Genomic DNA, 288,358 nt, shown 5'->3' on the forward strand with positions numbered 1-288,358 from the left:
AATGTATGCAGAAGTTATAACACATTTCCTGTTTCCCTTTTCTCGCCATAAATTCGTTGCCTCGCCACGGCCAAACCGTTTGAGATATCCAAAATCCGTTTGCAATTAAACAACTTCAATGTGTTAGCAACAAGTTAAAAACAGCTTGGTGTAAATTGGATAAACCCTGTAGGAGTAGTAGTATAAAATTCATAGCCTGTTTTTTAAAAAAATTAACATTCAAACCAAAATAGCTGACTTCCTGTTGGTCGGAGCTAATGAATGTAAATTAGAAAATTGTCCGGCTTGATGAGAATAATATGTGTACCGAGTTTGGTGACTGTAGGAAAAACTAACCCCCCCACTTTTGTCAAAAGGTGGCGCTACTGAGCCCCTCCACCACGCCCATTTCTATGGCTTTGTCCATGTCTACTGGTTGACAATATTGATGTGTGTGTCGAGTTTCATGCAATTTGAAGCATGTTAAGAGCCTCAAAAACACTCAAGAATATTATTACAGTTTGACCTGTTGCCATGGCAACAATATTTCAAATATCAAAAATCCTGTCATAGGTCTACATCTGCTGTGTATTGACATTACACTGATGAAGTTTGAAGCAAATCAGGTAAAAATAAGAGGGTGATCTCAAAACATTTCAAAAAGTGATACACTTCCTGCTGCCAGTTGGTGGCGCTATAACTTTGACTCACAATAGTCACATCCATGTGATCAGACTACTACAACGAACACACTCGTGAAGTTTCATAAAGATCAATATATGTATGCAGACATTATAACACATGTCCTGTTTCCTTTTTCTCGCCATAAATTCGTTGCCTCGCCACGGCCAAACCGTTCGAGATATCAAAAATCCGCTGGCAATTTTTAATCATCAGTGTCTTGACTTCATGCTGACCGAGTTTGGTGGCGATCGGATTAATCGTCTAGGAGGAGTATATCAAATTCCAGAGCATGCGTTTTTCAAACAACCCTTAATAGCTGACTTCCTGTTGGCGTGGCGATTAACTTAGAGCGCGACAGTTGTTCGGCCCGATGAGGTCTATATGTGTACCGAGTTTCATACTAATACGTGCAAGCATGTTTAATATATGGACCAAATTTTCAGACTTTTTTCAAGGGGGCGCTGTCGAGCCCCCCTGCCACGCCCGGGTACCAGCCTCTCCGGCGTCCTAATGTCTACGGTTGACAATGTGTGTGTGCCAATTTTCAAGAGTTTTTGAGCATGTTAAGGCCCCCAAAAAGCCCCGGAAGACGGAAAAAAAAAAAAAATAATAATAATAATCCTTAGAAGAACAAGAGGGCCCTGCGCGCTTAATTCGCTTGGGCCCTAATAACGAGCAGCGATGGCGGGCCCAAGCCCGGTGGCACCGCCACCCCGGTGGCTTCAGGGCAACTGTGCACAGCGGGCAATAGGCACTTAAAACGGTTAAACATCAAAGGACTATGTCAAATTCACTCCACATTTACTGCACTACAAGGTGCCGCTATAGAGCCCCTCCTCCCTGCCCATTTTCAAAGGATTACATGTGCCAAGTTTTAACATTATTCTGATGAATTTTGAAGCAAATCAGGTAAAAATAAGAGGGTGATCTCAATGTATGCTGAAAGTGACACATTTTCTGCTTCCAGTTGGTGGCGCTATGACTTTGAATCACAATAGTCAAATCCATGTGATCAGCCTTGTACAACGAAGACTAAGCCAAAGTTTCATCAAAATCAATTAATGTATGCAGAAGTTATAACACTTTGTTTCCCTTTTCTTGCCATAAATTCGTTGCCTCGCCACGGCCAAACCGTTTGAGATATCCAAAATCCGTTTGCAATTAAACAACTTCAATGTGTTAGCAACAAGTTAAAAAAAGCTTGGTGTAAATTGGATAAACCCTGTAGGAGTAGTAGTATAAAATTCATAGCCTGTTTTTTCAAAAAATTAACATTCAAACCAAAATAGCTGACTTCCTGTTGGTCGGAGCTAATGAATGTAAATTAGAAAATTGTCCGGCTTGATGAGAATAATATGTGTACCGAGTTTGGTGACTGTAGGAAAAACTAACCCCCACTTTTGTCAAAAGGTGGCGCTACTGAGCCCCTCCAACACGCCCATTTCTATGGCTTTGTCCATGTCTACTGGTTGACAATATTGATGTGTGTGTCGAGTTTCATGCAATTTGAAGCATGTTAAGAGCCTCAAAAACACTCAAGAATATTATTACAGTTTGACCTGTTGCCATGGCAACAATATTTCAAATATCAAAAATCCTGTCATAGGTCTACATCTGCTGTGTATTGACATTACACTGATGAAGTTTGAAGCAAATCAGGTAAAAATAAGAGGGTGATCTCAAAGCATTTTAAAAGTGATACACTTCTTGCTGCCATTTGGTGGCGCTATAACTTTGACTCACAATAGTTACATCCATGTGATCAGACTACTACAACCAACACACTCCTGAAGTTTCATAAACATCAATCAATGTATGCAGAAGTTATAACACATTTCCTGTTTCCCTTTTCTCGCCATAAATTCGTTGCCTTGCCACGGCCAAACCGTTTGAGATATCCAAAATCCGTTTGCAATTAAACAACTTCAATGTGTTTGCAACAAGTTAATAATAGCTTGGTGTAAATTGGATAAACCCTGTAGGAGTAGTAGTATAAAATTCATAGCCTGTTTTTTCAAAAAATTAACATTCAAACCAAAATAGCTGACTTCCTGTTGGTCGGAGCTAATGAATGTAAATTAGAAAATTGTCCGGCTTGATGAGAATAATATGTGTACCGAGTTTGGTGACTGTAGGAAAAACTAACCCCCCCACTTTTGTCAAAAGGTGGCGCTACTGAGCCCCTCCACCACGCCCATTTCTATGGCTTTGTCCATGTCTACTGGTTGACAATATTGATGTGTGTGTCGAGTTTCATGCAATTTGAAGCATGTTAAGAGCCTCAAAAACACTCAAGAATATTATTACAGTTTGACCTGTTGCCATGGCAACAATATTTCAAATATCAAAAATCCTGTCATAGGTCTACATCTGCTGTGTATTGACATTACACTGATGAAGTTTGAAGCAAATCAGGTAAAAATAAGAGGGTGATCTCAAAACATTTCAAAAAGTGATACACTTCCTGCTGCCAGTTGGTGGCGCTATAACTTTGACTCACAATAGTCACATCCATGTGATCAGACTCCTATAACGAACACACTCGTGAAGTTTCATAAAGATCAATATATGTATTAAGACGTTATAACACATTTCCTGTTTCCTTTTTCTCGCCATAAATTCGTTGCCTCGCCACGGCCAAACCGTTCGAGATATCAAAAATCCCCTGGCAATTTTTAATCATCAGTGTCTTGACTTCATGCTGACCGAGTTTGGTGGCGATCGGATTAATCGTCTAGGAGGAGTATATCAAATTCCAGAGCATGCGTTTTTCAAACAACCCTTAATAGCTGACTTCCTGTTGGCGTGGCGATTAACTTAGAGCGCGAAAGTTGTTCGGCCCGATGAGGTCTATATGTGTACCGAGTTTCATACTAATACGTGCAAGCATGTTTAATATATGGACCAAATTTTCAGACTTTTTCAAGGGGGCGCTGTCGAGCCCCTGCCACGCCCGGGTACCAGCCTCTCCGGCGTCCTAATGGCCGCGGATTCCAATGTGTGTGCCAATTTTCAAGAGTTTTTGAGCATGTTAAGGCCCCCAAAAAGCCCCGGAAGACGGAAAAAAAAAAAAAAAAAAAAAAAAAAAAAAATAATAATAATCCTTAGAAGAACAAGAGGGCCCTGCGCGAATTTTCGCTTGGGCCCTAAATATAGCTGCGAGCAGCGATGGCGGGCCCAAGCCCGGTGGCACCGCCACCCCGGTGGCTTCAGGGCAACTGTGCACAGCGGGCAATAGGCACTTAAAACGGTTAAACATCAAAGGACTATGTCAAATTCACTCCACATTTACTGCACTACAAGGTGCCGCTATAGAGCCCCTCCTCCCTGCCCATTTTCAAAGGATTACATGTGCCAAGTTTTAACATTATTCTGATGAATTTTGAAGCAAATCAGGTAAAAATAAGAGGGTGATCTCAATGTATGCTGAAAGTGACACATTTTCTGCTTCCAGTTGGTGGCGCTATGACTTTGAATCACAATAGTCAAATCCATGTGATCAGCCTTGTACAACGAAGACTAAGCCAAAGTTTCATCAAAATCAATTAATGTATGCAGAAGTTATAACACTTTGTTTCCCTTTTCTTGCCATAAATTCGTTGCCTCGCCACGGCCAAACCGTTTGAGATATCCAAAATCCGTTTGCAATTAAACAACTTCAATGTGTTAGCAACAAGTTAAAAAAGCTTGGTGTAAATTGGATAAACCCTGTAGGAGTAGTAGTATAAAATTCATAGCCTGTTTTTTCAAAAAATTAACATTCAAACCAAAATAGCCGACTTCCTGTTGGTCGGAGCTAATGAATGTAAATTAGAAAATTGTCCGGCTTGATGAGATCAATATATGTACCGAGTTTGGTGACTGTAGGAAAAACTAACCCCCCCACTTTTGTCAAAAGGTGGCGCTACTGAGCCCCTCCACCACGCCCATTTCTATGGCTTTGTCCATGTCTACTGGTTGACAATATTGATGTGTGTGTCGAGTTTCATGCAAATTGAAGCATGTTAAGAGCCTCAAAAACACTCAAGAATATTATTACAGTTTGACCTGTCGCCATGGCAACGATATTTCAAATATCAAAAATCCTGTCATAGGTCTACATCTGCTGTGTATTGACATTACACTGATGAAGTTTGAAGCAAATCAGGTAAAAATAAGAGGGTGATCTCAAAGCATTTTAAAAGTGATACACTTCTTGCTGCCATTTGGTGGCGCTATAACTTTGACTCACAATAGTTACATCCATGTGATCAGACTACTACAACCAACACACTCCTGAAGTTTCATAAACATCAATCAATGTATGCAGAAGTTATAACACATTTCCTGTTTCCCTTTTCTCGCCATAAATTCGTTGCCTCGCCACGGCCAAACCGTTTGAGATATCCAAAATCCGTTTGCAATTAAACAACTTCAATGTGTTCGCAACAAGTTAAAAAAGCTTGGTGTAAATTGGATAAACCCTGTAGGAGTAGTAGTATAAAATTCATAGCCTGTTTTTTCAAAAAATTAACATTCAAACCAAAATAGCTGACTTCCTGTTGGTCGGAGCTAATGAATGTAAATTAGAAAATTGTTCGGCTTGATGAGAATAATATGTGTACCGAGTTTGGTGACTGTAGGAAAAACTAACCCCCCACTTTTGTCAAAAGGTGGCGCTACTGAGCCCCTCCACCACGCCCATTTCTATGGCTTTGTCCATGTCTACTGGTTGACAATATTGATGTGTGTGTCGAGTTTCATGCAATTTGAAGCATGTTAAGAGCCTCAAAAACACTCAAGAATATTATTACAGTTTGACCTGTTGCCATGGCAACAATATTTCAAATATCAAAAATCCTGTCATAGGTCTACATCTGCTGTGTATTGACATTACACTGATGAAGTTTGAAGCAAATCAGGTAAAAATAAGAGGGTGATCTCAAAACATTTCAAAAAGTGATACACTTCCTGCTGCCAGTTGGTGGCGCTATAACTTTGACTCACAATAGTCACATCCATGTGATCAGACTCCTATAAGGAACACACTCGTGAAGTTTCATAAAGATCAATATATGTATTAAGACGTTATAACACATTTCCTGTTTCCTTTTTCTCGCCATAAATTTGTTGCCTCGCCACGGCCAAACTGTTCGAGATATCAAAAATCCCCTGGCAATTTTTAATCATCAGTGTCTTGACTTCATGCTGACCGAGTTTGGTGGCGATCAGATTAATCGTCTAGGAGGAGTATATCAAATTCCAGAGCATGCGTTTTTCAAACAACCCTTAATAGCTGACTTCCTGTTGGCGTGACGATTAACTTAGAGCACGAAAGTTGTTCGGCCCGATGAGGTCTATATGTGTACCGAGTTTCATACTAATACGTGCAAGCATGTTTAATATATGGACCAAATTTTCAGACTTTTTTCAAGGGGGCGCTGTCGAGCCCCCCTGCCACGCCCGGGTACCAGCCTCTCCGGCGTCCTAATGGCCGCGGATTCCAATGTGTGTGCCAATTTTCAAGAGTTTTTGAGCATGTTAAGGCCCCCAAAAAGCCCCGGAAGACGGAAAAAAAAATAAATAAAAAAATAAAAAAAAATAAATATAGCTGCGAGCAGCGATGGCGGGCCCAAGCCCGGTGGCACCGCCACCCCGGTGGCTTCAGGGCAACTGTGCACAGCAGGCAATAGGCACTTAAAACGGTTAAACATCAAAGGACTATGTCAAATTCACTCCACATTTACTGCACTACAAGGTGCCGCTATAGAGCCCCTCCTCCCTGCCCATTTTCAAAGGATTACATGTGCCAAGTTTTAACATTATTCTGATGAATTTTGAAGCAAATCAGGTAAAAATAAGAGGGTGATCTCAATGTATGCTGAAAGTGACACATTTTCTGCTTCCAGTTGGTGGCGCTATGACTTTGAATCACAATAGTCAAATCCATGTGATCAGCCTTGTACAACGAAGACTAAGCCAAAGTTTCATCAAAATCAATTAATGTATGCAGAAGTTATAACACTTTGTTTCCCTTTTCTTGCCATAAATTCGTTGCCTCGCCACGGCCAAACCGTTTGAGATATCCAAAATCTGTTTGCAATTAAACAACTTCAATGTGTTCGCAACAAGTTAAAAAAAGCTTGGTGTAAATTGGATAAACCCTGTAGGAGTAGTAGTATAAAATTCATAGCCTGTTTTTTCAAAAAATTAACATTCAAACCAAAATAGCTGACTTCCTGTTGGTCGGAGCTAATGAATGTAAATTAGAAAATTGTCCGGCTTGATGAGAATAATATGTGTACCGAGTTTGGTGACTGTAGGAAAAACTAACCCCCCCACTTTTGTCAAAAGGTGGCGCTACTGAGCCCCTCCACCACGCCCATTTCTATGGCTTTGTCCATGTCTACTGGTTGACAATATTGATGTGTGTGTCGAGTTTCATGCAATTTGAAGCATGTTAAGAGCCTCAAAAACACTCAAGAATATTATTACAGTTTGACCTGTTGCCATGGCAACAATATTTCAAATATCAAAAATCCTGTCATAGGTCTACATCTGCTGTGTATTGACATTACACTGATGAAGTTTGAAGCAAATCAGGTAAAAATAAGAGGGTGATCTCAAAGCATTTTAAAAGTGATACACTTCTTGCTGCCATTTGGTGGCGCTATAACTTTGACTCACAATAGTTACATCCATGTGATCAGACTACTACAACCAACACACTCCTGAAGTTTCATAAACATCAATCAATGTATGCAGAAGTTATAACACATTTCCTGTTTCCCTTTTCTCGCCATAAATTCGTTGCCTCGCCACGGCCAAACCGTTTGAGATATCCAAAATCCGTTTGCAATTAAACAACTTCAATGTGTTAGCAACAAGTTAAAAAAGCTTGGTGTAAATTGGATAAACCCTGTAGGAGTAGTAGTATAAAATTCATAGCCTGTTTTTTAAAAAAATTAACATTCAAACCAAAATAGCTGACTTCCTGTTGGTCGGAGCTAATGAATGTAAATTAGAAAATTGTCCGGCTTGATGAGAATAATATGTGTACCGAGTTTGGTGACTGTAGGAAAAACTAACGCCCCACTTTTGTCAAAAGGTGGCGCTACTGAGCCCCTCCACCACGCCCATTTCTATGGCTTTGTCCATGTCTACTGGTTGACAATATTGATGTGTGTGTCGAGTTTCATGCAATTTGAAGCATGTTAAGAGCCTCAAAAACACTCAAGAATATTATTACAGTTTGACCTGTTGCCATGGCAACAATATTTCAAATATCAAAAATCCTGTCATAGGTCTACATCTGCTGTGTATTGACATTACACTGATGAAGTTTGAAGCAAATCAGGTAAAAATAAGAGGGTGATCTCAAAACATTTCAAAAAGTGATACACTTCCTGCTGCCAGTTGGTGGCGCTATAACTTTGACTCACAATAGTCACATCCATGTGATCAGACTCCTATAACGAACACACTCGTGAAGTTTCATAAAGATCAATATATGTATTAAGACATTATAACACATTTCCTGTTTCCTTTTTCTCGCCATAAATTCGTTGCCTCGCCACGGCCAAACCGTTCGAGATATCAAAAATCCCCTGGCAATTTTTAATCATCAGTGTCTTGACTTCATGCTGACCGAGTTTGGTGGCGATCGGATTAATCGTCTAGGAGGAGTATATCAAATTCCAGAGCATGCGTTTTTCAAACAACCCTTAATAGCTGACTTCCTGTTGGCGTGGCGATTAACTTAGAGCGCGACAGTTGTTCGGCCCGATGAGGTCTATATGTGTACCGAGTTTCATACTAATACGTGCAAGCATGTTTAATATATGGACCAAATTTTCAGACTTTTTTCAAGGGGGCGCTGTCGAGCCCCCCTGCCACGCCCGGGTACCAGCCTCTCCGGCGTCCTAATGGCCGCGGATTCCAATGTGTGTGCCAATTTTCAAGAGTTTTTGAGCATGTTAAGGCCCCCAAAAAGCCCCGGAAGACGGAAAAAAAAAATAAAAATAAAAAAATAATAATAAATATAGCTGCGAGCAGCGATGGCGGGCCCAAGCCCGGTGGCACCGCCACCCCGGTGGCTTCAGGGCAACTGTGCACAGCGGGCAATAGGCACTTAAAACGGTTAAACATCAAAGGACTATGTCAAATTCACTCCACATTTACTGCACTACAAGGTGCCGCTATAGAGCCCCTCCTCCCTGCCCATTTTCAAAGGATTACATGTGCCAAGTTTTAACATTATTCTGATGAATTTTGAAGCAAATCAGGTAAAAATAAGAGGGTGATCTCAATGTATGCTGAAAGTGACACATTTTCTGCTTCCAGTTGGTGGCGCTATGACTTTGAATCACAATAGTCAAATCCATGTGATCAGCCTTGTACAACGAAGACTAAGCCAAAGTTTCATCAAAATCAATTAATGTATGCAGAAGTTATAACACTTTGTTTCCCTTTTCTTGCCATAAATTCGTTGCCTCGCCACGGCCAAACCGTTTGAGATATCCAAAATCCGTTTGCAATTAAACAACTTCAATGTGTTAGCAACAAGTTAAAAAAAGCTTGGTGTAAATTGGATAAACCCTGTAGGAGTAGTAGTATAAAATTCATAGCCTGTTTTTTCAAAAAATTAACATTCAAACAAAAATAGCCGACTTCCTGTTGGTCGGAGCTAATGAATATAAATTAGAAAATTGTCCGGCTTGATGAGATCAATATATGTACCGAGTTTGGTGACTGTAGGAAAAACTAACCCCCCCACTTTTGTCAAAAGGTGGCGCTACTGAGCCCCTCCACCACGCCCATTTCTATGGCTTTGTCCATGTCTACTGGTTGACAATATTGATGTGTGTGTCGAGTTTCATGCAAATTGAAGCATGTTAAGAGCCTCAAAAACACTCAAGAATATTATTACAGTTTGACCTGTCGCCATGGCAACGATATTTCAAATATCAAAAATCCTGTCATAGGTCTACATCTGCTGTGTATTGACATTACACTGATGAAGTTTGAAGCAAATCAGGTAAAAATAAGAGGGTGATCTCAAAGCATTTTAAAAGTGATACACTTCTTGCTGCCATTTGGTGGCGCTATAACTTTGACTCACAATAGTTACATCCATGTGATCAGACTACTACAACCAACACACTCCTGAAGTTTCATAAACATCAATCAATGTATGCAGAAGTTATAACACATTTCCTGTTTCCCTTTTCTCGCCATAAATTCGTTGCCTCGCCACGGCCAAACCGTTTGAGATATCCAAAATCCGTTTGCAATTAAACAACTTCAATGTGTTCGCAACAAGTTAAAAAAGCTTGGTGTAAATTGGATAAACCCTGTAGGAGTAGTAGTATAAAATTCATAGCCTGTTTTTTCAAAAAATTAACATTCAAACCAAAATAGCTGACTTCCTGTTGGTCGGAGCTAATGAATGTAAATTAGAAAATTGTCCGGCTTGATGAGAATAATATGTGTACCGAGTTTGGTGACTGTAGGAAAAACTAACCCCCCCACTTTTGTCAAAAGGTGGCGCTACTGAGCCCCTCCACCACGCCCATTTCTATGGCTTTGTCCATGTCTACTGGTTGACAATATTGATGTGTGTGTTGAGTTTCATGCAATTTGAAGCATGTTAAGAGCCTCAAAAACACTCAAGAATATTATTACAGTTTGACCTGTTGCCATGGCAACAATATTTCAAATATCAAAAATCCTGTCATAGGTCTACATCTGCTGTGTATTGACATTACACTGATTAAGTTTGAAGCAAATCAGGTAAAAATAAGAGGGTGATCTCAAAACATTTCAAAAAGTGATACACTTCCTGCTGCCAGTTGGTGGCGCTATAACTTTGACTCACAATAGTCACATCCATGTGATCAGACTCCTATAACGAACACACTCGTGAAGTTTCATAAAGATCAATATATGTATTAAGACGTTATAACACATTTCCTGTTTCCCTTTTCTCGCCATAAATTCGTTGCCTCGCCACGGCCAAACCGTTTGAGATATCCAAAATCCGTTTGCAATTAAACAACTTCAATGTGTTCGCAACAAGTTAAAAAAAGCTTGGTGTAAATTGGATAAACCCTGTAGGAGTAGTAGTATAAAATTCATAGCCTGTTTTTTCAAAAAATTAACATTCAAACCAAAATAGCTGACTTCCTGTTGGTCGGAGCTAATGAATGTAAATTAGAAAATTGTCCGGCTTGATGAGAATAATATGTGTACCGAGTTTGGTGACTGTAGGAAAAACTAACCCCCCCACTTTTGTCAAAAGGTGGCGCTACTGAGCCCCTCCACCACGCCCATTTCTATGGCTTTGTCCATGTCTACTGGTTGACAATATTGATGTGTGTGTCGAGTTTCATGCAATTTGAAGCATGTTAAGAGCCTCAAAAACACTCAAGAATATTATTACAGTTTGACCTGTTGCCATGGCAACAATATTTCAAATATCAAAAATCCTGTCATAGGTCTACATCTGCTGTGTATTGACATTACACTGATGAAGTTTGAAGCAAATCAGGTAAAAATAAGAGGGTGATCTCAAAACATTTCAAAAAGTGATACACTTCCTGCTGCCAGTTGGTGGCGCTATAACTTTGACTCACAATAGTCACATCCATGTGATCAGACTCCTATAACGAACACACTCGTGAAGTTTCATAAAGATCAATATATGTATTAAGACGTTATAACACATTTCCTGTTTCCTTTTTCTCGCCATAAATTCGTTGCCTCGCCACGGCCAAACCGTTCGAGATATCAAAAATCCCCTGGCAATTTTTAATCATCAGTGTCTTGACTTCATGCTGACCGAGTTTGGTGGCGATCGGATTAATCGTCTAGGAGGAGTATATCAAATTCCAGAGCATGCGTTTTTCAAACAACCCTTAATAGCTGACTTCCTGTTGGCGTGGCGATTAACTTAGAGCGCGAAAGTTGTTTGGCCCGATGAGGTCTATATGTGTACCGAGTTTCATACTAATACGTGCAAGCATGTTTAATATATGGACCAAATTTTCAGACTTTTTTCAAGGGGGCGCTGTCGAGCCCCCCTGCCACGCCCGGGTACCAGCCTCTCCGGCGTCCTAATGGCCGCGGATTCCAATGTGTGTGCCAATTTTCAAGAGTTTTTGAGCATGTTAAGGCCCCCAAAAAGCCCCGGAAGACGGAAAAAAAAAAAAAAAAAAAATAATAATAATAAATATAGCTGCGAGCAGCGATGGCGGGCCCAAGCCCGGTGGCACCGCCACCCCGGTGGCTTCAGGGCAACTGTCCACAGCGGGCAATAGGCACTTAAAACGGTTAAACATCAAAGGACTATGTCAAATTCACTCCACATTTACTGCACTACAAGGTGCCGTTATAGAGCCCCTCCTCCCTGCCCATTTTCAAAGGATTACATGTGCCAAGTTTTAACATTATTCTGATGAATTTTGAAGCAAATCAGGTAAAAATAAGAGGGTGATCTCAATGTATGCTGAAAGTGACACATTTTCTGCTTCCAGTTGGTGGCGCTATGACTTTGAATCACAATAGTCAAATCCATGTGATCAGCCTTGTACAACGAAGACTAAGCCAAAGTTTCATCAAAATCAATTAATGTATGCAGAAGTTATAACACTTTGTTTCCCTTTTCTTGCCATAAATTTGTTGCCTCGCCACGGCCAAACCGTTTGAGATATCCAAAATCTGTTTGCAATTAAACAACTTCAATGTGTTAGCAACAAGTTAAAAAAAGCTTGGTGTAAATTGGATAAACCCTGTAGGAGTAGTAGTATAAAATTCATAGCCTGTTTTTTCAAAAAATTAACATTCAAACCAAAATAGCTGACTTCCTGTTGGTCGGAGCTAATGAATGTAAATTAGAAAATTGTCCGGCTTGATGAGAATAATATGTGTACCGAGTTTGGTGACTGTAGGAAAAACTAACCCCCACTTTTGTCAAAAGGTGGCGCTACTGAGCCCCTCCACCACGCCCATTTCTATGGCTTTGTCCATGTCTACTGGTTGACAATATTGATGTGTGTGTCGAGTTTCATGCAATTTGAAGCATGTTAAGAGCCTCAAAAACACTCAAGAATATTATTACAGTTTGACCTGTTGCCATGGCAACAATATTTCAAATATCAAAAATCCTGTCATAGGTCTACATCTGCTGTGTATTGACATTACACTGATGAAGTTTGAAGCAAATCAGGTAAAAATAAGAGGGTGATCTCAAAGCATTTTAAAAGTGATACACTTCTTGCTGCCATTTGGTGGCGCTATAACTTTGACTCACAATAGTTACATCCATGTGATCAGACTACTACAACCAACACACTCCTGAAGTTTCATAAACATCAATCAATGTATGCAGAAGTTATAACACATTTCCTGTTTCCCTTTTCTCGCCATAAATTCGTTGCCTCGCCACGGCCAAACCGTTTGAGATATCCAAAATCCGTTTGCAATTAAACAACTTCAATGTGTTCGCAACAAGTTAAAAAAAGCTTGGTGTAAATTGGATAAACCCTGTAGGAGTAGTAGTATAAAATTCATAGCCTGTTTTTTCAAAAAATTAACATTCAAACCAAAATAGCTGACTTCCTGTTGGTCGGAGCTAATGAATGTAAATTAGAAAATTGTCCGGCTTGATGAGAATAATATGTGTACCGAGTTTGGTGACTGTAGGAAAAACTAACCCCCCCACTTTTGTCAAAAGGTGGCGCTACTGAGCCCCTCCACCACGCCCATTTCTATGGCTTTGTCCATGTCTACTGGTTGACAATATTGATGTGTGTGTCGAGTTTCATGCAATTTGAAGCATGTTAAGAGCCTCAAAAACACTCAAGAATATTATTACAGTTTGACCTGTTGCCATGGCAACAATATTTCAAATATCAAAAATCCTGTCATAGGTCTACATCTGCTGTGTATTGACATTACACTGATGAAGTTTGAAGCAAATCAGGTAAAAATAAGAGGGTGATCTCAAAACATTTCAAAAAGTGATACACTTCCTGCTGCCAGTTGGTGGCGCTATAACTTTGACTCACAATAGTCACATCCATGTGATCAGACTCCTATAACGAACACACTCGTGAAGTTTCATAAAGATCAATATATGTATTAAGACGTTATAACACATTTCCTGTTTCCTTTTTCTCGCCATAAATTCGTTGCCTCGCCACGGCCAAACCGTTCGAGATATCAAAAATCCCCTGGCAATTTTTAATCATCAGTGTCTTGACTTCATGCTGACCGAGTTTGGTGGCGATCGGATTAATCGTCTAGGAGGAGTATATCAAATTCCAGAGCATGCGTTTTTCAAACAACCCTTAATAGCTGACTTCCTGTTGGCGTGGCGATTAACTTAGAGCGCGAAAGTTGTTCGGCCCGATGAGGTCTATATGTGTACCGAGTTTCATACTAATACGTGCAAGCATGTTTAATATATGGACCAAATTTTCAGACTTTTTTCAAGGGGGCGCTGTCGAGCCCCCCTGCCACGCCCGGGTACCAGCCTCTCCGGCGTCCTAATGGCCGCGGATTCCAATGTGTGTGCCAATTTTCAAGAGTTTTTGAGCATGTTAAGGCCCCCAAAAAGCCCCGGAAGACGGAAAAAAAAAAAAAAAAAAAAAAAAAAAAAAAATAATAATAATCCTTAGAAGAACAAGAGGGCCCTGCGCGAATTTTCGCTTGGGCCCTAATAATCCTTAGAAGAACAAGAGGGCCCTGCGCGAATTTTCGCTTGGGCCCTAAATATAGCTGCGAGCAGCGATGGCGGGCCCAAGCCCGGTGGCACCGCCACCCCGGTGGCTTCAGGGCAACTGTGCACAGCGGGCAATAGGCACTTAAAACGGTTAAACATCAAAGGACTATGTCAAATTCACTCCACATTTACTGCACTACAAGGTGCCGCTATAGAGCCCCTCCTCCCTGCCCATTTTCAAAGGATTACATGTGCCAAGTTTTAACATTATTCTGATGAATTTTGAAGCAAATCAGGTAAAAATAAGAGGGTGATCTCAATGTATGCTGAAAGTGACACATTTTCTGCTTCCAGTTGGTGGCGCTATGACTTTGAATCACAATACTCAAATCCATGTGATCAGCCTTGTACAACGAAGACTAAGCCAAAGTTTCATCAAAATCAATTAATGTATGCAGAAGTTATAACACTTTGTTTCCCTTTTCTTGCCATAAATTCGTTGCCTCGCCACGGCCAAACCGTTTGAGATATCCAAAATCCGTTTGCAATTAAACAACTTCAATGTGTTAGCAACAAGTTAAAAAAGCTTGGTGTAAATTGGATAAACCCTGTAGGAGTAGTAGTATAAAATTCATAGCCTGTTTTTTAAAAAAATTAACATTCAAACCAAAATAGCTGACTTCCTGTTGGTCGGAGCTAATGAATGTAAATTAGAAAATTGTCCGGCTTGATGAGAATAATATGTGTACCGAGTTTGGTGACTGTAGGAAAAACTAACCCCCCCACTTTTGTCAAAAGGTGGCGCTACTGAGCCCCTCCACCACGCCCATTTCTATGGCTTTGTCCATGTCTACTGGTTGACAATATTGATGTGTGTGTCGAGTTTCATGCAATTTGAAGCATGTTAAGAGCCTCAAAAACACTCAAGAATATTATTACAGTTTGACCTGTTGCCATGGCAACAATATTTCAAATATCAAAAATCCTGTCATAGGTCTACATCTGCTGTGTATTGACATTACACTGATGAAGTTTGAAGCAAATCAGGTAAAAATAAGAGGGTGATCTCAAAGCATTTTAAAAGTGATACACTTCTTGCTGCCATTTGGTGGCGCTATAACTTTGACTCACAATAGTTACATCCATGTGATCAGACTACTACAACCAACACACTCCTGAAGTTTCATAAACATCAATCAATGTATGCAGAAGTTATAACACATTTCCTGTTTCCCTTTTCTCGCCATAAATTCGTTGCCTCGCCACGGCCAAACCGTTTGAGATATCCAAAATCCGTTTGCAATTAAACAACTTCAATGTGTTCGCAACAAGTTAAAAAAAGCTTGGTGTAAATTGGATAAACCCTGTAGGAGTAGTAGTATAAAATTCATAGCCTGTTTTTTAAAAAAATTAACATTCAAACCAAAATAGCTGACTTCCTGTTGGTCGGAGCTAATGAATGTAAATTAGAAAATTGTCCGGCTTGATGAGAATAATATGTGTACCGAGTTTGGTGACTGTAGGAAAAACTAACCCCCCCACTTTTGTCAAAAGGTGGCGCTACTGAGCCCCTCCACCACGCCCATTTCTATGGCTTTGTCCATGTCTACTGGTTGACAATATTGATGTGTGTGTCGAGTTTCATGCAATTTGAAGCATGTTAAGAGCCTCAAAAACACTCAAGAATATTATTACAGTTTGACCTGTTGCCATGGCAACAATATTTCAAATATCAAAAATCCTGTCATAGGTCTACATCTGCTGTGTATTGACATTACACTGATGAAGTTTGAAGCAAATCAGGTAAAAATAAGAGGGTGATCTCAAAACATTTCAAAAAGTGATACACTTCCTGCTGCCAGTTGGTGGCGCTATAACTTTGACTCACAATAGTCACATCCATGTGATCAGACTCCTATAACGAACACACTCGTGAAGTTTCATAAAGATCAATATATGTATTAAGACGTTATAACACATTTCCTGTTTCCTTTTTCTCGCCATAAATTCGTTGCCTCGCCACGGCCAAACCGTTCGAGATATCAAAAATCCCCTGGCAATTTTTAATCATCAGTGTCTTGACTTCATGCTGACCGAGTTTGGTGGCGATCGGATTAATCGTCTAGGAGGAGTATATCAAATTCCAGAGCATGCGTTTTTCAAACAACCCTTAATAGCTGACTTCCTGTTGGCGTGGCGATTAACTTAGAGCGCGAAAGTTGTTCGGCCCGATGAGGTCTATATGTGTACCGAGTTTCATACTAATACGTGCAAGCATGTTTAATATATGGACCAAATTTTCAGACTTTTTTCAAGGGGGCGCTGTCGAGCCCCCCTGCCACGCCCGGGTACCAGCCTCTCCGGCGTCCTAATGGCCGCGGATTCCAATGTGTGTGCCAATTTTCAAGAGTTTTTGAGCATGTTAAGGCCCCCAAAAAGCCCCGGAAGACGGAAAAAAAAAATAAAATAAAATAAAATAAAAAAATAAAAAAATAAATATAGCTGCGAGCAGCGATGGCGGGCCCAAGCCCGGTGGCACCGCCACCCCGGTGGCTTCGGGGCAACTGTGCACAGCGGGCAATAGGCACTTAAAACGGTTAAACATCAAAGGACTATGTCAAATTCACTCCACATTTACTGCACTACAAGGTGCCGCTATAGAGCCCCTCCTCCCTGCCCATTTTCAAAGGATTACATGTGCCAAGTTTTAACATTATTCTGATGAATTTTGAAGCAAATCAGGTAAAAATAAGAGGGTGATCTCAATGTATGCTGAAAGTGACACATTTTCTGCTTCCAGTTGGTGGCGCTATGACTTTGAATCACAATAGTCAAATCCATGTGATCAGCCTTGTACAACGAAGACTAAGCCAAAGTTTCATCAAAATCAATTAATGTATGCAGAAGTTATAACACTTTGTTTCCCTTTTCTTGCCATAAATTCGTTGCCTCGCCACGGCCAAACCGTTTGAGATATCCAAAATCCGTTTGCAATTAAACAACTTCAATGTGTTAGCAACAAGTTAAAAAAAGCTTGGTGTAAATTGGATAAACCCTGTAGGAGTAGTAGTATAAAATTCATAGCCTGTTTTTTCAAAAAATTAACATTCAAACCAAAATAGCTGACTTCCTGTTGGTCGGAGCTAATGAATGTAAATTAGAAAATTGTCCGGCTTGATGAGAATAATATGTGTACCGAGTTTGGTGACTGTAGGAAAAACTAACCCCCACTTTTGTCAAAAGGTGGCGCTACTGAGCCCCTCCACCACGCCCATTTCTATGGCTTTGTCCATGTCTACTGGTTGACAATATTGATGTGTGTGTCGAGTTTCATGCAATTTGAAGCATGTTAAGAGCCTCAAAAACACTCAAGAATATTATTACAGTTTGACCTGTTGCCATGGCAACAATATTTCAAATATCAAAAATCCTGTCATAGGTCTACATCTGCTGTGTATTGACATTACACTGATGAAGTTTGAAGCAAATCAGGTAAAAATAAGAGGGTGATCTCAAAGCATTTTAAAAGTGATACACTTCTTGCTGCCATTTGGTGGCGCTATAACTTTGACTCACAATAGTTACATCCATGTGATCAGACTACTACAACCAACACACTCCTGAAGTTTCATAAACATCAATCAATGTATGCAGAAGTTATAACACATTTCCTGTTTCCCTTTTCTCGCCATAAATTCGTTGCCTCGCCACGGCCAAACCGTTTGAGATATCCAAAATCCGTATGCAATTAAACAACTTCAATGTGTTCGCAACAAGTTAAAAAAAGCTTGGTGTAAATTGGATAAACCCTGTAGGAGTAGTAGTATAAAATTCATAGCCTGTTTTTTCAAAAAATTAACATTCATACCAAAATAGCTGACTTCCTGTTGATCGGAGCTAATGAATGTAAATTAGAAAATTGTCCGGCTTGATGAGAATAATATGTGTACCGAGTTTGGTGACTGTAGGAAAAACTAACCCCCACTTTTGTCAAAAGGTGGCGCTACTGAGCCCCTCCACCACGCCCATTTCTATGGCTTTGTCCATGTCTACTGGTTGACAATATTGATGTGTGTGTCGAGTTTCATGCAATTTGAAGCATGTTAAGAGCCTCAAAAACACTCAAGAATATTATTACAGTTTGACCTGTTGCCATGGCAACAATATTTCAAATATCAAAAATCCTGTCATAGGTCTACATCTGCTGTGTATTGACATTACACTGATGAAGTTTGAAGCAAATCAGGTAAAAATAAGAGGGTGATCTCAAAACATTTCAAAAAGTGATACACTTCCTGCTGCCAGTTGGTGGCGCTATAACTTTGACTCACAATAGTCACATCCATGTGATCAGACTCCTATAACGAACACACTCGTGAAGTTTCATAAAGATCAATATATGTATTAAGACGTTATAACACATTTCCTGTTTCCTTTTTCTCGCCATAAATCCGTTGCCTCGCCACGGCCAAACCGTTCGAGATATCAAAAATCCCCTGGCAATTTTTAATCATCAGTGTCTTGACTTCATGCTGACCGAGTTTGGTGGCGATCGGATTAATCGTCTAGGAGGAGTATATCAAATTCCAGAGCATGCGTTTTTCAAACAACCCTTAATAGCTGACTTCCTGTTGGCGTGGCGATTAACTTAGAGCGCGAAAGTTGTTCGGCCCGATGAGGTCTATATGTGTACCGAGTTTCATACTAATACGTGCAAGCATGTTTAATATATGGACCAAATTTTCAGACTTTTTTCAAGGGGGCGCTGTCGAGCCCCCCTGCCACGCCCGGGTACCAGCCTCTCCGGCGTCCTAATGGCCGCGGATTCCAATGTGTGTGCCAATTTTCAAGAGTTTTTGAGTATGTTAAGGCCCACAAAAAGCCCCGGAAGACGGAAAAAAAATAATAAAAAAAAAAAAATAAAAATAATAATAAATATAGCTGCGAGCAGCGATGGCGGGCCCAAGCCCGGTGGCACCGCCACCCCGGTGGCTTCAGGGCAACTGTGCACAGCGGGCAATAGGCACTTAAAACGGTTAAACATCAAAGGACTATGTCAAATTCACTCCACATTTACTGCACTACAAGGTGCCGCTATAGACCCCTTCCTCCCTGCCCATTTTCAAAGGATTACATGTGCCAAGTTTTAACATTATTCTGATGAATTTTGAAGCAAATCAGGTAAAAATAAGAGGGTGATCTCAATGTATGCTGAAAGTGACACATTTTCTGCTTCCAGTTGGTGGCGCTATGACTTTGAATCACAATAGTCAAATCCATGTGATCAGCCTTGTACAACGAAGACTAAGCCAAAGTTTCATCAAAATCAATTAATGTATGCAGAAGTTATAACACTTTGTTTCCCTTTTCTTGCCATAAATTCGTTGCCTCGCCACGGCCAAACCGTTTGAGATATCCAAAATCCGTTTGCAATTAAACAACTTCAATGTGTTAGCAACAAGTTAAAAAAAGCTTGGTGTAAATTGGATAAACCCTGTAGGAGTAGTAGTATAAAATTCATAGCCTGTTTTTTCAAAAAATTAACATTCAAACCAAAATAGCTGACTTCCTGTTGGTCGGAGCTAATGAATGTAAATTAGAAAATTGTCCGGCTTGATGAGAATAATATGTGTACCGAGTTTGGTGACTGTATGAAAAACGAACGCCCCCACTATTGTCAAAAGGGGGCGCTACTGAGCCCCTCCACCACGCCCATTTCTATGGCTTTGTCCATGTCTACTGGTTGACAATATTGATGTGTGTGTCGAGTTTCATGCAATTTGAAGCATGTTAAGAGCCTCAAAAACACTCAAGAATATTATTACAGTTTGACCTGTTGCCATGGCAACAATATTTCAAATATCAAAAATCCTGTCATAGGTCTACATCTGCTGTGTATTGACATTACACTGATGAAGTTTGAAGCAAATCAGGTAAAAATAAGAGGGTGATCTCAAAGCATTTTAAAAGTGATACACTTCTTGCTGCCATTTGGTGGCGCTATAACTTTGACTCACAATAGTTACATCCATGTGATCAGACTACTACAACCAACACACTCCTGAAGTTTCATAAACATCAATCAATGTATGCAGAAGTTATAACACATTTCCTGTTTCCCTTTTCTCGCCATAAATTCGTTGCCTCGCCACGGCCAAACCGTTTGAGATATCCAAAATCCGTTTGCAATTAAACAACTTCAATGTGTTCGCAACAAGTTAAAAAAAGCTTGGTGTAAATTGGATAAACCCTGTAGGAGTAGTAGTATAAAATTCATAGCCTGTTTTTTCAAAAAATTAACATTCAAACCAAAATAGCTGACTTCCTGTTGGTCGGAGCTAATGAATGTAAATTAGAAAATTGTCCGGCTTGATGAGAATAATATGTGTACCGAGTTTGGTGACTGTAGGAAAAACTAACCCCCACTTTTGTCAAAAGGTGGCGCTACTGAGCCCCTCCACCACGCCCATTTCTATGGCTTTGTCCATGTCTACTGGTTGACAATATTGATGTGTGTGTCGAGTTTCATGCAATTTGAAGCATGTTAAGAGCCTCAAAAACACTCAAGAATATTATTACAGTTTGACCTGTTGCCATGGCAACAATATTTCAAATATCAAAAATCCTGTCATAGGTCTACATCTGCTGTGTATTGACATTACACTGATGAAGTTTGAAGCAAATCAGGTAAAAATAAGAGGGTGATCTCAAAACATTTCAAAAAGTGATACACTTCCTGCTGCCAGTTGGTGGCGCTATAACTTTGACTCACAATAGTCACATCCATGTGATCAGACTCCTATAACGAACACACTCGTGAAGTTTCATAAAGATCAATATATGTATTAAGACGTTATAACACATTTCCTGTTTCCTTTTTCTCGCCATAAATTCGTTGCCTCGCCACGGCCAAACCGTTCGAGATATCAAAAATCCCCTGGCAATTTTTAATCATCAGTGTCTTGACTTCATGCTGACCGAGTTTGGTGGCGATCGGATTAATCGTCTAGGAGGAGTATATCAAATTCCAGAGCATGCGTTTTTCAAACAACCCTTAATAGCTGACTTCCTGTTGGCGTGGCGATTAACTTAGAGCGCGAAAGTTGTTCGGCCCGATGAGGTCTATATGTGTACCGAGTTTCATACTAATACGTGCAAGCATGTTTAATATATGGACCAAATTTTCAGACTTTTTTCAAGGGGGCGCTGTCGAGCCCCCCTGCCACGCCCGGGTACCAGCCTCTCCGGCGTCCTAATGGCCGCGGATTCCAATGTGTGTGCCAATTTTCAAGAGTTTTTGAGCATGTTAAGGCCCCCAAAAAGCCCCGGAAGACGGAAAAAAAAATAAAAATAAAATAAAATAAAAAAATAAAAAAATAAATATAGCTGCGAGCAGCGATGGCGGGCCCAAGCCCGGTGGCACCGCCACCCCGGTGGCTTCGGGGCAACTGTGCACAGCGGGCAATAGGCACTTAAAACGGTTAAACATCAAAGGACTATGTCAAATTCACTCCACATTTACTGCACTACAAGGTGCCGCTATAGAGCCCCTCCTCCCTGCCCATTTTCAAAGGATTACATGTGCCAAGTTTTAACATTATTCTGATGAATTTTGAAGCAAATCAGGTAAAAATAAGAGGGTGATCTCAATGTATGCTGAAAGTGACACATTTTCTGCTTCCAGTTGGTGGCGCTATGACTTTGAATCACAATAGTCAAATCCATGTGATCAGCCTTGTACAACGAAGACTAAGCCAAAGTTTCATCAAAATCAATTAATGTATGCAGAAGTTATAACACTTTGTTTCCCTTTTCTTGCCATAAATTCGTTGCCTCGCCACGGCCAAACCGTTTGAGATATCCAAAATCCGTTTGCAATTAAACAACTTCAATGTGTTAGCAACAAGTTAAAAAAAGCTTGGTGTAAATTGGATAAACCCTGTAGGAGTAGTAGTATAAAATTCATAGCCTGTTTTTTCAAAAAATTAACATTCAAACCAAAATAGCTGACTTCCTGTTGGTCGGAGCTAATGAATGTAAATTAGAAAATTGTCCGGCTTGATGAGAATAATATGTGTACCGAGTTTGGTGACTGTAGGAAAAACTAACCCCCACTTTTGTCAAAAGGTGGCGCTACTGAGCCCCTCCACCACGCCCATTTCTATGGCTTTGTCCATGTCTACTGGTTGACAATATTGATGTGTGTGTCGAGTTTCATGCAATTTGAAGCATGTTAAGAGCCTCAAAAACACTCAAGAATATTATTACAGTTTGACCTGTTGCCATGGCAACAATATTTCAAATATCAAAAATCCTGTCATAGGTCTACATCTGCTGTGTATTGACATTACACTGATGAAGTTTGAAGCAAATCAGGTAAAAATAAGAGGGTGATCTCAAAGCATTTTAAAAGTGATACACTTCTTGCTGCCATTTGGTGGCGCTATAACTTTGACTCACAATAGTTACATCCATGTGATCAGACTACTACAACCAACACACTCCTGAAGTTTCATAAACATCAATCAATGTATGCAGAAGTTATAACACATTTCCTGTTTCCCTTTTCTCGCCATAAATTCGTTGCCTCGCCACGGCCAAACCGTTTGAGATATCCAAAATCCGTATGCAATTAAACAACTTCAATGTGTTCGCAACAAGTTAAAAAAGCTTGGTGTAAATTGGATAAACCCTGTAGGAGTAGTAGTATAAAATTCATAGCCTGTTTTTTCAAAAAATTAACATTCATACCAAAATAGCTGACTTCCTGTTGATCGGAGCTAATGAATGTAAATTAGAAAATTGTCCGGCTTGATGAGAATAATATGTGTACCGAGTTTGGTGACTGTAGGAAAAACTAACCCCCACTTTTGTCAAAAGGTGGCGCTACTGAGCCCCTCCACCACGCCCATTTCTATGGCTTTGTCCATGTCTACTGGTTGACAATATTGATGTGTGTGTCGAGTTTCATGCAATTTGAAGCATGTTAAGAGCCTCAAAAACACTCAAGAATATTATTACAGTTTGACCTGTTGCCATGGCAACAATATTTCAAATATCAAAAATCCTGTCATAGGTCTACATCTGCTGTGTATTGACATTACACTGATGAAGTTTGAAGCAAATCAGGTAAAAATAAGAGGGTGATCTCAAAACATTTCAAAAAGTGATACACTTCCTGCTGCCAGTTGGTGGCGCTATAACTTTGACTCACAATAGTCACATCCATGTGATCAGACTCCTATAACGAACACACTCGTGAAGTTTCATAAAGATCAATATATGTATTAAGACGTTATAACACATTTCCTGTTTCCTTTTTCTCGCCATAAATCCGTTGCCTCGCCACGGCCAAACCGTTCGAGATATCAAAAATCCCCTGGCAATTTTTAATCATCAGTGTCTTGACTTCATGCTGACCGAGTTTGGTGGCGATCGGATTAATCGTCTAGGAGGAGTATATCAAATTCCAGAGCATGCGTTTTTCAAACAACCCTTAATAGCTGACTTCCTGTTGGCGTGGCGATTAACTTAGAGCGCGAAAGTTGTTCGGCCCGATGAGGTCTATATGTGTACCGAGTTTCATACTAATACGTGCAAGCATGTTTAATATATGGACCAAATTTTCAGACTTTTTTCAAGGGGGCGCTGTCGAGCCCCCCTGCCACGCCCGGGTACCAGCCTCTCCGGCGTCCTAATGGCCGCGGATTCCAATGTGTGTGCCAATTTTCAAGAGTTTTTGAGCATGTTAAGGCCCACAAAAAGCCCCGGAAGACGGAAAAAAAAAAAAAAAAAAAAAAAAAAAAAAATAATAAATATAGCTGCGAGCAGCGATGGCGGGCCCAAGCCCGGTGGCACCGCCACCCCGGTGGCTTCAGGGCAACTGTGCACAGCGGGCAATAGGCACTTAAAACGGTTAAACATCAAAGGACTATGTCAAATTCACTCCACATTTACTGCACTACAAGGTGCCGCTATAGACCCCTTCCTCCCTGCCCATTTTCAAAGGATTACATGTGCCAAGTTTTAACATTATTCTGATGAATTTTGAAGCAAATCAGGTAAAAATAAGAGGGTGATCTCAATGTATGCTGAAAGTGACACATTTTCTGCTTCCAGTTGGTGGCGCTATGACTTTGAATCACAATAGTCAAATCCATGTGATCAGCCTTGTACAACGAAGACTAAGCCAAAGTTTCATCAAAATCAATTAATGTATGCAGAAGTTATAACACTTTGTTTCCCTTTTCTTGCCATAAATTCGTTGCCTCGCCACGGCCAAACCGTTTGAGATATCCAAAATCCGTTTGCAATTAAACAACTTCAATGTGTTAGCAACAAGTTAAAAAAAGCTTGGTGTAAATTGGATAAACCCTGTAGGAGTAGTAGTATAAAATTCATAGCCTGTTTTTTCAAAAAATTAACATTCAAACCAAAATAGCTGACTTCCTGTTGGTCGGAGCTAATGAATGTAAATTAGAAAATTGTCCGGCTTGATGAGAATAATATGTGTACCGAGTTTGGTGACTGTAGGAAAAACTAACCCCCACTTTTGTCAAAAGGTGGCGCTACTGAGCCCCTCCACCACGCCCATTTCTATGGCTTTGTCCATGTCTACTGGTTGACAATATTGATGTGTGTGTCGAGTTTCATGCAATTTGAAGCATGTTAAGAGCCTCAAAAACACTCAAGAATATTATTACAGTTTGACCTGTTGCCATGGCAACAATATTTCAAATATCAAAAATCCTGTCATAGGTCTACATCTGCTGTGTATTGACATTACACTGATGAAGTTTGAAGCAAATCAGGTAAAAATAAGAGGGTGATCTCAAAGCATTTTAAAAGTGATACACTTCTTGCTGCCATTTGGTGGCGCTATAACTTTGACTCACAATAGTTACATCCATGTGATCAGACTACTACAACCAACACACTCCTGAAGTTTCATAAACATCAATCAATGTATGCAGAAGTTATAACACATTTCCTGTTTCCCTTTTCTCGCCATAAATTCGTTGCCTCGCCACGGCCAAACCGTTTGAGATATCCAAAATCCGTTTGCAATTAAACAACTTCAATGTGTTCGCAACAAGTTAAAAAAAGCTTGGTGTAAATTGGATAAACCCTGTAGGAGTAGTAGTATAAAATTCATAGCCTGTTTTTTCAAAAAATTAACATTCAAACCAAAATAGCTGACTTCCTGTTGGTCGGAGCTAATGAATGTAAATTAGAAAATTGTCCGGCTTGATGAGAATAATATGTGTACCGAGTTTGGTGACTGTAGGAAAAACTAACCCCCACTTTTGTCAAAAGGTGGCGCTACTGAGCCCCTCCACCACGCCCATTTCTATGGCTTTGTCCATGTGTACTGGTTGACAATATTGATGTGTGTGTCGAGTTTCATGCAATTTGAAGCATGTTAAGAGCCTCAAAAACACTCAAGAATATTATTACAGTTTGACCTGTTGCCATGGCAACAATATTTCAAATATCAAAAATCCTGTCATAGGTCTACATCTGCTGTGTATTGACATTACACTGATGAAGTTTGAAGCAAATCAGGTAAAAATAAGAGGGTGATCTCAAAACATTTCAAAAAGTGATACACTTCCTGCTGCCAGTTGGTGGCGCTATAACTTTGACTCACAATAGTCACATCCATGTGATCAGACTCCTATAACGAACACACTCGTGAAGTTTCATAAAGATCAATATATGTATTAAGACGTTATAACACATTTCCTGTTTCCTTTTTCTCGCCATAAATTCGTTGCCTCGCCACGGCCAAACCGTTCGAGATATCAAAAATCCCCTGGCAATTTTTAATCATCAGTGTCTTGACTTCATGCTGACCGAGTTTGGTGGCGATCGGATTAATCGTCTAGGAGGAGTATATCAAATTCCAGAGCATGCGTTTTTCAAACAACCCTTAATAGCTGACTTCCTGTTGGCGTGGCGATTAACTTAGAGCGCGAAAGTTGTTCGGCCCGATGAGGTCTATATGTGTACCGAGTTTCATACTAATACGTGCAAGCATGTTTAATATATGGACCAAATTTTCAGACTTTTTTCAAGGGGGCGCTGTCGAGCCCCCCTGCCACGCCCGGGTACCAGCCTCTCCGGCGTCCTAATGGCCGCGGATTCCAATGTGTGTGCCAATTTTCAAGAGTTTTTGAGCATGTTAAGGCCCCCAAAAAGCCCCGGAAGACGGAAAAAAAAAAAATAAAATAAAAAAAAAAATAATAATAAATATAGCTGCGAGCAGCGATGGCGGGCCCAAGCCCGGTGGCACCGCCACCCCGGTGGCTTCAGGGCAACTGTGCACAGCGGGCAATAGGCACTTAAAACGGTTAAACATCAAAGGACTATGTCAAATTCACTCCACATTTACTGCACTACAAGGTGCCGCTATAGACCCCTTCCTCCCTGCCCATTTTCAAAGGATTACATGTGCCAAGTTTTAACATTATTCTGATGAATTTTGAAGCAAATCAGGTAAAAATAAGAGGGTGATCTCAATGTATGCTGAAAGTGACACATTTTCTGCTTCCAGTTGGTGGCGCTATGACTTTGAATCACAATAGTCAAATCCATGTGATCAGCCTTGTACAACGAAGACTAAGCCAAAGTTTCATCAAAATCAATTAATGTATGCAGAAGTTATAACACTTTGTTTCCCTTTTCTTGCCATAAATTCGTTGCCTCGCCACGGCCAAACCGTTTGAGATATCCAAAATCCGTTTGCAATTAAACAACTTCAATGTGTTAGCAACAAGTTAAAAAAAGCTTGGTGTAAATTGGATAAACCCTGTAGGAGTAGTAGTATAAAATTCATAGCCTGTTTTTTCAAAAAATTAACATTCAAACCAAAATAGCTGACTTCCTGTTGGTCGGAGCTAATGAATGTAAATTAGAAAATTGTCCGGCTTGATGAGAATAATATGTGTACCGAGTTTGGTGACTGTAGGAAAAACTAACCCCCCCACTTTTGTCAAAAGGTGGCGCTACTGAGCCCCTCCACCACGCCCATTTCTATGGCTTTGTCCATGTCTACTGGTTGACAATATTGATGTGTGTGTCGAGTTTCATGCAATTTGAAGCATGTTAAGAGCCTCAAAAACACTCAAGAATATTATTACAGTTTGACCTGTTGCCATGGCAACAATATTTCAAATATCAAAAATCCTGTCATAGGTCTACATCTGCTGTGTATTGACATTACACTGATGAAGTTTGAAGCAAATCAGGTAAAAATAAGAGGGTGATCTCAAAGCATTTTAAAAGTGATACACTTCTTGCTGCCATTTGGTGGCGCTATAACTTTGACTCACAATAGTTACATCCATGTGATCAGACTACTACAACCAACACACTCCTGAAGTTTCATAAACATCAATCAATGTATGCAGAAGTTATAACACATTTCCTGTTTCCCTTTTCTCGCCATAAATTCGTTGCCTCGCCACGGCCAAACCGTTTGAGATATCCAAAATCCGTATGCAATTAAACAACTTCAATGTGTTCGCAACAAGTTAAAAAAAGCTTGGTGTAAATTGGATAAACCCTGTAGGAGTAGTAGTATAAAATTCATAGCCTGTTTTTTCAAAAAATTAACATTCATACCAAAATAGCTGACTTCCTGTTGATCGGAGCTAATGAATGTAAATTAGAAAATTGTCCGGCTTGATGAGAATAATATGTGTACCGAGTTTGGTGACTGTAGGAAAAACTAACCCACCCACTTTTGTCAAAAGGTGGCGCTACTGAGCCCCTCCACCACGCCCATTTCTATGGCTTTGTCCATGTCTACTGGTTGACAATATTGATGTGTGTGTCGAGTTTCATGCAATTTGAAGCATGTTAAGAGCCTCAAAAACACTCAAGAATATTATTACAGTTTGACCTGTTGCCATGGCAACAATATTTCAAATATCAAAAATCCTGTCATAGGTCTACATCTGCTGTGTATTGACATTACACTGATGAAGTTTGAAGCAAATCAGGTAAAAATAAGAGGGTGATCTCAAAACATTTCAAAAAGTGATACACTTCCTGCTGCCAGTTGGTGGCGCTATAACTTTGACTCACAATAGTCACATCCATGTGATCAGACTCCTATAACGAACACACTCGTGAAGTTTCATAAAGATCAATATATGTATTAAGACGTTATAACACATTTCCTGTTTCCTTTTTCTCGCCATAAATCCGTTGCCTCGCCACGGCCAAACCGTTCGAGATATCAAAAATCCCCTGGCAATTTTTAATCATCAGTGTCTTGACTTCATGCTGACCGAGTTTGGTGGCGATCGGATTAATCGTCTAGGAGGAGTATATCAAATTCCAGAGCATGCGTTTTTCAAACAACCCTTAATAGCTGACTTCCTGTTGGCGTGGCGATTAACTTAGAGCGCGAAAGTTGTTCGGCCCGATGAGGTCTATATGTGTACCGAGTTTCATACTAATACGTGCAAGCATGTTTAATATATGGACCAAATTTTCAGACTTTTTTCAAGGGGGCGCTGTCGAGCCCACCTGCCACGCCCGGGTACCAGCCTCTCCGGCGTCCTTAGGGCCGCGGATTCCAATGTGTGTGCAAATTTTCAAGAGTTTTTTATCATGTTAAGGCCCACAAAAAGCCCCGGAAGACGGAAAAAAAAAAAAAAAAAAAAATAATAATAATAAATATAGCTGCGAGCAGCGATGGCGGGCCCAAGCCCGGTGGCACCGCCACCCCGGTGGCTTCAGGGCAACTGTGCACAGCGGGCAATAGGCACTTAAAACGGTTAAACATCAAAGGACTATGTCAAATTCACTCCACATTTACTGCACTACAAGGTGCCGCTATAGACCCCTTCCTCCCTGCCCATTTTCAAAGGATTACATGTGCCAAGTTTTAACATTATTCTGATGAATTTTGAAGCAAATCAGGTAAAAATAAGAGGGTGATCTCAATGTATGCTGAAAGTGACACATTTTCTGCTTCCAGTTGGTGGCGCTATGACTTTGAATCACAATAGTCAAATCCATGTGATCAGCCTTGTACAACGAAGACTAAGCCAAAGTTTCATCAAAATCAATTAATGTATGCAGAAGTTATAACACTTTGTTTCCCTTTTCTTGCCATAAATTCGTTGCCTCGCCACGGCCAAACCGTTTGAGATATCCAAAATCCGTTTGCAATTAAACAACTTCAATGTGTTAGCAACAAGTTAAAAAAAGCTTGGTGTAAATTGGATAAACCCTGTAGGAGTAGTAGTATAAAATTCATAGCCTGTTTTTTCAAAAAATTAACATTCAAACCAAAATAGCTGACTTCCTGTTGGTCGGAGCTAATGAATGTAAATTAGAAAATTGTCCGGCTTGATGAGAATAATATGTGTACCGAGTTTGGTGACTGTAGGAAAAACGAACCCCCCACTTTTGTCAAAAGGTGGCGCTACTGAGCCCCTCCACCACGCCCATTTCTATGGCTTTGTCCATGTCTACTGGTTGACAATATTGATGTGTGTGTCGAGTTTCATGCAATTTGAAGCATGTTAAGAGCCTCAAAAACACTCAAGAATATTATTACAGTTTGACCTGTTGCCATGGCAACAATATTTCAAATATCAAAAATCCTGTCATAGGTCTACATCTGCTGTGTATTGACATTACACTGATGAAGTTTGAAGCAAATCAGGTAAAAATAAGAGGGTGATCTCAAAGCATTTTAAAAGTGATACACTTCTTGCTGCCATTTGGTGGCGCTATAACTTTGACTCACAATAGTTACATCCATGTGATCAGACTACTACAACCAACACACTCCTGAAGTTTCATAAACATCAATCAATGTATGCAGAAGTTATAACACATTTCCTGTTTCCCTTTTCTCGCCATAAATTCGTTGCCTCGCCACGGCCAAACCGTTTGAGATATCCAAAATCCGTTTGCAATTAAACAACTTCAATGTGTTCGCAACAAGTTAAAAAAGCTTGGTGTAAATTGGATAAACCCTGTAGGAGTAGTAGTATAAAATTCATAGCCTGTTTTTTCAAAAAATTAACATTCAAACCAAAATAGCTGACTTCCTGTTGGTCGGAGCTAATGAATGTAAATTAGAAAATTGTCCGGCTTGATGAGAATAATATGTGTACCGAGTTTGGTGACTGTAGGAAAAACTAACCCCCACTTTTGTCAAAAGGTGGCGCTACTGAGCCCCTCCACCACGCCCATTTCTATGGCTTTGTCCATGTCTACTGGTTGACAATATTGATGTGTGTGTCGAGTTTCATGCAATTTGAAGCATGTTAAGAGCCTCAAAAACACTCAAGAATATTATTACAGTTTGACCTGTTGCCATGGCAACAATATTTCAAATATCAAAAATCCTGTCATAGGTCTACATCTGCTGTGTATTGACATTACACTGATGAAGTTTGAAGCAAATCAGGTAAAAATAAGAGGGTGATCTCAAAACATTTCAAAAAGTGATACACTTCCTGCTGCCAGTTGGTGGCGCTATAACTTTGACTCACAATAGTCACATCCATGTGATCAGACTCCTATAACGAACACACTCGCGAAGTTTCATAAAGATCAATATATGTATTAAGACGTTATAACACATTTCCTGTTTCCTTTTTCTCGCCATAAATTCGTTGCCTCGCCACGGCCAAACCGTTCGAGATATCAAAAATCCCCTGGCAATTTTTAATCATCAGTGTCTTGACTTCATGCTGACCGAGTTTGGTGGCGATCGGATTAATCGTCTAGGAGGAGTATATCAAATTCCAGAGCATGCGTTTTTCAAACAACCCTTAATAGCTGACTTCCTGTTGGCGTGGCGATTAACTTAGAGCGCGAAAGTTGTTCGGCCCGATGAGGTCTATATGTGTACCGAGTTTCATACTAATACGTGCAAGCATGTTTAATATATGGACCAAATTTTCAGACTTTTTTCAAGGGGGCGCTGTCGAGCCCCCCTGCCACGCCCGGGTACCAGCCTCTCCGGCGTCCTAATGGCCGCGGATTCCAATGTGTGTGCCAATTTTCAAGAGTTTTTGAGCATGTTAAGGCCCCCAAAAAGCCCCGGAAGACGAAAAAAAAAAAAAAATAAAATAAAATAAAAAAATAAAAAAATAAATATAGCTGCGAGCAGCGATGGCGGGCCCAAGCCCGGTGGCACCGCCACCCCGGTGGCTTCGGGGCAACTGTGCACAGCGGGCAATAGGCACTTAAAACGGTTAAACATCAAAGGACTATGTCAAATTCACTCCACATTTACTGCACTACAAGGTGCCGCTATAGAGCCCCTCCTCCCTGCCAATTTTCAAAGGATTACATGTGCCAAGTTTTAACATTATTCTGATGAATTTTGAAGCAAATCAGGTAAAAATAAGAGGGTGATCTCAATGTATGCTGAAAGTGACACATTTTCTGCTTCCAGTTGGTGGCGCTATGACTTTGAATCACAATAGTCAAATCCATGTGATCAGCCTTGTACAACGAAGACTAAGCCAAAGTTTCATCAAAATCAATTAATGTATGCAGAAGTTATAACACTTTGTTTCCCTTTTCTTGCCATAAATTCGTTGCCTCGCCACGGCCAAACCGTTTGAGATATCCAAAATCCGTTTGCAATTAAACAACTTCAATGTGTTAGCAACAAGTTAAAAAAAGCTTGGTGTAAATTGGATAAACCCTGTAGGAGTAGTAGTATAAAATTCATAGCCTGTTTTTTCAAAAAATTAACATTCAAACCAAAATAGCTGACTTCCTGTTGGTCGGAGCTAATGAATGTAAATTAGAAAATTGTCCGGCTTGATGAGAATAATATGTGTACCGAGTTTGGTGACTGTAGGAAAAACTAACCCCCCCACTTTTGTCAAAAGGTGGCGCTACTGAGCCCCTCCACCACGCCCATTTCTATGGCTTTGTCCATGTCTACTGGTTGACAATATTGATGTGTGTGTCGAGTTTCATGCAATTTGAAGCATGTTAAGAGCCTCAAAAACACTCAAGAATATTATTACAGTTTGACCTGTTGCCATGGCAACAATATTTCAAATATCAAAAATCCTGTCATAGGTCTACATCTGCTGTGTATTGACATTACACTGATGAAGTTTGAAGCAAATCAGGTAAAAATAAGAGGGTGATCTCAAAGCATTTTAAAAGTGATACACTTCTTGCTGCCATTTGGTGGCGCTATAACTTTGACTCACAATAGTTACATCCATGTGATCAGACTACTACAACCAACACACTCCTGAAGTTTCATAAACATCAATCAATGTATGCAGAAGTTATAACACATTTCCTGTTTCCCTTTTCTCGCCATAAATTCGTTGCCTCGCCACGGCCAAACCGTTTGAGATATCCAAAATCCGTATGCAATTAAACAACTTCAATGTGTTCGCAACAAGTTAAAAAAGCTTGGTGTAAATTGGATAAACCCTGTAGGAGTAGTAGTATAAAATTCATAGCCTGTTTTTTCAAAAAATTAACATTCATACCAAAATAGCTGACTTCCTGTTGATCGGAGCTAATGAATGTAAATTAGAAAATTGTCCGGCTTGATGAGAATAATATGTGTACCGAGTTTGGTGACTGTAGGAAAAACTAACCCCCACTTTTGTCAAAAGGTGGCGCTACTGAGCCCCTCCACCACGCCCATTTCTATGGCTTTGTCCATGTCTACTGGTTGACAATATTGATGTGTGTGTCGAGTTTCATGCAATTTGAAGCATGTTAAGAGCCTCAAAAACACTCAAGAATATTATTACAGTTTGACCTGTTGCCATGGCAACAATATTTCAAATATCAAAAATCCTGTCATAGGTCTACATCTGCTGTGTATTGACATTACACTGATGAAGTTTGAAGCAAATCAGGTAAAAATAAGAGGGTGATCTCAAAACATTTCAAAAAGTGATACACTTCCTGCTGCCAGTTGGTGGCGCTATAACTTTGACTCACAATAGTCACATCCATGTGATCAGACTCCTATAACGAACACACTCGTGAAGTTTCATAAAGATCAATATATGTATTAAGACGTTATAACACATTTCCTGTTTCCTTTTTCTCGCCATAAATCCGTTGCCTCGCCACGGCCAAACCGTTCGAGATATCAAAAATCCCCTGGCAATTTTTAATCATCAGTGTCTTGACTTCATGCTGACCGAGTTTGGTGGCGATCGGATTAATCGTCTAGGAGGAGTATATCAAATTCCAGAGCATGCGTTTTTCAAACAACCCTTAATAGCTGACTTCCTGTTGGCGTGGCGATTAACTTAGAGCGCGAAAGTTGTTCGGCCCGATGAGGTCTATATGTGTACCGAGTTTCATACTAATACGTGCAAGCATGTTTAATATATGGACCAAATTTTCAGACTTTTTTCAAGGGGGCGCTGTCGAGCCCCCCTGCCACGCCCGGGTACCAGCCTCTCCGGCGTCCTAATGGCCGCGGATTCCAATGTGTGTGCCAATTTTCAAGAGTTTTTGAGCATGTTAAGGCCCACAAAAAGCCCCGGAAGACGGAAAAAAAAAAAAAAAAAAAAAAAAAAAAAAAAATAAAAATAAATATAGCTGCGAGCAGCGATGGCGGGCCCAAGCCCGGTGGCACCGCCACCCCGGTGGCTTCAGGGCAACTGTGCACAGCGGGCAATAGGCACTTAAAACGGTTAAACATCAAAGGACTATGTCAAATTCACTCCACATTTACTGCACTACAAGGTGCCGCTATAGACCCCTTCCTCCCTGCCCATTTTCAAAGGATTACATGTGCCAAGTTTTAACATTATTCTGATGAATTTTGAAGCAAATCAGGTAAAAATAAGAGGGTGATCTCAATGTATGCTGAAAGTGACACATTTTCTGCTTCCAGTTGGTGGCGCTATGACTTTGAATCACAATAGTCAAATCCATGTGATCAGCCTTGTACAACGAAGACTAAGCCAAAGTTTCATCAAAATCAATTAATGTATGCAGAAGTTATAACACTTTGTTTCCCTTTTCTTGCCATAAATTCGTTGCCTCGCCACGGCCAAACCGTTTGAGATATCCAAAATCCGTTTGCAATTAAACAACTTCAATGTGTTAGCAACAAGTTAAAAAAAGCTTGGTGTAAATTGGATAAACCCTGTAGGAGTAGTAGTATAAAATTCATAGCCTGTTTTTTCAAAAAATTAACATTCAAACCAAAATAGCTGACTTCCTGTTGGTCGGAGCTAATGAATGTAAATTAGAAAATTGTCCGGCTTGATGAGAATAATATGTGTACCGAGTTTGGTGACTGTAGGAAAAACTAACCCCCACTTTTGTCAAAAGGTGGCGCTACTGAGCCCCTCCACCACGCCCATTTCTATGGCTTTGTCCATGTCTACTGGTTGACAATATTGATGTGTGTGTCGAGTTTCATGCAATTTGAAGCATGTTAAGAGCCTCAAAAACACTCAAGAATATTATTACAGTTTGACCTGTTGCCATGGCAACAATATTTCAAATATCAAAAATCCTGTCATAGGTCTACATCTGCTGTGTATTGACATTACACTGATGAAGTTTGAAGCAAATCAGGTAAAAATAAGAGGGTGATCTCAAAGCATTTTAAAAGTGATACACTTCTTGCTGCCATTTGGTGGCGCTATAACTTTGACTCACAATAGTTACATCCATGTGATCAGACTACTACAACCAACACACTCCTGAAGTTTCATAAACATCAATCAATGTATGCAGAAGTTATAACACATTTCCTGTTTCCCTTTTCTCGCCATAAATTCGTTGCCTCGCCACGGCCAAACCGTTTGAGATATCCAAAATCCGTATGCAATTAAACAACTTCAATGTGTTCGCAACAAGTTAAAAAAGCTTGGTGTAAATTGGATAAACCCTGTAGGAGTAGTAGTATAAAATTCATAGCCTGTTTTTTCAAAAAATTAACATTCATACCAAAATAGCTGACTTCCTGTTGATCGGAGCTAATGAATGTAAATTAGAAAATTGTCCGGCTTGATGAGAATAATATGTGTACCGAGTTTGGTGACTGTAGGAAAAACTAACCCCCACTTTTGTCAAAAGGTGGCGCTACTGAGCCCCTCCACCACGCCCATTTCTATGGCTTTGTCCATGTCTACTGGTTGACAATATTGATGTGTGTGTCGAGTTTCATGCAATTTGAAGCATGTTAAGAGCCTCAAAAACACTCAAGAATATTATTACAGTTTGACCTGTTGCCATGGCAACAATATTTCAAATATCAAAAATCCTGTCATAGGTCTACATCTGCTGTGTATTGACATTACACTGATGAAGTTTGAAGCAAATCAGGTAAAAATAAGAGGGTGATCTCAAAACATTTCAAAAAGTGATACACTTCCTGCTGCCAGTTGGTGGCGCTATAACTTTGACTCACAATAGTCACATCCATGTGATCAGACTCCTATAACGAACACACTCGTGAAGTTTCATAAAGATCAATATATGTATTAAGACGTTATAACACATTTCCTGTTTCCTTTTTCTCGCCATAAATCCGTTGCCTCGCCACGGCCAAACCGTTCGAGATATCAAAAATCCCCTGGCAATTTTTAATCATCAGTGTCTTGACTTCATGCTGACCGAGTTTGGTGGCGATCGGATTAATCGTCTAGGAGGAGTATATCAAATTCCAGAGCATGCGTTTTTCAAACAACCCTTAATAGCTGACTTCCTGTTGGCGTGGCGATTAACTTAGAGCGCGAAAGTTGTTCGGCCCGATGAGGTCTATATGTGTACCGAGTTTCATACTAATACGTGCAAGCATGTTTAATATATGGACCAAATTTTCAGACTTTTTTCAAGGGGGCGCTGTCGAGCCCCCCTGCCACGCCCGGGTACCAGCCTCTCCGGCGTCCTAATGGCCGCGGATTCCAATGTGTGTGCCAATTTTCAAGAGTTTTTGAGCATGTTAAGGCCCACAAAAAGCCCCGGAAGACGAAAAAAAAAAAAAAAAAAAAAAAAATAATAATAAATATAGCTGCGAGCAGCGATGGCGGGCCCAAGCCCGGTGGCACCGCCACCCCGGTGGCTTCAGGGCAACTGTGCACAGCGGGCAATAGGCACTTAAAACGGTTAAACATCAAAGGACTATGTCAAATTCACTCCACATTTACTGCACTACAAGGTGCCGCTATAGACCCCTTCCTCCCTGCCCATTTTCAAAGGATTACATGTGCCAAGTTTTAACATTATTCTGATGAATTTTGAAGCAAATCAGGTAAAAATAAGAGGGTGATCTCAATGTATGCTGAAAGTGACACATTTTCTGCTTCCAGTTGGTGGCGCTATGACTTTGAATCACAATAGTCAAATCCATGTGATCAGCCTTGTACAACGAAGACTAAGCCAAAGTTTCATCAAAATCAATTAATGTATGCAGAAGTTATAACACTTTGTTTCCCTTTTCTTGCCATAAATTCGTTGCCTCGCCACGGCCAAACCGTTTGAGATATCCAAAATCCGTTTGCAATTAAACAACTTCAATGTGTTAGCAACAAGTTAAAAAAAGCTTGGTGTAAATTGGATAAACCCTGTAGGAGTAGTAGTATAAAATTCATAGCCTGTTTTTTCAAAAAATTAACATTCAAACCAAAATAGCTGACTTCCTGTTGGTCGGAGCTAATGAATGTAAATTAGAAAATTGTCCGGCTTGATGAGAATAATATGTGTACCGAGTTTGGTGACTGTAGGAAAAACTAACCCCCACTTTTGTCAAAAGGTGGCGCTACTGAGCCCCTCCACCACGCCCATTTCTATGGCTTTGTCCATGTCTACTGGTTGACAATATTGATGTGTGTGTCGAGTTTCATGCAATTTGAAGCATGTTAAGAGCCTCAAAAACACTCAAGAATATTATTACAGTTTGACCTGTTGCCATGGCAACAATATTTCAAATATCAAAAATCCTGTCATAGGTCTACATCTGCTGTGTATTGACATTACACTGATGAAGTTTGAAGCAAATCAGGTAAAAATAAGAGGGTGATCTCAAAGCATTTTAAAAGTGATACACTTCTTGCTGCCATTTGGTGGCGCTATAACTTTGACTCACAATAGTTACATCCATGTGATCAGACTACTACAACCAACACACTCCTGAAGTTTCATAAACATCAATCAATGTATGCAGAAGTTATAACACATTTCCTGTTTCCCTTTTCTCGCCATAAATTCGTTGCCTCGCCACGGCCAAACCGTTTGAGATATCCAAAATCCGTTTGCAATTAAACAACTTCAATGTGTTCGCAACAAGTTAAAAAAGCTTGGTGTAAATTGGATAAACCCTGTAGGAGTAGTAGTATAAAATTCATAGCCTGTTTTTTCAAAAAATTAACATTCAAACCAAAATAGCTGACTTCCTGTTGGTCGGAGCTAATGAATGTAAATTAGAAAATTGTCCGGCTTGATGAGAATAATATGTGTACCGAGTTTGGTGACTGTAGGAAAAACTAACCCCCCACTTTTGTCAAAAGGTGGCGCTACTGAGCCCCTCCACCACGCCCATTTCTATGGCTTTGTCCATGTGTACTGGTTGACAATATTGATGTGTGTGTCGAGTTTCATGCAATTTGAAGCATGTTAAGAGCCTCAAAAACACTCAAGAATATTATTACAGTTTGACCTGTTGCCATGGCAACAATATTTCAAATATCAAAAATCCTGTCATAGGTCTACATCTGCTGTGTATTGACATTACACTGATGAAGTTTGAAGCAAATCAGGTAAAAATAAGAGGGTGATCTCAAAACATTTCAAAAAGTGATACACTTCCTGCTGCCAGTTGGTGGCGCTATAACTTTGACTCACAATAGTCACATCCATGTGATCAGACTCCTATAACGAACACACTCGTGAAGTTTCATAAAGATCAATATATGTATTAAGACGTTATAACACATTTCCTGTTTCCTTTTTCTCGCCATAAATTCGTTGCCTCGCCACGGCCAAACCGTTCGAGATATCAAAAATCCCCTGGCAATTTTTAATCATCAGTGTCTTGACTTCATGCTGACCGAGTTTGGTGGCGATCGGATTAATCGTCTAGGAGGAGTATATCAAATTCCAGAGCATGCGTTTTTCAAACAACCCTTAATAGCTGACTTCCTGTTGGCGTGGCGATTAACTTAGAGCGCGAAAGTTGTTCGGCCCGATGAGGTCTATATGTGTACCGAGTTTCATACTAATACGTGCAAGCATGTTTAATATATGGACCAAATTTTCAGACTTTTTTCAAGGGGGCGCTGTCGAGCCCCCCTGCCACGCCCGGGTACCAGCCTCTCCGGCGTCCTAATGGCCGCGGATTCCAATGTGTGTGCCAATTTTCAAGAGTTTTTGAGCATGTTAAGGCCCCCAAAAAGCCCCGGAAGACGGAAAAAAAAAAAATAAAAATAAAAAAAAAATAATAATAAATATAGCTGCGAGCAGCGATGGCGGGCCCAAGCCCGGTGGCACCGCCACCCCGGTGGCTTCAGGGCAACTGTGCACAGCGGGCAATAGGCACTTAAAACGGTTAAACATCAAAGGACTATGTCAAATTCACTCCACATTTACTGCACTACAAGGTGCCGCTATAGACCCCTTCCTCCCTGCCCATTTTCAAAGGATTACATGTGCCAAGTTTTAACATTATTCTGATGAATTTTGAAGCAAATCAGGTAAAAATAAGAGGGTGATCTCAATGTATGCTGAAAGTGACACATTTTCTGCTTCCAGTTGGTGGCGCTATGACTTTGAATCACAATAGTCAAATCCATGTGATCAGCCTTGTACAACGAAGACTAAGCCAAAGTTTCATCAAAATCAATTAATGTATGCAGAAGTTATAACACTTTGTTTCCCTTTTCTTGCCATAAATTCGTTGCCTCGCCACGGCCAAACCGTTTGAGATATCCAAAATCCGTTTGCAATTAAACAACTTCAATGTGTTAGCAACAAGTTAAAAAAAGCTTGGTGTAAATTGGATAAACCCTGTAGGAGTAGTAGTATAAAATTCATAGCCTGTTTTTTCAAAAAATTAACATTCAAACCAAAATAGCTGACTTCCTGTTGGTCGGAGCTAATGAATGTAAATTAGAAAATTGTCCGGCTTGATGAGAATAATATGTGTACCGAGTTTGGTGACTGTAGGAAAAACTAACCCCCCCACTTTTGTCAAAAGGTGGCGCTACTGAGCCCCTCCACCACGCCCATTTCTATGGCTTTGTCCATGTCTACTGGTTGACAATATTGATGTGTGTGTCGAGTTTCATGCAATTTGAAGCATGTTAAGAGCCTCAAAAACACTCAAGAATATTATTACAGTTTGACCTGTTGCCATGGCAACAATATTTCAAATATCAAAAATCCTGTCATAGGTCTACATCTGCTGTGTATTGACATTACACTGATGAAGTTTGAAGCAAATCAGGTAAAAATAAGAGGGTGATCTCAAAGCATTTTAAAAGTGATACACTTCTTGCTGCCATTTGGTGGCGCTATAACTTTGACTCACAATAGTTACATCCATGTGATCAGACTACTACAACCAACACACTCCTGAAGTTTCATAAACATCAATCAATGTATGCAGAAGTTATAACACATTTCCTGTTTCCCTTTTCTCGCCATAAATTCGTTGCCTCGCCACGGCCAAACCGTTTGAGATATACAAAATCCGTTTGCAATTAAACAACTTCAATGTGTTCGCAACAAGTTAAAAAAAGCTTGGTGTAAATTGGATAAACCCTGTAGGAGTAGTAGTATAAAATTCATAGCCTGTTTTTTCAAAAAATTAACATTCAAACCAAAATAGCTGACTTCCTGTTGGTCGGAGCTAATGAATGTAAATTAGAAAATTGTCCGGCTTGATGAGAATAATATGTGTACCGAGTTTGGTGACTGTAGGAAAAACTAACCCCCACTTTTGTCAAAAGGTGGCGCTACTGAGCCCCTCCACCACGCCCATTTCTATGGCTTTGTCCATGTCTACTGGTTGACAATATTGATGTGTGTGTCGAGTTTCATGCAATTTGAAGCATGTTAAGAGCCTCAAAAACACTCAAGAATATTATTACAGTTTGACCTGTTGCCATGGCAACAATATTTCAAATATCAAAAATCCTGTCATAGGTCTACATCTGCTGTGTATTGACATTACACTGATGAAGTTTGAAGCAAATCAGGTAAAAATAAGAGGGTGATCTCAAAACATTTCAAAAAGTGATACACTTCCTGCTGCCAGTTGGTGGCGCTATAACTTTGACTCACAATAGTCACATCCATGTGATCAGACTCCTATAACGAACACACTCGTGAAGTTTCATAAAGATCAATATATGTATTAAGACGTTATAACACATTTCCTGTTTCCTTTTTCTCGCCATAAATTCGTTGCCTCGCCACGGCCAAACCGTTCGAGATATCAAAAATCCCCTGGCAATTTTTAATCATCAGTGTCTTGACTTCATGCTGACCGAGTTTGGTGGCGATCGGATTAATCGTCTAGGAGGAGTATATCAAATTCCAGAGCATGCGTTTTTCAAACAACCCTTAATAGCTGACTTCCTGTTGGCGTGGCGATTAACTTAGAGCGCGAAAGTTGTTTGGCCCGATGAGGTCTATATGTGTACCGAGTTTCATACTAATACGTGCAAGCATGTTTAATATATGGACCAAATTTTCAGACTTTTTTCAAGGGGGCGCTGTCGAGCCCCCCTGCCACGCCCGGGTACCAGCCTCTCCGGCGTCCTAATGGCCGCGGATTCCAATGTGTGTGCCAATTTTCAAGAGTTTTTGAGCATGTTAAGGCCCCCAAAAAGCCCCGGAAGACGGAAAAAAAAAAATAAAAAAAAAAAATAAAAAAATAATAATAATCCTTAGAAGAACAAGAGGGCCCTGCGCGAATTTTCGCTTGGGCCCTAATAATCCTTAGAAGAACAAGAGGGCCCTGCGCGAATTTTCGCTTGGGCCCTAATAATCCTTAGAAGAACAAGAGGGCCCTGCGCGAATTTTCGCTTGGGCCCTAATAATCCTTAGAAGAACAAGAGGGCCCTGCGCGAATTTTCGCTTGGGCCCTAATAATCCTTAGAAGAACAAGAGGGCCCTGCGCGCTTAATTCGCTTGGGCCCTAATAATAAACTGAGCAATTCCAATAGGGTCCTCACACCATCGGTGCTCGGGCCCTAAAAAGAAACGGAGCAATTCCAATAGGGTCCTCACACCATCGGTGCTCGGGCCCTAATTAGAAAAACTTAAACTTGAACAAATTTAATCATGCGCATGCGCCACAATACTACGTCATGACGGCGCATTACTTCACCAGAGTTTGAAAAATGCACCTTCAGCCATCTTTCTGTGATCGCGATGCGCGAGGCAACTTTGCTGATCAAAGAAGAAAACAAAGGAGCGCACGTTTGGATGACTACAAATGAGACGTTATGTATTACAAATAAAGAAGCAAGTAAGTATCTTGATATATGCTCTCTTTATTTTTATTTTTTTCACCGGAACATCTTATGTTCTTATGAGTGTAACTTATTTAGTTTAATCGCAATATGGAGGTGAATTAATCATGTTTCCTGTAATTTATTTATGATTGCATTATAATAATTTCTTATACAATATGAACGTGGTCGCGTGTGTGGGCGTGTTCAAAGAACACTGAACTCTGACTTTTTAAATCATTTTAAATGACTTTAAGTTAAATTTACAAAACTAAATTCAAAGATCTGATCTTGTAACATTTAAAGACAATACATTTAATCGCTATTATAACCACCAGTAATGCTTATAATCTATTTTTCTTTTTGCATTTGAAAAGTTAGTTGTTCAATTACTGTTTGTGTTTGTAATATGTAATATTTTTGTGCTTATCTGTTGTTTTATATATTCATTTTGTAGGATCAGTACAGATTTGTTATTGGAGATACAGTGCAAGCTGTGTGGAATCAAAGACCTGTATTGATGAGGTGATGTTCCATGTTTTTCCATTAATTCAGCCACCCTGATCACACACTACAAGCTAAAACACTGCCATCAACTGTCCTTATGGCTTTTAAATGCTTTGAATCTTTTCTGTTTGCAAGTAATAAATTCTCACCTGTGCACTTACAAATCCCCATCTAATCATTATATATTTATATTTATATATAATGATATTATTATATAATTATTTTCAAAGCAAAACCCCTCAATTTGCTTGGGCCTTGGGTTATTTATCTATATTTGTGTAATTGATAAAGTTATGTTTAATTCCTTGTAAAGTATAAAAATGTTTATAAAAATGTTCTCTATTTTGAAAGGCCAGTGTCAGTGAAGATGGTGTGGTCACTGGAATCCTGGTGTTTGTGGGAAATGTGAAGGAGCTTCTCCCAGGATTCTACTACAGTGTTGTCCTGATGACTGAGGTAATTCATCTTGGGTGATGCAGTTGCGGTCAAAAGTTTACTTACACCTTGCAGAATAAACTGCTTCATCAGGGAAGTACTAAATAAAGAAACAAATACAATGCTAATTTGTATGATTTGTTTGTTTTATAATAAAGTTATGATTATGTAATCATATTTCTACTCTAAATTGTTTTTTGAAATATAAACATTTAAATTGTAGCTGTCATAAATTATGTATTCAAACATTAAATACATAAATTAATTATAAAAAAAATATTTAAAATAAAATTATAATGAATATGTAACGTGGTGCATATAATTAGCAGTATGCTCCTCTCTATAGCTGACTAATGAGTTTATGCTGAATATGATTTTTCTGAAGTAAATGTGATGTTACGTGACATTGTTTACAAGCTGTTTCATTGACGTCTTTCCACGCGTTGAAACACTGATTGAGCGATTAAATGTGACGTGTTATGGATCAGTTGTACTGTATCTTGTAACATACCTTCAGATGTTCATTCATATTTATTTCACACTGTAACTGATATTAAAGTGGAGGAGATGATCGTTACACAGTAAACATCTTGGCCACAAGCTTCAATCACTATCAGCAACTCTTTGCCTTTAGGGAATACCAAATGGGTTTTTATTATTTTCAAACCTACAAAGGTGGATATAAACTTTGGAGTTCTGTATATATATATATCTATATCTATTGATTTCATTCGATTGAACCAATTATAATAACGGACTGACTCTTACTTCTTTTTTGTTTTTTTTTTCCTCCAGGTATTTTTTTTTTTACTTTCTTGCCTCTTTGGAACATGTTCATTTATGCATGCTGTGTAGAGGTGGTTCGCAGCTTCATGGACATTTAAGGTTTTCTGCCGATGAAGAGCTTCTGGGACATTGACATAAACAGCACTTTTTCATACAACTTAAAAAAAGGTGGTGACAGACAATTTTGGTTTTCTTGTTTTTGTGCCTTTGGAATTCATTGTTTTTTTTGTTTGTTTTGTTTTTTCTTTTCAAAATTACATTCACTGTAATGCTGGAGTAAGATTTTAGAAGAAACCTTTTTGTCCTGTTTAATGTTTGTGCTAGTAAGGGTTGCAGAGCTTATAAGTAACAAGGTTTACAAAAGGTAACACTTTACAAAAGGTCTTGCTTGTTAAGATCAATTAATATATTAGATAACATTATCTATGTGCATTGACTTTTTTTTTTACAGTATTTATCAATATTTGTTAACATTATGCAATAAAAAAAAAATTTCTCAAGTTAATAAAATGTATAGTTATTGTTCATGTTAGTTTACAGTGCATTATCTATTAACATATGCAACTTTTGATTTTAATAATGCATACGTAATATTAACTAGGATTTATAAATGCTTAAAGTATTTTTCATTCATAGTTCATGTTAACTAAAGTAGTTAACTAATAGAAAATTATTGTACAGTGTTACCCAAAGTTTTGAATCTTTTCTTTTCTTTACATTTTGTTTGTATTAATTCATGGGTGTTATCTTATTTATCATCTTATACAGAATGATTTTATCTGAAAATGTAAAAATGCAGAAGATTGTGATGGGTAGGTTTAGGTACCTTTGTATGTGATGGAGAAAATTATAGTGCATATAAGCCTCACTGTCCTCCAGACTCTTTCTAAATGAGAGTTAAAGTGTTGTAATTGTTTGTGATTGTGTATAGTGTTTCTTGGGTTTTTCTTGCGCATCAACAAAAAGGTTTTTGTGCATTTGTTTTAGAGATTATTTTGTCAGTAAATGTAAAGGGTTTCAATTTGCATTTGTGTTGATTGTAATATTTTGAAATATACTAAATTGTAACTTCATTATTATATGTACAAAAAATGTAATTACAAATGTATTAAATTATATAATAGTGTGCATGTAAATTACATTAAAGTATATTTAAGTTCGCATTAATTGCTTGTCAGTACATTCGGAAGTATACTTTTACCATATTTTGAAGTACATAAAAAATTGTATTAAAGTCCTACTTAAGTGCTTTAAAAAAAATCACTCAGAAGTTCAACTTATTGCATTTAATATGAACTTAATCTGTGATATATTTAAAATTAATTACAAATAGAATGCACTTAAGCGGCTGAAAAAATTACATTTAATTCACACTTAAGTGTATTGATAACTGATATTAAAATATATTTTAGTTCACATTAATTGCTTGTTAGTGCATTGGGCAGTGCACTTTAACTATATTTTAAAGGTACTAGAAGCAATTACGAAGGTTGTCATAAAGTTGTATTAAAGTACCACTTAAGTTGTTCAAAAAAATCACTCAAAAGTTCAACTTATTGCATTTAATATTAACTTAATCTGTGATATATTTGAAATTGATTACAAATAGATTGCACTTAAGCGGATGAAACATTACATTTAATTCACACTTAAGTGTATTGATATCTGATATTAAAATATATTTTAGTTCACATTAATTGCTTGTTAGTGCATTGGGCAGTGCACTTCAACTATATTTTAAAGGTACTAGAAGCAATTACAAAGGTTGTCATAAAGTTGTATTAAAGTACCACTTAAGTTGTTCAAAAAAATCACTCTTAAGTTCAACTTATTGCATTTAATATGAACTTAATATGTGATATATTTGAAATTAAGTACAGATATAATGCACTTAAGCGATGAAAACATTACATTTAATTCACACTTAAGTGTTTTCTTTTAAAGTATATTATTTTTGCAATAAGTACACTTTATAAAAGTATACTAAAGTGCACTTTTTTTTCACAAGGGCAGACTTTGTGAATGAGGGTCAGTATAAAGCAGGTTTTGCACAAAAGTTGCTCCTGAGGGATGGAGCAGTGCCAACTGTTTGTGATCCAGCTACACCTCCAGAAGAAGTAAGTATCACGTGTTTGTTTTCCAAATCGCCTTTCTGAAAGAGCTTCTTGGCACTCTGTGAGGCTAATGTTGCTAAAGCTACCATTTTCTGTCTGTTTTCACTGATGCTGCCTTTACGTGCTACCAGAATGATCGTTAATAGGAATGTAGTAGTTAAAAATTGCATATTAAAGCAATGTGAAGTCGATAACTTTAATTTGTCATGCTCATAATCACATATGGGACCGTGATAGCATGCGATGGCACCATGAGACCAGCTATGTTGTTATTTTATCGCGCCGTGCTCCCCGTCTGTGTAATTCATAAATGTTCATTTATTATGCACAGTACAATCAGATGACTGACTTTTAAATTGAGTATGTTTTCTGTAAAGATATCAGGCTTTTACTAATAGTGGAATGTTTATTTGCAAAGGCCAGCACATCAGAACAGAGCAGCCAAACAAGGGATATTGCTTGCCAGACAGACGCATAACTGCTGACCTATTTTTTTTATTGCTGTCATGCCGGAGCACGAGCTCTAGAAGCTCCGTCCTCGTCTGAAAAGGGGGGTGGGAGCACCAGGTCATTTGCATTTAAAGGGACAAACACAAAAACAGCACGTTTTGGCTCATACCAATTTCAACAAGCTATAAAAAAATTATCTGTATGGTGTTTTGAGCTAAAACTTCACATACACACTCTGGGGACATCAGAGACTTATTTTACATCTTGTAAAAGGGGGCATAATAGGTCCTCTTTAAGTCCCGGTAGTGAAATTTAAAGGTGCCATAGAATTGAAAATTGAATTTACCTTGGCATAGTTGAATAACAAGAGTTCAGTACATGGGAATGACATACAGTGAGTCTCAAACACCATTGTTTCCTCCTTCTTATGTAAAACTTATTTGTTTAAAAGACCTCCGAAGAACAGGCGAATCTCAACATAACACAGACTGTGACGCAACAGTCGGGATCATTAATATGTACACCCCCAATATTTGCATATGCCAGCCTATGTTCAAGGCATTAGACAAGGGCAGGCAGTAGCTATTAACATCTGGATCTGTGCACAGAGATGAATCATCAGACGTTATGCAGGTAAGCAAGCAAGAACAACAGCGAAAAATGGCAGATGGAGCAATAATAACTGACATGATCCGTGATTTGTAAATCGTCTTTCTAAATGTTTCATTAGCATGTTGCTAATGTACTGTTAAATGTGGTTAAAGTTACCATTTTTTCTTACTGTATTCACGGAGACAAGAGCCGTAGTTATTTTCTTTTTTAAACACTTGCAGTCTGTATAATTCATAAACACAACTTCATTCTTTATAAACCTCTCCAACAGTGTGTAATGTTAGCTTTAGCCACGGAGCACTATCAAACTCATTCAGAATCAAATGTTGTCAGGTGGGAAGGAGTGAGGACTCAATTTGCAGGGAAGAGGGCTTTTATTAATAATAAAAAATAAAACAAAAACACAACAAAAACTACCCCGTGGGGGAAAACAGACTTGACAAAAACAGGACACAACTTGACTTGGCTTGACTTGACTTGACTGAAAACACCAGGAAAAATATGACAACGAACCAGCACAGGACTGCAAACACAAGGAGAATAAATAGGAGAGCAAATGAGGCAGGTAATGAGGGAGGACAGGTGGGGCAAATCAACCAATAATGAGGTAACAAGGTGGGCGGGGTCAAGACAATAGACATGAGCACATGGCACAAGAAACACGTGACAAGCCATGTGCTCACACCAAACAAAACAAAGACACAAGCACATGGCCAATGAAGACAAATCACAAGCCATGTGCTTACACAAGACGAGACATGAACACGCAACTATGAGAGAACCCATAAGTCACGTGTTCACACAAAACGAAACATGAGAGCACGCAGCCCGTGAAACACAGACTGCGTGCTACACAAGACAACAACACAACATGAAAGTTCGCGGCAGGTGGAAATAACCGCGTGCTACACAAAACATGAGACAAGAGCGCACGGCAAGTGAAAGTACACCCAACCGTGCACTCACAATAAGGACAGGACTGGGAGCGCGAGTGTCCGAATCCCGACACGAAACCGAAACCAAACTAGACACAAGTGCCGGGATCCGAACGCCACGCTCCCAACATGAAACAAGGCACGCAGACAAGAGAGCGCACGGCCCGAGAACACTCGAGACCGTACGCTCACACAAAAACAAGACAAGAACGGGAGTGTCAGAGCTCTGTCACAAAACCAAGAAATAAACTAGACGCTTGATGAACACTTTGTAAAGATCCATTTTGAGGTTATATTAGCTGTGTGAACTTTGTTTATTCAATGTATTATAGAGTCGAGAGCTCGGGGCCGGGAGTTCAAGGATTTAAAGGGGAAGCATCCTGAATCGGCGCATTTATAATGATGCCCCAAAATAGGCAGTTAAAAAAATTAATTAAAAAAAAAATCTATGGGGTATTTTGAGCTGAAACTTCAGAGACACATTCAGGGGACACCTTAGACTTACATTACATCTTGTGAAAAAACGTTCTAGGTCACCTTTAAGGTTTATGTTAAAATTTGTCATCTAAAAGCTCCATAAATATAAACACTGTGTCATTATACACCTTAAAAAATAACGAATGAATAATATTATTTAATGAAAAATTATAAAGCATAGGTCCAAACACCATTTTTGGTTATGTCCCACACCTGTAGTTTCAATGCTGAGATGCGTAAAATTAGCTAATTCCTTTTACAATATGACTGTTACGGTACACAGGAGTCGGACACAGATGTAAACAGGTAATGGTCTTTTATTGACACCAGTAGAGCAAATAGAGCAAAATAGCAGTGATAAGGTAAGCAGCAATGGATTAGGAGATGGATATATGAGATGAATGGAGATAGTTACGGTCCTTTTCTTTTCAGATGTGGGAATCCATGAACACGCTGGAGCTGGAGATCGCTGGAGAAGGGTAGAGCACTCACACACAGGAGACAAGGCACACAGAGGGAAGGAGACAGGTAAGTATGGAGTGGGGAGTCCTTGAGGTAAGCATTAACGTGAGTATCTGCAAACGAGACCGGACGTGGAGTGCTGTGTGTGCGTGCTCTTTGTAGTGCTGTTGATTGGTGCAATGATGAGGTGCAGGTGGCGGTGATCAGTACTCTGGAGATGGAGTGCGCTGTGATTGGTGGATGTTGGAGCCTGACGTGTCTGTGTCTATCAGGGTGACTGTCGTGGAAAGTTTGAAGTAGGTTGGGATCAAGGATGTCCTTTCTTGGAACCCAGGAGCGTTCCTCAGGGCCATAGCCTTCCCAATCGACCAAGTACTCCAGCTGACCACCACGGCGCCGGGAGTCCAAGATCTCGTGGACCTCATATGCTGCACCATCTTCCAGGATGAGTGGAAGGGGGGGTTCGGCGGGAGTCACGTCAGGCCCTGTGGAGAGAACAGAAGGGTGATAAGGCTTGAGGAGTAAGACGTGGAAAGTTGGGTGAATACGATACCCTTGTGGAAGTTGAAGTTGGTATGTGACCGGGTTGATCTGCTTGATGATGGGAAATGGGCCAATGAACCTGGGACTCAGCTTCTTGCAGGGCAGACGCAGTCTGATGTCCCGTGTCGACAGCCATACCTTCTGTCCGGGCTGGAAGACAGGGGTGTTGGAGCGCCGCAGGTCCGCTGCCATCCTGCGTCTGTGCAGGGCTCATTGCAACTGGTGGTGGGCTGAGTCCCAGACCCTCTCGCTCTCTCGGAACCAGTAATCCACCGCCGGAGCGTTAGATGGTTCCCCGGTCCAGGGGAACAGTGGGGGTTGGTAACCGAGTACGCACTGGAATGGAGTGAGTCCTGTAGTCGACTGCCGGAGAGAGTTCTGGGTGTACTCGGCCCAACCCAAATACTGGTTCCAAGAGTCCTGGTGGTCATGACAGAAGGTACGGAGGAAGCGGCCGATCTCCTGGACCTTCCTTTCTGTCTGCCCGTTCGACTGCGGATGGTACCCCGATGTTAGGCTGACGGCCACACCAAGAGCGAGTGGAAAGCCTTCCATACTTGAGAGATGAATTGGGGTCCTCTGTCCGATACAATGTCCTCTGGGATTCCGAAATACCTGAACACGTGGTTGAATAGCATTTCTGCAGTTTCCATGGCAGTAGGTAACCCTCTTAGTGGGATGAGACGACAAGATTTGGAGAAACGATCTATGATGACTAGGATGCAGGTATTTCCATCGGAAGCGGGAAGGTCCATTATGAAATCCACTCCTAGGTGTGACCAAGGTCGGTTGGGAACGGGCAGAGGAAGGAGTTTCCCGGCTGGCAGATGACGTGGACTTTTGGAGATGGCGCACTCCCGGCAGCCCTGCACATACCTTCTGACATCGGCTGCCATCCCTGGCCACCAGAAGCGTTCTTTCAGCAACGAGAGGGTTTCATTGACCCCCGGGTGACCAGTGCCTAGTGATGTATGAGCTGAGTGGATGGTTGGAGTGCGTCGTGTCCGGGTGATGTAAAGCAAGCCAGGTGGACAGCCCGGCGGAGGGTTCGTGGAGGCATTGGAGGAGGGAATGGTCTCTTCTGACCATGTGATAGGGCTTACAATGAGTGAGCTCGGGATGATAGGCTCAGGTTCTTCTGACTTTTCTTCAGGAGCATGGAGACGGGAGAGAGCATCCACTTTTATATTCTTTGAGCCAGGTCGATAGGAAATGGTGTAGTTGAACCGAGAGAAGAACTTGGCCCAACGAGCTTGTCTTGGATTCAACCTTTTGGCAGCACGGAGATATTCAAGGTTTTTATGATCTGTAAGGACCAGGAATGCATGCTTGGCTCCCTCCAACCAATGCCTCCACTCTTCCAGAGCAAGCTTCACAGCGAGGAGTTCCCTGTCACCGATGTCATAGTTGACGTCCGCCGGGCTGAGCTTGCGGGAGAAGGCGGCGCACGGATGGAGTCTACTTGGCGTCCCCTGCTGCTGTGACAACACCGCTCCCACTCCGGTGGTAGAGGCGTCCACCTCCACGATGAAGGGCAGGTCTGGATCAGGGTGGACGAGTAGGGGAGCGGTGGTGAAGGCTTCCTTGAGGCGGTTGAAGGCGTTGGTGGCTGCTGGAGTCCAGGACAGAGACTTGGGCTTGTTTCTGAGGAGACTGGTGAGAGGATGGGCGATGGAGCTGTAGTTCTTGATAAACCGGCGGTAGAAGTTAGCGAATCCAAGGAAGCGTTGTAGTTCTTTGATGGTTGTGGGTTCTGACCAGGTGGTGATGGATTCCACCTTCCTCTCGTCCATCCGGATGCCACTGTGGTCGATGATATATCCCAGGAATGATACTGTAGGCTGATGGAAGGAGCACTTTTCTGCTTTGAGGAACAGGTGGAATTGACGATGGCGGGTGAGGACCTCCGCAACGTGTCGGCGATGTTCGGCCTGCCTCCGGGAGTAGATGAGTATATCGTCGATGTATACTAGGACGAACCGATGGAGAAACTCCCGGAGCACCTCATGGATGAAGTCCTGGAATACGGAGGGGGCGTTGACCAGGCCATACGGCATCATGAGGTACTCATAGTGGCCAGTAGGTGTAATGAAGGCGGTATTCCACCCGTCCCCCTCACGTATCCAGATGAGGTTGTACGCGCTGCGGAGGTCCAGCTTCGTGAACACAGTGGCACCACGGAGATGTTCCAGGGCTGCTGGGACGAGAGGAAGGGGATATCTGAACTTTACGGTAATCTTGTTGAGTGAGCGGTAGTCGATATAGGGCCGCAAGCCTCCGTCCTTTTTAGCCACAAAGAAGAAGCTGGAAGCAGCAGGGGAAGTAGACGGCCGGATGTATCCTTGAGCGAGGGCCTCCTTGATGTAATCCTCCATGGCCTTCTCCTCCGGGATGGATAAGGGGTAGATCTTACCCCTTGGCACTGGTTCACCCGGAAGCAGATCGATGGCACAGTCCCATGGCCGGTGTGGAGGCAGCTTGGAAGCCCTTTGAGGGCAGAAGACGTCGCTGAAGGGGGCGTAACATTTGGGAATGTCGATGGAACGTTTCTCCACTGGACTCTCGATGGATGTTGCACAGATGGGAAGATCTGAAGGAGGAGTTCGTGGTACAGGAAGTTCAGCGAGGCATCGAGAGAAACAGGTTTCACCCCACTTCAGGATTTCGCCCGTTTTCCAGGAGATGGTGGGATTGTGCTGCTCCAACCAGGGACGCCCTAGAACCACGTCAGCGGTGGAATCCTCCAGAACCAGCAGATGTAATTCCTCTTGATGTAGAAGTCCTACTTGAAGCTTGAGTGGTCCTGCCACAGTACGGACGTGCTTACGGCTGAGAGGCTTGGCAGTTATGGAGTTGATCTGGTAGATCGATGGAGAGGTCTTGAGACGAAGATGCCGGCAGAGGGCACCGGAGACAAAATTGCCGGCTGACCCTGAATCGAGGAGCGCGACCACTGTAAGGGAGATATCAGCAGCAGTAAGATTGACGACAGTGGTGAGTGGTTTCATTTTCTGAATAGAAGGGATTATGGCACTCACCATGGGTCGAGGAGGTCGTGTGGGGCATGCCGCAATTGCATGCCTGGGAGCGCCACAATATAAGCACAGGTTCAGGGTCAGCCGACGATGGCGCTCAGAGGGAGTTAAATGAGAATTTTCTACATCCATGGGTTCGTTGGCTGGTTCTGGGGAGCTGACGGGTTCGGATCGGCAGAGGAGCATGTTGGGAAGAGACTGGTCCTGGTGCTCTTGGAGGCACGCCTGCATACGAGTGGCGCAGCAGATGGAAAGCTGGATGAACTTCTCGAGGCTGATGGAATCCTCGTATGCAGCGAGATGCAGCCGTACCCGAGGTTCCAGTCCTTGACAATATGTGGTTATCAGAGCTTGTTCGTTCCATCTGCTAACAGCAGCAAGCATTCTGAAGTGCAAAGCATAATCATAAATAGACATAGACCCTTGTTTAAGATTGTAGAGTTTCTCACCAGCAGATGAATCTGTAATCGGTTTCCCGAAAACTTCCTGGAAATGGGAAATAAATGCAGGATATGACTGCGTGACAGCACCGTGTTGTGACCAGATGGAATCGGCCCATTTTAATGCTTTGCTGCTTAACTGGGAGATGAGGAACGCTATTTTGGATGTATCGCTCGGGTACAGGTGCGGCTGCATCTCCAGGACCAGTTCGCACTGCAGCAGGAATCCGCTGCAGTCCTCCGCCGATCCTGAGTAGGGCGCTGGTTTGGCCATGGGACTTGCGTACAACGGAGGTGAAGGAGAGCTGGCGGTGCTGACTGTGGTGAGGGTGGTACTCGCTGGTGCAGGTGAGGGAGAAGTGGCTGGAGATGGTGACGGTGGATTGGTGGTGAGTGTATGCCAAAGCGCATCCACCAGGGCTTGGAAAGGGTCAGGTTGGCTCATACTGGGTCTTCGGTGTTGGTCCGGTCTTCTGTTACGGTACACAGGAGTCGGACACAGATGTAAACAGGTAATGGTCTTTTATTGACACCAGTAGAGCAAATAGCAGTGATAAGGTAAGCAGCAATGGATTAGGAGATGGATATATGAGATGAATGGAGATAGTTACTGTCCTTTTCTTTTCAGATGTGGGAATCCATGAATACGCTGGAGCTGGAGATCGCTGGAGAAGGGTAGAACACTCACACACAGGAGACGAGGCACACAGAGGGAAGGAGACAAGTAAGTATGGAGCAGGGAGTCCTTGAGGTAAGCATTAACATGAGTATCTGCAAACAAGACCGGACGTGGAGTGCTGTGTGTGCGTGGTCTTTGTAGTGCTGTTGATTGGTGCAATGATGAGGTGCAGGTGGCGGTGATCAGTACTCTGGAGATGGAGTGCGCTGTGATTGGTGGATGTTGGAGCCTGACGTGTCTGTGACAATGACATTATTTCAAATGAATTAGTTTCAAATAAATGTTACTTTACACCATCTTAAAATTTTTTTGTTTACTAATCATTTATATGATTTTTTAAAATATAAATACACCTGTCCCACACTTTTGAGTCCTTACCGCAACACTGAAAAAAGACTCTTAATATGACATTTGTTCAAAGCCAAACAAATTTAGTTTCTATGGAAACAGAAATCAGCATGTGAGCACATGGCTTACAGATTGGGTCACCCCCATTAGGTCACTCACAAGATCCAGAAAACTAAGATAAAGATATTTTCTTCATAAGTATTTATTTTGTGTCCTTACCATTCAGCTTAGTAATTGTGTATTTTGAACTACATTTTAAAAATGAACTTATATTACTGTTGAATACATGTGCATATATATGTGGTGCTAAAAGTCAAAACTGATGTATCAGACCTTGATAGCTGCCAGTTATCAGCAATATTAGCAAAAATGTCATTTCTGCAACTTCCGCAATCTCTTTACCACAGCATTTTTAGGTGTTGTGGTAAAGACCTTGTGTTGCTGTAGAGACAAATTCAAGTTTTATACTGTATATTACATTGATCAGCCACAACATTAAAACCACTAACAGGTGTGGTGAATATCATTACTCTATCATTGCAATGGCACCTGTCAATGGGTGGGATACATTAGGCAGCAAGTGAAGTCAGTTCTTGAATTTCATGAGTTGGAAGCAGTGAAAAGAATAAGTGAAAAGATCTGAGTGACTTTGACAAGGGCCAAATGGTGATGGCGAGTCAACTGCATCAGAGCATCTCCAAAACAGCAGGTCTTGTGGTGTGTTTACTTTATGTAGTGGTTAGTACATAACAAAAGTGGTGCAAGGAAGGACAAGCGGTTGAGGGAGTGTGATTCTCAGGGCAAGGTTCTGCTGGGAAACTTTGGATCCTGGCATTCATGTGGATGTTACTTTGACATGTACCACCTACCTGAAGATTGTTGCAGACCATTGCAATTGTGTTCCCTGATGGCAGTGGCCTGTTTCAGCAGGCTAATGCACCCTGCCACACTGCAAAAATTGTTCAGGAATGGTTTGAGGAACATGACAAAGGCCTCGGCCTCAAAATTCCCCATATCTCAATTCGATTGAGCATCAAAAAATTGGATCCATGGAAGCCCCACCTCGCAACCTGATACCACAGTGCTTCCATTCAGTGCTCCTGTGGAGTCCTTGCCTTTATATATCAGAGCTGTTTTGGCAGCATGAGGGGGACCTACATGATATTAGGCAGGCGGTTTTAATGCTGTGGCTGATCAGTGTATATTGCAAATGTTAAGTCTATTGTAATCTAAATATAAACATGCCATTTTTGGAACCCTAGAAGATACCAAATTCATGTAATAAGATAACAGAAATGCAGAAACGTACTGAGAAAAGACCCTGACAGATATGAGTAGTTATGGAAAAAGAGCAGATAAACTGACAAATCAGAAAAGAAGACAGTGGAGGATAAACAAAATAAACCAGAGGACAAAACAAAATACTGAAGGCCTCAAATTAGTTTGTTGCTATAATAGATGTTCATAAAATTATTAGTTTTTGAAACAAGAAAATCAGTTTAACCTAGTCTTTCCTGCAATACCTCTTGACAAAATACCTTCTCTTTTTGACTGTTTTTATACAGTAACCTATTGTTACAGTACAGAAGGGACTGAGGCAGATGTAAAACAAACAGGTGAGTTTATTAATGTCAGCAGAGTTATAACAGCAGTGCAGGTGATGAAATGTGAATAATGGAGATGATGTCTTGCTGATGATTGCAGGAATGGAGAGAATGGATCGCGCTGGAGACTTGGAACACAGGAGACTGAAGACTTGGAATACAGGAGACTGGAGACACTCACACACATGAGGAGGAACACAGGAGGGAGACTGGAAACGTCGGAGACAGGTAAGTAGTTTGTCTGGAGTCCTTGAGGTAAGCATACAGGTAAGTAGCAAACAACGAGACCGGACAGTGAGTGTGTGTGAGTGTTGGCTTTTTGAAGTGCTGGTGATTGCGGTGATGATGACGTGCAGGTGGCGGTGATTAGTATTCAGGAGATGGAGTGCGTTGGGATTGAGTGAGGGTGGAGCCTGGTGTGTCTGTTACAGTACCCCCCCTCCCACGGCCCGCTCCTGTGTGCCGAGGAACCCGGCGTCGCGGTGGTCGTCCTCTTCCTCGAGGGGCAGGTCTGTCGGGGTGGCTGGCGTGGAATGTTTCTAGAAGGTTGGGGTCGAGGATGTCGTTTCTAGGAACCCATGAGCGTTCTTCGGGGCCGTAGCCTTCCCAGTCCACTAGGTATTCGAGAAGACCACCACGGCGCCGTCCAAGATCTCACGCACTGCATAGGCGGCTCCGTCGTCCAGGATGAGTGGGAGGGGAGGGGAGGCGGCTGCCACGTCAGGCTCTGTGGAGGGAGACATAGAGGGATGGTGAGGTTTCAACAGTGACACATGAAATGTAGGGTGAATCTTATACTGTGGTGGAAGCTGGAGTTGGAAAGTGACCGGGTTGATCTGCCGAGTGATGGTGAACGGGCCAATGAATCTGGGACTCAGCTTCTTGCAGGGCAGACGCATCCTGATGTCCCGGGTCGACAGCCAGACCTTCTGTCCCGGTTGATAGGAGGGAGCCTCTGAGCGCCGAAGGTCTGCTGTCGCCCTGCGTCTGCGCAGGGCCCTCTGTAGCTGGTGGTGAGCTGAGTCCCAAACCCTCTCACTCTCCCGGAACCAGTAGTCCACTGCCGGAACATTGGATGGTTCCCCGTCCCAGGGGAACAGTGGGGGTTGTAAACCGAGCACGCACTGGAATGGAGTGAGTCCGGTGGTCGACTGTCGCAGGGAGTTTTGTGCGTACTCGGCCCAACCCAGGTACTGGTTCCAGGAGTCCTGGTGGCCGTGACCAGGGGCGGACTGGCCATCTGTGTGATCTGGAGAATCACAGAACGGCCGGTACTCCAGGACGGCCGGCGGGCCGGCCCACCACCCGCCACGCACGCAGTCATTCATCTGTTTTTTTCCCCCACTAATCTGTTTCACACTCCAGTACTGTAGGTGGCAGCAATGCACCTTTAAGTTGAATGCCAGCTGCACTGGCCGTGGCCGCCAAGTAAGCAGCAAAGACGTTAGATCAGTGGTCTCAAACTGCCAGCCCGCCCACCCCTCTACCCGGCCCGCAACTGATCTCAAATCTAAATTATTATTATTATTCTGTACTTGCTACCTGTCTGATATGCAAAGAAAAAGTCGCCGTTCTATGGGGGCATTCACATATCGCGTCACATAAGCGGCCGCGCCGCATTCTCCTTCTTTCCAATGCGCTTTCGCTCCAGTGGCGTCTGTCGTTGCTATGCAACCATGAGTCGTGCTCTCAATCGCTTCTATTATGAGCGCGCTTGCCTAAATTACAGTAAAAGCACTCGACTTTAAGTCACGAGCGCCGATGCAGCCATTAAACGTTACCGATGCTCAAACGGCATCTTGGACAAACGTAGCCCAGCTGTGTGAGCACAAGCGCTGCCAGGTGTCTGTCAAGAAACCGAGGAGAGTACAAATGTATTCAGGGATTGTATTTGTTCAGTACAGTGTTGTTCAGTGCAAGATTTTAATGTTATTTAAGCTAACATAAAGTAAGGGAAAATACTTCCACTAGATGTTAAAAACTAATAATGTATGTAACAATGAGAGATTTTTATTTTTTTGGCAAAATAAAGTTGATATATAGCTCCAGTTTTTTTGTTTATTTCTGACCCCTCCACGCCACAACTGTTGCTGGTTTTGTTCCTAAATTACTGATTTTTTATTCTATATATCTTGTTGGATGTGAGAAGTCACACCAGACTATTTCAATTAATAGTATTATATTAGTAGTATTATAATTAGTAATAGTATTATATAATTATATTACACTCTGTAACAATGAGAGAGACACTGCTGTTTACATTAAGTATGGTAAATAAGATATTTATAGTATAGGTATAAACATATTTTAGTAGGCCTAATGAAATTTGAAGTAAATGAGAAATAATGGAAAGGAAAGTAAATTTTCTGAAATGTTGCGCTTTCTTGCGCTTGAAGGATAATATGGCCCTCCTATGAGGTGTCAATCACAGAAACGGCCCCCTGACAATTTGAGTTTGAGACCCCTGCTATATGAGTATTCAAGTTAATCTAATATGCTTTTAACACAACATCTAGTCAACATCAGTGCTTTTGCTATAATTTGGATGGTATAGTATCATGAGCCACAATTAAAGTCTTGTGACACTCATGCCAGGCATTATTGTTGTCGAGTTTCCGCACGCCGATTGCTTTGGGCTGGGCCTAGTCAAAGTCCAGGGCTGTTTTTTAGTCCCAGTCCGTCCCTGGCCGTGACAGCAGGAAGCGGCCGGTCTCCTGGATCTTCCGTTCCGTCTGCCCGTTCGACTGAGGATGGTAACCGGATGACAGGCTGACGGTCACACCCAGGAGGGAAAGGAACGCCTTCCAAACACAGGAGATAAATTGGGGACCTTGGTCTGAAACAATGTCTTCAGGGATTCCATAATGTCAGAAAACATGGTTAAACATAAGTTCAGCTGTTTCCATAGCGGTGGGTAGACCTTTCAGGGGGATCAGACGACAGAGTTTGGAGAAACGTTCTACTACCACCAGGATGCACGTGTGACCATCAGAGGCTGGCAGGTCTGTGATGAAATCCACTCCCAGGTGTGAACAGGGCCGCTTAGGAACGGGCAGAGGATTAAGCTTGCCGGCTGGGAGATGACGAGGGCTCTTGGAGATGGCACACTCCATGCAGCCCTGCACGTACCTTCTGATATCCCTGGCCATGTTGGGCCACCAGAAGCACTCTTTAAGCAGCGAGAGGGTCTCATTGGCCCCCGGGTGGCCAGTGCCAAGTGATGTATGTGAGGCGTGAATGAGTGGAGTGCGTTGTCTTCGGGTGAGATATTGCAAGCCTTGAGGGCAACCCGGCGGAGTGTTGGTGGAGGCATTGGAGGAGGGAATGGTTTCTTCCGACCAGGAGATGGGGCTCACGAAAATGGACTCTGGGAGAATGGGTTCTGGTTCTTCATCTTTCTCCTCCGGGGCATGGATACGGGATAAGGCGTCCGCCTTGATGTTTCTGGAACCAGGATGATAGGAGATTGTGAAATCAAATCTGGAGAAGAACATGGCCCACTCTCCGGGGATTGTCGGGGATTGAGTCTCTTGGCAGCCTTCAGGTATTCCAAGTTTTTGTGGTATGTTAGTACCAAGAAGGGGTGTTTGGCTCCCTCCAACCAATGCCTCCACTCTTCCAACGCAAGCTTCACGGCCAGGAGTTCGCGGTCACCGATGTCATAGTTGACCTCCGCCAGGTTGAGCTTGCGGGAGAAGAAGGCGCATGGGTGTAGTCTACTTGGTGCCCCCTGCTGCTGAGAAAGCACCGCTCCCACTCCGGTGGTGGAGGCGTCCACCTCCACAACGAAAGGGAGTTCTGGGTTTGGATGAACGAGGAGGGGAGCGGTGGTGAAGGCGGTCTTGAGGGCTTCAAAGGCGTTGGTGGCAGAGAGATCCCAGGACAGAGACTTGGGCTGTTTGCGGAGCAGGTTGGTGAGTGGACATACAATGGAGCTGTAGTTGTTGATTAAACAGCGATAAAAGTTGGCAAAACCTAGGAAGCGTTGGAGTTCTTTGATGGTGGATGGTGTGGGCCAGGACTTGATAGCTTCCACCTTCCCCTCGTCCATCCGAATGCCACTGTGATCGATGATGTAACCGAGGAAATGGACGGAGGGTTGGTGGAATGAGCACTTTTCAGCTTTGAAGAAGAGATCAAACTGTCGCAGGCGTTGGAGGACCTCTGCAACGTGTCGGCGATGTTCGGCCAGGCTCCGGGAGTAGATAAGGATGTCGTCTATGTAGACCAGGACAGACCGATGGAGAAACTCCCGGAGCACCTCATGGATGAAATCCTGGAATACGAAGGGGGCGTTGACCAGGCCGTATGGCATAACCAGGTATTCGTAGTGGCCGGTGGGCGTGACGAAGGCGGTCTTCCACTCGTCCCCCTCGCGTATCCGGATGAGGTTGTACGCGCTGCGGAGGTCCAGCTTGGTGAACACAGTGGCACCACGGAGATGTTCTAGGGCAGCTGGGACGAGAGTAAGGGGGTACCGGAACTTTACAGTGATCTTGTTGAGGCTGGAATATCCACGGAGCATTTCTCTACCGGGCTTTCGATGGAGGTGACACAGAGAGAGAGATCTTTTTTTCGAGGAGACTAGAGAACAGGAAACTCGGAGAGACAATTGGAGAAGCAATCTTCGCCCCACTTCAGGATTTCGCCCGTGCGTCATGAGATGGTGGGATTGTGCTGCTCCAGCCACGGACACCCCAGAACCACGTCAGAGGTGGATTCCTTCAGAACCAGCAGATGAATCCATTCCACATGCAGAATGCTGATCCGTAACACCAGTGGGCCCACGCACCGGCTGATTTTCTTACGGCTCAGAGGTTTTCCCGTGATGGAGTGGACTTGATAGATGGTTGGAGAGGGCGAGGTTTTGAGCTGGAGCTGTCTGCAGAGGGAGCCGGAGATGAAATTGCCTGCTGACCCTGAATCGAGGAGCGCCACCACTGGAAGAGATACATCAGCAGCAGTAAGGTTTACTACAGTTGTGAGTGGTTTCATCTTCTTAATGGAGGGAATGATGGCACTCACCGTTGGACGAGGAGGACGAATGGGGCATGCTGAAATACCATGCCCCGGAGCACCACAATAAAGGCAGAGATGGAGGGTCAGCCGGCGTTGTCGCTTTGTAGACGAGAGGCGAGATGAGTCAATTTGCATAGGTTCTGTGGCTGGTTCTGGAGGGCTGACGGGCTCTGATCGGCGGAGGAGGGTGTTGGAGAGTAGCTGACCCTGGTGTTCTTCAATACACGACTGCATACTAGAACCGAAGCGGATGGAGAGTTGAATGAAGCGTTCAAAGCCGATGGTGTCCTCGTATGCAGCGAGATGTAGCCGCACACTCGGATCCAAACCTTGACGGTACGTGGTGATGAGGGCTTGTTCATTCCATCCGCTTGCAGCAGCCAGCGTTCTGAATTGTAAAGCATATTTATTAATAGACATGGATTGTTGCTTTAAATTATAAAGTTTCTCACTAGCAGATGAATCAGACACCGGTTTTCCAAAAACTTTGCGGAAGTGAGAGATGAAGGATGAAAAGGACTGCATAGCGGGGCCCTTCTGCGACCACAGGGAATCTGCCCACTTCAACGCTTTACCTTGGAGATGAGAGATGATGAACACTATTTTGGCTGTGTCAGTGGGAAAGATGTCATGCTGACATCCGCTGTTTGGTCCGGTCTTCTGTTGCAGTACAGAAGGGACTGAGGCAGATGTAAAACAAACAGGTGAGTTTATTGATGTCAGCAGAGTTATAACAGCAGTGCAGGTGATGAAAGGTGAATAATGGAGATGATGTCTTGCTGATGATTGCAGGAATGGAGAAAATGGATCGCGCTGGAGACTTGGAACACAGGAGACTGAAGACTTGGAATACAGGAGACTGGAGACACTCACACACATGAGGAGGAACACAGGAGGGAGACTGGAAACGTCAGAGACAGGTAAGTAGTTCGTCTGGAGTCCTTGAGGTAAGCATACAGGTAAGTAGCAAACAACGAGACCAGACAGTGAGTGTGTGTGAGTGTTGGCTTTTTGAAGTGCTGGTGATTGCGGTGATGATGACGTGCAGGTGGCGGTGATTAGTATTCGGGAGATGGAGTGCGTTGGGATTGAGTGAAGGTGGAGCCTGGCGTGTCTGTTACACCTATAGTTAAGGTTGCATTATTAACATGTCATTAACATTGTATCCTTACTGATGAAAACTGTTATTACCGCAGAAATTATTTATTTTAATTATTAATCAGACTGTTGTTTGCAAAAATAAAATATTTTATCTTTGGCATATATTAAAACAATTGGTACTAAGGTTAGCATCCAAATTTTCCATGACATAAAGAATATCATAAAATCTAATTTTAAATTATTTTTTAATATCGGTATTTACAAAAATGGACACATCTCGAAAGTAACTATGTAAATGTATTACATTTTTATAAAAATTAAAAAAGAAAAGTGTATAAAATTACCGTTATTGTAATGTTGCGGTAAGGACATTTTGTAATACTTGACGGGTGCTCCATTAAACCTTCGTCCTCAGTTAGGAACCTGGGTGTGCTCTTTGATACCAATCTTTCATTTGAAAGTCATGTTTCTAGTATCTGTAAAACCGCCTTCTTCCATCTTAAAAATATATCTAAATTACGACATATGCTCTCAATGACAAATGCGGAACAGTTGGTTCATGCATTCATGACCTCAAGACTAGATTATTGTAACGCTCTACTGGGTGGTTGTTCTGCTCGGCTTTTAAACAAACTACAGTTGGTCCAAAATGCGGCAGCTAGAGTTCTTACTAGAACCAGAAAGTATGACCATATTAGCCCAGTTCTGTCAACATTACATTGGCTCCCTATTAAACATCGTATAGATTTTAAAATCTTGCTACTTACTTATAAAGCTCTAAATGGTTTAGCTCCCCAGTACCTAAGTGAGCTCTTAATGCATTATAGTCCTTCACGTTTATTGCGATCTCAGAATTTAGGCCAGTTGATAATACCCAGAATATCAAAATCAACTGAAGGCGGCAGATCCTTTTCCTATTTAGCACCTAAACTCTGGAACAATCTTCCTAGCATTGTTCGGGAAGCAGACACACTCTGTCAGTTTAAATCTAGACTAAAAACACATCTCTTTGCTCTTGCATACACATAACACATTATCAATACATTAACATTTTTCAAATCCGTTAAAGGATTGTTACGCTGCAATAATTAGGTCGGCCGGAACCGAGAACATTTCCTATAACACTAGATATACCTGTACATCAGAATAAGAATGGCATCTACGCTAATATCTGTCTCTCTGCTTATCCTGAGGTTTGCCGGGTGCTGGATCCAGGCCGTATCCAGATCAGATGGAGAACCTGCGTCTGGACCTGACTACAACGTAGCCCAGGAGATAATGGGCCTAAAGATCCAATTCTGGCTGCATCTATAATTCAGATTTTTAATCCCCGTATCCGCTTACATATATTTATATATAATCGATTTTTAATCTCTATAATAAAAATGTACAATTCAGATTTTGATCTCCATATACATTTACATATATATATCTTCCAAGGGGTTTTTTCCCTCCTAGGACTTTTTTCCCAGTGCTAGCACGCTGGGTTTTTCTCCTAGGGGTTTTTTTCCACCCCTGGAAGTCAGCCGACATTGGCTTAATGTAGCACCATCTTGTATATGTTACATATTACCACGCTTGTTTGTACAGTTTTAACCACTTCCCTTTTTTTCTGTGCTTCTAATATGTAAAGCTGCTTTGAAACAATTACCAATTGTAAAAGCGCTATATAAATAAATTTGACTTGACTAATAATAAGAAGAGATGAAATAAAAAAATAAACATTTTCCAGATTCAAATCTTAATGTCTACATTTAATTCTGTGTACATTTTTATATGTATTACAGACTGTGATGGTTAAAATTGAAATTCCTAGAGGCTGATCTTTTTTTTTTTAAAGTTGGGAGAGGCAAAAGTGTTGCAGAAACACCCATGTATGGAAATAAAAATCCAAGCTGCACTCATATTTTCTTCAGAGAAAGTAAAATATCTATTTGCTTTTAATTTTTTTACTCAGCTTAGGATTCAGTCTGATCTCAGTAGTAGCGTTCTGATATTTATATGTAGCCAACACATACACATTTTAGACCGATAAAGGTAAAGGTAGGTGCCACAAGAAGAAAAAATGCTTCTCTCTCGCTCTCGCTCTCTCAACATGAGAGAGAGATAGAGAGAGAGAGCGCGAACGAACATAGGGCTGTATTTTATGTCGCAATGTCTCCACGGCCAGAATCGCAGAAGGAAATACAAATGAAAAATGAATAAACACTACGCCAACGAATTGACTGCAACAAACGACAAACGTAAAGGTAAGAATGTTTAATGTATTCCTCTGTGAGAACACATTGTTAAATATTAATGAAAACGTATGTAAGACGGTTCATGACCATGACAGCTACCTGCGCAGGAAAACTCTTTCGACTTGACGTCTTACGAAACGTTAATGTTCAGATTAAAATACTTTATTGGAGATATATGTTACTGTCAATTTTCGTGTCGTTGCGTTACGGAAATCGTTGCGCTCGAGGACGTATACACATAGGCCTACAGAAAAGATAGGAATCTACTGCCGTATGTCTTAGCGAGACCCTGGAAAGCAGATCGGTTTATCTAAAGGCTCATACTACATAGGCTACTTTAGATGCCCATCGAATTTTCTGAAACATCCTTACAGCACATAAATGCTGTATAGGTAGCCTATACACCCTATAATGTTTTATTAGTAACCTAATATGTGCTGTATGTGGTGCATCTAATACCTGTTTTTAAGTAAAAAATATAATTACGTTTAAATTAAACTGCATACATGAAAGTATTTTTTAAGGGCATTCTCAGGTCTTTATATCATGTTTCTGGAGTTTAGCTAATTAAGTTTTTTTGCACCAAAAAAAGTAAAAATTTATCATTTTGTATCTTCAATTTCACTATCTGTCAAAAATACTTAGTTTTAAGGGGCATACTAATTTCAGAGATGCAAGTAAACGGCAACTGCTGTGATTGGTGAACTTCATCCATGCCCTCCTCCACAGCATGTGTGATGTGAGTTTTGATGGTTGAGATGCCGATGGCCAGCGCTGTATAGAGCTGTATGTGTTTGAGATCCTGAGGTAGAAGAAAATGAACCACCACAACGATTGCAACAGACTGTTTCTAAAATCTACTATTTTTATATAAAACTATTGTTATAACTTGTTAGACTGCTATAATTTATGTCTACAACTGGCAGCATGTTGAGAATAATTAAGAAAAGAGAATGTTCTTAAATGAGATGATTAAATGAAAACATTCTTGTTTAATAATAGATCAGGCATGTCATTTAAAATAAATTTCAGCCATGCATGTCTAATAGTTTGATCTTTTGGAAGGGTAAGGATATGCAGTTTTTGGAGGTGCAGTTTGTCTACATCCAGGGACAGAACAATGTCAGACAGTCTTACTTGAAATCTTAGCCTCACAGCATATTGATCTTGTGATTGATTGAATGACATGAGTTATTAAGAGCACACTTCTTGATTTACATGTTGAGGGATCCTTGTTGAAACTAACCCAGGGCGCATAAACCTTTGAGCAACTTTATACTCACATGGTGTAATTTCAAACTTTGTTTGGCTTCACAGTGGTAAACCAAGCTTTGGTAACCACAAGTTAGTTAACTTGTCTTTGTTACTGCATTGATAGGTTTTTAATTTACCGCTTTGTCAAAACACTAACCCTGTTTGCTTAAGTCTAGTCCCAAACTAAAATGCATGTTTGAGCAGGATTTTGCAGTTTTGAACTGGATAGAGCAGATATAAAATTGAAAAGCAAAACTGATATCTCTAGGATCCAGTAACATTTATCTTTATGGAAAGCCTCATTTTGACCTGTTATTGATATGAAATGTTATTGTTTTTATGAAGAAAATAGAGAGAATGAATTTGACCAGATATTTGTAGCAGCATACAGCGTAGGATCCACAGACCATTATTAGTAAGTGTCATATGAGCCTACTGTATAAACAACGTTTACACATTTTTACGGGTATTGTATACTGCTTAGCTCTACAATTAGAGAAAAAGAAACACCATAGGAAAAGTATGTCAACAGTCAGGTGTGGCAAGTGTGTGCATGCAAGTATCTTATGGCTGGTCAGGAATTATGAATGAGACATTCCTTGGGAGTTGAACTGTTTATGTAAAACCTATAAACCTATAAAACCTATTATATGCTATAACATCTGGTTTGTTCTGACCTTAGTCTCACACACACATGTTCGTTTTTGTGAATTGTGGGGACATTCCATAGGCGTAATGGTTTTTATACTGTACAAACTGTATTTTCTATCCCCCTACACTACCCCTACCCCTAAACCTAACCATCACAGGAAACTGCACACTTTTACTTTCTCACAAAAACTCATTCTGTATGATTTATAAGCCTTTTGAAAAGTGGGGACATGGGGTAATGTCCTCATAAGTCACCTCTTTTTGTAATACCAATGTCATACCCATGTCATTATACACAAAGTTAAATGGTTAAAATTAAATGTGCTCTGATCTCTACAATTGGGCCTCTGTTTGCGCCTGGAAACATTCACGGAAATGTACAGAAATGTCTGACTGTATGGAATCTGTGTGCATGAGAGGAAAAGATGGAGACTAGCTGCAGTAACAGACTCTCTTTCAAATGGAAACTTTCTTGGTGCAACTATGCGGAATGTAACTTTTTTTTGTTTTACTTTGTTTTACTCTCTTTTAATATATTTAAAAATATTTGTATTACTCTTACAAATTATTTTAGCTTGAATTAATTGAATTTTTTTTAATTTTGAAGCCTTTCCAACAGAATGAAAGCCTAATAATAAAGACGGCATCATTTTATAATTAAATGGCCCTGGGATTAAAAATGCAATGGGGACATTTTTGTCCTTAAAAGGCTAGTTAACCCAAAAAAGTAATTAGAAAAATTCTGTCATTAATTACTTACCCTCATTCCATTTCAAACCCATAAAATATTCATTCATCTTTAGAACACAAATGAATATTTTTAATTAAATCTTAGATTTTTCTATTTCTCCATTGACAGCCTACGCAACTAACACTTTCAAGCCCCAGAAAGGTAGTAAAGACATCATTAAAGTAATCCATATGACTCCAGTGGTTTAACCTCAATTTTATGAAGTGATGCGAGTGCTTTGTTTGCACAAAAAAAAAGAAGCACTTTATTTACAAAATAATAATTTCCAACAAGGAAGGAGCAAAGGAAGGAGCTTCAAAGGGCTTTAAGCAAATGGTAAAGGTTTATGCTTCCGGTGGTGCTGCTCAGCTGGCGACCCGGGCTCAGGTGCTGCTGCGTTACACTACACTGATTGCGTGTTTGTTCATTTGTTTTTAAGTTTGTAAAGTATTTGTAAAGTATTTGTAAAGTATTTGTAAAGTATTTATTTTAAGTTGTTTTTATATAAAGTGCCGTTTGTAGGCATTATGATGGCCTGGATGACGAAAGCTGCTGCTCTTTTTCTCTTGGGGCTGATTATAATTGGACTTGGTGAAAGATGTTGCGCCATGCCGAAGTGCGTGAAGGATGGAAGTTTGCTGCCGCTTATCTACACAAGAGACACACTGTTGTCTCTTCGCTCAAAGGGGATTACCTCAGTGGTAGACTTCACCGAGGCAGTGGAAGAGCAGTTATTCCATCGGAAGCATTCACGAAAGAGGGGTAGAAGAGGAGGAATACGACAACGTGTCAGAAGGAGAGGCAGCAGGCCTCTGCTTCCTTTGGTTGTTATGGGGAATGTGCGTTCACTGAGAAGGAAAATGGAGGAGCTTCGCATTAACGTCAAGGTGTGCTACGAGTACCGTGAAACTGGCATTGTGGTACTAACGGAGACATGGCTAAATCAAGACATCCCTGACTCCTTATTTGAACTGGATGGTTTTTCCCTCGTTCGCTCGGATAGGCAAAGGACGGCTGGGAAGTGCAGAGGAGGAGGTATTGCTGCTTATATCAGGAATGACTGGTGTACTCAATGTATGGTGCGGGAGAGGGTCTGCAACCCCGATTTGGAACTAATCTGTCTGTCATTAAGACCTGTGTACTTACCCAGAGAATTTGGGAACATTATTTTATGTGTGGCATATATCCCTCCTGATGGAAATGCTGCAAAATCAGCAGCGCAAATTGCTGACTGTGTTCAGAACCAGCCTCAAAGAACACCATGCGCCCCTGTTTTTATTATGGGTGATTTTAATCAGTGTAATCTAGAATTAATGCTTCCTGGCTATGATCAATATGTCAAATGTGAGACTCGGGATAAGAAAATTCTGGATAAATGTTATGGTAATGTCAGAAATGCTTATATTGCAAAATCAAAGCCCCCGCTATCTACTTCTGATCACAACATGATTCATCTGATTCCAACCTATAGAACTGTTTTTAAAAGTAGGAAACCTGAGGTAAAGACTGTATCTGTGTGTTCAGAGGATAGCATAGAGACACTTAAGGGATGTTTCCTGTGTACAGACTGGGACATTGTACAGAATGGGGATATTGATGAGGACACATTAAGTTTTGTGCCGATAACGTTTTGGAAAAGAAGTGTGTAACTGTTTTTCCTAATAACAAGCCATACATTACTAAAGAAATTAAAGAATGCATTAATCGAAAGAAACAAGCTTTTAAGGAGAAAGACTGGGTCGGTCTGTGAGTGGTACAAAAAGAACTCACTGGCATGATGAGAGTCGCTAGAAAAAGACACAAGGACACTTTGGAGCAGAGTTTTAATTCTGTACCATCAAAAAAAAATATGGGACACAATAAAAGCAATGACAAATATGAATACTGGACGTAAGCACCTCATTACTAATAATGATTTAGAAAAGGCAAATGAGTTAAATGAGTTTTATTTTAGGTTTGATACACAGGCTTATTGTCACAGATCCCTTGTTCCCCGGACTCCAATTCCCATGATCCTCCTGTTCTCCACACCTGCACTCACTTCCCTCGTCTTCTCCTCCTCATCACGGATTGCCTTCACCTGTTCCTGATCGTCAGCACACCCTTTATAATGGACTCACTCCCTTCACTCCTTGTCTGTTCTTAATGTAACTTTATGTTGTACTAAGGTTGCTTTATGTGTGTATGTAGTGAATCTCCTGCGTTTATATTAAAGAAACCCATTATTGTGGATCTCCGTTTACGACTCATCTCTCAAGCATACAGCAACTGTTACAGAAGAACAGACCTAAACCGCTGGACATCCACAAGATGGGTTTATTTCTAGTTCCAGTGGCTCCTGCTCCTCCACAGCCTCTCACGGCTACTTCAGCGGCTAACCGGCTCATCGGGCTCTTCCAGATCGGACGTTCACTGGAGAGGTATGTGGAGGATTTTGTAGAGCTTGCTTTTCTGACTAACTGGTCAGATGCACGTTTGAACGCCCTGTTTCTGGACAGACTGGACGCGGACACTATCCGTTTTGATGAACCTGAAGATTCTTTTTCCTTGTGCGAAACCATTAATCTAATTTTGTATTTAAACAGATCTAATTCTTTGTTGATGAGGTTCAGGATATGTGTCCATCTCGTCCAGTCCCTCCAGAAACACAGGTGGCCAGGCCAGTTAGTCAGTCTCCTTCTTCCTCCGCATACCCCTCCAGTGAACTCCTTTCCTGTTCCACACTGGACGCACACTCTTCCGCTGGGTCCAGAAAGCGGAGGAGGAGGAAGAAGGCCGCTCTGACCAGTGAGTTCACTTCAGAGCCTGCTCTAGCCCTCTCCGAGCCTGCTGCTCTAGCCCTCTCCGAGCAACCCACTCCAGTCTCCACAGAGCCAACTCCAGTGCCTGTGGGGGTTTTAATAGTGTACGAGGGAATGGACTGGATCTCTCTTCAAGCAGCTCCAGCCGCCGAGCCCTCTGCTCCAGCCACCGCTGCTGAGCCCTCTGCTCCATGCTCCTCTGCCGAGCCAGCCGCTCCATGCTCCTCTGCCGAGCCAGCCGCTCCATGCTCCTCTGCCGAGCCAGCCGCTCCATGCTCCTCTGCCGAGCCAGCAGCTCCATGCTCCGCCGCCGCAGAGCCAGCTCCATGCTCCGCCGCCAAGCCTGCTCCATGCTCTGCCGCCCACAAACCCACTCCTGCCCACAGAAACACTCCCTTCCTCAAACTCTTAAAAACTCTCCTTAACCTCCCCAAGTATTTTTTTGGGGGGGGCCTAGTACCCGTTCCTGTACCTGTGGGTGGGGAACTCCTGGGCGGGCTTTCGGAAGCGCCAGAGCCCACCAGGGCTCCAGATCTACCATGGCAGCCCAAAGCTCCAGACCCGCCATAGGAGCCCGCTGCACCTGACCCTCCATGGCTGCCCGCTGCACCTGACCCGCCATGGCTGCCCATGGCTCCAGACCCGCCATGGCTGCCCACGGCTCCAGACCTGCCATGGTTCATGGATCCGCCTACCGGGAGGGGGGGGGGGGGGGGGTAATGTCACAGATCCCTTGTTCCCTGGACTCCAATTCCCATGATCCTCCTGTTCTCCACACCTGCACTCACTTCCCTCGTCTTCTCCTCCTCATCACGGATTGCCTTCACCTGTTCCTGATCGTCAGCACACTCTTTATAATGGACTCACTCCCTTCACTCCTTGTCTGTTCTTAATGTAGCTTTATGTTGTACTAAGGTTGCTTTATGTGTGTATGTAGTGAATCTCCTGCGTTTATATTAAAGAAACCCATTATTGTGGATCTCCGTTTACGACTCATCTCTCAAGCATACAGCAACTGTTACACTTATACCCAGGAAGATACAAATTTTTTAGATACTGTTGTAAACGTAGATACTTCTTTCAGAGTAATAATCGACCCTCAAACAGTTTGCTCACATTTTAGTCAAATTAATATAAGAAAGTCAACAGGACCAGACGGCATTTCAGCCGTACTTTTAAAATCATGTGCGGAGGAGCTTAGTGATGCATGGTGTCCTATTTTCCAACGATCTGTGGATTGTCATAAGGTCCCTGATATTTGGAAAAAATCTGTTGTTGTTCCGATACCAAAAAAGTCGAGTCCAATGGAAAATAATGATTATAGGCCCATAGCCTTGACATCATGTGTCATGAAGTGCTTTGAGAGATATATGGTGTCCTTGTTAAAGATAGAGGTTAAATCAGTTTTAGACCCATTTCAGTTTGCCTATAAACAAGGTTGTGGTACAGAGGATGCTATTAACACTATTACTAATGCTATAGCGAAACATTTGGAGAATCTAAAAGCATATGCACGGTTGTTGTTTGTTGATTTTAGCTCCACTTTTAACACAATTAAACCCAATGGTCTAATCAAAAAACTGAACTAGTGGGGTGTGAACCCTTTTTTAATTAAATGGTATTATTCGTTCTTAACCAATCGAACACAGCAGGTTAAGGTCAATCATACTGTATCAAATGTTAGAAGGATAAGTATAGGTGTGCCACAGGGCTGCATTAGTTCCCCGATTCTCTTCACACTCTATACAAATGAATGAAGTTCTGATCCTAGTAACCTCATAATTAAATATTCTGATGATACAGCTTTGCTTAGCCTCTTGTATAATAATACTAATCTTTCTGTGTATCATTCAGAGTTAAAACATTTTGTAAATTATGTCATAAATGTTAAAAAAAACAGAGGAAATGATTTTTGACCCGAGGTCAATAGGGAATCATTCACCAATATCTATTCGTAACACACCTATTGGACAGGTTTGTTCTTACAAATATCTGGGTGTTTACATGGATAACTTGCTTAACTGGGGTTTTCATGTGGATAGTGTATGCTGTCGTGTGCAACAGAGGTTACATTTCTTACGTAGATTAAGATTGTATAGAGTAGAACAGAAAATAATGTAAATTCCTATTATAGCATCAAAGCATAAAGTGATCGAAAAACGTTGAAGTGACTTGGTTTTGGGTTGAATGAACAAACAGAACGATCGAGCATGAATAATGTGTTTAATATATGAAAACTACTAATACAGAGGGTATACGTCTAAATACAGAATATACAAATATATACAAAAGGGAAAGTAGAGACAGGAAAGGAAGGATGGTCAAAGAATGGCAAATTATGACAGTTAACCCTTTTGAGAGCCAACACAGAAATCAGTTTAAACAAATTTCAGAGAAATTAATACTTGCATATGGTTCAAGTCGGTGTGCAGTAGAGTTTCAATGCACTTGGCTTGGTTGGTCCTTTCCGAGAGGGTTTCTCCGGCGGGGTTTTCAAACAAGGTTTAACTGACGTGTCAGATGACAGAGAAGAGAGAAGAGGGAGAGAAAGTCCAAGGAAATGGTCATCCCGGGGGGAGCTGAGCGCGTGATGGCAGCGCTGTCACCTGAGGCAGTTCAGGGGCAATCGAGAGACGATCGGGAGACAAAGGAAAAGTTGCTTGTTGATGCATTTATGGAAAATCAAGCGAACATGCCTCCTGAATTGGAGTGGCCAAATAGGTGCGTAGCCCTGTTTGGCGGGCAAAGTTCCTTTGTCTGGTCTCCTAGCTGAATTTGCATACTTTATGACTATCAGGTCGGATTTCGAGATGGAGTACTTTCTTCACAGCATCATTAAACAAATTGAACAATGCATTTGACAGCCATGTAATATACATAGATGAATGAGACGTGGAAATAGCTTTAAAATGAATCTAAACTTGACATATAAGAAAAGCATGTAGAAGAAGTTATGGTTTACAGACAAATTTATCATTAAAATTAAAACTAACTCAACTATAGTTATTTAAACTAAGTCTAAACACTAGGAAGCATACATGCAACAAGCACTACAATGGCAGATACATTCATATTTGCAGGTACAATCATATTTGTGCAAGCAGTCTTTATGCAGGTCTTTGAGTGTGTGTTTGCGGGTGCGTGTGTGTGTTTTCTCTTTTATTGCTGTTTGGAATGCGGGCCTGCCTCGTAGTAACCCGATCCGTGGTGTCCGCATCCCCTTTGAAGTCATGAAGGAGATGCTCAGGAATCTATCGAAGCAGTCATAAACGGAGTCACGTGATCTGTTGGTGTGTGCCAGGTCGGAGCCAATGTGAAATTTATGGACCAAAGTTTCTTGAATTGAGGCTTACATGCAGTTTATGGGGGGATCTGCTCACTTTCGACACTGTGCAGACACTACATCAGTCCAAAGCTAATTTTGCTTGTCTGGTAAAGATGGCAATGAGAATTATGGGAAAAAGGGAATACTATTCATTGGAGTATTCATATGAGCAGTCGGTCATAAGTGTAGCTACCAAGATTGTATCTGATTCTTCGCATAATTTAAATTCAGAATATGAGTTGCTGCCTTCTGGCAAAAGATACAGGATGCCTATGTGCAAATATAATCGTTTTAAGAAATCTTTTGTACCAACGTCATTTAGACTTTTAAAAAAGTAGTATGTTTTTTTTTTGTTGTTTTTTTTTTTTTTTGTGTATTCTGTATTATGTCTTTAATCAATTGTATGTGTATGTGGGCACCGGAGTCCAAGACAAATTTCCCAATACAATATGATTAAGTTATAAAGTTTATTGAATTGAATTGAATTGAATTTAAACGATACCAGACAAGGAATAAGGGTCTTATCTAGCGAAACAATCGGTCATTTTTGAAAAAAATACAACTGTTTATGCTTTATAAACACAAAATATCTCCTTGAATGTACTTCCCGTTTCCGCATTCTTCAAAACGCTTACGCTGAATGTCCTACGCCAGGGATGGACAACTCCGGTCCTGGAGGGCCAGTGTCCTGCAGAGTTTATTTCCATCACTGATAAAAACTCACTTGCCTATAACTTTCTACTAATCCTAAAGACCTTGATTACCTGGTTCAGGTGTGTTTGATTAGGGTTGGAGCTAAACTCTGCTGGACACTGGCCCTCCAGGACCAGAGTTGTCCATCCCTGTCCTACGCCTTCCCTATTCTACTTACGGAAAAAAAAGAAACTGGTGCCGCGTTCGTTCCGTAAGTAGAATAGGGAAGGCGTAGGACATTCAGCGTAAGCGTTTTGAAGAATGCGGAAACGGGAAGTACGTTCAAGGTGATATTTTGTGTTTATAAAGCATAAACGGTTGTATTTTTTTGCAATTTGGACCTTCAACCTGTTGGTAGCCGTTAAAGTCCACTATATGGAGAAAAATCCTGGAATGCTTTCCTCAAAAACCTTAATTTCTTTTCGACTGATGAAAGAAAGACATGAACATCTTGGATGACATGGGGGTGAGTAAATTATCAGGAAAAGTTTATTCAAAAGTGGACTAATCCTTTAACATCCACCTCCTTCTTCCCTGAACTTGAACTTTGTTACAGTTACAATTAATCACTTTAATTCACGTTATTTTGTTTCATTCTAATGAATCAGCTGCAAGTGATGAATTACTACTCATAGTATCCCCCCCAAAAAATTAATCCAAAAATCTTACATATTGTGCCTTTAAAGTATTTTGTGTTCCTAGTGTAAAATAGATTAAGGTCCTTAGCTATTTTGTGTTCCTAGTGTAAAATAGATTTATTAAAGTGGGCAAAATCCCAATAAAAATACAAACTTATGCAGTTTGCATTAAAATGATCAAAAAACAAAACTGAAAAAGACAAATTCCTTAGGAATGCATAAGGGTTAAGTTTGGTAAAAAAAAAAAAAAAAAAAAAAGTAAAGCAGTTGTTTTAAACTATTATTAAAATGTGAGAGGTTTTTCTTCTAAAGTCATTGTGGTGTGTCCAACATGCAGAAGTCATTCTGTTGTCATTTGACATTTTTTGTTGAACATCTGTATAAAGATTAACTTGAACAGTTTTGGTAAATAATTTACTCTTAGCTATAAATGACATCAGGTGGGCTGATTTCACTTGGACACTGATGATGTAGCACTTTGGCACTTAATAATGTTTTATTAACAAAGTTCGGGAGGAGCACGTTCAGATAATCTACCAAATTAGCACGAGGAGGCCTGTATATAAATAGCTGACTCACCTCTGTCCCACAACAGTTTTCCAGCATCCCTCCACCACCCCAACTCCTTACTTTCAACTGTTCCTATCTCAGTCAGAGATATGGGTGGAGTAGGCTAAAATTCTGAGCTCGGAGCCCTCCCCTAGATAGCATGGCAAATATGCATACTCTTTATTCTATTATATGTATGTTAATTCACTCCAAAAAAAAAGAAAAAGAAAAAAGAAAACCTTCATGTTGTTCCAAATGATGCTTTATTAACAAAGTTTGAGAGGAACACATTCAAATGATGTGACTAATCATCACATCATTCCAACCAGCAGTCAGCAATCAGCAATCAACATATCTACTCAATTAGCATGAGTGGAGACCTATATATATATATATATATATATATATATATATATATATATATATATATATATATATATATATATACATATTATATAAACGCAGTCGATTCACCTAAGTTTCTCGACAGTTTTCACTCTAACTTCCCAACATGTCTGAAATCGATCTCTTCCCGTCCGATGAAGAATCTTTCGTCCTCGAGGAATCTTTGCCACAATCCTCTGGCCTAAGGAGCAATTCTCCTCTGCCTAACACCACCACCAATCCCACAGCGTTATCTTGGGGGGCGTCAGCCTAAACAAACGGGTCCCTGCATGGCAAGACATAGAGAAATGGACAATACGGCCTGTCAAGCACTAAGCTCCCATCTGGGGCCATACCACCCTCTTCGCGCGAATGAACGTGCCTTCCTTTAGTGTCCGGCTGCCGCAGCAGGCCCTCAGCGAGCCGTGCCACATATTCAGTTCTGGCCCCACCGGCTCAAACCAGTAAGAGCACAGCTCAAATCCTTCTGGTTTTCTGCCCCTGGTTGCATCACTTTCAGTCGCTAAATAACGAGCACAGTTTATGGTATCAGGATACTGGATTTCTATCATATAAATCAGACTGTATCTTCCTGTTTGATCATCCAACATCAAACAATGATTACAGAATCAAACTGAAGTGTCCTAAGAGGTGAATATGCGCAGGTTATAGTGTGTTTTAGGCTTCATGTAAGCATATGTTATCACCTTCAGAAAACCTATAAAAACAAGAGAAAATAAGAATATTTACAAAACTTTAATAATCGATCTATTAGCCCGCATGGATTCCAGTTCCTTAGGTTAAAACCACGGGTCCAGCCACATCCATTGAATTCTGGGCATTAACTTGAATATATTTAATTTCTAGAGCTCACTGCACAAGGAAAATTCGATAGGATATTTCTGGTCACGTCCACTTTCCTAGACAGCCTAAACTGTTCTAAAAACGTGAACTGCTATCTTTGCTTGGCCACTTAAAATTAATGCTGCGTTTAATCCTGCAAGGTTCCACCCTTTCATCTCACATCTCCTCTCCCTCACGTCTTTGATTCGCGTGCTAGAAGACGAGCTTCGGCCCACCAGGCCCCACTCTTATCCTCCCTCCGTTCAGCCACACACCATGGCTGTTCCTGGCGCCACTCTCCACACAACAATGCCCTTTCCTCTCAACGAAATGCCTTCCTCCTAGCATGAGGATGTTAGCGGAGCAAGCTCAGCCATCTCAGCCATTCATCTTGATGTCTCTAACCCTCTCTGCTAGGGAGGCAGGCCCAGATAACACTTCTTTCTCCTTCCGCTGCCTTCTCCCCCACCAGTGGCCTACAGCTCTTTCAGCAGACCCTAGCATGAGGCTGCCTCTGCAAGTGGTGCAGGCCCAGTCATCAGTCTCAAAATCTCTTTTTGTCTCTGGCCTACAGCTCCAACTGCGGACCCTAGTGTGAGCCTGCCTCTGCTAGCGGCACAGGCCCAGATGGACTATTTTTCCACCTCAGCTTTCCTCTTCCTTTACCTTCCCCGTTACAACCCAAGCCACAGGGTCTGACTCAAGCTTGCATTCCCCGGAGTATTCCCCTCCTAACTTTCCCTCTTCTCTGCAATACAGATGCTCATACCACTGAATGCCATTGCTTTGGAACCGCACCTTATCACCAGCAACATCAGAGCACAACTTTTATTAGAAATTCAGGCTACTGGCTTCAAGGCGGACCCAACCCCAGTTTCTCACTACTCAGAGCTGATCTTCCCATAAACCACCCACTAAAACCCCCTCCTTGATGCCATTATTCAAGCCGTTTCTCCTAGAACCCTCCAATCCTTCCTAACCGCATGGAAGTGTTTTCTCTGCTCACCATCACCTCATTCATATATTATCTCAATAGCATCAATAACCTACAACTGTATCTCCACCCTACGCCGAGGCTACCACTCCAACGCCCGCAGACTCGACGCAAAGTTCATATTGGCTTTTTTTCTCGTTTCCTCAGATGTTCAGAACTCACCATCACTTACAGCTTCAATCCAAAAGTCCATCCCACAATCTCGGATTTATCAACACTTGACGACGACGCCATTGCTTACTTCATAAAGCAAAGCAAGACAGATCAAATGAAAAAAGGCCATTTCATCTACATTTTCAATCTTCCATCACCAATCCAACCATACAATCCCTCTTAGCCTATCTGCATTTCAGAAGCTTTCAGGCTAAACTCCCATCTGACCCACTTTTTCAAACGACTCCAAACGCCCCATCACATGTTTCTGGTTCCAAAGATACCATTTTGCTCCAATCTGGCATCCCAGCAGAGCATTTCTCCAGCCATTCATTTCGAATAGGTGCAGCAACCACGGCTGTCCAAAAAAGGCCTTCCCAGCAGCAGATCCAAGCACTTGGACACTGGTCACTGGAGGCTTCAGAAGTTACATTTGATCAAATCGCTCCCATATCAAAGAAGCTCAATGAACTCTCATCAGATCAATTCTTTTAACCCTTTAAGACCTGAAGGCTTTTTTAGGTTTTTTTTTTCTGAGTGACACACATAAAAGTAAAGACTCATAACTCCAAAACTGTATCAAGGAGAGTCAAAAGGTAGGTATCATTTGATAGAACACTTTTTAAATGTTTAGAAAATATGAATGAATTTACATTTGGACATTTTCATGCTGAGAAACTGCTGATAAAAGACAAAAAATATATAATTTTTTTTTTTATAATTTAAAAAAAAATTGATTTGATATGGAATAACTCAGGAAGGCAATAAGATCGGAGAAAAATTATTTTTTGGTGATGCTCTCCTACATGTCAGCTGCATGGTTCAAATTCTGTAGAGATAGCATAAAGTATAGTTGAATAAATTGTTATTTATTTTTTCGCAGCCAGGTGACGCCCACGGGCGGTAAACTCAAGTTTAGAAGCACTTTTCAGCACTTGTTAGGAGTTTTTAAAAATGGTTAGATGCATTAAAAAGATGAGATTCTAAGCTTTAAGATGTACCTATTTTGTGTTATTCCACATTGGAAAACGAAAATGGATGGGTCCGGAAACATTGGATACACACTGCATACCGGAAAGATGAGAGACATGTTTTTAGCCATGTATGTTAAATCATTCCGTGAGTAATATCTTGTGATCAACAAGATATATTATGTTGATTTAGTTCATTTTAATCATTAGAATCTGCTTTAAATAATGATGTGCCATTTTTGTGCATTTTTCATGAAGTTATGAGCACGTGAAATCTACATATTTGTATTCAGTTAGCGGCTGTGCTGTTTTTGTTGTAAACGCATATTACTCAGACTCATTAGAAGGTGAAAACTATGCAACAGAAGCATGTTGGAGGCTTGATCTGAACATGTAAAGTCTCTGGTTTTGTATACAAAAAGAATTTTTGTGCTACCTATATGGGTTCAGTTTTTATTGGCTCTTAAAGAGAGACAGGCAAATGGGAGCGCCTACGCTCCATCCGGTCTTAAAGGGTTAACACCAGCTTGCTCCCATACACCCAAATCTACAGGCTCACCCTCTACTTAACACCACCAATCCACTTATAGTGGAAAATTTCCATTCTAACTGCTGCAGCCACATCCACCCACGTGCTCCCGCAGGAGCCAACTTCACTATTCAACTGCCGCAACAGCAATACTACCTTAAGCTCCCAGAGAAGATCCACTTTTCCATCCAAATTTTCTCTGCCTCAGCAACGCTATTCCCTCCGCTTCCACAGAGGCACCTTTTCTTCACTGCACTTCACTCAGCAGTGATGTTCCCTCACTCTCCCGCAGGAGCTCAGTTTCTTTGGAAATTTTTTCCACAGCCACAGTTCCCTGTTCCTTTGATTACCTTCCTTGTGTATTTATGCCTTCATTCTTCATCAGTTCATTGTCTTGTGTTAACTTTATGTTTATGGTTTGTAGTCTTGCTCTCAGTGTTGATTAAAGTATTGGTTATACACTGCATGAAAAGTGGGATTTTCGTCCCCGTAAACGGCCGAAAAACTCCCTAATTTTCGACAATTAACGACAATTTACAGCCTGTGAACATCGCGTTCGTCTGTGCCACATATAGAGGGTATGCATCAACGTCACTTTCCCGCCGAAAACGCGCTCCCTCAGCTGGACTGAGTGGCAAAAGAACCTGCTGCGTAACTGGATTAATAGGAGAAACGGCGAAAACGCGAGTAAAACTAACGAATTACCCTAAAGGTTGGACTCGAAAGTGTTTCTTACAACTTGTCAAATAAACCTAATCCATGGATATTGACATGCAGCCAGGAGTCGTGTTTCCTGACATTTATATGTGCCTGATTTGACGCAGGGGAAATACATAAAGCAAATCTGGCTGTGAATATTTTATATAACTACAATATTGGTAGGTTTAAATCTGTTTAATCACTTATATCAATGTTATATCGTCATATTGTCCAGCCCTAAAACATATATAGTTTTATAGTATAGTTTTTGACAGTGTTGTTTATTTAAAAACACCCAATTATGCATAATATAAGATGGAAAATATTTAATTGATGAGTCGTCAACATAATATATAACAATACAATATAAGGTATGATTTTACCTCAAAATCCAACAATTCGACACAAAATGATAACTGCAAATCCATGTTTCTCTGCTGGAGTCCAGCTGTTTCTGTGAATTGCAGTGATCGATTTGCTTCTTTTTCTGTTGCTTTCTCTAGTTTTTAAATATATACCTCAGGGTTTGTGTCAAATCTATTTGTACAGTCAGCCGCAAAGCTCTTTCCCGTTTTGAATGTGTTTTTCCGACATTCACGCTGAAAACCAATGCTGCTGCTCAGTCTTTTGCTACTCAGCGTGCGTGACCGCAGTCCTAACGGTCGACGGTGACGTCACGTGCATACCCTCTATTGGCGGAAACGAACCATGACGTATGTGGAGCTCCCGGAGGCGCTAATGGCTCTAATTAGCATATGAATAGCAGCGCCCGCGCCTTGCCAGAGAATGGCTTGAATTTCCTCACTCAGTATTGGTTGAAACTAAACATTTAAACAAGAAAAATCACTCGTGATTGGTTGGCAGATCTGTTACTATTGGTCACCCTGGGTCATTATAAATTTAAACCTCAAAATTATAATAATTATATTATATATATATATATATATATATATATATATATATATATATATATATATATACATACATATATTTAATTTTATATATTCATATGCAATGCTATTATGTTGTATATTCATGTCATTGTATTCCTATGGACTACACTATTATTACCATCAAGGACATGAATTTATTGAGGAAAGGAAAATTTCCCAGGGACGTGCTGTTTATTCAAAGAAAGAGCTTTATTAGCACAAACACAAACACACAACCATGTACAAAACGTAGGAGATCTGCCCACACAACAAATGGGAAGCTCACGAGAAGCCCAAAATCCTACAGCACCATTAAATGTCTGTTTTCCGATTCGGAGCTGTAGGTAACTAGCGGCATTCTGTCTGAATTCAGTCCATTTTGCAGACGTCTGTGGTGCGTTGCCCTGTACTTTAGAATCGCCTCTAATCTCGACTGCAGCGTGGCACAGAGCTCGGTGAGCTCCTGGCTGCGAAAGGACGGAGGTCGCACAATCCGTCCAGACACCCCGCCAACGATGCCGTCTTACTCATCAGACATCAGGTCTATGGTAGCGCACTTCCAAAGGCCCACCTCATCCTCAGCTAGCACTATCTGTCTTGCTTCTAGCAGCTGTAAAAACAACCAATAAAGACAATCAGTATTGCGCGATGCACTGCGTATGGACTCAACACATCTATTAATGCGCCTGAAAAATAGTCACATTTACCAAAAACGGATCTAATCTAATAAATCTTACCCTCTTTCTTCTCGCTCGACTCCGAGCTGAACGTGTAAAAGAACTTAAACAATAAAAATAATAAAGGAGAAAATAGTAGCCTAAAAGTTACTTACACTTGTGCTACTTAAAAAAAAAAGCTTTGCTTTTAGGCTATTTTTAGCTTAGATAGCAGTCTTACCGCAATCTTAGGATTGTGCACCCGTCTTCTCTTAGAGTTAGTATCTTCCACACAGTTTTTCGACTCCAAAGCAGCCAACCTATCTTCTATGGACAGCAACTTGGAGTTTACTAAAGTGAACTGCTCATTTACATCGGCAGCCCACTGATAGCATTCAGCAGTTTCTTCTCGCCGGTGTTACAGATCAACTGGGGATCATGTTAACTGGGGGCGCGCGCGAGCATGCAGATAGTTTTACCTGGATTTCCAGCAGATGTTAGACGGCGACATATTCGTCACATGCGATATTCCAAGGATTATAGATTTAAAAACGTATGTTTCACCAGTTGTATACATTGTGATGCGTAATAAAGCGCCTCGATTTCGCGGTGTTCGTTCCTGCGTTTTTGGAGCAGTTTTATGGAAGTTTATCATGCTCTCACGTCACGCTCACAAACCACGCCCACGTTAACATGGGACACTAGTTTCAATGAATGTCAAACTTGTCAATGAAATTAAGTATTTATTTTCAACATTAGTGTATCATATTGTGTCTGTAGTGTGCTGCCATGTTTTCTAAACACAAATTACAACAGACAGATTGTTTAAATTAGCAGTAGGCTACCTAAAGCAAACATGAATTGCAAAGTCCTTAATGTTTTTATTAACAAGTCTTGTTAATTGATATGTTGCTTACTATTGTTCATAATCAAATTATTTATTTTATGAGCGATTACATATATTAAGGGGGAAAAAACAGACACTTTGGCTTGTGTTTGTTCTAGGTGATTTTACTGATTTTGTTGATTTTATTTTCTGAGATCTCTTGCTTAGGTTTCAAGTACACTCTGTATCCTAAAACAACCATGTTTCATTCTGGATTCATGACTGATTTAAACTCAACATTTGCTTTGGCTTAGGAATTATAAAAACTTGACTTTGTGCAGGCTTGTATCATACTCTACTCCAGAGTCATATCCATCAATAGACTGGAAGTAGCAGATGGATACCTGCAGACATTTCTCTCAAAATTAGTTGATTTTGAGAGAATTTGCATTTGCATTTGTATAGCTCACAGCATTTTCATTTACATGTTAAAGCCTCCCCTGGAATTAGAGGAAGGGGGGTCATGGGGGGACAACTGCCAAGCAAGGCCCACGTCAATTTCTGACAATTCACGGCAGTTTTCGGTGTTGCCTGCAAATTTCCGTGTGCAGTTGTAAACCTGAACTTCCACAACAATCTACAGTGCCGCTTACTGATGAAAATCCCACTTTTCATGCAGTGATACTCATTCATCCTGCATCTTCCTTTGGATCATCTTTACAAGTCACCCTGCGACAATAGGTTCAATGTTATCATTTAGTTTAAGATGTAATCTCCTTCCCATTTGAGCTTTTGGAGTTATTCATAGTGTTACGACCGTCTAGGGTCAGCCGTGACATAAATGAATGTGCGCTCACTCACAATGTAAATTTCCAACAAAGGTGTTTATTTACAAAAAAAAAAAAAGGTGGAAACCAGAAGTAAAGGCATTTAGCTCAAGAGTGGACAAGGCCAAAATAACAAACAAATATAACTAAATGAATACCTTCAAAATTCCCTAAAAGAAAAGAAAAAAACAAAGAAAAGTACAACATAACTTCCCTTGCTCCCTAAACCAAAAACATAGACAAACTAAACTCAAAGTATACACAGTCAGAACACAAGGGAAGAGCAATACAAGTGGAACGCATTCAGCCTCGTAGAATGTTTGGGGAGGTCCTTATAACTGGAGCACAGACAGGGGCTGGACCAATCAGGAACTCAGGACCTCTACAGGCTAGATTGCAGGCCACACCTCCTCCTGAAACACACACACACTTAGCATATGATAGTACGCAATTAAAATAGTTGACAATGGTGATTGCTTTAAGTAATTTTTTACTTTTTTATGTTTCTTTCTGATCCTGAAAATGTGGATGCTGTATACTGAATTAAGGCTGCAACAACTAACTGATAAGATGGAAAGTAACAGCAAAAGATCTATCCATCATGTATTCTTTGACCAAAAATTAAAAAGCTCAGGTGCAAAGTATGTCTATAAATTTTTCTCATTCAGTATAGGCATTTATCTCTCAAATGCTCATCAATCACCAATGAGAATGGCTTGTTTTTAACACTGTGAGTTTAATTTTAATGTACTTGTTTCTCTCTGCAGGAGAAGAAATGAGAAGAAACGGGGGAGCATATGATTTCAACAAACAGCCATAGCAGTTTCACTGTAGGGCAGATTGTCAGTATGGTGCCTCTACTCCAACTCTTTCTTCTACTGCCTTTAATTCATCCATTCATAAGTCATGTGCATGGAAACTTTCTTTCTCCTCTGACTACTCATTCAAATCACAGCCTGTTTTCCTATTGTTCAAAAAAACAGACTTATGTGCTTGTCAAAAAAACTGATCATAAACTGTCTGCCAATGCTGCATTAGTTGTCAGACCATTTCTTTGTGGCTTCTATGGGAAAAGTTTAATTAAATCAATTGGAGATTCAAATGAATGGACTGAAAGTAGAAATACTGAGGACATATTTTCAGCAAAAACGTCACATACTGAGACTGGGTCAAGAGATACATTTTTAGTATCACACAAAAACAGAGTCAAAAGAGGTTCTACTCAAAATGCCATGCTACCACAAGATGCCGCTGGAAAAGAAAAAGAAACTGTTAGTGAGACAGACACGATGACAGATGACCCAGTTGCTGAATTTAAAGAGAAAGACTTATCATCAGTTGGGTCAGGTGATGAAGAAAATGGTTTTGTTAGGTCATCAACAGAGGCTATAGCATTTCTTGGTGAAGAGCATGCCCAGAACAGACCACAAGTTCAGACTGCTACTGTGGCTAGTTTGGCCACAGTACATACAAATCCAACAATCAACCCTTCACAGCAGACCAGCCCTTCTGCAACTGCACCACCTAATGAAAAGCTTCTATCCACTTCCAATGGGATAAGACAATTGGATGGCAACAGAACTCAATTGGAAATAGGTATAATACAGATGAAGTAATGTTGCGTTCACATAAATAATCGTGATTACAAAATAAGACATCTCTGAGATTCTTTATATATATATATATATATATATTCTAGATGTAAATATTTATAATATATGTAAATGCATTGTTTTTATTTATAATAATTCTTTAACAAAAACTAGAGAAAAACTGTTTGATGTGTTCTTTTGTTTATCAGGTAGTTTGGGGACAACCACTCCAGCTAAAATTCTGCCAAAAAGACAGTTTACCACTTTACGATCATATATTGAAACCACCTCTCTTAATACAAGCAAAACCAGTCTACAACTAGAGGCACCAACACTGGGAGTGGACATTGTTAGTTCCAACCATTCACAGCCAAAAAGCACTTCACAGTCAACAAGATCAGCAAAACTACCCAATGACCAATTAATGGAACCAGGAACTAAAAGAACAGTGACCGATATAAAGAACACTAAAGGTATGAATTATTTGTCTGAAGGATGAAAAAAAAACTATTACTTGTGCCATTAGTATACTTCTTTTAAACTAAAAATAAGAGAGTATAATTTCAGTGTACTTTTTATGTTCTTATACTGACAGGTATATAGAGAAGTATGTATATGTGGCCTTATCTTGTACTTAATCTTTTGATTGGGATATACTAAATTACTGTATAATAATATACTAAAAGTATAATTAAGTATTCTAACACCCAGTTTCAACGACTAGGCTTGAGCCTAGTACCAGACTGAAAGGCATGTTTAAGCTGTTTAACTGAAAGCAGCATGGTACGGCTCGGTACGGCTCACTTTTTGGTGCTTTTCCACTGCAGGGGACAGCTCGGTACGGAACGGTATGGCTCACTTAAATAGTACCACCTCGGTTGAGATTCCAAGCGTGCCAAACTGATACTAAATGTGATATGTAAACACTGCAGATCACTGATTGGTCAGAGAGAGTCGTCACTACCAGCGTCATTGGATTTGAAACACGAGACACCAAACAAGCTAGATTTAAATAGTAACAGCCACCGCAGTATCATTTGTTCACACTTGAAAAAAAAAACTTTTTTAAACTGCTTGCTTTAAATGACCATAGCACACAACTTGAAAAAAGAAATGGCTGTATTATGGTCAGTAGGTGAGGTGCAGACTCGTTGGTAGCTAGCCGAGGAGCGGATCTACGGCAGTAAAAGAGGCGCAACTAAGCTGTACTAACTGCAGTGGAAAAGAAAACCAAAAGTAAGCAAGCCGAGCCGTGCCGAACCGAACCGAACTGAGCCGAGTTGTTCCACATAGTGGAAAAGTGCCATTAGCTTGCTGTTGTGTTCAGGGGTGTCGATAAGGGGGGAAAGGGGAAGGGTACAGATATTGATGTGATTGCAAGCAGGTTAAAGTTAAAGACCTATTAGTCTGCGCCATCTAGAGTTTTGTGACAGAACTTTGTATTAGTGCACTAGTAGTACTTGTACATGTTCTATATTAGTACTTTTTAAGAGTAAATTGGCCTACTTTTTAGTTTTATTAAAGTATACTTTTAATTGTACTTTAAAGTGCACTTCAAGTGTAACGGTAGTAAACTTTGATTACACAACTCGTTTACATCTAACATTTTTAGTGAACTTATAGGCATAGGCGACATTGTAGTCATGGTGTTTCCCAATGTAAAACTCCATGACTGTGGTACGTGCACCACCCATGCAAACACTTGGTCAGTTTTTACTTTCAGTTTCTGTAGTGAATAATTGACTGGTGTTTAAGACTTCTTCATGGGCATAACTCTTACGCAAAGTTTGCACATTGTTTGTATGATATCCACTGGCTCGACTTCATGGTTTAAAATGGAAATATTTTCAATATTGCGACAAGGCATTTTTCTTTATCACCAGTTGCTCACAAAATGATGGACAATGGTTTATGTTTCATGTGCGTCATTTCCCATGATAATTATTAAATAAATTAGTAAATAAACAAGTAGGTAAATAAACAAGTAACAAGCAAACTTAAATGAGTTTGCTTGTTACTTGTTTATTATGCTTAATTATGCATATAATTAAGTAGTTATTAATTACTTGTTTATTATGCTTTATTACCATGGGACTGTGCCATCAAACTGCTGCTGGGTGCGCCTTTGCCCAGAGGAAGGATTTACCCTCTCTCACTCCTGGAGCAATGGGCATGAAGGGTTACATCAAAGAGGCTTTGGCATAAGGCTATATCCATCCATCTACCTCCCCTGCCGTGTCTATTTTTTTCTTTGTCCAAAAGAAAGATGGCATTCTGAGGCTGTGCATTGACTATCAAACATTGAACAATGTGACAGTGAAATATTTGAGATAACACTAAAGATGCTGAGAGGAGCTACTGTTAACCAACCTCCGAAACGCTTATAATCTCATTCGGATATGGATGGGGTGACGAGTGGAAGACAGCTTTGGTAACACAAATGGGGCACTACAAATACCACGTTATGCTGTGTGGCCTGATCAACGCCTCCTCCGTATTCCAGAGCTTTATGAATGAGGTGTTCCAGGACTACCTTTAGTGCTTTGTCCTGGTGTACATTGACAGCATCCTGATTTACTTCCAGAACCAGACAGAATATCGTCAGCACATGTCCCTGGTGCTAGAATGTCTGGGGAAGTTCATTTGTTCCTCAAGGCCACAAAAAGCTTGTTCCATCAGAACCACATCCAGTTTCTGGGATACAGCTTCAGCCCTCAGGGAATCCAGATAGATGAGTGGAAGTTAGAAGCAGTCAAGTCCTGGCCAGTTCCAAAGCCAGTCAAGGACCTACTAAGATTGCTTGGCTTCGCAAACTTTTAACGAAGGTTCATTCAAAAGTACAGCATGATTGCCACCCCTTTGACTGCTCTACTAAAGAAGGGTCCAAAGAATCTCACCTGGATGCCTGAAGCCTCCCACAGCTTTGCTTGTCTCAATGCCGCCTTCACCTCCTAGTGCTGGTCAAACCTGGGAGTGGACTTCATCATAGACCTCCCTGAATCCAAAATTGATACCTGTGTGTTGGTGGCAGTTGACAGATTAGATTCTCGAAAGCTTGCAGATTATTTACACTGAAACAACTACCAACCACCATGGAGACCATCAAACTATTATTTCACCATGTGTTCCGAAGCTTTGGACTCCCAGACAACATTGTATCTGATCGCGGGCCTCAAAACATCTCACAGGTCAAGTCAAGTCAAGTCACCTTTATTTATATAGCGCTTTTTACAATGCAGATTGTGTCAAAGCAGCTTTACATTGATAACTGGTACATAATTTGGCTGCACAGCAGTTCTTAAATAATAGTGTCAATGCAGGCAGATCAAAGCACTGTTGAATAAATGTCAATAATACTATTGAATATCAAATGTCAAGTGTCCCCAATATGGGGACACTTGACATGGCGTAACTTTCTGTTACTCCTGGGTATGACTGTAAGTCTATCTTCTGGTTACCATCCACAGACAAGCGGGCAGTCAGAGAGGAAAATTCACGAGATTGGCCGCTTCTTGAGGACATATTGTCTTGCCAATCAGCAGGAGCGGGTTCCAGTGTGTACTCTGCTTCCAACCAACCGTGTTTTCCTGGTCAGGGGAAATACTGGAGTTTCCAGCTGTTTCCCATAGTCAAACTGATAAACCCAGTAATTTACCAACTCAAACTCCCCAGTATTTACTGCATACATCCCAGTTTCCATGTATCATTATTACAACCCCCGGTGCCGCTGATGGTCCTTCACTGCCGCTCCTCCTGAATGATGGGCTTACATTTTTAAAGACATCCTTGACTCCCAATGTCATGGAGGGCGCCTTAAAAATCTGGTCGACTTGATCCTGCATTACCAGATTCCACACTACACCACTGTTGCCAGACGTACGATAATCATCATATTTGTACGATAATTTTGACCTCTGTATGATGTACGATCAATAATGAAAAAAATTGCATAATGTACGATAATTAGAGATTTTGTGACACTTCAAATGATGGTTGTAATTATAGGGCTTCTATACTTGTTTATCTAGCTGTGGATGATTCATGTTTGTGAGGAGAACGTGAACTTGGTGCTACGTTCTGGTGCTATTTGTCTGGTTCGCCCTCAATTCATACACTGGTTACGTCCAGTCCCCTGGATCCTTAGGATCGTGGTCCAGCTCCTTGGCTTTGCCCCTCCATCAGCTTGGCATGACGCTGAGTCCTCAGCCTGTTGGCTCCGCACTGGCTCTGTGCTCCCTTGTCTTCATCGTGGTCCATCAGCTCTAGGATTCTCCCCGTCTCCCTCGTCCCTTCAGCTCAGCCTCAGTCAGTTGTCACTCTGCCTCTGCCACAGACTTCTAGGTATCCAGCTATGCCTCAATCCTCCACCCCTTTGGCTCCACCGGGCTTCTCCTTCCCTCTGGTTTCCCCGTCATTCTCACTCCCTCTATCATCACCCCAGACTGCTGAGCCCACGTCTCCACCTTGGTTCTGAGCCAGCAGCTCCACCTTAGTGCTTTAAAATATATAAACATTAAATTTCTACATGTGTGAATTAATGGAGACGTTGTGCGCCGTCATTTGCGCCCTCTCAGCTCTCCTTCACTGATGTGCGCTGCACTCTTTACCGCCTTTCACTGGATTGCGCTCGTGCTCCGTCCGTAGTTGAAGCAGCCTAACGTTAAAACGCTGTCTACCCAAAGATTCACAGCCCTAATGGTAATATATATAATTATCACCTGTCAGTCATTATGTTTGTCTTGTATTTAAACTCCCTTGTTTTGTTCAGTCCCTTGTTGGTTTCAGTTTGCATGATTGTTTATACTTCCCCTGAGTTTCATGGATTATAAGAAAGACTGTTATTCCTTATATCCTCCGTTGTGTGATTCCTACAGCAGCTACTCATGACACTACAGTATTGTGACCTAGTGCGTGAAATGGCTTATTGAACAAGAAAAAAATATAGGGCATGACAAAGGAGACGATTCAGTCATATCATAGGACGAGTAAGTTGTGACATTTTGATTAAAGATTACAAGGTCTTTTTGACCTGTTATGAATGTTATGAAAATGTTAAGAAAAAGTATGCCTGTATGAATTATTCACAATAAGACCAGTAACACGCATTAAGAAAATAAACGGTCAGTTTTGACTTAATGCTGACTTTAAAGAACCCAGAAACTAATATTTTGATCTCAAGAACCTATGATGTAAAGATTTTTTAATCTCCGAAGAATATTACCAGCTCAAGAATGCATTGAATGTAAATGTTTCTTGATAACTTTTGAAATGATCACAATAAATGTCAAATCTTTATTTCTTTCAAATTTAAAGGCAGATTTTTGATCCTGAGTGAAAGTTGTTGAAAACAGACAGTTACTTAAAGTTTTAAAGTACTCTTTATTGTCGGAACATCACAAAAACTTGCCAAACAGGTGAACATTTCTCCAATCTGAGGAAGAATTTTCAAAACATTTATAAGGATAAAATATTTTTCTACATAAAAATATGCATGAATTAACTTAAATAAAATTCTTTTTCAGACTTTTTTCTTTAACAAAAGAAATATCTTAATAGAAAAATGTATTTCTTAATTTTTGATAGTTTGATAGTTTGTGTTTCCTGACTTTATATATCTTAGGCACAGTTTGCAGTGCAGGCTGCAATATTAATAATGTAATGTGTTTTGTCTCTGAGAAATGCGCATTTGACAGCAGCTTGAGTTGAATGACAGTAGCAGTAGCTTGTTGGGATGCAGATGTATATTTATGTTCATTAACAAAAACAGTAACATCTGTAAAAAAAATTGAAACAACCTCATAGAGTAAAATTTATTATTCTGACTGTTTGAGTTAAGATTTTATTAAACTACTTTTATTAAAATTAACCATTGGTCATGGTAACAAAATAAAGGAGATAATACAAAATGCATGTTATTTTTTATTTAGTACTCTATGGAAGTAAAATAATGCCAAATGTTTTTGAAATAAAAAGCTTGTTGAATTGCACTATTTGAAAAAAAATATGCATTACATTAGCTGTACTTGCATTTAGATGCACTGTATTTTTAAGGCTTGCATTTTTATGGGCTGAAATTCAACATGGTCGTATATTTAGGCTGTGAATATTTCAATTAAAAATATTTCACACACATTTTCATTATTAAAAATTCAATAATTCATATTCACCTTTTAGATTTCACTTCCAAAATATTCATTCTGTTTAAAAATACAACCTATAAAATTCGACTAGCAATTTTCAGTCCATTTTATTTCGCTTTACAAATTCGCTTCCACAAATTCAGTGGCTCAAATTCGGCAGAAAATTCAACATTTCACATCCGGGAACTGCAGGAAGAGCAGTAGAGTGCCGATGCATCATCTCTATCTGCTGTTAGTCTTCTTCACCAGCAGGTGTCGCTAGCGGCTGTTTAGGAAGACCAAAGCAACGCTAGTAAGTCATCATTCATTCATAAAAACGGATTTACAGAAATGGAGCAAGTGGTAAGTGAATGTGTGATGATTATCAGGGCCAGTATAAATGCAGAAAAGCTGATAAAGACACAAAAGCTGCATTTATGTTTAATTCAGTGTATTTACGCTTACTTTCCCTGTGTAGCTACAGCTTTCTCTCCAGTGAACAAGATAACGTTATTGCCCGATGCTGGTGTACAGATCAAACGTTAAATCTGAGATATACATATATTTCTCTCTGTTGATAAGTTTCCTTAACTTTATATCGCAGCGCGGTGTTGTAATAATAGGGTTTCCCTCATCCGTCATAGGATTCCCCTGCCATCAGGACATATAAAACTCTTAACACAGCTTAATGGACTCGTACAGTGATATAAAAGACCAAACTCGCACCTCATTTGTGATATAGGTTAGACTATATAGGCTCCAAGAAAGCAGATACTGGCATTAAGTTGATTTGACGCTGAACGTTTGATTATAATATTCGCAAATTTAGGGACCGTCTCTAAAGTTACGACATTCTGTATTCACGTTTCTACCTTCAATAGCATTTAAAGAGAATGACTTAGTCACAAAACCAACTCTAAAGTGTTTATCTAGGTGTCAGGTATAATGCAAACCTTTTAGATTATTGATGTTTATTAAAATAAAAGGTAACACTTTATATTAAATAGTTGATATGAACGAACAATGAACTGCACTTCTACAGCACTTACTAATCTTTGTTAATGTTAATTCCAGCATTTACTAATACATTATTAAAATCAAGAGTTGTATTTGTCAACTTTAGTTAATGCATAGTGAAGTAACATGAACAATGAACTGCTGTATTTTTATTAACGTTAACAAAGATGAACAAATACAACAACAAATGTGTTGCTCATGGATAGTTCACATTAGTTAATACATTATGAAACTTACTGTAAAGTGTTTCCAAATAAACTGTCAAGTAATATGTAAAGATTGCTATGTATTTCACTACTGTATTGGATAATTAGAAGCTCAATAACATTTGATGAGAATGATTTACAATCACCAAAACTACCTGTGAAGTGTTCATCTATAGGTGCCAGGTCGAAGAGTGATGCACCCTTCTCTCTCTCTCTCTCTCTCTCTCACACACACACACACACACACACACACACACACACACACACACACACACACATTCAAACACACTCAACTCAAAGTACATGCACATATACTTTTTCTTTTTTTTACACATTCATCACACAATTAGTTCTACTTTGTTAATTTTATTTCTAAATTTTATTTAAATTTTGTATAAGCAGGATAATCTATGATCAGGTAAAATAAAAAATGAACAAAGTAAAAAAAATTGTGTGATGAACATGTAAAAAAAAAAGAAAAAAAAAGAAATAGTATATATGCATGTGCTTTGAGTGATGTGTGTTTGAATATGTATATGTGCATGTGTGTCTACAAGATTTTGGTAGAAGGTAGAAACGTGAATACCAAATGTCGTAACTTTAGAGACGGTCCCTAAATTTTCGAATATCATAATCAAACGTTCAGCGTCAAATCAACTTAATGCCAGTATCTGCTTTCTTGGAGCCTATATAGTCTAACCTACATCACAAATGAGGTGCGAGTTTGGTCTTTTATATCACTGTACGAGTCCATTAAGCTGTGTTAAGAGTTTTATATGTCCTGATGGCAGGGGAATCCTATGACGGATGAGGGAAACCCTATTATTACAACACCGCGCTGCGATATAAATTTAAGGAAACTTATCAACAGAGAGAAATATATTTATATCTCAGATTTAACGTTTGATCTGTACACCAGCATCGGGCAATAACGTTATCTTGTTCACTGGAGAGAAAGCTGTAGCTACACAGGGAAAGTAAGCGTAAATACACTGAATTAAACATAAATGCAGCTTTTGTGTCTTTATCAGCTTTTCTGCATTTATACTGGCCCTGATAATCATCACACATTCACTTACCACTTGCTCCATTTCTGTAAATCCGTTTTTATGAATGAATGATGACTTACTAGCGTTGCTTTGGTCTTCCTAAACAGCCGCTAGCGACACCTGCTGGTGAAGAAGACTAACAGCAGATAGAGATGATGCATCGGCACTCTACTGCTCTTCCTGCAGTTCCCGGATGTGAAATGTTGAATTTTCTGCCGAATTTGAGCCACTGAATTTGTGGAAGCGAATTTGTAAAGTGAAATAAAATGGACTGAAAATTTCTAGTCGAATTTTATAGGTTGTATTTTTAAACAGAATAAATATCTTGGAAGTGAAATTTGAAATGTGAATATGAATTATTTAATTTTTAATAATGAAAATGTGTGTGAAATATTTTTAATTGAAATATTCACAGCTTAAATATACGACTGTGTTGAATTTCATCCCATAAAAATGCAAGCCTTAAAAATACAGTGCATCTAAATGCAAGTACAGCTAATGTAATGCATATTTTTTTTCATTTAGAGCAATTCAACAAGCTTTTTATTTCAAAAACATTTGGCATTAATTTACTTCCATAGTACTCTCCTGAGTAAGATATTTTACATAAAACTGAAAAACTGAAAGAATCTGCAGGAGAATTTTTCTGAAGAACAGAGCTCAGTTTAACTGTTCAGAACAAACAAGAGACTCATGAAGAATCATCACAAAACAAACAAACAGTGGTAGATCATCCAGGTAACCACACACAGTATTAAGAATCAGTGGTTCACATACTCATGAATGGGGTTATTTTAATAAATTCAGCTATTTTTTTGTCTTGTGGATTATATGTAAACATCTTTTATGTAAAATATCTTACTCAGGAGAGTACTAAATAAAAAATAACATGCATCTCCTTTATTTTGTTAACATTATTCACATTTTCAGAGATTCTGCAAGTAGTTCACATATGTAACGAAGCGGGACTGAGGCAGAGATCCATGTGCAGCTTTTATTAAAGTGAGAGTGGTCGTACAGGCAGGGTCAAACAGGAGCAAACAGGAACAGCAAGGGACAGGCAGAATCGTGGTCAAGGAACAAGCAAAGATCAGGACAGGCAGATATCACTCACAGGTCGGTATGCAAAGCAAGGGTCAGGACAGGCAGCAATGGGTCAGTAAACAGGAAACAGGCAGGATCAGGAAACAGGCAGGATCAGTAAACAGGAAACAGGCAGACAATAAACACAGGGAAACACTCGGAAATGATACACTGGGTAATCAAGACTTCGCGGTGAGGTGGTGTGTGTGAAGGTCCTTTATAGTCCTGGTAATGAGCTGCAGCTGGGTGTGGTGATCAGTGATTAGTGTGAAGTGTGTGCAGGTGAGTGGTAGAGAGGATGATGGGAGATGTAGTCCGGGAACAGTGACAGGAACAGACGTGATCGTGACATAACGCCCCCCTCCCGGAAGGCGCGTCCCAGGTCAGGTGGCTCGGGCAGCCACGGCAGGTCAGGGTCCATAGGTGACCCCAGTGGATCATAGTCCATAGGAGACCCCAGCAGGTCAGAGTCCATAAATGACCCCAGCGGGTCAGAGTCCATAAGTGACCCTAGCGGGTCAGAGTCCATTGATGGCCGTAACAGTTCAAAGGCCCATAACGGCCATGGTCGAGCAGGGTCCCCACCCACAAACTCCCCACGCTCAGGTACACTGCCCCCCCCCAAAAAGTTCTTGGGGATTTCAGTGGAGCCCGTAGCGGGTTTGTGGGCAAGGAGTTCGGGTGGTTCCGGCAGGGCAAGGTGTTTGAGTGGCGCCAGCAGGGCGAGAAGCACAGGTGGCGCCGGCAGAGCGAGACGTTTGGGCGGAGCAGGAGAGACCTCTGGAATGGTCCCCAGGCCCACAGCGGCCTCTTGAGGAGAGGAGGACGCCTTCTTCCTCCTCTTCCTCCTCCTCTTTTTCCGAGGGTGAGTCGATGATTCACCGGTTGGAACAGGTTCAGGAGCAGACCCACTGGCTGAAGCGGGTTCTGGAGCGGACTTAATGGCTGGAACGTCCCCTACCTCCGTGAGCACCGAAGGGGCGGCCATCTTGCCCGTAGGCACTGGCAAAGCGGCCATCTTGTCCATCGCGTCCAGGGCGCTTGAGAGCGTTGCAACAGGCGAGCTTGAGAGCGTAGCGCCCGGCGAGCTTGAGAGCGTAGCGCCCGGCGGGCTTGAGTGCGAAGTGACCGGCGGGCTTGAGTGCGAAGTGGCTGGTGGATGCTTAGGGATGCCAGCCGCTCGAGCTGAAGTCATCGGCGGATCTGCCACACTGCAATGCAGTCCTCTCCGCTCCCTGACTGATCTAGAGATGTGACGTGACTCTGGACGATCAGCGACGACGTGACTTTGCTCTGGGCGATCAGCGAAGGCGTGACGTTGCTCTGGGTGATCAGCGAAGGCGTGACGTTGCTCTGGGCGATCAGCGGAGACGTGACGTGGCTCTGGGAGATCAAATGTGGCTTGACTTTGTGTTGTTGTTGTGACCGCCATTTTGTGAGTGTCCTTTGGCGCGGCAGCCATTACATGATTAAGCGTGGTGTCGCATTCCTCCGCGACACCCACAGTAAACAGAGAGCCAACAGTCAATAAAGCATAATCCAGAAAATGACTAAGTGAAGAACGGGGTCCCTCACGAATCAACTGTGACTTGAGTGGCTGATTAACGCCTTCACAGAAAAAGTCTATGAGCACACAGTCCGGCAGGTCTGAACAATATGCAATATTGAGGTATTCTGTGATGTAATCCTCCAGTGAACGTGTGCCCTGCGTACTCCATAGCAACAACTGATCAATGTCCATACCGTAAAAATGTCCTCCGGGGAAGCTGCTGGATCGAGGTGGCGGCGAAGTCTTCTGTAACGAAGCGGGACTGAGGCAGAGATCCATGTGCAGCTTTTATTAAAGTGAGAGTGGTCGTACAGGCAGGGTCAAACAGGAGCAAACAGGAACAGCAAGGGACAGGCAGAATCGTGGTCAAGGAACAAGCAAAGATCAGGACAGGCAGATATCACTCACAGGTCGGTATGCAAAGCAAGGGTCAGGACAGGCAGCAATGGGTCAGTAAACAGGAAACAGGCAGGATCAGTAAACAGGAAACAGGCAGGATCAGTAAACAGGAAACAGGCAGACAATAAACACAGGGAAACACTCGGAAATGATACACTGGGTAATCAAGACTTCGCGGTGAGGTGGTGTGTGTGAAGGTCCTTTATAGTCCTGGTAATGAGCTGCAGCTGGGTGTGGTGATCAGTGATTAGTGTGAAGTGTGTGCAGGTGAGTGGTAGAGAGGATGATGGGAGATGTAGTCCGGGAACAGTGACAGGAACAGACGTGATCGTGACAACATACTTTTTCTTGCAACTGTATATAGCACCTCACTACCATGTTAAAATATAAATATACAGTTTCTATGGTATTTTTTATGAAAAACATAGCCTAAATAATATTTTTACTATAAATACAAATGCATAGCACAAATACATTGTACAAATGCACAAATGCTATAGCTTAATAACAAAAAATACTGTAATTATATTACATTATTCCTTTAATACATGTCTACATTAATAATATAATAAAATTTGATTTGAATATACCACATTTCTGCCACAAAACCATGGTACAGTTCGGGGTCGGACTGGCCATCAGACCACTGTATAATGTAGACTGGCCAGTTAGTGTTACTACAGTGAATCCATGGTAAATAATGATGATTTGAAGTGTATGATGCATATTCTTTAAAAACCTATTCATAGTGTTCTTTAGTGTATTCCAACCTTATGTTTATGAGCATTCTATTTTCTAATATATGTTAATTAGAAATCAGTTTGTAAAAATGTATGAATTGCAAAACTATGCTTAAATCTGTGTAAGAAAATAATTTATGAATTTAGATTCATAACTATGCATTGTATATCTTTTTACTGAAAATGGTATGAAAAGGATTGTATATTGTTGTATGTGTTGTATGTAGTTATGTGCTTTCCTATTGTTTTTTATTATTATTATTGTGCTTTGCCAGTTACCTCAATAATATTTCTTGTATCTCTTTTGATTTCCACAGGTATATCACCTTTTCTAAGGACAACCTCTCCTCACCCGATTGGACATGGCCATTTTGTATTCTCTGAAAATGATAGAAGAGTTATAGAGACGGACCAGTCAGTCACACAGGGAATAGTTCCATCTTTGAAGTCAAATTCTGCCTCTCCAACCCATGCCCAACCTAAGGACCCCTGTGGTACTGGTATGGGCCCCTGTGTTTTTTCTAAAGATCAAAATAATGCTGAAAAATATGGTGCAACAAATGGCAGCTTTTTAGTGTGGGCAGACTTAAAACGCACACTGTCATTTGCATGGGAGCTGCATGTATTTGGTTCTGCTGTCCTCTTCCTTCTGCTTACCGTTGGCTCAGTCCTTGGCTTAGCGTTAGCTCCCAGCTTCCACTGCTCTCACTGTGGTGAACTGATGCTCACCAATAGCTTCTTGTTAGTTGTGGGTGTGGTTAGAGCAGGCCACTTTTTGCTTGATCCATATGGGACACGGTTCCTTCTGCCACCTCCTGTAATAATAGCTTTATACACGCTGCCGTTACCACTGTTAATTTTGGCACAGGCTGCATTAGTAATATTGGTACTAAAAAAGGCAGGAGTAACTTGGCTACCACCAACACTTCAGCACCCCCCTCTGTTAGGAGTATTAGCTGTTTTACAATGCACTCTCCTACTTGCTGCAGACTTGCTTTCCCCTGCACTTTCGCCTGCTGTTCCCATCGTCCTACAGAGCCTCACACTAATTGCAGGCCTGACACTGTGTTTAGGCTACCTTTTCTTGGCACTGCCACGCCTCTCTCACACACATGCAGCTCGGGGAAGAAATAAGGGAATAGGTGAAGAAAAGGTGCATGTTTTAGCATGGGTACTGGCAGTGTGCGCTCTTCTTGGGGCATTGTGCTGTCTGTTGCACATTTATGCCTGCATGTGGCTATATGGACTACTAGGAGACTGGAGACTCTTTCGTTGGGCATGGTGGCTCTGTCAGTTCTGGGGACGACTGTTGGAGCTTGTCTGGGCTTTCTGCCTGCTTCTGGTGTCTTCCTGGGTCTTCTGGAGACCCAATGGAGGCCACATATGTGGAGCACCAAGACAGGAAGGAGCTGCCACAGAAAGCTTGCCCTCACCCTCTCAATCATCAAACTCTACCAGCAGACATACATGCTGGGCAAAGATTGTGCAGAGCCTCAAGGTAAGGCAACAAAGGAAATCTGAAAGTAATGGGATTGGAGGGTCCAGCAGTAGTGCAGTGGTGGGAGAGTTGCCCAATAACTGGGCAGGACAGGAGCGATCAGGGGTGGACATTAGCAAGAGCCTCATACGAAATCATGACCACCTCAAAGACACCAATCATGGGCGCAATCTGAAAAGCTTTGCAGGGGGCTCTGCAGGTTCATTGCTAGGACTGCAGCCACTTGCACATCCACCTCAGTGCTCTTCAACTAGCAGTCTGGACAGGGACAAGGAGTCAGCCATCTCACTCTGTGATTTTGACCTGCGCCCTCCAACCCCAATTGACCTTGGCCGCAGTATTGATGAGGCACTTCATCGTCAGCATCTGTTAAGGGGCGAATGTTTGTTCCAGCCACTGCGACCACTATCACCTCCTCCCTCTCAAAACCTTTGGATGCGACGAAATAGTGAACCCCAAATCACACTGTCATTGAGCAGTGATGAACACACGTTGCTCACAGAGTCCTCCACAGGTCTGGATCGCTCCATTCCTAGTGCTGTGCCCAGCCGACAGGTCACAGCTCCCCCTACACCCACTCATCAGGGCTTCCGTTGGGTCTCTGAGGCACCAGTGCCTTCCTCTTTGTCCTGCCCGGTCTCACTGCACCCTTCCCCAAGCACAAGCCATGCCCTCATGCACAGTGCAGAAAACACAAGGCTGTTTCTAACCCCTGACCTTGAAAGTTCACAATCAAATAGTAGAGGTGGGAATAGTTACTTGAAAGTCACACGAAATGATGACTCAGCCAGTGTTGGCAGTGACATTATTGACCTTTGAACATGATGTGGCACACAACAACTCAAGGTTAAAATGCATTCACATTATCCAAAAATCAGAGATTACACATTTAATTATGACTTGCTCAGATGGACTGACTTTAATTGTAGTATAATGGTACTAAGTATAATGGTATATACTAGTATAAAGAAGTGCAATCAATGTTTTTTTTTTGTTGTTTTTTTTTTTTTTTTCAAAAGTTTTGTTTACTGATGTGTACATACAACAGAAGTCTATGAGGCAAGGCATTCAAAAAGTGTGTATTTTGTTTTTACCATTATTAATGTTTTTGTATAAAATGTTTGTTATTTGATCAGGAAAGTTATCCAAATTGTCTTTTTTTCAGTGGTAGGACCACTATTATAGACAAATTAACTTCTAGTTATGTGTTATTTGTGTAATTTCTGTTGGTGGGGTGACTCCATGTACAGTACTTCACAAAGAGTTACTAGTCTCCTGTTATTATTTGTAATATTTAAGTTTTGTGGCTGTACCTATGAAGTAATGCGTATTTTAATATTTATGCTGATGCAGTGCCTTGTCCCATAGACCAACCTAAGTGCTACCTTAGCAAACATTGTGAAGACCTGTGTCTGGATAGTATCTTTTTTCTTCTTTGCTCTGCATTTGAACTGAATTAATACTGTATGTGCTAGAACATGTTGACTTTCTTGCCCATGCTTTGTACTTCCAGTTTATTCCTGCAATACAGCATACCAGAAACATGCCAAACATTCCCACAATTGGAGTTATGTTTAGTAAAATCATTTTTATATAACTGACTTGGCAACTGACTGAATAGCAGACTAACATTTTGTTTGTTGGTGCATTCAGCAGTTTGGCCAAATTTCAAAACAGTTGAATGCTCAGCTCATCACTACTTTATTCAATACAACAGAACTCATGTCCAAGCAATAAATTATAGAAAGCTGTGAGTATAACTAAAACAGATTATGTATATACTATATTTTTGTTTGTAAATAATGGTGTATTCTGGTTACATGCAATGCATTTACTGTGAATGACAATCTTTCCTATTGCAAGAATATTAACTGATTCTAAAAAATACAATGTTGTCAGTCAATGACAAATGCATAGACAGATGCATATTAACATTTGCATAGCTTTCCTTCTTTAAAATTTCTCAGTGCCATAGTAAAACCAACACAGTTTGGTCACATCTTAACTAGGCACTATACAGTGCCCTCCACAAATATTGGCATCCTTAGTAAATATGAGCAAAGGCAGCTTTGAAAATAAATCTGCATTGTTTATCCTTTTGATCTTTCATTCAAAAAATTCACAAAATTCTAACCTTTCATTTAAGTAAAACAATTGAAAATGGGGGAAAAAGCTCATTATGAAATAAATATTTTTCTCTAGTTCATGTTGGCCACAATTATTGGCACCCAATTATTGCAAAGTCCTTTCCCCAAGATAACAGCTCTGAGTCTTCTTCTATAATACCTGGTGAGTTTGGAGAACACCTGACAAGATATCAAAGACCATTCCTTCATACAGAATCTCTCCAGATCCTTCAGATTCCCAGCTCCATGTTGGTGCTTCTTCTCTTCAGTTCACCCCACTCATTTTCTGTAGGGTTCAGGTCAGGGAACTGGGACGTCCATGGCAGAAGCTTCATTTTGTGCTTAATGACACATTGTTTGTGTTGGATCATTGTCCTGATGGAAGATCCAACCACAGCCTATTATAAGATTTCTAGCAGAAGCAGTCAGGTTTTGATTTTTATCTGTTAGTATTTGATAGAATCCATGATGGCATGTATCTGAACAAGATGTCCAGGACCTCCAGCAAAACAAATAGGCCCACAGCATTAAAGATCCAGCACCATATTTAACAGTAGGCATTGGGATACTTTTTATCCCTGTTTGCACCAAACCCATCTAGTGGGTTTGCTGCCAAAAAGCTCTTTTTTTAGTTTCATCTCACCATAGAACCAGGTCCCTTTTGAAGTTCCATTCATGTCTGTCAACTGAATATGCTGGAGTTTGTTTTTGGATGAGTGAGGAGGATTTTTCTTGAAACCCTCCCAAACAACTTTTGGTGCTGTTTGGTAATTTTTTTTAGGCTTTCTGACCCCAAGACTCAGCAAATTTCTGCAATTGTCCAGCTGTGATCCTTGGAGAGTCTTTGGCCACTCAAACTCTCCTCCTTACTGTGCATCTTTAGTTGATTGGAACTTCTTAATTATTGCCCTGATGGTGGAAATGGGGATTTTCAATGCGTTGGCTTTTTTTCTTATAGACATTTTCTATTTTGTGAAGCTCAACAATCTTTTGCTGCACATCAGAACTATATTCTTTTGTTTTTCTCCTTGTGATGAATGATTAAGGGAATTTAGCCTTTGTGTTGTTTACACATATTTGTACTCCTGTGGAACAGGAAGTCATGGCTGGACAATTTCATGCTCCTGGTCACCCTGATGTGCTAAAAAATGTAAATATGAATGGGAATGTACTTCAGAGATATTTTACTCATAAGAATTTCTAGGGGTGCCAATAATTGTGGCCAACATGTATTGGAGAAAAACATTTATTTCATAATGTGAGTTTCCCCCTACTTTAAATTGTTTTACTTCGATGAAAGGTTAGAATTTTGTGATTTTTTTTAATGAAAGATCAAAAGGATAAACAATGCAGATTTATTTTCACAACCACCTTTGCTCCTATTTACTATGGGTGCCAATATTTGTGGAGGGCACTGTATGTGCTTGTATAGTGCTGTGACATATATATTTTAATTCAATTATTATCTTTCTTTTCAACTGTTTGCATGGTACATCTAACACCTGTTGAAATGTATTGATTAAAGCAGCAGTAACTCATCAAATGATGCTCAAATAAGAGCATTTTAACCAGGCACAACCCCACACATGGTATACTGTCAGGCATTTTAAAGAGATGATTTATGATGGTGGAGTAAGGCTGTGCAGTCCCAGCAAATTATGACAGATTGTGATAGTCCCCCCATATCTATATTTATGTATCTATGTATTTTTGTGGTCAAGTTTGCTTTTGAATAAAACAAAGTGTTATCACCAACATACTGTACTCTCTCTCTCTCTCTCTCTCTCTCTCTCTCTCTCTCTCTCTATATATATATATATACATTTTAATTGAAGTGTCAGTTTACCCACTGAGTTATCTTTCTCCTCACATGACTTTCACAAAACTTTAATCATTTAAATAAGCACTGCATTAGTGCTTGGTAAATTTAAGATAAATATATTCATTTTAACATCATATTGGTAAAAGCGTTATTTAAATGAGAAAAATAGAACTAAAAATCATAAATTCTTGTAAATGTGTTCTTTCACAATGTATAAAAACATTACCACTTTTTGCTGAAATCAGCTAATAAATGTTGCTCTTACAGTATAGTTGTCTTTGTTGCACATTACATTGCACAAACATATCTTATAATTGGAAAAATGTTTATAATATAAAATATTCTGACAATTTAGTAATAATTCTGGTGCAAGTATTAAATCACAGTGCGGAACTTGACATTGGTATTCTTCATCTTCTGTTTGTTGACCTCATCAAACTGTTCATTTTGTGCCACAGTGAAGTGATTTTTCCAGTCTCCAACTTTACCTTTTGGAACACAAACAAATAGAAGATAAAAGCAAATGAAAGGACAGAACTTATAAGTCTAAATTAGATAATTGGTTTATTAACCTTTCCGCATGAAGGGTGAGATCTTAAAGTCCATGACTGGGAGTGTGGAATAGTTGGTCATCTTGTTCTGTTTCATGGCGTCAAACTGTACCCCTTTTGTTATTTTCTCCCTCTCTTCAGCTGAAGTAGACAAACCCAAAAAGGAACACAAACGTTCCACTTCATGTCCAGTGTCCTGAGTAAGATGTGGAAAAACACATTCAACTTTAATGTTGATTTTACAGTATGCATCATAAAAATGTCACATTATGAACTGAACTTACTTCCACCAAATCTTCATAGAACAAGTAGAGCAAGTTAGAATATGTCTGTTTCTTCTCCCACCATCCACTGACATGGTCGAACCAAGGACCAAACACATCTAAGGGCAATATTAAAACAATTACTCAGTTGTAAATTTGTTGAATCATGTAGAGACATTTGACTTTTTTACTCCCCAAATGATTTATAAAAACATGTTTTAATATAATAATTTAATATAATTTCCTGACAATAAAACGGTTCTTTAGTTATACCCATTGCAATTGACTAATATGATTTAATTTCATTACTGTACAAAATATTTTACTTACTCTTTCCTTCCAAAAATTTCTGTAAGAAGGTGTTCCAGTCGCCTGGTTCAGGTTCTCCCATATTCATTCGATCAAAATGAAAATAGGAAACAGCATTGTCTTTGGCATTCCGAGCTACATACACAATCTGGAATGAGTGGACAAAAATTATTATAAGAAAGAAGATTTGTATTACATTATCTTAATTACACAACTAATGCTGTCTTAAATACAGGGAATTAAGTTGTGTTTCAATCCAATGGGTCCCCATGCAGGGTTCATTGCTCCCTACTAACTGAGCACACAGTATCTGTTAAAGTTTACTTCACTTGACAAAATGCGTTCGGAACACAGCAACATATCAAACACAGACAAAACCTAGGTCACTCATATTAGAGAAGATTGAGATTTCATTTTTCACCCAAAAATGAAAATTTTGTCATTAAAGAAGATATTTTAAAGAATGTCAGTAACCAGACAGTTGACAGCACCCATTGACTTCCATAGTAGGAAAAAAAAAAAAATACTATCGATGTCAATGGGTGCCATCAACTGTCTGGTTACCAACATTCTTTAAAATATCTTCTTTTGTGTTCAACAGAAGAAAGAAACTCATACAGGTTTGGAACAGCATAAGTTGAAATGATGACAAAATGTTTGGGTAAACTGTGATCTAACACATCGGTGTTTGGCCCACCACATGCTGCCAGAACAGCTTCACCTTGGCACAGATTCTGCAAGTCTCTGGAACTCTATTGGAGGGAGGTAACACCATTTTTCCAAAGGATGTTTCCTCATTTGATGTTTTGATTGTGGTGATGGTGCTGTCTTAACACATCGGTTTAAAACTTCCCATAGGTGTTCAACTGGATTGAGATCCAGGGACTGGTTGAGATCATATGCCATAGCATATGATTCACATTTTTTTTCATTGTCATAAAACCATTCAGTGAGCCCTCTTGTTATCTTGTGTTACCTCATTGTCATACCAGAAGAGATCACTTACATCAGGATAAAGATGTTCCATCATAGGATTAAGGTGATTACTCAACAATGCTGCATTGATGGGGACAAGTGGATCCACACCATGCCAGCAAAATGCACAGATCCACCAGATCTGTATTTTTCTTTCATTTGTCATCGTTCTATGTAGGGGTGTCGCAATATACTATATATACTATATATTGATGATAATCATGATATTCAAAGCATGAAATATCGATATCGTGTTAATTTAGGGTGTGACAATATACTGGTATTGGCGATAACCACAATATTTAAAATGAATAGGACGCTTATGATATCATGATATGTAAATACTCCAGCGGCAGTACCTGGTTGACCTCTCAGGTGGCAGTATTCCTTAACACTGACACCTGTCAAACAAGAAGAAGACCCAGTGCGTGCAGCAATAGAAGAAGAAGAACCATGTCGGGAGAGCGAGAGGCTCTGTCCACACCCGAAAAAAGTAAGCTCGATAGTATGGAAGTTTTTCGGCTTCCAAGAAAACAGCCCAATTTGCAGAATTTGCCTAGCGACAGTCAGTGCGTAGGGTGGCAACACCACCAACTTTTTTACCCACCTCTGTGTCCATCACCCTGCAGATTACGCCATTTTACAGAGAGTAAGTTGCGATTATTTTACCAGTCATGGAATGGGAAATGTTATATTAACCTGTTAACAGCGATTTTCTGTGTTCATACGCACTGAAATAAAGGGTGATTCTTTTAATAAAGAATCACCCTTTTCTTTACAAGAATCAAGTTTTCTTTACTCGGCGTGATGTAGCCATGCATGCAGTTATATGCCCTCAAAATTCAAGATACATGGGCATTTTTGCCCCGACGAGTTTTTGTCATTATATCATATGATAAGTAGTTGTATTATAATGTCACACGAGCAAGAGTGCCGTTTTCCCCAAATCAGCACAAATGCAATGTTCATGTAACTTATAAATGAATAAAATGAACAATGTGAGTTACATTTTAGACACAATATTGTTATATTGTTTGTTTTTTCTTTATTTCACCAATGAAAATTTCAAATTATGAACAACAGAGTCCCCGTGCAACAGAGAGAAAAGTTTTTGTTCCCTTTCGATACTTCACTCGTACTGCGTATGGGGATAGGTCTCCTTTTTCCCTGTTACTGAAGCCTTTTTCAATAGTGCAGTGTAACTGCAGCGCGGCGTAGCTGCGTGAGTCTATGGCGACAAAGCGCACAAAGAAGCCCGCTAAAATGGGCGGGGCTTATAGCTATATATGCGGGCATTTCGCCATGGGATTTCAGTTCTTCACGACTGAGCTGAGTTTGCCGGACGAAGAGCTGAGTTCGAGCCACTCGCCACCCGCTTTATGTCTGCTCTAAAAGAGCTTTTCCAGGCGGTTCACACCGCTCTAAAAGAGCTTCCAGCGGCTCTCGCCGCTCTAAAAGAGCTTTCAGCAGCCCTCGCCGCTCTAAAAGAGCCCCACAAACGCCGTTTTCACGGCGGTGGCGTAGTTGCAAATGCCGCGCCACACTTGTGGCACATGCAGAGCCCCTCTGCATGATGATGACGGGCACGGTGAGTGCGTCGGCTGCTTGGGCAAGCCCCACGCAGAGGCTGCGTTCACCGGGACCTCATGTTCTCACTGTGAGAACATGAGTCTCGCCTCTCTGCGCTCGCGGATCGCCTTCTTCACTTAAGGCGGTCCCGCCGCTTGCGCCATCCCATCTTCTTCCTCCCGCGAGCCGGCTAGCGCCACGGATTTGGCCCTGCGTACCACGAAAGCTACAGCCCAGGCCATCGGATGGTCCATGGCCAGCTTGGTCGTGCTTGAGCGCCATCTCTGGCTCAACCTGACCGAAATTAAGGATGTGGACAAGACGGTCTTTTTAGACACGTCCTAGTCCAGTCAGACAGCATGACAGTGGTGTCTTACATAAATCACCAGGGCGGTCTTTCGTCCAGCCGCTTATACGCACTGGCGAAGCGCCTTTTGGAATGGCCATTACCCAGGTTGCAGTCGCTCAGGGCGACGCACATACCAGGAAGAATGAATCTGGGAGCAGATATGCTATCTCGGAGCAATGTCCCCTCAGACGAGTGGACGCTCCACCCCCAGATGGTTCTCACTATCTGGGAGATCTTCGGGAGGGCAGAGATAGACCTCTTCGCCTCAGAAGACAACTCTCACTGCCCAATCTATTTTTCGAAGGAGGAAGATGCGCTGGCCCACAATTGGCCCAGCCGCCTCCTTTATGCTTTTCCCCCGATCACTCTGATCCCTCAGGTCATCAGACGAGTCAGAGAAGACAAGCACAGAGTCCTCCTGGTGGCCCCGCTCTGGAGGAGCCAAGTTTGGTCCTCAGAGCTGTTCAGGCTTTCCACGGAAGCCCCGTGGCTGATTCCCCTGAGACTGGACCTCCTCTCTCAGGCGAACAGGACAATCTGGCACCCTCAGCCAGAACTCTGGGCTCTGCACCTCTGGTCCCTCAATGGGAGCCTGTGAACCTCCCCGGGGATGTGCTAAATACCATCTCTCAGGCGAGAGCCCCATCCACAAGACGCCTCTACGCCCAGAAATGGTCGGTCTTTGTTGACTGGTGGAGTGCGACGTATCCCCAATACTGTCATTCCTCCAGGAGTGCTTAGATAAGGGTCTCACCCCTTCAACACTCAAAGTATACGTAGCAGCCATTGCAGCGTTCCACGCTCCCGTCGCTGGCCAGTCAGTGGGTCGAAACAGCCTTGTGGTGCATTAAATCCCCCTCGTCCTCTCACTATTCCCACCTGGGACCTCTCTACAGTCCTCAGAGCTCTCAAAGGGCCTCCCTTTGAGCCACTGTGTTCAGCTGACCTCAGGCCCCTAAGGCTCAAAACCGCTCTGCTACTTGCATTAGCATCGGTCAAGAGTGTCGGCGACTTGCAGGCCATCTCCGTGAGCCCTGCATGCCTTGAATTTGGGCCAAACGACTCCAAAGTCGTTTTAAAACCCAGGCATGGCTACGTCCCTAAAGTGCTCTCGACCCTGTTCAGAGCACAGTTTCATTTCCCTCTCAGCGCTGCCTCCCTCGTCAGATGAGCGAGAGTTGGAATTACTCTGCCCCGTCAGGGCATTGAGGATCTACACTGAGCGATCACAGCCGTTCCGGCAATACGATCAGCTCTTTATCTGCTTTGGTGGCCGCACCAAATGGTCTTCGTTCTCAAAGCAATGTCTTTCACGTTCGATAGTCGACACTATTGCTCTCTGTTACTCCTCTTTGGGCCTTGACTGCCCCATATGAGTCAGAGCCCACTCCACTAGAGGAATGGCCTCTTGAGCTCCGCCTCATGCCATTTTGGGAGTTAGCTTCCCTTTTGCAAGTGTAACATGGGTTCGACGGCTTCGGCCTTCTCACTTGTCCACTGGTCCCCCTGCGGTCGTTCCCTGCCGTGGCACGGCGCGGTTGAATTAATTCCCCATATGCAGTACGAGTGAAGTATCGAAAGGGAATGTACTCGGTTACGAACGTAACCTCGGTTCCCTGAGATACGGAACGAGTACTGCGTTACTTGCCGTGCCACGAGGCTGCGGCTTCAGTGTCGTCGCTTCAGTCGAATGACCTGAAATCCCATTGCGAAATGCCCGCTTATATAGCTATAATCCCCGCCCGTTTTGGCGGGCTTCTTCGCGCGCTTTGTCGCCATAGGCTCGCGCAGCTACGTTGCGCCGTCATTGGTTCAACAACTTCTCATTAGTGAACCAATGACGTTGCAGTTACACTGCGCTATTGAAAAAGGCTTCAGTAACGGGAAAAAGGAGACCTTTCCCCATAAGCAGTACTCGTTCCGTATCTCAGGGAACCGAGGTTACGTTCATAATTCAGTCAGTTATACTGACTGAATCCGCGTTTTGAATGAATAAGTTTAATTAATGATTAAATTACCCATTCAATAAAGACTGTCACTTGCTTGCTTCCTGAATGAATCAGTCATTTGAACAAATCGTTTGAATAACTCTCTCACTCACTCACTCACTCATTGACTTGCTGCCACCTATTGGCAGTTTAGTTTCATATTTAAAGTACATTTGAATTAAAAAGTTAAAAATAGAAAAACTTCCATATTTAAATAATGAATTAAATTTATGTACACAGTAGGGCTGTTCAACGATAACCGATGTTATCGTGTACAAAATAAGAGTCTGTGTTTACGTAATATATGTGTGTTTGTTTTGTGTATAATTATTATGTATATATAAATATACACATATACATGTATATATTTAAGAAAAATATCTTATATTTCTATACAAATATTTACATTTATATATAATTTAAATATATAAAAATATAAATATATTTATATATTTATACATACATGCTTATATTTCTTAAAAATATACATTTATGTGTGTGTATTTATATATACATAATAATTATACACAAAACAAACACACATATATTACATAAACACAGACTCTTATTTTGTACACGATAACCACGGTTATCATTGAACAGCCCTAGTACACAGCATGACAAATTGTAAATGCTGTGTAAATATATTAATGCCACTTCTCATTCTGTGTCACCTCTGTATTGCAAAGATGGATTTTGATGATAATGATTTCACTTGATTGGTAACAGCCACAATGTATAGGCTACTAGGCTAGTATTAATTTTTTATTTCTTCAGTTCTTAAAAAGCCATAAATTTGACTTAAAAAAATGTGCAGCAACCCTGAAAGAGAAAAACTAAATAAAGTAAAAATTATTTAGATTGATACACCCTCCCCAAGGATTCTATAGATATCGTGATATATCGATATCGTGAATTCTTTTGGCCACAATAGCCGAAATGGCGAAATGAAATGGCGAAGGGCCCTCTTGATCCTCTAAGGATTATTATTATTAGGGCCAAAGCTCTAAGGGCTGAAGGCCCTTTTGTTTTCTTTAGGATTATTATTATTAGGGCCAAAGCCCAAAGGTCTGAAGGCCCTATTGTTTTCTTTAGGATTATTATTATTAGGGCCAAAGCCCTAAGGGCTGAAGGCCCTTTTGTTTTCTTTAGGATTATTAGGGCCAAAGCCCTAAGGGCTGAGGGCCCTTTTGTTTTCTTTAGGATTATTATTATTAGGGCCAAAGCCCTGTAAATAATAATCTGCTTCAAACTTCACATGTTCAATGATAGTCCTGGCCTGAAGACATCAACATGGCAAAATTCAGTTACGGTAAAAGCGCCACCTGTTGGCCGCAGGAAGTGTGGCATTTCGAAATGACTTTGGCATAATTCTCCTGTATTCACTCACTTAAATGCATGACGCCCACTGTTCTCAACGCTGCTTGTTATTAGGGCCCGAGCACCGATGGTGTGAGGTCAGAACCCGCGGCCATTACAGCCGGAGAAAAGCTGGTACCCGGGCGTGGCAGAGGGGCTCGACAGCGCCCCCTTGAATTGGGTCAGAAAACGTGGTCCATATATCAAACACGCTTGCACATACAAGTATAAAACTCGGTACATATATAGACTTTATCGGGCCAAACAACTTTCGTACTCTAAGTTATACGTCACCTCAACAGGAAGTCAGCTATTATGGGTTGTTTGAAAAACGCATGCTCTGGAATTTGATATACTCTTCCTAGGCAATTAATCCGATCACCACCAAACTCGGACAGCATGAAGTCAAGACATTGATGATGAAAAATTGCCAGCGGATTTTTGATATCTCGAACGGTTTGGCTGTGGCGAGGCAACGAATTTATGGCGAAAAAAGGGAAACAGGAAATGTGTTATAACTTCTGCATACATTGATTGATCTTTATGAATCTTCACGAGTGTGTTGGTTGTAATAGTCAGATCACATGGATGTGACTATTGTGAGTCAAAGTTATACTGCCACCAACTGGCAGCAGGGATGCTTTGATCTCAAAATGCTTTGAGATCACCATTTTATTTTTATCCGATTTGCTTCAAACTTCACCACAATAATGTCAAAACATGGCAGATGTAGACCTTTGAAAAGAATTGTGATATCTCAAACATAGTTGCCTTGGCAACACGTCAAACTTTTATAATATTCTTTGGCATTTTTGAAGCCGTTAACATGCTTCAAATTGGATGAAACTCGACACACACATCAATATTGTCAACCAGTAGACATGGACAAAGCCATAGAAATGGGCGTGGTGGAGGGGCTCAGTAGCGCCACCTTTTGACAAAAGTGGGGGGGTTAGTTTTTCCTACAGTCACCAAACTCGGTACACATATTATTCTCATCAAGCCGGACAATTTTCTAATTTACATTCATTAGCTCCGACCAACAGGAAGTCAGCTATTTTTGTTTGAATGTTAATTTTTTGAAAAAACAGGCTATGAATTTTATACTACTACTCCTACAGGGTTTATCCAATTTACACCAAGCTTTTTTTAACTTGTTGCTAACACATTGAAGTTGTTTAATTGCAAACGGATTTTGGATATCTCAAACAGTTTGGCCGTGGCGAGGCAACGAATTTATGGCAAGAAAAGGGAAACAAAGTGTTATAACTTCTGCATACATTAATTGATTTTGATGAAACTTTGGCTTAGTCTTCGTTGTACAAGGCTGATCACATGGATTTGACTATTGTGATTCAAAGTCATAGCGCCACCAACTGGAAGCAGAAAATGTGTCACTTTCAGCATACATTGAGATCACCCTCTTATTTTTACCTGATTTGCTTCAAAATTCATCAGAATAATGTTAAAACTTGGCACATGTAATCCTTTGAAAATGGGCAGGGAGGAGGGGCTCTATAGCGGCACCTTGTAGTGCAGTAAATGTGGAGTGAATTTGACATAGTCCTTTGATGTTTAACCGTTTTAAGTGCCTATTGCCCGCCGTGCACAGTTGCCCTGAAGCCACCGGGGTGGCGGTGCCACCGGGCTTGGGCCCGCCATCGCTGCTCGCAGCTATATTTTTTTTTTTTTTTTTCCGTCTTCCGGGGCTTTTTGGGGGCCTTAACATGCTCAAAAACTCTTGAAAATTGGCACACACATTGGAATCCGCGGCCATTAGGACGCCGGAGAGGCTGGTACCCGGGCGTGGCAGGGGGGCTCGACAGCGCCCCCTTGAAAAAAGTCTGAAAATTTGGTCCATATATTAAACATGCTTGCACGTATTAGTATGAAACTCGGTACACATATAGACCTCATCGGGCCGAACAACTTTCGCGCTCTAAGTTAATCGCCACGCCAACAGGAAGTCAGCTATTAAGGGTTGTTTGAAAAACGCATGCTCTGGAATTTGATATACTCCTCCTAGACGATTAATCCGATCGCCACCAAACTCGGTCAGCATGAAGTCAAGACACTGATGATTAAAAATTTCCAGGGGATTTTTGATATCTCGAACGGTTTGGCCGTGGCGAGGCAACGAATTTATGGCGAGAAAAAGGAAACAGGAAATGTGTTATAACGTCTTAATACATATATTGATCTTTATGAAACTTCACGAGTGTGTTCGTTATAGGAGTCTGATCACATGGATGTGACTATTGTGAGTCAAAGTTATAGCGCCACCAACTGGCAGCAGGAAGTGTATCACTTTTTGAAATGTTTTGAGATCACCCTCTTATTTTTACCTGATTTGCTTCAAACTTCATCAGTGTAATGTCAATACACAGCAGATGTAGACCTATGACAGGATTTTTGATATTTGAAATATTGTTGCCATGGCAACAGGTCAAACTGTAATAATATTCTTGAGTGTTTTTGAGGCTCTTAACATGCTTCAAATTGCATGAAACTCGACACACACATCAATATTGTCAACCAGTAGACATGGACAAAGCCATAGAAATGGGCGTGGTGGAGGGGCTCAGTAGCGCCACCTTTTGACAAAAGTGGGGGTTAGTTTTTCCTACAGTCACCAAACTCGGTACACATATTATTCTCATCAAGCCGGACAATTTTCTAATTTACATTCATTAGCTCCGACCAACAGGAAGTCAGCTATTTTGGTTTGAATGTTAATTTTTTGAAAAAACAGGCTATGAATTTTATACTACTACTCCTACAGGGTTTATCCAATTTACACCAAGCTTTTTTTAACTTGTTGCGAACACATTGAAGTTGTTTAATTGCAAACGGATTTTGGATATCTCAAACGGTTTGGCCGTGGCGAGGCAACGAATTTATGGCGAGAAAAGGGAAACAGGAAATGTGTTATAACTTCTGCATACATTGATTGATGTTTATGAAACTTCAGGAGTGTGTTGGTTGTAGTAGTCTGATCACATGGATGTAACTATTGTGAGTCAAAGTTATAGCGCCACCAAATGGCAGCAAGAAGTGTATCACTTTTAAAATGCTTTGAGATCACCCTCTTATTTTTACCTGATTTGCTTCAAACTTCATCAGTGTAATGTCAATACACAGCAGATGTAGACCTATGACAGGATTTTTGATATTTGAAATATTGTTGCCATGGCAACAGGTCAAACTGTAATAATATTCTTGAGTATTTTTGAGGCTCTTAACATGCTTCAAATTGCATGAAACTCGACACACACATCAATATTGTCAACCAGTAGACATGGACAAAGCCATAGAAATGGGCGTGGTGGAGGGGCTCAGTAGCGCCACCTTTTGACAAAAGTGGGGGTTAGTTTTTCCTACAGTCACCAAACTCGGTACACATATTATTCTCATCAAGCCGGACAATTTTCTAATTTACATTCATTAGCTCCGACCAACAGGAAGTCAGCTATTTTTGTTTGAATGTTAATTTTTTGAAAAAACAGGCTATGAATTTTATACTACTACTCCTACAGGGTTTATCCAATTTACACCAAGCTTTTTTTAACTTGTTGCTAACACATTGAAGTTGTTTAATTGCAAACGGATTTTGGATATCTCAAACAGTTTGGCCGTGGCGAGGCAACGAATTTATGGCAAGAAAAGGGAAACAAAGTGTTATAACTTCTGCATACATTAATTGATTTTGATGAAACTTTGGCTTAGTCTTCAGTGTACAAGGCTGATCACATGGATTTGACTATTGTGATTCAAAGTCATAGCGCCACCAACTGGAAGCAGAAAATGTGTCACTTTCAGCATACATTGAGATCACCCTCTTATTTTTACCTGATTTGCTTCAAAATTCATCAGAATAATGTTAAAACTTGGCACATGTAATCCTTTGAAAATGGGCAGGGAGGAGGGGCTCTATAGCGGCACCTTGTAGTGCAGTAAATGTGGAGTGAATTTGACATAGTCCTTTGATGTTTAACCGTTTTAAGTGCCTATTGCCCGCCGTGCACAGTTGCCCTGAAGCCACCGGGGTGGCGGTGCCACCGGGCTTGGGCCCGCCATCGCTGCTCGCAGCTATATTTTTTTTTTTTTTTTTTTTTCCGTCTTCCGGGGCTTTTTGGGGGCCTTAACATGCTCAAAAACTCTTGAAAATTGGCACACACATTGGAATCCGCGGCCATTAGGACGCCGGAGAGGCTGGTACCCGGGCGTGGCAGGGGGGCTCGACAGCGCCCCCTTGAAAAAAGTCTGAAAATTTGGTCCATATATTAAACATGCTTGCACGTATTAGTATGAAACTCGGTACACATATAGACCTCATCGGGCCGAACAACTTTCGCGCTCTAAGTTAATCGCCACGCCAACAGGAAGTCAGCTATTAAGGGTTGTTTGAAAAACGCATGCTCTGGAATTTGATATACTCCTCCTAGACGATTAATCCGATCGCCACCAAACTCGGTCAGCATGAAGTCAAGACACTGATGATTAAAGATTGCCAGGGGATTTTTGATATCTCGAACGGTTTGGCCGTGGCGAGGCAACGAATTTATGGCGAGAAAAAGGAAACAGGAAATGTGTTATAACGTCTTAATACATATATTGATCTTTATGAAACTTCACGAGTGTGTTCGTTATAGGAGTCTGATCACATGGATGTGACTATTGTGAGTCAAAGTTATAGCGCCACCAACTGGCAGCAGGAAGTGTATCACTTTTTGAAATGTTTTGAGATCACCCTCTTATTTTTACCTGATTTGCTTCAAACTTCATCAGTGTAATGTCAATACACAGCAGATGTAGACCTATGACAGGATTTTTGATATTTGAAATATTGTTGCCATGGCAACAGGTCAAACTGTAATAATATTCTTGAGTGTTTTTGAGGCTCTTAACATGCTTCAAATTGCATGAAACTCGACACACACATCAATATTGTCAACCAGTAGACATGGACAAAGCCATAGAAATGGGCGTGGTGGAGGGGCTCAGTAGCGCCACCTTTTGACAAAAGTGGGGGTTAGTTTTTCCTACAGTCACCAAACTCGGTACACATATTATTCTCATCAAGCCGGACAATTTTCTAATTTACATTCATTAGCTCCGACCAACAGGAAGTCAGCTATTTTGGTTTGAATGTTAATTTTTTGAAAAAACAGGCTATGAATTTTATACTACTACTCCTACAGGGTTTATCCAATTTACACCAAGCTTTTTTTAACTTGTTGCAAACACATTGAAGTTGTTTAATTGCAAACGGATTTTGGATATCTCAAACGGTTTGGCCGTGGCGAGGCAACAAATTTATGGCGAGAAAAGGGAAACAGGAAATGTGTTATAACTTCTGCATACATTGATTGATGTTTATGAAACTTCAGGAGTGTGTTGGTTGTAGTAGTCTGATCACATGGATGTAACTATTGTGAGTCAAAGTTATAGCGCCACCAAATGGCAGCAAGAAGTGTATCACTTTTAAAATGCTTTGAGATCACCCTCTTATTTTTACCTGATTTGCTTCAAACTTCATCAGTGTAATGTCAATACACAGCAGATGTAGACCTATGACAGGATTTTTGATATTTGAAATATTGTTGCCATGGCAACAGGTCAAACTGTAATAATATTATTGAGTGTTTTTGAGGCTCTTAACATGCTTCAAATTGCATGAAACTCGACACACACATCAATATTGTCAACCAGTAGACATGGACAAAGCCATAGAAATGGGCGTGGTGGAGGGGCTCAGTAGCGCCACCTTTTGACAAAAGTGGGGGGTTAGTTTTTCCTACAGTCACCAAACTCGGTACACATATTATTCTCATCAAGCCGGACAATTTTCTAATTTACATTCATTAGCTCCGACCAACAGGAAGTCAGCTATTTTGGTTTGAATGTTAATTTTTTGAAAAAACAGGCTATGAATTTTATACTACTACTCCTACAGGGTTTATCCAATTTACACCAAGCTTTTTTTAACTTGTTGCTAACACATTGAAGTTGTTTAATTGCAAACGGATTTTGGATATCTCAAACGGTTTGGCCGTGGCGAGGCAACGAATTTATGGCAAGAAAAGGGAAACAAAGTGTTATAACTTCTGCATACATTAATTGATTTTGATGAAACTTTGGCTTAGTCTTCGTTGTACAAGGCTGATCACATGGATTTGAGTATTGTGATTCAAAGTCATAGCGCCACCAACTGGAAGCAGAAAATGTGTCACTTTCAGCATACTTTGAGATCACCCTCTTATTTTTACCTGATTTGCTTCAAAATTCATCAGAATAATGTTAAAATTTGGCACATGTAATCCTTTGATAATGGGCAGGGAGGAGGGGCTCTATAGCGGCACCTTGTAGTGCAGTAAATGTGGAGTGAATTTGACATAGTCCTTTGATGTTTAACCGTTTTAAGTGCCTATTGCCCGCTGTGCACAGTTGCCCTGAAGCCACCGGGGTGGCGGTGCCACCGGGCTTGGGCCCGCCATCGCTGCTCGCAGCTATATTTATTTTTATTTTTTATTTTTTTTTCCGTCTTCCGGGGCTTTTTGGGGGCCTTAACATGCTCAAAAACTCTTGAAAATTGGCACACACATTGGAATCCGCGGCCATTAGGACGCCGGAGAGGCTGGTACCCGGGCGTGGCAGGGGGGCTTGACAGCGCCCCCTTGAAAAAAGTCTGAAAATTTGGTCCATATATTAAACATGCTTGCACGTATTAGTATGAAACTCGGTACACATATAGACCTCATCGGGCCGAACAACTTTCGCGCTCTAAGTTAATCGCCACGCCAACAGGAAGTCAGCTATTAAGGGTTGTTTGAAAAACGCATGCTCTGGAATTTGATATACTCCTCCTAGACGATTAATCCGATCGCCACCAAACTCGGTCAGCATGAAGTCAAGACACTGATGATTAAAAATTGCCAGGGGATTTTTGATATCTCGAACGGTTTGGCCGTGGCGAGGCAACGAATTTATGGCGAGAAAAAGGAAACAGGAAATGTGTTATAACGTCTTAATACATATATTGATCTTTATGAAACTTCACGAGTGTGTTCGTTATAGGAGTCTGATCACATGGATGTGACTATTGTGAGTCAAAGTTATAGCGCCACCAACTGGCAGCAGGAAGTGTATCACTTTTTGAAATGTTTTGAGATCACCCTCTTATTTTTACCTGATTTGCTTCAAACTTCATCAGTGTAATGTCAATACACAGCAGATGTAGACCTATGACAGGATTTTTGATATTTGAAATATTGTTGCCATGGCAACAGGTCAAACTGTAATAATATTCTTGAGTGTTTTTGAGGCTCTTAACATGCTTCAAATTGCATGAAACTCGACACACACATCAATATTGTCAACCAGTAGACATGGACAAAGCCATAGAAATGGGCGTGGTGGAGGGGCTCAGTAGCGCCACCTTTTGACAAAAGTGGGGGTTAGTTTTTCCTACAGTCACCAAACTCGGTACACATATTATTCTCATCAAGCTGGACAATTTTCTAATTTACATTCATTAGCTCCGACCAACAGGAAGTCAGCTATTTTGGTTTGAATGTTAATTTTTTGAAAAAACAGGCTATGAATTTTATACTACTACTCCTACAGGGTTTATCCAATTTACACCAAGCTTTTTTTAACTTGTTGCGAACACATTGAAGTTGTTTAATTGCAAACGTATTTTGGATATCTCAAACGGTTTGGCCGTGGCGAGGCAACGAATTTATGGCGAGAAAAGGGAAACAGGAAATGTGTTATAACTTCTGCATACATTGATTGATGTTTATGAAACTTCAGGAGTGTGTTGGTTGTAGTAGTCTGATCACATGGATGTAACTATTGTGAGTCAAAGTTATAGCGCCACCAAATGGCAGCAAGAAGTGTATCACTTTTAAAATGCTTTGAGATCACCCTCTTATTTTTACCTGATTTGCTTCAAACTTCATCAGTGTAATGTCAATACACAGCAGATGTAGACCTATGACAGGATTTTTGATATTTGAAATATTGTTGCCATGGCAACAGGTCAAACTGTAATAATATTCTTGAGTGTTTTTGAGGCTCTTAACATGCTTCAAATTGCATGAAACTCGACACACACATCAATATTGTCAACCAGTAGACATGGACAAAGCCATAGAAATGGGCGTGGTGGAGGGGCTCAGTAGCACCACCTTTTGACAAAAGTGGGGGTTAGTTTTTCCTACAGTCACCAAACTCGGTACACATATTATTCTCATCAAGCCGGACAATTTTCTAATTTACATTCATTAGCTCCGACCAACAGGAAGTCAGCTATTTTGGTTTGAATGTTAATTTTTTGAAAAAACAGGCTATGAATTTTATACTACTACTCCTACAGGGTTTATCCAATTTACACCAAGCTTTTTTTAACTTGTTGCTAACACATTGAAGTTGTTTAATTGCAAACGGATTTTGGATATCTCAAACGGTTTGGCCGTGGCGAGGCAACGAATTTATGGCAAGAAAAGGGAAACAAAGTGTTATAACTTCTGCATACATTAATTGATTTTGATGAAACTTTGGCTTAGTCTTCGTTGTACAAGGCTGATCACATGGATTTGACTATTGTGATTCAAAGTCATAGCGCCACCAACTGGAAGCAGAAAATGTGTCACTTTCAGCATACATTGAGATCACCCTCTTATTTTTACCTGATTTGCTTCAAAATTCATCAGAATAATGTTAAAACTTGGCACATGTAATCCTTTGAAAATGGGCAGGGAGGAGGGGCTCTATAACGGCACCTTGTAGTGCAGTAAATGTGGAGTGAATTTGACATAGTCCTTTGATGTTTAACCGTTTTAAGTGCCTATTGCCCGCTGTGCACAGTTGCCCTGAAGCCACCGGGGTGGCGGTGCCACCGGGCTTGGGCCCGCCATCGCTGCTCGCAGCTATATTTATTTATTTATTTATTTATTTATTTTTTTTTTTTCGTCTTCCGGGGCTTTTTGGGGGCCTTAACATGCTCAAAAACTCTTGAAAATTGGCACACACATTGGAATCCGCGGCCATTAGGACGCCGGAGAGGCTGGTACCCGGGCGTGGCAGGGGGGCTCGACAGCGCCCCCTTGAAAAAAGTCTGAAAATTTGGTCCATATATTAAACATGCTTGCACGTATTAGTATGAAACTCGGTACACATATAGAACTCATCGGGCCGAACAACTTTCGCGCTCTAAGTTAATCGCCACGCCAACAGGAAGTCAGCTATTAAGGGTTGTTTGAAAAACGCATACTCTGGAATTTGATACACTCCTCCTAGACGATTAATCCGATCGCCACCAAACTCGGTCAGCATGAAGTCAAGACACTGATGATTAAAAATTGCCAGGGGATTTTTGATATCTCGAACGGTTTGGCCGTGGCGAGGCAACGAATTTATGGCGAGAAAAAGGAAACAGGAAATGTGTTATAACGTCTTAATACATATATTGATCTTTATGAAACTTCACGAGTGTGTTCGTTATAGGAGTCTGATCACATGGATGTGACTATTGTGAGTCAAAGTTATAGCGCCACCAACTGGCAGCAGGAAGTGTATCACTTTTTGAAATGTTTTGAGATCACCCTCTTATTTTTACCTGATTTGCTTCAAACTTCATCAGTGTAATGTCAATACACAGCAGATGTAGACCTATGACAGGATTTTTGATATTTGAAATATTGTTGCCATGGCAACAGGTCAAACTGTAATAATATTCTTGAGTGTTTTTGAGGCTCTTAACATGCTTCAAATTGCATGAAACTCGACACACACATCAATATTGTCAACCAGTAGACATGGACAAAGCCATAGAAATGGGCGTGGTGGAGGGGCTCAGTAGCGCCACCTTTTGACAAAAGTGGGGGTTAGTTTTTCCTACAGTCACCAAACTCGGTACACATATTATTCTCATCAAGCCGGACAATTTTCTAATTTACATTCATTAGCTCCGACCAACAGGAAGTCAGCTATTTTGGTTTGAATGTTAATTTTTTGAAAAAACAGGCTATGAATTTTATACTACTACTCCTACAGGGTTTATCCAATTTACACCAAGCTTTTTTTAACTTGTTGCGAACACATTGAAGTTGTTTAATTGCAAACGTATTTTGGATATCTCAAACGGTTTGGCCGTGGCGAGGCAACGAATTTATGGCGAGAAAAGGGAAACAGGAAATGTGTTATAACTTCTGCATACATTGATTGATGTTTATGAAACTTCAGGAGTGTGTTGGTTGTAGTAGTCTGATCACATGGATGTAACTATTGTGAGTCAAAGTTATAGCGCCACCAAATGGCAGCAAGAAGTGTATCACTTTTAAAATGCTTTGAGATCACCCTCTTATTTTTACCTGATTTGCTTCAAACTTCATCAGTGTAATGTCAATACACAGCAGATGTAGACCTATGACAGGATTTTTGATATTTGAAATATTGTTGCCATGGCAACAGGTCAAACTGTAATAATATTCTTGAGTGTTTTTGAGGCTCTTAACATGCTTCAAATTGCATGAAACTCGACACACACATCAATATTGTCAACCAGTAGACATGGACAAAGCCATAGAAATGGGCGTGGTGGAGGGGCTCAGTAGCGCCACCTTTTGACAAAAGTGGGGGTTAGTTTTTCCTACAGTCACCAAACTCGGTACACATATTATTCTCATCAAGCCGGACAATTTTCTAATTTACATTCATTAGCTCCGACCAACAGGAAGTCAGCTATTTTGGTTTGAATGTTAATTTTTTGAAAAAACAGGCTATGAATTTTATACTACTACTCCTACAGGGTTTATCCAATTTACACCAAGCTTTTTTTAACTTGTTGCTAACAGATTGAAGTTGTTTAATTGCAAACGGATTTTGGATATCTCAAACGGTTTGGCCGTGGCGAGGCAACGAATTTATGGCAAGAAAAGGGAAACAAAGTGTTATAACTTCTGCATACATTAATTGATTTTGATGAAACTTTGGCTTAGTCTTCGTTGTACAAGGCTGATCACATGGATTTGACTATTGTGATTCAAAGTCATAGCGCCACCAACTGGAAGCAGAAAATGTGTCACTTTCAGCATACATTGAGATCACCCTCTTATTTTTACCTGATTTGCTTCAAAATTCATCAGAATAATGTTAAAACTTGGCACATGTAAACCTTTGAAAATGGGCAGGGAGGAGGGGCTCTATAACGGCACCTTGTAGTGCAGTAAATGTGGAGTGAATTTGACATAGTCCTTTGATGCTTAACCGTTTTAAGTGCCTATTGCCCGCTGTGCACAGTTGCCCTGAAGCCACCGGGGTGGCGGTGCCACCGGGCTTGGGCCCGCCATCGCTGCTCGCAGCTATATTTATTATTATTATTATTATTTTTTTTTTTTTTTTTTCGGGGCTTTTTGGGGGCCTTGACATGCTCAAAAACTCTTGAACATTGGCACACACATTGGAATCCGCGGCCATTAGGACGCCGGAGAGGCTGGTACCCGGGCGTGGCAGGGGGGCTCGACAGCGCCCCCTTGAAAAAAGTCTGAAAATTTGGTCCATATATTAAACATGCTTGCACGTATTAGTATGAAACTCGGTACACATATAGACCTCATCGGGCCGAACAACTTTCGCGCTCTAAGTTAATCGCCACGCCAACAGGAAGTCAGCTATTAAGGGTTGTTTGAAAAACGCATGCTCTGGAATTTGATATACTCCTCCTAGACGATTAATCCGATCACCACCAAACTCGGTCAGCATGAAGTCAAGACACTGATGATTAAAAATTGCCAGGGGATTTTTGATATCTCGAACGGTTTGGCCGTGGCGAGGCAACGAATTTATGGCGAGAAAAAGGAAACAGGAAATGTGTTATAACGTCTTAATACATATATTGATCTTTATGAAACTTCACGAGTGTGTTCGTTATAGGAGTCTGATCACATGGATGTGACTATTGTGAGTCAAAGTTATAGCGCCACCAACTGGCAGCAGGAAGTGTATCACTTTTTGAAATGTTTTGAGATCACCCTCTTATTTTTACCTGATTTGCTTCAAACTTCATCAGTGTAATGTCAATACACAGCAGATGTAGACCTATGACAGGATTTTTGATATTTGAAATATTGTTGCCATGGCAACAGGTCAAACTGTAATAATATTCTTGAGTGTTTTTGAGGCTCTTAACATGCTTCAAATTGCATGAAACTCGACACACACATCAATATTGTCATCCAGTAGACATGGACAAAGCCATAGAAATCGGCGTGGTGGAGGGGCTCAGTAGCGCCACCTTTTGACAAAAGTTGGGGGTTAGTTTTTCCTACAGTCACCAAACTCGGTACACATATTATTCTCATCAAGCCGGACAATTTTCTAATTTACATTCATTAGCTCCGACCAACAGGAAGTCAGCTATTTTGGTTTGAATGTTAATTTTTTGAAAAAACAGGCTATGAATTTTATACTACTACTCCTACAGGGTTTATCCAATTTACACCAAGCTTTTTTTAACTTGTTGCGAACACATTGAAGTTGTTTAATTGCAAACGGATTTTGGATATCTCAAACGGTTTGGCCGTGGCGAGGCAACGAATTTATGGCGAGAAAAGGGAAACAGGAAATGTGTTATAACTTCTGCATACATTGATTGATGTTTATGAAACTTCAGGAGTGTGTTGGTTGTAGTAGTCTGATCACATGGATGTAACTATTGTGAGTCAAAGTTATAGCGCCACCAAATGGCAGCAAGAAGTGTATCACTTTTAAAATGCTTTGAGATCACCCTCTTATTTTTACCTGATTTGCTTCAAACTTCATCAGTGTAATGTCAATACACAGCAGATGTAGACCTATGACAGGATTTTTGATATTTGAAATATTGTTGCCATGGCAACAGGTCAAACTGTAATAATATTCTTGAGTGTTTTTGAGGCTCTTAACATGCTTCAAATTGCATGAAACTCGACACACACATCAATATTGTCAACCAGTAGACATGGACAAAGCCATAGAAATGGGCGTGGTGGAGGGGCTCAGTAGCGCCACCTTTTGACAAAAGTGGGGGGTTAGTTTTTCCTACAGTCACCAAACTCAGTACACATATTATTCTCATCAAGCCGGACAATTTTCTAATTTACATTCATTAGCTCCGACCAACAGGAAGTCAGCTATTTTGGTTTGAATGTTAATTTTTTGAAAAAACAGGCTATGAATTTTATACTACTACTCCTACAGGGTTTATCCAATTTACACCAAGCTTTTTTTAACTTGTTGCTAACACATTGAAGTTGTTTAATTGCAAACGGATTTTGGATATCTCAAACGGTTTGGCCGTGGCGAGGCAACGAATTTATGGCAAGAAAAGGGAAACAAAGTGTTATAACTTCTGCATACATTAATTGATTTTGATGAAACTTTGGCTTAGTCTTCGTTGTACAAGGCTGATCACATGGATTTGACTATTGTGATTCAAAGTCATAGCGCCACCAACTGGAAGCAGAAAATGTGTCACTTTCAGCATACATTGAGATCACCCTCTTATTTTTACCTGATTTGCTTCAAAATTCATCAGAATAATGTTAAAACTTGGCACATGTTATCCTTTGAAAATGGGCAGGGAGGAGGGGCTCTATAGCGGCACCTTGTAGTGCAGTAAATGTGGAGTGAATTTGACATAGTCCTTTGATGTTTAACCGTTTTAAGTGCCTATTGCCCGCTGTGCACAGTTGCCCTGAAGCCACCGGGGTGGCGGTGCCACCGGGCTTGGGCCCGCCATCGCTGCTCGCAGCTATATATATATATATATATATATTTTTTTTTTTTTTTTTCGTCTTCCGGGGATTTTTGGGGGCCTTAACATGCTCAAAAACTCTTGAAAATTGGCACACACATTGGAATCCGCGGCCATTAGGACGCCGGAGAGGCTGGTACCCGGGCGTGGCAGGGGGGCTCGACAGCGCCCCCTTGAAAAAAGTCTGAAAATTTGGTCCATATATTAAACATGCTTGCACGTATTAGTATGAAACTCGGTACACATATAGACCTCATCGGGCCGAACAACTTTCGCGCTCTAAGTTAATCGCCACGCCAACAGGAAGTCAGCTATTAAGGGTTGTTTGAAAAACGCATGCTCTGGAATTTGATATACTCCTCCTAGACGATTAATCCGATCGCCACCAAACTCGGTCAGCATGAAGTCAAGACACTGATGATTAAAAATTGCCAGGGGATTTTTGATATCTCGAACGGTTTGGCCGTGGCGAGGCAACGAATTTATGGCGAGAAAAAGGAAACAGGAAATGTGTTATAACGTCTTAATACATATATTGATCTTTATGAAACTTCACGAGTGTGTTCGTTATAGGAGTCTGATCACATGGATGTTACTATTGTGAGTCAAAGTTATAGCGCCACCAACTGGCAGCAGGAAGTGTATCACTTTTTGAAATGTTTTGAGATCACCCTCTTATTTTTACCTGATTTGCTTCAAACTTCATCAGTGTAATGTCAATACACAGCAGATGTAGACCTATGACAGGATTTTTGATATTTGAAATATTGTTGCCATGGCAACAGGTCAAACTGTAATAATATTCTTGAGTGTTTTTGAGGCTCTTAACATGCTTCAAATTGCATGAAACTCGACACACACATCAATATTGTCAACCAGTAGACATGGACAAAGCCATAGAAATGGGCGTGGTGGAGGGGCTCAGTAGCGCCACCTTTTGACAAAAGTGGGGGGGTTAGTTTTTCCTACAGTCACCAAACTCGGTACACATATTATTCTCATCACGCCGGACAATTTTCTAATTTACATTCATTAGCTCCGACCAACAGGAAGTCAGCTATTTTGGTTTGAATGTTAATTTTTTGAAAAAACAGGCTATGAATTTTATACTACTACCCCTACAGGGTTTATCCAATTTACACCAAGCTTTTTTTAACTTGTTGCTAACACATTGAAGTTGTTTAATTGCAAACGGATTTTGGATATCTCAAACGGTTTGGCCGTGGCGAGGCAACGAATTTATGGCGAGAAAAGGGAAACAGGAAATGTGTTATAACTTCTGCATACATTGATTGATGTTTATGAAACTTCAGGAGTGTGTTGGTTGTAGTAGTCTGATCACATGGATGTAACTATTGTGAGTCAAAGTTATAGCGCCACCAAATGGCAGCAAGAAGTGTATCACTTTTAAAATGCTTTGAGATCACCCTCTTATTTTTACCTGATTTGCTTCAAACTTCATCAGTGTAATGTCAATACACAGCAGATGTTGTTACAGAGCCCCATGTTTGTCTTCCCCTGTGACCTAGTTTCCCCGTTCTGTTGATTAGTTCATTTGATCCACCTGTGTCTTGTTAATCATCCCATCACCTTGTTTAGCTCCCTTTGTTAGTCATCTGTATTTATACCCTGTGTTCCCATTCACTCCTTGTCCATTCTCGTTGTTGTCAGATGCTAGTTTGGTGTACTCTGCCTTTGTTTATATTAAAGTCTTATATGTTTGTGGAAATCTGTTATCTGCCTCATCTCTACACCACCAGCCGTAACAGAAGAACGGACCTATACAGTTTTTGCGGCGATTTTCTTTTTGTTTGTTTTTTCCCCTTTCTCCGTCACCATGGACCCTGCTGTTGCCCTTTTGTGCCTGGAGCAGAGGGACCGCTCCCTGGAATCACACACCCTGGATTTTTTGGAGTTGCCGTGCCTCACACACTATCCAGACCGCTCGCTCTGCGTGTTCTACATCTCCAGCCTTAGTGAGCGGTCCCGGGCACGCCTCCCAGGGAGCGGTCCTCAGAAGGACTTCGCCGCACTCGTGGAGTGGGTGCTGGTAAACAACAACTCTCCGTTTACCATCTGCCCCGCGGAGGATGACTTCGCCGCCAGCCCCACTCCACTGCCAGAAGCCAGTCAGTCACCATCGACGAACGTCACAACGGAGATGTTTCACGAGCCCACCGCAGACCGAGGAGGCCAGCCCACCGCGATGGATGAGCCAGGACCGAGGAAAGGATCGGACAGTACCATCGCCCCGGAGCCAACCTCACAGCAAGGTTCTGACCAGGTGCGTGAGCCGGTAACATCATCTGACGTCGTGGGAGTGCTTGTGGAGCTCGAGGGCTGGGAGGAAAGCTCCGCCCACAACACCACCTCAATGGAAACTATGACTGACACTGGCAAATATGCTGAGGAACTGAAAGATATTTTTACAGTTGATTTAATTGATTTTTTCGGAGAGGTGACTTCCCATTCCCCTGATTCTCCTGTTTTTAATGATTCTCCTGAGCCTCCAGAGGACCAATCTCCAGTGTTCTCCAGATCTCCGTCTCCTGAGTTCCCTGTCTGCCCACCCAGCCTCCCTCTCCCGCCTCCTCCGTCACCCAGTCTCACAGCCAGTTCCTCAGCCCCACCATCACCTCTGCCCTTCAGCTGCTCGACATCTCCCACATGCCAGGTGGGGATGTCGAGCATCTTCAGGTCCTCCACTACATCCACTCAAGAGGATCCCCTGCCTCCACTTCCAGCCTCCACGCCCCCTGCTCCACCTCGGCCCGTCGACACTTCGGCGTCACCCTGGCTCCTCCCTCCCTCGGCTCCACCGGACACCATCGGCCATACGGCTTCTCCGGGCTCCCTCGTCTTTCCGGCTTCGCCTTGGTCAGTCGTCCACCTGCCTGCACCTACGGCTCCGTCTGGCTCCTCCTTCCCTCCAGCTCCGCCTACATCCTCGGTCACACCGGCTCAGCCTCTGCCCTCTGGATGTCCGCCTCCTCCTCGGACGCTCGTCGCCATGGCTCCTCCTCGGTCTCCAGGACCATCGGCTGCGCGTGGGCTCGTCGGCTCTTCAGTTACACCTGGGTCTCCAGCTGCATCTCCGTTGGTCGTCCCCAGGGTGTCGTCTGCCCCCAAGCCGACTCCACCATGGCTCCTCCCACCTGCGACTCTACCCTGGGGCCTCGTCCTGGCTGGCTTCTGAGGGAACATCTGGCTCCTCCTGCTCCTGGCTTCCCCCTGGCTCCTCCCACCCTCCACTCCCCCTTGGACTGTCTTTGTTGTTTTCTATGGACTTTTTTCTTTTTTGTTTGTACTCCGCCCTCCTCCAGAACCCCCTCCCTCCCTCCTCTGGACTCTTACGGCGCGAGGACGCGCCTATTCGGGAGGGGGCGAACTGTTACAGAGCCCCATGTTTGTCTTCCCCTGTGACCTAGTTTCCCCGTTCTGTTGATTAGTTCATTTGATCCACCTGTGTCTTGTTAATCATCCCATCACCTTGTTTAGCTCCCTTTGTTAGTCATCTGTATTTATACCCTGTGTTCCCATTCACTCCTTATCCGTTCTCGTTGTTGTCAGATGCTAGTTTGGTGTACTCTGCCTTTGTTTATTTTAAAGTCTTATATGTTTGTGGAAATCTGTTATCTGCCTCATCTCTACACCACCAGCCGTAACAGATGTAGACCTATGACAGGATTTTTGATATTTGAAATATTGTTGCCATGGCAACAGGTCAAACTGTAATAATATTCTTGAGTGTTTTTGAGGCTCTTAACATGCTTCAAATTGCATGAAACTCGACACACACATCAATATTGTCAACCAGTAGACATGGACAAAGCCATAGAAATGGGCGTGGTGGAGGGGCTCAGTAGCGCCACCTTTTGACAAAAGTGGGGGGGTTAGTTTTTCCTACAGTCACCAAACTCGGTACACATATTATTCTCATCAAGCCGGACAATTTTCTAATTTACATTCATTAGCTCCGACCAACAGGAAGTCAGCTATTTTGGTTTGAATGTTAATTTTTTGAAAAAACAGGCTATGATTTTATACTACTACTCCTACAGGGTTTATCCAATTTACACCAAGCTTTTTTTAACTTGTTGCTAACACATTGAAGTTGTTTAATTGCAAACGGATTTTGGATATCTCAAACGGTTTGGCCGTGGCGAGGCAACGAATTTATGGCGAGAAAAGGGAAACAGGAAATGTGTTATAACTTCTGCATACATTGATTGATGTTTATGAAACTTCAGGAGTGTGTTGGTTGTAGTAGTCTGATCACATGGATGTAACTATTGTGAGTCAAAGTTATAGCGCCACCAAATGGCAGCAAGAAGTGTATCACTTTTAAAATGCTTTGAGATCACCCTCTTATTTTTACCTGATTTGCTTCAAACTTCATCAGTGTAATGTCAATACACAGCAGATGTAGACCTATGACAGGATTTTTGATATTTGAAATATTGTTGCCATGGAAACAGGTCAAACTGTAATAATATTCTTGAGTGGTTTTGAGGCTCTTAACATGCTTCAAATTGCATGAAACTCGACACACACATCAATATTGTCAACCAGTAGACATGGACAAAGCCATAGAAATGGGCGTGGTGGAGGGGCTCAGTAGCGCCACCTTTTGACAAAAGTGGGGGGGTTAGTTTTTCCTACAGTCACCAAACTCGGTACACATATTATTCTCATCAAGCCGGACAATTTTCTAATTTACATTCATTAGCTCCGACCAACAGGAAGTCAGCTATTTTGGTTTGAATGTTAATTTTTTGAAAAAACAGGCTATGAATTTTATACTACTACTCCTACAGGGTTTATCCAATTTACACCAAGCTTTTTTTAACTTGTTGCTAACACATTGAAGTTGTTTAATTGCAAACGGATTTTGGATATCTCAAACGGTTTGGCCGTGGCGAGGCAACGAATTTATGGCAAGAAAAGGGAAACAAAGTGTTATAACTTCTGCATACATTAATTGATTTTGATGAAACTTTGGCTTAGTCTTCGTTGTACAAGGCTGATCACATGGATTTGACTATTGTGATTCAAAGTCATAGCGCCACCAACTGGAAGCAGAAAATGTGTCACTTTCAGCATACATTGAGATCACCCTCTTATTTTTACCTGATTTGCTTCAAAATTCATCAGAATAATGTTAAAACTTGGCACATGTAATCCTTTGAAAATGGGCAGGGAGGAGGGGCTCTATAACGGCACCTTGTAGTGCAGTAAATGTGGAGTGAATTTGACATAGTCCTTTGATGTTTAACCATTTTAAGTGCCTATTGCCCGCTGTGCACAGCTGCCCTGAAGCCACCGGGGTGGCGGTGCCACCGAAGGTGCGGAGGCACCTATTGTTATTGTTGGCGTTCTTTTTTTTTTTTTTTTTTTCTTCTTCTTCTTCTTCTTCTTCTTCTTCTTCTTCTTCTTCCGCTCTTGAAGTCTATGGCAACCCATAGAACCGCTTGCGGGAAAGTTGTGAAATTTGGCACACAGTTAGAGGACAGTCTGACCTTTGTCCACAGCAAATTTGGAGTCTCTATCTCAATCCCTCTAGCGCCACCAGCTGTCCAAAGTTGCAAATATGTTTATGTTAATAACTTTTGAACCATAAGGGCTAGAAACAAAATTCTTTTTTCCTCTGATTCCTTGGGTCAAGACGCACCCTATGACGTCATTTTCCGTCATGAAAATTTTTCCGCCATTTTGAATTTTCTGAAAAACTTACTTTTTCGAACTCCTCCTAGGCCGTTACTCCGATTTTCATGAAAATTGAATCAGATCATCTTCAGACCATGCTGACAAAAAGTTATGGAATTCAAGTTGATTCCTCAAACCGTTTTCGAAAAACTCACGAACGAATTGTACGTAGTGCTTGCGAAAACAGAAGTAAGGCTGTATCTCCGCAACGCTTTATCGTATTCAGACCAAACTTGGTACATGTCATCACAAGCATGACCTGAGGTACCATGCAGTGTTTCGGCGCAGCGCCACCTACTGGTGCGGAGATATGAAAAATGGGTATTTTTGCTTATAACTTCTGATGCGTTTGTCCAAAAATCATAAATTTGGTCTCGTTGGATTCGGGGAATCATGCCGAGTCGAATGATATCCAATTTTCCCAATTCGGCCATTTTGGCCGTCGGCCATTTTGAATTTTGTGCTAAAATGCTGTATTTTACGAACGCATTAACGTATCTTTACAAAACTTGGTATGGGTCATCAGCACAATGCCCTGAAGGAGCCTGAGAAGTTTCGGCACAGCGCCGCCTTGTGGTCAAAAGTTATAACAAAATTTACAAAAATGCTAATAACTTTTGACTGTATTCACCAATTGTAATGAAACTGGTCTCAGTAGATTCCTTGGGTCATGCTGAGAACAAAGATATCAAATTTGCCATAGTCAGCTAAACTTCCTCTCCGCCATATTGTTTTTCTTTAAAAACCTACTTTTTCGAACTCCTCCTAGACCGTTGCTCCGATTTTCACCAAAATTGAACCGTGTCATCGTCAGACCATGCCGACAAAAAGTCATGGATTTCAAGTCGATATGTCAAACCGTTTTCGTATACCAGAGCAAAGAATTTGAGGCATGATGCAAAAACGACTCTTGAAGCTGTATCTCTTCAGTGCTTTGACATATTCAGACCAAACTTGGTATGTGTCTTCACAAGCATGACCTGAGGCAGCATACTCTGTTTCGGCGCAGCGCCACCTACTGGAGTGGAGATATTAAAAATGCCATTTTTGCTTATAACTTCTGATGGGTTTGACCAAAATTCATAAATTTGGTATGGGTCATCAGGACAATGCACTGAAGGAGCCTGAGAAGTTTCGGACCAGCGCCACCTTGTGGTCAAAAGATATAACAAGATTGACAAAAATGCTAATAACTTTTGTCTATATTAACCAATTGTAATGAAATTGGTCTCTGTAGATTCCTTGGGTTATGCTGAGAACATAGATATCAAATTTGCCATAGTCAGCTAAACGTCCTGTCCGCCATATTTTTTTTCTTTAAAAACCTACTTTTTCGAACTCCTCCTAGACCGTTGCTCCGATTTTCACCAAAATTGAACCGTGTCATCTTCAGACCATGCCGACAAAAAGATATGGATTTCAAGTCCATATGTCAAACCGTTTTTGTATACCAGAGCAAAGAATTTGAGGCATGATTCAAAAATGACTCTTGAAGCTGTATCTCTTCAGTGCTTTGACATATTGACACCAAACTTTGGAAGTGTCATTGTCACCTCACTCTGACCATACCACAACAATTTGGACACAGCGCCACCTATTGGTCGAAAGTTATGAACCAGTAAATCCTCATTTTTGATCATTTTTCAGCTCTTATGCCTAAAATGATCTTAATACGTCTTTAATTGTTCACTGTTGCAGTTGGTCTGATGCTCCCAGCCGTGTTGGCTGTGCCGTTTTCTTGTGCCGTTTTTGTGCTTGGCCCCATAATTGCTGCTTGCAGCTATATTTATTCTTCTTCTTCTTCTCCAAAGTGAATCGCATTTTAGAGGGCCTAAACGTGCTCGAAAACTCATGAAACTTTGCACACACGTCAGAAGTGGTGAAAATTTACGTCTGTTATGGGTTTCGGAATTGGGCGTGGCAAAATGGCTCGATAGCGCCATCTAACGTACAGCCCCGCTCGCTACATTACACTAGGGTTTTTAAATTCGGTACACACATTTATCAGCCCAATACCTACAAAAAATTCTCTTGGAACGAAATCCGAAACCGAACAGGAAGTCAGATAATTTGAATTAATTCACCGTTTTTTGCATTTTCCAGACGTTGTACTTTAACGAACTCCTCCTAGAGCTTTAATCAGATCAATGTAATTTTTGGTCAGTCTAATCTAAAGGCCTTTGTGACGTTAAATTGTGAAGATCTAGAGTTTTCGGTGAAGGGCGTGTCCGTGGTGGCATGACAAAGTCTGATGTTTCGCCATGAAAAAGGAAGATGTTGTAACTCAGACAAACAATGTCCGATCTGCCCCAAACTTCACATGTTTTATTAGAGTCCTGACCTGAAGACATCTTTATGACAATATTCAGTTACAGTCATAGCGCCACCTGGGGGCAACAGGAAATGACATGTCTTACACTGTGATTAACTCCTCATAGAGATTTAACCAGATCAACATCATATGTTGTCAGCCTAATCTTAAGACCTTAGCGATGATAAATGTCAAAGATCTTGAGTTTTCGTTGAAGGGCGTGTCCGTGGCGGCCTGACAAAGTCTGATGTTTCGCCATGAAAGAGGAAACTGTTGTAACTCAGGCATACTATGTCCGATCTGCTCCAAACTTCACATGTGTGATAAGAGTCCTAGCCTAAAGACGTCTATATGATAATATTCAGTTAGTCATAGCGCCACCTGCTGGCAACAGGAAGTGGCATGCTTTATACTGTAATTCACTACCAGATTCACATTTCATCATGCCACGAAGTACCAGACATGCTAAAACAGGTTAAATCATGCAACACTTGGCTGAGTGCTAATGTATGCGATTAACGCCACGAAAGAAACAGGAAGTTGTTGTAACTCAGGCATACAATGTCCGATCTGCTTCAAACTTCACGTGTTCAATGATAGTCCTGGCCTGAAGACATCAACATGGCAAAATTCAGTTACGGTAAAAGTGCCACCTGTTGGCCGCAGGAAGTGTGGCATTTCGAAATGACTTTGGCATAATTCTCCTGTATTCACTCACTTAAATGCATGACGCCCACTGTTCTCTGTTTTCCTGAGGCCAACGGGTGGCGGTGAGCCCGGGTGCGAGGGCCCTCTCAACGCTGCTTGCAGCTTTAATTAGGGCCCAAGCGAAAATGCGCGCAGGGCCCTCTTGTTCTTCTAAGGATTATTAGGGCCCAAGCGAAAATTCGCGCAGGGCCCTCTTGTTCTTCTAAGGATTATTAGGGCCCAAGCGAAAATTCGCGCAGGGCCCTCTTGTTCTTCTAAGGATTATTATTATTATTATTTTTTTTTTTTTTCCGTCTTCCGGGGCTTTTTGGGGGCCTTAACATGCTCAAAAACTCTTGAAAATTGGCACACACATTGGAATCCGCGGCCATTAGGACGCCGGAGAGGCTGGTACCCGGGCGTGGCAGGGGGGCTCGACAGCGCCCCCTTGAAAAAAGTCTGAAAATTTGGTCCATATATTAAACATGCTTGCACGTATTAGTATGAAACTCGGTACACATATAGACCTCATCGGGCCGAACAACTTTCGCGCTCTAAGTTAATCGCCACGCCAACAGGAAGTCAGCTATTAAGGGTTGTTTGAAAAACGCATGCTCTGGAATTTGATATACTCCTCCTAGACGATTAATCCGATCGCCACCAAACTCGGTCAGCATGAAGTCAAGACACTGATGATTAAAAATTGCCAGGGGATTTTTGATATCTCGAACGGTTTGGCCGTGGCGAGGCAACGAATTTATGGCGAGAAAAAGGAAACAGGAAATGTGTTATAACGTCTTAATACATATATTGATCTTTATGAAACTTCACGAGTGTGTTCGTTATAGGAGTCTGATCACATGGATGTGACTATTGTGAGTCAAAGTTATAGCGCCACCAACTGGCAGCAGGAAGTGTATCACTTTTTGAAATGTTTTGAGATCACCCTCTTATTTTTACCTGATTTGCTTCAAACTTCATCAGTGTAATGTCAATACACAGCAGATGTAGACCTATGACAGGATTTTTGATATTTGAAATATTGTTGCCATGGCAACAGGTCAAACTGTAATAATATTCTTGAGTGTTTTTGAGGCTCTTAACATGCTTCAAATTGCATGAAACTCGACACACACATCAATATTGTCAACCAGTAGACATGGACAAAGCCATAGAAATGGGCGTGGTGGAGGGGCTCAGTAGCGCCACCTTCTGACAAAAGTGGGGGGTTAGTTTTTCCTACAGTCACCAAACTCGGTACACATATTATTCTCATCAAGCCGGACAATTTTCTAATTTACATTCATTAGCTCCGACCAACAGGAAGTCAGCTATTTTGGTTTGAATGTTAATTTTTTGAAAAAACAGGCTATGAATTTTATACTACTACTCCTACAGGGTTTATCCAATTTACACCAAGCTTTTTTTAACTTGTTGCGAACACATTGAAGTTGTTTAATTGCAAACGGATTTTGGATATCTCAAACGGTTTGGCCGTGGCGAGGCAACAAATTTATGGCGAGAAAAGGGAAACAGGAAATGTGTTATAACTTCTGCATACATTGATTGATGTTTATGAAACTTCAGGAGTGTGTTGGTTGTAGTAGTCTGATCACATGGATGTAACTATTGTGAGTCAAAGTTATAGCGCCACCAAATGGCAGCAAGAAGTGTATCACTTTTAAAATGCTTTGAGATCACCCTCTTATTTTTACCTGATTTGCTTCAAAATTCATCAGAATAATGATAAAACTTGGCACATGTAATCCTTTGAAAATGGGCAGGGAGGAGGGGCTCTATAACGGCACCTTGTAGTGCAGTAAATGTGGAGTGAATTTGACATAGTCCTTTGATGTTTAACCGTTTTAAGTGCCTATTGCCCGCTGTGCACAGTTGCCCTGAAGCCACCGGGGTGGCGGTGCCACCGGGCTTGGGCCCGCCATCGCTGCTCGCAGCTATATTTATGTATTTTATTTTATTTTTTCCGTCTTCCGGGGCTTTTTGGGGGCCTTAACATGCTCAAAAACTCTTGAAAATTGGCACACACATTGGAATCCGCGGCCATTAGGATGCCCCAGAGGCTGGTATCCGGGTGTGGCAGGGGGGCTCGACAGCGCCCCCTTGAAAAAAGTCTGAAAATTTGGTCCATATATTAAACACGCTTGCACGTATTAGTATGAAACTCGGTACACATATAGACCTCATCGGGCCGAACAACTTTCGTACTCTAAGTTAAACGCCACGCCAACAGGAAGTCAGCTATTAAGGGTTGTTTGAAAAACGCATGCTCTGGAATTTGATATACTCCTCCTAGACGATTAATCCGATCGCCACCAAACTCGGTCAGCATGAAGTCAAGACACTGATGATTAAAAATTGCCAGGGGATTTTTGATATCTCAAACGGTTTGGCCGTGGCGAGGCAACGAATTTATGGCGAGAAAAAGGAAACAGGAAATGTGTTATAACGTCTGCATACATATATTGATCTTTATGAAACTTCACGAGTGTGTTGGTTGTAGTAGTTTGATCACATGGATGTGACTATTGTGAGTCAAAGTTATAGCGCCACCAACTGGCAGCAGGAAGTGTATCACTTTTTGAAATGCTTTGAGATCACCCTCTTATTTTTACCTGATTTGCTTCAAACTTCATCAGTGTAATGTCAATACACAGCAGATGTAGACCTATGACAGGATTTTTGATATTTGAAATATTGTTGCCATGGCAACAGGTCAAACTGTAATAATATTCTTGAGTGTTTTTGAGGCTCTTAACATGCTTCAAATTGCATGAAACTCGACACACACATCAATATTGTCAACCAGTAGACATGGACAAAGCCATAGAAATGGGCGTGGTGGAGGGGCTCAGTAGCGCCACCTTTTGACAAAAGTGGGGGGGTTAGTTTTTCCTACATTCACCAAACTCGGTACACATATTGTTCTCATCAAGCCGGACAATTTTCTAATTTACATTCATTAGCTCCGACCAACAGGAAGTCGGCTATTTTTGTTTGAATGTTAATTTTTTGAAAAAACAGGCTATAAATTTTATACTACTACTCCTACAGGGTTTATCCAATTTACACCAAGCTTTTTTTAACTTGTTGCTAACACATTGAAGTTGTTTAATTGCAAACGGATTTTGGATATCTCAAACGGTTTGGCCGTGGCGAGGCAACGAATTTATGGCAAGAAAAGGGAAACAAAGTGTTATAACTTCTGCATACATTAATTGATTTTGATGAAACTTTGGCTTAGTCTTCGTTGTACAAGGCTGATCACATGGATTTGACTATTGTGATTCAAAGTCATAGCGCCACCAACTGGAAGCAGAAAATGTGTCACTTTCAGCATACATTGAGATCACCCTCTTATTTTTACCTGATTTGCTTCAAAATTCATCAGAATAATGTTAAAACTTGTCACATGTAATCCTTTGAAAATGGGCAGGGAGGAGGGGCTCTATAGCGGCACCTTGTAGTGCAGTAAATGTGGAGTGAATTTGACATAGTCCTTTGATGTTTAACCATTTTAAGTGCCTATTGCCCGCTGTGCACAGTTGCCTTGAAGCCACCGGGGTGGCGGTGCCACCGGGCTTGGGCCCGCCATCGCTGCTCGCAGCTATATTTATTATTATTCTTCTCCAAAGTAAATCGCATTTTAGAGGGCCTAAACGTGCTCGAAAACTCAGGAAACTTTGCGCATGCATCAGAAGTGGTGAAAATTTACGTCTGTTATGGGTTTCGGAATTGGGCGTTGCAAAATGGCTCGATAGCGCAATCTAATGCACAGCCCCTCTCGCTACATTTCAGTAGGGTTTTGAAATTCGGTACACACATTTATAAGCCCGATACCTACAAAAAAGTCTCTTGGAGCGAATTCCGAAACCGAACAGAAAGTCGGATATTTTGAATTAATTCACCGTTTTTTGCATTTTCCAGACGTTGTACTTTAACGAACTCCTCCTAGAGCTTTTATCAGATCAATGTCATATTTGGTCAATCTAATCTAAAGGCCTTTGCGACGTTAAATTGCAAAGATCTAGAGTTTTCACCAAAGGGCGTGTCCGTGGCGGCCTGACAAAGTTCGATGTTTCGCCATGAAACACGAAGTTGTTGTAACTCGGGTATACAATGTCGGATCTGCCCCAAACTTCACATGTTTTATTAGAGTCGTGACCTGAAGACATCTTCATGACAATATTCAGTTACAGTCATAGCGCCACCTGGGGGCAACAGGAAATGACATGTTTTACACTGTGATTTACTCGTCATAGAGATTTAACCAGATCAGCATCATATGTTGTCAGTCTAATCTTAAGACCTTAGCGATGATAAATATCAAAGATCTTGAGTTTTCGTTGAAGGGCGTGTCCGTGGCAGCCTGACAAAGTCTGATGTTTCTCCATGAAAGAGGAAGCAGTTGTAACTCAGGCATACTGTGTCTGATATGCCTCAAACTGCACATGTTTTATTAGAGTCCTGACCTGAAGACATCTTCATGACAATATTCAATTACAGTCATAGCGCCACCTGGGGGCAACAGGAAATGACATGTGATTAACTCCTCATAGAGATTTAACCAGATCAACATCATATGTTGTCAGTCTAATCTTAAGACCTTAGCGATGATAAATATCAAAGATCTTGAGTCTTCGTTGAAGGGCGTGTCCGTGGCAGACTGACAAAGTCTGATGTTTCGCCATGAAAGAGGAAGCTGTTGTAACTCAGGCATACTATGTCTGATCTGCCCCAAACTTCACATGTGTGATAAGAGTCCTGGCCTAAAGACATCTATATGACAATATTCAGTTAGCTATAGCGCCACCTGCTGGCAGCCGGAAGTGTGGCACTTTTACATGATTTTGCCATAATTCTCCTGTATTTACTCACTTACATGTTGCCTGCTGTCCGCTGTTTTCCTGAGGCCAACAGGTGGCGGTGAGCCCGGGTGTGAGGGCCCTTTCATCGCTGCTTGCAGCTTTAATTCTTCTTCTTCTTCTTCTTCTTCTCCGAAGTAAATCGCATTTTAGAGGGCCTAAACGTGCTCGAAAACTCACGAAACTTTGCACACGCATCAGAAGTGGTGAAAATTTACGTCTGTTATGGGTTTCGGAATTGGGCGTGGCAAAATGGCTCAATAGCGCCATCTAACGTACAGCCCCTCTCGCTACATTTCACTTGGGTTTTGAAATTCGGTACACACATTTATAAGCCCAATACCTGCAAAAAAGTCTCTTGGAGCGAAATCCGAAACCGAACAGGACGTCGGATATTTTGAATTAATTCACCGTTTTTTGCATTTTCCAGACGTTGTTCACAGTGCTGTTCACTGTTTTCCTGAGGCCAATGGGTGGTGGTGAGCCCGGGTGCGAGGGCCCTTTCATCGCTGCTTACAGCTTTAATTTTATTTATAATTTGAAATTAGTTATTTGTGCATTTTTCAGAGCAATTTCTGTCTTCTGGTTTGAAAAGCAAAGTCGGAGCAACGTCACAAAATCTGACGTCATTGTGTACTACCGGCAAGATCCGGAGTGCTGGTTGGCTCAAAGTATGGGCTGGTCGAACATGCTGATGTCAACAGTTTCTGCATTTATTCATGACTTAAAGCTCATCCAATCCAATCACTGCGCTGTAGTATGCATACGATTATAATTGCGGTATTATGCATGAGGAAGTATCACTTCTCTCGCCTCTGTCTCTGTTATCATTCAGAGACATGGGTCGTATAGTTGTGTTTGTGTCCTCAGTGCTACAACAAAAATGCATTTCCCTACAACACGACCAGAGTAGAAGTTTGGGTGCATGTGGATTGTTTTGCTGTGATCTACCAGCACAAATGGAAATTATGTTTGCATGAGATCGCATTACAGTGGATAATTCAAATGTCACAAAAGTGCTGTTCATTCACCTCTGCGTTTGGACACGCGTGTGTATGTTTCCCTCAGAACAGCAAGCACATACAAGCGTTGTTTGTATTTTGCACGCAATGCGGTCAGAACTGAAGATTGAATACGAACACATGAAAAATACGATTGTTATGATATGCATGCACGTGGAGCGGGCATATGATCGATTTCAGCACGGAGCTCCGCGATGAGTTTAACAACACTAGCCACGTGGATTAAAGAGCATAAAGTATCCGTGTTTAAAGTTTTTATAGACATATTTCACATATTCTCCTGCACCAAACATGAACCAGCACGGTGTATGCACACATATTTCATCATGTCTTCTTCAAATGAAATATATACGTGCCAACTGGACACTGATACGTGTATCTGAACGTGATGACATGATTATTCTGATGAACAAAAGACTTAGAGAAAGGACAAAAATGAAACTATGTCTTTATTCTTTCTGTATTAAACTGCGTGTCATTTATCATGAGACTGTATGCTCGTAAATGTAATGAAAGTATTATTAGCCCTTTTAAATATCCTTTTGCATTTCTCCCTTGTGCTTGGGAGTTTGTTGTTATTTTCTCCATGCTCATATATTAATATTCATTATTATGTATAATGAGTGTGTTGTATGTCTGTGTTTCTTTGGTTGTTCTCTTTACAGAGAGAAAAGAGCTCATACACTTTACCCTTGAGTTCTGCTCCCAGAAGGACTTGGGCACAAGCTGAACAGGCAAATGAGTTTTGATGAGGCGAGGAGAAGTGGGCAGATTATCAGCCAGCTCTGTCCCTGAAAGTGAAAAATAAAATGTGGTTCCAAATTAAAAGTGTCCTAGTTGTCATTGTGGTTAAACAAATATATACAGTAAATAAACAATATTTGAAGCATTCATACAGGTAATGTTAACAATTTAATGTCACTTAAGAGTACTGGCTCCTACAGTTCAATAAAAAGCCTCAACACTCTCATTTGTTTATAACGTTACTGGACCTCACAGAACTATGATGGGTATAATGAATCACAATCCAGATTACATTATGCATATAAGCATCAAGCCCATTCACACTTAAAAAGTTTGAGCCAATGGACTACTTGCACTAGGGGTGCAACAGTTCTCGGTAAAAAATCGAACCGTACCGTTCTCCACTTACAATTCGGCACGCACTTGCACCGCGGTCCATCTCGAATGACGACGCATCTATCGGCTAATATGGTATGTTTAAAAATAGCAACGTGGAAAACTGTCACAGACACGCCAGGCTCTTCACTCACCCAATCACAACGCACTCCCTCTCCCGAGTATTAACGAGCAACACCTGACACCCATCAGCACTCATCACCACCGCAGCATAAAAGACACTCCAGAGCACACAGTCACTGTCTGGTCTCGTTAGCGCATACCTACCTGCTATGCTTACCTCAAGGACTCTTCTAACGCCTGCTTACCTGTCTCCACCGTGGCTCCTAGTGTTTCCGTGTCTCCTGTGAGTGTCATTGTGTCCTGTCTGCTCCATGTCTGCCTGCATCCACATTCCCTGGGAAAGATAAGAAACCATGTCAGATCCAGTCACAGCTACAGTCACGAACTTATCCTGCCTTCACTCACCTGCATTCTGCCTATCATCCTCTGGTTGTTTAATAAACAAAGATCTTAACCTTACCTGTGTCCCCGTCCCCTTCTGTGTGTAACAAAAACAGACAGACAGAGTTCAGATAATGTATGTTTCAGTCGATGGATGCGCAAAACGTTACGATAAAGCAACGATAATCAGAAAGCGTGGACAAAACAGTCACTCTTTGTAAACTGTTCACTGCGAGTGCCGTATGCTCTAATGTCCAGTCATTTATGCCGTCACCTGGGTGTTGATAACGCGTGAGCGCAGGTGAGACCTGAACAGCGCACGTTGCTATCTGTGTTTAAACTAAACTCATTTAAACCTTGCTTTAAACATTCAAGATCAAGACGTGAAAGAGAACTTGCGCGTGCTGTGAGAAGATTTGTGTGTGCGCTCATCCGTAGCGCGCACACGCTTTTTTCAGTCAGCGCGCAAATACTGAAGCCCCAGGTATACCTTGGCCGCGTGCAGGCCAAATTTCGAGACCGCGCGGACAGTCCGCGTGCAACAGCGCATGCGCAAGCAGTATAGAAGAGTCCACTAGGTGGCAATACGCACAGTATTGAGCACAGTGTTCAGCCATCAAAGAAGAGTGTGAAAATACCGGTTTAACAACATGCTTAAAAAAAGAGAAAAACACAGCGAACTTGACCAGCGTTTGTGCGAAGAGATTAGAAAGTAACCACATTTACTATCCTTGTGGAAATTTTGGCCTCACAACATAGAGAATACTTGGACCACACACACAGCATTTCTCTTTGCAGCTTCTCAAAATCATTTATAAATAGAAAGTCAATATGTATAATATATAATCAAAAAGCAGGAAAACACCCCTAATAAGATCTACAAAAGGCCAGGTTGTCTTGATGTCCCTGATGAGGAATCTGATAGGGATACTGGGAACAGAAGGAGAGAGAGGGGATTAGAATTACCAGGAAGGCACTATTTAAATTTCTTAAAGACACAGGGCCCTATCATACACCTGGCGCAATGCGGCACTAGGCGTGACGCAAGTGTTTTTTTGCTAGTTTCAGCCCGACGCAGTTATCATTTTATGTCCTGTGCTGTTTAAATAGCAAATGCATTTGTGCCCTTTGGGCACCCATGGGCATGCTGGTCTGAAAACTAGGTGTTTTCAGGCACATTGTTGGCACGTTGCTATTTTGAGGCAACTGAAATAGACTGCGCCATTGATCAACTGAAACCTGGACAATGGAGCAAAATTTTGAAAGTGTGTTAGTAATATACGGAGCCCCTAAAGGGACCTTTGCAAAAATAAAAAAAAAAGACAGAGTTTCGTGTGCTCACGAGAAACTTTCGCGTGTGCACGAGAAACTTATATCGTGCGCACGTGTTACAATTTCCAGTTTGTGTATACTATAACCTATTTCATTTGTGCGTCACTGCCTATGAAGAAAGCCAGAGTGGATGCACATGAACTAAATGTGAGTATGGATGAATTAATAAAGATCTATTTGCTCGAATTATGCAGAAAATGCGAGTATGGATGTGCATAAATTAATAAAGATCTATTTGCTCAAAATTATAAAGAAAATGCGAGTATGGATGTGCATAAATTAATAACGATCTATTTGCTGTGCTGTGGCTAATGTGGCTTTCGGAGGGCAGTTTATATCACGGCCTTATGTCTGCTTTAAAGCATTCTCTGTGATGGCCGGGATATGAATAGCTGTGTGGATTGTTCTTTTTGCCAAGTAAAAAAAAAAAAAATAAGGCTGATACAGTAAAAAGTGCTCAAAATGTGGCTTTCGTTAGGGAAGTGCGTCATTTTTCAAGGACTTATGTCCATTTTAACGTATTTAACTCTGTGGCATCCAAGAATCGCGCTGGGAAATGGGCTCAGTGTGCATTGTCATAATGCCACGTTTACTGGTTCATGAAAAAACATTGGTACAGTAAAAATGATGAAACTTTGTATTTCGTTAGGGCAGTAGGCCATATTTATATTTTCCCATGTAAAAATACTGGAACTGTAAAATGTCATATTTAAATGTCATATTTAAATGTCATATTTATATAAAATTTCATATATCACAAGATCAAACGGCCCTTTATTAAAACACTTTGTCGGATTTAACGCATCCTTATAGGTGACAGAGAAATGCTTCCAGACAGATTTTCTTCATTCATTTCTAACAGGGCTTATTGCGAGCAGAGCCATTGACATAAATTACTTTAGATATAAAGGAAGGCACATGTTTAATTAAGACGAATAATTAGCTGGATTCATCCTAGACTAACTGGTCTAAGAAAGCCAGATTTTGAGCAAATACAGCTGTATTAGTTCATGTGCATCCACTCTCATTTTCTCTTTAATTTTCATGATCTTTATTAGTTCATGTGCATTCATACTCTGGCTTTCTTCATAGGCAGTGAAATAGGTTATAGTATACACAAACCAGAAATTGTAACGCATGCGCATGACATAAGTTTCTTGTGCGCATGCAATACATTTCTCGTGCGCAAGCGAAAGTTTCTCTTGAGCACGCGAAAGTTTCTCGTGCGCACACGAAACTCTGTCATTTTTTATTTTTGCAAAGGTCCCTTTAGGGGCTCCGTAGTAATATGCACCTTTAGGCGGGTGCACAACACGCATACACTCTGCTTATTACACACACAGGGATGCGCAACAGCACACAAACATGCAAAAAAATGTAAAAATAAAAGGATTACAATTTAAAAGATTATTATTGTGTGCATAAAGATAAAAATGCTTTGGTGGAATCTGGCTTGTCCCGTAGATGGCCTGCTTGTGCACTTTAACCTCGCGCAGGAGCAGATCCGTTTCCTTGCTAGAGAAGCATTCAGTTTTTCCGCTTGCAAATTCCGCCATGTAAATAGCAAATCTGCCATGGAGTGAGTGCAACTGGCTTTTAAAGGGAATGGGAGATGAGACTGATTGGTTTATTGCACGTTATGCCCAAAACACACTCATTACTCATTAAGAGAATAGGGACAACCTTCTTAGACCATGTGCCAGGCGCGCAGACCATTTTTCCCGTCGTTAAGCTAGCTAAATTTGTTCACGAGTTCACACTTACAAATAATCAGATAGTAAATAGTATGCGTAGTAGTATGCGTATTTGCCGTGCTGTCCGAGGAGAGGGGCCCCGAGTTCGGTATTTTGGCCCGAACCCAAAGTACTCCCCCAAAAATTGCAAACCAGTGCAGGACAGCAGCCGGAAACATTACTGATGACCCCCAAAAATTGCATTGCGTAGGCTGAATGTGCTGTTTGGAGGGTTAGGTTGAAGGGCTGGGAGAGTTCTCGTCACTGCTTTGGCAGTAAAGGTTAGTTTAGACAGGGCTGAGCTCCTGCGGGAGCGGAGGTGACATCACTGCTGCGGCAGTGGAGAGAATAGCCAGAGAAACTGAGCTCCTGCGGGAGCCGAGGCGACATCACTGCTGCGGCTGCGGCAGTGGAGAGAATAGCCAGAGGAAATGAGCTCCTGCGGGAGCTGAGGCTACATCACTGCTGCGGCAATGGAGAGAAAAGCCAGAGGAACTGAGCTCCTGTGGGAGCCGGGTGACATCACTGCTGTGGTAGTGGAAATATTAGCCAGAGGAACTGAGCTCCTGCGGGAGCCGAGGCGACATCAGTGCTGTGGCAGTGGAGAAATTGGCCAGAAAACTGAGTTCCTGCGGGAGTCGAGGCGACATTACTGCTGCGGCAGTGGAGAGAATAGCCAGAGGAACTGAGCTTGTGTGGGAGCCGAGGTGACATCACTGCTGCAGCAATGGAGAGAATAGCAAGAGGAACTGAGCTCCTGCGGGAGTCGAGGCGACATCTCTGCTGTGACAGTGGAGAAATTGGCCAGAAGAACTGAGCTCCTGCGGGAGCCAAGGCGACATCACTGCTGCGGCAGTGGAGAAATTGGCCAGAAAACTGAGCTCCTGCGGGAGCCGAGGCAACATCATTGCTGTGACAGTGGAGAGAATAGCCAGAGGAACTGAGCTCCTGCGGGAGCCGAGGCGACATCACTGCTGTGGCAGTGGAGAAATTGGCCAGAAAACTGAGCTCCTGCGGGAGCCGAGGCGACATCACTGCTGCGGCAGTGGCAAGAATAGTCAGAAGAACTGAGCTCCTGCGGGAGCCGAGGCGACATCACTGCTGTGACAGTGGAGAGAATAGCCAGAGGAACTGAGTTCCTGCGGGAGCCGAGGAGACATCACTGCTGCGGCAGTGGAGAAATTGGCCAGAAAACTGAGCTCCTGTGGGAGCCGAGGTGACATCACTGCTGCGGCAGTGGAGAGAATAGCCAGAGGAACTGAGCTCCTGCGGGAGCCGAGGCGACATCACTGCTGCGGCAGTGGAGATATTAGCCAGAATAACTGAGCTCCTGCAGGAGCCGAGGGAACATCACTGCTGCTGCAGTGGAGATATTAGTCAAAGTCAGAGTCAAGTTTATTTCTAGAGCACATTTAAAACAACAGAAGTTGACCAAAGTGCTGTACATCCCACATAATAAATCAACAACAACAAAAATAAAATGACATCAAAACGACAAAAAACACACAGCTCTCAAACTGAACTAAAAGCCAAGGAAAATAAATGTGTTTTATTTTATTTTTATTAGCCAGAATAACCAAGCTCCTGCAGGAGCCGAGGGAACATCACTGCTGCTGCAGTGGAGATATTAGCCAGAATAACCGAGCTCCTGCAGGAGCCGAGGGACATCACTGCTGCAGCAATGATAGAAAATTTCCGTTGTATTGGAATGATGGTATTAGTTGAGCTGGATATGGTGGCTTGCAGGTATGTGTGAGAGAACAAGCTGGAGCTGAAACTAGCTGATAGGTGTTCGTTGGGCTTGTTTAACCCTCTGGAGTCTGAGGCTGATTTGGGGCCTGGAGAAGTTTTGACATGCCCTGACATTTGTGCTTTTTTCAGTTGTTCATAAACATATTAATGGAAAAAGTGTCATTACACTGTATTCAGCACAAACTAGGCTACAATAATATGTGAGGAACATGTATGTACATGTTTGTGTTTTTGAAGGAATAACAATTATGCGTGGTTATTGAAAAAACAAAAAACTTAAGTCACTGAAATAAGGCCAAAAAAAGTATAGTAAATCTGTGTTTACAATACTTTAGGGTATTGGAGGTTGTAAACTAGAGTTTTTGCTTCAACATTATGTAAAAATTATGCTGCCTACACCTTCATATAAAACAATATATTGATTTAGTTTTTGTAAGACACTTTTTGCCAAGAAACACAGTATGCGTGGAGGCGTGAATCACCTCTGAATAATGGGCCATTCTCACCTGAGAAGACAAAAGAATTGGATAGTAATGAGCTGAAATGACTTGCATATTAATGAGGCATTTCAGTCAGGTAGGCTGTGAAAAAAACCTTCTGTGATGTCTCAAGCTCATCATGATATATGAAACATACAGAAAAATATTATTACAATATAAAGTAATGGTTTTATATTATACTTTAAAATATAATGTATTTCTGTGATGCAAAGAGTCTGAATATAGGCTTTTAGTTTAAAAGCATGCACATTTGGAGAAATATTGGATTCTCATATGCTTATGTCAATTTTCTATACAGAGGAGTTATATTAATTTAATATTCATTTTCATTACTATGAACGCTGGTGTTTTCAATTCATCTTTGAAGTCGGAGGGCGCTCTCTGTGCATTTTTAGTCCACAAATTCATCTAAAAGAAGAAGAGGCTATTCCATGAATGGAGTTTCCAATTCATACTGCAGCCGGAGGGCGCTAAAGAAACAAAAACTCATCTAAAATTCATCTATAGAAGAAAAGAAAACAGGAACTAACTGCATGTCTTCTAGAGATCGCTAACCATGACTTTTACATCCAGATAAACACTTTTCAAGACAATAAATACACGATTGAGACGATGAATGCATGTATTGCCTCTGAATTTGCATCTGAATAGCGCTGGCTCCGTGGGCGTGGCCGCATTAGCAGATAATGAGCTGAATCACGGACTTCTGACATGGCTCTCTTTTCATACAGATTACATAAACACAGAAGTTTTGTTTTCGATTTGACTTACATGATTTAAAACCTGACATCTTAACGTTTTTTTAGACATAAGTTTAATTTTTCTGTGATTAGTATTCACTAAGTTACAGTTCATTTTCTGAGAATTATCAGATTGGACTTCGTTCAGAGGGAGAGGAGAAATCACGCATCATGTTAGTTTTCTTTATTTTTCAAAAAGCACAACATTGTGTTTTTACTCTGAGTGTATACAAATAAAAGAAGATATTCTATAGTTTCAATTGATATATTACTTATGTCTCTATGACAAAAAAATGACGGAGTATTTTAAGTCTGTTTTGCTGCAATGTGAAAAAAACCTGCAAAACGCGCCGGCGCGTTTTCAGACCTCAGAGTGTTAATATGGAAGTGATTAGATTGGATGTAGTTCTTAAAAGCTTCTGATGACCAGCGACCAAATGTTTGAATCTGATACTGGGAGAGGCCTTTTTGGGTGGCTGTAGTTGCTGCTCCTATGCAGAATGGATTGTAGGGTTCTAGGGGAGGCAGCTTGAAGAATGTAGTTGAGAGAAGTGTTAAGGAGAGTTTTAAGTGGGTGGTTTATGGAAATATCAGCTCTGAATAATAAGCAGTCCCTCCAGAAAAACGCGGGATTTTTTTGTGATTGTTGCGGGCTAAAATGCTTGATTATGCGGCACGTTTTGTTAAAAAATGCGATGGAATATGCGGGATATTTTTGCAATTTTATGCGATGAAATTGCGGGAACTTGCAAAAACTGCGGTTTGATGAAAAACAGAAAAAAATAAAAGGTGATTCCCCCAACACCCTGTTCTCACTAGGCTACTACTTTAATGTAAAAAGTAATTTCCTATTACTTCCTATGATAAGCAAGCATACTAAATCACAGAATATTTAAGTTCTCATTCTGTTTTATTTCAGACCTTAATTAACACATGGCTCAAACTTAACATTGAGTCAAACAAAAGGAATATGAGTTTGTAGAAATGCGCTATATAAAATAAACGTATTATTATTAATATCCAACAACTTCTATAAAAATGAATAAATAAAATATTTTTAAAAATGTGTGCTTCTTCCTGCCTGCTTCCGCTGCTGCTTTAACCATCCTTGGCGGTGGCAAAGTGAAAGTGGTTTTCCAGCGACAACACTGAGTTGCACGGAGTGCAAAATATTTTGCCCCCACTGTCATGTAACACACCGGGAAACTGCTTTGCGCGGTCTTTTGCGCTTATTTTTATTGGCAAATGAGAATGATTTGTGTGCTTCATCATGGTTTCATGGTTTGCAGATGATGTTCACGTCGAGTAACGTTAATTACATCACGTCACAAGGTTCCCATGGCAATAGGGGGAAAATAATGGCGCTTTACTAGTGTGAAGTAAACGCAACATTTTTCAACTTTCTGCTAAGATATATGTGACTTTTTTGCAACGAAAATGCAGGGATTATGAAATCATGCTAGCCCCGCATATATTTTTCTTGCTGAAATCGGCAATTTATGCGGCGAAAGTGCGGCGTATTTGAAAAAATGTGACCCCCGCATAAATATGCGGACTTTGGCTGATTATGCATGAAATCAGGCGATCGCATAATCGCGTTTTTCTGGAGGGACTGAATAAGGTACAGGGGTTGGGAATGGGTCCACCTCTGGTGCCAACAGCTTGAATTTCTAATTTCTGATGTTGTTGGCAACGGGGTTTGGTTCCAAGACTGTAGCATTTGGTGGGATGGGCATCAGTGTTGTAGTAGACAGGGTGAACGGCATTTTGCTTATGGGACAGTGCAAGGAGGAAGAAAGGCCGGGACCAAGGTCGTTAGCAGAGGCATCCTCACGCTCGGGTAGGCCCCTGGAGCCAGGGGAGGTTTGAGGAGGTTAGAAAAGAGGGAAACTGAGAAAGGGAAATTGAGGCGTCCAGGCCTGCACAGTTAGCAGTTACTCTTGCTCGGGTTGGTCCCTGGAGCCTGGAAAGGAACAGGGTGGTTAGAAAGAGGGAAGCTGGGGAAAATAGGACATCTAGGCCTGCGGCGATAGCGGAGGCAGCCTCACGCTAAGGTCCGTAGTTGAACTGTAGACCAAAGACAAAAGAGAGGTAGGGTGAGAGATGGCGGGATGAAATGGCTGAGATGGCTGAGCTTGCTCCGCTAGTAGAGGCATCCTCACGTTAAGAGGGAAGGCATTCACCAAGAGTCCCGGGCATTGTTGGATGGGGTGCAGTGCCGGTGAAAGCCGTGATGTGTGGCTAAGCAGAGGGAGGAGGAAAGTGGGGAATCTGGGGCACGACCCAAGCTTGCTGCTGCTGTGGCCTGACACTTGTTTCTAGCGCATGAATTGAATATACAAGAGTGAGGAGATGTAAGATGAAAGAGTGGCCTTGTGGAATTACTCGCATCATGAAGTTTAAGTAGCTGAGCGAAGATAGTAATTCCTGTTTAGAACAGTTTGGACTGTTTAGGAAGGTGGAAGCGAACATAAATATCCTATTGATTCCTTATGCCATGAGGCCTGGAAATTAACTGTATTCGAGTTAAAGCTCTTATTCAATGCATGTGGCTGGACCCATCGTTTTATCCAGGGCAACTGGAAACCTGAGCTCAGTGAAACTGTGCACAAGTGACTGTCTATACCCCACTTAGAGCTGTGTGCTGCTCTCAATGGAGCTCAGCTTTCCCAGCTATTAACTACAGAGGTCATGATTCTGATTCGCTCCATTAGACTGGTCAGAATCCACCAGTGTGCTCACATGGCTGACCTCCCACTCATGTCGTTACAAGTTGTTTGTAGGAACACAGGTGGCAGATATCCAGGAGATGACGGTGCTATGTCAGATCAGCAGACAACCCAGCGGACGATATCACTCAAGGCAAGCCTCTTCAAAACCTCTCCACTGGAAGCCAATGAAGCCAGGGACCGGCATTCTTCAAGCTGCCACAAGATAGTTGGCCCGAACAGACTCCCTTACTGCTTGAAGAGCCAATCTGTGAATTAAGACAGTCAGCTTTCTCTTGGTTAGTGACCACAACTACACCCCCACTTGAGCCGCAATGCTACGACACACTATCAGAGTCCCTGATTGCCTATGGGCAGAAGCTTCATGGGGCAGCCTACACCTCCAGTGCCGACCTCCAAAGAGACATCCAACAAGTAGTCCTCTGCCGAGCTCAAGCCGAGTCCTTTCCTGATGAGCTAAGACTTCTGAAGTCAGGAAAACCAGTGTCAGCCTCAAACAGACTGGCTTCACTCTCCCCTGAGCTGGACGCTGCTACTGGACTGATCCAAGTAGGATGCAGTCTACGCCATCGTGAGGTACTAGAAGCAGATGCTATACATCCAGTTGTCCTTGACCCACGACATCCAACCACCGAGCTAATCATCAAGGATTATGATGAAAGGCTGCATCATCCCAGAACAGAGTGTTTGTTTGCCAAAATCAGAAGGACATACTGGATCCTAAGGGGCCGTGAAGCTGTCCGTCGGCACCAGCATCAGTGTGCAGAGTGTAGAAAATGGAGAGGATGTCCAGAAATCCCCCTCATGGCCAATCTGCCTCTCACCAGACAGAGATACTTCTGTCCAGCCTTCTACTCAACTGGTATGGACTGTTTCGGCCCCTTCTTGATTAAGATTGGGCGCTGTAATGAGAAGAGGTGGGGCATAGTCATTAAATGTATGACTACCATGGCAGCACATTTCGACCTTCTCACCAGTATCTACTCTGACTCATTCCTGATAGCCCTGCGACGGTAATAGCCCGACAAGGGAAACCATATGAGCTATTATGCGACCGAGGCACCAACTTTAAGGGTTGGGAACGTGAATTAAATGACTCTTTTGCCGCCCTCCAAAATGAGCTACAGAGTCACCTCGCCAGTCATCAGATCAAGTTCATTTACAATCCTTGAAGCGCCCCCCCACTTCGGCGGTTGCTGGGAGAGGGAGATCCACTCATTCAAGAAAGCCCTAAGAGTGACCATCGGGGCTCAAACTGTCACTGAGGAAGTGTTGAGAATACCTACAACCTCAAAGAGGACTGTTCTCAACACTTCCTCAGTGACAGTTTGAGCCCATTGGGTATACCTCCTCAGATGTCACCGACCCTGACCCAATCACCCCGTACTGTTTCCTGATCGGTCACCGAGAAACATCCTTTCCTCAGGTAGTCTACCAAGATTCCAAGGTCCTTAGTCGCCGATGTTGACGCCACACCCAACTGTTCGCAGAGCACTTCTGGAGACATTTCCTAAAGTACTTTTTACCCAGTCTCCAAGCCCGCCAGAAGTGGAAGACAGAGAGGAAGTCACTAGAGATCAGGGACGTGGTCATGATTGTTGATACCCAACTTCCCCATGCCCTTTGGCCAGTAGGCAGAGTTACACAGGTGTTTCCAGGCTCAGATGGTTGAGTCCGGACAGCCAACGTGGATGGCAAGGGTAGGACCTACACACGAGTTGTGGCTCGTCACATCCAGCTTCCAGCCCTACCTGAGGATAACTAGGAAAAGATGTAGACCTTTTGTTTGGTGTCCGAATTTAGTTCCTGAATTCAGGGGAGGCTGTACTAAAGGCCAGGTTGTCTTGATGTTCCGGATGATTCTGACCAATCACAGTGCTTGATGTTACCGCAACCTCACCAGCGCTGAAGCGAATTTGTCAGCAAGATAGTGAGCAGGTGCAGTGTACGTGTGCAAGTGACGAGATCGGGGGCTGCATTCTAACTCAATCATCAGCGCTCTATCATCACAGAATGCAAGTTAATATTGAGTTACAGTGTGCGTGCAAGTAAAGTAAGTGCTTATTGTCCGTATTTCCTGTTTATTGTTAAGAGAATGGCTGCTTATTCTCATGTTATGGAAATAGCAAGTTAGCACATACAGTTTGTATTCCCTGCTTGATTTGGTGTATTCTATGTTATGATGATGTAAGATGCTTGTGTATACTTTGTACATCTTATTATTGTTGAATGTAAGCACTATTGATTATTAACCTGCAGTGACCAGCTGCTTGTCACATGCGCATGCCCTGTTAAAGGGCAATCATGCGCTAATAGCGACCTCTTGTGGACATGTACAGAATAGTCTCTCACTCAATATGGTTTAGCAATGATTTATTAATGTTATTGATATTGACTTAATACTGTCTAATATTCAATTATGTTTATGAAACACCTGTATATATATATTAATAAGTTTATCCTTTTTGTTCAATTGTTTCAGAACCACACATTAAAACCCATCTCAATCAGTTCTGACCAACTGCCTGCTATTTCACACCTATCCAATTTAATATTAATATACATCAATGAACCCCCTCCATGTTATAAGAAGACCAGCACTGGATTTCCCACAGGTTAGTGGGGAAATATATGAATGCTTTTTCCTGGAACTGCCTGATTTGTACTATATAGAGCAAGGAAGAAGTTGCTCAAGTAGCCCATTAGATTTTGAATACAGTGGTCAAAAAATAAATAAAAATGGGAATATTTTTGCCTTGATGCTTAATTACCACAATTAATATAGTAAAATTATCAGTGCTAGATTTGTATATTTACAGTCAATGCATCATAATGTGTACAGCAAAGCCAGCAGAAGACCTCAGCATGTGCTCAGGGAACCTTTGTCACTGTATGTACTTCTGAAGGAATACAGAGAACTGGCTCTGATTTTCGAAACGCAGAGATAACATTAAACTTTACCTTTGCATAGTACAAAGCTGATGATTTAAATCAATCTGTCACAGTATATAAATTGCAGAATATGTGGAAAACAGAATCCATGATGCATCCTTATCAATGCACGACTTTAAAATGTGGAAAATGGCATAGCAAGAATTAAAGGAACAAAAAAATAAGACAGTCAGTGATAATAATAATAATAATAATAAAAACACACATTATGAATTCAGTGTGAACTCTCATTATTCTGTGTTCTCTGACCTGATGGTATCACTTGGAAACATGACTCCAGAAATGGCACTCTCATATAGATAGGCTGGGAAGTCTGGCGCTCTGGAGCATTCTTGCCAAAATACAGAAGGTCAAGAATATACGAAACCCAGGTGGTACCTAGAAGAACATGGGAGAGTAGAAAAACCTTAGAAACACAATGATAACAAGATAAAAGTTAGCCTACATAAAATTACATCAGTAGTACTGCTAGAACATCATCAGTACTACTACTATACGTTACAATATGTGTCTAAAATCTTAGTCTTGTAATTGATAAAATTAGGATCAATTGCAGGTCTGGAATTTTTGGTTACACATGATGATACAATTTTTTGTTGTACATAAAAAAAAGTTAAATTATTTTGAAAAAGCTTTTTCTGAATTTAACATTTAAGGAATTTTCAGTTGGAGACAGAGAAAAAAACATTTAGTATTACCATACCAAAGCCCTATTTTCACAGTCCATACTGTTGTAAGTAACTGGTTAAAGGGGTCATATGATGAGTCAGTGTCAATGTCAGCTTTATTTGAATAGCTCTATTCAAACAACACATGTTGACCAATGTGCTTCACAACATCTCAGTATAAAAACAAATGAATACAATATTAATAATAACAACAATACACACATTAACAATTAAAAAAAAAAAAATCTCAACAAGAGGGATACACCATGGCAAACAAGTGTGTCTTAAGTTTACGTGTACAAAGTCAGCATCCCTGACATACACGGATAAGCTATTCCAGAGTCTTGGTGCTACTGCCGCAAATGCATGATCACCTTTCCGGCTTAACCTGGTCCCTGGAATTTTAAGTAAATTTTGAGTTGTTGATCTCAGTGTTCATCCCGTCTGATGCTCAATTAATAAATCTGATTAATAAGACGGTGCTAGGCCATGCAGGGTGTAACGATGTAGCGGTTATTAATCAATTTATGGGTGGAATATGAACATAATAATTCATAAGGTTTTATGAATCATTATGCACATACCGACCCAAGGGGGAATTAAACATATATTGTGAATCAATTACAACGAATTGTAATTGATTACATATATGTTCAGGTTCAATAATTATTTAGAGAAACTACCAGCTTGTCCAGCAAACCGTTGCTTCTCATAAGATATTATGAACGGAGTTATTCTCTGGCCATGAGAACAACTTGCTATTTATAGCATCAAAGCATAAAACGATCGAAAAAACGTTAAAGTGACTTGGTCTTCAGTTGAAAGAACAAACAGAACAATCGAGTGTGGATAACGTTTCAATATATGCAAACTACGAATACAGAGGTTATACGTCTGAATATATATACAAGAATATACACACCTATGTACAAGAGTGGAAGTAGAGAAGGAAAGAGAGAAGGCAAGTAGCAAACTTACAAACAGTCCTAAGCCAGCACGGAAATCAGTTTCATCATCTAAGATTGAGAAACGGCAGTATACTTGCATTGGTTGTGCGTGTCGAATTTCAGTTTAGCGCTGGTGCGGTTCGTTGGCTTCTTCCGTTCCGCGGGAAGGTTTGAACTGAGGACTTGAGAGTGAGTTTCGCTGGAAGATGGCGGTCCCGAAGCTGAGCGCGATGGCAGCGCGTGGTCACCGGAGACGTCCGAGAGAGACGTGCACGAGGTGCTCATGAGAAAATCGGGAGAACACACAGGAGAATCCTGGTGTTCCTTTTTATGACAGATAGGCCGACACACCTCCTTGAGGTGGAATGGCCAATGACATTGATGTAAAGTTGGCGGGCAAGCTCTTTCTTTGTTTGGTCTCCTAGCTGAATTTGCATACTTAATGACTATCAGATCGGGTTTCGAGATGGAGTACATTCTTCACAGTATCATTAAACACATAGAAAAATGCATTTGTCAGCTATGTGAAATATCTCAGTGAATAGCTCAAGTCTGGAGCTTTACGGAGAGATCAAACTCGATATATCAGAAATGCGTATACAAGAAGTTATGGTTTACAGACATAATTAAAATGCACACTAGCAAAAATACACTCATTTAAACACTAGGAAAACATGCATATGCCCTAAATACATGATGGATATATTTTGGCATAGTTGTATTTTACATATACAGTCAAAAGTGTATGTTTGTGTGTTTCTGTATGTGTTTGTGTGTGTGTGTGTGTGTGTTGGAATGTGTTCTGGACAGTCTCTGGGGGGTAGTGTTCCTTTGAAGTCACCAAAGTGAGGAAGTTGGAGTTTTCTGTTTACCCTCACAGGTCCACAAACCTGCCGAAAGTCACAGCCGTCCGGAGACGATTTAGTAATTTATAAACAAAGTTCATCAGGTTAAAAGCATTCTGAAAACTCCAAAGTTTATTGACTCTGAACGGATCCATCCAGACGTTACAAGAGATTTATATACCCATATGGAAAAGTTTTGTTAAAAACATATGTGATTCTTATATGTTCCAACAGAATATTATAAGGGACATATATGCTGCAAAAACCGCATATACAAATTGCATAATATTTTTGTATTTTCAATCCTATTTGTCATATATGTCCCACATATAACTAAAGTCTTACAGATTTTCATGATGTAAAAACATAGGAAAATAATGCAAATTTAATAGGCCTATGAATGTCCACCATATCTCTTAAGATGTGTATAAAACATAGTACATCAGTATAAGGCTGTACTTCACTCATGCCCTCGCTCTTATCTTGTCCTAAGTGGAGCCCTACATATATTAATTACAAAATTAACATTTTAATTACAAAACTAATGAATTAGATTAACATTTTAATGTGGGATGACACTTGGTGACTTTAGTCGCATTAGCTATGTGAACACAAAAATCATGGACATGATTCAAATATGTTAAAGGGTCAGGAGAAATAGTCACACTTGGCTCCTTCGCGGTTAAAAATGACTGCCATAGGAAATAAATGGGAAATACGAAAACATGCAAAAACTCTGAGAATGTTTTGGTGGTACAAACTACAAATAAACCACTGTGCAGAAAAAAGTGCACAACAATGAAGGGGTCACGCTCTGAAATATCAAAAGTGCAAAACAGACACATCCACCCCACACTAGTGTGACTATAAAACAGAGCAAGTTTTTACAAATGGGAAATAATCAAGAAAATCAAGAATTCAGCCGCTCTGCAGGAATATGCACTATGCAAAAAGCAGCAAGAAGTTTACACACGCACTCAAATGAACTGGCAGTGTTGGGGAAGCTACTCTGAAACTGTAGTTTGACAAGCTACAAGCTACTCATAAATTAAAGTAGTTAAACTACTGTCAAGCTACCCTTTTGAAAAAGTAGTTAGCTACATTGAAACTACTTTTTTTTTTTTTTTTTTTTTAATGACATAGCTTATTACAAATAACTGGATAACTGTTCATAAAGAATGTTTAAGTAAGATGTTTGGAGTTTAAAACAAAGCAACGCACTACAATTATGATTTCAAAGCGTACTATTTTATTTTGTAAACTATATCAAAAGATACAATACTCAAATGTAGCCTATATCTCACACTGACTCTCTTTGCATGCTTTATATATAATACATTCAGAATTTTAATATAAATTTTGTTTTTCATGCTATGAGTGTTACGGGTGTTGGTAGAGAGATGAGGCTGATACGGATTTCCACAAACACTTAACACTTTTAATGAACAGAAGGCAGAGCAAACCAAACACACACTTAACTCAAACAGAGAACGGACAGGGAGTGTAGGGAGTGAGTGCCATATAAAGGGAGTGATGATGTCCAGGTGCAGGTGATGAGTGATGATGAGGAGCTGACGAGGGAAGTGAGTGCAGGTGACGAAGCAGGAGGATCATGGGAAATGGAGTCCAGGGGAACAAGGGATCTGTAACAATGAGAGGACCGACCACCAATTGCACTCTGCAGTTTCAGAAGTGATTTCTACATATAAATGCAGGATTCATGCTCAAAATTGCTACCATAACCATAACACGGGACAAAAATATGCAATAATAAGAATAAGAATAAGCAATGTAAATGCAGACTAGAAAAATATTAGAATTTTTGTATCAATATTTTTGAAATTCTATTCCAATTATTTGTAAAATTACTTAATCTTAAATGTCTCACTATACATTGCCTTAGTCAAATTTTGTTACACACTTTTAGCAATTTATAACTAAACCATCACTGATTAAACATAGTTACTAGCTTCTTATTGTTCAGTTTATTTAATTGAAGTACCTTACTACACAAAAAATATGGTTTAAATAACGGCTAATATGCCCTTACTAGCCTATTTAAGTTGATCATTAATTACTAGTGTGTATGTGCGTAACATGCATAATTGTGGACCCTTAAAATAAAGTATTAACACATCTCCTTTGAGATCTGCCTCCCTCCCCTTCAGGTACAGTCATTTATGTTCATCTGTTTATATTTATTGAGGTAAGAAGACAAATATCTAAGAAAATGAATGTGTATCATTTCCATCTCTTGTTTCTTGTTTCTTGACAGACCGAAAGGAAAAGGACAGTGATTCCCAAACCACAGAGAAATTAATGACTGTTGATGAGTATCAAGCACAACCTCAACAGAGACTCAGAAGAGGCTGAAAAAATGGAAGAAAACGAAAAATTGAGAAATGATGACAAAAAAGTAAGAAAAATGCACATACTAGTTATTTTACTGTTGTGGTGAATCAGCAGCCAGCTATCAAACTGTTTGGTGGATTACTTTAGTAGTTCTTACTGTCTTTGCACTTCAAACTTTCACATTTTTTGTGAAACTGCTATTGTTTCAATATTATTATTCAACTTGCTATGTTAAGTTAAGACAAAGAATTTAATAATTATTGGTAATTAATTGCATTATCAAGTATATGACAAGAAACCTGAAAGTTTTCCAACCTCTAACATCTGGCATGATGGCTTTGTAAAACGCATCATTAACATTAAATTCATCAGCTTAGATGACCATATGTACACATAGTAAATAGGTGTAAGAGATTGCTTTATCATATTTTATTTTGCTATATTTTTGTTGCTAGAGCTACCAAATCTGTTAAATGAAGTGAAGATGGCCCTGAAGTCTCTGTTTGTCAGCATCAGTCACATAACTTGGAAGATGGGACAGGATTTGCCACAGAGTAATTACAGAGCCCTTCCAACAGAACAGGTAGTGTACTAGTTTATCTAGTCAATGAAGTGCTGAAACCCTGTTGTTGTTGTTGTTGTTGTTGTTATTACTATATTCAATGTGATCCAGTGGGAGTAAGTTTAGGTTAAAGGATTAGTTCAGTTTCAAATGAAAAATATAGCTGCAAGCAGCAATTCGGGGCCAAGCCCCAGAAGGGGCAGTAGCGAAATACGGAGCAGGAAGAGCAAAAACAGCAGAAATTGAATGTACATGCAAAACAGCTGGTTCAGAAGGACAGGTTGAAATGAAATGAAAATCAATAGAAGTTCAGAGAATGAACAGGGAATGAACTAAAAACACTTGTATCTCATTCAAGAGGAATAAAGATTAGTACAATGCTTATTTGGATAAAAAAGGTATCAAAATGACTCATTACACACAATTGTATAAAGGAACCCCACACGGGATTCAAACCCACGACCTCCGAGTCCAGTGTCCATTCCTCATCTCATTGCACCACTGTGCAGGTGAATGTTGGCACACCTGCCGAAGTTCATTAGTTCATGTGAAAATGAACTCAAAATGAAGAATTTTTATAAAACTGCACTGAATGTTATATTTAATAACTACTTTAGATCATTCTGCAGCTCATCATGCTGTAGCGCAATACAGAGCAGGAAGAGGAAAAACAGCAGAAAATGAACAAACATGAAACAGCTGGTTCAGAATTACGGGCGAAAATGAACTCAGAATGTACATAAGCTTAGATGAAAATGAACACAGCATGAAACAAAAAGCATTTATTTCTAATCCAAGAGGCAGTAAAGGAATCAAAACACACTATTTCATAAAACCGCTCCACCTGGGATTCAAACCCACTATCTTGGGGTGCAGAGCTCATCAGGTAACTGGCTTTACACATTGAGCTACTTGAGGATGCACATTCAACAATCTGTGGAAGAGAACTTTTAGTGTAAGAAAGAATTTACAAAAAAGCATTACTTAGCATGCTAACCATATTAGCATGCTAAGCTAACTTAATGCTAATGAAGCTCATGGTTAACTTGATAGCTGAAGAGCCACATTAAAGAGAATGACAACTGGTTAGCATGCTAAGCAATTAGCATGCTAAGCTAACTAGCATAAGACAACAAACACAAGCAAGGTCACATTCAGAGATGAATATCTTGGGAATGGTAGCGAATATCAAAAATCCATTCAGTCATTTCTGTGCGGCTCAGACCAAAGATCACCTGATCAAAGTTTGGACAAAATTGGACAAATTTTGAAGGAGGAGTAGCGAAAAAACGGAATACTGTACTTTTCAAAATGGCCACTACTGTACTGGGTGGAGACTTAATGTAAGATATTGAATGTGATCAGTATGAAGAGAGGAATCAGTTGTATTGACATTCATTTTTCTGGAACAAAGGGTTCAAAAGTTATAACCTTTACAAAAGTGAATATTTGAACTGGTGGTGGCGCTATAGACTTAGTCCTAGATACTCCAAAGTTGGTCAAATTACTTTTAATTACTATCACTACAAGCATGCCAAATTTGATAATTTTCCTTCTTATGGTTCATTGATTACCATACAGGGGGAAGAAGAATAACTACGAATTTGGACATAAAGGAATTGCATGTGATAGCTTCAGATTAGACCAGTTTTAGGCAGAATGCCTAGAACAGACACAAGTTCTGCATCTTTTCCTGCCACAGTACCTCATGCGGTCTGGGCATGTGTCACACTGAGTTTCGAACCCACGATGCAGAGCATTCGGGATCCGTGGCGTAACACATTGAGCTAATCAGCCATGCAAGTTCATCAGTATGCTAAGCAGAGGTTTCAGTGTGAGAAAGAGTTCACAAAAAAAAAAGCTTCATAGCATGTTAACCATATTAGTATGCAAAGTTATTTAATGCCAACTAAGTTTTGGTTAACCTGTTGACTGAAGACCACATTAGAAAGAATAGCAATAGTTTAGCATGCTAAGCAATTACTGTGCTAAGCTAACTAGCATAAGACAACAAACACAAGCAAGGTCACATTCAGAGATGAATATCTCGGAAATGGTAGTGAATATCAAAAATCTGTTCAGTCATTTCTGTGCGGCTCGGTCCAAAGATCATCTGAGCTGATTTTGGACAAAATTGACCAAATTTTGTAGGAGGAGTAGCGAAAAAACTGTTTTTGATTTAATTCAATATGGCAGACAGGTACATTTAAGGAAAATGACAAATGACACATTGTCGGAATCGGCATAAACCAGGGAATAAAATGACATAAAGCAGACAAATTTTGGATAATGTTTTCGAAAGTTATAAGCAATTTTGCAAAAATCATTATATCTGTGGAACACTAGGTGGCGCTGTGCTGAAACTTCTCATGTACCTTCAGGACACTCTGATGGTCATATGTACCAAATTTTGTGATGATATGTCAAATTGTTTAAAAGTTATTGCAATTTATGACAAAATTCAAAATGGCGGACACGTGGTTCATCCGATGTTGACGAATTTGATATCCTCGGATTCGGCATGGCACAGGGAATCCATAGACACCAAGATCTTGATTTTCTAATAAAGTGTTCAAAAGTTATTGGCCAAAATAGCCATTTTTCAGATCTCATGACCTGTAGGTGGCGCTGTTCCCAAATTTGGCATGGAACCTCAGATCATGGTCTTGATCAAGTGTACCAATTTTAGTTTTGATTGCTCAAAGTTTGGCCGAGATACAGCCTCTATAGCAATTTTGGGTCAACCTCGTTAACTTCGTGACATCATAACTTTTGAACAAAGATGAATAAAAAAAATCTGTTCAGTCATTTCTGTGCGGCTCAGACCAAAGATCACCTGATCAAAGTTTGGACAAAATTGGACAAATTTTGAAGGAGGAGTAGCGAAAAAACGGAATACTGTACTTTTCAAAATGGCCACTACTGTACTGGGTGGAGACTTAATGTAAGATATTGAATGTGATCAGTATGAAGAGAGGAATCAGTTGTATTGACATTCATTTTTCTGGAACAAAGGGTTCAAAAGTTATAACCTTTACAAAAGTGAATATTTGAACTGGTGGTGGCGCTATAGACTTAGTCCTAGATACTCCAAAGTTGGTCAAATTACTTTTAATTACTATCACTACAAGCATGCCAAATTTGATAATTTTCCTTCTTATGGTTCATTGATTACCATACAGGGGGAAGAAGAATAACTACTAATTTGGACATAAAGGAATTACATGTGATAGCTTCAGATTAGACCAGTTTTAGGCAGAATGCCTAGAACAGACACAAGTTCTGCATCTTTTCCTGCCACAGTACCTCATGCGGTCTGGGCATGTGTCACACTGAGTTTCGAACCCACGATGCAGAGCATTCGGGATCCGTGGCGTAACACATTGAGCTAATCAGCCATGCAAGTTCATCAGTATGCTAAGCAGAGGTTTCAGTGTGAGAAAGAGTTCACAAAAAAAAGCTTCATAGCATGTTAACCATATTAGTATGCAAAGTTATTTAATGCCAACTAAGTTTTGGTTAACCTGTTGACTGAAGACCACATTAGAAAGAATAGCAATAGTTTAGCATGCTAAGCAATTACTGTGCTAAGCTAACTAGCATAAGACAACAAACACAAGCAAGGTCACATTCAGAGATGAATATCTCGGAAATGGTAGTGAATATCAAAAATCTGTTCAGTCATTTCTGTGCGGCTCGGTCCAAAGATCATCTGAGCTGATTTTGGACAAAATTGACCAAATTTTGTAGGAGGAGTAGCGAAAAAACTGTTTTTCATTTACTTCAATACGGCAGACAGGTACATTTAAGGAAAATGACAAATGATACATTGTCGGAATCGGCATAAGCCAGGGAATAAAATGACATGAAGCATACACATTTTGGAAAGTGTTTTCAAAAGTTATAAGCGTTTTTGAAATAATCATTACATCTGTGGAACAGTAGGTGGCACTGTGCTGAAACTTCTCATGTACCTTCAGGACACTCTGATGGTCATATGTACCAAATTTTGTGATGATATGTCAAATTGTTTAAAAGATATCGCAATTTATGACAAAATTCAAAATGGCGGACACGTGATTCATCCAATATTGACAGAATCGGTATCGTCGGATTCGGCATGATCCAAGGAATCCATAGACACCAAGATCTTGATTCTGACAAACTGTTCAAAAGTTATTGGCCAAAATAGCCATTTTTCATATCTCATGACCTGTAGGTGGCGCTGTTCCCAAGTTTGGCCGAGATACAGCCTCTATACTAATTTTGGGTCGACCTCGTTAACTTCGTGACATCATAACCTTTGAACAAAGATGAATAAAAAAAATCTGTTCAGTCATTTCTGTGCGGCTCAGTCCAAAGATAATCTGATCAAAGATTGGACAAAATTGGACAAATTTTGAAGGAGGAGAAGCGAAAAAAACAAATACTGTACTTTTCAAAATGGCCGCTACTGTAATGGGTGGAGACTTCATGTAAGAAGTTGAATAGCATCAGCATGAAGAGACGAATCAGATGAACTAAATTTAATTTTTCTATGACAAACAGTTCAAATGTTAAAACCGTTAGAATGTTGAAATTTTGAACTGGTGGTGGCGCTATAGAGTTGGTTCTAGAGACTCCAAATTTGGTCCAATCACTATTCATGAGCATCTCTACAACTGTGCCAAATTTCATAATTTTCTCATGTTCCGTTGATAGGGCTGCCATAGACTCCCATTCGGGAGGAAGAATAATAATAATAAAAGGGAAAACGTACAATTACAATAGGGGCTACAGCCCCTTCGGGGCTTGGCCCCTAATTAGCCTAAGCTTTATTAACCCTCAAGCTGTCCTAGGTGTATATGACTTTCTTTTTTCTGATGAACACAATCTGAGAAATATTAATAAATATTCTGATGCATCCAAGCTTTATAATGGCAGTGAACGGGATCAATGAGTATAAGGCTGAAGAAAGTGCCTCTATCCATCATAAACGTACTCCACGTGGCTCCAGGGAGCTTAATAAAGGCCTTCTGAATCGAAGTGATGCATTTGTGTTAAAAAATTTAACAATATTTAACAAGTTATGCAGTAAAATATTTAGCTTCCGCCAGACCGCAATCCATATTCAAGTTACGAAGAAAGTGTAAATTGGCATCACGTCAGTTACATTTTTTTCCGTAAGTTTATTAGGGAAGGTGTAGGACATAGTGTAAGCTTTGTGAACTGCAAGAGTTTTACACTTTCTTCGTAACTTGAATATGGATGGCAGTCTGGTGGAAGCTAGATATTTTACTTCATAACTTGTTTAAATATGAATATTTTTTTTACACAAACGCATCGCTTCGCTTCAGAAGGCCTTTATTAGGCCCCCAGAGCTGTGTGGAGTATGTTTATAATAGATGAATATGGATGGAGGCACTTTCTTCAGCCTTATACTCATTGATCACTATCACTGCCATGCCATTATAAAGCTTGGATGTGTCAGGATATCGATTAATATTTCTCCAATTGTGTTCATCAGAAAGAAGAAAGTCATATACACCTAGGATGGCTTGAGGGTGAGTAAAGCTTGGGATAATTTTCATTTCAAAGTGAAATAATCCTTCTAAGTTTCTTGCTCCGTGCCACAATAGTAGCAATTCCTGTCAAACTCACAACTTTCTGGTTCCATTTGGAAGTCCAGATCCCCAAACATGCTGCTGTTGATTTGTCTAACTTGATATGTAGTTATGGACTGTGGGCCACTTTGCTTCCTAATATCATCAATGTTTTGCCTTTTATTTGTTTGTCTCACAGGAGCAACGTTGCAGAAAGTGTCCTCATGTGGTGCCTGCCAGCATTGGTACAGCAATTAATGCCAAACTTACTGAAATTAGAGGGAAGAATACACAAAAACATCTGAAAACCTTAATGGTCTTTGATGATTGATAGCCGTGACAATGTGTTCAAGGTATTTTGTTGTTGTTGTTGGAGTGTGTTTGTGTGTGTGTTACAATACAGACGGCACGGAGGCAGATGTAAAAGCAAGTATGGCAGTTTTATTGATATCAGCAGAGATCAGGTGAGTAAATGGTAAATGGAGAGTTTGATGAGATGATAGGAGAATGATACTGTCCTTTGTGGTTTGTAGATGGAGTTCTTGGAAGATGATCCAGATGACTGAAGACGGGGAACACTCACACACACGGAGAAGCACACAGGAGGATGACTGGAGACACTAGAGACACTGGAGACGTTGGAAGCAGGTAAGTAGCAGATAGGAGTCCTTGAGGTAAGTATACATTAGTCTGTGATACGTACGAGACCGGACAATGACTGTGTGTGTGAGTGTGGCAGATATAGTGCTGGTGATTGCTGTGATGATGACGTGCAGGTGGCGGTGATTAGAACTCCGGTGATTGGGTGCGTGGGTATTGCAGGGAGGTGGAACCTGACGTGTCTGTGACAGCACCCCCCCTCCCACGGCCCGCTCCTGAGGGCCGAAGACCCCGACCTCGTGGTGGCCGATCTCGAGGGCATGGGGGCAGGTCTGTCCGGGTGGCTGGTGTGGAAGGCTTGTAGCAGGTTGGGGTCAAGGATGTCGTTTCTCGGGACCCACGACCGCTCCTCTGGCCCGTAGCCCTCCCAGTCGACGAGGTATTCCAGGAGACCACCACGGCGCCGGGAGTCCAGAATTTCACGAACCTCGTATGCAGCTCCATCCTCCAGAAGAAGTGGAAGGGGGGGCTCGGCGGCTGCCACGTCAGGTTCTGTGGAAGGAGAGACAGAAGGGTGGTGAGGTTTTAGCAGGGAAACATGGAAAGTGGGATGAATTTTGTATTGTGGAGGGAGCTGGAGACGATACGTGACGGGGTTGATCTGCTTGATGATGGTGAACGGGCCAATGAAGCGGGGACTCAGCTTTCTGCATGGCAGACGCAGTCTGATGTCCCTGGTCGACAGCCAGACCTTCTGCCCTGGCTGGTAGTTGGGAGCGTTGGAGCGACGAAGGTCGGCTGTCATCCTGCGTCTGCGCAGGGCCCTCTGCAGCTGATGGTGGGCTGAGTCCCATACCCTCTCGCTCTCCCGGAACCAGTAGTCGACAGCCGGAACGTTGGAGGGTTCCCCGTCCCAGGGGAACAGTGGGGGTTGGTAACCAAGTACGCATTGAAAGGGTGTTAATCCGGTGGAAGGCTGATTGAGGGAGTTCTGGGCGTACTCGGCCCAACCCAGGTACTGGTTCCAGGAGTCCTGGTGGCCATGGCAGAAGGTACGCAGGAAGCGGCCGATCTCCTGGATCTTCCGTTCCGTCTGCCCGTTCGTCTGAGGGTGGTATCCGGAAGACAGACTTACGGTCACACCCAGGAGGGACAGGAAGGCTTTCCAGACTCGGGAGATGAACTGGGGCCCTCTGTCAGATACAATGTCCTCGGGAATTCCATAGTAACGAAAGATGTAGTTGAACATTAGTTCTGCAGTGGTTAGAGCGGTAGGTAGACCTTGAAGAGGAATTAGCAACCCGGGTGGAGGCATTGGAGGAGGGCAGAGTTTCCTCGGACCACTGGATGGGACTCACGAAGAGGGATTCTGGAAGAATGGGTTCTGGAGTTTCATTTTTCTCATCAGGAGCATGGAGATGGGATAAGGCATCAGCCTTGAGATTCTTGGAGCTAGAACGATAGGAGATAGTGAAGTCAAATCTTGATAAGAACATAGCCCAGCGAGCTTGACGAGGGTTCAATCTTTTAGCAGCCTTGAGATACTCCAAGTTTTTATGGTCGGTTAGCACTTGGAAAGGGTGTTTGGCTCCCTCCAGCCAATGCCTCCATTCCTCCAATGCGAGCTTGACGGCCAGGAGCTCACGGTCACCGATGTCGCAGTTGACCTCCGCCGGGTTGAGCTTACGGGAGAAGAAGGCGCATGGATGGAGTCTACTTGGTTGCCCCTGCTGCTGGGAGAGGACCTCTCCAACTCCTGTGGTGGATGCGTCCACTTCCACGACGAAAGGAAGGTCAGGGTTAGGGTGGACGAGGAGGGGAGCGATGGTGAAGGCGTGTTTGAGGGCTTCGAAGGCTTTGTGTGGCATCTTCGGACCAGGACAGAGACTTGGGCTGATGTCGAAGGAGGTTGGTTAGTGGACAGACGATGGAACTGTAGCCTTTGATGAATCGGCGGTAGAAATTGGCGAAGCCTAGGAAGCGTTGGAGTTCTTTTATGGTTGTAGGTGTGGGCCAGGACCTGATGGCATCTACCTTCCCCTCGTCCATCCGGATGCCACTGTGATCAATGAAGTATCCCAAGAAGTGGACAGATGACTGGTGGAAGGAGCATTTTTCCGCCTTGAGAAACAGTTGGAACTGCCGTAAGCGCTTGAGGACCTCCGCAACGTGGTGGCGATGTTCGGCCATGCTCCGGGAGTAAATGAGGATGTCGTCGATATACACCAACACGAACTTGTGGAGAAACTCCCGGCGCCTCATGAATGAAATCCTGGAATACGGAGGGGGCGTTGACTAGTCCATAGGGCATGACCAGGTATTCGTAATGGCCGGTGGCGGTCACTCGTCCTCCTCGCGTATCCGGATGAGGTTGTACGCGCTGCGGAGGTCCAGCTTAGTGAACACAGTGGCACCACGGAGATGTTCCAGGGCCGCTGGGACGAGGGGAAGTGGATAACGGAACTTGATGGTTATTTTGTTGAGAGACCGGTAATCAATACAGGGCCGCAAGCCTCCGTCCTTTTTGGCCACGAAGAAGAAGCTGGAAGCAGCAGGGGAAGTAGACGGGTGGATGTATCCTTGATTAAGGGATCTCTTCAATATATTCCTCCATGGCCTTCTCCTCCGGCGCTGAAAGGGGGTAGATCCTTCCCCGTGGCACTGGCTCACCCGGTAGCAGATCGATGGCACAGTCCCATGGCCGGTGTGGAGGTAGTTTGGAGGCACGTTGCGGGCAGAAGACGTCGCTGAAGGGGGCGTAACAGGATGGGATGTCGATGGATCATTTCTCAATGGGGCTCTCGATGGAGGTAGCGCAGACAGTGATATCTTTTGGACGTGGAGAAGGAGGAACAGGAAACTCGGAGAAACAGTTGGAGAAGCAGTTTTCGCCCCACTTCAGGATCTCGGCCGTGCGCCAGGAGATGGTGGGGCTGTGTTGTTCGAGCCACGGGCGCCCTAGAACAACGTCAGCGGTGGATTCCTCCAGAACCAGCAGGTGAATATCCTCGACGTGTAGGATCCCTACACGGAGTTGTAGCGGTCCCACACAGCGACTGATCTTCTTGCGGCCTAGGGGCTTTCCGGTGATGGAATGGACTTGGTAGATGGACGGCGAGGGCGAGGTTTTGAGCTTGAGTTGACGGCAGAGGGCACCGGAGATGAAGTTCCCGGCTGACCCTGAATCGAGGAGCGCGACAACTGGAACAGATACATTTACAGCAGTAAGGTTTACAACAGTGGTGAGTGGTTTCATCTTTTTTATGGAGGGAATGATGGCACTCACCAGAGGTCTTGGAGGACGGATTGGGCATGCAGAGAGCACATGCCCAGGAGAACCACAGTAGAGGCATAAATTCAGGGTCAGCTTTCGTTGACTTTCGGTAGGGGAGAGACGAGAGTTGTCAATTTGCATGGGTTCGCTGGCTGGTTCTGGGGAGCTGACGGGTTCGGACCGACGGAGGAGGGAGTGTGGAAGTGGCTGGCCCTGGTGTTCTTCGAGACACGACTGCATACGAGTGCCTACGCGGATGGCGAGTTGGATGAAGCGTTCGAGGCCGATGGTGTCCTCGTATGCAGCGAGATGTAATCGCAACTTCGGCTCCAACCCCTGGTGGAAAGAGGTGATGAGGGCTTGTTCATTCCATCCGCTGCTGGAAGCCAGAGTACGGAACTGCAAGGCATAATCACTCACAGAGTTAGATCCTTGTTTCAAATTATAGAGTTTCTCACCGACTGATGAATCCGAGAGGGGTTTTCCAAAGACTTCGCGGAAATGAGAGACGAAGGCTGGATAGGATTTCACCACGGAGCCTTTCTGAATCCAGAGTGCGTCCGCCCAGCGGAGAGCTTGGGTCTGGTTGGCTCATGCTAATATCCTGTCGTTTTGAAGGTCCGGTCTTCTGTTACAATACAGACGGCACGGAGGCAGATGTAAAAGCAAGTATGGCAGTTTTATTGATATCAGCAGAGATCAGGTGAGTAAATGGTAAATGGAGAGTTTGATGAGATGATAGTAGAATGATACTGTCCTTTGTGGTTTGTAGATGGAGTTCTTGGAAGATGATCCAGATGACTGAAGACGGGGAACACTCACACACACGGAGAAGCACACAGGAGGATGACTGGAGACACTGGAGACACTGGAGACGTTGGAAGCAGGTAAGTAGCAGATAGGAGTCCTTGAGGTAAGTATACATTAGTCTGTGATACGTACGAGACCGGACCATGACTGTGTGTGTGAGTGTGGCAGATATAGTGCTGGTGATTGCTGTGATGATGACGTGCAGGTGGCGGTGATTAGAACTCCGGTGATTGGGTGCGTGGGTATTGCAGGGAGGTGGAACCTGACGTGTCTGTGACACAAACATTGTTAAAACCCTTTCTAAAGATCTGCAAATCTTATTTGGATTTTTTTTTTTTTAACAACAAATCCAGTTGTAGCCTATATAAATATTAATTACATTAAATATTATAACAAGTACAGAAGTAATTACTCTATGAATTCTCTAAAATACTCTAAAATTGAAAAGACATTTAAAAATTCAAAACAATGTGTGAAAAGAAGCAATGCTAAATGTGAGGTTCTGAGGTAAATATTAAAACAGGGCCTTTGGCACTCGGGATCAGCATTCATGCATGTCCAGATCACACACTGGAATTCAGTTCTTCCAGAGACTTCCGGTTCAACGCTGCTCAACGCTGTTGCCTGCTGTCTGACCTACGCTCGGAGCTTCGTGGAGTTTATCCTAAATCCTTCTCTTTATTCCTATTCACATAATATAACTTTCTTATTTTTCACTAGATTACTTAACCTTGTCGATTTAATGACGGATTTATCCGATGTATGTTATTCTGATCTGTCCTCGCCAGATCGGGAAGCTGTGGAGACGTTGCTGCCCGGCATTCATCGATCCACCGCGAGGTACAGCGTCCCGCACATCACCCTTGCCCCAGGCACCGGGAAGCGACCGAGACATCCAGCCAGCGAGTCCCGTGTGCGTTGCAGTTTTTCGGACGGCGTTCATCAAACACACGGTCAGTCATGTCCGACGATTATCATGTGTATTAAATGCAACATGTACAGCTTAGCTCTTTCTGTCAGCAGTGAGACTTACACATGTGATAAATGCAGGGATATTGTCAGGCTGACAGAGAGAATCTCAGAATTAGAGACACGCATCCAAACTTTAATTGAGGATAGTGAGAATGAAAGGGCCTTAGATACTGCTTTGGATGCGACTAGCCTAGTAAACACTGCACATTCGGTTCCGGTTGTAGAAGCCACGCAGCAGGCTAACTGGGTGACTGTGAGGCGGCATAATGGCAAGAACAAACACCACTCTTCCGTTCCGATTAGAACATCAAACAGGTTCTCCCCACTCAGTGACGCACCCACTGAGAATCCTGTTGAAAGTGCCCTAGTTATTGGCGATTCTATTACACGGAACGTGAAAATAGAGACACCAGCCACCATAGTCACATGTTTGCTGGGGGCCAGAGCACCTGACATCAAAGCAAATTTAAAAGTGCTGGCTAATGCTAAACGTAAATATTCTAAAATCATTATCCACGTCGGAACAAATGATGTTCGACTTCGCCAGTCGGAGATCACTAAAATTAACATTAAAGAGGTGTGTGAACTCGCAAATTCAATGTCAGCAGAAGTAATTTGTTCTGGCCCTCTTCCTGTTCGTCGGAGTGATGAGATAGTTAGCAGGTTATCATCACTCAATGGCTGGCTGTCTAAGTGGTGTCCGCAGAATAATATAGGTTTCATAGACAATTGGAAAAGCTTTTGGGGCAGACCTGATCTGGTATTCATCCCTCCCGGGATGGTGCTGCTCTTCTATCTAGAAATTTGGCAAATAGTCTTAGAGCTGAAACATGACAAACCAGGGCCCAGATCAGGACGCAGACAAACTGGCTAAACCGACCGTCTGCTAGCCGCCTCACGTCACAGAACTCAAATAATTCACAGCACATAGAAACTCTTTCACCTAGATATTATCACATAGAGACTGTGTATGTACCTCGAACTAGTAAATACAAAAAACTTCCGAAACCTTTTAAGGGTAAAAATTTAATTGATGTTCAAAAAATGAAAATCACAGATAAATCAGATAAACAAATGATAAAGCTTGGGTTACTGAATATTAGATCTATTTCTTCAAAAGCACTTATTGTAAATGAAATTATCACAGACAATAAACTAGACTTGCTGTGTTTGACAGAAACCTGGCTAAAACCAGACGATTACATTACTTTAAATGAATCTAGTCCTCAAGGTTATGATTATCGACACAATCCTCGACAGAAAGGCAAAGGGGGAGGTGTTGCTGTAATTTATAGTAATATATTCAGAACAATTCAAAAGAATTTCAAATATAATTCCTTTGAAGTGATGGTGCTTTATGTAACATTATGTAAGTTGACATTTGTGTTGGCTACTGTATACAGGCCACCAGGGCACCATACTGACTTTATCAAAGAATTTGCTGATTTTCTATCAGAGTTAGTACTGGCTGTGGATAAAGTCCTTGTTGTTGGTGATTTTAATATCCATGTAGATAATAATAAAGACGCATTTGGATTGGCATTTGCAGACATTTTAAACTCTATTGGAGTTAGACAACACGTGTCAGGACCCACTCATTGTCGTAATCATACCTTAGATCTAATACTGTCGCATGGAATTGATATTGATGCTGTTGAAATTCTACAGCTGAGCGATGATATATCAGATCATTATTTAGTCTCGTGTATAATACAATTAGCCAAGGCTACAAAACCACCACCCAGCCATAAATATTGTAGAACCATCACGTCTACCACTAAAGATTGCTTTATAAATAATCTCCCCAAGCAGTTTCATCGCCTTAGTATACCTGACAACTTAGAAGAACTCGATGTTGCAACAGAAACTATTGGCTCTCTCTTCTCCAGCACATTAGATGCAGTCGCTCCTTTACGTCTAAAGAAGATTAATGAAAACTAATCCAACGCCGTGGTATGATGAGCACACTCGGGCTCTAAAATGAGCTGTTAGAAAAGCTGAACGTAGTTGGAAGAAAACAAAACTAGAAGTTTTTCGCCTTTCGTGGAAAGAAAAAATGATTGAGTACAGAACGGCTATAAGAAATGCTAGATCTACTTATTTTTCAAATCTCTTAATAGAAAACAAACATAATCCTAGGTATTTATTTGACACTGTGGCTAAATTAACTAGAAACAGAGATTCAACTGCTGACGTTTCCATAGAGCACAGCAGTAATGACTTTATGAACTTCTTTACATGCAACCGTCTACAGTTTCGCTTCAGACAGTGCACTGTAGTGTCCCTGAGGTAAAACTAGAATCATTCGCTGCTATAGGAGAGGAAGAATTATCTAAACTTATCAAATCATCAAAATCAACGACATGTATGCTAGACCCAATGCCCACTAAACTACTGAAAGAAATGCTTCCAGAGGTCGTAGGTTCACTTCTTGATATAATTAATTCATCCTTAACACTAGGATACGTGCCAAAAACCTTTAAGCAGGCTATTATTAAACCTCTTATTAAAAAACCTCAACTAGATCCGAGAGATTTAGTAAATTACAGGCCAATATCGAATCTACCTTTTCTGTCAAAGATACTAGAAAAGGCAGTTTCAACACAACTGTGCTCCTTTTTAGAAAGAAATGGAATCTGTGAGGATTTCCTGTCAGGATTTAGACCATACCATAGTACTGAGACTGCTCTCATTAGAGTTACAAACGATCTACTCCTATCATCCGATCGTGGCTGTATTTCTCTATTAGTGTTATTAGATCTCAGTGCTGCTTTTGACACCATCGATCATACCATTCTTTTAAAAAGACTTGAAAACTATATTGGCATATACTGGCTATACTGACGAAACCTACAAATTCACAAAACTAACAGAATGCATAGCTGACATTAAAAAATGGATGACAAGAAATTTCTTATTATTAAATTCAGAAAAAACTGATATACTAATCTTTGGACCAAAAACTTCCTCACGAAAAAACCTTGAATACTCTCTAACACTTGACGGGTGCTCCATTAAATCTTCGTCCTCAGTTAGGAACTTGGGTGTGCTCTTTGATACCAATCTTTCATTTGAAAGTCATGTTTCTAGTATCTGTAAAACCGCCTTCTTCCATCTAAAAAATATATCTAAATTACGACATATGCTCTCAATGACAAATGCAGAACAGTTGGTTCATGCATTCATGACCTCAAGACTAGATTATTGTAATGCTCTACTGGGTGGTTGTTCTGCTTGGCTTTTAAACAGACTACAGTTGGTCCAAAATGCGGCAGCTAGAGTTCTTACTAGAACCAGAAAGTATGACCATATTAGCCCAGTTCTGTCAACATTACATTGGCTCCCTATTAAACATCGTATAGATTTTAAAATCTTGCTACTTACTTATAAAGCTCTAAATGGTTTAGCTCCCCAGTACCTAAGTGAGCTCTTAATGCATTATAGTCCTTCACGTTTATTGCGATCTCAGAATTCAGGCCAGTTGATAATACCCAGAATATCAAAATCAACTGAAGGCGGCAGATCCTTTTCCTATTTAGCACCTAAACTCTGGAACAATCTTCCTAGCATTGTTCGGGAAGCAGACACACTCTGTCAGTTTAAATCTAGACTAAAAACACATCTCTTTGCTCTTTTTTCCCAGTGCTAGCACGCTGGGTTTTTCTCCTAGGGGGTTTTTTCCACCCCTGGGAGTCAGCCGACATTGGCTTAATGTAGCGCCATCTTGTATATGTTACATATTACCACGCTTGTTTGTACAGCTTATTTTTAACCACTTCCCTTTTTTCTGTGCTTCTAATATGTAAAGCTGCTTTGAAACAATTACCAATTGTAAAAGCGCTATATAAATAAACTTGACTTGACTTGACTTGACTTGACACTGCCAGAGCTATCCAAGACTTCAGCTCTCACATCCAATCTGAAACAGACAGTGACTTTATAAGATGATGAGAATAATGTGGAAACATCACAAGAGCAAAACAGAACCAAATTATGACATTGGTGATGATAATAAAAAATAACGTCATCTTGTAAAGTAGCTGTCTATTTTTTTCTGTGTATTTTTGCTGTATTACCTGACAGAAATAAATTTTATTATTATTATCATAATTATTTTATTTGACTGCTTTTTAAATTGTTTTAAATCAGATACATAAAGTTTTTTGAGTATGTGTTATTTTTGACACATTTCAGGGTTTTGTGCTGCAATATCCTGCCTTGTCAAACTTTGAATATAACGAAACTGAATTATAATTTCATAATTATAATATTTTAAACAAAAAATAACGTTCTTTAAGTAGCTGCTGGCATGTCCAAGAAGACTGTCATCAAAACAAAGCTCCAAAGATTTATATTCCAAAGGAATATTGTATTACCTTTTCGAAATAATCTATAAAACAGTTATGATTTGAGGAGCGTGTACTAATATTTTCAGTTCCATTCGCTTGTGCGTTGTCTCAAGGACACGCCCACAATAGAAGGATATCATGAATATTCGCGTAAGCGCCACCCAGTGGAACAGAATATTTCAGGAACCGAATATATTGTAACACCGGCGTTGGGTAGTGCAGAAGCTTTGAATTAGTTGCCGGCTGGTGAAACGCGCTGTTCTGAGCAGCTCTCTTCTTTGGAGACTTTGGCAAATAGTTCACGGAGTGTTTCGGAGTTCTGGATGTGACGGCTGTTGGGTGAGAAGTATCAGCTGTGCGGCTCATGGATGAAGATGGTCAGCGACTGTTAGATGGAAAATCAGCCCCGGTAAAAAGATCAGTTCTCAACTTCTTCTTTTCAGCATAACCCAAACAACTTTTCAGCCGTGGTCAAAGTATCGGTTCTTCAACAACTAGCTGTTTGGACAGCATAAAGGAGAAAGTTAGCTCCATCCTCAGATGCGGTCCTCCAATGAGACGTTGCTACGGAGCTTAGACACGCCCCGTCTATTGTCCATTGATTGCATCACGTAATGTCTGCGGAACAGTCCTGTTTTATTAGTAACTTTATAAAGTTTCCTAATATCTCCCTGATACCGAATTTCAATGTTTCATGCACACAGAATTAAAGAGAATAATAAATCCTGTAATTAGAACTCAAACATGACACACTTCTTACACACATATTACTAGACTGACCTAATAAAACAATGATTACAAGAGAAAGAAAATGCAAAAGGGAATACAAACATATAATGCATCGAATTCAACATGTTAGTCATCACATCATAGCATGTGTTATTCTGAATATAGTTTATAATGATGTTTCAATGATTGTCCATTTGAGATTGAGTCTATAAGAATAGAATCATTGGAACAGTGACTGGAGTCACTTGTGACCGGGTCAAAAAGGATTGTTCAACACAAAGGAGGTTTTGGTCTTAGATCCGTTGATTAGTGTTTACTGTTCTGTTGATAATACAAGAGGGCTTTGTGAGAGAATCGATAGATTTAATGTGGTCAGACCCCACGTGATAGGTTTTGATTAGTTTATTTCAGATGGGCTGAGAGGTACTCAAGACAGAGTTCTTTGTTAAAAAAAGTCACGTCATCATTCCTGTCAAGGCTGGGGGTCTTGGGGTCAGGAAATGGCTCTTTTGGTCAAATTAAGCTTTGTTAGGTCATGTTCCTTTTTGATGAAGTCATAGGTAAGTTCTGTTGAGCGATGCCCTACAACTGTGATACATTTTTTCCAAAATTCTTTGAATATAAAGCTAACAAGAATAGCACTTGAAACAGAAATCTTTTGTAACATTGTCCTTGCTATAACTTTTGATCAGTTTAATGTATCTTTGCTGAATAAAAAAAAAAACTGTAGCTCAGTGGTCATCACATGCTGGCTATTTTTCTTTAAACCTGTAAAGGTTCATGCAGTAAACTTACCTGCTTTGGGGTAAGTGGCGATTAAAATGTCATCAGGTCTTGCTTGAAAGTTTTTCACCTTTTCCCAGTTGTCAGTGAAGTAGTGGATCATAGAAACACCCTCAAAATCAAACAACTCGGGTCGATGAGATAGCTTCATCTGTAGAATTGGAAAGTGTCAGTTTAATAATGAAGCTGAAGCTTCATTGCATGGTCATTATTAGATAATCATCACAGGCCATAAACAGTCAATGTCAAAACCTGTTAACAAGCAAGAATTCAGTTACAAATCAATGAATAGATTAATACATATGGAGAAAAACATTCATGCATTTCATTGTTCTAACTTACCATAAGGGTACATGAATAATAATGTATTATTACTTCAACATGAACTAAATAGTGGTGGATGCATGAACTAATCAAGAATTAATGAAGAGCTAACCTTAACTACGATCTGAGTAATGTAGATTTATGCATAATTAATGGGAACCGTAACTACATTGTTAGTACTTGTTTGTACATTTCCCATAATCCATTGTCCAGGCTCATCATGCTTGATTACATTCAGCTATTGCTCATTAGCTTGCTAGTCTCTGCATTTATAAGCCTGGTTTATTCTGTCATTCATTGTGAAGTCTTGTATGTGTCAGCACTGCATTTCTGAGTGCTCATTTTGGTTTCCTGTTCTTTGGTTTGCCTCTATTTTGGATTTACTCTGTTTGACTGTCTCTCCTGGGTTTCCCTTTGTTCCTGTGCCCTGTTAACGTGTAGACTGTTTACCCTGTTTATGACCTTTTGCCTGTTTTTAGATAACGTCTTTGGATTACCCTTCAATAAACTACTGCATTTGGATCCTCAGTCTTGCATCTCTGAGCAGTTGCATAACAGATAGTTAATAAATTAGTAACATTTAGGGGAAAACTAAACCAATCAGGCTCTATAAGAATAAATGAGAAGGATTCTGACTCTGAGCAGTTGCATAACAGATAGTTAATGAATTAGTAACATTTAGGGGAAAACTAAACCAATCAGGCTCTATAAGAATAAACGAGAAGGATTCTGACTTTGAATTAAACTTGAATAATTTAATATTGCAATAATGTCAAATTTTGTCATCTGCAGCTTCGTCATAAACATCATTGGATGGTACATTAGTTTGCCATTATTTACATGGATCTTTATCAAATGTAGAAAATGTTAAATACACTAAACATCACCAATAATATGACAGTCTGATTTGTATGATTATTTCCCTTCAAACTCACCCTCCTGTGGCTTATACTTTGCTATACAAAAGCTAAAAATTAAAATGTAAAATGTAAAACATAGAAATAAAAAAGTAAATAAATACATAAATAAAATGGGTTGCAATTTCCCAAAAGAAATAGGCTAACCAAACAGGACCCATACACTACAGTTAGAGGAATGTTTACTTGGTATCACTTACAGTTCACTTTCCATCCAGATGCAGAAGGTGAATCATACTGTATCTTTGCTTTGTGACTTCTTGAAAAGCCACCAAATGTCCCTACTTGACATCACTTACCTGGGCTGAATACTGTGTGGCAGTGCATGTGAATTTGATTGTAAGTTTGAAAGATGTATCATCTTTCAAACATTTTAAAGATCACAGCATTGATCACACTTGGGAAGCATTATCATCACATTTTTTCCTTGCATTCTGCAGATATCTTACTTCTTTTGGGCCTTTCTCTATACTCTGATCTTAACAAACTTCATCTGTTAGATACAATATTTGGATTTTATTATAAACTAGTGAATAAGATAGATATTATGCTATATAAGTCATTTATATGCTATTACAATTTTCATACTTGATTCATTTGTCTTATAATTTTCCATTTTATTTAATAAAATTTATTCCTTTTATATCTAGGCTTCAAGCTCATCTGCCTGGATCACACTGCATCAATCATTGATAAAATAATTTCAATCATGACAACTCTCGGAGTGAATTAAATTCAACCAGCATTTATTGGCATGGGGTATGAAGTATACATGGCTTGATTATGGCGTACGAGATCTGCTACGCTGCTGCTGTTGCTGCTGCTGTTGCTGCTGCTGCTACTGCTGCTGCTGCTGCTGTTGCTGCTGAGCAAATACAAATTGTTTAGCTTAGTCAAATAAAACAACAAGGAAAAAGCTGCTGCAAGAATGGTAGAACCCCCGTAGCAGATCTCTACAGGTGGCGCTGGGGAGGAGGAGGGATAACAGCGCTTCACATTGCGCAGCTTGTCGATCGCAGGCTAGGGTACGATATATATGGTTGCGTGGATATGGAATTACTTCCGATTGGCTGATGCCATGGCGTAGAAAGAACCAATCAGCGCTCGGTTAGAGTTTCATGACTGAACTTTGTATGTACTTCATTTTATTCACCTTAGTCTTAAGGTCCTTTTGCAGTGCTTCTATTTTGCCTGCCATAGGCTTAAACTCTCTTTTACAGCTCTCAGCAGCATGCTCAAGGTTTATCAGTGTTCATTCAACACAACGTGATCCCAATACTCCAAACAGCACTGTATTAAAGGGTTAGTTCACCCAAAAATGAAAACTATGTCATTAATGACTCACCCTCATGTTGTTCCAAACCCATAAGACCTCCGTTCATCTTCGCAACACAGTTTAAGATATTTTAGATTTAGTCCGAGAGCTTTCTGTCCCTCCATTGAAAATGTATGTACGGTAGACTGTCCATGTCCAGAAAGGTAATAAAAACATCATCAAAGTAGTCCATGTGACATCAGTGGGTTAGTGTAACATCTGCATCCACCATCCATTCCTCCAACTGCCAGAGGGAGCCGTCTCCCGAATATTGAACACTGCCGCTTCTTCTCCCCTCTCTTCCTGTATACACTTGTTATAAGCCATGTTGTTTGTGCATTATGTTGCGAAGTATTGCCAGTTTACCCTGTCTCTACCAAGCGTTTCTTCTATTCCTGATTGTTTGCACGTGCATGTCCTTTTCTGACTTCGTCTTTTGGATTACCCTTTTGGATTAGTTTACTGTCTGGACTGCCGCTATTGTTATCGACCTTTTGCCTGTTGTTTGACCACAATTCCTGCTCAATATCTCTCTCTGTTTGTGCTGTTGTGTTTAATAAACCACCGCACATGGATTCGAACACTCAACTGAGTCAGCCTCCATTACAGAATACTTCGCCGGAACAGAATCCAGCGGAGCTAACGCAACTACAGGCCGCGTTCGCTTACCAGAACTACATGATCAAGGATTTCCAAGGCCAACTCACTTCACTACGAGCTGCTAACGAACATCTCACATGCTATATTCAATCCCTCCCACCGACCAGGCCTGATCCGGTAAGATTTTCATTACCTGATAAGTTTGATGGTACAGCTGAGAAATGCAGAGGATTTTTGCGTCAATGTACGATCTATTTCAATAACCAGCCTGAAGCTTTTCTCAGAGATTCGACTAAATGCTCTTTCATGATGTCATTGTTAACGGGAAGAGCTCTCGAGTGGGCATCAGCTGTCTGGGATCAGGATGACTGTGTAAGAACCTCGTATGATTATTTCACTAAGCAAATACGTGAAGTTTTTGAATATCCCGCGGGAGGGAGAGATGTTTTGTCAGAGCTGTTACAGTTACGCCAGGGAAACCGCACAGCAGCTGATTATGCCGTAGAATTTCGTACCCTAGCTGCGCAAAGTGGCTTGAATGAGGCAGCACTGAAACCAGTGTTTAAGCAGGGCCTCAGTCAGATGTTACAGCATGCCGAACTTGCATGCAAGGACGTGGGCTCAGATCTTCATCAACTGATTTCAATGGCTATAAAACTTGATAACCTCCTACGTAATAACCCACCCAGTTTGTTTGCAGCCTCAGCATCTGCCCCAGCCACAAACTTTCAGGAACCAGTCGAGCCCATGCAGATCGGATACACAAGAGTGTCTATGGAAGAACGTGAACGACGCAGAACCAACCGTCTGTGTTTCTACTGTGGTCAACCAGGTCATCAGTGTCATTCATGTCCTAACAAGCCCACCACGACCAAAGTGAGTACTGCCTTAACGACTATGCTGACTAGATGTTTTACTCTTCTCCTAACACTCTCATATGCTAATTCTGCTCAATGTGTTCCAGCGTTAATTGACTCCGGCTCAGCATTGAATTTGATCCATCATGAACTGGTCCATAAACTCAAAATACCTGTTATCCCGTGTATACCACCTATCAACATAACAGCCATTAATAGCCAACCTATTGGTGGAGGCATTACTCAAACTGCTCCTGTTACAGTCAAGATAGGCCTGTTCCACTTAGAAACAATCTCTTTGTATGTAACATCAACACACCAGCATCCTGTAGTCTTGGGGAATCCATGGCTAACTATTCATGATCCACAAATTTCCTGGAATTCCAAAGAACTTACTAAATGGTCACCGCATTGCTACAACCATTGCCTCCAGCTCCAGTTACAACTCCCATGTTTAACTACCAGCATTGAAAGCCCGGCAACTAATGAACCAGTTTCTATTCCCCCAGAGTATGCTGACTACAGTGAGGCCTTCAGCAAAACAAAAGCCACCCAGTTACCTCCACATTGCCCTTGGGACTGTGCGATTGAACGGTTAGCAAACACTGCACCCCCTAAGAGCAAGGTATATCCATTAACCATTCCTGAAATGCATGCCATGGAGAAATACATTGAAGAGGCTCTAGAATCCGGTTTCATCCGTCCTTCCACATCTCCAGCAGCATCAGGTTTTTTCTTTGTTGAGAAGAAAGATGGTGGTCTACGTCCCTGAATCGATTACCGAGGTCTCACCTCCGTTACCATCAAGAACAGGTACCCACTGCCATTAGATCCCTCTGCATTAGAACAGTTGCGTGAAGCCACCATTTTCACTAAATTAGACCTGCGCAGTGCTTATAATTTAATCAGAATCCGAGAAGGTGACGAATGGAAAACGGCCTTTATCACCACCAGGGGGCACTATGAATACTCCGTTATGTCGTATGGCCTGGCCAATGCTCCATCCGTGTTCCAGTCCTTCATTAATGAGATTTTCTGTGACATTCTGAACCACTATGTTATTGCTTACATAGATGATATTCTGATCTACTCAAAAACATGTGAGTTACACATCCAGCATGTAAGAAATGTTCTGTCTCGATTACTGGCTAACAACTTGTATGTCAAGGCTGAGAAATGTGAATTTCATGTCTCTAGTACAACCTTCCTTGGCTACAGGATCAGTCATAGAGGAGTAGAGATGGACACTGGGAAAGTTGAGGCAGTCACAGAATGGCCACGTCCTACCACGGTAAAGGAATTGCAAAGGTTTTTGGGATTTGCTAATTTTTATAGAAGGTTTATCCGTAACTACAGTTCCATTGCAGCTCCTCTGACATCACCAGAAAACTAACAACAGCAGAAAGAAACTATGACGTGGGTAACAAGGAACTGTTGTCTATAAAAGCAGCACTGGCAGAATGGAGACACTGGTTGGAGGGAGCTCGCCATCCTTTTCAGGTTATTACTGACCACAAAAATTTGGAATACATCAAGTCTGCAAAACGTCTCAATCCAAGACAAGCCCGCTGGTCATTGTTCTTCACAAGGTTTCAATTCACAGTCACTTATCACCCAGGAAGCAAGAATGGCAAAGCTAATGCCCTTTCACGAAGATTTGACTCAAATGAAACTTCTTGCTGTCAGGGGCCAATTCTACCTCCTTCTGTTATTGTGGCACCCAAGACAGTCCAAGACACCCCGAGAACTCCCAGCTGGTCTCCTTGAACCTCCTGGTGCTTAACTCCTTTTGGTTTAACAATTAATGATGTTTCTGTGTATGTCAAGACTTGCAGTGTGTGTGCTCAGTCCAAGACAGCCCGAGAACTCCCAGCTGGTCTCCTTGAACCTCTGCCAATTCCTCAGCGCCCCTGGTCTCATCTGGCTGTGGACTTCGTTACTGATCTACCCAGTTCCAATGGCTACACCACAATCCTGGTAATTATTGATCGCTTCTCTATAACGAAGTCCACAGCCAGATGAGACCAGGGGCACTGAGGAATTGGCAGAGGTTCAAGGAGACCAGCTGGGAGTTCTCGGGGTGTCTTGGACTGAGCACACACACTGCAAGTCTTGACATACACAGAAACATCATTAATTGTTAAACCAAAAGGAGTTACGCACCAGTTCTACTGTCCGTTGAATGCCAGGATTCCCGGAGCTCAGAGATGTGTGCACCCATTGTGTGATTTGCTGGCGAAGAGATCTTGGGACAAAATGATGGCCAGGAGGACATTCAGAGGGAGTTGGTTCTGTTTGCTGTTCACGTTGCAGTTCCTCCATTATATCCCAGCGAATGGGTGCCACAATAACAGAAGGAGGTAGAATTGGCCCCTGACAGCAAGAAGTTTCATTTGAGTCAAATCTTCGTGAAAGGGCATTAGCTTTGCCATTCTTGCTTCCTGGGTGATAAATGACTGTGAATTGAAACCTTGTGAAGAACAATGACCAGCGGGCTTGTCTTGGATTGAGACGTTTTGCAGACTTGATGTATTCCAAATTTTTGTGGTCAGTAATAACCTGAAAAGGATGGCGAGCTCCCTCCAACCAGTGTCTCCATTCTGCCAGCACTGCTTTGATATACAACAGTTCCTTGTTACCCACGTCATAGTTTCTTTCTGCTGTTGTTAGTTTTCTGGAAAAAAAAGCACAGGGAATATGCACAGAATTCACTTACTCATTCATCTACAGGACTCACCCCCTTCAAGTGTGTTCTAGGTTATCAGCCTCTCATGTTCCCTTGGTCTGGACAACCTTCTGAAGTGCCTGCGGTGGATGATTGGGTCCGAAGAAGTGAACGAGTGTGGGACAGTGCCCATGTGAGGCTGCAGAGGGCAATCAGAGCCCAGAGGATCAAGGCAGACCGCAGGAGGCGTCCCCATTCAAACTACCAGCTGGGTCAGAGGGTCTGGCTGTCGACTCGAGATCTACGGTTGCGGCTGCCCAGCAGGAAGCTCAGCCCACAGTATGTATTTCTCCATCCTTTCATGTCTCTCTGTTGAAACTGGTCCACCCTGCTTCCGGCCCCACTACTGAGGAGAGGGAACCCCCTCCACCACTGGACATTGATGGAGCTCCGGCTTACCTGGTAAAGCAGATTCTGGATTCCAGGTGTCATGGGGGCCAGTTGCAATACCTGGTGGACTGGGAGGGCTATGGTCCTGAGGAGAGATCATGGGTGGCCGCCAAGGACATCTTAGACCCATCTTTGACCCAGGAGTTCCACCAGGCACACCCCAATCGTCCTGCACCCAGACCAAGGAGACGGCCACGAAGAACACCTGGAGGTGTTCATAGGGGAGGGATTCTGTAACATCTGCATCCGCCATCCATTCCTCCAACCACCAGAGGGAGCCGTCTCCCGAATATTGAACACTGCCGGTTCTTCTCCCCTCTCTTCCTGTCTACACTTGTTATAAGCCATGTTGTTTGTGCATTATGTTGCGAAGTATTGCCAGTTTACTCTGTCTCTACCAAGCGTTTCTTCTATTCCTGATTGTTTGCACGTGCATGTCTCCTTGCCTGTTTCTGACCTCATCTCTTGGATTACCCTTTTGGATTAGTTTACTGTCTGGACTGCCGCTATTGTTATCGACCTTTTGCCTTGCCCTTTCACGAAGATTTGACTCAAATGAAACTTCTTGCTGTCAGGGGCCAATTCTACCTCCTTCTGTTATTGTGGCACCCAAGACAGTCCAAGACACCCCGAGAACTCCCAGCTGGTCTCCTTGAACCTCTGCCAATTCCTCAGCGCCCCTGGTCTCATCTGGCTGTGGACTTCGTTACTGATCTACCCAGTTCCAATGGCTACACCACAATCCTGGTAATTATTGATCGCTTCTCTATAACGAAATCCACAGCCAGATGAGACCAGGGGCACTGAGGAATTGGCAGAGGTTCAAGGAGACCAGCTGGGAGTTCTCGGGGTGTCTTGGACTGAGCACACACACTGCAAGTCTTGACATACACAGAAACATCATTAATTGTTAAACCAAAAGGAGTTACGCACCAGTTCTACTGTCCGTTGAATGCCAGGATTCCCGGAGCTCAGAGATGTGTGCACCCATTGTGTGATTTGCTGGCGAAGAGATCTTGGGACAAAATGATGGCCAGGAGGACATTCAGAGGGAGTTGGTTCTGTTTGCTGTTCACGTTGCAGTTCCTCCATTATATCCCAGCGAATGGGTGCCACAATAACAGAAGGAGGTAGAATTGGCCCCTGACAGCAAGAAGTTTCATTTGAGTCAAATCTTCGTGAAAGGGCATTAGCTTTGCCATTCTTGCTTCCTGGGTGATAAATGACTGTGAATTGAAACCTTCTGAATGACTTTATTCAGCATTGTATTCTCTTTCGGGTCTGTTGTCAATCCGGGTTCACGACTCCGCAGTGAACACTGCCGGAGTAAGACGCTGCTGACGTGTTATCCGGTGCGCTCGAGCTTTGTTTACAGTCTGAGGGAGATGCACGCTGTTTTCAAGCTATTCTACATTGTTTTTATTTTGGTATTGCTATATTTTTTTAAATGGTGCGTAAGTGTGCATGTCGCGGATGTCCTAATTGCCAAAAACAATGACATAAATTTGCATTACCAACGCCGACAGATGAAAGGATTCAATGGAATCAATTCAATGGAAAGGATTCCGGAAGAGAATACAATGCTGAATAAAGTCGTAGTTTTTGTTATTTTTGGACCAAAATGTATTTTCGCTGCTTCAAAAACTTCTAACTAACCCACTGATGTCACATGGACTACTTTGATGATGTTTTTATTACCTTTCTGGACATGGACAGTCTACTGTACATACATTTTCAATGGAGGGACCAGGGCCGGCGCTACCTATAGGCAGAGCAGGCAGTTGCCTAGGGCCTCGGGCATGGAGGAGGGGCCTCCTGCCTCCACTACCATAACACCCCCCAAGCAAAATACTAGGCTCTTTTGCCATTGGATATAGATGAATTCACAGTGATTCTCACCTGTAATTAAACCAACTATTGTCACCGTATCAAAGTGGGTCCCACCTTCTAAATACATCATAAAACTTACGAAAATGCAACTTTTCTGCAGCTGACTGGCTTTAAGTCATTGAATTATGATTGCGCCGAAACCAGCATCCTTTATATGGGGTGCAAAGCAAAGGCTAAAACCACTCAAGGAAGTGCAGTTCGTAATGTTACGTCCCAGTCTAGGGGTGGGAAAGCAACATAAATGAAGAATGTCACGTAAGGAGAGATTTTTGTTTATTGTAGAAGCTTAATCATCCATCCAGTAGGCTAATAGGTCCAGGAATGGGCATAAACCAAAACAACAAACAAAACGTCTCGGGTTACGAGTGTAACCCTTGTTCCCTGAGTAAGGGAACGAGACGCTATGTCGGATGACGTGATCACGTCATCCGACGTAGCGTCGATAGTTCCCACGAAAGGGAACAAAAACTAACTATTTTTAATGATCTACCTTAACCTAACAAAGAAAAAATTAACAAAAAAGAAACTCTCAGAAGGAAGGAAACTCCAAAAAAGACAAACAAACACTAATCACAGAATATTATATACGTCCGAGGACGTAACAGTAATGTAGTTGTGCGAGTTGTCATCATCTCTTTTGGACTGATTGCAATGTATTCTAAAAAATAAACGTGTTCTGTAGATCGGCGTTATTTCTGGACATATCATTTGCCAGTTTATGAGTTTAAAAGAGCGCGAGCGCCGTCGCCGTGTCCAGACTGTTAGACACTTTAAATTTGTGCATAATGAATGACATCGCTGACTACGATACTGAAGTGAAAGCAAAGTTCGTATTCAAAATCAAAGAGCTAGAGTATGCTATAACAGCACTAGAGTACTTTTTTTTAATGTTTCAAAAACAGTATCTCATCTGTCTGTATCTTTTAAATTCTGCTGTTTACATTACTGTTCTACCGCAATACTTACTTTCAGTTTTCAAAACATAAATATTGTTGTTATATTTATTGAAAAATCAGCGTACGATTTTATTAAGTAAGTATTAATGCTTAGAATTTTTATCTCTTTCACTTTTACTATATAGTAGTTGATTTGTGTAGCCACTCTTGGTTAAACATTTAAAATCCACACTCTAAAAAATGCTGGGTTGAAAATGGACAAACCCAGCGGTTGGGTTAATTGCCCCACGTGCTGGGCACCAACTGTTTAAAAATGACTAAATGGCTGTCATAAAATGAACCAAAAATAGGTTTGAAATTAAAAATCAGACTAATTACTAGAGACAACAATAATAATCAAAAGGTGAACATTTATTAATAAGCAACTTAAATGTTTATTGTTTAATTATTATTCATGTTCATTTATTAAACATATTAATAAATGTTAATTTCCAGCTTTGGGTTCATTTTAAGCAAGTAATACAGTAATTTTTAAATGATAGTTGAGTTTAAAAAAAATAAAAATAAAAATAAAAAAAAAACATTTAACCCATTTGCTGGGTTAAAACACCCCAATTGCTGGATTTGTCCCTTTTCAACCCAAACTTTTTTGTTTTTTTTAACCCAGCATTTTTTTAGAGTGTACTACCGTTTACTGAGAGGTTCTTTGGGGAACAAAAAGTAGTTATTTTATGGCATCACTGTGTAAAAACTCCCTTTTGGAACCTATTTTTAAGAGTGTGTAGTGCATATTTGAAGAATTGCATTGCAATACATATGATAATATAGTTTAAATTGGTTTAACAGGAGGGGAAAATTATTAAGGCATGATGTTAATTTCTTAAGTGATTTTCCTTTTCTTTCATTTTACTGTAGGCCTAAACAGTTTGTTATCCCAAATAGTGGGTAGGTGTGTTAGGACACTGTAAATAAATTACAGAACAAATTATTACCAAAAAAAAAAAAAAAAATGATGGCATCCTCAACAAACAAATAAGAGATTACCTTTATTAAGAGATTACCTTAATTAAACTTTTATTAATATGGACATATAAAAATAAAATGAATATATATAAATGTGTAGCTATAAAAATATAAACATTTTAATAACAGATGTTAAATAAAGAGGTAAGGAATAATATTTGTTTTAAGTGCTTTTTATTAGGATTATTTATTGTGGAGCGGGGGGCCTCCAACATAAAGTTTGCCTAGGGCCTCCAAATGTCTAGAACCGGCCCTGGGAGGGACAGAAAGCTCTCGGACTAAATCTAAAATATCTTAAACTGTGTTCCGAAGATGAATGAAGGTCTTACGGGTTTGGAACGACAAGAGGGTCATTAATGACATAATTTTCATTTTTGGGTGAACTAACCCTTTAAATGTGCATAAATCAAAGCACTAATTTAATCCAACAAAGCGGCACACAAACCAACCAACAAAGCGGCACACAAACAGCAGCAACATGTAGGATGGCGATGGTACGGTACAAAACAGAAAACAAGCAAATATGAGACTAAAGGTTTTTAAACTCTTACTTCTAGAAAATTAAGTACAAATATTCATCAGGTGTATTTTGCTTACGTTTTTAATTAATTTATGAAGCCACTGTAAACTTTATTGTTACATATTATTATATTGTTATATTTCATTGCTATTATGTTTTGTCCAGGCAATTAGTTTATTTTGTTGTAAATAAATAAGCCTGACAATGTCACTGCCAAATACCTATAAGTACTGTACTGTAGTCTGTTGTGGTATTCTGCCATGTTTCTCACGTACACAACCCCAAATCGTAAACTCAGGGCTTACAGAAAACCCAGTGTTATGTGTGGTTGTAGGGACAAGCATACAAATGATACATGTTGATACAAATGAGAACGGACGATGAGTGAGGGCAAACACAGGGTATAAATACAAGTGACTAACAAGAGGAACCAAACAAGGTGATGGGATAATGAACGAGACACAGGTGGATCAAATGAACTAATCAGACAGACTGGGGAAAAACTAGGCCACAGGACACAGTACATGTAACATATCGCCCCCCCTCCGGGTAGGCGCGGCCTCGCGCCATATGGAGTCCAACAGAGGAGGGGGGGCAGGGGTTCTGGAGGAGGGCGAAGGGCAAAGGAAAAAACAAACAAGAGTCCATAGAAAACAAAAATAGTCCAAGGGGGAGTGGAGGGTGGGAGGAGCCAAGGGGAAGCCTGGAGCAGGAGGAGCCAGATGTTGGTCCAGAGACCAACCATGAAGAGGCCCCATGGTGGAGTCGAGGACAGGAAAAACCATCGTGGGGAGATGAGAGGCGCCACCCTGGGGACGACCGATGGAGAAGCCAATGATGATGGTGATCCAGGTGAAGTTGGAATGCTGGAGAGCCCAACCGACACTACTGGATTTGGAGACCGAGCTGGAGCCGGGACGACGAGCATCCGAGGTGGAATCCGGGAACCTGAAGACTGAGATGGAGGCGGTGCAACCGAGGGCGAAGGAGGAGACGGGGGGAAGGAGGAGCCAGGCGAAACCGTAGGTGCAGGCTGGACGACGTCTGACCAAGTCGGAGCCTGTGGGACGAGGGAGCCCGGTGGAGTCTTGAGGCTGAGGGTATCCGGTGGAGCCGAGGGAGGGAGGAGCCACGGCGAAAGCGAAGCGTCGACAGGCCGCGGTGGAGTGTTGGACTCGAAGGCTGGAGGCGGAGCCAGGAGAACCTCAGTCCACGGTGACACTGGTGGCCTGAAGCGTCGAGTCGGATCCATGCGTTTACGTGATGGAGTTGATGAGAGGCTGAAGGGTACCAGGGGAGGCAGAGATGAGATGGTTTGAGGAGGCGGGAGAGGGAGGTTGGGAGGGAACACAGGGCTGGACAGAACCAGCAGGGGCACGGACAGTTCTGAGCTGGATGGGACCAGCGGGGACACACACAGTTCTGAGCTGGACGGGACCAGCGGGGACACACACAGTTCTGAGCTGGATGGGACCAGCGGGGACACAAGACAAGGGAAATTTACCTCCTCAAACACATCCAATAAATCCAGAAAGATTTCTGTAGACATGACGATGCCATCCACCGTGGTGATGTTGTGGTTGGGGCTCTCTTCCCAGCCCTCGAACTCCACTAACACTCCCTCGACAGCACACGATGTAACGGGCTCACGCACCTGGTCAGACACACCTAGCGGTTCACACCCCAGGGTGACGACTCCTTCCGTCCTCTCTTCAGGTTCGGTCTCGTTCGTCCCAGCAGGTTGATCTCCGCGGTCTGCGGTGGGCTCTCGTTTCTCCATCGTGCCCGTCGATGGCGGATGGTTGGTCTCTGGATGTGGAGTGGTGCTGGTGTCGTCCTCAGCAGGGCTGATGGTGAACGGAGAGTTGTTGTTTACCAGCACCCACTCCACGTATGCGGCGAAATCCTCAGTTGGACCGCCCGCTGGAATGCGTGCCTTGGACCGCTCGCTCAGGCCGGTACGATAGTAAATACAGAGCGAGCGGTCCGGGATGTGAGTCAGGCACGCAAGCTGGAGAATGTCACTGGTGTGCTGTTCCAGCGAGCGGTCTCCCTGCTCCAGGCAGAGGAGCTGGACTGGGGGTAGAGCCATGAAGGAAAAACAAAACATAAAAACTGAAGTAAAATGCCGCAAAAGAAAAAAACTGTTTTGGTCCGTTCTTCTGTTACGTGTGGTTGTAGGGACAAGCACAACGACGATGAAGATGACGAATATAACAATACTTTAATTCCAAACAGAGTGAGACAGCATACACACGTGTTGATACAAACGAGAACGGACGATGAGTGAGGGCAAACACAGGGTATAAATACAAGTGACTAACAAGAGGAACCAAACAAGGTGATGGGATAATGAACGAGACACAGGTGGATCAAATGAACTAATCAGACAGACTGGGGAAAAACTAGGCCACAGGACACAGTACATGTAACACCCAGAACTTCTCACTTGTATTTACGACTTTGTGATGGCGTTCATGTGTGTTCCACAAGACAGAGCTACACATGATGTTTTATTAACAGAGTTCGGGAGGAGCATGTGCAAATGATCTATCCAATCAACTTGTCATCAGCAATTACCACATCTATTCTATCAGCATGAGAGGAAGTCGATATATATATCCACAGTCGACTCACCTACATTCCTCGACAGTTTCCAGCATCCCTCCACCACCCCGACTCCTCATTCTTGGCTTGTTTCTACCACAGCCAGGAATACGGCCACAAAAACAGATCTCGGAGCCCTCTACTCGGACAGCACACCAAATACGCATACCATTTATTCTGACTTATTTGTAAGTGTGAACTCATGAACTGACAAACCACCATTCACACATGTTGGAGTGGATTGCTTTGGTCCCTTTGAGATAAAGCGAGGAAGAAGAGTTATGAAACATTATGGAGTAATCTTCACATGTTTGACGATAAGGACTGTTCACCTTGAAATAGCAGCTCCTCTCAATATACAGACTCATTCATTTATACATTAATCCATTTTATCACATATCGAGATCATGTAACTGAGATGATGTGGAAGGATAATGTGTATTTTTGACGAAGTTGGCGATATGTTCAATAGGTTCAATACATCAATGGATCGGTGAATATCTACCACAACTGCAAGAATGCCAGAAGTGTCTGGTGAGGACATACAACTTTCAATTGGGATATGTTGTGCTTGTAGTGAACGACACAGCACCAAGGAGTTCATGGATTATGTGCAGGATTATTCACATTCACATTATTGACATTTGATATTCAACAGTGCTTTGCATCTGCCTGCATTGACACCATTTTCTTTAAGAGCTTCTGAAGTGCCTTGACTTGACAAAGTAACTTGACTTGACTTGACACCAAGATAAAAGAGGGTTAACATGTCAAGTGAGACTCAAGACCAAGAATACTGGCCACTCAAGATTTGAAAGTGAAAAAGTGACATGATGTGTAGCCAAGTATGGTGTCCCCTACTCAGAATTTGTGCTCTGCATTTCACCCATCCAAGTGCACACACACACAGCAGTGAGTATTGAACACATACATCCCGAGCCTCGGGCAGCCATTTTGCTGCGGCACCCAGGGAGAGACTTGAGACTTGAACCAGCAACCTTCGACTCTCTAACATTTGGCCACAACTGCCTGCTTGTATTCTCTAAAACTCTCAAATGACTTACATTTTGACAGACTTGCATGACTAATATTGAGGACCAGGAGTGCCACTTAAAAATAAAACGAAGAATCAATTAATTAATTTAATAATTCAAATGAATCACTTTTTATATGAGCAAATTAATAGACATATTTAAAGTTGTTTATTTAACTCCTGTTTTTAAATGTAGCTTAATAAAACAATAAAACAATAAATTTAAAAAATCTTTTTTGAATGTATAAATAAATAGACAAATTTGAAACGGGTTATTTAATTAATTTTTTAAATCGTAGATCAATAAAACAATAAAAAGTACATTAGTAAATCATTTTAAATGCACATTTAAATCACTTTTAGACTAAAGACACTGACTACAAACAGTTTAATCGACATGCCGACTTTCTTCAGTTGATTATGGACATTGCTCACACATTGAAGAATCGGACATTTGAACACATACACATTCGCATATACTTATGTATTTGTGAAAATAAGATGTATCATAATTAAGATAAATATAAGAAAATAAGAGATGCAATATATGCATCAAGTTTTGCACTGAAATGCATCATGGATTTAATACCCACTAGTGCTGCTAAAGAAAGTGATCTTTGTTTGTTTGTTTTATTTTCATAATTACAATTATTCACATTTTATTTAAAGTCAGAGTACTTCTTGTTTATTATTATGGAGCCTATTTGATTTACTTTATCCCTAAATGTTAATTAATGCATTAACTATCATTTAATTAATGATGCCATTATTCACGCATGAATCCATATGACTCCGGTCATAGTTAAGGTTAGCTCTTTTTTTTTTAATTTATTTTTATTTTTAAAAATACTTTATTTATTGGCATTTATAACAAATATACAGAAAATCCACCATGTAACAAGAAAAAATAAAAAAAGGAACATTTTTAACCCGCTCCCACCATATCCCCCCTTCCCCTTATAGCTCTTTATTCATTTTTTATTAGCTCATGCATTCAATACTCAATAGTTCATGTTGAAGTAAGTATTAATTCAGGTATTAATACATAATTATTCATGTACTCTTATTGTACAGTGTTACCTATAACTTATGAATCAATTATATTTCACAATTTTCATTATTATATTTCTAAGGTTGATCTGTGGCAGAAATATCCCTATGATAAATAAGACTACATTTAAAGTATACTCTACTAAAGGTACAGTACTTTCTATAGTGCCTTTAAACTGCAATCATGTGATTTTCTTAATTTCCAAATCATTATCATATGGTATCTATGATTTCTCATTTATAACTCACCCATCCTTATTCCCAAGTTTCCACACCCAAGGGTGAATAAAACAGCTTTTGATTAATAAATCAGGTAAGGTATTTCTTCAATTATATCGTAAAATAATTTCAAGAAATGTATTTACTCACTGAGGACAAGTCTGGGATTTCCATTATGTTGAAAATGTGTCCCTGTAAATCTCTTGATCCTTTTTGTTTGCTCCTCTCTTCTGCTTTCCTCAAATGTTTTCCGCAATGATTGTCACAGATGAAATCTGAGTCCCCCCTCCTCCTTCTTTCTTTCTCTCTCTCTCACTCTCTCACACACACACTTTTAGTAAAAAATTGTTTAGAATGTTTATATAGCGATTTGAATTATAGAGGGTGTGGCCTGAAGTCTGAATATATACCACAATAAAAGGACTTTGGTCCACATAATGTAGGTCAAATCAGTGTACACACATTTTTGTTTGGACATTCCATTGACTTGTATTGTTCTCCCCACAATGTAGGTGAATGTTCTTTTGTTACAGTATAATATCCTACTTCATCCATTACTTCTTTCTCCTTAAAAGCTTTTTAGGAAGAGCATTGGACTATGACATACAAAACAAAACAAACAAAACAAACAAACAAACAAATAAATACATTGTTAACAGAAATTTGATTTACAGTTTTTTTCGATTGCTAAACGGCAGTGAGCACAACTGGAGCTACATGTGCAAAACTACCAACAGTCACCTGAGCTAAACAGTTAACACATGGCTCAAAACAGGCTCAGTGCAGCCAAACACTATGCACAACCCTCACTGAGATAACACACACTGTCACTCAGAACACACTGAGAGTAAAAACACTAGCATCAAACACCAACACAGAAAATACAAACTTTTCATCTTTACAGTTTGAACAATTTCAGTGACTTCATACAAAGTAATATTTTCTTCAAAGAAAAGAGAGACATTCTTTCACATGATTTATTTACATTTTTAGAACATAATTCTTTAGGGTAAATGAAAATTAGCAGTTTGCTTCAATAGTCTGTAGTAATTTACGGAATTACAGTAATGAGTTACATTATATGTATATATATATATATATATATATATATATATATATATATATATATATATATATAGATGTGTGTGTGTGTGTGTGTTCACTAACAAGTCTAAAACAAGACACCTGCTTAGCCTTTCAGCTGAAATTGCAATGTTTGAAAGGCACAATTTGAAATCTATTCTGTTTTGAATGTGTGGTTCACAGTTTTGACAGCAGTGTGTTAGCATTTGAACAAAGTGCTGTAAATCCACAGTGTTGTGCAGGTTGTGGTTAAAGTCATGGGATAAGTGTGTAGAGTTTTGAAAACTGTGTTCAAGCAATGAAAAACGAACTAGAGTTTGGTCCACATGAACTGCTGCTGTGCAGACTGTAGTTAGAGTTTTGCACATGTGACTCCAGTTGTGCCCACTGTCGTTTAGCAATTGAAAAAAACTGTAATTTATTTATGATGTTATGACAATAAGTATTACAAAACACTCTTCCCAGGGCTAGTGGAGCCCCTGAAAAACTAGGTTTGGTTGGTACAGAAAGTTATTTAGGGCCCGAGCACCGATGGTGTGAGGACCCTATTGGAATTGCTCCGTTTATTATTATTAGGGCCCAAGCGAATTAAGCGCGCAGGGCCCTCTTGTTCTTCTAAGGATTATTAGGGCCCAAGCGAAAATTCGCGCAGGGCCCTCTTGTTCTTCTAAGGATTATTAGGGCCCAAGCGAATTAAGCGCGCAGGGCCCTCTTGTTCTTCTAAGGATTATTAGGGCCCAAGCGAAAATTCGCGCAGGGCCCTCTTGTTCTTCTAAGGATTATTATTATTATTTTTTTTTTTTTTTTCGTCTTCCGGGGCTTTTTGGGGGCCTTAACATGCTCAAAAACTCTTGAAAATTGGCACACACATTGGAATCCGCGGCCATTAGGACGCCGGAGAGGCTGGTACCCGGGCGTGGCAGGGGGGCTCGACAGCGCCCCCTTGAAAAAAGTCTGAAAATTTGGTCCATATATTAAACATGCTTGCACGTATTAGTATGAAACTCGGTACACATATAGACCTCATCGGGCCGAACAACTTTCGCGCTCTAAGTTAATCGCCACGCCAACAGGAAGTCAGCTATTAAGGGTTGTTTGAAAAACGCATGCTCCACCAACTGGCAGCAGGAAGTGTATCACTTTTTGAAATGTTTTGAGATCACCCTCTTATTTTTACCTGATTTGCTTCAAACTTCATCAGTGTAATGTCAATACACAGCAGATGTAGACCTATGACAGGATTTTTGATATTTGAAATATTGTTGCCATGGCAACAGGTCAAACTGTAATAATATTCTTGAGTGTTTTTGAGGCTCTTAACATGCTTCAAATTGCATGAAACTCGACAACACATCAATATTGTCAACCAGTAGACATGGACAAAGCCATAGAAATGGGCGTGGTGGAGGGGCTCAGTAGCGCCACCTTTTGACAAAAGTGGGGGGGTTAGTTTTTCCTACAGTCACCAAACTCGGTACACATATTATTCTCATCAAGCCGGACAATTTTCTAATTTACATTCATTAGCTCCGACCAACAGGAAGTCAGCTATTTTGGTTTGAATGTTAATTTTTTGAAAAAACAGGCTATGAATTTTATACTACTACTCCTACAGGGTTTATCCAATTTACACCAAGCTTTTTTGAACTTGTTGCGAACACATTGAAGTTGTTTAATTGCAAACGGATTTTGGATATCTCAAACGGTTTGGCCGTGGCGAGGCAACGAATTTATGGCGAGAAAAGGGAAACAGGAAATGTGTTATAACTTCTGCATACATTGATTGATGTTTATGAAACTTCAGGAGTGTGTTGGTTGTAGTAGTCTGATCACATGGATGTAACTATTGTGAGTCAAAGTTATAGTGCCACCAAATGGCAGCAAGAAGTGTATCACTTTTAAAATGCTTTGAGATCACCCTCTTATTTTTACCTGATTTGCTTCAAACTTCATCAGTGTAATGTCAATACACAGCAGATGTAGACCTATGACAGGATTTTTGATATTTGAAATATTGTTGCCATGGCAACAGGTCAAACTGTAATAATATTCTTGAGTGTTTTTGAGGCTCTTAACATGCTTCAAATTGCATGAAACTCGACACACACATCAATATTGTCAACCAGTAGACATGGACAAAGCCATAGAAATGGGCGTGGTGGAGGGGCTCAGTAGCGCCACCTTTTGACAAAAGTGGGGGGGTTAGTTTTTCCTACAGTCACCAAACTCGGTACACATATTATTCTCATCAAGCCGGACAATTTTCTAATTTACATTCATTAGCTCCGACCAACAGGAAGTCAGCTATTTTGGTTTGAATGTTAATTTTTTGAAAAAACAGGCTATGAATTTTATACTACTACTCCTACAGGGTTTATCCAATTTACACCAAGCTTTTTTTAACTTGTTGCTAACACATTGAAGTTGTTTAATTGCAAACGGATTTTGGATATCTCAAACGGTTTGGCCGTGGCGAGGCAACGAATTTATGGCAAGAAAAGGGAAACAAAGTGTTATAACTTCTGCATACATTAATTGATTTTGATGAAACTTTGGCTTAGTCTTCGTTGTACAAGGCTGATCACATGGATTTGACTATTGTGATTCAAAGTCATAGCGCCACCAACTGGAAGCAGAAAATGTGTCACTTTCAGCATACATTGAGATCACCCTCTTATTTTTACCTGATTTGCTTCAAAATTCATCAGAATAATGTTAAAACTTGGCACATGTAATCCTTTGAAAATGGGCAGGGAGGAGGGGCTCTATAACGGCACCTTGTAGTGCAGTAAATGTGGAGTGAATTTGACATAGTCCTTTGATGTTTAACCGTTTTAAGTGCCTATTGCCCGCTGTGCACAGTTGCCCTGAAGCCACCGGGGTGGCGGTGCCACCGGGCTTGGGCCCGCCATCGCTGCTCGCAGCTATATTTTATTTTATTTTTTTTATTTTTTTTTTTTTTTCCGTCTTCCGGGGCTTTTTGGGGGCCTTAACATGCTCAAAAACTCTTGAAAATTGGCACACACATTGGAATCCGCGGCCATTAGGACGCCGGAGAGGCTGGTACCCGGGCGTGGCAGGGGGGCTCGACAGCGCCCCCTTGAAAAAAGTCTGAAAATTTGGTCCATATATTAAACATGCTTGCACGTATTAGTATGAAACTCGGTACACATATAGACCTCATCGGGCCGAACAACTTTCGCGCTCTAAGTTAATCGCCACGCCAACAGGAAGTCAGCTATTAAGGGTTGTTTGAAAAACGCATGCTCTGGAATTTGATATACTCCTCCTAGACGATTAATCCGATCGCCACCAAACTCGGTCAGCATGAAGTCAAGACACTGATGATTAAAAATTGCCAGGGGATTTTTGATATCTCGAACGGTTTGGCCGTGGCGAGGCAACGAATTTATGGCGAGAAAGAGGAAACAGGAAATGTGTTATAACGTCTTAATACATATATTGATCTTTATGAAACTTCAGGAGTGTGTTGGTTGTAGTAGTCTGATCACATGGATGTAACTATTGTGAGTCAAAGTTATAGCGCCACCAACTGGCAGCAGGAAGTGTATCACTTTTTGAAATGTTTTGAGATCACCCTCTTATTTTTACCTGATTTGCTTCAAACTTCATCAGTGTAATGTCAATACACAGCAGATGTAGACCTATGACAGGATTTTTGATATTTGAAATATTGTTGCCATGGCAACAGGTCAAACTGTAATAATATTCTTGAGTGTTTTTGAGGCTCTTAACATGCTTCAAATTGCATGAAACTCGACACACACATCAATATTGTCAACCAGTAGACATGGACAAAGCCATAGAAATGGGCGTGGTGGAGGGGCTCAGTAGCGCCACCTTTTGACAAAAGTGTTGGGGTTAGTTTTTCCTACAGTCACCAAACTCGGTACACATATTATTCTCATCAAGCCGGACAATTTTCTAATTTACATTCATTAGCTCCGACCAACAGGAAGTCAGCTATTTTTGTTTGAATGTTAATTTTTTGAAAAAACAGGCTATGAATTTTATACTACTACTCCTACAGGGTTTATCCAATTTACACCAAGCTTTTTTTAACTTGTTGCTAACACATTGAAGTTGTTTAATTGCAAACGGATTTTGGATATCTCAAACAGTTTGGCCGTGGCGAGGCAACGAATTTATGGCAAGAAAAGGGAAACAAAGTGTTATAACTTCTGCATACATTAATTGATTTTGATGAAACTTTGGCTTAGTCTTCAGTGTACAAGGCTGATCACATGGATTTGACTATTGTGATTCAAAGTCATAGCGCCACCAACTGGAAGCAGAAAATGTGTCACTTTCAGCATACATTGAGATCACCCTCTTATTTTTACCTGATTTGCTTCAAAATTCATCAGAATAATGTTAAAACTTGGCACATGTAATCCTTTGAAAATGGGCAGGGAGGAGGGGCTCTATAGCGGCACCTTGTAGTGCAGTAAATGTGGAGTGAATTTGACATAGTCCTTTGATGTTTAACCGTTTTAAGTGCCTATTGCCCGCCGTGCACAGTTGCCCTGAAGCCACCGGGGTGGCGGTGCCACCGGGCTTGGGCCCGCCATCGCTGCTCGCAGCTATATTTATTATTATTATTATTTATTTTTTTTTTTTTTCGTCTTCCGGGGCTTTTTGGCCTTAACATGCTCAAAAACTCTTGAAAATTGGCACACACATTGGAATCCGCGGCCATTAGGACGCCCCAGAGGCTGGTATCCGGGCGTGGCAGGGGGGCTCGACAGCGCCCCCTTGAAAAAAGTCAGAAAATTTGGTCCATATATTAAACACGCTTGCACGTATTAGTATGAAACTCGGTACACATATAGACCTCATCGGGCCGAACAACTTTCGTACTCTAAGTTAAACGCCACGCCAACAGGAAGTCAGCTATTAAGGGTTGTTTGAAAAACGCATGCTCTGGAATTTGATATACTCCTCCTAGACGATTAATCTGATCGCCACCAAACTCGGTCAGCATGAAGTCAAGACACTGATGATTAAAAATTGCCAGGGGATTTTTGATATCTCGAACGGTTTGGCCGTGGCGAGGCAACGAATTTATGGCGAGAAAAAGGAAACAGGAAATGTGTTATAACGTCTGCATACATATATTGATCTTTATGAAACTTCACGAGTGTGTTGGTTGTAGTAGTCTGATCACATGGATGTGACTATTGTGAGTCAAAGTTATAGCGCCACCAACTGGCAGCAGGAAGTGTATCACTTTTTGAAATGTTTTGAGATCACCCTCTTATTTTTACCTGATTTGCTTAAAACTTCATCAATGTAATGGCAATACACAGCAGATGTAGACCTATGACAGGATTTTTGATATTTGAAATATTGTTGCCATGGCAACAGGTCAAACTGTAATAATATTCTTGAGTGTTTTTGAGGCTCTTAACATGCTTCAAATTGCATGAAACTCAACACACACATCAATATTGTCAACCAGTAGACATGGACAAAGCCATAGAAATGGGCGTGGTGGAGGGGCTCAGTAGCGCCACCTTTTGACAAAAGTGGGGGTTAGTTTTTCCTACAGTCACCAAACTCGGTACACATATTGTTCTCATCAAGCCGGACAATTTTCTAATTTATATTCATTAGCTCTGACCAACAGGAAGTCGGCTATTTTTGTTTGAATGTTAATTTTTTGAAAAAACAGGCTATGAATTTTATACTACTACTCCTACAGGGTTTATCCAATTTACACCAAGCTTTTTTAACTTGTTGCTAACACATTGAAGTTGTTTAATTGCAAACGGATTTTGGATACCTCAAACGGTTTGGCCGTGGCGAGGCAACAAATTTATGGCGAGAAAAAGGAAACAGGAAATGTGTTATAACGTCTGCATACATATATTGATCTTTATGAAACTTCACGAGTGTGTTGGTTGTAGTAGTCTGATCACATGGATGTGACTATTGTGAGTCAAAGTTATAGCACCACCAACTGGCAGCAGGAAGTGTATCACTTTTTGAAATGCTTTGAGATCACCCTCTTATTTTTACCTGATTTGCTTCAAACTTCATCAGTGTAATATCAATACACAGCAGATGTAGACCTATGACAGGATTTTTGATATTTGAAATATTGTTGCCATGGCAACAGGTCAAACTGTAATAATATTCTTGAGTGTTTTTGAGGCTCTTAACATGCTTCAAATTGCATGAAACTCGACACACACATCAATATTGTCAACCAGTAGACATGGACAAAGCCATAGAAATGGGCGTGGTGAAGGGGCTCAGTAGCGCCACCTTTTGTCAAAAGTGGGGGTTAGTTTTTCCTACAGTCACCAAACTCGGTACACATATTGTACTCATCAAGCTGGACAATTTTCTAATTTACATTCATTAGCTCCGACCAACAGGAAGTCGGCTATTTTTGTTTGAATGTTAATTTTTTGAAAAAACAGGCTATGAATTTTATACTACTACTCCTACAGGGTTTATCCAATTTACACCAAGCTTTTTTAACTTGTTGCTAACACATTGAAGTTGTTTAATTGCAAACGGATTTTGGATATCTCAAACAGTTTGGCCGTGGCGAGGCAACGAATTTATGGCAAGAAAAGGGAAACAAAGTGTTATAACTTCTGCATACATTAATTGATTTTGATGAAACTTTGGCTTAGTCTTCAGTGTACAAGGCTGATCACATGGATTTGACTATTGTGATTCAAAGTCATAGCGCCACCAACTGGAAGCAGAAAATGTGTCACTTTCAGCATACATTGAGATCACCCTCTTATTTTTACCTGATTTGCTTCAAAATTCATCAGAATAATGTTAAAACTTGGCACATGTAATCCTTTGAAAATGGGCAGGGAGGAGGGGCTCTATAGCGGCACCTTGTAGTGCAGTAAATGTGGAGTGAATTTGACATAGTCCTTTGATGTTTAACCGTTTTAAGTGCCTATTGCCCGCCGTGCACAGTTGCCCTGAAGCCACCGGGGTGGCGGTGCCACCGGGCTTGGGCCCGCCATCGCTGCTCGCAGCTATATTTTATTTTATTTTTTTTATTTTATTTTATTTTTTTTCCGTCTTCCGGGGCTTTTTGGGGGCCTTAACATGCTCAAAAACTCTTGAAAATTGGCACACACATTGGAATCCGCGGCCATTAGGACGCCGGAGAGGCTGGTACCCGGGCGTGGCAGGGGGGCTCGACAGCGCCCCCTTGAAAAAAGTCTGAAAATTTGGTCCATATATTAAACATGCTTGCACGTATTAGTATGAAACTCGGTACACATATAGACCTCATCGGGCCGAACAACTTTCGCGCTCTAAGTTAATCGCCACGCCAACAGGAAGTCAGCTATTAAGGGTTGTTTGAAAAACGCATGCTCTGGAATTTGATATACTCCTCCTAGACGATTAATCCGATCGCCACCAAACTCGGTCAGCATGAAGTCAAGACACTGATGATTAAAAATTGCCAGGGGATTTTTGATATCTCGAACGGTTTGGCCGTGGCGAGGCAACGAATTTATGGCGAGAAAGAGGAAACAGGAAATGTGTTATAACGTCTTAATACATATATTGATCTTTATGAAACTTCAGGAGTGTGTTGGTTGTAGTAGTCTGATCACATGGATGTAACTATTGTGAGTCAAAGTTATAGCGCCACCAACTGGCAGCAGGAAGTGTATCACTTTTTGAAATGTTTTGAGATCACCCTCTTATTTTTACCTGATTTGCTTCAAACTTCATCAGTGTAATGTCAATACACAGCAGATGTAGACCTATGACAGGATTTTTGATATTTGAAATATTGTTGCCATGGCAACAGGTCAAACTGTAATAATATTCTTGAGTGTTTTTGAGGCTCTTAACATGCTTCAAATTGCATGAAACTCGACACACACATCAATATTGTCAACCAGTAGACATGGACAAAGCCATAGAAATGGGCGTGGTGGAGGGGCTCAGTAGAGCCACCTTTTGACAAAAGTGGGGGGGTTAGTTTTTCCTACAGTCACCAAACTCGGTACACATATTATTCTCATCAAGCCGGACAATTTTCTAATTTACATTCATTAGCTCCGACCAACAGGAAGTCAGCTATTTTTGTTTGAATGTTAATTTTTTGAAAAAACAGGCTATGAATTTTATACTACTACTCCTACAGGGTTTATCCAATTTACACCAAGCTTTTTTTAACTTGTTGCTAACACATTGAAGTTGTTTAATTGCAAACGGATTTTGGATATCTCAAACAGTTTGGCCGTGGCGAGGCAACGAATTTATGGCAAGAAAAGGGAAACAAAGTGTTATAACTTCTGCATACATTAATTGATTTTGATGAAACTTTGGCTTAGTCTTCAGTGTACAAGGCTGATCACATGGATTTGACTATTGTGATTCAAAGTCATAGCGCCACCAACTGGAAGCAGAAAATGTGTCACTTTCAGCATACATTGAGATCACCCTCTTATTTTTACCTGATTTGCTTCAAAATTCATCAGAATAATGTTAAAACTTGGCACATGTAATCCTTTGAAAATGGGCAGGGAGGAGGGGCTCTATAGCGGCACCTTGTAGTGCAGTAAATGTGGAGTGAATTTGACATAGTCCTTTGATGTTTAACCGTTTTAAGTGCCTATTGCCCGCCGTGCACAGTTGCCCTGAAGCCACCGGGGTGGCGGTGCCACCGGGCTTGGGCCCGCCATCGCTGCTCGCAGCTATATTTATTATTATTATTATTTATTTATTTATTTTTTTCGTCTTCCGGGGCTTTTTGGGGGCCTTAACATGCTCAAAAACTCTTGAAAATTGGCACACACATTGGAATCCGCGGCCATTAGGACGCCCCAGAGGCTGGTATCCGGGCGTGGCAGGGGGGCTCGACAGCGCCCCCTTGAAAAAAGTCAGAAAATTTGGTCCATATATTAAACACGCTTGCACGTATTAGTATGAAACTCGGTACACATATAGACCTCATCGGGCCGAACAACTTTCGTACTCTAAGTTAAACGCCACGCCAACAGGAAGTCAGCTATTAAGGGTTGTTTGAAAAACGCATGCTCTGGAATTTGATATACTCCTCCTAGACGATTAATCTGATCGCCACCAAACTCGGTCAGCATGAAGTCAAGACACTGATGATTAAAAATTGCCAGGGGATTTTTGATATCTCGAACGGTTTGGCCGTGGCGAGGCAACGAATTTATGGCGAGAAAAAGGAAACAGGAAATGTGTTATAACGTCTGCATACATATATTGATCTTTATGAAACTTCACGAGTGTGTTGGTTGTAGTAGTCTGATCACATGGATGTGACTATTGTGAGTCAAAGTTATAGCGCCACCAACTGGCAGCAGGAAGTGTATCACTTTTTGAAATGTTTTGAGATCACCCTCTTATTTTTACCTGATTTGCTTAAAACTTCATCAATGTAATGGCAATACACAGCAGATGTAGACCTATGACAGGATTTTTGATATTTGAAATATTGTTGCCATGGCAACAGGTCAAACTGTAATAATATTCTTGAGTGTTTTTGAGGCTCTTAACATGCTTCAAATTGCATGAAACTCAACACACACATCAATATTGTCAACCAGTAGACATGGACAAAGCCATAGAAATGGGCGTGGTGGAGGGGCTCAGTAGCGCCACCTTTTGACAAAAGTGGGGGGGTTAGTTTTTCCTACAGTCACCAAACTCGGTACACATATTGTTCTCATCAAGCCGGACAATTTTCTAATTTATATTCATTAGCTCTGACCAACAGGAAGTCGGCTATTTTTGTTTGAATGTTAATTTTTTGAAAAAACAGGCTATGAATTTTATACTACTACTCCTACAGGGTTTATCCAATTTACACCAAGCTTTTTTTAACTTGTTGCTAACACATTGAAGTTGTTTAATTGCAAACGGATTTTGGATACCTCAAACGGTTTGGCCGTGGCGAGGCAACAAATTTATGGCGAGAAAAAGGAAACAGGAAATGTGTTATAACGTCTGCATACATATATTGATCTTTATGAAACTTCACGAGTGTGTTGGTTGTAGTAGTCTGATCACATGGGTGTGACTATTGTGAGTCAAAGTTATAGCACCACCAACTGGCAGCAGGAAGTGTATCACTTTTTGAAATGCTTTGAGATCACCCTCTTATTTTTACCTGATTTGCTTCAAACTTCATCAGTGTAATATCAATACACAGCAGATGTAGACCTATGACAGGATTTTTGATATTTGAAATATTGTTGCCATGGCAACAGGTCAAACTGTAATAATATTCTTGAGTGTTTTTGAGGCTCTTAACATGCTTCAAATTGCATGAAACTCGACACACACATCAATATTGTCAACCAGTAGACATGGACAAAGCCATAGAAATGGGCGTGGTGAAGGGGCTCAGTAGCGCCACCTTTTGTCAAAAGTGGGGGGTTAGTTTTTCCTACAGTCACCAAACTCGGTACACATATTGTACTCATCAAGCTGGACAATTTTCTAATTTACATTCATTAGCTCCGACCAACAGGAAGTCGGCTATTTTTGTTTGAATGTTAATTTTTTGAAAAAACAGGCTATGAATTTTATACTACTACTCCTACAGGGTTTATCCAATTTACACCAGGCTTTTTTTAACTTGTTGCTAACACATTGAAGTTGTTTAATTGCAAACGGATTTTGGATATCTCAAACAGTTTGGCCGTGGCGAGGCAACGAATTTATGGCAAGAAAAGGGAAACAAAGTGTTATAACTTCTGCATACATTAATTGATTTTGATGAAACTTTGGCTTAGTCTTCAGTGTACAAGGCTGATCACATGGATTTGACTATTGTGATTCAAAGTCATAGCGCCACCAACTGGAAGCAGAAAATGTGTCACTTTCAGCATACATTGAGATCACCCTCTTATTTTTACCTGATTTGCTTCAAAATTCATCAGAATAATGTTAAAACTTGGCACATGTAATCCTTTGAAAATGGGCAGGGAGGAGGGGCTCTATAGCGGCACCTTGTAGTGCAGTAAATGTGGAGTGAATTTGACATAGTCCTTTGATGTTTAACCGTTTTAAGTGCCTATTGCCCGCCGTGCACAGTTGCCCTGAAGCCACCGGGGTGGCGGTGCCACCGGGCTTGGGCCCGCCATCGCTGCTCGCAGCTATATTTTATTTTTTTTATTTTATTTTATTTTTTTTTTTTTCCGTCTTCCGGGGCTTTTTGGGGGCCTTAACATGCTCAAAAACTCTTGAAAATTGGCACACACATTGGAATCCGCGGCCATTAGGACGCCGGAGAGGCTGGTACCCGGGCGTGGCAGGGGGGCTCGACAGCGCCCCCTTGAAAAAAGTCTGAAAATTTGGTCCATATATTAAACATGCTTGCACGTATTAGTATGAAACTCGGTACACATATAGACCTCATCGGGCCGAACAACTTTCGCGCTCTAAGTTAATCGCCACGCCAACAGGAAGTCAGCTATTAAGGGTTGTTTGAAAAACGCATGCTCTGGAATTTGATATACTCCTCCTAGACGATTAATCCGATCGCCACCAAACTCGGTCAGCATGAAGTCAAGACACTGATGATTAAAAATTGCCAGGGGATTTTTGATATCTCGAACGGTTTGGCCGTGGCGAGGCAACGAATTTATGGCGAGAAAGAGGAAACAGGAAATGTGTTATAACGTCTTAATACATATATTGATCTTTATGAAACTTCAGGAGTGTGTTGGTTGTAGTAGTCTGATCACATGGATGTAACTATTGTGAGTCAAAGTTATAGCGCCACCAACTGGCAGCAGGAAGTGTATCACTTTTTGAAATGTTTTGAGATCACCCTCTTATTTTTACCTGATTTGCTTCAAACTTCATCAGTGTAATGTCAATACACAGCAGATGTAGACCTATGACAGGATTTTTGATATTTGAAATATTGTTGCCATGGCAACAGGTCAAACTGTAATAATATTCTTGAGTGTTTTTGAGGCTCTTAACATGCTTCAAATTGCATGAAACTCGACACACACATCAATATTGTCAACCAGTAGACATGGACAAAGCCATAGAAATGGGCGTGGTGGAGGGGCTCAGTAGAGCCACCTTTTGACAAAAGTGGGGGTTAGTTTTTCCTACAGTCACCAAACTCGGTACACATATTATTCTCATCAAGCCGGACAATTTTCTAATTTACATTCATTAGCTCCGACCAACAGGAAGTCAGCTATTTTTGTTTGAATGTTAATTTTTTGAAAAAACAGGCTATGAATTTTATACTACTACTCCTACAGGGTTTATCCAATTTACACCAAGCTTTTTTTAACTTGTTGCTAACACATTGAAGTTGTTTAATTGCAAACGGATTTTGGATATCTCAAACAGTTTGGCCGTGGCGAGGCAACGAATTTATGGCAAGAAAAGGGAAACAAAGTGTTATAACTTCTGCATACATTAATTGATTTTGATGAAACTTTGGCTTAGTCTTCAGTGTACAAGGCTGATCACATGGATTTGACTATTGTGATTCAAAGTCATAGCGCCACCAACTGGAAGCAGAAAATGTGTCACTTTCAGCATACATTGAGATCACCCTCTTATTTTTACCTGATTTGCTTCAAAATTCATCAGAATAATGTTAAAACTTGGCACATGTAATCCTTTGAAAATGGGCAGGGAGGAGGGGCTCTATAGCGGCACCTTGTAGTGCAGTAAATGTGGAGTGAATTTGACATAGTCCTTTGATGTTTAACCGTTTTAAGTGCCTATTGCCCGCCGTGCACAGTTGCCCTGAAGCCACCGGGGTGGCGGTGCCACCGGGCTTGGGCCCGCCATCGCTGCTCGCAGCTATATTTATTATTATTATTATTTATTTTATTTTTTTTTCGTCTTCCGGGGCTTTTTGGCCTTAACATGCTCAAAAACTCTTGAAAATTGGCACACACATTGGAATCCGCGGCCATTAGGACGCCCCAGAGGCTGGTATCCGGGCGTGGCAGGGGGGCTCGACAGCGCCCCCTTGAAAAAAGTCAGAAAATTTGGTCCATATATTAAACACGCTTGCACGTATTAGTATGAAACTCGGTACACATATAGACCTCATCGGGCCGAACAACTTTCGTACTCTAAGTTAAACGCCACGCCAACAGGAAGTCAGCTATTAAGGGTTGTTTGAAAAACGCATGCTCTGGAATTTGATATACTCCTCCTAGACGATTAATCTGATCGCCACCAAACTCGGTCAGCATGAAGTCAAGACACTGATGATTAAAAATTGCCAGGGGATTTTTGATATCTCGAACGGTTTGGCCGTGGCGAGGCAACGAATTTATGGCGAGAAAAAGGAAACAGGAAATGTGTTATAACGTCTGCATACATATATTGATCTTTATGAAACTTCACGAGTGTGTTGGTTGTAGTAGTCTGATCACATGGATGTGACTATTGTGAGTCAAAGTTATAGCGCCACCAACTGGCAGCAGGAAGTGTATCACTTTTTGAAATGTTTTGAGATCACCCTCTTATTTTTACCTGATTTGCTTAAAACTTCATCAATGTAATGGCAATACACAGCAGATGTAGACCTATGACAGGATTTTTGATATTTGAAATATTGTTGCCATGGCAACAGGTCAAACTGTAATAATATTCTTGAGTGTTTTTGAGGCTCTTAACATGCTTCAAATTGCATGAAACTCAACACACACATCAATATTGTCAACCAGTAGACATGGACAAAGCCATAGAAATGGGCGTGGTGGAGGGGCTCAGTAGCGCCACCTTTTGACAAAAGTGGGGGGGTTAGTTTTTCCTACAGTCACCAAACTCGGTACACATATTGTTCTCATCAAGCCGGACAATTTTCTAATTTATATTCATTAGCTCTGACCAACAGGAAGTCGGCTATTTTTGTTTGAATGTTAATTTTTTGAAAAAACAGGCTATGAATTTTATACTACTACTCCTACAGGGTTTATCCAATTTACACCAAGCTTTTTTTAACTTGTTGCTAACACATTGAAGTTGTTTAATTGCAAACGGATTTTGGATACCTCAAACGGTTTGGCCGTGGCGAGGCAACAAATTTATGGCGAGAAAAAGGAAACAGGAAATGTGTTATAACGTCTGCATACATATATTGATCTTTATGAAACTTCACGAGTGTGTTGGTTGTAGTAGTCTGATCACATGGATGTGACTATTGTGAGTCAAAGTTATAGCACCACCAACTGGCAGCAGGAAGTGTATCACTTTTTGAAATGCTTTGAGATCACCCTCTTATTTTTACCTGATTTGCTTCAAACTTCATCAGTGTAATATCAATACACAGCAGATGTAGACCTATGACAGGATTTTTGATATTTGAAATATTGTTGCCATGGCAACAGGTCAAACTGTAATAATATTCTTGAGTGTTTTTGAGGCTCTTAACATGCTTCAAATTGCATGAAACTCGACACACACATCAATATTGTCAACCAGTAGACATGGACAAAGCCATAGAAATGGGCGTGGTGAAGGGGCTCAGTAGCGCCACCTTTTGTCAAAAGTGGGGGGGTTAGTTTTTCCTACAGTCACCAAACTCGGTACACATATTGTACTCATCAAGCTGGACAATTTTCTAATTTACATTCATTAGCTCCGACCAACAGGAAGTCGGCTATTTTTGTTTGAATGTTAATTTTTTGAAAAAACAGGCTATGAATTTTATACTACTACTCCTACAGGGTTTATCCAATTTACACCAAGCTTTTTTTAACTTGTTGCTAACACATTGAAGTTGTTTAATTGCAAACGGATTTTGGATATCTCAAACAGTTTGGCCGTGGCGAGGCAACGAATTTATGGCAAGAAAAGGGAAACAAAGTGTTATAACTTCTGCATACATTAATTGATTTTGATGAAACTTTGGCTTAGTCTTCAGTGTACAAGGCTGATCACATGGATTTGACTATTGTGATTCAAAGTCATAGCGCCACCAACTGGAAGCAGAAAATGTGTCACTTTCAGCATACATTGAGATCACCCTCTTATTTTTACCTGATTTGCTTCAAAATTCATCAGAATAATGTTAAAACTTGGCACATGTAATCCTTTGAAAATGGGCAGGGAGGAGGGGCTCTATAGCGGCACCTTGTAGTGCAGTAAATGTGGAGTGAATTTGACATAGTCCTTTGATGTTTAACCGTTTTAAGTGCCTATTGCCCGCCGTGCACAGTTGCCCTGAAGCCACCGGGGTGGCGGTGCCACCGGGCTTGGGCCCGCCATCGCTGCTCGCAGCTATATTTATTATTATTATTATTTATTTATTTATTTTTTTCGTCTTCCGGGGCTTTTTGGCCTTAACATGCTCAAAAACTCTTGAAAATTGGCACACACATTGGAATCCGCGGCCATTAGGACGCCCCAGAGGCTGGTATCCGGGCGTGGCAGGGGGGCTCGACAGCGCCCCCTTGAAAAAAGTCAGAAAATTTGGTCCATATATTAAACACGCTTGCACGTATTAGTATGAAACTCGGTACACATATAGACCTCATCGGGCCGAACAACTTTCGTACTCTAAGTTAAACGCCACGCCAACAGGAAGTCAGCTATTAAGGGTTGTTTGAAAAACGCATGCTCTGGAATTTGATATACTCCTCCTAGACGATTAATCTGATCGCCACCAAACTCGGTCAGCATGAAGTCAAGACACTGATGATTAAAAATTGCCAGGGGATTTTTGATATCTCGAACGGTTTGGCCGTGGCGAGGCAACGAATTTATGGCGAGAAAAAGGAAACAGGAAATGTGTTATAACGTCTGCATACATATATTGATCTTTATGAAACTTCACGAGTGTGTTGGTTGTAGTAGTCTGATCACATGGATGTGACTATTGTGAGTCAAAGTTATAGCGCCACCAACTGGCAGCAGGAAGTGTATCACTTTTTGAAATGTTTTGAGATCACCCTCTTATTTTTACCTGATTTGCTTAAAACTTCATCAATGTAATGGCAATACACAGCAGATGTAGACCTATGACAGGATTTTTGATATTTGAAATATTGTTGCCATGGCAACAGGTCAAACTGTAATAATATTCTTGAGTGTTTTTGAGGCTCTTAACATGCTTCAAATTGCATGAAACTCAACACACACATCAATATTGTCAACCAGTAGACATGGACAAAGCCATAGAAATGGGCGTGGTGGAGGGGCTCAGTAGCGCCACCTTTTGACAAAAGTGGGGGTTAGTTTTTCCTACAGTCACCAAACTCGGTACACATATTGTTCTCATCAAGCCGGACAATTTTCTAATTTATATTCATTAGCTCTGACCAACAGGAAGTCGGCTATTTTTGTTTGAATGTTAATTTTTTGAAAAAACAGGCTATGAATTTTATACTACTACTCCTACAGGGTTTATCCAATTTACACCAAGCTTTTTTTAACTTGTTGCTAACACATTGAAGTTGTTTAATTGCAAACGGATTTTGGATACCTCAAACGGTTTGGCCGTGGCGAGGCAACAAATTTATGGCGAGAAAAAGGAAACAGGAAATGTGTTATAACGTCTGCATACATATATTGATCTTTATGAAACTTCACGAGTGTGTTGGTTGTAGTAGTCTGATCACATGGATGTGACTATTGTGAGTCAAAGTTATAGCACCACCAACTGGCAGCAGGAAGTGTATCACTTTTTGAAATGCTTTGAGATCACCCTCTTATTTTTACCTGATTTGCTTCAAACTTCATCAGTGTAATATCAATACACAGCAGATGTAGACCTATGACAGGATTTTTGATATTTGAAATATTGTTGCCATGGCAACAGGTCAAACTGTAATAATATTCTTGAGTGTTTTTGAGGCTCTTAACATGCTTCAAATTGCATGAAACTCGACACACACATCAATATTGTCAACCAGTAGACATGGACAAAGCCATAGAAATGGGCGTGGTGAAGGGGCTCAGTAGCGCCACCTTTTGTCAAAAGTGGGGGGGTTAGTTTTTCCTACAGTCACCAAACTCGGTACACATATTGTACTCATCAAGCTGGACAATTTTCTAATTTACATTCATTAGCTCCGACCAACAGGAAGTCGGCTATTTTTGTTTGAATGTTAATTTTTTGAAAAAACAGGCTATGAATTTTATACTACTACTCCTACAGGGTTTATCCAATTTACACCAAGCTTTTTTTAACTTGTTGCTAACACATTGAAGTTGTTTAATTGCAAACGGATTTTGGATATCTCAAACGGTTTGGCCGTGGCGAGGCAACGAATTTATGGCAAGAAAAGGGAAACAAAGTGTTATAACTTCTGCATACATTAATTGATTTTGATGAAACTTTGGCTTAGTCTTCGTTGTACAAGGCTGATCACATGGATTTGACTATTGTGATTCAAAGTCATAGCGCCACCAACTGGAAGCAGAAAATGTGTCACTTTCAGCATACATTGAGATCACCCTCTTATTTTTACCTGATTTGCTTCAAAATTCATCAGAATAATGTTAAAACTTGGCACATGTAATCCTTTGAAAATGGGCAGGGAGGAGGGGCTCTATAGCGGCACCTTGTAGTGCAGTAAATGTGGAGTGAATTTGACATAGTCCTTTGATGTTTAACCATTTTAAGTGCCTATTGCCCGCTGTGCACAGTTGCCCTGAAGCCACCGGGGTGGCGGTGCCACCCGGCTTGGGCCCGCCATCGCTGCTCGCAGCTATATTTATTATTATTATTAGGGCCCAAGCGAAAATTCGCGCAGGGCCCTCTTGTTCTTCTAAGGATTATTATTTTTTTTTTTTTTTTTTTTTTTTTCGTCTTCCGGGGCTTTTTGGGGGCCTTAACATGCTCAAAAACTCTTGAAAATTGGCACACACATTGGAATCCGCGGCCATTAGGACGCCGGAGAGGCTGGTACCCGGGCGTGGCAGGGGGGCTCGACAGCGCCCCCTTGAAAAAAGTCTGAAAATTTGGTCCATATATTAAACATGCTTGCACGTATTAGTATGAAACTCGGTACACATATAGACCTCATCGGGCCGAACAACTTTCGCGCTCTAAGTTAATCGCCACGCCAACAGGAAGTCAGCTATTAAGGGTTGTTTGAAAAACGCATGCTCTGGAATTTGATATACTCCTCCTAGACGATTAATCCGATCGCCACCAAACTCGGTCAGCATGAAGTCAAGACACTGATGATTAAAAATTGCCAGGGGATTTTTGATATCTCGAACGGTTTGGCCGTGGCGAGGCAACGAATTTATGGCGAGAAAAAGGAAACAGGAAATGTGTTATAACGTCTTAATACATATATTGATCTTTATGAAACTTCACGAGTGTGTTCGTTATAGGAGTCTGATCACATGGATGTGACTATTGTGAGTCAAAGTTATAGCGCCACCAACTGGCAGCAGGAAGTGTATCACTTTTTGAAATGTTTTGAGATCACCCTCTTATTTTTACCTGATTTGCTTCAAACTTCATCAGTGTAATGTCAATACACAGCAGATGTAGACCTATGACAGGATTTTTGATATTTGAAATATTGTTGCCATGGCAACAGGTCAAACTGTAATAATATTCTTGAGTGTTTTTGAGGCTCTTAACATGCTTCAAATTGCATGAAACTCGACACACACATCAATATTGTCAACCAGTAGACATGGACAAAGCCATAGAAATGGGCGTGGTGGAGGGGCTCAGTAGCGCCACCTTTTGACAAAAGTGGGGGGTTAGTTTTTCCTACAGTCACCAAACTCGGTACACATATTATTCTCATCAAGCCGGACAATTTTCTAATTTACATTCATTAGCTCCGACCAACAGGAAGTCAGCTATTTTGGTTTGAATGTTAATTTTTTGAAAAAACAGGCTATGAATTTTATACTACTACTCCTACAGGGTTTATCCAATTTACACCAAGCTTTTTTTAACTTGTTGCGAACACATTGAAGTTGTTTAATTGCAAACGGATTTTGGATATCTCAAACGGTTTGGCCGTGGCGAGGCAACGAATTTATGGCGAGAAAAGGGAAACAGGAAATGTTATAACTTCTGCATACATTGATTGATGTTTATGAAACTTCAGGAGTGTGTTGGTTGTAGTAGTCTGATCACATGGATGTAACTATTGTGAGTCAAAGTTATAGCGCCACCAAATGGCAGCAAGAAGTGTATCACTTTTAGAATGCTTTGAGATCACCCTCTTATTTTTACCTGATTTGCTTCAAACTTCATCAGTGTAATGTCAATACACAGCAGATGTAGACCTATGACAGGATTTTTGATATTTGAAATATTGTTGCCATGGCAACAGGTCAAACTGTAATAATATTCTTGAGTGTTTTTGAGGCTCTTAACATGCTTCAAATTGCATGAAACTCGACACACACATCAATATTGTCAACCAGTAGACATGGACAAAGCCATAGAAATGGGCGTGGTGAAGGGGCTCAGTAGCGCCACCTTTTGTCAAAAGTGGGGGTTAGTTTTTCCTACAGTCACCAAACTCGGTACACATATTGTTCTCATCAAGCTGGACAATTTTCTAATTTACATTCATTAGCTCCGACCAACAGGAAGTCGGCTATTTTTGTTTGAATGTTAATTTTTTGAAAAAACAGGCTATGAATTTTATACTACTACTCCTACAGGGTTTATCCAATTTACACCAAGCTTTTTTAACTTGTTGCTAACACATTGAAGTTGTTTAATTGCAAACGGATTTTGGATATCTCAAACGGTTTGGCCGTGGCGAGGCAACGAATTTATGGCAAGAAAAGGGAAACAAAGTGTTATAACTTCTGCATACATTAATTGATTTTGATGAAACTTTGGCTTAGTCTTCGTTGTACGAGGCTGATCACATGGATTTGACTATTGTGATTCAAAGTCATAGCGCCACCAACTGGAAGCAGAAAATGTGTCACTTTCAGCATACATTGAGATCACCCTCTTATTTTTACCTGATTTGCTTCAAAATTCATCAGAATAATGTTAAAACTTGGCACATGTAATCCTTTGAAAATGGGCAGGGAGGAGGGGCTCTATAGCGGCACCTTGTAGTGCAGTAAATGTGGAGTGAATTTGACATAGTCCTTTGATGTTTAACCGTTTTAAGTGCCTATTGCCCGCTGTGCACAGTTGCCCTGAAGCCACCGGGGTGGCGGTGCCACCGGGCTTGGGCCCGCCATCGCTGCTCGCAGCTATATTATTAAATTAATATTATAATAAATTTGCCCTGCAATAATTTCATAGCGCATCACCGCATAACTGACGTGCTGTGAGGATAATAAAAGAATAGGCTATTAGCTCTCTTTGAAAATGTTTTAACATTTTATTAGGTCTATAATTAAAATTATTAAGAGTCTATAGTATTTCCTAATACTGCAGTCATCAATGGAAATTAAGCGCATCTTTACTTCAAGAAAACCAAAGCACCAACTTTAAAAAACAAACAAACAAACAAACAACCTGTTTAACACAAAATACTATTATTAGGGCCCAAGCGAAAATTCGCGCAGGGCCCTCTTGTTCTTCTAAGGATTATTATTATTATTATTTTTTTTTTTTTTTTTTTTTTTTTTTTCCGTCTTCCGGGGCTTTTTGGGGGCCTTAACATGCTCAAAAACTCTTGAAAATTGGCACACACATTGGAATCCGCGGCCATTAGGACGCCGGAGAGGCTGGTACCCGGGCGTGGCAGGGGGGCTCGACAGCGCCCCCTTGAAAAAAGTCTGAAAATTTGGTCCATATATTAAACATGCTTGCACGTATTAGTATGAAACTCGGTACACATATAGACCTCATCGGGCCGAACAACTTTCGCGCTCTAAGTTAATCGCCACGCCAACAGGAAGTCAGCTATTAAGGGTTGTTTGAAAAACGCATGCTCTGGAATTTGATATACTCCTCCTAGACGATTAATCCGATCGCCACCAAACTCGGTCAGCATGAAGTCAAGACACTGATGATTAAAAATTGCCAGGGGATTTTTGATATCTCGAACGGTTTGGCCGTGGCGAGGCAACGAATTTATGGCGAGAAAAAGGAAACAGGAAATGTGTTATAACGTCTTAATACATATATTGATCTTTATGAAACTTCACGACTGTGTTCGTTATAGGAGTCTGATCACATGGATGTGACTATTGTGAGTCAAAGTTATAGCGCCACCAACTGGCAGCAGGAAGTGTATCACTTTTTGAAATGTTTTGAGATCACCCTCTTATTTTTACCTGATTTGCTTCAAACTTCATCAGTGTAATGTCAATACACAGCAGATGTAGACCTATGACAGGATTTTTGATATTTGAAATATTGTTGCCATGGCAACAGGTCAAACTGTAATAATATTCTTGAGTGTTTTTGAGGCTCTTAACATGCTTCAAATTGCATGAAACTCGACACACACATCAATATTGTCAACCAGTAGACATGGACAAAGCCATAGAAATGGGCGTGGTGGAGGGGCTCAGTAGCGCCACCTTTTGACAAAAGTGGGGGTTAGTTTTTCCTACAGTCACCAAACTCGGTACACATATTATTCTCATCAAGCCGGACAATTTTCTAATTTACATTCATTAGCTCCGACCAACAGGAAGTCAGCTATTTTGGTTTGAATGTTAATTTTTTGAAAAAACAGGCTATGAATTTTATACTACTACTCCTACAGGGTTTATCCAATTTACACCAAGCTTTTTTTAACTTGTTGCGAACACATTGAAGTTGTTTAATTGCAAACGGATTTTGGATATCTCAAACGGTTTGGCCGTGGCGAGGCAACGAATTTATGGCGAGAAAAGGGAAACAGGAAATGTGTTATAACTTCTGCATACATTGATTGATGTTTATGAAACTTCAGGAGTGTGTTGGTTGTAGTAGTCTGATCACATGGATGTAACTATTGTGAGTCAAAGTTATAGCGCCACCAAATGGCAGCAAGAAGTGTATCACTTTTAAAATGCTTTGAGATCACCCTCTTATTTTTACCTGATTTGCTTCAAACTTCATCAGTGTAATGTCAATACACAGCAGATGTAGACCTATGACAGGATTTTTGATATTTGAAATATTGTTGCCATGGCAACAGGTCAAACTGTAATAATATTCTTGAGTGTTTTTGAGGCTCTTAACATGCTTCAAATTGCATGAAACTCGACACACACATCAATATTGTCAACCAGTAGACATGGACAAAGCCATAGAAATGGGCGTGGTGGAGGGGCTCAGTAGCGCCACCTTTTGACAAAAGTGGGGGTTAGTTTTTCCTACAGTCACCAAACTCGGTACACATATTATTCTCATCAAGCCGGACAATTTTCTAATTTACATTCATTAGCTCCGACCAACAGGAAGTCAGCTATTTTGGTTTGAATGTTAATTTTTTGAAAAAACAGGCTATGAATTTTATACTACTACTCCTACAGGGTTTATCCAATTTACACCAAGCTTTTTTTAACTTGTTGCTAACACATTGAAGTTGTTTAATTGCAAACGGATTTTGGATATCTCAAACGGTTTGGCCGTGGCGAGGCAACGAATTTATGGCAAGAAAAGGGAAACAAAGTGTTATAACTTCTGCATACATTAATTGATTTTGATGAAACTTTGGCTTAGTCTTCGTTGTACAAGGCTGATCACATGGATTTGAGTATTGTGATTCAAAGTCATAGCGCCACCAACTGGAAGCAGAAAATGTGTCACTTTCAGCATACATTGAGATCACCCTCTTATTTTTACCTGATTTGCTTCAAAATTCATCAGAATAATGTTAAAACTTGGCACATGTAATCCTTTGAAAATGGGCAGGGAGGAGGGGCTCTATAGCGGCACCTTGTAGTGCAGTAAATGTGGAGTGAATTTGACATAGTCCTTTGATGTTTAACCGTTTTAAGTGCCTATTGCCCGCTGTGCACAGTTGCCCTGAAGCCACCGGGGTGGCGGTGCCACCGGGCTTGGGCCCGCCATCGCTGCTCGCAGCTATATTTATTATTATTATTTTTTTTTTTTTTTTTTTTTTTTTTTCCGTCTTCCGGGGCTTTTTGGGGGCCTTAACATGCTCAAAAACTCTTGAAAATTGGCACACACATTGGAATCCGCGGCCATTAGGACGCCGGAGAGGCTGGTACCCGGGCGTGGCAGGGGGGCTCGACAGCGCCCCCTTGAAAAAAGTCTGAAAATTTGGTCCATATATTAAACATGCTTGCACGTATTAGTATGAAACTCGGTACACATATAGACCTCATCGGGCCGAACAACTTTCGCGCTCTAAGTTAATCGCCACGCCAACAGGAAGTCAGCTATTAAGGGTTGTTTGAAAAACGCATGCTCTGGAATTTGATATACTCCTCCTAGACGATTAATCCGATCGCCACCAAACTCGGTCAGCATGAAGTCAAGACACTGATGATTAAAAATTGCCAGGGGATTTTTGATATCTCGAACGGTTTGGCCGTGGCGAGGCAACGAATTTATGGCGAGAAAAAGGAAACAGGAAATTTGTTATAACGTCTTAATACATATATTGATCTTTATGAAACTTCACGAGTGTGTTCGTTATAGGAGTCTGATCACATGGATGTGACTATTGTGAGTCAAAGTTATAGCGCCACCAACTGGCAGCAGGAAGTGTATCACTTTTTGAAATGTTTTGAGATCACCCTCTTATTTTTACCTGATTTGCTTCAAACTTCATCAGTGTAATGTCAATACACAGCAGATGTAGACCTATGACAGGATTTTTGATATTTGAAATATTGTTGCCATGGCAACAGGTCAAACTGTAATAATATTCTTGAGTGTTTTTGAGGCTCTTAACATGCTTCAAATTGCATGAAACTCGACACACACATCAATATTGTCAACCAGTAGACATGGACAAAGCCATAGAAATGGGCGTGGTGGAGGGGCTCAGTAGCGCCACCTTTTGAGAAAAGTGGGGGGGTTAGTTTTTCCTACAGTCACCAAACTCGGTACACATATTGTTCTCATCAAGCCGGACAATTTTCTAATTTACATTCATTAGCTCCGACCAACAGGAAGTCAGCTATTTTGGTTTGAATGTTAATTTTTTGAAAAAACAGGCTATGAATTTTATACTACTACTCCTACAGGGTTTATCCAATTTACACCAAGCTTTTTTTAACTTGTTGCGAACACATTGAAGCTGTTTAATTGCAAACGGATTTTGGATATCTCAAACGATTTGGCCGTGGCGAGGCAACGAATTTATGGCGAGAAAAGGGAAACAGGAAATGTGTTATAACTTCTGCATACATTGATTGATGTTTATGAAACTTCAGGAGTGTGTTGGTTGTAGTAGTCTGATCACATGGATGTAACTATTGTGAGTCAAAGTTATAGCGCCACCAAATGGCAGCAAGAAGTGTATCACTTTTAAAATGCTTTGAGATCACCCTCTTATTTTTACCTGATTTGCTTCAAACTTCATCAGTGTAATGTCAATACACAGCAGATGTAGACCTATGACAGGATTTTTGATATTTGAAATATTGTTGCCATGGCAACAGGTCAAACTGTAATAATATTCTTGAGTGTTTTTGAGGCTCTTAACATGCTTCAAATTGCATGAAACTCGACACACACATCAATATTGTCAACCAGTAGACATGGACAAAGCCATAGAAATGGGCGTGGTGGAGGGGCTCAGTAGCGCCACCTTTTGACAAAAGTGGGGGGTTAGTTTTTCCTACAGTCACCAAACTCGGTACACATATTATTCTCATCAAGCCGGACAATTTTCTAATTTACATTCATTAGCTCCGACCAACAGGAAGTCAGCTATTTTGGTTTGAATGTTAATTTTTTGAAAAAACAGGCTATGAATTTTATACTACTACTCCTACAGGGTTTATCCAATTTACACCAAGCTTTTTTTAACTTGTTGCTAACACATTGAAGTTGTTTAATTGCAAACGGATTTTGGATATCTCAAACGGTTTGGCCGTGGCGAGGCAACGAATTTATGGCAAGAAAAGGGAAACAAAGTGTTATAACTTCTGCATACATTAATTGATTTTGATGAAACTTTGGCTTAGTCTTCGTTGTACAAGGCTGATCACATGGATTTGACTATTGTGATTCAAAGTCATAGCGCCACCAACTGGAAGCAGAAAATGTGTCACTTTCAGCATACATTGAGATCACCCTCTTATTTTTACCTGATTTGCTTCAAAATTCATCAGAATAATGTTAAAACTTGGCACATGTAATCCTTTGAAAATGGGCAGGGAGGAGGGGCTCTATAACGGCACCTTGTAGTGCAGTAAATGTGGAGTGAATTTGACATAGTCCTTTGATGTTTAACCGTTTTAAGTGCCTATTGCCCGCTGTGCACAGTTGCCCTGAAGCCACCGGGGTGGCGGTGCCACCGGGCTTGGGCCCGCCATCGCTGCTCGCAGCTATATTTAGGGCCCAAGCGAAAATTCGCGCAGGGCCCTCTTGTTCTTCTAAGGATTATTATTTTTTTTTTTTTTTTTTTTTTTTTTTCCGTCTTCCGGGGCTTTTTGGGGGCCTTAACATGCTCAAAAACTCTTGAAAATTGGCACACACATTGGAATCCGCGGCCATTAGGACGCCGGAGAGGCTGGTACCCGGGCGTGGCAGGGGGGCTCGACAGCGCCCCCTTGAAAAAAGTCTGAAAATTTGGTCCATATATTAAACATGCTTGCACGTATTAGTATGAAACTCGGTACACATATAGACCTCATCGGGCCGAACAACTTTCGCGCTCTAAGTTAATCGCCACGCCAACAGGAAGTCAGCTATTAAGGGTTGTTTGAAAAACGCATGCTCTGGAATTTGATATACTCCTCCTAGACGATTAATCCGATCGCCACCAAACTCGGTCAGCATGAAGTCAAGACACTGATGATTAAAAATTGCCAGGGGATTTTTGATATCTCGAACGGTTTGGCCGTGGCGAGGCAACGAATTTATGGCGAGAAAAAGGAAACAGGAAATGTGTTATAACGTCTTAATACATATATTGATCTTTATGAAACTTCACGAGTGTGTTCGTTATAGGAGTCTGATCACATGGATGTGACTATTGTGAGTCAAAGTTATAGCGCCACCAACTGGCAGCAGGAAGTGTATCACTTTTTGAAATGTTTTGAGATCACCCTCTTATTTTTACCTGATTTGCTTCAAACTTCATCAGTGTAATGTCAATACACAGCAGATGTAGACCTATGACAGGATTTTTGATATTTGAAATATTGTTGCCATGGCAACAGGTCAAACTGTAATAATATTCTTGAGTGTTTTTGAGGCTCTTAACATGCTTCAAATTGCATGAAACTCGACACACACATCAATATTGTCAACCAGTAGACATGGACAAAGCCATAGAAATGGGCGTGGTGGAGGGGCTCAGTAGCGCCACCTTTTGACAAAAGTGGGGGGGTTAGTTTTTCCTACAGTCACCAAACTCGGTACACATATTATTCTCATCAAGCCGGACAATTTTCTAATTTACATTCATTAGCTCCGACCAACAGGAAGTCAGCTATTTTGGTTTGAATGTTAATTTTTTGAAAAAACAGGCTATGAATTTTATACTACTACTCCTACAGGGTTTATCCAATTTACACCAAGCTTTTTTTAACTTGTTGCTAACACATTGAAGTTGTTTAATTGCAAACGGATTTTGGATATCTCAAATGGTTTGGCCGTGGCGAGGCAACGAATTTATGGCGAGAAAAGGGAAACAGGAAATGTGTTATAACTTCTGCATACATTGATTGATGTTTATGAAACTTCAGGAGTGGGTTGGTTGTAGTAGTCTGATCACATGGATGTAACTATTGTGAGTCAAAGTTATAGCGCCACCAAATGGCAGCAAGAAGTGTATCACTTTTAAAATGCTTTGAGATCACCCTCTTATTTTTACCTGATTTGCTTCAAACTTCATCAGTGTAATGTCAATACACAGCAGATGTAGACCTATGACAGGATTTTTGATATTTGAAATATTGTTGCCATGGCAACAGGTCAAACTGTAATAATATTCTTGAGTGTTTTTGAGGCTCTTAACATGCTTCAAATTGCATGAAACTCGACACACACATCAATATTGTCAACCAGTAGACATGGACAAAGCCATAGAAATGGGCGTGGTGGAGGGGCTCAGTAGCGCCACCTTTTGACAAAAGTGGGGGTGTTAGTTTTTCCTACAGTCACCAAACTCGGTACACATATTATTCTCATCAAGCCGGACAATTTTCTAATTTACATTCATTAGCTCCGACCAACAGGAAGTCAGCTATTTTGGTTTGAATGTTAATTTTTTGAAAAAACAGGCTATGAATTTTATACTACTACTCCTACAGGGTTTATCCAATTTACACCAAGCTTTTTTTAACTTGTTGCTAACACATTGAAGTTGTTTAATTGCAAACGGATTTTGGATATCTCAAACGGTTTGGCCGTGGCGAGGCAACGAATTTATGGCAAGAAAAGGGAAACAAAGTGTTATAACTTCTGCATACATTAATTGATTTTGATGAAACTTTGGCTTAGTCTTCGTTGTACAAGGCTGATCACATGGATTTGACTATTGTGATTCAAAGTCATAGCGCCACCAACTGGAAGCAGAAAATGTGTCACTTTCAGCATACATTGAGATCACCCTCTTATTTTTACCTGATTTGCTTCAAAATTCATCAGAATAATGTTAAAACTTGGCACATGTAATCCTTTGAAAATGGGCAGGGAGGAGGGGCTCTATAACGGCACCTTGTAGTGCAGTAAATGTGGAGTGAATTTGACATAGTCCTTTGATGTTTAACCGTTTTAAGTGCCTATTGCCCGCTGTGCACAGTTGCCCTGAAGCCACCGGGGTGGCGGTGCCACCGGGCTTGGGCCCGCCATCGCTGCTCGCAGCTATATTTATTATTATTTTTTTTTTTTTTTTTTTTTTTTTTTTCGTCTTCCGGGGCTTTTTGGGGGCCTTAACATGCTCAAAAACTCTTGAAAATTGGCACACACATTGGAATCCGCGGCCATTAGGACGCCGGAGAGGCTGGTACCCGGGCGTGGCAGGGGGGCTCGACAGCGCCCCCTTGAAAAAAGTCTGAAAATTTGGTCCATATATTAAACATGCTTGCACGTATTAGTATGAAACTCGGTACACATATAGACCTCATCGGGCCGAACAACTTTCGCGCTCTAAGTTAATCGCCACGCCAACAGGAAGTCAGCTATTAAGGGTTGTTTGAAAAACGCATGCTCTGGAATTTGATATACTCCTCCTAGACGATTAATCCGATCGCCACCAAACTCGGTCAGCATGAAGTCAAGACACTGATGATTAAAAATTGCCAGGGGATTTTTGATATCTCGAACGGTTTGGCCGTGGCGAGGCAACGAATTTATGGCGAGAAAAAGGAAACAGGAAATTTGTTATAACGTCTTAATACATATATTGATCTTTATGAAACTTCACGAGTGTGTTCGTTATAGGAGTCTGATCACATGGATGTGACTATTGTGAGTCAAAGTTATAGCGCCACCAACTGGCAGCAGGAAGTGTATCACTTTTTGAAATGTTTTGAGATCACCCTCTTATTTTTACCTGATTTGCTTCAAACTTCATCAGTGTAATGTCAATACACAGCAGATGTAGACCTATGACAGGATTTTTGATATTTGAAATATTGTTGCCATGGCAACAGGTCAAACTGTAATAATATTCATGAGTGTTTTTGAGGCTCTTAACATGCTTCAAATTGCATGAAACTCGACACACACATCAATATTGTCAACCAGTAGACATGGACAAAGCCATAGAAATGGGCGTGGTGGAGGGGCTCAGTAGCGCCACCTTTTGACAAAAGTGGGGGGGTTAGTTTTTCCTACAGTCACCAAACTCGGTACACATATTGTTCTCATCAAGCCGGACAATTTTCTAATTTACATTCATTAGCTCCGACCAACAGGAAGTCAGCTATTTTGGTTTGAATGTTAATTTTTTGAAAAAACAGGCTATGAATTTTATACTACTACTCCTACAGGGTTTATCCAATTTACACCAAGCTTTTTTTAACTTGTTGCGAACACATTGAAGCTGTTTAATTGCAAACGGATTTTGGATATCTCAAACGATTTGGCCGTGGCGAGGCAACGAATTTATGGCGAGAAAAGGGAAACAGGAAATGTGTTATAACTTCTGCATACATTGATTGATGTTTATGAAACTTCAGGAGTGTGTTGGTTGTAGTAGTCTGATCACATGGATGTAACTATTGTGAGTCAAAGTTATAGCGCCACCAAATGGCAGCAAGAAGTGTATCACTTTTAAAATGCTTTGAGATCACCCTCTTATTTTTACCTGATTTGCTTCAAACTTCATCAGTGTAATGTCAATACACAGCAGATGTAGACCTATGACAGGATTTTTGATATTTGAAATATTGTTGCCATGGCAACAGGTCAAACTGTAATAATATTCTTGAGTGTTTTTGAGGCTCTTAACATGCTTCAAATTGCATGAAACTCGACACACACATCAATATTGTCAACCAGTAGACATGGACAAAGCCATAGAAATGGGCGTGGTGGAGGGGCTCAGTAGCGCCACCTTTTGACAAAAGTGGGGGGGTTAGTTTTTCCTACAGTCACCAAACTCGGTACACATATTATTCTCATCAAGCCGGACAATTTTCTAATTTACATTCATTAGCTCCGACCAACAGGAAGTCAGCTATTTTGGTTTGAATGTTAATTTTTTGAAAAAACAGGCTATGAATTTTATACTACTACTCCTACAGGGTTTATCCAATTTACACCAAGCTTTTTTTAACTTGTTGCGAACACATTGAAGTTGTTTAATTGCAAACGGATTTTGGATATCTCAAACGGTTTGGCCGTGGCGAGGCAACGAATTTATGGCAAGAAAAGGGAAACAAAGTGTTATAACTTCTGCATACATTAATTGATTTTGATGAAACTTTGGCTTAGTCTTCGTTGTACAAGGCTGATCACATGGATTTGACTATTGTGATTCAAAGTCATAGCGCCACCAACTGGAAGCAGAAAATGTGTCACTTTCAGCATACATTGAGATCACCCTCTTATTTTTACCTGATTTGCTTCAAAATTCATCAGAATAATGTTAAAACTTGGCACATGTAATCCTTTGAAAATGGGCAGGGAGGAGGGGCTCTATAACGGCACCTTGTAGTGCAGTAAATGTGGAGTGAATTTGACATAGTCCTTTGATGTTTAACCGTTTTAAGTGCCTATTGCCCGCTGTGCACAGTTGCCCTGAAGCCACCGGGGTGGCGGTGCCACCGGGCTTGGGCCCGCCATCGCTGCTCGCAGCTATATTTATTAGGGCCCAAGCGAATTAAGCGCGCAGGGCCCTCTTGTTCTTCTAAGGATTATTTTTTTTTTTTTTTTTCCGTCTTCCGGGGCTTTTTGGGGGCCTTAACATGCTCAAAAACTCTTGAAAATTGGCACACACATTGGAATCCGCGGCCATTAGGACGCCGGAGAGGCTGGTACCCGGGCGTGGCAGGGGGGCTCGACAGCGCCCCCTTGAAAAAAGTCTGAAAATTTGGTCCATATATTAAACATGCTTGCACGTATTAGTATGAAACTCGGTACACATATAGACCTCATCGGGCCGAACAACTTTCGCGCTCTAAGTTAATCGCCACGCCAACAGGAAGTCAGCTATTAAGGGTTGTTTGAAAAACGCATGCTCTGGAATTTGATATACTCCTCCTAGACGATTAATCCGATCGCCACCAAACTCGGTCAGCATGAAGTCAAGACACTGATGATTAAAAATTGCCAGGGGATTTTTGATATCTCGAACGGTTTGGCCGTGGCGAGGCAACGAATTTATGGCGAGAAAAAGGAAACAGGAAATGTGTTATAACGTCTTAATACATATATTGATCTTTATGAAACTTCACGAGTGTGTTCGTTATAGGAGTCTGATCACATGGATGTGACTATTGTGAGTCAAAGTTATAGCGCCACCAACTGGCAGCAGGAAGTGTATCACTTTTTGAAATGTTTTGAGATCACCCTCTTATTTTTACCTGATTTGCTTCAAACTTCATCAGTGTAATGTCAATACACAGCAGATGTAGACCTATGACAGGATTTTTGATATTTGAAATATTGTTGCCATGGCAACAGGTCAAACTGTAATAATATTCTTGAGTGTTTTTGAGGCTCTTAACATGCTTCAAATTGCATGAAACTCGACACACACATCAATATTGTCAACCAGTAGACATGGACAAAGCCATAGAAATGGGCGTGGTGGAGGGGCTCAGTAGCGCCACCTTTTGACAAAAGTGGGGGGTTAGTTTTTCCTACAGTCACCAAACTCGGTACACATATTATTCTCATCAAGCCGGACAATTTTCTAATTTACATTCATTAGCTCCGACCAACAGGAAGTCAGCTATTTTGGTTTGAATGTTAATTTTTTGAAAAAACAGGCTATGAATTTTATACTACTACTCCTACAGGGTTTATCCAATTTACACCAAGCTTTTTTGAACTTGTTGCGAACACATTGAAGTTGTTTAATTGCAAACGGATTTTGGATATCTCAAACGGTTTGGCCGTGGCGAGGCAACGAATTTATGGCGAGAAAAGGGAAACAGGAAATGTGTTATAACTTCTGCATACATTGATTGATGTTTATGAAACTTCAGGAGTGTGTTGGTTGTAGTAGTCTGATCACATGGATGTAACTATTGTGAGTCAAAGTTATAGCGCCACCAAATGGCAGCAAGAAGTGTATCACTTTTAAAATGCTTTGAGATCACCCTCTTATTTTTACCTGATTTGCTTCAAACTTCATCAGTGTAATGTCAATACACAGCAGATGTAGACCTATAACAGGATTTTTGATATTTGAAATATTGTTGCCATGGCAACAGGTCAAACTGTAATAATATTCTTGAGTGTTTTTGAGGCTCTTAACATGCTTCAAATTGCATGAAACTCGACACACACATCAATATTGTCAACCAGTAGACATGGACAAAGCCATAGAAATGGGCGTGGTGGAGGGGCTCAGTAGCGCCACCTTTTGACAAAAGTGGGGGTTAGTTTTTCCTACAGTCACCAAACTCGGTACACATATTATTCTCATCAAGCCGGACAATTTTCTAATTTACATTCATTAGCTCCGACCAACAGGAAGTCAGCTATTTTGGTTTGAATGTTAATTTTTTGAAAAAACAAGCTATGAATTTTATACTACTACTCCTACAGGGTTTATCCAATTTACACCAAGCTTTTTTTAACTTGTTGCTAACACATTGAAGTTGTTTAATTGCAAACGGATTTTGGATATCTCAAACGGTTTGGCCGTGGCGAGGCAACGAATTTATGGCAAGAAAAGGGAAACAAAGTGTTATAACTTCTGCATACATTGATTGATGTTTATGAAACTTCAGGAGTGTGTTGGTTGTAGTAGTCTGATCACATGGATGTAACTATTGTGAGTCAAAGTTATAGCGCCACCAAATGGCAGCAAGAAGTGTATCACTTTTAAAATGCTTTGAGATCACCCTCTTATTTTTACCTGATTTGCTTCAAACTTCATCAGTGTAATGTCAATACACAGCAGATGTAGACCTATAACAGGATTTTTGATATTTGAAATATTGTTGCCATGGCAACAGGTCAAACTGTAATAATATTCTTGAGTGTTTTTGAGGCTCTTAACATGCTTCAAATTGCATGAAACTCGACACACACATCAATATTGTCAACCAGTAGACATGGACAAAGCCATAGAAATGGGCGTGGTGGAGGGGCTCAGTAGCGCCACCTTTTGACAAAAGTGGGGGGGTTAGTTTTTCCTACAGTCACCAAACTCGGTACACATATTATTCTCATCAAGCCGGACAATTTTCTAATTTACATTCATTAGCTCCGACCAACAGGAAGTCAGCTATTTTGGTTTGAATGTTAATTTTTTGAAAAAACAAGCTATGAATTTTATACTACTACTCCTACAGGGTTTATCCAATTTACACCAAGCTTTTTTTAACTTGTTGCTAACACATTGAAGTTGTTTAATTGCAAACGGATTTTGGATATCTCAAACGGTTTGGCCGTGGCGAGGCAACGAATTTATGGCAAGAAAAGGGAAACAAAGTGTTATAACTTCTGCATACATTAATTGATTTTGATGAAACTTTGGCTTAGTCTTCGTTGTACAAGGCTGATCACATGGATTTGACTATTGTGATTCAAAGTCATAGCGCCACCAACTGGAAGCAGAAAATGTGTCACTTTCAGCATACATTGAGATCACCCTCTTATTTTTACCTGATTTGCTTCAAAATTCATCAGAATAATGTTAAAACTTGGCACATGTAATCCTTTGAAAATGGGCAGGGAGGAGGGGCTCTATAACGGCACCTTGTAGTGCAGTAAATGTGGAGTGAATTTGACATAGCCCTTTGATGTTTAACCGTTTTAAGTGCCTATTGCCCGCTGTGCGCAGTTGCCCTGAAGCCACCGGGGTGGCGGTGCCACCGGGCTTGGGCCCGCCATCGCTGCTCGCAGCTATATTTATTATTATTATTATTATTCTCCAAAATGAATCGCATTTGAGAGGGCCTAAACGTGCTCGAAAACTCACAAAACTTTGCACACGCGTCAGAAGTGGTGAAAATTTACGTCTGTTATGGGTTTCGGAATTGGGCGTGGCAAAATGGCTCGATAGCGCCATCTAACGTACAGCCCCGTTCGCTACATTACACTAGGGCTTTGAAATTCGGTACACACATTTATCAGCCCAGTACCTACAAAAAATTCTCTTGGAGCGAAATCCGAAACCAAACAGGAAGTCAGATATTTTTAATCAATTCACTGTTTTTTGCATTTTCCAGACGTTGTACTTTAACGAACTCCTCCTAGAGATTTAATCAGATCAATGTCATTTTTGGTCAGTCTAATCTAAAGGACTTTGTGACGTTAAATTGCGAAGTTCACTGAAGGGCGTGTCCGTGGCGGCCTGACAAAGTTTGATGTCTTCGCCATGAAAAAGGAAGTTGTTGTAACTCAGACAAACAATGTCGGATCTGCCCCAAACTTCACATGCTTTATTAGAGTCCTAACCTGAAGACATCTTCATAACAATATTCAGTTACAGTCATAGCGCCACCTGCAGGCAACAGGAAATGACATGTTTTATACTGTGATTAACTCCTCATAGAGATTTAACCAGATCAACATCAAATGTTGTCAGTCTAATCTCAAGACCTTAGCGATGATAAATTTCAAAGATCTTGAGTTTTCGCTGAAGGGCGTGTCTGTGGCGGCCTGACAAAGTCTGATGTTTCGCCATGAAAGAGGAAGCTGCTGTAACTCAGGCATACAATGTCCGATCTGCCCCAAACTTCACTTGTGTGATAAGAGTCCTGGCCTAAAGACATCTATATGACAATATTTAGTTAGTCATAGCGCCACCTGCTGGCAACAGGAAATGGCATGCTTCAGGATGTAATTCACTACCAGAGTCACATTTCATTATGCCACAAAGTACCAAACATGCTAGAGACACGTTAAATCATGCAACACTTGGCTGAGTGCTAATTTATGCGATTAACGCCACAAAAGAAACAGGAAGTTGTTGTAACTCAGGCATACAATGTCCGATCTGCTTCAAACTTCACGTGTTCAATGATAGTCCTGGCCTGAAGACATCAACATGGCAAAATTCAGTTAAGGTGAAAGCGCCACCTGTTGGCCGCAGGAAGTGTGGCATTTCGAAATGACTTTGGCATAATTCTCCTGTATTCACTCACTTAAATGCATGACGCCCACTGTTCACTGTTTTCCTGAGGCCAACGGGTGGCGGTGAGCCCGGGTGCGAGGGCCCTCTCAACGCTGCTTGCAGCTTTAATTTTTTTAGTATTTTTTCTTGGAGACTCCAGGAAGTAAACAAGCTGTTTCCCCCAGTGTTCCAGATTAGTTCCAGCTAGGCTGTGTTTTTTTTTTTTTTTCTAAAATCCTGGAACTCTGTAAAGAAAAAACAAGGAATGTATGTTAACACCACTTTAAACCCAGCATTGTTTTTTATTTTTTTATTTTTTTTAGGATTTTAGTCTGTTCGTGATAGAAATTATTTTCTTTTTACGTGTTTTTTTTTTATTATTATTAATCTTTCTGTTTCTTTCTGTCCCTTTTACAGCCTGTCTTTCAGTTTCTATAAATTATCATTGGCTGCCTGTCAAGTGACTGACAGTTTCAGAAGACTGACTAAAAACAACTAAAGACATAGTAGTTAAAAAGCAGCAACTGCAGGGGCTAGCTCATCAATGACATTTACACTTCAGTCAGCATAATCCAAAGAAAAGGAAAGAGAAGATTTATTTAAATTTCCAGGTTTCTCAGAAGCGGTTGCACACGTAAAGCCACCACCAACACTGCTCTGATGATAGCTGCAGCTTAAATACTCTCTTTCCCTTCCCATCATCCAATCACAAATGGATTATTGAAGTAAGGTGGTAACATTTGGTCTGTGGGGAGACAGAGAGAGAGAGAAAGAGAAAAACACATGCAAAACATACTTGGGCACGACAAAAAAAACCCCTTACAGCTCTGGAGTCAAGTCAAGTCAAATTTATTTATATAGCGCTTTTTACAATTGGTAATTGTTTCAAAGCAGCTTTACATATTAGAAGCACAGAAAAAAGAGAAGTGGTTAAAAATAAGCTGTACAAGCAAGCGTGGTAATATGTAACATATACAAGATGGTGCTACATTAAGCCAATGTCGGCTGACTCCCAGGGGTGGAAAAAAACCCCTAGGAGAAAAACCCAGCGTGCTAACACTGGGAAAAAAGTCCTAGGAGGGAAAAAACCCCTTGGAAGATATATATAATATATGTAAATGGATATGGAGATCAAAATCTGAATTATACATTTTTATTATAGAGATTAAAAATAGATTATATATAAATATATGTAAGCGGATACGGAGATTAAAAATCTGAATTATAGATGCAGCCAGAACTGGATATGTAGGCCCGTTGACTACGTTGTAGTCAGGTCCAGACACAGGTTCTCCATCTGATCTGGATACGGCCTGGATCCAGCACCCGGCAAACCTCAGGATAAGCAGAGAGACTGATATTAGCGTAGATGCCATTCTTATTCTGATGTACAGGTATATCTAGTGTTATAGGAAATGTTCTCGGTTCCGGTCGACCTAATTATTGCAGCGTAACAATCCTTTAACGGATTTGAAAAATGTTAATGTATTGATAATGTGTTATGTGTATGCAAGAGCAAAGAGATGTGTTTTTAGTCTAGATTTAAACTGACAGAGTGTGTCTGCTTCCCGAACAATGCTAGGAAGATTGTTCCAGAGTTTAGGTGTTAAATAGGAAAAGGATCTGCCGCCTTCAGTTGATTTTGATATTCTGGGTATTATCAACTGGCCTGAATTCTGAGATCGGAATAGACGTGAAGGACTATAATGCACCAAGAGCTCGCTTAGATATTGGGGAGCTAAACCATTTAGAGCTTTATAAGTAAGTAGCAAGATTTTAAAATCTATATGATGTTTAATAGGGAGCCAATGTAATGTTGACAGAACTGTCAAGTCAAGTCAAGTCAAATTTATTTATATTGCGCTTTTTACAATTGGTAATTGTTTCAAAGCAGCTTTACATATTAGAAGCACAGAAAAAAGAGAAGTGGTTAAAAATAAGCTGTACAAACAAGCGTGGTAATATGTAACATATACAAGATGGTGCTACATTAAGCCAATGTCGGCTGACTCCCAGGGGTGGACAAAACCCCCTAGTAGAAAAACCCAGCGTGCTACACTGGGAAAAAAGTCCTAGGAGGGAAAAAACCCCTTGGAAGATATATATAATATATGTAAATGGATATGGAGATCAAAATCTGAATTATACATTTTTATTATAGAGATTAAAAATAGATTATATATAAATATATGTAAGCGGATATGGAGATTAAAAATCTGAATTATAGATGCAGCCAGAACTGGATCTGTAGGCCCATTGTCTCCTGGGCTACGTTGTAGTCAGGTCCAGACACAGGTTCTCATCGGATCTGGATACGGCCTGGATCCAGCACCCGGCAAACCTCAGGATAAGCAGAGAGCATGATATTAGCGTAGATGCCATTCTTATTCTGATGTACAGGTATATCTAGTGTTATAGGAAATGTTCTCGGTTCCGGCCGACCTAATTATTGCAGCGTAACAATCCTTTAACGGATTTGAAAAAATGTTTATGTATTGATAATGTGTTATGTGTATGCAAGAGCAAAGAGATGTGTTTTTAGTCTAGATTTAAACTGACAGAGTGTGTCTGCTTCCCGAACAATGCTAGGAAGATTGTTCCAGAGTTTAGGTGCTACATAGGAAAAGGATCTGCCGCCTTCAGTTGATTTTGTTATTCTGGGTATTATCAACTGGCCTGAATTCTGAGATCGCAATAGACGTGAAGGACTATAATGCACCAAGAGCTCGCTTAGATATTGGGGAGCTAAACCATTTAGAGCTTTATAAGTAAGTAGCAAGATTTTAAAATCTATACGATGTTTAATAGGGAGCCAATGCAGTGATGACAGAACTGGGCTAATATGGTCATACTTCCTAGTTCTAGTAAGGACTCTAGCTGCCGCATTTTGGACCAACTGTAGTCTGTTTAAAAGCCGAGCAGAACAACCACCCAGTAGAGCGTTACAGTAATCTAGTCTTGAGGTCATGAATGCATGAACCAACTGTTCCGCATTTGTCATTGAGAGCATATGTCGTAATTTAGATATATTTTTTAGATGGAAGAAGGCGGTTTTACAGATACTAGAAACATGACTTTCAAATGAAAGATTGGTATCAAAGAGCACACCCAGGTTCCTAACTGAGGACGAAGATTTAATGGAGCACCTGTCAAGTGTTAGAGAGTATTCAAGGTTTTTTCGTGAGGAAGTTTTTGGTCCAAAGATTAGGATATCAGTTTTTTCTGAATTTAATAATCATCCAGTTTTTAATGTCAGCTATGCATTCTGTTAGTTTTGTGAATTTGTAGGTTTCGTCAGGGCGCGAGGAAATATAGAGCTGAGTATCGTCAGCGTAGCAGTGAAAACTAACACCATGCTTCCTAATTATCTCTCCTAAGGGCAGCATGTACAGAGTGAAAAGCAACGGTTCTAGTACTGAGCCTTGTGGTACTCCATATTGAACTTGTGATCGATACGACATCTCTTCATTAACTAATACAGACTGATAACGGTCAGATAAGTAAGATTTGAACCATGCCAAAGCAATTCCACTAATGTCAATATAGTTTTCAAGTCTTTTTAAAAGAATGTTGTGATCGATAGTGTCAAAAGCAGCACTGAGATCTAATAACACTAATAGAGAAATACAGCCACGATCGGATGATAAGAGTAGATCGTTTGTAACTCTAACGAGAGCAGTCTCAGTACTATGGTATGGTTTAAATCCTGACTGGAAATCCTCACAGATTCCATTTCTTTCTAAAAAGGAGCACAGTTGTGTTGAAACTGCCTTTTCTAGTATCTTTGACAGAAAAGGTAGATTCGAGATTGGCCTGTAATTTACTAAATCTCTCGGATCTAGTTGAGGTTTTTTAATAAGAGGTTTAATAATAGCCTGCTTAAAAGTTTTTGGCACGTATCCTAGTGTTAAAGATGAATTAATTATATCAAGAAGTGGACCTACGACCTCTGGAAGGATTTCTTTCAGTAGTTTAGTCGGCATTGGGTCTAACATACATGTTGTTGATTTTGATGATTTGATAAGTTTAGATAATTCTTCCTCTCCTATAGCGGCGAATGATTCTAGTTTTACCTCAGGGACACTACAGTGCACTGTCTGAAGCGAAACTGTAGACGGTTGCATGTTTATAATTTTCTCTCTAATATTGTCAATCTTGCAAGTAAAGAAGTTCATAAAGTCATTACTGCTGTGCTCTTTGGAAACGTCAGCAGTTGAATCTCTGTTTCTAGTTAATTTAGCCACTGTGTCAAATAAATACCTAGGATTATGTTTGTTTTCTATGAAGAGATTTGAAAAATAAGTAGATCTAGCATTTCTTATAGCCATTCTGTACTCAATCATTTTTTCTTTCCACGAAAGGCGAAAAACTTCTAGTTTTGTTTTCTTCCAACTACGTTCAGCTTTTCTCACAGCTCGTTTTAGAGCCCGAGTGTGCTCATCATACCACGGCGTTGGATTAGTTTCCTTAATCTTCTTTAGACGTAAAGGAGCGACTGCATCTAATGTGCTGGAAAAGAGAGAGCCAATAGTTTCTGTTGCAGCATCGAGTTCTTCTAAGTTGTCAGGTATACTAAGGCGATGAAACTGCTCGGGGAGATTATTTATAAAGCAATCTTTAGTGGTATAAGTGATGGTTCTACCATATTTTTGGCTGGGTGGTGGTTTTGTAGCCTTGGCTAACTGTATTATACACGAGACTAAGTAATGATCTGATATATCATCGCTCTGCTGTAGAATTTCAACAGCATCAATATCAATTCCATGCGACAGTATTAGATCTAAGGTATGATTACGACAATGAGTGGGTCCTGACACGTGTTGTCTAACTCCAATAGAGTTTAAAATGTCTGCAAATGCCAATCCAAATGCGTCTTTATTATTATCTACATGGATATTAAAATCACCAACAACAAGAACTTTATCCGCAGCCAGTACTAACTCTGATAGAAAATCAGCAAATTCTTTGATAAAGTCAGTATGGTGGCCTGTATTCAGTAGCCAGCACAAATGTCAACTTACATAATGTTACATAAAGCACCATCACTTCAAAGGAATTATATTTGAAATTCTTTTGAATGATTCTGAATATATTACTATAAATTACAGCAACACCTCCCCCTTTGCCTTTCTGTCGAGGATTGTGTCGATAGTCATAACCTTGAGGACTAGACTCATTTAAAATAATGTAATCGTCTGGTTTTAGCCAGGTTTCTGTCAAACACAGCAAGTCTAGTTTATTGTCTGTGATAATTTCATTTACAATAAGTGCTTTTGAAGAAATAGATCTAATATTCAGTAACCCAAGCTTTATCATTTGTTTATCTGATTTATCTGTGATTTTCAATTTTTGAACATCAATTAAATTTTTACCCTTAAAAGGTTTCGGAAGTTTTTTGTATTTACTAGTTCGAGGTACAGACACAGTCTCTATGACTGGACATAACAATGACCACAAAAATCTTATACAGAGATAAAAATAAATCCAGATTGTGAGCGCACCAGTTGGTTTGCCAGGTAAAATACAAATATGTGCAAAATGTCATAGTTACCTGTGTCTGACATAAAAACTATGATAGTCATATTCCTATGAAATTTTAAATAACAAATAACACAAACACAACATTTTGTTTTATTTCCATTATGTTTTATTAATTTATTTGTTAGTAAATAGAAATGTAACCTTGTTGATTATAATTAAAGTTGCATTGTGTAATTTCTGGGCCACTACTGGTACCATAATGACACATTTCTGACATTGTTCCTTTAAACAGACTGGTAAAAAGATAGAAATTATATTTCACAGAAATTGACCTATGAATGGCTTACTTATAATTTATTTAATAATTGGACAAATTTCTATAAATTGACTATAATTCTGTCAGACACTTGATTATTTATTTAGTTACCATGGAGAAAAAACTCAAGTTAAATCTCAGTGCGAAACTTGACAGTGGTATTCTTCATCTTCTCTTTGAAGACCTCATCAAACTGTTCATTTTGTGCCACAGTGAAGTGATTTTTCCAGTCTCCAACTTTACCTTTTGGAAAGAAAAGATTAAAGCAAGTTAAAGAACAGAATTCAGAGGGACTAAATGAGATGATTCAGTAGTTTATAAACCTTTTCGCATAAAGGGTGAGATCTTGAAATCCATGACTGGGAGTGTGGAATAGTTGGTCATCTTGTTCTGTTTCATGGCATCAAACTGAACCCCCTTTGTTATTTTCTCTCTCTCTTCTACTGAGGTGGACAAACCCAAGAAAGAACACAAACGTTCCACCTCATGTCCTGTGTCCTGAAAAAGACATGGGAAAATATACACTTTAGACACATTTATCATACTGATTTTATGCTTGATAAAAATGTAACTTTATGAACTTACTTCAACCAAATCCTCGTAGAACAAGTATAGCAGGTTAGAATAAGTCTGTTTTTTCTCCCACCATCCAATGACATGGTCGTACCAAGGACCAAACACATCTAGGAAGAAATGTCTGATGTTAAATCAAATTTCAAGTGACAAATTTATTGATTTATGTAGGGGTTGCACATAATAGCGAAACTGAAGATTTTTAAAAATTTAATTTATTTTCCCCAGATTTTAAAATGGTTCTTTAAAAAGTTTGACATTGTAACTGACTTAAAATAGACATAAAGAAGTCTTTTTCTTACTCTTTCCTTCCATAAATTTCTGTAAGAAGGTGTTCCAGTCTCCTGGTTCAGGCTGTGCCATGTTCATTCGATCAAAATGAAAATATGAAACTGCATTGTCTTTTGCATTCCGAGCTACATACACAATCTAGAATGAGTGAAAAAACATGAAACAGGACATTAAAATGAGAGTTTACTACACTTTTTTAATGAAGTAACTTTATTTAAAGATTAGTATGTTGTAACAGGTATACTTTTGCATGAAGAAAACAAATGATGAAGAAAAATGGTTATATCAAAGATAAGTAAAACCACATTTAAAATGTAAAAAATAATGTTAACAAAACATGAGGTGCACTTTAAATATTTGGATTATTAGAAATAATCAGTACCAAATTTCTCTAAGTAAAGCAACAATTTAGACACAAAAATGTCTTTATATCACCACCAACATTTTTGTTCTTTAAATAGTTCAAGTTGTAGTTTTTTTTAACAAACAGTTTTAATAGCAATGTACCACAACTGCTAAACATTTTATTTCAATAAAACCCCATATATTCTACCTTTGAGTTCTGCTCCCAGAAGGACCTTGGCACAAGCTGAACAGGTAAATGAGTTTTGATGAGACGAGGAGACGTGGGCAGATTATCAGCCAGTTCTGTTCCTGAAAAAGTTAGTGAAAAATGTGGTTCTAAATTTAGTTCTAAATTGGGTGTCCTAGTGTCACTCAGCCAAGACATGATCTAATGTCACTACAAAATAGGGGCTACTGTACGTTAATACATACAGAAAAATTAAAAGTTTGTGTTTTAAAAACAAACAAACATTCCCTTAGTTCTTAACGTAGGATAGTGCAGGCATCGGCAACTCTGATGATGACGACGGTCAGTATTTTTTCTCTTATACCAAGGGGTCAGATTACTAATCATGGAGGAGGGATTTTTTTAATTATAATTTTTATTATATTTTTTAAAATTATAACTATGTACAAAGCCCAAGATCTGTCCATAACAATGAAATGAAAAAGAAGAAAACAGTTATTACAATCAAAAGGGGGTGGGGGATTGCAAGGAAGTGTGTCACTCTGATTCCAGATTTATCGTAATGCAGGTGTATAGTATTTTTTGCTTTGGAGTGTGTTTGTGTAACAGGTCATTTTTAACAACGCAGACAAAATGCAATGCAGACAACAGACCAGTTATATTTGCTTAATATAGGGTCATCATGTATCTGTTTTGCTGGGGCTCTTTAATGCAAGTTTATCATATTTTTATTGATTGTTTATTTGTGGTGTGACTTATATTCATGAAAATGATGGTTGAGGAGTGGATAGAAGTGCCCCAGTATTGCATTAGGTCAAGGTATATGCCTGAATGGTATAAAGTAGGATAGGAGGCTCAAAATGAGATCAGCCTCAGGTTGTGAGAGAGAATTCTGAACAAATCTTTGAGGTCTTGTAAGAAGTGTATGGATTTTCTAAATTTAATGTCTATTTGCAACAAAAAAATTGATCATAAGCAAATGTCTTTAATGGAGAAGTTGCAGTGTAAACCAGGTGCTATAGCATATACTGAGGTTGTTTGTGATCATATGCTTTGTAGATTACCAGTAGGCCTCAGTAAATTAATAGACTTGATGGCCAAGTCTGATGGCCAGCCAATTTGCATTAGAAGCTACTTTCTTTGACATATAGCTTGGTATTTACAAACTACCCTTGACACCTCAACTACCTCTAGTGTATCTATTAGAGAACCAACAAGGCAGTTATAAAACTAGAAATTCCCAGCCACACGCTGGGAGGGAAAGCTGCTCTAGTGTGGATTCCTCTGTTACCATCAGTTAGCAGGACAATGTCCCACTCTAAGTGTTAAAGGTGTAGTAAGCGACTTCTGAGAAACCGATATTTGAAATTGACACCCAAACAAACACACCCCTATGCAAAAGAAACACACCCCTCCCTTCATTGTTACAAACACGCTATGCAACACAGGTAATGACTAACAGCTGGCGCATCAGACAACTAGCGCAAGTATGGATAAATCAGTTGTGATACAACAACAGCATACAAAAGCATATTTTGGTTCTGTGAAACACAGCAAAAACAATGTCACTCATGTATCGAGCAGAAACAAAGCAACCTCTGTGTCCATTTTCAGGCCTTCCCACTTTCTAACGTCTCTCCAGTGCTAGAAAGCTTTTCTTAGCTCTTGCCTGATTGTAACCCTTCTTTTTCCAATTATATTCCTCTGAACTTTTCCTCTTTAGTAATATCTCTTTCTACAGTCTTTCTACACGTGTCGCTTGCTCACTCTCTCTCGTCCTCTATCATGAGTATATATGCCCCCTCTTGCTGATTGCCTTCAAGTTTTTTCTGATTGGTTCGATCAACTTATATTTTTCATTAGCTCCTGCACCACTCAGCTAATTATACTCTTTTTTTACATTTATTACAGATGCAACTCGACAGTTTTGGTTAAGTCATACACTGATGAGCCACAACAATTAAAACCACTGAGAGGTGAAGTGGATAACATTGATTATATCATTACAATGCAACCTGTTCAAGGAGTGGGATATATTACAAAGGGAGTGAACAGTCAGTTCTTGAATTTCATGTGTTGAAAACATGAAAAATATGCAAGAGAAATGAACTGAGTGAGTGGGCCAAATAGTGATGGCTAGAAGGTCACAGTCTCTTTAAAATGGTAAATCTTGTGGGGTGTTCTTGGTATGCAGTTTTTAGTACCTACTAGGGCTGCCGATTTAAAATATTAAATGTCACAGATGTACAATATATTTACTGTGTAATCCACAATTTTGAAGAGGGGGTCAAAATGACAGTTTTCACCTGAGATTTGGAGCCAATTTACAGGGGTATAAAAATGACTTTAGAAAATTGCAGCATCATTATTTTATTTTTACACAGAGATTGGTAGGTCTGTTAGTAAAATCTGTTGAGTTTAGCAATCTTTGTTGCATTATATGTCAATGATGACAGTTCAAAAATGGCAAAAGGCACTTGTGTTTTTTGCCTCAAGTTTGCATGCATCTTAATATCCTTTTAGATTCTGGTTCTTAATGAACTTTCCTTTAGATATCTTTATTTTAAAGGCCCTCGATGGTTCAATCCAAGAGATATGGAGATCTTAATGTGGCTCCATGAGTAAATTGGTGAATTGTACACATTTTTGATGGTCAAAAACAAAATGTGGGTCACTTTGCATACAGCTCATACTTTTTTTATTTTAAGGAGGAATATCTGAAGAACAAATAATTTTGAAACTAGAAATGTATCTGTTTCTCTATCAACACAATTGCATAGAATATATCTGAGTGCCATAAATATTCCTTTTCCAAAGTTTGCATGCCTGTAACTCTAAAAGCCTTCAAGATATCTTAATATCCTTCTAGATTCTCATTATTAATAAACTTTACATAAAAATCTTAATTTTCAAGGCCCTATATAGTTCAGTCCCATAGTTATGGGGATCTCAAAGCAGCTCCATGTTCAAATTGTTGAATCTTAACAATTTTCAGTGTTTGAAAACCAAATGTGGTTTACTTTGCACACAGCCGATAGTTATTGTGTTTTAAGATGAATGTCTGAAGAATAAATAATGTTTAAACTAGAAATGTAGCTTGGGGGGGGGAGTTAAAGAGTTAAAGAGACTGTTAAAAAGTTGGATTCTCATGCTAAACATGGCCAAAGTTTCAAAACATGAGTTGGAATATTTCTGTGCCAAAAATACTCTTCCAAATCCTCATAAACTTCGCAATCTTTTTTTTGAATATGGGTTTTTGTAACTTCATTAAGGTCAGAATTCCTTGTATGGGCACTTCTCCTGGAAGAGCATGTGCACACGTCGACCAGAGCGAGAGAGCAAGAGCACACCCATCAACGCGCATTCAGCTTTACGGAAGTCGTCGGCAGCCCTGCACAGGACTTGCTTGAGAAAGATTTATCACTTTGTTTTTAGACCACAAAATTAACAATGTCACCAAAGAAGTGTGTTTTTGGTTGTGAGGGAAAGATAACCTTGCTTTCCAAAGAACCCAGTGTTAAGTGGAGCTGAGAGATTTGTGCACGCGCATTACATTGATGCGCTCTCAATATTTGTTATTAAAATAACCATAGAAACTGATAGTTGCAATAACTTTTTTATTGGTTAAAATGAATGGAGAATATCTTGTGTTTTTCCGTGACTGCTCGAGCCCTCAGGATCGGCTCTTATGGTTTTATAAACAAGGCCCAGTTCTATGCTGGATTTAAAGATAGTTTGAAACTGAAAGATGGAGCGGTCACAGTGATAATGATCCCGGAATGATTACGAGTCAGAACCGCAGGTGGTGAGTAAAACTGCTTCAAATGTCTGTTTTGTTGGCAATAGGTGCCTAAGTGCATATAATGTAAACAACACGAACGTAGTGAATTCATAAATTCATTATTCATCATTCACTATACGCTATATTCATTATAGTGATCCAAAAGTTATCCAGGGATAATGTGATGGGGTATTGTGTGTGTTTAAATACTTTTGTTTAGCTGACCATTGAAAGCTTATTTAGATCCACTCACACGACATGCCTCCAGGGGCTCGGCTGTTTTCAGAAAGACTCGGTAGAGTGTACGTATCTTTTATAAATATGATAAAACTAAAGACTTTTCGAAGATATGAATGATGCACTACTACTCTATAGGTACTCAAGATTAATATGAGATTGGCAGAAACTATGTGTGATACCCCCCTTTAAGATATCTTGAATACTTTTAGAGTTACAGGCATGCAAACTTTGGAAAAGCAATATTTATGGCACTCAGACAGGTATGTTCTATGCAATTGTGTTGATAGAAAAACACAAGAACATTCTAGTTTCAACATTATTTGTTCATCAGATATTCCTCTTTAAATGAAAACAGTATCAGCTGTATACAAAGTGATCCACATTTTGTTTTTGACCACTCAAAATGTGCACAATTGACCAATTTACTCATGGAGCCGCATTAAGATCTCCATATCTCTAGGATTGAACCATCGAGGGCCTTAAAAATGAAGATACCAAAAAGAAAGTTTGTTAAGAACCAGAATCTAAAAGGATATTAAGATATCTTTACTATTTCTTTAGTTACAGACATGCAAACTTGAGGCAAAAAACACAATTAGTGCTTTGTAGTGAATTCCAGGGCCCAGTTTACGGCCGGGCCCCTCTCTCTCCGTAACAGTGGACAAAGGTTTGCTACATTTTGATTGGATCTTGGTGGCCTAACACAAACAAACTGTTCAACGCCATCAGATAAAGATGGAAGGACAACATCCAGACCTCTCTCAGAGGGTAAGAAGAAGACCTCTTGTACCAAGCCTGGGAATGACAAGACTTCTCATTGGTCCACAGGCAGTTATTACCCTTCACCCATCTAGTCACTACTTCCTAAAGTTGGCCAGAGACTGCCATAAAAATTCCTCGGCACCTTAGCAGCAATGGGTGAAACAAAGAGAGATCACAAAGATCCATCCGAATCCATTCAAAACTATGTTTGAAAACCTTAGAACTGATGCAAACTACACATCCATTTCATACTTATTCACAGAAATAAGTATTCTCAGTGACAGCTATTTGTAGTGCAACCTCTGATGCAAATTCAGCTGTTAATGTACAATTGAATGACAGTTCAATCTTTTTCCATCATGTTTAGTCTCTATTTGTTTAGAATATTGCCAAAGGTATTCTGGTGGTGGTTTGGAAAGTGAGAAATGCATTGGTAAACTTTAAAGACACTGTAATGACTTCCAACTTTGTGCTTTATGCAAATGAGTTCCACAGGGGAGAGAAGGGTGGGCCATACTGTGTGTGTCCCCTCTGATGCCAGCAGCCAATCACAGCACTCGAATGGAGAAGCGCCAAAATGCAATCTCCTCCTCATCGGAAAGGGATAAAGGTACCCTTTCAACAGACACTCCTTGTTCTGAGTCTGCCCTTCAAACAGGGAAAGACATAACAGATATTGTTCTGAGTCTGCCCGTCAAAGGGGAAAGACACAACAGATACACCGTTCTGAGTCTGTCCTGCACGGGGAAAGACATTAACAGACACAACACCGTTCTGAGCCTCTGGTCCATCCAGAAGAGACAACAACAGATCCCATGATCTGAGCCTACAGCTTGTGAGGCAGCAACAGAGACGACCACATTCTGAGCCTCTAGCTTGTGAGGAAAGAGACATTAACAAACACTACGTTCAGAGTTTCCATCCAGCGAGACAGTGACGACATCTGCAACAAGGTTAAGCTCAGGAGAGCAAACCATCACTTCAAGGTACCTTCATCTGCGTGTTCCAGATTGTTAAGGACCTTCTGCACCTATGCCAGGGCCTCGTCTGCGTGTTCCAGATTTTAGGACCCTTTGGTGCTCTAGGAGATCAGCATCCCACAGAGCTTCGTGTTCAAGACTGTTGAAACAGATTCTGGCTCCTCTCCCCACTGCATTGTCACCCGGCACAACCAGTGGAAGACGTCATCGTCATCGGACTCGACCAAGTGGAACGTAAATATCACTTAACCAAACCTCTTTCCAGAGACCTTGGCATTGTTGTATTTTATCAGTATATAATTTCCTAATTTCCATTAGATGTAATATAGCTGATGTTAGTTAATAACAAATAATCTCTCGTTTATTTGTTTGGTGCATAATAAGGTTCTCCACCTTATTATTTTCAGAGAAACAGTTTATCTTTCCCTAAGATAACGTAACTCTTCCATAGCCACACTCAACTTAATCACTTGTATTCTATGTATCTTATGCACTTTATTCCTTTATCATTCATGGTATTCATTTAGTAGTTGTGTTAGTTATTCTTGTTTATCTTTTTGTTAATAAAATTTATTTTATTACACTTGTGTCTTCCTTGTGCTGATAATACAGAAAAGGGCTCTACAAGTTAGCAATTTCACCAATCTTTCAAATAAATCAGCTGACCACTTTACATTAATTCTAAATGAATGAAAGCCCCTGTTGGGAGTGTTCTCATACTGCCAAGGTAACAGACCTTGACTGGTGGCCTGAACTAGGGAAAAAGGGGGAAGTGGTCATCTGATGTACTCATAACCACACCTTAAGAGACGTGTGATCCAAAATCACAACGTCAGCAGTGACGTGAGTACCAATCCCTATTTTACTTTGTGTCCTTTGATGGACAAAGTAAAAATCACTACAGCTTTTTGACATTTTTGAACTGTCATTGTTGGCATATAATGAAACAAAGATGGTAAAGTTAACAGATTTTACTAATAGACCTAACAATCTCTTTATAAAGTCATTTTTACACCCCTCTAATTTGGCAAATACAAAATAGTGGATTACTCTTTAAAAATACATCTGTGACATTTAACATTTTGGCTTTCATAACTATTTATGTTTGTCTGTGTACAAAAAAAAAATATTAACAAAATGAAAAATTTGAGCCGGCTCAAGCCTCTAGTTGAGTTGACATGGAAAAACCAAGTAAGGTTGGGCGATATGGCAAAAAAATAAAATATTGAATTTTTTTTAAATTTTTATTTTTTCAGAACGATTGACTGATTCACAATTTTTTTTTCTGATTTATTTATTTATTTTAACTATTCAACTTAAAATGTAACTACAATATGATACAAGTAACATTCTCTTTATTAGTCATCTGGTTAAAAAAAAATTCTATTCCAAGTGCACCACACCTGAAGTGATCAACATGGTGTAAATGTAAAACAAATGACTTATTTATTAAATCTTTGTAGAAAATACGCATGAAATATGAAGGCAAATGTTATCTCAAACATATTCTATATACTCAGAAATCATATAAAATAAGAAAAATGCTACATATTTCTGAGCCAAAAAGCAATATCAATAAATAACACCAGTAACATATTATTTTTAACAGCAAATGCTTTGTAAAAACAGAAAATAACAGCACCTTTCAGCCTGTCACCATCATGCAAACATGAAATATCAAACATACAGTAGTAGTTCTTTATAGGTTTTTGCATTCCATTACGCTATTTTTCCTATTGTTCTTATGTTTGGCGGACATTTGGTTGATGCACTCATGCCTTGCATCTTTTGCAGCGTGAAGCGGCATTCTAAGAATGCAGTGGTCAAGTAAAAAAAAAAAAGTTCTACTAAAAAAAGTTAATTTTTAAAATTGTAAAAAAAAAAAGAACGAAATGAAACTGAAATTCAGTGAACACTCGTTATAGTGTGATCTCTGACCTGATGGTATAATATGAAAACACGACTCCAGGAATGGCACTCTCATATGGATAGGCTGGGAAGTCTGGCGCTCTGAATCTCCCTTACCAAAATACAGCAGGTCTAGAATATAAGAAACCCAGGTGGTACCTAGAAGAAGAATGGAGAGTAGAATTCTGCATTATTTTGTGTTTGAAATCTTAGGTAATATGTACTACATCTAATGTTTTTATTAACAAATTAAAATATATTAATAAAAGCTGGATGATTTGAGGTGCTAAATGGCATGCAAATCATTTTAAAACATTGTGTGGTGGAGAAAATGCTATATTACTGTTACTACCAATAAAGCTCTTTCTGATTATGCTATGTTAGACACTTAGTATAGTCTGATTTACTTTTTGGGTATATAATGTTACTCACGGTAAATCAAGAAAACAAGAGATTCAAACAATAAGACTAACCGTGTTGAGCTATATAACAAATTATAGTTTTCTGTCAACAAAAGTATCCAAACAGTTGCTCACCTGTCTAATAAAACATAATATATTAAAGTGACTATGATTTCACTAAATCAACCCTCCCTTCCTCTCACAGTGGGCAGGGTGGCCTGCATACCCTGATTACCCTGAAACCAAACTTCCACAAGTTTGTCAGATGAAGACATTTACATCAGCAGCATTTATTCAGTATTCATAAACTTGTCAGTCCAGTTACCATGGAGAGAGCAGTAGAAATACTATTATTACTAAACACCAGAAGAGCTCTAGTAATCCATTCAGGGTGTTCCCCTGCCTTTGGACTGAAATGCTGGGATAGGCTCCAGTATCCCTGCAAAACCTAAATTAGATACGGAAATTGGAGAATGAACGAACTGACCAGAAGTGGTGTAAAATTTATTGAAGTTTTACAAAATGTGTAGCTTGTGTATGAATACTTCAAGTATAGCAACAACAGCCCATTTTAAGGGAGACCGGGGATGGAAGTAACACTTTTTGTTTGAGCATCACTAACTCAGTGGTTGTTTAAGCTAGATCTCTAGCTGAAGATAGATGTACCAATGAGAGGTAATTTGCACAGCATCTAATTTATGCATGAATGATTCAGAGAGAATCATTCAAGCTACAGGAGGATCTGCATACTGTAAGTGTTTTTGTGTTGTTTCTAGTTTGATTTTAGTGCTGTGTAGTTGCTAGGAAGTTTGTTTACTGACTTCACGTGGCAAATCGCGTTTGTTCTCGTTTCGCTCCGAGCCAGTAAGGCATGGCCAAAGCCAGCTTTACTATTTAAACAGTTGTAATTTAGCATTTATTAGAGAGAATCATTCAAGCAGGAGGATCTGCGTACTGTAAGTGTTTTTGTGCTGTTTCTAGTTTGATTTTAGTGCTGTGTAGTTGCTAGGAAGTTTGTTTACTGACTTCATTGTTTACTGGCAAATAGCGTTTGTTCTCGTTTCGCTCCGAGCCAGTAAGGCGTGGCCAAGGCCAGCTAGTACTTGGAGATTTCAACATCCATCTAGACAAACCTCTGCTGACTTCCACACTCTGCTTGCCTCATTTGATCTCAAGCGAGTGGCCACCTCAGCTACCCACAAATCAGGTAACCAATCTACACACTCTGTGGCTCCACCGACAATGCACTGATTACTCCACTACACACCTCAGACCACTTTCTCATCACTTTTAATCTCAACCTGACCCCTAACTCAACACTCACTCCACCACATGTTACTTTTCGGCGAAACCTACGCTCCCTCTCACCATCCCACCTATCCTCTTTGGTCTCATCCACACTTCCTCCCCCTAATCAGTTCTCATCACTGGACACTAACAATGCTACTGACACTCTTTGCACCACTCTAACATCTTGCTTAGATGACTTCTGCCCCCTTTTAACCAGACCAGCCCGCGCCACCCCCACTGCCCCCTGGCTCTCTGATGTTCTCCGTGAGCATCGGTCGAGACTCAGGGCTGCAGAGAGGAAGTGGCAAAAATCTAAAGATCCTACTGACCTTAGCTCATATCAGTCACTCCTTTCTTCTTTCTCTACAAATGTCTCCAATGCTAAAACCACATACTATCACACTAAAATTAACAATTTGACTGATTCCCGCACACTTTTTAAAACCTTCTCTTCTCTTCTTTGCCCTCCTCCCCTCCCTCCCACATCAACTCTTACAGCTGATGACTTTGCCACATTCTTCACACATAAAATAACAACCATCAGCAGCCAATTCTTCACACAACACACTGACAATAACATCTTAACAAAAAACACACAAACTCCTCCTTCTCCATGCTCTCGGAGGCAGAAGTTTCAAAACTCATCCTTTCCAATCACCCTACTACCTGTCCGTTAGACCCTATCCCCACTCATCTTCTTCAGGCCATCTCCTCCTCAATTCTACCTGCACTCACTCACATTATCAATTCTTCCCTTCATACTGGAACATTTCCCACAGCTTTTAAGCAGGCTAGGATTACCCCACTGCTTAAAAAACCCACTCTGAATCCAGCCCTTTTGGAAAACTACAGACCAGTATCCCTTCTTCCTTTCATTGCTAAAACACTTGAGAGAGTTGTATTCAACCAACTGTCTACTTATCTCACACAGAACAACCTCCTTGACGACCACCAGTCTGGTTTCAAGAGTGGCCACTCAACTGAGACTGCCTTGCTCTCAGTCACTGAAGCCCTGAGACTGGCACGAGCGATTTCAAAATCATCAGTACTCACCTTGCTGGATCTGTCTGCTGCTTTTGACACAGTTAACCACCAGATCCTCCTGTCAGCACTCATGTCGAAGGGCATCTCGGGAACCGCACTCCAGTGGTTCAAGTCTTACCTCTCAGGTAGGTCCTTCAGGGTATCTTGGAGAGGTGAGGTGTCCAAGTCACCTCATCTTGCTACTGGGGTACCTCAGGGCTCAGTGCTTGGACCACTTCTCTTCTCCATCTACATGTCATCACTAGGATCTGTCATTCAGGAGCATGGTTTCTCCTATCACTGTTACGCTGATGACACACAACTCTACCTCTCATTCCAACCAGATGATCCGACGGTTACTGGTCGCATTGCAGCCTGCCTGACAGCCATTTCTGCCTGGATGAAGGACCACCACCTTCAACTCAACCTTGCAAAAACAGAACTGCTTGTGGTCGGTGCCAACCTAACACTTCGTCATAACCTTTCAATTCAACTTGGGTCATCAACCATTACTCCTTCCAGGACAGCTAGGAACCTTGGACTGGTGATGGATGATTCTTTAAGCTTCACAGATCATGTTGCGACAACGGCCCGGTCCTGCAGATTTGCCTTGTACAACATCAGGAAGATTAGACCCTTCCTATCGGAGCATTCCACACAAATTCTTGTCCAAGCTATTGTTCTATCCAGACTGGACTACTGTAATGCTATCTTGGCTGGCCTTCCAGCATGCACTGTCAAGCCTCTACAACTGATCCAGAACGCTGCAGCAAGACTGGTCTTCAACGAACTGAAGAGAGCGCACATCACTCCTCTCTTCATCAGTCTGCATTGGCTGCCAGTAGCTGCTCGCATCCAATTCAAGGCTCTGATGTTTGCCTACAGAACGACCGCTGGCTCTGCACCACTATATCTTAACTCACTACTTCAGACTTATGCGCCCTCCAGAAACTTGCGTTCTGCAAGTGAACGGCGCCTTGTGGTGCCATCACAAAGGGGCACAAAATCGCTCTCACGGACCTTCTCCGGGTCTGTTCCTGGCTGGTGGAATGGCCTGCCACGTTCTATCCGAGCAGCTGAATCTTTAGCCATTTTCAAAAAAATGCTAAAGACGCATCTTTTTCGCCAGCACTTGACCTAGTAATAGTACCACTTACCTTGATTTCTATTTTCCTTCCATCTATCTGTGTATTTTATAAAAAAAAAAAAAAATTCCTTGCTACGAGCACTTTACTGTCATAACTGTGACTTCACTCAGCACTTATGTACTGTTGTTCTCATGTTGATTTGATTGATTCTACTATTCTCATTTGTAAGTCGCTTTGGATGCTAAATGACTAAATGTAAATGTAAATGTAATGAACTTTATTGAAGAACAAAGAATCAATTTTGAATAAAATGAACAATTTAAAGTGACAAAAAACATTATATTGTGTTTCTTTAAGGACTTTTTAGCACAAAAGCAACTGCTGTGTACGGAAGCCCTAAACGGCCATGGATTATTATTATTTTTCTATCTTGTTTTCTCGTGATCACAACTAAATTTTCCCGTGATCTCGAGATAACAAAAGTTGTTTTGTTGTGATCACAACTTAAAAGTTCTTTTTACAATGACTGATTCTGAAACACACTGTTCCCTTTCAGTCGGTCACGTTCGACGTACGTCAGTAGTGACCGACGAATTGGGATATCGCTTAGAGAGCCCTATCATCTTCGTGTAAACTAAAACAAGCCAATGGAATTGGCGTGCGATATTTGCATAATGCGCACCGCCCCCGACAGGTGTATATAAATAGGAAGCAGATGCAATCGCACTCTGTCTTTCGCTTCGGAGCCATTCACTGGTGTCCTATTTAGAAGACTCCTTTCTTCGTGTGTTTTTCTCACTAAAACACTGCCTCAGAAGAGGATCTGCAGCGAGCTTTGGTGCTGGTGAAGAGGGCACGTGCAGCGAGGTCGCGAGTGTCTGAGGAGCCGAGCTATAAGCTCTAAACTGCTGTTTTCACAGCAACACAAAAAAGAGTGTGTGTGAGGCAGCGATTTGGGCCGGTTCCTCGGTGTGTCAGGGAGTGGTGTACCTGACACATCGCGTCGCTCCCTGGGTGCTTCAGCACGAGTGAGTTGACTTCCCCTTCTAAAAGAGCTTTACAGACGAACCCTGACAGTATGTCATTTCGTCTGTGCGTTACTGGGTGCGGTCGTTCCCTGGTCCCTGCTGATGGGCACAATCGCTGCATCTCGTGTTTGGGCGTTCAGCACGCTGAAGCAGCGTTTGTGGATGGTTCATGTTCCCATTGCGGGAACATGACCATCGCGGTGCTGAGGTCGAGGCTCTCCTTCCTGAAGTCTCAGGAAGCGCGAGTCCCCTCTCCTATGCCGCGTACGACCGTTTTTTCCGGCCCCGGGAACCGGAATGACGGTACGGCGCTGTATAGGGAGGGCGACCTGAGGATAACGGTCAGGGCTCCCCCGTCGAGCGGAAACGCTCCGCGAGCCCCTGCCCCCTCATCAGCACCGCAACCCATCCTGCCGCCGTTGGTTTCCGCTGGGCCCTCTTCGGACTGTCCAGCCGTTACCTTTGGTGCGCCGGCGGAGGATCAGATGTCGATCGCTGCGTCGGAAGGCGAGTTTGAGTGTTCGGGGGAGGAAGATCCGGACGCGCTGCCGCCCTCCGGGACGGCAGCGTTGCCCGAATCGGATCCCGAACTCTCGGCTGTGCTCTCCCGGGCCGCCTTGTGTGTCGGGCTCGAGTGGAACCCTCCACCCTGTCCCGGCCCATCGCGGCTGGATGATTGGTATTTGGGGGCGGGTCGCGCTGGCCAGCCCCAGCGTCCCGCCCCAATGCCTTTCTTCCCGGAGGTGCACGATGAGGTGACCAGGTCTTGGCAGACACCGTATAGTGTTCGTTCGAGGCCTGGCCCCCCGTCCGCCTTCACCTCCCTGGACGGCGGGGCAGCCAGGGGGTACGCGAGGATCCCGCCAGTCGAGCGGTCTGTTGCGATGCAACTGTGTCCAACGGCCGCTGGCTGGCGTGGTGAGCCGCGTCTCCCGTCCCGGGCCTGTAAATTCTCAGCCGGTCTGACTGAGAAAGCTTACAGTTCCTGTGGGCAGGCTGCCTCTGCCCTGCATGCGATGGCGCTTTTGCAGGTCTACCAGGCAAAAGCGCTGTCGGAAATGCCCCAGGAAGGTCCTGACCAACAGCTGCTGGGGGAGCTGCGCGCTGCCACCGACCTCGCCCTCCGAGCGACGAAGGTGACAGCACGCGCTGTTGGTCATGCGATGTCTACCTTGGTAGTCCAGCAACGCCATCTCTGGCTGACCCTGGCGGACATGCGGGATGCCGACAAGCAGAGGTTCCTAAATTCCCCCGTGTCCCCGGTCGGCCTATTCGGCGACGCGGTGGAGAGCTTCGCCCATCAGTTCTCCGCTGCACAGAAGCAGGCTGAGGCTATCAGTCACGTTATGCCACGGCGGTCCGCTGCTGCCTCCACCCAGCCGCCCGTGGCTCAGCCTCAGTCCGCTCGTCGCCGAGGGCGCCCGCCTGCATCGTCCTCCGCCCCTGCTAAGACGGCAAAGCAGCAGCCTACACCAGCCAGACAGCAGGCAACGGGCAACCTGGAGGGGAAGGATCTTGCTCTTCGGGAGAGTTTTCCACCATCTCTCCCACCCCCGGAGGAGGGCCGGGGGGAATTTGTGTTTGTCTGTCTACCGCCGCTGGCTCTCCGGATTCCAGCGGTACCCACTTTTTCACAAAAAGAGCAGTTTCCTCAAACTCCAGGTCACAACAAGGGGTGTCTGTCAGTGTGCCAGGCTCCGCCTCGCCGCTGACAGCTCCCCCCCCATTCGCCAGCAGGTGGCAGTGTGATGGTGCAGACCGCGTCCCGTGCGCGGTCTCCCATGCACACTGCTGCCTCGCAGAGTCTGACCCCACTCCGGGCCGCCCCCAAGCTGTCCGGGTCGGGTCCCTCTCTGCCTTGCTGCCCCACCCCCGGTGCGTCTGTGGTGCCTTTGGTCCTGCTGGCTCAGTGTCTGGAAGCGTGGAGCACGCTCCCCAGCCTGTCCAGTTGGCTCATTCGTACTATCAGACTCGGCTATGCGATTCAGTTCGCCCGGCGTCCCCCGGTCTTCAGGGCTGTCCACTTCACTCCGGTGTCGTTGGACAGTGCTCCTGTTCTCCGGGTGGAGATTGCTGTCCTCCTGGCGAAGGGTACAATCAAGCCGGTCCCTCCAGCCGATATGAAGTCGGGGTTTCACAGCCCCTACTTCATTGTACCATAAAAGGGCGGTGGGCTACGGCCAATCCTGGACCGTCCCCAGGATTGGTTTGCAGCAATAGACCTGAAGGACGCATACTTTCATGTCTCGATTCTGCCTCGACGCAGACCCTTCCTAGGTCGGTCTGCGTTCGAGGGTCGGGCATGTCAGTACAAAGTCCTACCCGACATGGTTGTAGCTCCCAACCGGTTGGGTCTTCAGGTCAACTGGGACAAGAGCAAACTCGCCCCCGGGTAGAGGATCTCTTGTTTCGGTCTCGAGCTAGACTCGGTCGCACGGACTGCGCGTCTCACCGAGGTGCGCGTCCAGTCGGTGTTGAACTGCCTGAGCTCGCTCAAGTGCAGGACAGCGGCTCCACTGAAAGATTTTCAGAGGCTCCTGGGGCATATGGCATCTGCAGCCGCGGTAACGCCGCTCGGATTGCTTCATATGAGACCGCTTCAACACTGGCTCCGCGGCCGGGTCCCGAGATGGGCGTGGCAGTGCGGCACGCTCCGTGTCCCCGTGACACCGAGCTGCCGTCGCACCCTTATCCGGTGGTTGGACCCTTCGTTTCTGTGGGCCGGAGTACCCCTCGAACGAGTGTCCAGGCACGCTGTGGTCTCCACAGATGTCTCTGCCACGGGATGGGGGGCCACGTACAACGGGCATGCAGTGACAGGTCTTTGGACGGGGCCTCAGCTGCATTGGCATACCAATTGCCTCGAGTTGCTAGCGGTTCGTCTTGCGCTGGCCCGCTTCAAGGAGCTGTTGTCAGGCAAGCACGTTCTAGTCCGCTCACTAAGCATTGCGGCCGTTGCGTACACCTACCGTCAAGGTGGTCTACGCTTCCGTCGCATGTTGCAACTCGCCCGCCATCTCTTGTTGTGGAGTCAGAAGGATCTGAGGTCCCTTCGGGCCACTCGTGTCTCAGGTGTGCTCAACCGTGCAGCCGACGAGCTGTCACGGCAGCATCTACTTGCGGGCGAGTGGCGGCTCCACCCCCAGGCGGTCCAGCTGATTTGGCAGCGGTTCGGCGAGGCCCAGGTAGTCCTGTTTGCCTCCCCGGAAACTGCCCTCCGCCAGTGGTTTTATTCCCTGACCGGCGGCACGCTCGGCACGGATGCCCTGGCACACAGCTGGCCCCCGGGTCTGCGCAAACATGCGCTTCCCCCAGTGAGCCTTCTCGCACTATTCATGTGCAAGGTCAGGGAGGACGGGGAGCAGGTTCTGTTAGTGGCTCCGTACTGGCCCACTCGGACCTGGTTCTCAGACCTCATTCTCCTCGTGACAGCACCTCCCTGGCCGATTCCTCTGAGGAAGGACACCCTGACTCAGAGACGGGGCACCCTGTGGCACCCGCCTCCCGATCTGTGGAACCTCCACGTGTGGTCCCTGGACGGGATGCGGAGGTTCTGAGTGATCTCCCGCAAGCGGTCGTAGACACCATCACTTCCGCTAGAGCTCCTTCTACTAGGAATCTCTACGCGCTGAAGTGGAACCTGTTCGTCGAATGGTGCGCCTCTCGCCGAGAGGACCCCCGATCATGTTCGGTCGGATCCGTGCTTTCCTTTCTGCAAGATGGGTTGGAGCGAAGGCTGTCTCCCTCCACCCTCAAGGTGTATGTTGCCGCCATTGCCGCACATCACCATGCAGTTGAGGGTAAGTCCCTGGGGAAACACGATCTGATCGTCAGATTCCTGAGGGGGGCCAGGAGACTGAATCCTCCTCGCCCTTCCTCCGTACCCTCTTGGGATTTGACCCTGGTTCTCACAGCTCTCCGGGGTCATCCCTTCGAACCTTTGCAATCAGTCGACCTGAAACTAATGTCTCTTAAGACGGTTCTTCTGGTTGCATTGGCTTCCCTGAAGAGGGTAGGGGATCTGCATGCATTTTCGGTCGACGAAACGTGCCTAGAATTCGGGCCCGGTGCTTCTCACGTCATCCTGAGACCCCGGCCTGGATACGTGCCCAAGGTTCCTACCACTCCCTTCAGAGATCAGGTAGTGAACCTGCAAGCGCTGCCCTCGGAGGAGGCAGACCCAGCCCTAGCTTTGCTCTGTCCCGTCCGCGCTCTGCGCGTTTACGTGGACAGAACGCGAAGCTTTAGGACCTCAGATCAGCTCTTCATCTGTTACGGAGGCCAGCAGAAGGGAAAGGCTGTCTCCAAGCAGAGGATGGCCCACTGGATAGTGGATGCCATCGCCTTGGCGTACGAATCCCAGGGCGTGCCTTGCCCGCTCGGGTTGAGAGCCCACTCCACCAGAGGGGTGGCCTCTTCCTGGGCGCTGGCTCATGGCGCCTCGCTGACAGATATCTGTAGAGCTGCGGGCTGGGCGACACCTAACACGTTCGCTAGGTTTTATAGCCTACGTGTAGAGCCGGTATCCTTGCGTGTACTCGCATCCACTAGTCGGTAGACGTGTTGTACCCACTCTAAGTGTCGGCTTGCAATGCCATTCCCGCCTCTGGCCGGATACGTGCATACTTTCACTCCAGTCGCGTTCCCCGCTTGGCGAACCCTGTCGAGTTCCTCCGCCTCCCCCTTCGGCTCGGACATTGCGGAGTGTCTGATGCCAGGCCTACATCCGTCGCTGACGCTGTCTGTTGGCTGGGGCCCATATGTCGTGACCCCTCTACGTGAGCGGTCCCATATGTGTATTTTCCACGGTTTAAAACTCCCTACGGGCCGAGTCCGTGTCTTTCCCTTAGCAGAGCCAGCTCTGCTGTCACCTGTCAGATGAGTCTCCCCCTAACCAGGTGGAGCCATCCCAGGGACTCCATATGCGTACTGCCCCCGGGCCAGTCCATATGTGTATTCCCACGTAAACTCCTCCCCCGTTGGGTAGGTAGTGGTCTCCGCAGCGTCCCTTCGGGTTCGCTTTCCCAGTGTGTCTAGTTTACTTAGTGGGTAGTGGTAGACAGCAGTAGACTCTCTCGGTGTAAGCTCGCCCCTTCACCGCCAGCCGGTGCTATGGGCGGCTGAGCTTGCGCTGGGCACTGGAAGGGGTTTCGTAACTGTGGCGCTTTAGTTGGGATCCCAATTCGTCGGTCACTACTGACGTACGTCGAACGTGACCGACTGAAAGGGAACGTCTCGGTTACGTATGTAACCCTCGTTCCCTGAAGGAGGGAACGGAGACGTACGTCCCGTCGCCACAGTTTCTGTACCCTCGCTGTAGTGCGGACACCAGTTGTCTCCTCAGCGAAAAACAGAGTGCGATTGCATCTGCTTCCTATTTATATACACCTGTCGGGGGCGGTGCGCATTATGCAAATATCGCACGCCAATTCCATTGGCTTGTTTTAGTTTACACGAAGATGATAGGGCTCTCTAAGCGATATCCCAATTCGTCGGTCACTACTGACGTACGTCTCCGTTCCCTCCTTCAGGGAACGAGGGTTACATACGTAACCGAGACGTATTCTACTGTTGCTATAGTAACGAACACATATCCACATATGGATATTTCAGCAAAATGTTTACCTCACTTAATAATAAAGTTTACAATACACACTGTGTGTGTTTGTATGATTGTTCGTGTGTGTACTGTATTCCTGTTACATCAGGGTTCAGTTACTAGCTAATTGCTATCCACCTATTTTTGTATGAATTTTGGGATATCACATAAAACAAAACGCTTGATGGAAATGCAAAGACGCATATAAATTCTATAAAAGTGCACACACACTCACAAACACAAACTTATGTGCTCAGTTGAGGCAGATAATGTTTTTACCTGATAAGACATGCACATAAATTATGATGTAAACACATTTACCACATAAATCCTTTGATGTGCAACAAAAAATTCACATGACTTTGCCTTAACAGGAGATGTGATTGATAACTGGACTTATTGAAATCATCATAAGGAGTTGATTATAACATTTTTAATGAACTGTTACAACTATCCCCACCCAAAGCAGCCAAACAAAGCTAACTGTTTTAGCATGTGGGTTTGAAGTTAGCATGAATGCAAAGCATCAAATTAAACTAGAGAAACAGCTACTTTAGATTATGTAAAACAAATAACTGCATCTGCAATACAGTGATTGTTTGGCAAAAATAATCGTGATTTTTATTTATTTATTTGTCATAAAATCTACAGTGCTGCTCACAGTCACATGCCACTTCTGTGAGCTCAAAAAGGTGATGGGAGTGTATGATATTGTTGACATCACAGCTCTTACTGACTTGTCAAACTGAAAAATCCACTGAACTAAATGAGATATACACTATAATGTTTAAATGTTTGGGGTCAGCAAGTTTTTTTTATGCTTTTGAAAGAAGTCCCTTATTCTCATCATGGCTGCATTTATTTAATCAAAAATACAGTAAAAACAGTTCTACAGTGAAATATTGTTACAATTAAAAAAAAGCTGTTTTCTATTTTAATATATTTAAAAATATAATTTATTCCTGTGATGGCAACACTGAATTTTCAGCATCATTACTCCATATTTATCTTATATTTATATTTATCTCCTATATTTATCTTATATGATAGTTTATATAAGATCAGTGGTCACATCACATGCTGGCTAAATTACCCTCACCTGCTTTGGGGTAAGTGGCGATCAGAACGTCATCAGGTCTTGCTTGAAATTTTTTCACCTTTTCCCAGTTGTCAGTGAAGTAGTGGACCATAGAAATACCCTCAAAATCAAACAGTTCAGGCCGACTGGGTAGTTTCATCTAAAGTGTTAAAAAGTCTCAGGTTACTGTTGCTGTGGTTTCACTGCATTAATTCCTGCATAGGAATAATCAGTTTTTTTCAGGTTATTTAATTAAGCAATAGGTGCAACAATACATTTCTGGAAAAAAATATAAAATTCAAAACATACATAAAGAAATGTATTTTTAAATACAGCATTTACAGACCCTTACAGACCCTTTATGAGCTCTGATGGTATATGGTTTGAGTACAGTTAATTTACTAGTGCCTTTGTGATTTTCTAACATGTGATTTTCTATTTTCACACTTTCTGTATTTTCTGCCAATTCCCATTCCCAAATTTTTACAACCAAGGGTGAATGAAGCAGCTTTTGATTTTTTAATGTGATTTTCTTCAAAATATTTAAAATATGTATTTACTCACTGAGGACGAATCAGGGGTTTCCATTATGGTGAAAAGGTGCTCCTTTTGTTCTTCTCTTCTGCTCTGCTCAAATGTTTCTTGAGGATATTCTGCGTTAAGCTACATTCTGTGCTGTCATGCAATGCTTCTATCTACAAATCACAGTTTATCTTGTCCTTCCACCCTGGTCCCCCTCCCCCGCCCCCGTACTTTGCACTCAACATGAACCAACCGGTTATTCAAGTTCAGAAATTCTACACTCAATACACTTTTCCATAATGATAATCACAGATGTAGTTTCTCGTATACTCTCTATTCTCTCTCTCTCTCTCTCTCTTCCCTCTTTGTTCACTTCCCAGTGCTAGTGGGGCCCCTCAGGTACTGGCTTTGGGTTGTAACAGGAATTTAGTGTTGATCTCAAAGGAGCAGTGTGTTTTTCTTTGTGCACTGGAGGAAGTAAAAAGGCCCTTCCCCCAGTGTTTTTTTTCTGTAAAGCTGAAACACCCTAAACTTGAGGAATGCATTTCACTATCACTTTATACCCAGCAGTAGGCCTATGTGTTCAGAGTTCTCTGTTGTTCCTGATAGAAATGATTTGTACATTACTTTTTTATTTGTACATTTTCAATGTCAGTAAACCAATCATAATATTACAATATTATTTGATAGTGTCACCATTATGTTCTGTTAGTTTCTGTCATCATGGACCTTCAGTTCGTTTTTATTCATCATGTGTTCTGGGTTTCCATCATTAATAGTTCATATGTGTCAGCTGTGTCCTATTAATCATCCTTGTTTGTATTCACTTCTTAAGTTGTTTCTTTCCTGCATTCCTTGTCCGATCTATGTTACAGTTAGTGTGTGCTGCCCTGCAAGTTTGTGCATTGTGTATATTCATCATTAAACCTTCTTGTTGGATCTATGTCTTCTTCGTCTACCTGCCTGCAACCACCCATGACAGATATATTCACAAAAGATTTTATCTTACTACTAAGAGTTCCCCTAAATAACAGTAAAAAATCTTAGCTAAGAGTTTTCTCTTAAAAACTATTCAGGTAACAATAACTTTCATTAATAAATCATTAACAAACATTAAATAATGCTTAACAGATCATTATATTCACATACCTAAAATATGAGATATGATTGTTAATATTTACTAATGAAGCTATTAAACATTACCTAATGATTAACAGGTCAAGTCAAGTCACCTTTATTTATATAGTGCTTTTTACAATGTACATTGATAACTGGTACATTATTTTGGCTGCACAGCAGCTCTAAAAGAATAGTGTCAATGCAGGCAGATCAAAGTACTGTTGAATATCAAATGTCAAGTCAAATGTCAAGTTTCCCCAACTAAACAAGCCAAAGGTGACAGCGGCAAGGAACCCAAACTCCAACAGGTGACATCAGGTGGCAAACAAGTGGCAAATAGGTGGTAAAATGGAGAAAAAAACCTTGGGAGAAACCAGGCTTAGTCGGGGGGCCAGTTCTCCTCTGGCGACCAGTGCTTTGTTACGACTCAGGTTGCTATCATAAGTCAGATAGGATCGCAACATTCAAAGTATTTATTTCAGTTCCATCCAGTTGAGGATCGTATTCATCACGCCGGTATGGACGGTTGTTGCGGAGCTGCACCACTGGTTGTCATGTTGATGAGGCCTTCACAGTGGATGATCTAGTTGACTCTGTTAATACTTATCATGTCAGGTCATGTCAAGGCGCAGGTCCTTGGTCTCACCTGGATACGGCCCGGATCCGGTTGACTACGGTAAACCTCGGGATACACAGAAAGAATCAGAATCAGAATCAGAAAGAGCTTTATTGCCAGGTATGTTGTTTACACATACTAGGAATTTGTTTTAGTGACAGAAGCTCCACAGTGCAACAGAGTAACAGCGACAAGAAAAGACACATAATAAAGAGAATAAAATAATAATATACAAATTTACAAGATAGACAAAGTGCAAAAAAAGCAAAAAACAATATATAATATATAATATAGACAATTTGTATGTACAGTTATGTGTGCAAATTTGAAATATAAATAAGCGTTTTAAGTAAATAAAGTGTAATAGTGTTGTGTGTTCTGTGTTTGTCAAGTGTTCATGAGATTAATTGCTTGAGGGAAGAAACTGTTCCTGTGTCTGGTCGTTCTTGTGCTCAGGGCTCTGTAGCGTCGACCAGATGGCAACAGTTCAAAGAGGGAGTGTGCTGGATGTGAGGGGTCCAGAGTGATCTTCTTTGCCCTTTTTCTCACTCTGGATAAGTACAGTTCTTGGAGAGTGGGGAGGGTTGTGCCAATGATTCGCTCAGCAGACCGGACTACCCTCTGTAGTCTTCTGAGGTCAGATTTGGTAGCTGAGCTGAACCAGACAGTAATTGAAGTGCAGAGGATGGATTCAATGATGGCAGAGTAAAACTGTTTCAGCAGCTCCTGTGGCAGGTTGAACTTCCTCAGCTGGCGAAGGAAGTACAACCTCTGCTGGGCCTTTTTCACAATGGACTCAATGTGGTTGTCCCACTTCAGGTCCTGGGAGATGGTGGTGCCCAGGAACCTGAATGACTCCACTGCAGTCACAGTGCTGTTCATGATGGTGAGTGGGGGAAGAGTAGGGGGGTTTCTCCTGAAGTCCACGATCATCTCCACTGTCTTAAGCGTGTTGAGCTCCAGGTTGTTAAGACTGCACCAGACAGCCAGCTGTTCAACCTCCAGTCTGTAAGCAGACTCGTCACCGTCCTGGATGAGGCCGATCAGTGTGGTGTCATCCGCAAACTTCAGGAGCTTGACAGAGGGGTCTTTATAGGTGCAGTCGTTGGTGTAGAGGGAGAAGAGCAGTGGGGAGAGGACACAGCCCTGAGGGGCGCCGGTGCTGATGGTGAGGGTGCTGGATGAGAATTTTCCCGGCCTTACTAGCTGCTGCCTGTCTGTCAGGAAGCTGGTGATCCACTGACAGACAGAGGTGGGCATGGAGAGCTGAGTTAGTTTGGGCTGGAGGAGTGATGGGATGATGGTGTTAAAAGCAGAGCTGAAGTCCACAAACAGGATCCTCACATAAGTCCCTGGTCTGTCCAGATGCTGGAGAACATAATGCAGTCCCATATTGACTGCATCATCCACAGACCTGTTTGCTCGGTAAGCAAACTGCAGGGGGTCCAGTAAGGGTCCAGTGATGTCCTTTAGATAAGCCAGAACCAGTCTTTCAAATGACTTCATGGCCACAGATGTTAGAGCCACAGGTCTGTAGTCATTTAGTCCAGTAATTTTGGGTTTCTTTGGGACGGGGATGATGGTGGAGCGTTTGAAGCATGAGGGGACTTTGCACAGCTCCAGTGATCTGTTGAAGATCTGTGTGAAGATGGGGGCCAGCTGGTCAGCACAGGTTTTCAGACAGGCTGGTGAAACGCTGTCTGGGCCTGGTGCCTTTCTTCTCTTGTTCTTTCTGAAGACCTGGCGCACATCATCTTCACTGAACTGAATTGCAGGTGTGGGGGAGACGGGGGTTGTTGGAGGTGTGAATGGTGATTTTTCAAACCTGCAATAAAACTTGTTCAGATCGTCTGCCAGTTGTTGATTCTCCACAGAGCTGGGGGATGGTGTCTTGTAGTTGGTAGTAACTTTCAGACCTTTCCACACTGTAGCTGTGTCATTAGAAGAGAACTGATTCCGAAGTTTAGCAGAATAATTCCTCTTTGCCACTCTGATCTCCTTTTCCAGTGTGTATTTGGCCTGTTTGTACAAGACTCTGTCCCCTTTTCTGCGAGCATCTTCTTTAGCCTGATGAAGCTGGCTGAGTTTTGCAGTGAACCAGGGTTTGTCGTTGTTGTAAGTTAAATGAGTCTTTGCAGGAATGCACAAATCCTCACAGAAACTGATATATGAAGTTATAGTCTCTGTGAGCTCGTCCAGATCGGTGGCAGCAGCTTCAAAAACACTCCAATCAGTCCATTCGAAACACCGCTCTGTTTCGGTGGTCCATCTCTTTACAGTCCTTGCTACAGGTTTAGCTGATTTCAGACTAATATTAGCGTAGATGCCATTCTTCTTCTGATGTAACGAGTACATCTGGTGTTATAGGAAGTGTTCCGGTTCCAGCTGACATAATTTATGCAACCTAATAATCCTTTAACGGATTTGAAAATATAAATTAATATTGTTACGATAGAGACACCGGAGGCAGATGTAAAAGCAACAATGGTTTGTTTATTGAAGTAAACAGCAGAGCAACAGGTAAGGGAGTGATGTAAAGCAGTTCTTGGATGTGAATGAGAAGGTAATACTGTCCTTTCGTTGTGTTTCAGATGCAGATGGAGACTGGCACTGGAGATAGATGGCGGAGACACTCACACACACAGGCAGGTAGGAACACGAGGAGTACAGGAGACGAAGGAGACGATGGAGACGAATGTAGCAGGTAAGTATAGCGTCTGGAGTCCTTGAGGTAAGCATACATATAGTTGTAGTGCAAACGAGACCGGACAGTGAGTGTGTGTGAGTGTGGGGTTTAAATGCAGGCGGTGATGATGGTGTTGATGAACTTCAGGTGGCGGTGATTAGTAGGCTGGTGATTGAGTGCATGGGTAAGGGAGTGAGGTGGAACCAGACGTGTCTGTGACAGTACCCCCCCTCCCACGGCCCGCTCCTGAGGGCCGAGGACCCCGACGTCGTGGTGGTCGTCCTCTAGTGCGCGGGGCAGGTCTGTCCGGGTGGTTGGTGTGGAAAGTCTGTAACAGATTAGGATCAAGGATATCATTCTTGGGGACCCATGAGCGTTCCTCGGGGCCATAGCCTTCCCAGTCCACCAGGTATTCTAGTAGACCACCACGGCGCCGGGAATCCAGAATCTCACGAACTACGTAGGCAGTACCATCATCCAGGATGAGTGGAAGGGGGGGCTCGACGGCTACCACGTCAGGTTCTGTGGAAGGAAGAACAGAAGGGTGGTGAGGCTTTAATAGTGAGACATGAAACGTGGGATGAATTCTTTTGTACTGTGCAGGGAGTTGGAGGCGGTACGTGACTGGGTTGATCTGTCGAATGATGGTGAACGGGCCAATGAAGCGGGGACTCAGCTTCTTGCAGGGCAGACGCATCCTGATGTCTCTGGTGGACAGCCAGACCTTCTGCCCCGGTTGGTAGATAGGGGCGTCAGAGCGCCGAAGGTCAGCTGCCATCTTGCGTCTGCGGAGGGCTCTCTGCAGTTGGTGGTGAGCCGAGTACCAAACCCTCTCGCTCTCCCGGAACCAGTAGTCGACTGCCGGAACGTTGGAGGGTTCCCCATCCCAGGGGAACAGTGGGGGTTGGTAACCGAGTATGCACTGAAACGGTGTTAGTCCAGTTGTGGCTTGTCGGAGGGAGTTTTGTGCGTACTCGGCCCAACCCAGGTACTGGTTCCAGGAGTTCTGGTGGCCGTGACAGAAGGTACGCAGGAAGCAACCATGCAAGTAGGATTGCAAGTAGGATGCAGCAGGAGAGAGAGTCGGGAGACATGTGGTGAGTGAGTGGGTTAATTGTAAATCACGAACACCTGTTTCTAATTCCAGTAATTGGCACGGAGACAGGATAAAACACCAGGAGAAGCAGGAGTGTGAGAGAGAGAGAGGGACTGCTGACTGAGAGACACTGGGACTGAGCTGGAGAGCACTCCTGGAGTGAAGCCCGTCTTTGGATGTGGATTGTTTATTGTTCGTTGCACAGACTTTTGTTTGGACATCTTGTTATTGAAATAAAAACTCAGTCAGCAGTCAAAGTCGACCCTGTCCTCTTCCTTCCCTACGAACTTGAACTTATTACACTGGTGCCGAAACCCGGGAAGGAAGAAGGGAGCCGCCACCATGCACTCGACCTCTGCCCAGCCGTTTGCGGAGATCATCTCATCCCTCGCGGTCATGCAACAGGAACATCATCAAGCTGGACCTGTGTACGGATCAGGAGCGCCGCTTTGAGGCCATCATACAGGTCCAGCAGGAAGACCGCGAGAGGTTCCGGAGCTGGATTGACCAGGAGGTTCGTGCTAAGACCACCAGCACACTCGCTGCGCCCACCCACCTGCCACTGAATAAAATGGGGCCACAAGATAACCCAGAGGCCTTCATGGACTTATTTGAAAGATCGGCGGAGGCTTCTGGGTGGCCCCGGGGGGAGTGGCCAGTGCGCCTGATCTTGTACAGAACCTCCTGGTCTTCGACGATCTCAAGCGGCCATCCTACAGCATGTCGGCCGGACCCCGGAACAACATCGCCAGTGCTTCCGCTCGTTGGGGCTGGGGGAGTCCGGCCGGCCATTCCTGATGGCCCAACAGCTCCGGGACTCCTGCCGCAAATGGCTGCTGGCCGACGGAAGCGACGTGGAGCAAGTCATCGATCGGGTGGTACTGGAACAGTTTACCACTCGGCTTCCGAAGAAAATGGCCGAGTGGGTCCAGTGCCACCGGCCCACGTCGCTGGATTCGGCCATCCATCTGGCAGAGGACCATATGGTGGCGTGCCCAGGGGTCGGCGAACTTTTACCATCAATCTCTCTCTCTCCTTCTGTTCCCCTCTCTCTCTCTAGACCTGTCCCTCTCCCCAGGTCTCGTCCGCCCGGCCTGCCTCGTTTTCCGCCCCGGGGGCGGAACTGAACTAGGATCAGTTTCTGGATCTAGAGCCCTGCCCAGGGGGGCGGGACTGTCTGCTGTCGGGCTGGACCCCACTCCTGTTTCTCCCCTCTCTCCGCGCCAACAATTTAACCCACTCTCTGCCACGAGAGCGGCGGGTAGGTCTGGGCCGGTCTGTTGGCGTTACGGGGACCCGGAGCATTAAGTGGACAGGTCTCCTGTCATTGAGGTGGGGACAATGATCCGGGTCCTGGACGACCCGCAGACTGCCCCTGGTCAAGCTGGCCGGTACCAAATACCTGTGAGTATCAAGGGGGGTACCTATCAGGCTTTGGTGGACTCAGGTTGTAACCAAACCTCCGTTCATCAAAGCCTGATTTCGTCCGGGGCATTGGATACAGGCCGCATGGTTAGGGTGCAGTGTGTGCACGGGGATGTGGTGGAATATCCTATGGTGCCAGTTATTATTCAATTCAGGGATCAAAAGCATAGTGTTGAGGTGGCAGTTAACCCGCACCTCCGGCATCCGTTAATTTTGGGAATCAATTGGCCAGCGTTTACTGAATTATTGGGGGCTTTATGTACGGATGCCTCTTGGGGAAAAAATGCACCGGAGAGGAATGCGAGTGTGCAGGCGGGAGAGACTGAACTGGGACCACTGGGTACTGCCTCAGGGGAACAGAGCGAAATTGAGAGACTTATTCTCTCGGAGCGCGATGATTTTCCCCTGGAGCAGTCTCAAGATGAGACGCGGAAACGTGCGTTTGAACAGGTCACCACCATCGACGGTAAGCCTCTCCATCCTGGATAAACGCTTACTTATCCATATTTTGTAATTATAAAAAATAGGTTGTATCGAGTGACCCAAGACGCTCAGACAAAAGAAGATACAACCCAGTTGTTAGTTCCTAGGAGCCGCAGGGAAATGCTTTTTCAAGCGGCTCATTCTAATCCAATGGCTGGTCATTTAGGACAGGTGAAGACACAAAATCGCCTCATGACCCGATTTTTTTGGCTCAGGTCCAGTATGTGCTGGACCTGAGAACAGAACTCCACACTTTGGGGTGGCTTTCTATGGAGAATTTGTTACAGGCCCAGGACAAAAAGAGGCGGCTGTATAACAGAGGGACCAATTTGCGTAAATTTGCACCGGGAGATAAAGTGCTTGTATTGCTCCCAACGTCAAGTTCAAAATTACTTGCAAAGTGGCAAGGACCATTTGAGGTCACACGGCAAGTTGGAGAGCTCTATTATGAGGTAATACGCTCAGATAGGAGGGGAGCACGTCAAATTTACCACCTCAATCTCCTTAAAAAATGGAATGAGGGAGAATCAGTGATGCTGGCGACTGTGATTAGTGGAGAGGATGATCTTGGGCCAGAGGCGAATATAAAAAAAGAATCTCTCGCACTGGCCCCAGGGGGAGATCATCTCTCGCCCTCCCAGCTCATTGATTTAACCAAATTACAGGCAGAGTTTGCTGACGTGTTTTCTCCCCTACCTGGTCGTACAAATCTCATTCAGCACCATATCGAGACAGAGCCGGGCGTGGTGGTTCGCAGCCGGCCATATCGCTTACCTGAACACAAGAAAAAAGTAGTTCAGGAAGAATTAGGAGCGATGCTTGAAATAGGGGTAATAGAAGAATCCAGCAGTAACTGGGCGAGCCCGATAGTTTTGGTTCCCAAAACGGATGGCTCAGTTCGGTTCAGTGTGGATTACCGCAAGGTGAACGCTGTGTCGAAATTCGAAGCGTATCCAATGCCACGGGTGGACGAATTGCTTGACCGGCTCGGTACGGCTCGCTTTTATTCTACATTGGACTTAACAAAGGGATATTGGCAGATCCCCTTGTCGCCATTATCCAAAGAAAAGACAGCTTTCACGACGCCGTTTGGATTACACCAATTTGTTACTACATATTTGTTATTACATATATATTATATATATATATATATATATATTATATATATATATATATATATATATATGTAGCCTACAGAAGAGTAATGTAATCATGAAAATGTATTAACTGCAAAACTGTAAAAATCGAAATGACAATGCTTTACTCTGTCGTGGTAGGCTATAGGCAGACAGCAGAATTTAACTTAAAACTCCGTGATGGCGGGGAAAAGGTGTTGCGATGTGGGTTTAGGCGCCAGTTTTTGAATTTATAATGAATGGTGAACTTAAAACATGCAGCAGGAATTTTGTTTTTATTTTTGGTAATTGAATTTATAATATCACCTTTCACCTTTATCATGTCTTATAGATAAAGGTGTCGTAAAATTTCCAAAATGCCATATAATTTCCAACAATTAGGCCTGTTTTTTTTTTTTTTTTTTTTTTGTACAAGAAAGGTAAAACATCCCCAAAACTACTTGTCCTGTTTCTAATCAAAATGAATACACCCTCAATCATCACTGTGTACAATTTAGTCAATATAACCGATAAAATGACCTTTTCCTGGGCCAACTTTCCGTCATCAGATAATTGATAATACTGAAGGACACTGATAACATTAAAACGTTAAACAAAACAAGCCCGGCCTAAATACTAATGAAACATTGCATGTATTAATTTAATTTACATTGCTTGAATTTATCATTATCTTACCCTTTTTGCAGCAGAAAGCCTGGTAAATGACATCTTTTCTCTGCCTTCTCTGCTCGATTATGTCAATTTACCCAACAGATTCTGATTGGCTGGTATGTGTATCTGATTGGCAAATGGTTATAGTTCCATGCAGTTTAATTAGAATTAATGCGCTGCTTTCATTGGCGCACACGTTTTGTGTGGTGTAATGAGACAAATAAGACTTTGTGAACTCTAATTGGCTATAGCAATATTTGTAAACATAAAGAGATGTTTCATGTAAATTTACTAAATTCAAATATAATAATTCACTGACCTTCTGTCCTGGGTTTTACTTGAAGCCTGCTAAAGTTCTTGACAGTGGCAGAACCCAGAAGACTAATTTGCCACTGGTTTCTTTAAGATTTTCCTAGTGGGTTTTTAATAGGGTTTCTCAATTTGAATAAAATAAAGCCTGTGCAAACATAATTTGACAAAAACTTGTTGTAAAATGCAAACTACACACAATTATTAATTCAAGTAACACTTTGAAGAGGGAAATTGAGTAAACATAAATCTGCACAACTAGTAACTAAATAATTAGTTCAAAACCACTTGAATTCTTTTTTTTTCTTTTCTTTTTTTCTTTTCTTTCTTTTTTTTTTTATACATGTAAATGTAATGCGGAATGGTGTCCATTTCAGGTGAATGTTCTAAGGCTGAAACATGACCAACACTTAATAAGAACCACAAGCTGTGACATGTTATGAAATATAAGATTATTTCTTTAAAGGTGATGTAAACAGCAGGTTAAAGTTTTTTTTTTTTTTTTTTGAGGGACCAGCACTAGATCAAGTCAGAAAACAGTGGTGAGGAAGTCATGGTGTGAGGAGCTACTAACAATGAGGTAAACAAACCTTTCAGGAAGATGGACTCCACAAACTTCTCCAAGGTTCTGTAAGGTATTCTTCAAACTTCTACAAGAAAATTTCCCTCAAGAGTCAACCAGCCAGACTCTTCTGACACAATTCAGCAGGCATTGATTTTTGGGGAACATGCTTCTGGCACCTCAGGCCTTAATGGTGTCCTTGTAGCATTTACCTAATGTGGTTGAGAGGATGTTCTTCCTTTGTTTTCTTCAAACACTGGATACTATTTTAACTCAACAACATGCCTGTCCCCTGAACACACTGTAAAAAAAAACGCGGTCTCTGTAGTCGCCACAAGTTCCAAAAACGGCAATAAAAACAAACTGGTGCAGCCTGGACCACGAATCATAATAAACATGCTCCAGCCAATAACTGACAAGAATGATTTTAAATGCACGTTCATGACTGTTTCAGGAAGCACGGAGGGGAGGGGGAGGAGGAGGGAGGGTCTAGCTAGCCTCTGTTTTGTTTGACAACACTTCGAACATCAACATGAAGTTACTCCACCCAGGATCACTTAGAGCACCTTTAATACGTAACATTAGAAGAACATTTTACACAGAACATTTCATCACCTCAAACCTCAGTGATGTTCTTAGGCTATAGCGTTTTCCTAATGTGCCTGAGAGAATGTTCTTCATTTGTTTTATTGAAACATTGTGCAAATGTTTTATTTACAACATTATATAATGTTACCTCAACAATATCCTCAAAACATCCAACATTCAAAATGCAGGTAAATGTGACGTTATTAACAATCGCCACCTGCATTCTCCAGCTGCCTGTGACTCACTCACATTCGACACAAATAAATAGGAAAAAATATTGCAAACGGGGCCAAGAAGCTGGAATGATTCAATTATTAAAAGTACTTTAGTATTGTAACGAAATCGTTCTGTGTAACATAGATTTTTGTTGCTATTTTATGTCTTTATTGTGGGAGTCATAACGGCTAGCCGCTAGCTAGAGAATGACAGATGGCCGTAATACTAATGTTGTCCACGAGAGGGCAGCACAGGATAACAAATCCTTTTTAGTCTCAATCCGTAAATGGTTCGATAGATTGACTTGTAGTAAAATATTTTAATACAGTAGTATACAGATTAATATTTCCATAAAAAGATAGGCCTACTTAGACAAATTATATTTGAAAAGAGACATGGCCATTGTATAACTGTATAGTCTTGTATAACTGGTGAGCTTGTGGTGCTAGAGGGCTGTTTCATAAAACAAGATTAGAAAACAAGCCAGGCTTATTTTACTTAGTCAGACTTGTCAGCGAATTCTGTTTCATAAAACAAACTTAAATGAGTTCAAACTCAGTTACTCTGGCAACGTATGCTGGGAAACTAGCCTGGTCTGGAGCAGGCTAACTGTCAGGCTAAGCTGAGCTTCTCTAACACTGACCAATAGGAACGCAATGATATTACAGCTGACTCTCTCACATACAATTATTTGACCTTATTAACATACACTATATTTTATATTATATATATATATATATATATATATATATATATATATATATATATATATATATATATATATATATATATATATATATATATATATATATATATATATATATATATATATAGTGCTAAATAAATAGTGCTAAATAAAAAAAATATATATATTGGTGTAAGTTTAAGGCTTTTTTTTTATTAAAAGGTAAGTATGATGAGAAACAAAACATTTAAAGAGAAGTAATTTCTTAAAAATTAAGTGTTATATAGCCCACTGAATCATTCTCAGACTTAATACTGACAACATTGGAAGCACTTGGGAGAGAACTGTTAGAGACTTATTTCTTAGCAAGGAAGAGTACAAGAGGATTACCAAATCATTGTTTTAAGTGTGAAAATATAGTAAAAGTAACACAGAAATTTAAAATCAATAAACCTGTGACAAGGCACCTGAAACAAACAGGCCTTCATTTGTAAGCTTTCATTAAGTGATGAGTGATTTTTTTGCTAGACAAAGAGCAGGAGAAATACCAAGTGAGCCAGCAAAAGCTATGAAAAGAGTGACAGAGTAAGATGCAGCCTGCAGAAATGACATGTATGGATGTTGTCCACACTGGAACTACCCACTGTAGTCAAAGCACAATAAAGTCAGCTAGCCTTTTCCAAGGCCCATATTTAATCTACACTCTGGTCTATATTTTATATATATATATATATATATATATATATATATATATATATATATATATATATATATATATATATATATATATATATATATATATATATATATATATATATATATATATATATATATATATATATATATATATATATATATATATATATATATATATATATATATAATTCAGGTTGATTGGGACACTTTTTGGAAAACACCATGTCTCAAACGCATAAAATAGCACAAAATGTATGCCATTTTCTGTGGTGGATCGATTTGATCCATGATCAACCTCTAGGGCTGCTTAAAAAAACCGTGCACGCAAAATTATCTTGACTAGGTGAACCTGGATGGAATTAGCGGGACTGCGTGAACTTCAATTACCTTTTATGAAACCGTTTTAGCCCAAACTCATTTGTTAGGTTAATTCAAGTCAGGTTTTGGAGTTTAATCCTCGCTTTTCTTAGCATCTTTTATGAAACAGCTCTCTGATGTATTTTTATTCCACCAATTTCACAATGAGACTATTTACAACTATTAACAATTTGTATTACTGAGTAAATAAAAAAAAAGAAAAAAGACAATAATACAATATAAAAATAACAACTATTACCAGATTATACATTTCCAAAAACAAAATAGCAAAAAATTACTTTCTTTACTTCATTACTGAACAATAAAACTAATACTTACACCATCTCTAAAATCAAGATTGAGCCCTTTTTGTAATTGTATTTTTAATATACAGTAGCCTGTATTTAAGAAAATGTCCCAAAACAACTCCCAAAGAAGAAAATACAAAGAGGCACTGGTACCTATGGGTTTTCTGGTTCTGTTTGAAAGAAAACTGTCAATGCAGCCAATACAGTCAAATCAATAATATTGTTGAATATTAAGCATCCCCAACTAAGCAAGCCAGAGGTGACATTGGCAAGGAACCCAAACTCCATCAGGTGTCAGAAGTATAATGGTTTAGATGCCATTTTGTGTAATAAACCACAGACAATAATTACAACATTGCATGAATGTTCAAAAAATAAAACATCAAAAGAACTATATTACTTTGTTAATACTCCTCTAACAGTTCTACCTCTTGTGGTGATTGAAATGGTTCTCCAACATAGGATGCAGTATGTCTATATTACCATCATCTGGCTTAAAAATGACACAAAACCTCATGAATATTACATCTGAGGTTGAAACACATGAATACTAAATTTATGGTTCACACCTGAAACACAAACAAATCTTACCAAAGTCTTCTGAGGGCTGTTTCATAAAAGATGCTAACGAAAGCGAGGATTAAACTCCAAAACCTGACTTGAATTAACCTAACAAATGAGTTGGGGCTAAAGCGGATTCATAAAAGGTAATTGAAGTTCACACAGTCCTACTAATTCGACCCAGGTTTACCTAGTCAAGATAATTCTTCTTCTTCTTCTGTAGTTTTCATTGGCAGTTTGCAAACAGCGTGCATTACCGCCATCTTCTGGACTGAGGTGTGAACTCATTTGGATAACAATTATATTACGCTACCATATGTGAGGGAAAAAAAAAAATACTATAAAAAAAAATATTTTATATACACTAAGTGGGGTTATGATTTCTTCCTATACTATATCCTGTTTGCAAGTTGAGTTTCTTTCAGATTTAATTAAAGATTGTTCACCTGACATAACCAATAATTTTTTTTAAACACAGTTCATTTTTTGTTATTCTTTCTAGTTCTTTTCCTTTTCCCCCCCTTATTTTCTAGATCTCAGGAGAATATGTTCAACATTCTCTACCTCTCCACAGTGTGTACATAGTCCAGTTTGGTGTTTGCCTATTATCCTTAAACAGCCATTTAAACTTGTGTGTCCTTCTCAATCTTGTGATCATATTTTCTTCCTGCCTACTCAGCCCACTATATTTTTTACCTATTACTTCTTTTTGAATGCTGTACAAATGTCTTCCTTTCTTCTCCTGATCCCATGTAACTTGCCACCTTCTATTTATACTATCTTTAATAATAACTTTAATTTCTGACTTGCTTAATGGTACTTTTATTTCTATTTGATCTGCCTTCAGAGCATCTTTTGCTAATTTATCTACTTTTTCATTTCCTTTAATACCTACATGTGCTGGAATCTAAGTAAACTCTATATAAATGTTTTGCTGACCTAATCTAAAAATTAATTGACTTATTTCATCTAGAAGATCTTGTCTACATATAGACTTCCCACTTTGAATACTTGACAAGGAGGACATGGAATCGGAACAGATGACTGTCCTATGTGGTTTTACTTCCTCCACCCATTGCAGTGACCATTATTTCTGCTGAGAAGACAGAGAGGTGATCTGTAATTCTTTTTGAATCATAATATTATATTTTGAAATGAATACTGCTGCACCTGATTTCCCAGTAATTGGGTCTTTAGACGCATCTGTATATATCTGTACTGCATCATTATACCAGGTTTCTATATATTGTTGGATATTTTGATATCCGCCTTCATTTTGTATAATATTTTTCACTTCCATGTTTACTATAGGGTAACAAAATAGCCATGGAGGGATGGCAGTAATACTCACTGTTTTACAACATTCAATAGTGTCTATCCCCATTTCTTTTGCCTCTTTTCCCCCACTCCATCCAAAACTACTGACATTAGTCCGACCATACTCCCAGCACTCTTCAAGTATCTTTTTTGAAGGATGTGATTTTCCATGTCCCTGCAGACTTATCCAATAATACATTTTAAGTTTCAGTCGTCTAATATTCAATGGCATCTCTTCTACCTCTACTTGTATTGATGCTACTGCCGATGTTTTAAAAGCTCCACAACACAAGCGGAGGGCCTTAGATTGCATCTTATCCAAGACTGTCAATAAGGATTTAGCTGCAGAATTATACACTATGCATCCGTAATCAAAAACAGATCGAATTAGAGCAATATATATCATCTTCATAGATGCTCCAGATGCACCCCAATTATATCCTGACAGACATTTAAGTACATTAATACCTCGTTTACATTTATCCACCATTTTTTGGATATGAATTTTAAAAGTAAGTTTATTATCAAACCATACTCCTAAATATCTTATTACCTGTTCTTGTTTGAGAGATTGTCCATACAATTTAATATCTAATCTAGGGTTTTCCCATTTTTTAGAGAGACATATATATTGAGTTTTCTCAACTGACAAGCGGAATCCCCATTCACGTGACCACTTTTCAACCTGTTCTATTGCTTTCTGCATTCTTGACTCCAGTACTTTAATGTTACGGCCCCTTACCCATAATGCCCCATCATCTGCATATAATGCTTTACTCATTCTCTGTTCAACTCCAGAAAAAATATCATCAATCATAATATTAAATAATATCGGGCTACATACGCTTCCTTGCGGAGTTCCATTTTCTATTGGGTAGATATTTGAAGATTCCACACCAATCCTAACCTCAATAGTCCTTTCTCTTAAAAAGTCTCTAATCCAATTAAACATTTTACCACCTATTTCCATTCTATTCAATTTAATTAAAAGCCCTTCCTTCCATAACATGTCATAAGCTTTTTCTATATCAAAAAATGTTGCTAAAACATATTCTTTATTTACTTGTGCTTTCCGTATTTCATTCTCCAAACAAATGACAGGATCCATAGTTGTTCTTCCTTTTCGAAAGCCGCTCTGATAAGGAGATAAAAGATCTCTTTTTTCAATTTCATATGCTAACCTATTAGTTATTATTTTTTCCATAAGCTTACAAAGGTTAGATGTCAAAGCTATTGGTCTGTAACTTTTAACATCTGTTTTATCCTTTCCAGGTTTTCCTATCGGGACTATTACTGAATGCTTCCAGCTAGTAGGTATCTTCCCTTGATCCCAAACTTTGTTATAAAGCTTTAAAATTACATTTTTAGCTACATCACTCAGTTGTTCAATCATTTTATACACAATACCATCTTTCCCTGGTGAAGTATTTCTAACCCCTAAAAGTGCTCTTTTAAGTTCAAACAATGTTAACTTCATATCAAGTGGGCTGTCTTTCATTTCCTTTGTTCCCAATGCATCTTTGTTTTCCTCAATTACCTTCTTTCTCCATGCTACCTCCTCATATGCAATTTAACAAAAGCCTTCGCAAGCATCTCTGATTTCTCTTCGTTTGTAATTGCAATTATATCATTGTTTTTAAGCACAGGCAAAGAAAATTCCCTTCTAATGCCTCCCATTTTCCTTATTATTCCCCAAATCTCACTGACCTGGATTTCTGTCCCAATATTACAACAAAAATCCCTCCAAAATTTCCGTTTTGCTTCTCGTACAATTCTTTTAACTTTTGCCTGTGCTTTTTTGTATTCCATTAAATTGTTAAATGAATGATTTGATCTAACAATTTTAAAAGCTTTATTCCTTTCCTTTACTGCTTTTTTACACTCAATTGACCGTAAAGATAATTTCGCGTGCACGCTTTTTTTAAGCAGCCATAGAGGTCGATCATGGATCAAATCGATCCACCATAGGAAACAACATACATTTTGTGCTATTTTATGCATTTGAGACATGGTGTTTTCCTCAGTGCATAACTTAATTCTCACAAGTTTATTCTCCATCTGTAAATGTTAGAAAGTCATGCAAATATTTCCATTTTGCTGCTAAACTTCAGTGAACGAGCGCTGCTGCGCGCATGCGTGCTAAACAGACGGAACGCAATAGAAGCGCAATAATTCTAAAATATACATTTCGCTAAAATATTTGATGTTGGACATTAAATGTGCCTTATGTACACTTTTAAACCTACAAGTAAGTGTATTTTTATGATAGTAACTGTAAATGGACTATTGTAATGGGGTAAATCAATATACTTTGGGCCAGTTACTGAGTTTAGATTCATCTTACCAATTAAAATTTAGTCTGTGCATATTTATTTTAATTTTTAGGGCCCGAGCACCGATGGTGTGAGGACCCTATTGGAATTGCTCCGTTTCTTTTTATTAGGGCCCGAGCACCGATGGTGTGAGGACCCTATTGGAATTCTTCTCCAAAATGAATCACATTTTTGAGGGCCTAAACGTTCTCAAAAACTCATGAAACTTTGCACACGCGTCAGAAGTGATGAAAATTTACATCTGATATGGGTTTCAGAATTAGGTGTGGCAAAATGGCTCGATAGCGCCACCTACAAAATTTCAATTAAGCGCCCTTCGTGCTATGTTTCACATACAGTTATGAAATTCGGTAGACAGATGTAACAGCCCAATACCTACAAAACAGCCCCTGGGTGCAAAGTTTGTAAACCCAGTAGGAAGTGAGATATTTTGAATTTTCTCTACAAAATTTTGGCAGTTTTTGCCATTTCCACATGTTGTACTTTAACGAACTCCTCCTAGAGCTTTAATCAGATCAACATCATATTTGGTCAGTCTAATCTAAAGGCCTTTGAGATGTTAAATTGCGAAGATCTAGAGTTTTCACTGAAGGGCGTGTCCGTGGCGGCCTGGCAAAGTTCGATGTTTCGCCATGAAACAGGAAGTTGTTGTAACTCGGGCATACAATGTCGGATCTGCCCCAAACTTCACATGTTTTATTAGAGACCTGACCTGAAGACATCTATATGACAATATTCAGTTACAGTCATAGCGCCACCTGGGGGCAACAGGAAATGACATGTTTTACACTGTGATTAACTCCTCATAGAGATTAAACCAGATCAACATCATATATGGCCAGTCTAATCTTAAGACCTTTGAGATGTTAAATATCAAAGATCTTGAGTTTTCGTTGAAGGGCGTGTCCATGGTGACCGACAAAGTCTGATGTTTCGCCATGTAAGGTGAATCACTTTTTTGAGGGCCAAAACATACTCGAAAACTCATGAAACTTTGCAGATGCATCAGAAGTGGTGAAAATTTACGTCTGATATGGGTTTCAGAATTAAGTGTGGCAAAATGGCTCGATAGCGCCACCTAAAAAATTTCAACGAAGTGCCCCTGACACTACGTTTCACGTACAGGTATGAAATTTGGTACACACATCTAACAGCCCAATACCTACAAAAAAAGTCTCTTGGAGTGAAATCTGAAAACCAACAGGAAGTGAGATATTTTGAATTTTCTTTGCAAAATTTGTGCAGTTTTTGCCATTTCCAGACGTTGTACTTTAACGTACTCCTCCTAGAGCTTTAATCAGATCAACATCATATTTGGTCAGTCTAATCTAAAGGCCTTTGAGACGTTTAATTGCGAAGATCTAGAGTTTTCACTGAAGGGTGTGTCCGTGGCGACCTGGCAAAGTTCGATGTTTCACCATGAAACAGGAAGTTGTTGTAACTCGGGCATACAATGTCTGATCTGCCCCAAACTTCACATGTTTTATTAGAGACCTGACCTGAAGACATCTATATGACAATATTCAGTTACAGTCATAGCGTCACCTGGGGGCAACAGGAAATGACATGTTTTACACTGTGATTAACTCCTCCTAGAGATTTAATCAGATCAATGTTATTTTTGGTCAGTCTAATCTAAAGGCATTTGTGACGTTAAATTGCGAAGATCTAGAGTTTTCACTGAAGGGCGTGTTCGTGGCGGCCTGACAAAGTTTGATGTTTTCGCCATGAAAAAGGAAGTTGTTGTAACTCAGACAAACAATGTCGGATCTGCCCCAAACTTCACATGCTTTATTAGAGTCCTGACCTGAAGACATCTTCATGACAATATAAAGTTACAGTTATAGTGCCACCTGCAGGCAACAGGAAATGACATGTTTTACACTGTGATTAACTCCTCATAGAGATTTAACCAGATCAACATCATATGTTGTCAGTCTAATCTTAAGAACTTAGCGATGATAAATATCAAAGATCTTGAGTTTTCGGTGAAGGGCGTGTCCGTGGCAGCCTGACAAAATCTGATGTTTCGCCATGAAAGAGGAAACTGTTGTAACTCGGGCATACTATGTCCGATCTGCTCCAAACTTCACATGTGTGATAAGAGTCCTAGCCTAAAGACGTCTATATGATAATATTCAATTAGTCATAGCGCCACCTGCTGGCAACAGGGAGTGGCATGCTTTATACTGTAATTCACTACCAGATTCACATTTCATCATGCCACGAAGTACCAGACATGCTAGAAACACGTTAAATCATGCAACACTTGGCTGAGTGCTAATGTATGCGATTAACGCCACGAAAGAAACAGGAAGTTGTTGTAACTCAGGCATACAATGTCCGATCTGCTTAAAACTTCACGTGTTCAATGATAGTCCTGGCCTGAAGACATCAACATGGCAAAATTCAGTTACGGTAAAAGCACCACCTGTTGGCCGCAGGAAGTGTGGCATTTCGAAATGAATTTGGCATAATTCTCCTGTATTCACTCACTTAAATGCATGACGCCCACTGTTCACTGTTTTATTACGTTTATTATTAGGGCCCGAGCACCGATGGTGTGAGGACCCTATTGGAATTGCTCCGTTTATTAGGGCCCAAGCGAATTAAGCGCGCAGGGCCCTCTTGTTCTTCTAAGGATTATTATTATTTTTTTATTATTATTTATTTATTTTATTTTTTCCGTCTTCCGGGGCTTTTTGGGGGCCTTAACATGCTCAAAAACTCTTGAAAATTGGCACACACATTGGAATCCGCGGCCATTAGGACGCCCCAGAGGCTGGTATCCGGGCGTGGCAGGGGGGCTCGACAGCGCCCCCTTGAAAAAAGTCTGAAAATTTGGTCCATATATTAAACACGCTTGCACGTATTAGTATGAAACTCGGTACACATATAGACCTCATCGGGCCGAACAACTTTCGTACTCTAAACGCCACGCCAACAGGAAGTCAGCTATTAAGGGTTGTTTGAAAAACGCATGCTCTGGAATTTGATATACTCCTCCTAGACGATTAATCCGATCGCCACCAAACTCGGTCAGCATGAAGTCAAGACACTGATGATTAAAAATTGCCAGGGGATTTTTGATATCTCGAACGGTTTGGCCGTGGCGAGGCAACGAATTTATGGCGAGAAAAAGGAAACAGGAAATGTGTTATAACGTCTTAATACATATATTGATCTTTATGAAACTTCACGAGTGTGTTCGTTATAGGAGTCTGATCACATGGATGTGACTATTGTGAGTCAAAGTTATAGCGCCACCAACTGGCAGCAGGAAGTGTATCACTTTTTGAAATGTTTTGAGATCACCCTCTTATTTTTACCTGATTTGCTTCAAACTTCATCAGTGTAATGTCAATACACAGCAGATGTAGACCTATGACAGGATTTTTGATATTTGAAATATCGTTGCCATGGCAACAGGTCAAACTGTAATAATATTCTTGAGTGTTTTTGAGGCTCTTAACATGCTTCAAATTGCATGAAACTCGACACACACATCAATATTGTCAACCAGTAGACATGGACAAAGCCATAGAAATGGGCGTGGTGGAGGGGCTCAGTAGCGCCACCTTTTGACAAAAGTGGGGGGGTTAGTTTTTCCTACAGTCACCAAACTCGGTACACATATTATTCTCATCAAGCCGGACAATTTTCTAATTTACATTCATTAGCTCCGACCAACAGGAAGTCAGCTATTTTGGTTTGAATGTTAATTTTTTGAAAAAACAGGCTATGAATTTTATACTACTACTCCTACAGGGTTTATCCAATTAACACCAAGCTTTTTTTTAACTTGTTGCGAACACATTGAAGTTGTTTAATTGCAAACGGATTTTGGATATCTCAAACGGTTTGGCCGTGGCGAGGCAACGAATTTATGGCGAGAAAAGGGAAACAGGAAATGTGTTATAACTTCTGCATACATTGATTGATGTTTATGAAACTTCAGGAGTGTGTTGGTTGTAGTAGTCTGATCACATGGATGTAACTATTGTGAGTCAAAGTTATAGCGCCACCAAATGGCAGCAAGAAGTGTATCACTTTTAAAATGCTTTGAGATCACCCTCTTATTTTTACCTGATTTGCTTCAAACTTCATCAGTGTAATGTCAATACACAGCAGATGTAGACCTATGACAGGATTTTTGATATTTGAAATATTGTTGCCATGGCAACAGGTCAAACTGTAATAATATTCTTGAGTGTTTTTGAGGCTCTTAACATGCTTCAAATTGCATGAAACTCGACACACACATCAATATTGTCAAACCAGTAGACATGGACAAAGCCATAGAAATGGGCGTGGTGGAGGGGCTCAGTAGCGCCACCTTTTGACAAAAGTGGGGGGGTTAGTTTTTCCTACAGTCACCAAACTCGGTACACATATTATTCTCATCAAGCCGGACAATTTTCTAATTTACATTCATTAGCTCCGACCAACAGGAAGTCAGCTATTTTGGTTTGAATGTTAATTTTTTGAAAAAACAGGCTATGAATTTTATACTACTACTCCTACAGGGTTTATCCAATTTACACCAAGCTTTTTTTAACTTGTTGCTAACACATTGAAGTTGTTTAGTTGCAAACAGATTTTGGATATCTCAAACGGTTTGACCGTGGCGAGGCAACGAATTTATGGCAAGAAAAGGGAAACAAAGTGTTATAACTTCTGCATACATTAATTGATTTTGATGAAACTTTGGCTTAGTCTTCGTTGTACAAGGCTGATCACATGGATTTGACTATTGTGATTCAAAGTCATAGCGCCACCAACTGGAAGCAGAAAATGTGTCACTTTCAGCATACATTGAGATCACCCTCTTATTTTTACCTGATTTGCTTCAAAATTCATCAGAATAATGTTAAAACTTGGCACATGTAATCCTTTGAAAATGGGCAGGGAGGAGGGGCTCTATAGCGGCACCTTGTAGTGCAGTAAATGTGGAGTGAATTTGACATAGTCCTTTGATGTTTAACCGTTTTAAGTGCCTATTGCCTGCTGTGCACAGTTGCCCTGAAGCCACCGGGGTGGCGGTGCCACCGGGCTTGGGCCCGCCATCGCTGCTCGCAGCTATATTTATTTATTTATTTATTTTTTTTTTTATTTTTTTATTTTTTCCGTCTTCCGGGGCTTTTTGGGGGCCTTAACATGCTCAAAAACTCTTGAAAATTGGCACACACATTGGAATCCGCGGCCATTAGGACGCCGGAGAGGCTGGTACCCGGGCGTGGCAGGGGGGCTCGACAGCGCCCCCTTGAAAAAAGTCTGAAAATTTGGTCCATATATTAAACATGCTTGCACGTATTAGTATGAAACTCGGTACACATATAGACCTCATCGGGCCGAACAACTTTCGCGCTCTAAGTTAATCGCCACGCCAACAGGAAGTCAGCTATTAAGGGTTGTTTGAAAAACGCATGCTCTGGAATTTGATATACTCCTCCTAGACGATTAATCCGATCTCCACCAAACTCGGTCAGCATGAAGTCAAGACACTGATGATTAAAGATTGCCAGGGGATTTTTGATATCTCGAACGGTTTGGCCGTGGCGAGGCAACGAATTCATGGCGAGAAAAAGGAAACAGGAAATGTGTTATAACGTCTTAATACATATATTGATCTTTATGAAACTTCACGAGTGTGTTCGTTATAGGAGTCTGATCACATGGATGTGACTATTGTGAGTCAAAGTTATAGCGACACCAACTGGCAGCAGGAAGTGTATCACTTTTTGAAATGTTTTGAGATCACCCTCTTATTTTTTCCTGATTTGCTTCAAACTTCATCAGTGTAATGTCAATACACAGCAGATGTAGACCTATGACAGGATTTTTGATATTTGAAATATTGTTGCCATGGCAACAGGTCAAACTGTAATAATATTCTTGAGTGTTTTTGAGGCTCTTAACACTAGCACTACCAGAATTCTATAACTACTAGAACTGCCAATAGCGGTCATTTTGACTGTTCATACCAGACAGCAGTGAATGTCATTTTTGCCATGTTATATTTACTTCAAAGCTTCTATGGTCATGTTTTATGAAAAATGTGGGGTAATTTAAGCATACATAATATAATATGTTCGTGATATTATTGTGTAAGAGCTACTAGACCTCCCACAAAAGTGCATGCCGCAATTTGCTTTCCGCAATTTGCATCCGGTAAGCTGGAGATCATAGTTTTTCACCGCAGTTAAAATGTTGTTTTTGAAAGTCAAAATGTCAACAAATATAAAATGAAGCAGAATATTTCGTTAGATAAAAACATATTGTGAATTTTGGAAATGATTACATCTGTCTTTATTCAATACATTTTGACTTTTGGAGTTTACATTGCTTTAGCATTATCGGAAATGTTTGGACCACACGAATCGGAAACAATTTTATGCAGCCTCTAATGAAATCTAGAATGAATAAACTCTAAATAAAATCACTCTCAGAATCAGTGTCAGACGAACTGTTAAGAGACCAAGAGACATCGCTCTCTGCTCCTCCATCAGACTCTGCATTATCAATGTTCTCAAGCAAGGATAAAACCTCAGTGACAGTCATTTTCTTTCTTGTTGCCATTTTGACGGTAAAGCTAAGTTTTAGCTTAGCAAAAGCATACAAAACTGCCAGAGAAAGGTTGCTAGGCAACAGCTACGCACATCTATAACGGCGGGAAAAAGCGCTGAGGAGATACAACGCCTGTAATATGTGCGGTCAAATTGACCGCTATGGCCATTCAAGGTAGAAATACTCAGAACTCTTTTGTGTTTTGTAATTTTAATAAAATAACAATGTTAAAATAAAATTTACATTAATTTAAGAAAAGTCATGGAACTGTAGTTATATGGGTTTTATTTCAACAAAGTTATTACATTGCAAATCTTTAAAACGGTCAAAATGACTGCCTTGGTAGTTCTAGTGTTAACATGCTTCAAATTGCATGAAACTCGACACACACATCAATATTGTCAACCAGTAGACATGGACAAAGCCATAGAAATGGGCGTGGTGGAGGGGCTCAGTAGCGCCACCTTTTGACAAAAGTGGGGGGGTTAGTTTTTCCTACAGTCACCAAACTCGGTACACATATTATTCTCATCAAGCCGGACAATTTTCTAATTTACATTCATTAGCTCCGACCAACAGGAAGTCAGCTATTTTGGTTTGAATGTTAATTTTTTGAAAAAACAGGCTATGAATTTTATACTACTACTCCTACAGGGTTTATCCAATTAACACCAAGCTTTTTTTAACTTGTTGCGAACACATTGAAGTTGTTTAATTGCAAACGGATTTTGGATATCTCAAACGGTTTGGCCGTGGCGAGGCAACGAATTTATGGCGAGAAAAGGGAAACAGGAAATGTGTTATAACTTCTGCATACATTGATTGATGTTTATGAAACTTCAGGAGTGTGTTGGTTGTAGTAGTCTGATCACATGGATGTAACTATTGTGAGTCAAAGTTATAGCGCCACCAAATGGCAGCAAGAAGTGTATCACTTTTAAAATGCTTTGAGATCACCCTCTTATTTTTACCTGATTTGCTTCAAACTTCATCAGTGTAATGTCAATACACAGCAGATGTAGACCTATGACAGGATTTTTGATATTTGAAATATTGTTGCCATGGCAACAGGTCAAACTGTAATAATATTCTTGAGTGTTTTTGAGGCTCTTAACATGCTTCAAATTGCATGAAACTCGACACACACATCAATATTTTCAACCAGTAGACATGGACAAAGCCATAGAAATGGGCGTGGTGGAGGGGCTCAGTAGCGCCACCTTTTGACAAAAGTGGGGGTTAGTTTTTCCTACAGTCACCAAACTCGGTACACATATTATTCTCATCAAGCCGGACAATTTTCTAATTTACATTCATTAGCTCCGACCAACAGGAAGTCAGCTATTTTGGTTTGAATGTTAATTTTTTGAAAAAACAGGCTATGAATTTTATACTACTACTCCTACAGGGTTTATCCAATTTACACCAAGCTTTTTTTAACTTGTTGCTAACACATTGAAGTTGTTTAATTGCAAACGGATTTTGGATATCTCAAACGGTTTGGCCGTGGCGAGGCAACGAATTTATGGCAAGAAAAGGGAAACAAAGTGTTATAACTTCTGCATACATTAATTGATTTTGATGAAACTTTGGCTTAGTCTTCGTTGTACAAGGCTGATCACATGGATTTGACTATTGTGATTCAAAGTCATAGCGCCACCAACTGGAAGCAGAAAATGTGTCACTTTCAGCATACATTGAGATCACCCTCTTATTTTTACCTGATTTGCTTCAAAATTCATCAGAATAATGTTAAAACTTGGCACATGTAATCCTTTGAAAATGGGCAGGGAGGAGGGGCTCTATAGCGGCACCTTGTAGTGCAGTAAATGTGGAGTGAATTTGACATAGTCCTTTGATGTTTAACCGTTTTAAGTGCCTATTGCCCGCTGTGCACAGTTGCCCTGAAGCCACCGGGGTGGCGATGCCACCGGGCTTGGGCCCGCCATCGCTGCTCGCAGCTATATTTAGGGCCCAAGCGAAAATTCGCGCAGGGCCCTCTTGTTCTTCTAAGGATTATTATTAGGGCCCAAGCGAAAATTCGCGCAGGGCCCTCTTGTTCTTCTAAGGATTATTATTTTTTTTTTATTTTTTATTTTTTTTATTTTTATTTTTTTTCCATCTTCCGGGGCTTTTTGGGGGCCTTAACATGCTCAAAAACTCTTGAAAATTGGCACACACATTGGAATCCGCGGCCATTAGGACGCCGGAGAGGCTGGTACCCGGGCGTGGCAGGGGGGCTCGACAGCGCCCCCTTGAAAAAAGTCTGAAAATTTGGTCCATATATTAAACATGCTTGCACGTATTAGTATGAAACTCGGTACACATATAGACCTCATCGGGCCGAACAACTTTCGCGCTCTAAGTTAATCGCCACGCCAACAGGAAGTCAGCTATTAAGGGTTGTTTGAAAAACGCATGCTCTGGAATTTGATATACTCCTCCTAGACGATTAATCCGATCGCCACCAAACTCGGTCAGCATGAAGTCAAGACACTGATGATTAAAAATTGCCAGGGGATTTTTGATATCTCGAACGGTTTGGCCGTGGCGAGGCAACGAATTTATGGCGAGAAAAAGGAAACAGGAAATGTGTTATAACGTCTTAATACATATATTGATCTTTATGAAACTTCACGAGTGTGTTCGTTATAGGAGTCTGATCACATGGATGTGACTATTGTGAGTCAAAGTTATAGCGCCACCAACTGGCAGCAGGAAGTGTATCACTTTTTGAAATGTTTTGAGATCACCCTCTTATTTTTACCTGATTTGCTTCAAACTTCATCAGTGTAATGTCAATACACAGCAGATGTAGACCTATGACAGGATTTTTGATATTTGAAATATCGTTGCCATGGCAACAGGTCAAACTGTAATAATATTCTTGAGTATTTTTGAGGCTCTTAACATGCTTCAAATTGCATGAAACTCGACACACACATCAATATTGTCAACCAGTAGACATGGACAAAGCCATAGAAATGGGCGTGGTGGAGGGGCTCAGTAGCGCCACCTTTTGACAAAAGTGGGGGTTAGTTTTTCCTACAGTCACCAAACTCGGTACACATATTATTCTCATCAAGCCGGACAATTTTCTAATTTACATTCATTAGCTCCGACCAACAGGAAGTCAGCTATTTTGGTTTGAATGTTAATTTTTTGAAAAAACAGGCTATGAATTTTATACTACTACTCCTACAGGGTTTATCCAATTAACACCAAGCTTTTTTTAACTTGTTGCGAACACATTGAAGTTGTTTAATTGCAAACGGATTTTGGATATCTCAAACGGTTTGGCCGTGGCGAGGCAACGAATTTATGGCGAGAAAAGGGAAACAGGAAATGTGTTATAACTTCTGCATACATTGATTGATGTTTATGAAACTTCAGGAGTGTGTTGGTTGTAGTAGTCTGATCACATGGATGTAACTATTGTGAGTCAAAGTTATAGCGCCACCAAATGGCAGCAAGAAGTGTATCACTTTTAAAATGCTTTGAGATCACCCTCTTATTTTTACCTGATTTGCTTCAAACTTCATCAGTGTAATGTCAATACACAGCAGATGTAGACCTATGACAGGATTTTTGATATTTGAAATATTGTTGCCATGGCAACAGGTCAAACTGTAATAATATTCTTGAGTGTTTTTGAGGCTCTTAACATGCTTCAAATTGCATGAAACTCGACACACACATCAATATTGTCAAACCAGTAGACATGGACAAAGCCATAGAAATGGGCGTGGTGGAGGGGCTCAGTAGCGCCACCTTTTGACAAAAGTGGGGGTTAGTTTTTCCTACAGTCACCAAACTCGGTACACATATTATTCTCATCAAGCCGGACAATTTTCTAATTTACATTCATTAGCTCCGACCAACAGGAAGTCAGCTATTTTGGTTTGAATGTTAATTTTTTGAAAAAACAGGCTATGAATTTTATACTACTACTCCTACAGGGTTTATTCAATTTACACCAAGCTTTTTTAACTTGTTGCTAACACATTGAAGTTGTTTAGTTGCAAACAGATTTTGGATATCTCAAACGGTTTGGCCGTGGCGAGGCAACGAATTTATGGCAAGAAAAGGGAAACAAAGTGTTATAACTTCTGCATACATTAATTGATTTTGATGAAACTTTGGCTTAGTCTTCGTTGTACAAGGCTGATCACATGGATTTGACTATTGTGATTCAAAGTCATAGCGCCACCAACTGGAAGCAGAAAATGTGTCACTTTCAGCATACATTGAGATCACCCTCTTATTTTTACCTGATTTGCTTCAAAATTCATCAGAATAATGTTAAAACTTGGCACATGTAATCCTTTGAAAATGGGCAGGGAGGAGGGGCTCTATAGCGGCACCTTGTAGTGCAGTAAATGTGGAGTGAATTTGACATAGTCCTTTGATGTTTAACCGTTTTAAGTGCCTATTGCCTGCTGTGCACAGTTGCCCTGAAGCCACCGGGGTGGCGGTGCCACCGGGCTTGGGCCCGCCATCGCTGCTCGCAGCTATATTTATTTATTTATTTATTTTTTATTTTTTTTTATTTTTATTTTTTTTCCGTCTTCCGGGGCTTTTTGGGGGCCTTAACATGCTCAAAAACTCTTGAAAATTGGCACACACATTGGAATCCGCGGCCATTAGGACGCCGGAGAGGCTGGTACCCGGGCGTGGCAGGGGGGCTCGACAGCGCCCCCTTGAAAAAAGTCTGAAAATTTGGTCCATATATTAAACATGCTTGCACGTATTAGTATGAAACTCGGTACACATATAGACCTCATCGGGCCGAACAACTTTCGCGCTCTAAGTTAATCGCCACGCCAACAGGAAGTCAGCTATTAAGGGTTGTTTGAAAAACGCATGCTCTGGAATTTGATATACTCCTCCTAGACGATTAATCCGATCGCCACCAAACTCGGTCAGCATGAAGTCAAGACACTGATGATTAAAGATTGCCAGGGGATTTTTGATATCTCGAACGGTTTGGCCGTGGCGAGGCAACGAATTTATGGCGAGAAAAAGGAAACAGGAAATGTGTTATAACGTCTTAATACATATATTGATCTTTATGAAACTTCACGAGTGTGTTCGTTATAGGAGTCTGATCACATGGATGTGACTATTGTGAGTCAAAGTTATAGCGACACCAACTGGCAGCAGGAAGTGTATCACTTTTTGAAATGTTTTGAGATCACCCTCTTATTTTTTCCTGATTTGCTTCAAACTTCATCAGTGTAATGTCAATACACAGCAGATGTAGACCTATGACAGGATTTTTGATATTTGAAATATTGTTGCCATGGCAACAGGTCAAACTGTAATAATATTCTTGAGTGTTTTTGAGGCTCTTAACATGCTTCAAATTGCATGAAACTCGACACACACATCAATATTGTCAACCAGTAGACATGGACAAAGCCATAGAAATGGGCGTGGTGGAGGGGCTCAGTAGCGCCACCTTTTGACAAAAGTGGGGGTTAGTTTTTCCTACAGTCACCAAACTCGGTACACATATTATTCTCATCAAGCCGGACAATTTTCTAATTTACATTCATTAGCTCCGACCAACAGGAAGTCAGCTATTTTGGTTTGAATGTTAATTTTTTGAAAAAACAGGCTATGAATTTTATACTACTACTCCTACAGGGTTTATCCAATTTACACCAAGCTTTTTTAACTTGTTGCGAACACATTGAAGTTGTTTAATTGCAAACGGATTTTGGATATCTCAAACGGTTTGGCCGTGGCGAGGCAACGAATTTATGGCGAGAAAAGGGAAACAGGAAATGTGTTATAACTTCTGCATACATTGATTGATGTTTATGAAACTTCAGGAGTGTGTTGGTTGTAGTAGTCTGATCACATGGATGTAACTATTGTGAGTCAAAGTTATAGCGCCACCAAATGGCAGCAAGAAGTGTATCACTTTTAAAATGCTTTGAGATCACCCTCTTATTTTTACCTGATTTGCTTCAAACTTCATCAGTGTAATGTCAATACACAGCAGATGTAGACCTATGACAGGATTTTTGATATTTGAAATATTGTTGCCATGGCAACAGGTCAAACTGTAATAATATTCTTGAGTGTTTTTGAGGCTCTTAACATGCTTCAAATTGCATGAAACTCGACACACACATCAATATTTTCAACCAGTAGACATGGACAAAGCCATAGAAATGGGCGTGGTGGAGGGGCTCAGTAGCGCCACCTTTTGACAAAAGTGGTGGTGTTAGTTTTTCCTACAGTCACCAAACTCGGTACACATATTATTCTCATCAAGCCGGACAATTTTCTAATTTACATTCATTAGCTCCGACCAACAGGAAGTCAGCTATTTTGGTTTGAATGTTAATTTTTTGAAAAAACAGGCTATGAATTTTATACTACTACTCCTACAGGGTTTATCCAATTTACACCAAGCTTTTTTTAACTTGTTGCTAACACATTGAAGTTGTTTAATTGCAAACGGATTTTGGATATCTCAAACGGTTTGGCCGTGGCGAGGCAACGAATTTATGGCAAGAAAAGGGAAACAAAGTGTTATAACTTCTGCATACATTAATTGATTTTGATGAAACTTTGGCTTAGTCTTCGTTGTACAAGGCTGATCACATGGATTTAACTATTGTGATTCAAAGTCATAGCGCCACCAACTGGAAGCAGAAAATGTGTCACTTTCAGCATACATTGAGATCACCCTCTTATTTTTACCTGATTTGCTTCAAAATTCATCAGAATAATGTTAAAACTTGGCACATGTAATCCTTTGAAAATGGGCAGGGAGGAGGGGCTCTATAGCGGCACCTTGTAGTGCAGTAAATGTGGAGTGAATTTGACATAGTCCTTTGATGTTTAACCGTTTTAAGTGCCTATTGCCCGCTGTGCACAGTTGCCCTGAAGCCACCGGGGTGGCGGTGCCACCGGGCTTGGGCCCGCCATCGCTGCTCGCAGCTATATTTAGGGCCCAAGCGAAAATTCGCGCAGGGCCCTCTTGTTCTTCTAAGGATTATTATTAGGGCCCAAGCGAAAATTCGCGCAGGGCCCTCTTGTTCTTCTAAGGATTATTATTTTTTTTTTATTTTTTATTTATTTTTTTTTATTTTTTTTTCCATCTTCCGGGGCTTTTTGGGGGCCTTAACATGCTCAAAAACTCTTGAAAATTGGCACACACATTGGAATCCGCGGCCATTAGGACGCCGGAGAGGCTGGTACCCGGGCGTGGCAGGGGGGCTCGACAGCGCCCCCTTGAAAAAAGTCTGAAAATTTGGTCCATATATTAAACATGCTTGCACGTATTAGTATGAAACTCGGTACACATATAGACCTCATCGGGCCGAACAACTTTCGCGCTCTAAGTTAATCGCCACGCCAACAGGAAGTCAGCTATTAAGGGTTGTTTGAAAAACGCATGCTCTGGAATTTGATATACTCCTCCTAGACGATTAATCCGATCGCCACCAAACTCGGTCAGCATGAAGTCAAGACACTGATGATTAAAAATTGCCAGGGGATTTTTGATATCTCGAACGGTTTGGCCGTGGCGAGGCAACGAATTTATGGCGAGAAAAAGGAAACAGGAAATGTGTTATAACGTCTTAATACATATATTGATCTTTATGAAACTTCACGAGTGTGTTCGTTATAGGAGTCTGATCACATGGATGTGACTATTGTGAGTCAAAGTTATAGCGCCACCAACTGGCAGCAGGAAGTGTATCACTTTTTGAAATGTTTTGAGATCACCCTCTTATTTTTACCTGATTTGCTTCAAACTTCATCAGTGTAATGTCAATACACAGCAGATGTAGACCTATGACAGGATTTTTGATATTTGAAATATCGTTGCCATGGCAACAGGTCAAACTGTAATAATATTCTTGAGTGTTTTTGAGGCTCTTAACATGCTTCAAATTGCATGAAACTCGACACACACATCAATATTGTCAACCAGTAGACATGGACAAAGCCATAGAAATGGGCGTGGTGGAGGGGCTCAGTAGCGCCACCTTTTGACAAAAGTGGGGGTTAGTTTTTCCTACAGTCACCAAACTCGGTACACATATTATTCTCATCAAGCCGGACAATTTTCTAATTTACATTCATTAGCTCCGACCAACAGGAAGTCAGCTATTTTGGTTTGAATGTAAATTTTTTGAAAAAACAGGCTATGAATTTTATACTACTACTCCTACAGGGTTTATCCAATTTACACCAAGCTTTTTTTAACTTGTTGCGAACACATTGAAGTTGTTTAATTGCAAACGGATTTTGGATATCTCAAACGGTTTGGCCGTGGCGAGGCAACGAATTTATGGCGAGAAAAGGGAAACAGGAAATGTGTTATAACTTCTGCATACATTGATTGATGTTTATGAAACTTCAGGAGTGTGTTGGTTGTAGTAGTCTGATCACATGGATGTAACTATTGTGAGTCAAAGTTATAGCGCCACCAAATGGCAGCAAGAAGTGTATCACTTTTAAAATGCTTTGAGATCACCCTCTTATTTTTACCTGATTTGCTTCAAACTTCATCAGTGTAATGTCAATACACAGCAGATGTAGACCTATGACAGGATTTTTGATATTTGAAATATTGTTGCCATGGCAACAGGTCAAACTGTAATAATATTCTTGAGTGTTTTTGAGGCTCTTAACATGCTTCAAATTGCATGAAACTCGACACACACATCAATATTGTCAAACCAGTAGACATGGACAAAGCCATAGAAATGGGCGTGGTGGAGGGGCTCAGTAGCGCCACCTTTTGACAAAAGTGGGGGTTAGTTTTTCCTACAGTCACCAAACTCGGTACACATATTATTCTCATCAAGCCGGACAATTTTCTAATTTACATTCATTAGCTCCGACCAACAGGAAGTCAGCTATTTTGGTTTGAATGTTAATTTTTTGAAAAAACAGGCTATGAATTTTATACTACTACTCCTACAGGGTTTATCCAATTTACACCAAGCTTTTTTTAACTTGTTGCTAACACATTGAAGTTGTTTAATTGCAAACAGATTTTGGATATCTCAAACGGTTTGGCCGTGGCGAGGCAACGAATTTATGGCAAGAAAAGGGAAACAAAGTGTTATAACTTCTGCATACATTAATTGATTTTGATGAAACTTTGGCTTAGTCTTCGTTGTACAAGGCTGATCACATGGATTTGACTATTGTGATTCAAAGTCATAGCGCCACCAACTGGAAGCAGAAAATGTGTCACTTTCAGCATACATTGAGATCACCCTCTTATTTTTACCTGATTTGCTTCAAAATTCATCAGAATAATGTTAAAACTTGGCACATGTAATCCTTTGAAAATGGGCAGGGAGGAGGGGCTCTATAGCGGCACCTTGTAGTGCAGTAAATGTGGAGTGAATTTGACATAGTCCTTTGATGTTTAACCGTTTTAAGTGCCTATTGCCTGCTGTGCACAGTTGCCCTGAAGCCACCGGGGTGGCGGTGCCACCGGGCTTGGGCCCGCCATCGCTGCTCGCAGCTATATTTATTAGGGCCCAAGCGAAAATTCATGCAGGGCCCTCTTGTTCTTCTAAGGATTATTATTATTATTTTTTTTTTTTTTTTTTTTTTTTTTTCCGTCTTCCGGGGCTTTTTGGGGGCCTTAACATGCTCAAAAACTCTTGAAAATTGGCACACACATTGGAATCCGCGGCCATTAGGACGCCGGAGAGGCTGGTACCCGGGCGTGGCAGGGGGACTCGACAGCGCCCCCTTGAAAAAAGTCTGAAAATTTGGTCCATATATTAAACATGCTTGCACGTATTAGTATGAAACTCGGTACACATATAGACCTCATCGGGCCGAACAACTTTCGCGCTCTAAGTTAATCGCCACGCCAACAGGAAGTCAGCTATTAAGGGTTGTTTGAAAAACGCATGCTCTGGAATTTGATATACTCCTCCTAGACGATTAATCCGATCGCCACCAAACTCGGTCAGCATGAAGTCAAGACACTGATGATTAAAAATTGCCAGGGGATTTTTGATATCTCGAACGGTTTGGCCGTGGCGAGGCAACGAATTTATGGCGAGAAAAAGGAAACAGGAAATGTGTTATAACGTCTTAATACATATATTGATCTTTATGAAACTTCACGAGTGTGTTCGTTATAGGAGTCTGATCACATGGATGTGACTATTGTGAGTCAAAGTTATAGCGCCACCAACTGGCAGCAGGAAGTGTATCACTTTTTGAAATGTTTTGAGATCACCCTCTTATTTTTACCTGATTTGCTTCAAACTTCATCAGTGTAATGTCAATACACAGCAGATGTAGACCTATGACAGGATTTTTGATATTTGAAATATTGTTGCCATGGCAACAGGTCAAACTGTAATAATATTCTTGAGTGTTTTTGAGGCTCTTAACATGCTTCAAATTGCATGAAACTCGACACACACATCAATATTTTCAACCAGTAGACATGGACAAAGCCATAGAAATGGGCGTGGTGGAGGGGCTCAGTAGCGCCACCTTTTGACAAAAGTGGGGGTTAGTTTTTCCTACAGTCACCAAACTCGGTACACATATTATTCTCATCAAGCCGGACAATTTTCTAATTTACATTCATTAGCTCCGACCAACAGGAAGTCAGCTATTTTGGTTTGAATGTTAATTTTTTGAAAAAACAGGCTATGAATTTTATACTACTACTCCTACAGGGTTTATCCAATTTACACCAAGCTTTTTTTAACTTGTTGCGAACACATTGAAGTTGTTTAATTGCAAACGGATTTTGGATATCTCAAACGGTTTGGCCGTGGCGAGGCAACGAATTTATGGCGAGAAAAGGGAAACAGGAAATGTGTTATAACTTCTGCATACATTGATTGATGTTTATGAAACTTCAGGAGTGTGTTGGTTGTAGTAGTCTGATCACATGGATGTAACTATTGTGAGTCAAAGTTATAGCGCCACCAAATGGCAGCAAGAAGTGTATCACTTTTAAAATGCTTTGAGATCACCCTCTTATTTTTACCTGATTTGCTTCAAACTTCATCAGTGTAATGTCAATACACAGCAGATGTAGACCTATGACAGGATTTTTGATATTTGAAATATTGTTGCCATGGCAACAGGTCAAACTGTAATAATATTCTTGAGTGTTTTTGAGGCTCTTAACATGCTTCAAATTGCATGAAACTCGACACACACATCAATATTGTCAACCAGTAGACATGGACAAAGCCATAGAAATGGGCGTGGTGGAGGGGCTCAGTAGCGCCACCTTTTGACAAAAGTGGGGGGGTTAGTTTTTCCTACAGTCACCAAACTCGGTACACATATTATTCTCATCAAGCCGGACAATTTTCTAATTTACATTCATTAGCTCCGACCAACAGGAAGTCAGCTATTTTGGTTTGAATGTTAATTTTTTGAAAAAACAGGCTATGAATTTTATACTACTACTCCTACAGGGTTTATCCAATTTACACCAAGCTTTTTTTAACTTGTTGCTAACAGATTGAAGTTGTTTAATTGCAAACGGATTTTGGATATCTCAAACGGTTTGGCCGTGGCGAGGCAACGAATTTATGGCAAGAAAAGGGAAACAAAGTGTTATAACTTCTGCATACATTAATTGATTTTGATGAAACTTTGGCTTAGTCTTCGTTGTACAAGGCTGATCACATGGATTTGACTATTGTGATTCAAAGTCATAGCGCCACCAACTGGAAGCAGAAAATGTGTCACTTTCAGCATACATTGAGATCACCCTCTTATTTTTACCTGATTTGCTTCAAAATTCATCAGAATAATGTTAAAACTTGGCACATGTAATCCTTTGAAAATGGGCAGGGAGGAGGGGCTCTATAACGGCACCTTGTAGTGCAGTAAATGTGGAGTGAATTTGACATAGTCCTTTGATGTTTAACCGTTTTAAGTGCCTATTGCCCGCTGTGCACAGTTGCCCTGAAGCCACCGGGGTGGCGGTGCCACCGGGCTTGGGCCCGCCATCGCTGCTCGCAGCTATATTTATTTTTTTTATTTATTTATTTATTTATTTTTTCCGTCTTCCGGGGCTTTTTGGGGGCCTTAACATGCTCAAAAACTCTTGAAAATTGGCACACACATTGGAATCCGCGGCCATTAGGACGCCGGAGAGGCTGGTACCCGGGCGTGGCAGGGGGGCTCGACAGCGCCCCCTTGAAAAAAGTCTGAAAATTTGGTCCATATATTAAACATGCTTGCACGTATTAGTATGAAACTCGGTACACATATAGACCTCATCGGGCCGAACAACTTTCGCGCTCTAAGTTAATCGCCACGCCAACAGGAAGTCAGCTATTAAGGGTTGTTTGAAAAACGCATGCTCTGGAATTTGATATACTCCTCCTAGACGATTAATCCGATCGCCACCAAACTCGGTCAGCATGAAGTCAAGACACTGATGATTAAAAATTGCCAGGGGATTTTTGATATCTCGAACGGTTTGGCCGTGGCGAGGCAACGAATTTATGGCGAGAAAAAGGAAACAGGAAATGTGTTATAACGTCTTAATACATATATTGATCTTTATGAAACTTCACGAGTGTGTTCGTTATAGGAGTCTGATCACATGGATGTGACTATTGTGAGTCAAAGTTATAGAGCCACCAACTGGCAGCAGGAAGTGTATCACTTTTTGAAATGTTTTGAGATCACCCTCTTATTTTTACCTGATTTGCTTCAAACTTCATCAGTGTAA

The 288,358-nt window shown here is 41.1% G+C and overlaps 3 protein-coding genes and 1 long non-coding RNA gene across 6 annotated transcripts; 2 read left to right on the forward strand and 2 right to left on the reverse strand.

The window, feature by feature from the left end:
- The first annotated feature begins 41,369 nt into the window (after positions 1-41,369).
- LOC137026160 (uncharacterized) lies at positions 41,370-44,668 on the forward strand. Its single transcript, XR_010895851.1, has 3 exons — positions 41,370-42,342; positions 42,676-42,780; positions 43,555-44,668. It is a non-coding gene; the product is annotated as an uncharacterized lncRNA (long non-coding RNA).
- Positions 44,669-63,402: 18,734 nt separating this feature from the next.
- Positions 63,403-100,731, forward strand: LOC137026725 (proline-rich transmembrane protein 3). 2 transcript variants are annotated; one of them, XM_067394157.1, is made up of 4 exons: positions 63,403-63,613; positions 82,827-83,655; positions 83,861-84,124; positions 96,131-100,731. In XM_067394157.1, the coding sequence occupies exons 2-4, from the start codon at positions 82,857-82,859 to the stop codon at positions 98,128-98,130; spliced, it is 3,063 nt and encodes a 1,020-aa protein (XP_067250258.1). In that variant the 5' UTR covers positions 63,403-63,613; positions 82,827-82,856; the 3' UTR covers positions 98,131-100,731. The 2 variants fall into 2 exon arrangements, with proteins under 2 accessions (XP_067250258.1, XP_067250259.1); XM_067394158.1 differs by lacking the exon at positions 63,403-63,613 and having other exon boundaries at positions 83,549-83,655; positions 83,955-84,124.
- A 25-nt stretch (positions 100,732-100,756) lies between these two features.
- On the reverse strand, positions 100,757-189,460 carry LOC137026726 (cytosolic sulfotransferase 3). The gene is made up of 8 exons (XM_067394159.1): positions 189,341-189,460; positions 172,837-172,975; positions 150,601-150,729; positions 137,720-137,820; positions 102,404-102,530; positions 102,095-102,192; positions 101,832-102,006; positions 100,757-101,747 (listed from the first exon to the last, which is right to left on the reverse strand). Exons 1-8 carry the CDS (start codon positions 189,362-189,364, stop codon positions 101,635-101,637), a joined length of 906 nt encoding a protein of 301 aa, XP_067250260.1. The 5' UTR covers positions 189,365-189,460; the 3' UTR covers positions 100,757-101,634.
- Positions 189,461-225,956: 36,496 nt separating this feature from the next.
- Positions 225,957-252,340, reverse strand: LOC137026727 (cytosolic sulfotransferase 3-like). Of its 2 annotated transcripts, XM_067394160.1 has the most exons (8): positions 251,972-252,338; positions 251,429-251,567; positions 239,931-240,059; positions 232,251-232,351; positions 231,709-231,835; positions 231,419-231,516; positions 231,157-231,331; positions 225,957-231,076 (listed from the first exon to the last, which is right to left on the reverse strand). In XM_067394160.1, exons 1-8 carry the CDS (start codon positions 251,993-251,995, stop codon positions 230,964-230,966), a joined length of 906 nt encoding a protein of 301 aa, XP_067250261.1. In that variant the 5' UTR covers positions 251,996-252,338; the 3' UTR covers positions 225,957-230,963. The 2 variants fall into 2 exon arrangements, with proteins under 2 accessions (XP_067250261.1, XP_067250262.1); XM_067394161.1 differs by lacking the exon at positions 239,931-240,059 and having other exon boundaries at positions 251,972-252,340.
- Between the last annotated feature and the right edge of the window lie 36,018 nt (positions 252,341-288,358).

This window comes from Chanodichthys erythropterus, chromosome 9 (assembly GCF_024489055.1).
Source record: "Chanodichthys erythropterus isolate Z2021 chromosome 9, ASM2448905v1, whole genome shotgun sequence".
In the NCBI taxonomy this organism is placed as follows: Eukaryota; Metazoa; Chordata; class Actinopteri; order Cypriniformes; family Xenocyprididae; genus Chanodichthys; species Chanodichthys erythropterus.

What these genes read in the sequence shown, in the direction of transcription:
- LOC137026726 (XM_067394159.1), bottom strand. Translation starts at nt 189,364, where the DNA reads ATGGAAATCCCAGACTTGTCCTCA. An exon ending in AAATCCCAGACTTGTCCTCA is followed by an intron (nt 172,976 to 189,340) that starts GTGAGTAAATAC and finishes CCAATTCTACAG; the next exon opens with ATGAAGCTATCTCATCGACC. An exon ending in CGCCACTTACCCCAAAGCAG is followed by an intron (nt 150,730 to 172,836) that starts GTAAGTTTACTG and finishes ATGTTCTTCTAG; the next exon opens with GTACCACCTGGGTTTCGTAT.
- LOC137026725 (XM_067394157.1), top strand. Translation starts at nt 82,857, where the DNA reads ATGATTTCAACAAACAGCCATAGCAGTTTCACTGTAGGGCAGATTGTC. An exon ending in CAGAACTCAATTGGAAATAG is followed by an intron (nt 83,656 to 83,860) that starts GTATAATACAGA and finishes TTTGTTTATCAG; the next exon opens with GTAGTTTGGGGACAACCACT. An exon ending in CGATATAAAGAACACTAAAG is followed by an intron (nt 84,125 to 96,130) that starts GTATGAATTATT and finishes TGATTTCCACAG; the next exon opens with GTATATCACCTTTTCTAAGG.
- LOC137026727 (XM_067394160.1), bottom strand. Translation starts at nt 251,995, where the DNA reads ATGGAAACCCCTGATTCGTCCTCA. An exon ending in TTTTCATATTATACCATCAG is followed by an intron (nt 232,352 to 239,930) that starts GTCAGAGATCAC and finishes TAACTTTTTCAG; the next exon opens with GAACAGAACTGGCTGATAAT. An exon ending in GAAATTTATGGAAGGAAAGA is followed by an intron (nt 231,517 to 231,708) that starts GTAAGAAAAAGA and finishes ATTTCTTCCTAG; the next exon opens with ATGTGTTTGGTCCTTGGTAC.